This window comes from Loxodonta africana, chromosome 2 (assembly GCF_030014295.1).
Source record: "Loxodonta africana isolate mLoxAfr1 chromosome 2, mLoxAfr1.hap2, whole genome shotgun sequence".
Taxonomy (NCBI): Eukaryota; Metazoa; Chordata; class Mammalia; order Proboscidea; family Elephantidae; genus Loxodonta; species Loxodonta africana.
In genome coordinates, this window is record NC_087343.1 from 192570450 (window position 1) to 192858807 (window position 288358).

At 41.2% G+C, this 288358-nt stretch overlaps 3 protein-coding genes and 1 non-coding gene across 8 annotated transcripts; all 4 read left to right on the plus strand.

Moving 5' to 3' along the window:
• Positions 1 to 2584: 2584 nt before the first annotated feature.
• CPEB4 (cytoplasmic polyadenylation element binding protein 4) lies at positions 2585 to 137230 on the plus strand. Of its 4 annotated transcripts, XR_010320859.1 has the most exons (13): positions 2585 to 5058; positions 27690 to 27771; positions 49734 to 49784; positions 63267 to 63440; positions 69320 to 69409; positions 69789 to 69907; positions 71354 to 71468; positions 72649 to 72830; positions 79218 to 87280; positions 115975 to 116063; positions 117559 to 117658; positions 119138 to 119173; positions 128695 to 137230. XR_010320859.1 is itself a non-coding variant. In XM_023551502.2 (9 exons), exons 1-9 carry the CDS (start codon positions 3934 to 3936, stop codon positions 79413 to 79415), a joined length of 2136 nt encoding a protein of 711 aa, XP_023407270.2. In that variant the 5' UTR covers positions 2585 to 3933; the 3' UTR covers positions 79416 to 88560. The 4 variants fall into 4 exon arrangements, 3 of the variants coding, with proteins under 3 accessions (XP_023407270.2, XP_010590937.1, XP_010590942.1); XM_023551502.2 differs by lacking the exons at positions 115975 to 116063; positions 117559 to 117658; positions 119138 to 119173; positions 128695 to 137230 and having other exon boundaries at positions 79218 to 88560; XM_010592635.3 differs by lacking the exons at positions 115975 to 116063; positions 117559 to 117658; positions 119138 to 119173; positions 128695 to 137230 and having other exon boundaries at positions 75762 to 79333.
• On the plus strand, positions 59717 to 59789 carry TRNAQ-UUG (transfer RNA glutamine (anticodon UUG)). Its single transcript has one exon. It is a non-coding gene; the product is annotated as a tRNA-Gln (tRNA).
• Positions 102898 to 128688, plus strand: C2H5orf47 (chromosome 2 C5orf47 homolog). Its single transcript, XM_064279719.1, has 6 exons — positions 102898 to 103411; positions 115975 to 116067; positions 117566 to 117658; positions 118985 to 119021; positions 119138 to 119173; positions 121981 to 128688. Coding segments are annotated over exons 1-5 (738 nt in total). The 3' UTR covers positions 119139 to 119173; positions 121981 to 128688.
• Positions 117582 to 236483, plus strand: NSG2 (neuronal vesicle trafficking associated 2). 2 transcript variants are annotated; one of them, XM_064279152.1, is made up of 8 exons: positions 117582 to 117658; positions 119138 to 119173; positions 150342 to 150468; positions 150664 to 167612; positions 168483 to 168633; positions 187645 to 187728; positions 234806 to 234916; positions 236273 to 236483. In XM_064279152.1, exons 5-8 carry the CDS (start codon positions 168505 to 168507, stop codon positions 236462 to 236464), a joined length of 516 nt encoding a protein of 171 aa, XP_064135222.1. In that variant the 5' UTR covers positions 117582 to 117658; positions 119138 to 119173; positions 150342 to 150468; positions 150664 to 167612; positions 168483 to 168504; the 3' UTR covers positions 236465 to 236483. The 2 variants fall into 2 exon arrangements, with proteins under 2 accessions (XP_064135222.1, XP_023407277.1); XM_023551509.2 differs by having other exon boundaries at positions 150664 to 168633.
• Positions 236484 to 288358: the final 51875 nt, after the last annotated feature.

Below are 288358 nucleotides of genomic sequence, written 5' to 3' on the forward strand. Positions count from 1 at the left end.
GATCCAAGTAAAATCAAATCCTTGACAATGTCAATCTTTTCCCCGTTTATCATGATGTTGCTTATTGGTCTAGCTGTGAAGACTTTTGTTTTCTTTATGTTGAGGTGTAATCCATACTGAAGGCTGTGGTCTTTGATCATCATCAGAAAGTGCTTCAGGCCCTCCTCATTTTCAGCAAGCAGGGTTGTGTCATCTGCATAATGCACATTGTTAATGAGTCTTCCTCCAATTCTGATGCCCCATTCTTCTTCATAAAGTCCAGTTTCTCAGATTATTTGCTCAGCATACAGATTGAATAGGTATGGTGAAAGGATACAAACCTGATGTACACGTTTCCTGACTTCAGATCAGGCAGTATCCCCTTGTTCTGTTTGAACGACTGCCTCTTGATCTATGTCAAGGTTCCTCAGGAGCACAATTAAGTGTTCTGGAATTCCCATTCTTTGCAAATGTTATCCATAATTTGTTACAATCCACACAGTTGAATGCCTTTGGATAGTCAATAAAACACAAGTAAACACCTTTCTGGTATTCTCTGCTTTCAGCCAGGATCTGTCTGACATCAGCAATGATATCCCTGGTTGCATGTCCTCTTCTGAATTCGGCTTGTATCACTGACAACTAACAGCAGTTAAAACAGAGGGAATCTACAAGATGTTAAGGGAGCACAGAGGGGGGCTACCTAGCTCAGCCAGAAGGGAGAAGGGCAATCAAGAAAGGTATTCTCAAGAAAATGACGCTTAACTGAACCAACTTGGTCTCAAGGCATACACAGTTGTAGGGGATAAACTACAGAGTAAGATCCAGTCCCTATTGTCAAGGAACTTACAGTAGAGTTGCAGAGACAAAACTAATGTTCATGATATAACGAAAGAGAATAAAAATTACTGTCTGATTAATTGAAGCCCATAGAAGTTTTGGTGGACTGAGGCAGCAGAAATTCTCCAGGCTGGGCCAGTTGGAGGAAAGCTGTTGAAATGAAATAGAAGCCATTATTCATAAGATTCTTCTTAAAAATCTTTTATCACCTTCTCTTTTTTCCCTAGTTTTGCCATAGTCACTTCTGTTTGTACCCTGATTTCTTTTTTATACCGTTTTCCATTTTCTGCTCAAGGAAAACATTCACTTATTCAACAACTTTAGAGCTTGTGCTGATAGCAAGGCATTACCTAAGGCCATTATGGTCATCATAGTGGTGGGACTATAAAAGATGAATAAAGACATGGAGCCCCTAGGTAGCAAATAATCCATATGATGAAAGTTTGAGAGATGTGAGCTCCAAACCAAATATTATGAATGTGCAAAGAACGATATTAATTCAGACCGTTATCAATCAGAGAAAACATTGTCGCAAATTTGTTCGTTCATTTCTTACGTATTTATTCACTGAGGCCTTCTATTTACAGTGTCTCCTCAGAGTCCCCAGCACAAGTCTGAGAGATATAACCAACATTACAATTACAGCTCAAATGTACATGTATGGCAAGATGTGGAAGCCCCTGAAAAAATTCAGGAGACAGAGTTGGTGGCTTTTGGATGGATTCCCGAAACTAAACAGTTTACCAAGTATAGAACAGAGGAAAGGGCACGTAGAAAGGCAGAGAGTATGCATGGAGACGCTTGGTGCTGGACACTTGGAAGAAGATGAGGTGTTAAGATACACACACCAGAGTAGAAAGACTTTGAATACAAGACTAAGGAGTCTGGCCTTTTTCCTCAAGGTAATTGGCAGTCATATAAGAGATACGAGTAGGAGAGGGCCATGATACAATTCTTGTCTCGGAAATGTCCCTCTGGTAACGCGCGTTGGGCGGACTAGAACAGGGTGGACATGGCTCGGCCACAGACAGCTACAGCAGATGTAACGAGAAATTGCACAAGGCTCGGGGAGTGGGTGTTGAGGGGCAGGTGGAAGGTGAAGGAGGAGTACTACGTAAACTCCACTTTCAGGTCCAGCGCATACGCAGTTACAGGGAAAAGACAGCTACTGAGAAGACCCGCCTCCCTTTCCAGATCCCTCCGGGGCGGAGCTCGGGCTAGAGCACGTGAGGCCTGGGGAACCACTTTTAATGTGGGCAGCCCTCCCGTTCACCCAGGGTTTCGCGGGTCGCCACTTCGATCTCCAACCCTTGATTCTTTTCCGCCATGCGCAAGGATTCCATTCTTTTCCATGCGTCTCCAGACGCTCCTCCTGCAAAGCCCGATTAGGGAAGATAAACATCGAAGGAGTCCCTTGCCCATACCAAAGATGGCAACCTACTGCGTTCACTTGAGGTGGGGGGTGGGGGGCGGGTTCCAGGTGCCGGGCCTCACTAGGCGAGGCGTAGACGGAAGGGGCGTCTCTGGAGATAACTTTTCGACCTTCCTGGGAGGCAACCTGAGCCTGGGGGGCGTGGCCTAACCAAAATTCTAACAGTTTATTGGTCTTCCGGCCGGTAGGTGGGGCGTCCCCGGTACCTCATCCCTCCCTCCTTTAACCGGAAGTGTCTCTTGGTCTTTCCAGCTGGTTGTCATTTCACTCGGCTCGGTCCTGAGGAGAAGGACTCAGCCGCGGCTGCAGGACCCGGTCACCGGGAGGCGGTGGCGGCGGCGGCGGCGGCGGCGGCAGCGGCAGCGGCAGCGGCGACAGTAGGGGAAGAAGAGGAGGAAGAAGGAAATAAAAAGAAGTGCAAGGCGGAGTCCGCAGCAACGACAGCGGGGACTGCGGCGCCGGGGTAAAGCGACGGCGGCGACGACGACGACGGCCCAACAACCGTGAGGAGAAACAAAAGCGTTCTAAATTATAGTTTTTTTAAAAATCTGGGGGAAAAGAGAGAGAGCAAAGAGGGGAGGCCCTTCTCCTTTAGAGTACCGCAGCAGTGGGTTTTTTTTCTTTCTTTCCTCTTCTCCTCCCCCCCCCCCCCCACTGCGGAGAATCGAACTGAGAGAACTGAACAAACCGCCCCTGGGTCCCATGAGGGAAAAAAACCCCGGAGCCGCAGAGAGGGGAAGAGGCAGAGACCGCAGGACCTTCCAGGTCGCCCCTTTGATCCCCGCACCCCCGGGCCACCAGCGCGTCCTCGTCGAGTCTCGCTAATCCTTCCTGATCGCGACCCCCCTCAAGAGGGAGAAACGGGTGTTTCCAACTCATTTCATGGGGGAGAGGAGATCAGGGGGAGCCCAGGAACAGCGACCGCAGCAGGATCTGCACCCGGAGCCTCAGGAACAGCCCCAGAGGCCCAAACTGCACCCTGAGAAAGAGGAGAAACAGGACCAGGAACAGCAGAAGCCTCCCTGCAATCATCCCTCCATTAGTCAATGCTGATTTCCTCTCCCACAACCAGAAATTCAACTCCCACCCCAGATCACCTAATATAATCTATATATATAATATATAATATATAATGTTCTTAAATTATTCCTGATTTTTTTAAACCAAGCTGCCAAGAAAAAAACGTATTCTCCCCTTAGCCCTGTTCTAATTTTTATGTGAGTGAATCTAAACTGCTGAGGAAGACCATATGTGATTGTTAAATTATATATATAAATATATTTTTACTTCGAGCAATGCTTATTCTTCTACATCCATAGATGATTGAGAAGCTGTGTTTTTGTCATTCATGTATATTTTCCTTTGGAAAAAGAAAGCGCCTATTTTACTAACCAAAGACTTGATTTTTACCCTCTTCATTTTTATTCCCTCCTAGAAATAAGCCCGATTGGATTCATGTCAATGTTTTAAGAGATTTTTTTAGGTTTTTTTTGTTGTTATTGTTTTTCAGAGACCAGAATTCCAAATCAGCTATTTAGGGTGGGGATAAGCTTTGATCTTTGAGCTAGCTATAAATAAGACATTTCAAACAAACAAACAACTTAAAATTTCCATTGAGGAAAAAAGTGTGAGACATCAGGTTGTTATTTTTTATTGTAAGATTCTGATTTTAAAAATAATAAATGGGGGATTACGGGTTTGGAGTGCTAGTGCAAAGCAATACTGGGAATAAATCTGCTTTTCCAGTCAGATTCCATCCACATCTGCAGCCTCCACACCATCACCAAAATGCCACCCCCAGCCCTGCTGCTTTTATAAATAATAACACAGCTGCCAATGGCAGCAGTGCTGGGTCAGCTTGGCTCTTTCCTGCCCCAGCCACCCATAACATTCAGGATGAGATCTTGGGGTCAGAAAAAGCCAAAAGTCAGCAACAGGAACAGCAGGACCCTCTGGAAAAGCAGCAGCTCTCCCCCAGTCCAGGTCAGGAAGCTGGAATACTGCCTGAAACGGAGAAGGCAAAATCTGAAGAAAATCAAGGGGACAATTCTTCAGAAAATGGCAGTGGAAAGGAGAAAATAAGAATCGAATCGCCAGTGTTGACAGGGTTCGATTATCAAGAAGCCACGGGGCTAGGGACTTCGACCCAACCCTTGACATCTAGTGCATCGTCTCTTACTGGGTTCAGTAACTGGTCAGCAGCGATAGCGCCTTCATCGTCTACAATAATCAATGAAGATGCAAGTTTCTTTCACCAGGGAGGGGTCCCTGCTGCCTCAGCGAATAACGGTGCTCTGTTGTTTCAAAATTTTCCCCATCATGTCAGCCCTGGTTTCGGAGGCAGCTTCTCCCCTCAGATCGGGCCCCTGTCGCAGCACCACCCACATCACCCTCATTTCCAGCATCATCACAGCCAGCATCAGCAGCAAAGGAGGTCGCCTGCCAGTCCCCATCCCCCGCCTTTCACACACAGAAATGCTGCTTTTAACCAGCTGCCTCATTTGGCGAATAATCTTAACAAACCCCCCTCTCCATGGAGCAGCTACCAGAGCCCCTCTCCGACACCGTCTTCTTCCTGGAGCCCAGGGGGTGGTGGATATGGAGGCTGGGGAGGCTCCCAAGGCCGAGATCACCGCAGAGGGCTGAATGGAGGAATAACGCCCCTGAACTCCATCTCACCTTTGAAGAAAAATTTTGCAAGCAATCATATTCAGCTCCAGAAGTATGCTCGGCCCAGCTCTGCCTTTGCTCCCAAATCCTGGATGGAAGATAGCTTGAACAGAGCTGACAACATTTTTCCTTTTCCGGTAAGATTGTGTTCCATTAATAGATTTAGATGAATTAGGAAATAGTCATGGTGTAAAATCTATTTACTTAAGAGATTTTGAATTGTCCTTGTTCACATCTGAGCTCTCTTAGATAGAAAATAAATTAATTTTCAGACATTATTTTAGCAGCAGAGGAGTATAATTCGGAACAAAATATTTAGTAAGTACTATGATTTCTTTGATAATTTTCTAATTGTAGCCACAGACAGTCTTATGACTTGGCATAATTATGAATGCCAGGTAGCTAGTGATTTCGTAACTATTAACTGTAATATCTTTCTTGCCTGACTAGAGAATCAGGGTTGGTTTTTTCCTGCTTACCTAAGTGAGAATGAATAATATGTAGGTATAGATTTATTTCATTGAGGAAACTCATGACCATTTTCTGCCTATATACAGTAACCGCATACAATGCAGTTCTTTCTCCCCTGTAAGGTAGGGAGTCACTGAAAACCAGCTGTTCAATTAGTTTTCTCATTGGTTGCGTTTTAAACCTGGAGCCCCCTAGAATCTTGCAGTCTGAACAGTCTGAATCGGTCAGTCCGGCAATATCTGTTAAACCGCTTTACCAATTCAGGGCTGCCTTGTGTTAGTAAGGACTAGTAGTGAGAAAAATGATCTAAATGTTTTCTTCATGCACATTTATTTTGAAATACTATGAAACTGTTGATCTTAGGATGACTCTCTTATGATGCCTTTCACCCATTTATTTAATTTTCAGTGTTAACACTAAACACTAAGGGTGCAGAAGATTAAACCATTGCTAAAAATAGATCCAGACAAAGGTTCAGGCAAAAATAGATCCAGGCCCCCCCCAAAAAAGTGATATTTTGCTACCAGAATACCCTTATTCTCACCAGAGTCACGCACCAGAGTCACGTTGTTGGATGTTTTTGAATTAATGAGCAGCCAGCTTAGTTGACAGGAACAAGATAATTTCAAAGTTAATTGGACATCAGATGCTCCACTAAATTTGTGTACTTCGGGAGTGTAATGATTTATGTGTGTTTAGTATATGTGTATAGAGTAATAATAGCTAACATTGAATCAGTCCACACGACAACCCTACAAGGTAAGTACTATTGTTATTCCCGTTTTACAGATGAGGAAATTGAGTATCAGAAAGATGGGATAACTTGCCCAAGAGCACATAGCTCGTAAGAGTACACATTCTTGGTTAAAAGCAAACAAACAAGAAAAACCAAGAATTAAAAATATATATCTATATACAATCCCTGGGTGGGGCAGATGGTTAAGTGTTTGACTACTAGCCAGAAGGTTGGTGGTTTGAACCCACCCAGAGACACCTGGAAAGACAGGCCCAGTGATTTGCTTCTGAAAGTTCACAGCCTTGAAAACCCTGTGGAGCAGTTCTATTCTGTCACACATGGGGTCTCCATGAGTTGGAATCAGCTAGACAGCAACTAACAACAAGGATGTATATACATGTATACGTACATATGCACATATACATGTGTTACAGCTGGAGGGTTATTTTAGAAATTTTTTTGCAAGGCCTAAAACAAAACAGTTGCAGTGTTCTCAAATACAGTAGCACAAGCAGAATTATCCGTTTTAATTAGTAATTTGCGTAGAGGAAGGAGAAGTTTGCTAAGAAAACCCTTTGTCATTCCAAGGAGTTAAATATCTATTTCTTCTTTAAGGATTCAGGTGTAATGGTTAGGACATACTTTAAAATATTTGGTTAAATTCAGTTATAGATATTTCCTTTTCTAATAGTAAACCTGAAAGAGTCCTAAGCAAAAAGCTGTTGACATTTGCTTTTAGAATGAGTTTTTACTGAAACTCGAGCAATTATTGTTCTTTGATGGTCCGGTGAAAGGTTAAGACATTGGCAATCCCTTGAAATCTATTTTTTAGAAGTTGCTTTTGATATTCCTTTGAACATAAATTTAAAGGAAATTTAGTGCAAAGGTAACTTTTATGGATATTTATAGATTGCTAATTTTAACAATTTAAGATGGCACTCTGTACGTTTTAACTCGATTAAATTTGGCTCAGAATTGAAAACATTTTTCTTACTTTGCTGCTCTACTCTGACAGAATGAACTTATGTGAACTTGTGATCTGTTTTGCATTCTCAGATTGCTGACTTTTAATAAAGGTTTGCATTGGAAAAAATGAACGTTTCAGAAAATGAATGAGCTATGCTTATATGCATGTCATTAATAGTTTTTTTTTTTCCCTGTTGGGGCTAATAGAATGTGTTTAACATCTTCTTGATCAGATAGTTTCTTTAGAGCATAAACTGGTTTAGGAAATAATAAGACTAAGATTGATATTGAAAGATGCTGTTAGACACTAACTCTTCCCTTAGAATTGTTCTGTGTTATGCAGAGGATGGAAAAAGGATGGGTCAATATACCTGGCTCAGATATGGTCGGATTAGAAAGAAAGTTTCTGATTTCTGCTCCCTGCCCTCACCATTTTTATGAGTGTGTGTGCGTGTGTGTGTGTGTTAGGGTGGGATGGAGAGTCCTGGGGTGGTTTGAAGGTCACAAGAAAAATAAGTGATTTGAAAAAAATCTTTTGTGGCAACAAACTCCTAATAATCTTGAAAAAAAATCCTAAGAAGTAAGTAAACTGGCTACTGTGATGCTTACTTACATGAATGCAGTTCTTCTGGTGTGTGTTTAAACAATAATTCTTTTGAATTAGTTTTTTGGCAAAGATATATCCTTTCGAGTTGATATCAATGACTTGGTTAAATTCGATATGAAAAAATGGAAAGGAACATTTATTTGACTAAGAGCCTGGAGGCCTAGGTTGTAGTCTTGGCTCTATCAGTATTATTATAGTATTGGCGGGGGGCGGGGGGGGGGGCTCAGTTTCTTCATAAAATGTGGGAGGGAAATGACCTAGGCAATCTCTAAAATTCCTAACGATCCTTAAGCAATTTACTGTGAAATTTAAATTGTTGCAACTGCAAGCCACACTCATCTTTCTAAACAGCCCTGTCTTATTTCAAAATATTATCTTAAGCACTATCAGTTTTAGGAAAGAAGTTTTATAGATATTAGCAATGTAATTGCTGCTAGAAAATATTTCTTAGGCGTTATAGAGAGGTCTTAAAATACAGAAATACCGGATAGAGTTTACATGGCTACGTGATAATATTGGTATGCAAGCAAAGGCTAGCAAGGTATTGCTGTATTAAAAGGAAATAATTGACATGAAACATAACTAATATTGGGCAATGTTTATTTTAATTTGATTTGAATCAGAATGATTTTTACATTTGTTTACTGCAGACTTGGGTATATATGGTGAATTAAAATTAATGGTAAAAGTTTCAATTTAGTCTGACCAATCTCACCATTCCCTTTTATCCAGGTTTATGGAGCAGGAACAGAGATTTCAAATATGTGCATAATCCTCAAATAACTGATATGGGAAGGCATTATATTTTGGGAATTTTTTAATTACATTTTGTTTCTTAATCATGTTTGCTTAGTTTAAAGCTTTCATTATATGAATTCAGATGGCATGCTGCAAATCATGTTTTCAAATATAAGTAAAGCCATATGCGTTTAATAATAATAATAGCTAACATGCCACTATGTTCTAAGTGTTTTGCATGTGTTAGTTCATTTAATTCACTCAACAACTCTCCGAGGTTAGAAACTATTATTATTGTTCTCATCATTCACACATAAGATGTGGCTTTTAACTGATATACTACAGTGCCTCTCACAGACATAATATGGCTGAGAGGGAAGCTGGGGGGAGGATGCCACCCAGAAACGTACGAAGTGAGGAAAATTTTATGGTGAATAAAATGATCAAAAGCTAGTTGTAGATATAATTTTGAAAGTGGAAAATAATGGAATATATTTGTTTATCAAGTTTAAAAGACTAAACTTGATCATATTCAAGTCAAAACTTTTTTCTTTTCTTTTTTTTTTTTTTGAATTTTCAGTATATACTATATACCAGGCACTGAACTAGATGCTTTCAAATATGTTATTACACTTCATATGTAGATTTTTCCCTACTTTGTGAAGTTGGCATTATTTTCCCAATTTCAGCATGAAGAAACAGGTCCATTATTCATGTTAGTACAGGCATGATTTCACCCTTACATTAAGGAAAAAAAAAAATCTCTCAGATCCCTGCGAAACACATCCTGGAATTCTTATGTCCACACCAAATAATATACTGTGGCACCTACCGGTAATTACATATGACCATAGCACTTCTTTGGAGGGGTGCCTCGATTTTCTTCTGTCCGTAGAGACAGGAGAATTGCCTGGTATATATGCTAATACCATCTTACCTACAGCTTAATTATGCTGCCACCTCCATTAGCTAAAACCAGGAAAAAAACAAAACAAAAGGCAAATTCTGTAAGTCATATAGACTGTCCTAAAATTTGATTGAAAGAGAAACACTTCAGGACTTCACTTAGAGCCCATTTGCTCTTACTTTAAATATAGTCACCGCAGATTTGTTACGTTGTCTTAACCAGGTAAATAATGCCTGTCACTATAATAACTCTCCTTTTGCTGTCAGTCTCTTGATCCTTAAAATTATATGTGGCATCTTATATTTGTGCACAGACAGTAACTGCATTGCTTCAGTTCTGAAAGTCATGGTGAATTATTAAAATTGTCAAAAATGTCACCTTATTGCATTTTTTGTTTCTTAATGTAGTCCCAAGAGGAATCTGTGAATAGGAAACATCTTCTTTGACTTTGCATTTGTTTATATTAGAAGGGGGGAAACAAATTTTTAACTGTTAAGCATAGGTTGGAGGGCTGTAACAGAATTGAGATATTGAAAAAACTTTGGGTGAAGCCTACCAGATGCCGTTTCACCTCTCTTTGTAGAAGGCCTTTTAACTAGGTTTAATTGCTAGAATAGAAACGTGGGTGGAGTAGAGTTTTTTTTTTTTATTATTTTTTGTTGTCTTGAGAGAAGCCACAGAATATGATCAACACATTGCTCCAACATCTTTCAGGAAAAACCTGTTTATTGCAAGCCTAATGAATGTGGTTGTTGCTACTCACAACTGGAAGGTGCTACTTACGCTTAGTTAATGAGTTTAAGCTTTTGAAAGTAATCCTTGTTGGTGTTCATGAGAAAGAAATAGAAAAAGTAGTCTTAAAATTAATAAATGCCTGGTTGGAGTTTTACAGTCTAAATACATTTTTTGTAAGAGTTTTCTTTAACTCACTATAAGGAAAATAAGCTTGAAGACCTACTATGACATATTTTTCAGCACCATAGTGGATCTGGGTTTGGGTCTCATCACGGATAAGATAGTATGTACAATATGTTTTCTTTAAGCAGAAGCCTATAACATGACCATTCCTTTTAATTTTTCCTACAAAATCATTTTATTTTATATTTAATTGTTCAAAGGTGACTTGCAGGGATTGAAGTAAAATTTTTACCATGGTAAATTTAGACCAATGTATAATTTTTAATTTCAAATTTAGTGTAGATTGTCTTCATATTTTATATTATTGAAATGGAACGGGTTCTACTTTCTAGTTTTCAGAAAATACTCAGTGGATAGAAAGATAAAGGTGTAGGTCTTATTTTTAATCAGTTTCTGAAGGTAAAATACAAAGTTACTGAAAAAAGCTATTTGTGAGGCCAAAGATGTAATAGAATGAAGCACAGGCCCTGGGTCCCGGCAGACTTAGGTTTGATTCTGAACTCTATTTAGCAGTGTGACCTTGAACAAAGGAAGACAGCACCTCATCAAGTTAATAATATAGCCACCCGCCACATAACGTCCATTCAGGTAACATCCAACAGTATATAGGTTCGTGGTACCGTAAGGTTATAATAGAGTTCAAGAAGTCCCGATTAGAGAACAGAACATATCAGACGTAACCAGAACAGCCTCCTGCGTGCAACACGTGTATCTCGTCTCTCGTACACACAGCAGTAGCACTGCCAGTACATATATAGCCTGTAATACGTATGTCTTGATAGTCATAATGAACACCTATCTTACTGGCTTGTGTATGTACTGTATTGGACTTTCTATTGTTATTTTAAGGTGAACAACTTCTACTTACAGAGAAAAAGTTTACTGTATAACAGTGTATGCTTCGACTGGTAGACAACAACATCCAAGCTTGTGTATCACACATCTCTTGAGTGTTGTAGTATTATCTCCTGTTTAATTTTCTTTAAAAAATAGTACCCCGTGAAGTGCATCATGTCTCCTAAACGAAGCAAAATCAGTGCTAGTGATAGCAGCAGCAAGAGGTGAAGGAGAAACACTGCTTTGGAAGTGCAGCAGAAAGCTATTAGACAACACGAAGGTGGAAAACCAGTGGATGCTATTGTTCACGATTTAGGCATGTTTGCACAACGCCCAAATTACGTGACATTCTGTTTTGCAGAATGTATCCTGGATGGTAAGCAACGCACGACTGTACAGAACTTGAAGGGTTTTTGTAAGGTATCTTGAGTATATGGCCATATGAGGTAGCATAATTTTTTTTTTTAATGTAAAATATGGATCTTTTATATTGAGTAAAATCATGAACTTAAATTAATTACAAATATAGCTTGGGCTCTTATGAAAGATTTTAACCAGTCCTTAGCATTGTCTTATTATTTATGCTTTATTTCTGAGAATAACTCCCTTTGATAAGCTAGAGGCAGCCAAGATACGTAAAATATTTACCAGAAGAATTATCAATTTTTTTGAAGAGAGGTTTTATATATATATATATATATATATTCTTAAATTTTCGTTAGCATTGGCAGCCTGTATCTTTCAGTATTTTTAAAGACTTTGCCTGCAGTTATTTTAAGAAATTTAGAACATGCAATGTGGTTGCTTTTGCATACATTAAAGAAGACTATATTTTAATGAAGAATTTGAGATTTTTTTTGGAAAGAGATAGGAAAAGATACCGTAAAAATTTGAATTGGGTATAATTTGGCGTTTATGCTGGAGTTCAGTTTTTTTTTTAGATTTTAATTCATTTATTTGGCACACATTTTTTACACACCTGCTATGTAATGGGCAACGTACAGAACTAGATATCTCATAAAAATTGTTCTGATTTGATTATGTATCTCTAACCAATGCTAATCTTTGAATGATGCTGACCATACATTTCCCCTCTTAAATGTTAAAAACAATCAGCTAGCACATTAGTTTGATTACATTTTAATTCATGAGCTAGTTAAACGTTAAGACAAACTAACAGATTCAACTTTAGGTATCACAAAAACAATGCATAAATGGTATTTCCAGATATTTTATTGATAATCACATCTATAAATATACACCTTTACAAGGTGCCTTATACATGTGTACCCAACATGCGTTTATTTAAGTTCTGTGACAAAATGCTATCAGAAAAGGCAAACTTGAACATATGGGTGGCAGAATTCAGATCCCAGTACCTGTCAAAGAAAAGCTCCAGCGGTGACCCACAGTTCTTTTCTTGTTTACAGTGTAAATTATTAAAGTTTAAGGCCTTAAGCTGTGCAAGTACTTTCCATATTATAAGATAGTTATTTTGGGCAATTTCTGTTGGCTGAATATCAGATATAGCCCAATTATTATTTTTTGTAGATCTAAATTTAGTTATAGTCACCCTCAGTAATGTACATTTTAAAGCCACATTTATATTTAAAATACTACGTAATATACTTTTAATAGTAGTTCTTTGAGGTATTCTTGAGGAATGTATCAAGTCAGTAGGATTATTGTGCAAGTCAGTAAAACAGCTGCTATCATTTCAATGTTCATATGAATACCTTTAAGAAAGACAAATATATGTATATGTAAAACACTGCTACTTAGAAAAATATTCCAATTGTGGTAATGGAAGTCAGGTCTGGGTTCCAGTATGGCTCTGCCACTTATTAGCTGCGTGGCCAAGGGCAAGCTACTAAACCTTCCTGATCCTTTAGTTTCTCATCTCTTTTGCCTGGTCTTTTTGAGGATAAAATGAGATACAGGTAGTCCCTGACTTATAATGTATTCAAGTTATGACTAACTGCACTTATGACTGAAAAAAAAAAAAATGAGGTTTTTGGCTTACGTCAGAAACAACCTACAATGAAGTTGTCAGAACAGAACCCCGTCGTAAATCGGGGACTACCTGAATATACAGTATTTGGCTTCCACAAGATTCTGTTGTTGTAAGAAAACAAGTCATCAAATAGAAATTTTAATTCAAAATCTCACAAATAGCACAGTCTCTTAGAAAGTGAAAACCAGTGTATAACTTATGTATGGTAATTTAAGCTTAATTTTAAAGTAGAATTTTATAAACTGAACTATCCTTTTAGAAATAAGGTCCCTGTGCATAAGTAATCGTGGGAATCAGGCTAGGTAATGTTCCCATTTTCTCGAACATTGCTGAAAATTCAATGACCAACTGAATTTTTTTTTTCTCTTTTGGCTAAATTTTTTTCTCTACTTCTTTTTAATTTTTTATTATGAAGAATTTAAACATACTCAGTAGTAGATAAAATAGTATGGTGGACTCTCATGTACATGTCACCTACTTTCAACAATTATCAGCTCATGGATAACCCTGTTTCATCTCTACTCCTGTCTGCTTTCTCCTCTTTCATATTATTTTGAAACGATTCCCAGATACTCTTTTATCAGTAAATGGTTCTGTATGTGTCTATAAAAGATGGTCTTTTTAAAAAAAATTTTATTGTGCTTTAAGTAAAGTTTACAAATCAAGTCAGTCTCTCACACAAAAACTTATATACACCTTGCTGTATACTCCTAATTGCTCTCCCCCTAATGAGACAGCATACTTCTTCCCTCCACTCTCTCTTTTCATGTCCATTTGGCCAGCTTCTGATCCCCTCTGCCCTCTCATCTCCCCCCCAGATAGGAGATGCCAACATAGTCTCAAGTGTCTACCTGATCCAAGAAGCTCATTCTTCACCGGTATCATTTTCTATCCCATTGTCCAGTCCAATCCCTGCCTAAGAGTTGGCTTTGGGAATGGTTCCTATCTTGGGCTAACAGAAGGTCTGGGGACCATGACCACTGGTATCCTTCTAGTCTCAGTCAGACCATTAAGTCTGGTCTTTTTATGTGAATTTGGGATCTGCATCCCACTGCTCTCCTGCTCCCTCAGAGGTTCTCTGATGTGTTCCCTGTCAGGGCAGTCATCGGTTGTAGCCGGGCACCATGTAGTTCTTCTGGTCTCAGGATGATGTAGTCTCTGGTTTCTGTGGCACTTTTTGTCTCTTGGGCTCATAATTGCCTTGTGTCTTTGATGTTCTTCATTCTCCTTTGCTCCAGGTGGGTTGAGACCAATTGATGCATCTTACGTGGCCGCTTGCTAGCATTTAAGACCCCAGACACTGCTCTCCAAAGTGGGATGCAGAATGTTTTCTTAATAGATTTTATTATGTCAGTTGACTTAGTTGTCCCCTGAAACCATGGTCCCCAAACCCCCGCCCCTGCTATGTTGGCATTTGAAGCATTCAGTTTATTCAGGAAACTTCTTTGCTTTTGCTTTAGTCCAGTTGTGCTGACCCCTCCTGTACTGTGTATTGTCTTTCCCTTCACCTAAAGTAGTTCTTACCTACTACGTAATTAGTAAATACCCCTCTCCCACCCCCCCCTTCCCCACCTCTCGTAACCATCAAAGAATATTTTCTTCTGTGTTTAAACTATTTCTCGAGTTCTTATAATAGGGGTCTTATACAATATTTGTCCTTTTGCAACTGACTAATTTCACTCAGCATAGTGCCTTCCAGGTTCCTCCATGTTATGAAATGTTTCACAGATTCCTCACTGTTGTTTATCGATGCGTAGTATTCCACTGTGTGAATATACCATAATTTATTTATCCATTCATCCGTTGATGGGCACCTTGGTTGTATCCATCTTTTTGCTATTGTAAACAGTGCTGCAGTGAACATGGGTGTGCTTGTGTAAAGGCTCTTATTTCTCTAGAATATTTTCCAAGGAGTGGGATTGCTGGATGGTATGGTAGTTCTATTTAGTATTTTTTTCTTAAAAAAGTAAGAAACTATTTTTCTGGTTGTTTTTTAAAGAATGATAGTGAGAAACTGAAGCAAGGCCCCCATTTTTATTGCACCTACTCAGCGTGTTCTACCACTCCACAGGGTGCTAATCTCTAAGAAAACCACTGTTGACCTCACCTCCTCCCCTCTAGGCATGGCAAGATGCTGGTGGTCACCAAGGCCATCAAAAAACAAAAAGAGAGAGATCCAGCTGAATCACCAAAACATCAACTGGTGGCCAAAAATTTGGGAGGAGATTATACTGTTTTCCTCCTTTCATTTCAGCCTTGCTTTGAGTATAGGTCTTCTGAAAGGAGGAATGAAAGAACAGGACAGGGCCGAGAGCTTTTTGGTTGTATTTTTGTTGTTACTGTTGATTTGTTTCTGTTTTTAGAGGGGTTTAGAGGGTTTTGGTCTTTGCGGGCCTTTAGACTGCATCACACTTTTTCATCTCTTGCCCTCATTCAACCGCAGATATTTAATGCCGTTTGTGGATCATGTGCTGGGCCTGGTGGTGAAGTAGTTACGAGTTCAGGCTGCTAAGCAAGAGGTTGGCAGTTTGAATCCACCAGCTTCTCCGTGGAAACCCTATAGTGCAGTTCTACTTTGTCCTGTAGGTCACTATGAGTCAGAATCGACTTGACGGCACACAGCAACAACAATGGAACGTGTGCTGGGAGTGCTTATGAAGTGTACAGCCTGGTGACATTTTGTGTTGTGCTGGAGTGTTGAGAAGTACCTTCTGTTCAGGAGACTTCAGAGAGCTACCGAGTGGGGGTGTGGGAAGCTGTGAGGGCCCAGAGGAGCTGAAGCCAAGGACACGCTGCTTTTTGAGATTGCTGACAAGGCTCACAAAAAAGAAGAGATGTCAAGGGTTACAGGACACAAACCTCAGTTTTGGAATAAAGATTGTACATTTGGGGGACCAACATTCCCTGTGGACTCTGCACCCTAATTGGGCCTAACAGACATGAAGAGGAGGAACCCTGACAGCCAGCAAGCTCCCAAAGATAGAGGAGTGCCGGAAGGGTCTTCATGGCTGTATTCCTCAGAGCTGAGATTTAGTACTATCTACCTGCTTTCCATAAACTAATGACGTCTTGTCTTGAATAGTTTATTAGACAGGAAAAATCTTGCCTGGCTTTACAGAAAAACTCATTTTATTTCAATGATACTTTTGGGTTCAGAGGTTTTGGCTTATTTTGATTATCTCTGAAAATTGGCTATAGGAAGTAGTACAGAACAGCTGGATTATTCAGATGTACTAATACCTAATTTGAAATGTTAGTTTTGGACTCTTTTTGCCATTGCTCCAGAAAGAGAAGGGGCAGAGGGAATGCTTATTGAATGGGTCTGTTAACTTCTGGTTTTACATACTTACCTCATGTAATCCTCACCACAGCCTTATAAGGGAATTGTTGTTATCCCCATTTTGCTGATGAAACCAATATTCCAAGATGTTGCAGTGTCAAGTGGTGATTTGAACTCAGGTCTTGTAATAGATTTTAATTATTTCTCTGTGCCCTGCAAAGTTAGAAGAAGAAAGGGGTCTGTTGATCTAGGAACTAGCTAATCAGTATAGAATGCCAGTGTGTTTGTTTTTTACTACAGCTAAGTGGTGACAAGAAATGTTTATCACCTTAAGGATTTCTGATGTCCCAGGTAAAAAACCTGTGGTTTATTTAGGAAAGGTGGAATGAAATAAATTTTTCTCTTCTCAGAGACTCTCTGGGGAGTTCTTTTGATTTGTCAGTTTACACAGGAACCAAATGGAGCTTTTGACCTAATCAGGGTAAAACACTGAAGACGTTCATCCATTAAGTTATAGTTTATAATTGTATTCAGGAACATTTGGTAGCCTAACATCTTAACCTTCATTGAGAGTTTATAATGAAAAAATACTGACTGAAGAGGGAACCTAATGAGAAATATGAGATGGTTTCAGTGAGATGCCTCCTACTACAGATAATTTCCTCTGCTTTTAACCTGTACCACTTCTTCTGTATAGTCAAGCCAAGTCAAACATACATACAGTGAAAGATTTCATACCTTGCAGGTATCAGTAGAATGAAAATTCTAGGTCATAACAAGGCTCATTTAAACTGACCACTTTCCTGAACTTCTTCTCTGATGTCAGACTCCCAAGTTCGAATCTCAGCTCTACCACTTTGTGACTTTGAGGTCATTTGACTTCTCACAGCTTCATTTGCCTAACATGGAGATAATAATAATACCTACTTCACATGATGGTTGTGAGGAATTAATGTGTGTAAATGGTAGTGTTATGGATTGAATCATGTCCCCCCAAACTATGTGTCAGCTTGGTTAGGCCTTGATTCCCAGTTGTGTGGTCGTCCTCCATTTTGTGATTGGTATAATTTTCTTATATGTTGTAAATCCTAATCTCTGCCTGTGCTTAATTAGGCAAAAATGGATTGCCTTGAAGAGAATTAATGTAGGATGTAACACTCTTGCTCAGGTCACATCCCTGATCCAATGTAAAGGGAGTTTCCCTGAGGTGTGGCCTGCACCACCTTTTATCTTACAAGAGATAAGAGTAAACGGAAGTGATCAAAGAGAGGGGGGACTTTGTATCACCAAGAAAGCATTGCTGGGAGCAAAGCGTATCTTTTGGACCTGGGGCTCCTGTGCAGAGGAGCTCCTGCTCTAGGGGAAGATTGATGACAAGGACCTTCCTCCAGAGCCAACAGAAAGGAAAAGCCTTGCCCTGGAGCTGATGCCCTGAATTCAGACTTCTAGCCCACCAGACTGTGAGAGAATAAACTTCTGTTTGTTAAAGCCATCCACTTGTGGTATTTCTGTTATAGCAGCACTGGATGACTGAGACAGTATCTAAGGCATGTGAGCTGTATACAACACAACCAGGAGGAGCATGCTCCACTTTAATAATCGTGGTGATGATGATGATGGACTTAGTGTATGCCAGACATATGCTGCGATCTGTGTTTACAGAGATGAGTGAGTGGAGCTTGCAGTTCAGTGGTAAATAATTGTAACACAGAGTGTCACTATCATGTGGGTGTCAGAGGGCCTGGGGAAAACAGAGGAAATGTGACTTGCTGCCTCCACAGGGATGTGAGTGTCACTTGGAAGTGGAACTTTGAAAATTGACTATGTAGTCAAGTCTTGATGATCTGTGGGATTAATATTATTGAATCCAAGAAGAATATTTACATTTTGGCAAATCTTGGGTTAAAACTCCCATAGTTACCTTTGGCTAATTATAGCCTCTACTGGCATCTCAGACTTCCTGTTTATTTTGGTGGCTCACACATTGGCATAAATTTTTTTTCCAACAAAAACATTTTCAGTTCCCTTCTTAACCAGGGAAGGTTTAATCCAGAAAGAGAAACTTGCACAGGGCAATACAGTTACGTAGCAGCCTGAAAAATGACAATCGTGGGATGTGTTTTTACAGAAAGAGAATGAGTAAAGGAGTCACTGAATCTTGACTTTGATTTTTAATAACATGGCTACATTCAGTCAATTACATTTTGTGTTTTAGATTCATTCTAAACCCATTGTCAAGTCGATTCCACCTCATAGCAACCCTATAGGACGGAATAGAACTGCCCCATAGGGTTTCCAAAAAGCAGTTTCTTTACAGAAGTAGGTTACTACATCTTCCTCCTGTGGAACTGATGAGTTCGAACTCCCAACCTTTTGGTTAGCAGCTGAGCGCTTAACAACTATGCCACCAGGGCTCCTTCGTAGAGTCCTTAGGAGTCGGAATTGACTTAATAGCAATGGATTTGGTTTGTGACTTGTTAAGAAGTTACAATCTTGAGGCATGGGTGGTTAGCATAGCCTTTGTTTAGACTGTTCGTCTTGGAGATGGCCTTATGAGACATTTGATGATGTTTTGAGATAGAGACACATCAGTAGTGAATACCTAAAGAGCATGTATTCTGTGTTGTTGAATGAAAGACGAGCCGTGTGTTTAAAATATCAAGTACATAGAAATCCAAGATAGTGTTTTGTTGTGAAAATGTAAGCCCTACAGCCTCATCTACCATGCAACCAGGAGAACTAGATGGTTGCTGGCTACTATTACTAATCGTTCTAACCAGGGACACAGTAGATGGGCCTGGATAGATAGGAAGAAAAAGAAGGAACAAAACTCAAATTCTTAAAAAAAAGCCTGACTTACTGGACCGGTAGAGACCAGAGGAACCCCTGAGACTGTCGCCCTGAGACACCCTTTAAACCTGGAACTGAAACCATTCCTGGAGATAACCTTTCAGCTTAACAGTGGATTCCCCATAAAATAAACAACCTGTGCTCTTTAAAAAAAAAAATAAATAAAATAAAACTATATGAGACCAAATGGTCAAGATTTACCCTAGAGCAAAGATGAGAAGATAAGGGGTGGGGAGGCAGGGAGGCTAGATTAATGGAAATGAAACAACCAGAATGGAAATAATGAGAATTCTGATACATTGTGAAAAATGTAATCACTGTCACTGAACAATATACATAGAAATTATTAAATAGAAACCTAAATAGCTGTGTAAACTTTCACCAAAAACACAATAAAATATTATTTTAAAAAAGAAAATGTAAGCACCAGATTTGTATTTTATTCTTAATAGCAAACCACTTACCTCTCAAGGCTTTTCTCAAAGAGCAAGTCCATATTATTGAAATACTCCATCTATCTTGATTGAAATTTCTTTCCAAGTTATGCATCTTAGAACTTGGAAGAGAGGAATTTGTTTCAGGTTTTGTGAGCAAAGCCCTTCTCTTCATAAGAATGTATAATACTGAATTTCAGCTGGACTGTAGTGCTGGCTAACCAAAATGGAAGCTACAGATTATACCCCCAAGTATCTAATGAAGCTCACCTCTTGAATGGAATTGCTTAACTCAGTGATTCTCAAAGTTTTCCACTTGGAAACTTGTTGTTATTAGATGCCTTTGAGTCGGTTCCAACTCATAGCAACCCTGTGCACAACAAAACAAGACACTACCTGGTCCTGTGCCATCCTCACATTCATTGTTACGCTTGAGCCCATTGTTGCAGCCACTGTGTCAATCCATGTCATTGAAAAAGAGTGCCTTCCTCTTTTTCACTGACCTTCTATTTTATCAAGCATGATGATGTTTTCCAGGGATTGATCCCTCCTGATAACATGTCCAAAGTACATGAGTTGAAGTCTTGCTGTCTTGGTTTCTGACGAGCATTCTGGCTGTGTTTCTTCCAAGACAGATTTGTTTCTTCTTCTGGCATTCCGTGGTGTATTCAGTACTCTTTGCCAACACCATAATTCAAAGGCATCAGTTCTTCTTCGGTCTTCCTTATTCATTGTGCAGCTTTCACGAGCATATGAGGCAGTTGAAACTACCATGGCTTGGGTCAAGTGCACCTTAGTCCTCAAAGTGACATCTTTGATTTTTAACAATCTAAAGAGGTCTTTTACAGCAGATTTGCCCAGTGCAGTATGTTGTTTGATTTCTTGACTGCTGATTCCATGGGCGTTAATTATGAATCCAAGTAAAATGAAATCCTTGACTTGTTAGAAATGTAAATCCTTGAGCCCTACCCAGACGTACTGAAGGAGAAACTGTAGGCGTGGGGTATAGTAATCTGTGTTTTAATAAGACTGCCAAGTGATTCTGTTGCACTCTCAAGTGGGAGAGCCATTGGCTGTAATCTAAATCCATCAATATTATTAGATGTGTATTAAAACTAGATATCATCTAATATATATCCATCTGGATATTAAAATTATTGCAAGAAATGATTTTGTTTGTGGCATAATTGCAATTTAATTGTTTTTCTTAAAAGTAATAGTCCAACAGGTTCACCTGCTTCTTACAGCTACTTCTGGAATGTTATGAAAATCAATGTCACCAACAATATGCTGTGTAGGTCTTATTTTGTCATGGCAGGCAGGATTATTCAGGTGTATAAGTAGAAGGACTGGTCTTAGCACATTGCCCTTTGCAATAGAAATTTGTTTTGTTAGAAGGTTATATTGATCAACTTTGATTTTCCTAAGTGACATTGTATGGTTTTTCCTTCAGAAATTGTCCTGTGAGTTACAGGTGACAGAAACTGAAACCAACCAGTTACTGACGTACAACTCAGTATATTAAACATAACAATCAAGATTACAAAATAAAATGAAGTCTAAGTGTTGCAGTAAAGTTTGCTTTGATGAGCCTTGGAAATAATTGGTACTTTTTTATTTTTGTTCATGCTCACATACTGTAGAGTGAGAAGGGTTAGGTTCAACTTCTGCTCTGTCCACTTTCCTGACATTGATAAAGTTATCTAATCACTCTAAGCTTCAGTTTCTTTATCTGTGAAGAAAGAGAATAACTGAACATACTTAGTTGTATAGGATTCTTGTGAGGAATAAATGAGATTATGTATGTAAAGCATAAGAGCTTGGGAAATGTTAACTACTGATTTGATTATTACTATGACTACTACTTCTAATCTGTGATGTTTCTGATATCATCCTCTGTTGCCCTTACCCATTTTGTTCATTCTTTCATTTATTATGTAATAATTGAGTGCCTACTGTTTGCCAGGCACTAGCCAACACATTCATGCCCTCATGGACCTTAGAGCAAACCAAGCCCTCATGGACCTTAGAGCTGACCATTTTACTCGTATGTATGTCTTAGTGTGGTCCTTGGACTGCTGTGACCGTTAGCTTACCCAGGGGTGCATCACCTGCTTTGGAGGCTTGAATCCTGACTATGCTGACTATGAAATAACCTGACTACATTGTAAACTGGGTATGCTTTCCTTAGCCTCAGTTTTTATTGCTAAAATAGAAATAATAAAATCTAATTTAAAGGAGACTTGAGGATTAAATAAGACAGTATTAATAATGTGCCAAGATTTCTCAATGAAGGGTAGTTCTTTTTTTACCTTTAGGCTGTGAAGAGAAGTGGGCAATGGTGGGTTAAAGCAAATATAATTGTCCATGTTTTTTGCTTTGTAAGAAATACTTTGACCTTTTGTCTAAAATCAGAACCCTCCTCCTCCCTCAAAGAATTGTTTTACGTAGTTTTTTTTTTTTCTGAAAAGCTTGTATTGTGCATTATGTATAGCTTAATGAAAATGCAGTGATTGTCCTTTTAAGATTTTAAGGTTTCATTTTCTTATTACTCTGTCAATGACTCTTGCCTTTTTATAGGCAAAGAGTGATGACTTTGATTAGACATTCTTATTCACATTTTTGGTTCCTGCCATAATCTTTATCATAATTATAACGGTAAAATTTAGGAGAGCACAGACCATTTTAGGATATTGGAAATGTGATTATAAAGCTAGAATACAAATGTATTTGGAGCTAGGAGATAGCAATTAGAGATCTAATCAAGCCTTTCATTTGACAGATCAGGAAAAGAGGTCTAGAAAATGGAAGTGTGTTAAGTTCACGTAACACATTAGTGGCAGAGTTGGGGCTTCCTAGTGCCTAATGTTCGTTCCACTCATTTTATGCTGCTGCTCGTATTTTGATGACCAGCTCAAGTTCAGTCAAGGAGAGTTGTTCTTTAACAAGGTTTCTATTTCCCAGTAAATCTACTTTCTGGAAAATGGATCCTGAAAAATAGCTCGATGGTTATGGTATTTGGTACAGTTAGCAACCAAGAAAAGGCAAGATCGAAGAATGAGGTGTGGAAATCAACCTTGGATTTGACTCTGGTTTTGGGTTGGAAAACCTGAATTGTTTTTGTTGCTTGTATACTTTGAGCTTATTTATTTGTTTATCCACTCCTCCACTTCCTGATGGCATGGACAGTTGTAGTTTAGCTTTTTTGTTTTTTTTTTTAATGTTAAAAATAGGCAGAAAAAATCAGTGAGGAAGTAAATCAAGAATGATAAACTTTGGACTGTCTCTGAGAACAGAATGTTTACTTGACAAATTTTATGACTTTTGAACTCTTTGAGTTACCAAAGCATCATAAGAAAGAAAATGTTATACAAATGTAGTTTATAACAATTATAATTGCTAATAAGGCTGGGTTGTGGTGAGAACATAGTAGACTATGTTCTGCTTGTCAAGAATGTGGTACTCTTACCTTTCTGCTTGGCAAGGATGTGGTACTCTTGCGATCGGGCCTTATACCTTGTGCTAGGTTGTTTTTAGCGTCTACTGAGGCGCAGTTTCCTCCTTAAACCGTATAGAGCCCAAGAATCCTCAACACATTGCATCTGAGAGTAAGTACCAGTTGATCAGAGTTTGTTTATTACTATTTACCTGTCACCCTTCTATTAAGTCATGACAAAATAAAAATCAGTATCAGTGTAAAAAATCTAGAGTTATTTTTTTGTTACTGCATTATTGACATGATAAAATTTCATTTAGAATTTTAGTTTTAATAAAAAAATATATATATACTCTACCAATTACAAGTCAGTGCTTATTAAATTAGCAAGAAATTTTTATGTTCCAGGCAATATGCTAAGGACTATGAGATGGCTTTACAAAATTTTAGTAACACATTTGGAAACTTATAGGTAAAAAGGAGGCTTCTTGACTTACTGGAAACACCTTTTGTAAAACAAATTAACTGAAACAAGAATATTCTTTATATCAACTATTTCTCTTCAGTGCCCTTGTCATTCAGTGATTGGCAAAAATGGAAGTTCTGGAAGTTCACAAGGTTGCTTACTTGCTACCTTAGTTATGTTTTCTTTACTTTTTCCCCCATTAGAGTTATTTTGGCAAAAGAAAACATACAACTCTGGAGTGGGAAAGAGGACATATAAAACAAAACTTAAGGAAGTAGGAGAAAAGAAAATAACTTAAACATTTATAATTGCTTGGAAGAATTTGCTAATTCATTGATTGAGCAAACATTTGTATGCTTTCTACCTACCAAGCTCTGAGTGAGGCACCGTGATACAGACATGTAAGACAGTGCTTCTCAACCCTTTTCATCTCAGGATGTACATAGAAAATGATGATATTTTAATTTAGATTAACTGTCCCTTCTGGGCAGTCCTGAGGGCTGAGGCTGAGGAGATGAGTATTTTGGCATACTGGAACCCATTTGAGGTATACACATCAGGACATTTGATATCTGTCCCAGTTCCTGCCCTTGGAAAGCTCACAGAAGACGGCCAAGTGAACAGACGGCGAGAATGATTCACTGATTCTACGACTGGTTTTGTTTGTGGGTTGGAGATAGTAGATGGTCCAGTTATGGGTGTAGTTCATAGACTGCAGAAAAGAAACAAATCTAAGTGTTATAGAATGTAATATTGTAACTTTGCATTAATTTGTAACCCTTCAAATTATGCCTTAAAGAAAAGGCGTTAAGGGTTTTGGTCTTATTTGGTCCTTGAGATAAGGAAGGATAAAAACAGAATAGCCTCTCCTCTTTTTGAACACTAATGCTTAGAAAGTCTAATTCTGGCCACATGACCTCCTGCCTCTTGATAAACCATGTTGAAGAGATGAGAGTGACAGGAAAGAAACAGGAGGAAAAGGTGGGTGGGAAAGATGTTCTGGAGTGAATCGTACCAGTTTAGAGCAGAATAGCGTGTTAAGGTATCCTCCACACCCCTATTCCCACCCCACCCCTGGAAAAAATCCTGTGATACTCTGTACTACTTCCAGTATTGGATTATATCCAATTACAACTGCCCCCTTGGACTCTTCACGTTGCAGAGGTCAAAAGTTTCAATCGTAAAACAATTCATTCAGTGAACACTACCGTGTATCTGCTGTGGTGGAGTGGGGTCATGGGGTGGTCCCTATCTTCAAAGAAGCATAATAATCATACAAGGGGCAAGTGTCATGGAAGCATGAGGAGAAATGTCAGGTTGATCAAAAAATGTTCTCAAGTGGAAGAAATGCTATATCAGCCTTAAGGTTCTCAAACCTAGCCAGGGAAGTGGAGATGTGAAATCTCAACAACTTAAAAAATGGGATGAGGAATAAAATTAGGAGGCAAAAGAAAATTTTTTAAGCCAAAGCTTTGAATTAAAGAGTAATATAAGAGAGAATAGGATTAAAGGAAAGGTTATAGAGTTCTGCTTGTCAAATTTCTTTGGAAATCTTTCTTTAATACTTGCTGTGGATTGAATTGTGGCCTTCTAAAGTATGTGTTGAAATACTAACCCCACTATGAGTTGGAATAGACTTGATGGCAATGGATTTCATTTTTTTTGGTTTTGGTACCTGTAATATGTTCCTATTTGGAAATAGGGGGTTTCTTTTCTTAATGAGATCATACCAGGGTAGGGTGGATTTTAAATCTAAAACCTCCTGACTTATAAAAAGAGCAGAATAGTCACAGACACACCCAAGGAACTCCCTGGAACTTGAGGGCTACCCACAAGGAAGGATCTCCCTCTAGAACCACACCCTGAATTCTGACTGTGAGAAAATAAATTCTGTTCTTTAAAGCAGGGCTTTGAACTGGTTCAAACTGGTCCAGTCATCGCCAATGAAACAAAACTGGAGCAGACTTGAATTTTTACAGTTTGGGTAATCCAGAACAATAATTGGAAAGGAAAAATTATGGATTGAAGCCCTGGAATGGGATACTCAGAAGAGGTGTAGTGAGCCCTATCAGGAGCCTGATTCTTGGGGTTGGATTATTGCCAGGATTGTGAAGAGCAGCACACGTTCAAAGGGGCACAGTCGGTGCCGTCCTTGAGCAGGGCACTGCTGTTTCCAACTCTGCTCAAAATCTGCCTAGCAAGAGATTTGGTTGCTCTGCAACCTGTACACTACCCTTGGTTTCTAAGAAGGAGATTAGGTTTCTTGCAGGGCTTCGACCTGTAATTCTTATCATTCTGGTTATCCTTCCAGTTCATCCAAATTTTAAAAATTCATGTTTGTTCCAGTTTCAGTTCCTCAGCTATGACTGAACCAGGAAGAACCAGTCCAAGGCCTTGCTTTAAAGCTACCCACTTGTGATATTTTGTGTTTCAGCAGCACTGAGTAACTAAGACAATACTCTTGTAGTGGTCTTTGTGTGTGTGTGTGTGTGTGTTTATTCTTAAGGTGGGTCAGACATATGTATTACTTGTTTAATTTTAATTCTAAATTAATATTTATTAATAGAAGTTTATTTTTAAATTTTAATGAAATTTAATTTATTTCAGAGTTTAATTTTAGTGTTTCCATCTCCTATTTTTAACTTATCAAGCTAAACTTTAATTTTAGTTATCTCTAGTATACTTCATTCAGAAACTCTGGTGGCATACTGACTAAGAGCTACGGCTGCTAACCAAAAGGTCGGCAGTTCAGATCTACCAGGTGCTCCTTGGAAACTCTGTGGGGAGTTCTACTCTGTCCAAGGGCAATGGGTTTTTTGGTTTTAGTACACTTCATTCAGAAGAATGCCACTACAGTTTGGGCATTGTATATTTGAAGATTCCTCACCCATTCTTGAAATGTATTTTCTTAAGCCAGAGTTTTAGCCCAGCATTATTCTCCACACCCTTTCTTCCCTTTATGCATTTATTAATTTTAATGGCAGCAAAATAAAGTCTGACTTTGCAAGTCGAGGAAGTAAATGAGAATCAAAATGTTACTTGGTTTCCTCAACCAGATTCTAACTTTGGTCAGTATCCTTTGATCCTTTATTTACCAGAAATAATAACTGGGCTGTTTGAGGACCTAATGACTTGTTGCATGCAGTGGGGAGTGGGTGCAGAACACGCTTCAGCATTCTCTGTGGTTGTTCTTTTCTTTAGAGGAGGTTTCATCATAGTAATGGGAGCAGCCCTTGTACTTCATTATACCAAATTTATTTTTATATTGGAGACGAGGATTCCACAAAAATTAGTTTTTTTTATGAGGGGGAGTCCTGTCTACTTTCCATATGGGTTATTAGTTTTATTAAAAGTAAATCTTTAGAGAAGGTGAATCATTGACATTCGAGGATAACCTTGGCACTATTTGTTGTTAGTAGATCACCAGGCCCTTCTGCATCGTTCGTCTTAGTATGGAAGCTCTGCTGAAACAAACAAAAAAGCCTATAAAAAAAAAAATAGAGATGGATAAATCAAGCAATTTTTTTTTTTTTTTTTACATAAAGGTATAATTTGTCTTGTGATTCCAGTGATATTTAATATGAAATCCTTTGCCTCTTAGTGGCCTTATAGACATTTGGTGACTATTTTCAAACCTTGGCTTATAAGAAAATACAATTATTCTGAGTAGTACATATAGGTGCCTCTTTAGTAGGTAACTTCTAGAACAAGTTTGGAAAGCTTTGCCACATTACTGCAGTCTGAAATGCTAGAGAAAGATTAAGAATGTTATTTTTACATTTGTTTAATGGCCTCCACTACTATGGGAATTAGTTTTATTTATTTCTGCTTTATGAATGAAAGTAATGGCTTTTGTTGTAATTATTAATAGACACTACTCTGTGCTAAACCCTGTGTACTTTCTTTTGTGGGTTTTGATTTTTTTAAACATTTTTATTATTAACAGTTCAGAAATATTAATAATAAAAATTTAGTAATAATGTATACTCTGTACAGAAAAAGAGTAACATTGCCTTTTTTGACCTGTGTCCCAACTAATGTAGTTTATTTCCTCTTTTATATTCTAATTCTATTTTTAAACGTGGTTTGTGACTGTTTATGTTTACAGGATCGCCCCCGGACGTTTGACATGCACTCACTGGAGAGCTCACTCATTGACATAATGAGAGCTGAAAATGATTCGATTAAAGGTAATTTTAGAAATATAACTCTCTGATTTTAGTAAATAGTTAAAAGTATATTATCTATGTAATAAATCTGATGAGCAATATGGCAAATATTATGGCTTCACACACGGTCTCTAGTAAGTTCTATCAACTTTACACATGTACCTCTTTTTTGTTAAATAATACATTTTTGCTGGCTATCTACAGCAGGCCGATCTCAGTCGAGTTAAGAGTACTACAAGAGTACTGATTGCTAAGGGTGGGCAGTTAACTGGGAAGACATGAACTGTACCCCTCTTTTTCTACATCTCAGGCAAAAACTGCTTAGTGCCCTGTGAGAGTGAGTGTACACTAGAAACAGTTAAAAATGTTGATAGATAGTTTTTGCCTGGGTTCACGGTTTTAAAAATGCCTTATAGGTTCAAAGTCAAAATGAAGCTTTGTAATTCTTGAAATGTAAGTGTTATGTGAAAAAAGTAGTGCTATTCCTACTTGGATTCTGGTCTCAATTCTGTTAGCTACTAACTAGGTGTGTTATCTTGAAGAAGACATTCAGTCTGACTAAGCCTCAATTTTCTTACCTTTGTAATAAGGGACTTGGAATCACCTTGGGAACTTTAAAAATAAAATACAGGTGCCTAGGCCCCAGTACATGTCTGGGCTTGGGCTATTTTAATGTCTCAAATGATTCTAAGGTGCAACCAGGGTTGAGAATTACTAGGCTGTTCTCAAAGGGCCCTTCCAGCTCTGTCATCCCATGATTTTGTGATAACTACCCCACAAAACAAACGTTTTTCTTCACAAAAATCTCAGTTTAATAGGAAGCGTATTTTTAGTTTTTTTTTTTTTTTTTTTTTTAAGGAATTTGGAATGTTTGGTATAGTTGGTCATCCCACCTGTTTGTTCGATCATTTGTTCATTCATTTATTCAACATTTATGAGCCTACTCTGTGCCCAACATGAGAGATTGCACTGGGGTCAAAGACGGCAAGGCAGCCTGTGCTGCAGGTTGTGGCCTCCCTCACCTAGCTTTGTGTTTGGTTTATCATATTACTGATGCAGTAAAACTAGGTGTTCTTCTGTAGACCAATAGTGGTTAAATTTTTTAATGAGAAGAGCTTTTGGGGGTCTGGAGAGATGAAAAATAATGTTTAAAAAAATGCACCCATCTGATGAGATGACTTGGAAATAATATTTTAAAGGTCTTCACCGAATTCCTTATGGAATTCTGATGGATCACTCTAACCCAGCTGCATGCTCTGTTCCTTATAAGCAGTTGTCATTGCTTAGGAAAGGTGATCTCCAATTCAGAATTGGCTTTATTTCTGCCACGTTTTAGCACACTGAACAGTCATTCAGCCTCTTTGGGCCTTTGTTTTCTCAGACGACTGAGGAGAGTCTAAAGTCCTTTCTAGCACCAGAAAAATTACCCAGTCTTAAAAAGTAGCTAAAGGAAAAATCTGAGTAATGTATGTAAATTGTTACGTAAAGTGTTATCATTGAGGGGCTCTGGGTAAAGGGTACACCTGATCTCTCTGTACTACTTTTTGCAACTTGCTGTGAATCTATAATTGTTTCAAAATAAAAAATTAAGGACAGAAAAAAAGTAGGTAAAGGACGTTTGTTTATTAATGTATTTACTCCTGCAGTTATTTTTTTAGAGCTTCCTGTGTACTAGATACTAGGAATAATAAGTAACTAGAACTCATTTTTCATAACTGCCTATGGTTTTTATCAGAGAAGGAAGTTGACGAACAGTAGCAGATACAGTTTGCTGTGTGATACTTCTAAGAAGCAAGCCTGCGGCTAGTACTTAGATATAATTGTTTGCACGCATTATTCTAACAGGAGTATCAGTAGAATTTCCTTGGTTTATCAGTTTTAGCCAGGACATTTCTCTCAGGTTTATATCAACTCAATGGTAACAGGTTTTTTTTTTGGGGGGGGGGGGGTGGTTTAGTTTGCTAAATGGCTTCTTGTATAAGGTTCTGCCTTTATGCTATATTCCCTTTTAAGTTTTTTCTTGACAAATTTTACCTAAATTTCTTTAAATTGATTCTGTAGGGATAATCAAAAGTTAAGTCTGATGACAGAAAAAATTAAATCTGGTTAACCTAGTCTGGGAATGTAAAGCTTTTATAAAATTGTGGTTAATAAAAGGCGCAGCAAGCATAGTAGAATGGAAAGACCATGGCTTTTGGAGTTATGTAGGTCTTGGTTCAGAATGCCACTCATCTGTACCAGTTGGTGGTGGTTGTGAGGGTTAAACGTGATGTATCTATAGATCCAGCACCCTGCCTAGTTCTTAGCAGGCACCCAGTAAAACAGCAGACTATGTGTTCTTACTCAGCTAGAGTTCTGCTTTCATGTTCATCTAAATGAGAAAGGCAGTTTTGATTTAACAGTTCATATTGAAATGCCAGAGTAAGTTAAGCATATTAAATGACCCTTGTGTGTTTTTTCCTTCAAAAAGCAATAAAGAATTTACAGATGAGTACATGGTTCTAAAATGCAAGATTATAGTTAAACCAAGATGATCCTCTTTATATCACTGTAGTCTGTCGCTTCCCAAAATGGAGTTTTGCTCAGGGGAATACTTCATTTCTTATTATTAACTCTCTTCTGATTTTGATAGCTGTTTTAGGAGCATTGGTTCTACTGTAAGATTTTGTCTAAAGGTGATAATAAAAGTTGAGTACCTTAAACATGTAACACATTGTCCTTATAAAGTATCTAAAATCTGCTGATTTACTTGGAAAATAAATAAGTGTCCTCTCCACATGCTCTTTTTCCCTAGAAACAGAAAATGAGCACTAATTCTATATGACTAGTAGAGAACAATATGTTGTTGTTACTAGGTGCTGTCCAATCGATATTTCAACTCAGCGACCCCACGTGACAGTAGAACTGCCACATAGGGTTTTCTAGGCTGTAACCTTGACAGGAGCAGATCACCAGGTCTTTTTCCCTCAGAGCTGCTGGGTAGGTTCAAACTACCAATCTTTTGGCTAGCTGCCAAGCACTTAACTTTTGTGCCACCAGGGCTCCTTCAGAGAACAGTATGCCTCTCAGGGGAAAAAAAAAAAAAAATATATATGTATATATATGTATATAAACTCAAAAGGATTCATTTGAGAATTTTTTAAAAGGCTCATATGAAGGCAAATTTTATATTTGACTATTTTTGTGTTAAATTTATGAATATAAATAATGAGTGACTCCATTTATGTTTATTTTTATTTGCAGTTCCTCAAAGATATGCAGTTTGTATGTGTGTACACATGTTCAAATAATTAAAGCCTAAAATTAATATAAAAACTACAAGTTGAATGAATTGTTGTTGTCGTTAGGTGAGCTCAATCACTTCAGACTCACGGCGACCCTGTGTGCAACAGAACAAAGCATTGCCTAGTCCTGTACCACCCTCACAGTCATCGTTATGCTTGAGCCCATTGTTCCGGCCACTGTTGTCAGTCCATCTTGTTGAGGGTCTTCCTCTTCTTCACTGAACGAATTGGTTTGACTGTATTAATTTTTTAAAAATTTAAGAAATCTCCCTAAACGTAGTAGGGTTTAAATTTTTATTTTCACTGTTATATTCTAATATGTTCAGGAACTTTGAAATACTTTTTTAGTTTCTTAATGAATAAGTGTGTTGTTGATTCCAACTAGCTTGTTGGAAACCTTTTTTTATTACAAAGGCTCAAAAGGAGTACCTAGCCGTCATTTCGTAATTAATATTAGTCTTTTATGGTTTATTTTTTAACTTGTTTTCTAAGATATTTTAAAGCTGCTATCATTTTCTCTATGTATAGGGGTTTAGGTCTTTGAGGCAGAAAAGGGTCCTCCCCATACCTTATCTCCGTGTCCCTTCTCTGGTCAGCTGGCATGTCTGCATGTTATTTTTATCCACAAGATTGCGTATTGCCTTCTCCATAGCCAACGCCAGTGACAGTCTCTAGGAGCTCTTCCCCAGAGACTGATTTCGTTTTCTTTACCTCACACTCAGGATCATAAGCTAAGAACCTGAGCTACAGACCAATTTTGAATTTTGATCTCCCAGGTGGTAGCTTGTACATCGCTACAGGATTATTAGGTTTATCAAGTATTTTCTTCACTTCGACAGAAAAATCTCCTTTTATTGTTGTAGATGCCTAGATGATTATTTGAGGGAATATTGTATCTTACTATTATTTGTATTTTTTCTGGCCTGTGAAATTGGTGCCTACTGTGTAGAAGTGGAGCAGCATGATATAGATGAAAACCACATGCGAGTACATCTGTTTCCAGCCTTTTGAAGCGTAGGTTGGCCACGGTCAGAGTCATGGAGCAGTGTTACATTCAGGGTATAGTAGGAGAGACCTCTAAAAATTAAGGATCTTTCCCTCCCTCCTTTTGTGTGTGTGAAGGGAATAAAGGAATTAGATATGAACCAAGAAGTAGTAGTTGATGGAATGGAAAGAGAGGGAGATAGCGCTCAAATAAAGAGACGAAAAATAGTGCTGGAAAATTATGAGATATCAGACTGAGTAGAACAATCCACAGTTTCATAATAGTGGTTGAGTATTTTGAAAACTATATATGAAAACAATTTAATCTCCAATTTGTTTCATTCTATAGAAAGCCAAAATGAGACAGTAAAATTACTGAGAGAACAAAGGCAGTCTGCAAATTGTCAAAATATTATGTTCTTCAGCTGTTAATTAACTAAATTATGAATCAGAATGTCATCATATTTTCCCCCTGAATGTTGTGAAAATGGAATCTTTTAATATTATTTTAGAATGTGTCTTGCTTTCAGTTTATGGAAGGGGGACCCAACATATCCACCACCACAGTCCCTCTGAGTTTTCAGGCATTTGGAATACTTCATTGGAATGTGAGCAATAATGATTGCATTCAGAAATGCAAGTTGCTTAATTTAAAGTGCCAATCTTTTACATATCCCATGGTGCCCAAGGAACTGATTGCATATGCGGAGTACAGAGTGGGAGCACTGCTGCCTCTCTGGCTTCATGCATTCATTTACTACAATTATTTCAAGAGCTATGGATCTACTTACAAATCCTGTATTTCAAATTTCTGACTGCTGAAGGTGTGTGACCTTGCATTTTCAAACACTTTGCACATTAAATTTGGGGACCTTTCCCCACGTACTTTTTCATTGCTGTGGATTTGTTGGAAACAAATGCTTTAACGAGTGGTCAAGTAATGATTCCATCTGTGCCTCTTTTCTTTGTTGCTAAGCAAAAAAAAATTTATAATATACCCTCTCTAGAACAAAATCGTGAAACTCAGTTGAAAGTTTAGTACACAAAGCCTGTTTCATTAATTTCCTGTGAGTTTTTTTTTTAATGTCATTTTAAGAGTGACTACTGGGATAATTATTTAAATTCTATATCTTCACAGTAGAGAAAGAATGAATTTAATGCCACACACACACAAATATATATAATAAGCAATAACTAGGAATCCTTAACTTTTTCTGTGATACAAAATTCTCCTCATATTCCTATCTTCCAAATTGTAGCCACAGGTTCTCTGCTTTAGAGAACAGATGTTATACATTGATAGAGATGTTTTAGAACAGATAGATATTACAAACTGATAACTGACATTATGTAGACTGAGAGCTCTAAAAATCAGCTATGAGCATCACAGAAAATAGGATTAAATTTTGTCATTGAATTTTAAATCTGAAATAATTCAGGAATAATTTTTTTTTTAACATGAAAGAGACTCATTCTAAAATAGGTTCTGTTGCTATAAAATTAGAATGATTTATTTTAAATAAGGTTGGAGGTAGGGTATCATTTCTTACAGTATTTAACCTTTTTCCTGTTAAATCAGTTTGCCTTTGGCAATTTGAGAAAGCACTTCTCTGCACCTTGACTATACACCCCCCCCCCCCCACACACTGCTTTTTTAAAGGGTTAGATGGACATTTTCCTTTAAGGGACATTTTAATGGGGCATGACATAAAGTACCATAAAGAAGAAGTGGATAATGCAAACCAACTAATTTTACTTAGGCTCATAACCAAATTTCTCCTTCCAAGTAAATTACTGTTACGTGGTATCAGATGTCTTCTGGCTAATTGCTGGATCTTTTAAAATTGCCAGTCTTTCTTTAGGATTCAGAGTCTGCCAGGCAGCTGCCCTGCATGCCTGGTTGAGCCTTCCTGAATCAGGCTGGTTCCTTCTTGCTGTGTTTGGATGATACCAAGTAATTGAAAGCAACACAGCAGGGGAGTAGCCGAGGTGTCTCAAAAGAGTGGAAAATTGCCTTCCTTCTAGAAGCCTCATGAGTAACGGAATAAGGTGCATAGCAAAGAATTACAGGTACTGCTCGCCTACGATGAGCTTTGTCGATGTTTAGAAACGAAGTGCGCTTCCTCCCTTCCTGTACTCCACCTTTCCTGACTGCTGAAATGGAACATCCTAAACAGTCTTTCCTTTTTGCCTGTGTTTAGCTGTGCCGAGTGGTGGGACCTGGGCTTCTGTGTTGAGGTAACTTCTTTTGTGAGGAGGAAGAAGAGAGCAAAGTAGTGTGGCATGATTTTCTTTGTATTACTGGTACAGGGTATACTCTTAATTTTGAACAACTGTCTCCATTTTGGTCAGAATTTGTTGGATTCCTCTCAGCTCCATGTAGGCAGAGCTTATAAAAATGAATTACTCAGATTAGGGGTCTCCGGTTGTTTGCTTTTTTAAGGGGGGAGAGGGAGAAGGGAAAGGAGAAATACCTGGGAGAAAAAAAACAATGTTTTTGATATAATCATAGCACTGGATTGAAGTCTTCCTGATTTTGGCCTCTGAACTGAAACCAGTTTGTGCACTGGCCAGATCCTCCTCTGCCTGTTTATTTATATAACATTCTTTAAAGTAGAAAGTAGTGATCCCTTGCCCTCCACCCTCCACGTACTTGTGATAAATTATTTGACCCTTGTTTTTATTTGTTCTGAAACTCATATAAGCAGTTGTCACAAAGGGAGAATTTGTCTAAGATTCTTTTAACTTAAAGTTTTGTTTTTCTTTTCAATTGTATTAACACTCACCTGTCTTATGACTGTTGTGACTTAATTTTGTTTGAATACATGTTCAGGGCAGGGATTGTTAAGGAATAAACTAGATGCAGCAGTTAAGCATTTAGACATAAATCAGAAAACAATCAGCAATCAGGTAACAAATTAATACGGACTTTAGTGCTTTACACTTTCACATTAAGTATTGTGCATAACTTAGTATAAATTTTACTGCGCGGACAGACAAAACTAATAATATTCTCCATTCAGAAATGAAATCTGAATGACATTTAAGTAGTAGGATTTTCTGACTTTGTCAGTGCTCTGTCAGTGATTAAATATTAGGAACCTCCCTATGATATGAAAAAAGAGAGCCAGAACATTTATAGAGATTTATTTTGTGCATGTTCCACATCCAAATTAATATTGCATACTGTGTACCTTTTGATAGTGTCAGTTATTTTTCTTTCTGTATTATTGTAAAATTCTATAGGGAGGTGACTCTTGCTATCACAGCTCCTAGGACAGCTCTCTAGATTAATATCTGCCTAATAAATGCCCTTTTGATGATGGAGTAATACAATAAGGAGTTGTCTATGAAGGTCTTAAGGTGTTCCTTGATTGGGTTATATAATCCTGGAATATATTGTTTGCTGACTTTGGGTGAGGGGAAGCAACACCACCAGGTTCATAAGCCTGTTGCCTTGAGTCGATTCTGACTTAGAGTGACCCTATATAAGACAGGGTAGAACTGCCCCATAGGGTTTCCAAGGAGCAGCTGGTGGATTTAAACTGCCAGCCTCTTGGTTAGCAACTGTGCCACCAGGGCCCCACCTGGGTCATAGGTGTCATAAAAAAAATCCAAGACCCTCTTTGCATGGAATTTAGCAAGAGGAGGAGAGAATAGTTGCACAATTAGCCACAAAATTATTACGTCCTGATAATGCATGGAATTTGTACCTGAACATTGTACAGTTGCTTGATTTATTAGCTGTATATGCCTGATTGTGCGAAGACGGAAAAGAGACAAAACTCAGTGAATTTATTGCTGGTGAGCAGTATAAATCTGTAAAAAGAATACTTTTTTACTAGTTCTAAACTAGTTACCTAACTTTTAGTCAGAAATTGACATGGCTAGGTTGTCTCCCAGCTTTGTTATTTTGTCTAACGGACTGGTTTCTCAATTCCGTTTCACATTGTGCACTCAGTTGTAAAAGCAATGGCTTTGTTTTATTCAGGGTATTACCTGGTAACCAGTCAATTAAGAACATTAGTGGAACTCTGGAGGGAAGCGGCTCCATAATCTCTTTTGAATCCAGTTGGGTCGATGCCAGTTGCTCTATATTGGGAAAGAGCAAGAGGAGTCAACCAATCAGAAGACCCTTTTTCATTCTGGAGAAGCTAGTAATAAAGGGCATATCTGTAACTCTGAAGAGCAGCCATGAGTAATCGAAATACGAAAAGCTTAAAAAACCCATCTAGCTTCTCTTGACTATGATTTTTTCTAGTACTGTAATGTTCTAAATAAGAAACGTCTGGTATGGTTGATTAAATGTTGTTGTTGCATGCCCTCAAGTCGATTTTGACTCATAGCAGCCCTGTGTGTCAGAGTAGAACTGCTTCATAGGGTTTCCTAGGCTGTAATCTTTATGGGAACAGATCACCAGGTCTTTTCTCTCACAGAGCAGCTGGTGGGTTCGAACCACCAACCTTTCTGTTAGCAGCCAAGTGCTTAACCATTGCAACACCAGAACTCCTTTAGTTGATTAAATAGAGGTATTTAAGTCAAATTACTTGATCTCTTTATTGTAAATGAGTAGAAGTTGTTAGCTTACAATACCACCACCTGTTGCAGGGGAGTCAGCTTCAACTCATGGTGACCCCGTGTGTATCAAAGTAGAACTGTACTCCATAGGTTTTCAGTGGCTGATTTTTTGGAAGTAGTTCTCCAGGCCTTTCTTTCGAAGCACCTCTCAGTAGACTCGAACCGCCAACCTTTCAGACCTTTCAGTTAGCTGTTGAGTGTGTTAACTGTTTGTACCACCTAGGAACTCCTAGCTTGCAATAGACTTTCCCAAATGTTAGGAAATAAAACAGAGAAGCATTTAGGATTGTGTTCAAACCTGACTGCTACTACCAGTTACATGGCTATAGGTTGGTTACTTCTTTCTTTACCACGGTTTCCTCACTGCAATTCTACACAGTATCTTGGGCATGCTATTCCTAAGTAACAGAACAGGAGGTTTTTATAGTTTAATGACTGAAAGTAGTACGTGAATGTCATGTGAGTCTGTGTGTGGCAGTATTCAATATTGAATAACTTGTAGAAGGGATATAACTAGACATCAGTCATATTTAGTCAGTTTAGTGAAGGCTCTGCTTCTAGACTGCATGTTTTCTTTTTGAGGTAGGCCTAGAAATATATTTAGGAAGCAATTGCTTGAACATGGCCTCGTGAAATGTTTCTATTCTCAACCCGTGGGCTGTGGGCCCCTTCAGCCTTGGGAATTATTTGAAGTAGCCTGTGAACTCATTAGTGACTAAACATTCCAGTTAGATGAGAGAGATGTCACTTATATATGCATGATTATCTTCCAAAAGCATGTGGATGCTGATGTAATGTAATTAAAATACATTTAAAGCTGTGGCTGAATTCACAGCAGCCTTTTGTAATTAAGCTTTTGTTGTTGTTTTATGTGTTTTAAAAGGGGAGGAGAATATATAGTTATTGTCATGAAGGGGAACCTCTATGCAATTTTTTGGCCAAAATAGGTTTGAATAATTATAAAACGTGTAGCACTGCTCTAGAGAATGTCTCTCAGTTATTCTGTTCAGGATCCTGTCCTTAGAATGTTCTCTATTATTATAAAGAACAATATGCCATGGAAAGTAATTTAATAGAGGAGATGAGGAGGAGGAAGACAGAGAAGAGTAGGAGGTCACTTACCAGATCCTAGATTATCATCTCTACCAAATAGCATTTTGGAACTTTGTCTCTGACATCCAAAATCATTTTTGCCCTTTGAGGCAGGGCTAGGAGTGTGTGGGCTGTTAGACTACACCCTGCACAATGCCAGGGGAAGGGGGAGCCATATGACAAAAGTGGTGTAATTTGGAGTCCTGTAACATGGCAGCCTTTGTTAGGAAGGGGAGACAGGTACTACTAAAGCCTTCTTTAAGCCACAATGGTTTGGAATTATGTTACATTTTAGGCTTCTGTTTATAGTCCATTTCCACTAACATTTGCACATAGTTCACTTACCAGGCAGCCACAGACTGAAGGACACATTTAGTGATTGTGGTGAAATGAGTCCTTTATGTAGACTTTTGCCTTGGTTCTTCGGAAGAAGAGTTGGGGAGATTTTACCCCTAAACCCTAAGGAATTGTTACATTTGCCCTAGTTCTTTGAAGAAACTACTTGGGGGACCTTCCAGGTTGCTTTCTACACCAGAGGGTTGTTACTTTTGTCCAAGGAGGAAGTGTTCTCTGCTGGCTTGTACTTCTGTATAAAACCTGAGTTGATTGACATCTCATGGGCTTGTGACTCTCCCAGAATGATTGGCTGGACCACAGTCTTGCTAGGGATTGGTTGATTTACTACTCAAATACTGGCTTTAAAAATCACCTCATAGGATTGAGCGATTTGTGGTCCACTAAGGGGATTTTGGTCATGGTCCTGCTGGGAGGGCATGCCAGAAATTGGCAAGGAGTTTACTTATATAAACGTCAAACCCCACAGAAGGTTTTAGAGAGACAAAAGATGTGAGGAGGGAACCTCAAGACCAAGAAGAGCCTGTAGTGGAGTGGTTCCTGCAAGAGGAACCCCCTAGAAGAGCTGTAAAACTGAAGATGAAGCCTACAACTAATAGGTTCTTGCCTAGCAGACTAGCAGATTGAAGTTAGCCAGACTCAGGGTTCGAAGAACAGAAAAGTTTATTCACAGTTTTCAAACTGGCAGGCAGGCAGTGTCTGGTGACCTAAGGCTGCCAGCTCCCTGAACTAAGGCAGATTTGCTCCTTATATAGGGAGTGACATACATATTCATGAACAGTGAGGGGAGGATCTTCAGTCCTGAGATGCGAGTGCTGTCTGCATTTTTGTGAGTGATTTTTTGTGTACTGCTCTAAAAATACTGCGCACAGCCCTAAAAAAATGGCTATGGCTCGCTACTGCCACCCCAGGAAGGTCGGAATAACTGGTAAATTTGGAGTTTGTGCAGCCTGCACCTCTGCCTCCTACAGGAGAAGGCAGGAAACCTGGGGAACCAACCAATCATGGTGAGGTGTTGTAAAAGTTGTAACAAAAAGGTAACAAGAGTAGACTTTTCTGAAAAACAGCTCCTATGGGATGGTTGATAACCCTCTGCCCACTTCAAAGACACTGAGAGGCCCGGAAGAGGGGCTCAGCAACAATGGTGACAGCAGAAAGCTCCTGCTACACTGGCTATGAGCTGGGCCAGTTAACAGCAGAAAGGCCAACACTGGGAGGCTGAAGGCAGAGGGACTGCTGAGAGCCTGTGCACAGCTGAGAAGGACAAATGCACAGCCAAGAAGAGGATGTATCTGGTTGAGAGGAGCTGAGAGCTGTCCTGGCTGGGAGCTGCCCTGTTTGATGAAATTGATCTTGTCCTGAGTTATATCCTGTTACTTCCAAGTTAATCTTGTCTAGAGTTGTATCCTGTTATTTCCAAGTTGCATCCTGTTCTGGGTTGTGTCTTGAACTTCACTGTAAGTACAGTTTATGAGTTCTGTGGCCATCGCGATGAATTATCAAACTCAGCAGAGAAATAATGTCATGGGGGAAGGGAGAAAGGATGGTTGGTATCAGAAATGGTGAAGAAGTTGGAGAGTGGAGGTATATCTGACCTCCACCTCATAGGAACCAGCTTTGTGTTGATTCTGACTTTTATTCCTCAGGAATTTAGGGAATTCCTTTGAAAAAACCAAAAACAAACAAATAAAAAAAAAAAAAAACCGAGTGCCGTCGAGTCGCTTCTGACTCATAGCGACCCTATAGGACAGAGTAGAACTGCCCCATAGAGTTTCCAAGGAGTGCCTGGCGGATTCAAACTGCTGACCCTTTGGTTAGCAGCCGTAGCACTTAACCACTATGCCACCAGAATTTACTCTCCATTATAATGATAGACTGTGTTTTTCCTTTTTGAGTAGACCTGGACACATTCTGTATAGAAAGCAGTGTTAACCACCCGTTCCAAGTAAAAGGGCACTTCTTCCTGAGACTGTTGCTATGACTTTTATTTTTGTCCCTTCTGAGAATTAGCTCTAACTTAAACCCTTACATGGAAACCCTGGTGGCGTAGTGGTTAAGAGCTACAACTGCTAACCCAAAGGTCGGCAGTTAGAATCCATCAGATGCTCCTTGGAAACTCTATGGGGCAGTTTTACTCTGTCCTATAGGGTCGCTATCAGTTGGAATCGACTTGATGGCAACGGATTTGGTTTGGGTTTTGGTAAATTCTTACAATAACTTTTTATGTGGGTTTTGTGATCTTCATTTTACAGTTGAAGAAATTGAGGTTCAGAAGGATACAACAGCTTTTGTAAAGTCACTCAACTAACTGGTATCTGTGAGAACAAGACAGAACTCAACCGCCTCTGGCTCCTGGTTCTATAGCTTAGGTATTTATTGTGAAGCCTTTCAAGGGGATGCAAGCATCATAAAACACTTAAGCATTTTAGCCTTACGTAGTGTGCTTTAGATAGAGGGTAGACATTAAAATTTCTGAATTTCTATTCACAAGACTAGGTGCAGAATTTGAAATCTGTATTTTATCATAATAAGCTCTGTAAAAGGTTCAGATCTTAAACCTGCTGCTTTCCTGTTTAAGAGTGTCTTGTTGAGGACAGAAGTCAAAATAGGATCACTGAGGGCACTTTGCCAAGCTGGCTTGTTCTCTCCCTGATTCTGATTTATCAGGTCTGTCATGGGACCTAAGCTGCTCTATCCCCCACGTGATTCATAGATACTGATCTGCCTCCTCACCTCCACCCTCACTCCACTTTGAGAACCACTTTAGATGTGTGTAAATTTTAAAGTTGTCTGAAGCGGTTCATACAACAAATATATATCTGGCATCTGCTACGTGACAGGCACTGTTTTAGAGTGTTGGGAAATACCAGGGAGTAAAAACCAAGATTCCTGGCCTCATGCAGCTTCTCTTCCATATTATTGGCTGATGTCTTTGAATAGTCTGCTTATTACCTAGTTTTGAAGGCCAATAAGAGGAAGACGCAGTGCCTTGAATACTGACAGGAGAAAATAGTGGCTGAGACTTCTGAGAAGTACACAAGGTGAAATATTAGATCAGGATGAAATTCAAGCACATTCTTTTTGTTTTTTGTTTTAATTTTTATTGTGCTTTCAGTGAAAGTACAAATCAAGGCAGTGTCTCATACAAAAATTTATATACACCTTGCTGTATACTCCTAGTTAGCTCTACCCCTGGGACAGCACACTCCTTTCCACTCTCTGTTTTCGTATCCATTCAGCCAGCTTCTGACCCCCTCTGCCCTCTCATCTCTCCTCCAGACAGGAGCTGCCCACATAGTCTCATGTGTCTACTTGATCCAAGAAGCTCACTCTTCACCAGTATCATTTTCTATCCCATAGTCCAGTGCAATCCCTGTCTGAAAAGTTGGCTTTGGGAATGGTTCCTGTCTTGGGCTAGCAGATGGTCTGGGGACCATGACCTCTGCGGTGTCCTTCTAGTCTGAGTCTGACCTTTATGTCTGGTCTTTTTATGAGAATTTGGGGTCTGCATCCCACTGCTGTCCTGCTCCCTCAGGGGCTCTCTGTTGTGTTATCTGTCAGGGCAGTCATCGGTTGTAGCCAGCCACCATCTAGTTCTTCTTGTCTCAGGCTGATGTAGTCTCTGATTTACGTGGCCCTTTCTGTCTCTTGGGCTCATAATTACCTTGTGTCTTTGGTGTTTTTCATTTTCCTTTGCTCCAGGTGGATTGAGACCAATTGATGCATCTTAGGTGGCCGCTTGGCAGGCACATCCTTCATTAGGTTCAATAAAGTCATAAGAACTTATATTAAGTAAGTGATTAGAGTTGATGATAGGTATGTATGCAGAAAGCCAGCTAGTGAATTTGATGATGGTTTTTGTTTTGGACTTCAGTAACCAGTTTTAAGGGAGCCCAACCCAAAACCAAACCTATTGCCATCGAGTCGATTCCGACTCATAGCGACCTTATAGGACAGAGTAGAACTGCCTGGTAGAGTTTCCAAGGAGGGCCTGGCAGATTTGAACTGCCGACCTCTTGGTTAGCAGTCATAGCACTTAACCACTATGCCACCAGGGTTTCCTAAAGGAGCCCAGTTGGTGTAAATGGTTAAGTACTAGGCTGCTAACGGAAAGGTCGGTGGTTCAAACCAGCCCATCCATGGGAAAAAGACCTGGCACCTGTGTCTAATGATTATAGCCAAGAAAATTCTATGGGGCAGTTCTGCCCTGTCACATGAAGTCACTATAGTTGACTCAACGGCACCCAACAACAACCAGTTTTAAGGGTGGTTTTTAATCACTGGAGAAGTAGTCCTGTATTTTTTAAAATATTGGCCGTAAATAAGGAAATCAGTCTTACTTCTTTTTAGTTTCTACAGTCAGTCTGAGAAAGGTCTAATTGTGTTTCTCTTAGGATATGTATAAATTTAACTCAAGTTTGTAGCCATTTACAAGTGAATTACTTCATGGTCCTAGGAATTTGATAAGTTTGTCTTGATTTTCCTTTATACTCCGGTTAGTACAGAAAGCCATTTCTCAAAATTATTTTTACACTGGGGCCAGTTCCAGAATTCTTTGTGTTTATTCACTAATTCTTAAAAAAAAAAAGTCTCTTATAAAACATGCTTCCTTTAATCAATCTTTTTTGCAAGATAGAATTTTAATTTACTGCCTTTTCTTCTTTTCCTGAATTAAAGTTTTTCTACCATCCATTGGTCTGTTTTTCCACTTTTGTTTCTATTACTCACTTTTTTTTTTTTTAAACTGACTTTGGCTGGTTTAGCTTGGACAAAAACTATGCTTAGGTTTTTAAATCTTAGGAATTGCCATTAATCACTGGTATCATAACATCCTCTTAAGGCAAGTTATCTTGTTGCTCTGACATCTAAATGTAGCATCCAGAGTGGGAAGGCTTCTGTCAGTGATAAAAATAGCCTCCCTGCTTGCTGGTTTGTCCCTAGGTTTACTGGCAGTAAAAAATCTTTTGAATTCCTTAATTGGGTCAGCTCCTCGCTAGTTTTTCTCTAGACATTCCTTCTGCCTGAAATCTTAGATGCTTTTAGATTTTGCAATTTTGCACCTGCCCTGAGTTACAGCCAAAGCAATCCTTCCTTTATAGTAGACCTTCCTGAATCTGTAGGGACATATCCTGTTGACTTACATGTTCCTTTTGCCACTGTAACAGTCTTTTTTTTCAACTACTATATCACGATTAAAACATTAAATTTTAGTTTTGGGTACAAAAGAAATATTCTCCCTGATTGCATGAAAAGGAAAAGATTTAAGTTGAATTTTTCCAAGTTTTCGTTTCCTAATATCCTTCTGTAACATGGCCGGTGTTGCTATTATAAAAGTAAGGGGCTAGGGTTTTTGTTTTGTTTTGTTTTCATTTCTCTATGAGTCAGAATTGACTCGACAGCACTGGGCTTGGTTTTCGTTTCTAGTATCAGAGAAGAATTATATTCCTATTTTTAACCAAGGACACTACTAGCAAACTCTTATTCTCTGAAACTGAAAAATCCCTCAGATGGCCACTCCCTTCTCCGGGGTTCCAGTTTGGGATTTGTTTGGCCAAAAGGAATCATCCCTGTTCCTTTCTCTCACAAGTGGAAAATCGTTGGTTCTCTCTGCTTTATAGTTAGAGGGGGCGGGGGGATGGAGAGGAAAGGAATTAAGATTAATTCCTACTGCCTGCTGGATGCTTTTCTGGGCATTCTGCAGATACTATCTCATGAATTTCTTACGACAGCCCTCCGAAGTAAATGGAAACGTTTTCTTGTTTTATTACTGTTCAGGGAAGCTAAGTAATTTGACCTGGGTCACAGGATGGGATTGGTCGGACTCCCTACCCTTTCACTGCAGCTTTCATGGCAGAGAGACTACCAGTTGCTGACTTTGTGCCATTCATTCATTCAACAGCTATTTATTGAACATTTTTCTCTGCTCCAAGCTCTGGAGTACAAAACTTGAAATTTGTCCTCAAAGTGCTCTTTGCCCTAGAAGAAGAGATAGCTTAGAAATAGGCAGTTTAAACACAGTGTAATAAGTACAATTGGTGGTCTCTGGGACATGTAGAATTTTCTGAACCAGAGACGGGGTGGCTTGGGTCAGAGAAGGCTTCCCATAAGATGTGTGATGTCTATCAGGGAATCTTCCTGGGCAGAAGGATAGAGGGTTGAGTAATAAGACATGGGGGACAAAAAGAAGTAAAAGCATTCTAGACAGAGGGAGTAACCCAGAAGTAAAAGGCAGTTATGGGCCAGGAGTTCTGAATGACTGAAGTGCCTGATGGGAGATGGGAAATGGTAGCGTGGAGAGATGAACCTGGAGAGATGGACGAGGGCGTGAATGCAAGGATTTTGTAAAGTCCAGCTTTTACATTGAAGACCATATCTGTTCCAGAGAGGGATTTTGTTTAGCCTAAACTGCATATGTGTGTGTGTGTTTAATTAATTTAAATGGCTCTTGGGGGGCAGGGCAAGACTTTCCAAATGATAACAGTTCCTGCCTGTTCCACTGTTGTGCTTTTTGCATGAAAATGTTTTTATTGGAAGTCGGTCAAGTCACAGGCCAGGCAGTAGATTTTGATTTTGGGGGGAGTTATTTTATTTATTTATTTATTTTAGGTTAATAGAATATCTATTACTTTATATAATTAGAGGATAGAACATGTTGAACAAAATTTTATTCGTTCATATTGATATGTGGTCTGCATTTGTATAATGTTGGTATTCAGAAACTGAATTTATTACACATTTCTTGAACCCAGTTATACCTCGTTCAGGTCCTCAGAGCGCCATCTTGCCGCAAGTATCAGGCATTGTTGGTAAAAACAGCAGATGGAGAGACAGGTGGAGCCGCCTTTAAAAAATTACCTATGGAAATGTAGCTTCGATTTACTTTGAAATGAGCTAAATAAAATTAGCAGGAGAAGAGGTAGGAGGGGTACCTCCAGTTAAACAACAACAAGTGTGTGCCTGTGTATAAATCTTTGATCTGTCTTAAAAATGGGCCTGAGCACATACTCATCCTTTTCCCTGTTAAAAATGTTTAACGGTGTTCACCAAGGAACCCCCCCCTTTTTTTTATGTATCTAAGTTTTTATAGTTTGAGTCAGTCAAATGAAATTTAACTGAGAATTTTATGCCACTTATCACTTTATAGGACTATATGGCTATGTTTTAGACAACCCTGCAGAGTTATCCCCTATTATTACTTGGCCTATACCATGTCATCAATGCTGGCATGACTCTGAAAAAGAGAAGGTCATGGCAGGAAATCTAATAGCACTGTAGAGCGTTTGATGCTTTTCAGTGCTCGTGTGTTTGAAATGGCAGCATTTATTATATCGTTTCCTGCTGGGTCATCAGTTGCTAACATCTAGGTTGCTTTTTAGAAAATAACTTTTTTATCTAATTATGAAAGTAATACATACATATACTACTCATATATTGGAATGTCTACTTCTAGTGTTCTCTCTTTTCATCTCTTTAACTAGGTGGCTTCAGTTAGCATCTTAAAGAATATGATAGTTCATACTGTTCTTTTGAACACCTCTCCTCCCCCTCCAATTCTAAGTCAGTACGATTAGTAAATACTGACTCTTGCCAACTCAAAAAAGCTTAGCATAGAATTGCCTAGGTGGAGTATGGATCTTTTCCAGGCTTTAGAATTTGGTAGTCTAGTTCCCCAGAGTCACACTGTATGTATCAGTTGCCTATATTTGGCTAGGTTGAGTCATGTCACCAAATATAGTCTATGCGTTCTGCATGATGCATGCCAGGCCTCTGGCTCCACATGCCACAGCTGGCCTCCAGAGACGACCACTTTTCTTGTTCTAGCGTCCCTGAGGATGAAGGCTGCTGATCATGCAGTATTTCTTTATGTTTATAACACAAATCAATACCAAGAACCTTCAGAGATTAAATTTTTCCCACAAAATAGCTTCACTTGCCTGAAATCCTGATGTTCTCCTTTTCCCTTGAGAAATTCATTCTAGATGTGTTGAAACTTAAATGAGTTATCAAAAAACTAAAAACCAAACAAACAAAAGCACAGCACTGGGCTATGACATTCAGGTATCTCAGTTGTTTTTATTTTACCACACTTGATTCATTTCTAAAATTCTATTTTAAATTCAGTGGAATGAACAGTTTGACTGCTTCCCTGGTGCCTAAACTCAGGGTGCCTAGGTAAAAAAGGTCTAGCTCTTAAAGGGGGCAGCTATGTGAAAGAGATACAAAAGTTGTTCTGTAGCTGAAATGATTACATAAGGTTAGCTGTTGCTATGTATAGCTAGAAATAAATTTGGTTAGTTAATTTAAAAAAAAAAAAAAAAAAGGTTCCCTTTTGGGGAAAGATGTCTTGGGAGCAGGTGAACCTGGAAAAAAAAAAAAAAGATTTAAAAAATACTTTTCACTGGGGACGTGGAGTGAGGCCACTGTCTCAGAAGGAAGCTAGCCATGGAATAGAAAATACAGAAATGTCGGTGTAAATTAGCTCCCATAGAGCAGAGGGAATATTAGAGGAAAAATGAGAGAAAGAGTACAAGGAGAGTGTGAAAGGTTTGTCCTATGGCACTTATAATGGAAGCTTTCAGAATATTTCCACAAAGAGAGAGAGAAGTGTTGTCCATGATGGATTCATGAATGGATTTTGCTCTTTGTAACCATAGCCACTACTGTAAGGGTCTCGAGCATGCCATGCACACTCCGAATCTGAATCTGTGAGCCTGATAAGGTGTAACCTCATTTGTTAAACTGGGCTAGCCAGTCATTTTTAATTCTCCTTCTTTGACACCATATACTGTGGGAAAAGATGCGCCAGTCTGCTCCCGTTAAGATTTACAGCCTTCAAAAACTCTATGGGGCACTTCTACTCTGTCCTGTAAGGTCACTATGAGTCTGCATTGACTCAGCAGCAGTGGGTTTGGTTTTTGGTTTTAACATCATATAAGAGACGTTATGGTTCGTATAGAACAGTGGTTTCAAGCCATTAAAACACATTTTAAAAATTAAAATATCTTTTTAGAAATGATAAAATGTCCTCCTAAAATTCTTAACTTCAGTTAATATAATTAATATTTTTGTTGCTGTATTGACTTACATCATCTTTTAAAAATGCTTTTTGATAAGTAAAGTGGTATGTGTGATGGCTCTATTAGTTCATTTACTAGAGGGTTTTACAGTTATAAAATGTGCACGTATGTACTGTTAGAGAAAATCAACTGCTACTTTGAGGCACGTGATTCAGAATCAGAACTCTCCCCTCCCAGTTTTTGACAGTTAAGGTCACGTTCTCCTACCATCTCAAGTCTATCCTTTTTTTATTTTTCAAAGTCTTATACTTGTGACTGGTCATAAGATCCAGGCTTGTAGTTAAAGCACTTCAGATGGAATTCACTGGATTTGGATGCCTGACTGCATACATTAGTGTTAAAGAATGGAAACAATTTTTAGGAAGAAATTGAAATACCAAATTAATGTTTACTTCCTTCTCCCTCATCTCCAGTCTTACCCCCAATTCTAGATAAGAACGAGCTGAAATTTTAAGCGCAACAGTGAAAAGCCTTAGAAAAACAAACAAACAACCTTTTATTTGGTTTTAAATTGTAGGAAAATTATAAGCTCAGATTTTGTTTCGTATTAGACTCCACGTTTTAGATTAATTAAAGCTGCTTCTCATAGAGAACAGTTTTGTCTTTTCATGGCATGAGTTCATTTCTGTGGGGACTCTTTCAAAGAAGCAGGATTTTGAGACATTGAAGATAGCTGAGGCCTGCCCTTCCTCTCTGGAACTGTAACATGTGATTGTTGGATTGATAGGACTGCCTATTATCTCTGGTTCCTGAAGTTTTCAGTGGAACTAGGTGGAGTCTTCCTGGCATCTTGGGAGGCTCGTTCAGCCTTGAGGCATGGGAGAGCCTCTGCTTACACACTTTTTCATGACCTTTGAGAGTCTGCTATGGTTCCGTGGGGTTGGAGTTTAGGCTGCTGTTTCCTAATGTTTGCTGTTCAAAGTCATTTTTAAATTTTCACACTGTCGTCATTGTTCTTAGAGTTGGCCCCCCACTTATGGGGGCCCATGCACAACAGGATCCAACCATTGTTCTCCATGAGGTCTTCATTGGCTGACTTTTCAGAGATAGGTCTCCAGGCTTTTCTTCCTAGTCCGTTTTAGTCTGGAAGCTCTGTTGGAACCTGTTCAGCATTAGAGCAACACTGACAGATGGGTGGTGACTGTGCTTGAGGTGCGCTGGCTGGCAATTGAACTTGAGTCGCCCCTGTGGAAGGTGAGAATTCTATGACTAAACCACCACTGCTTCCAATTCTCACACTATTTCTGGCGTAAAGAGTGCCAGACTATGGTAGATGAATAATAATCATGTTCCCCTATGCTTTTTTCTAGATGTTTAAGACTTGTTGAGGGCTTTTCACCATTGTTAGGAAGGTATCAGGTACAGAAGGACATGTAGTATACAAGGACTTAAAGATATCATCATACTGATTTTTATCAGTAAGCATTTATGGTCTGGATGCCTCAACTTACATGTAGAAATTCTTCTAAAACAAAAATTAATTGTATAATTTCTTAAAAGTGGGTAAATCCCAGTGCCATTTTCCCCATTAATTGTGGCTACCAATATGGAAGATGGCTCATCCTCCAAAAATTTGAGTACCTTTAAAATTCTTCTTCGATAAGCATCTTGGGTACCGTTAAATGTTGAACCACATCAAAATTTGAAGGAAAAAAACCCAGCACTTACTGAATGTCTGTTGTGTTCTGGGCACCATGCTAAGCGCTTTGAAATTTTCTCTTATGTATAAGTGCAATGAAATGTTTTTCTTTATCTTATGTGCTTATTCCCCAAAATGTGGATTTAAACCCACCTGTGTGTCTTACATGTAGGCACATGTTTGGATGATATAGAAAAATATTACAGCTCATATTAGTACTGTAATATTACTTTTTAAAAGTAACACCAAACTATACAGACAAGAAAAAAAAAATCAAATTTGTAAAATAAAAAAAAAGGAAAGATTGTAGATAATGAGTTGATCTTAGGACATAATGATATAAAGAAAATTACTTTGAATGGGAATTTGGAAATTAGACTCACCTAATAGTTAAATAGTTAAATGGAACCCTGGTGGCATAGTGGTTAAGAGCTTGGCTGCTAACCAAAAGATCAGCAGTTCTAATCCATCAGTTGCTCCTTGGAAACCCTATAAGGCAGTTCTGCTCTGTCCTAAAGGGACAGAATTGACTCAGTGGCAACAGGTTTTTTTTTTTTTTTTTTTTTGGTTTAATAGTTAAATGGAGCCCTGGTGGTACAGTGGTTAAGCGTTAGGCTGCTAACCAAAAGGGCAACGGTTCAAATCCACCAGCCACTCCTTAGAAACCCTCTGAAGCAATTTTTCTGTGTCTTGTAAAGTCTCTATGAGTCGGAATCGACTTGATGACAGTGGGTTTAATAGTTAAATATGAGGAATGTTTTATTTTGCTACTTTCAAGCTTTCCCTCTTTGAATAGTTGTGGACATGCTGATTGACACATCCACAGAGTCATTCCATTCATTAGCACAGCAAAGTTTTCAAATACCTTTTAAATACCTTGTCTATTAAAAATGATCAATTCAGCACTGTTAACTGAATACGTTTAAACCATCTCTGAAGAAAATAAATTTAGTAACGGCCTTCTTTTACCTTCAGGTCGTCTAAACTATTCATATCCAGGATCCGATAGCTCTCTGCTTATTAATGGTAAGTGATGACTGATTTACCCGAGTGGAGTTCACAAATCTGAAAAAAGTTAGTAGTAGGTGAGAATACAGTAGGTGTGGTTCAACAAGTTGAGAAATGACATTAGTTTGTTCGGTGATAATTGCAAGTTGCTATTATCTGTCAGCTATTTTAAGAATAATTATTTTTTCTCCAGATTGTGGCAGATACTTTTTTAAAATTTGAGAGCCAACTGATTTTCTGTCCTGAAATTGGTGACAATGAGAATTCGATAATGGTGCATCAAGAATAGCTTTATCTAACATCAGCTTCTGTGGAGTGACCTTTGAAATGTCAATAAAATAAAAGCTATGTCCACATAGTTGGAAAAGTGTTCCAGGAGAAAGGGAGGGTGATCAGAGATCTAAAACCAGAAAAAGCAGCCTAAGACCACAGTGCTTGACATTGACAAGGTCATTCACTATTCGTTTGCTGTTTAAGGTGAACAACAAAGATGAAGTTTCATTGGCCTTTACAGTGCCTTCAGTAAATTCTCCTTACCCAGTCTGTTACTAACATTCTGTTGAGTTCTCTTTGTATGTGCTTATGCTGAAGGGAGCTTAATTTCACAGGGAAGCGGGGGTATCCACTAAGAGAAGAGAAGGAACTACAGAATTAAAAAGTGTTTACTTTTTGGTAGCATAGTCTAAAATAACTGGGTGGATCACAGAGGTCTTGTTTACTTCTCTACTCATTTACTATTGAATGTATATTTCAAATTTCTGTGTGTTGATAATACCTTTTGTTTGTCAAAGCTCATTTTAAGTCATCCCACCTTTAAGACATATTCTTGACTAAAGAGATACATTCTCATCATTCCAAAAACAAAGCAAATAATAATAACCGAAAAAGCTTCTACTTCTTGTCTGTTGTATAGAGTGAATAGGGAATTAAAAATTACTTTTTTGACTGGATATCCTTTTGAGTAGTGTTTGAAATCAGCGTACTATAAACATCACGGAGCCAGGAAAAACGAGAGACAAGGAGATTGATTTATGAGGGTTGTTTGGGTGCGTCAGATCTTCTAGAGACCGTATAGTTAATAAAAAACCTCATTTGTTCGTCAGACTTTGGTCTTTTCATGCTACAGCTTCCAGAAATAAGTCACAATATAGTATTCCAGGATAAACATGTGTAGTTAAAAACCAAACCCAGTGGTGAAAATGGCATCAGGATAAGGGGCTAGAATGCAAGGGCTTGCTTTATCTCTTGCTGTGGAACAAGTTCCAAGTTAGGTCCCTGTGCTGTTTCCACACTGCTCTGAACCAAGACATAGGATACTGCTGTTGTGATTTTAGGCAAAGTGGTCAACTTTTCTTTGTCTGTATTTCTTCATGAAGTGATTAAATTAGGTCATTTGCACCTGGCACGCATATTTTTTTTGAGGTAAGAAAAGTAAACACTCTGTAGTGTTTTTCTTTTAAAGCAAAATTGACTTAACATTTAAAAAAAAAACTATCCATTATTATGAGATTGTCCCTTTTTTCCTTATGAATAGATTGTTTTTTAATGACAAATGCTAATACCCCTTCTTCTATGAATAGATTGTTTTCTGATGGCAAAAAGGCAGACTGTTCCCCAAATACTTAGGTTTTAAAATTTTACTAGCTCATAAACTCTAGGAGGGGACTAGATGTTTCTACTGTTGCATACGTCGAAATTGTGTTTATTATAAAGTGGAGTCCCTGGGTGGTGCAAATGGTTAATGTGCTCAGCTGCTAACTGAAAAATTGGAAGTTCAGGTCCACCCAGAGGCACCTTAGAAGAAAGGCCTGGTGGTCTGTTTCCAAAAAATTAGCCACTGAAAACCCTCTAGAGCACCGTTCTACTCTGACGCCCATGGGGTTGCCATGAGTCAGGGTCGACTCCATGTCAACTGGTGCTGATACACTGACTGAGTTAACGTTTTCTCAGACTGAGTAGTATGAGGATTAAGAGAACAAAAAGAGATGTCAAAGAGGATGAACCTAACTTTCCTTAAGCAGGACCCTGGATTATGGGGTTGTGACTGCTATGGTCTCAAGTCTGGTATTTCGCCTTGCAGGGGCCCCAAACTTGATTTTGTCAGAATTGTTCACGTGTTAATTCTTAATAACCAACCAGCTGGAACCAGATGCCAGTTTTATTCATTTATAATGAGAAATAAAGCTTCTAGTTAGACCAGATGCTGGATCTGACTAATAGACACAGTCTCCATAGCTAAGTCTAGATTATCACAGACGGCTGCTTAATAGTTGTGGATTAAAGCAAGGTGAGGGTAGAGGGGTATTGGGACAGTTTCTTAGCTACCTTGACTTAGATGTGAGTATTGCCCATTCTCTTCAGTCATATTTATGAAACGTTTTCTAGGGCGATTCACTTCTATAGGTAAAATAATTTCGTTCATTTGTTGATTCTTAGTAGTTTTGTCCTTATTTTAGCTCAAGTTTAGGGGATACCGATATTGAAAATCTACTATAATGAATTAATTGTGTTTAATGAAAAATAAGCTAAATTTTAAACATTCATTTATTCAGTAAGCATTTATTGAACATATATGACTATGGGTCAGGCACTCACCATATTAATGCATAAATTTGTGCATAATCTCTATTACTGTGGGAGGTTAAGGGATTGTAGAATCCCCAGAAAGAACCTAAAATGGTGAGAATTCCTAACTTAGATTTCTTTATTGTTACTTCTTGATTCAGTTATTGTCAACAGTTCTGTGTATGATTAAGGTGTGAAAAACTGTTTAGGTAAAATGTAGTAAATAATTCTTTCCCACTGAAACAGAATACCCTGGTAAAAAGAAAATCATAATTTCTTTCAGAGCGTTATTTCTGGGGTTTTATCACCGTTTTTGGTTTTCCTGGTAATATGATAAGTTCTCTAGTACCATATATTTTTCTAATAACTGACCTGTAAATGGTTTAATTGTAAGGTTATCAAAGTCGCATCATTTATTTATTCTCCTAATTGCCTTTGGGCTTTTATTTTTGGATTGTACTTCTTGACATAGATATATTGAGCAAAGAGGCAGTAGCTTTGATTCTGGATTCATGTAGAATATAGATTCAAATTTCAGTCACCCTGCATATTAGCTGGGTGACCTTGGGAGAGGATCTTCTTGACCCCTCTTGACCACAGGATCTTCATCTATGAAATAGGAAAAGAATATTACCCATCTGTCTTAGTTATCTAGTGGTACTATTATAGAAATACCACAAGTGGGTAGCTTTAACAAAGAGAAATTTATTTTCTCACAGTTTAGTAGGCTAAAAGTCCAAATTCAGGGCATCAGCACCAGGGGATGACTTTCTGTGATGGCTCTGAAGGAAGGTCCTTGTCATCAATCTTCCCAGGCTCGAGGAGCTTCTCAGGCTCAGGAACCCCAGGTCCAAAGGACATGCTCTGCTCCAAGTGCTGCCTTCTTGGTGGTATGAGGTCCCCAGCTCTCTGCTCATTTCCCTTTCCTTTTATCTCTTATAAGATAAAAGGTGGTACAGGCCACACCCCAGGGAAACTCCCTTTACATTGGATCAGGGATGTGACCATAGTAAGGGTGTTAAAATCCTACCCTAATCCTTTTTAAAGGTACTTTATTCTTGCTTCATTAGCCCCAGGCAGAGATTAGGATTTACAATACATAGGAAGATCACAATCACAAAATGGAGGAGCCACATAATACTGGGAAGCATGGCCTAACCAAGTTGACACATATTTTGGGGGGGCACAATTCAATCCATGATACCATGTCATAGTGTTGTGGTAAAGATTCAATATATATAAATCACAGCATAGCCCCTGGCACATAGTAAGCCAAGTTAAAATAATTATAGAGTAAGTCATTTTTTTTGTTAGGTATATTAGTGCTGAAGACTTGTAAGAAAAAGAAAAAACACACAAAACAAGGGATTAAGGTGAGTTTGTAGAAATTGTCTATGGTTAGACATGCTTTGTCTGTTATGAAAATAAAAACCAACCCGTTGCCGTCAAGCCGATTCTGACTCACAGGGAGTAGACTCATAGGATGGAGTAGAACTGCCCCATAAGGTTTCTGAGGAGTGGCTGGTGAATTCAAACTGCTAACCTTTTTGGTTAGCCTGATGAGCTCTTAACCACTGTACCACCAGGGCTCCATTATTAAGATAGAGAACCCAAAATTTGCTATATTCACTTTTTAATGCAGTCATTCACAGCTTATATCTGTGCAGCCTTTTCTTAAAACTGAAAATAAAAGTTAAATACATCATATGGTTTTATCCAATTTTAAGACTGAAAGGAACTATAAGGAGCTGTTCTTCCCTGTCAGGATCTTAAAAACCTTTAGAGACGTGATTACTCTACTTTTTTCCAGGTGTAACTTTCTGTATCTTCTTCCAAGTCTCTGTTAAGTTGAAAGCCATTTCTTTTGTTTGAATAAAAATATGAAAGAGCTGTGTTTACTCTGTCTCTCACATGAACATGAAGATATATACATGGAGCCCGCTAACCAAAAGGTTGGCAGTTCAAATCCACCAGCTGCTCCTTGGAAACCGTATGAGGCAGTTCTGCTCTGTCAGCTATGAGTTGGAATCAACTCTACGGCCATGGGCCTGGGCTCATGTGAACATTTGAACATGAACTGTTGAATTTTAACAATTTGACTTTTATTATATAACTTGTTTTGAAATTTTCAAGCAATCTCAAACTTTTTAGAAAGAGATGGGGTTTAAATCCTGACTAAATAAAAAGAAACAAACAAACAAGATGAAGGAGTTTATATTGGAATAACGTCTCTAAAGGTTTTTAAGATCCTGACAGGGAAGAACAGCTCCTTATAGTTCCTTTCAGTCTTAAAATTGGATAAACATAAAACCATATGATGTGTTTAACTTTTATTTTCAGTTTTAAGAAAAGGCTGCACAGATATAAGCTGTGAATGACTGCATTTAAAAGTGAATATAGCAAATTTTGGGTTCTCTATCTTAATAATGGAGCCCTGGTGGTACAGTGGTTAAAATTTACGTGTACGTGTTGGAATTTGCGTGTACGAGAATAAAACTCATCCAGTGGATCAGATGACTTTTTTTTGCTATGCTCTACACACACACACACACACACACACACACACACACTATCATAAGTTTTCATCCTGTGACGTGACCTTCATATAACGCTTGTGACTTAAAAGCATTATCAGTATAATTCAACAAATAACAATTGCTGAGAATGTTGTAGTTTACCTTCTGGGAATTACTCAATTTATTTCTGTGTTGTTACAGAGATTTTATTTTTGAGGGGGAGTATTGGGAGGAATCTTTGAATTTTAAATGTATAAAAAACCAAACTTCATAGTTACTTTTTGAGTGCCTTTTACTTGTAAATTTTGTGAAATAGGAATATAATTAGAATATCTACTTTATGATTATAAAAAGCAAGCCTGAAACTTGCTCCATTTCTCAGCAAAGTATATGAAAGTTATATGAAAGTATATGAAAGTGAGTGCTGAGCACAGGCCAGACTTATCAAGTCTCCGTGGTATGTCTTGGCGTACATCTGAGATAGACATCAAATTGAAAGATGAATTTTCTTTCTACCCAGCTTTGAAGCTTTGTTTTTGACTAAGAAAACTATAACTACCACTACCTCTGTATAAAAGTGCTGGTACCTCCCATTCCACGGCTTTAGCCATTAGCAAAAATGAACATTGTGGCAAGGAAAAGTTTTAGAAAGAAAAAATATATTAAGTTTTAACAGTCATGAATGTAGTTCCATTCCTCTGAGGATGTCTGTGCACTTAGAAGCATCAACTAAATATTCGTTGGTCCCAGAGGAGATTAGTAAGAGATCTTTTAAAGGTTAGCATAGAACATCTCCTAATTATAGTTCCTTGGAATGAAAGGAGGAAAATTGTTTATTCAAGGCAGGCAGAAATCCATCAAAAGGAAAGCATAATTTTAACTAAGAGAAATGTTATAGTCAGGTACTGAAAATGTATAAAAATATGGTTCTTGTTGCTACTGGATGGTATACTGAGCAGCATGCTGAAAGAGCCCTTCCTTAAAAAGGTAACGTGACAACATCACGCAGTCTGTGCAGATGAAAAGTCAGGAGTCTAGTTGTTGAAGTTCAACCTAAAGGAGTACACGTGTGAGTTTACTTTTGAGGAAGTGAGGAAATAATTATTTATTGAACATCTGTCTGTCTGTCACATATCTACATGGTACCTTTGTTATTCTCTCATGAGCTCCCCATTTTTACAATTAAGAAAATTGAGGATTCAGGATGTACAGTAATTAGAGTTTCAATCTCTGCCTGTCTCTAAGGTCACACCTTAGAAATAATAGTCTCACGTCTTTATCATATCTTACCAGTGCTCTTCGAATGTTGTTATACAAACAGGTTAACATAAACACAAGCCTGCTGTGACTTAGGAAATTCTAACTATTAAGCATATTTCTGAAGTAATTTCCTGACAGTGAGCCCTTTAAATTAGGTGTTGATTTATAAAGTTGTTTAAAATGATTGTTTGCATCTTTGTTGAATTTTATGTCTTGATCTTTGTAATGATTGTGTCTGCTTTTTGGTTCTAGATCTTTATTCTTCTGTTAACAGATAACTTAGCTTCCAGCCTTTGATTTGGCTAGTGTCTGTCTCTGTCTATCTTTAAGTCCTTGTCTTAGTTATCTAGTGCTGCTATAACAGAAATACCACAAGTGAATGGCTTTGATAAAGAAAAATTTATTTTCTCATAGTCTGATAGGCCAGAAGTCCAAATCAGGGTGTCAGTTCCAGGGGAAGGCTTTCTCTTTCTGTCAGCTCTGGAGGAAGGTTCTTGTCATCAGTCTTCCCTTGATCTGGGAGCATCTCAGTGCAGGAACCTCAGGCCCAAAAGATACGCCCTGTTCCCGGCATTGCTTTCTTGGTGATATGAGGTCCAATGTCTCTCTGCTCACTTCTTTCTTTTATATCTCAAAAGAGATTGGCTTAAGATACTATCTGATCTTGTAGATCTCAGCAATATAATTGCCAATCTATCTTATTACATCATAGTGATAGGATTCACAGCACCTTGGGAAATCACATCAGATGATAAAATGGTAGACAATCATACAAGGGAATCATGACCTAGCCAAGTAAATAGGTATTTTGGGGAGAGACAGTTCAATCCATGACAGTCCTACTGGAAAGGCAGTTATTTGACAACATCTTTTAGTCTGAGCTGCCACCCCCCTCAAAAAAAAAAAAAATTGCCATCTGCCTTCTCAATATGGAGGCAGTGAGAGGTACAGGTAGATAGAGAGCAAAGGCAGGCCAGAGCGCCTGAATATGATCACTTACGTCACTGCCTACTAGAACCTAGCAGTATTTTACCCCTCATGGTCTAAAGTCCTATTCTTTACAAAATGGATTAGGTGCTGTCACTGAAAAGGATACTTTAATATGTCATTTGTTTGCTTTTAATATTAGTATCAAGAAGAAGACCAAAAAGGATCCTTTAACAAAATAATGTTGTGTACACGTAGTCCCTGGGTTACAGATGAGATCCATTCCTAACTATGTCTTTAAATTGAATTTGCAGGTAAGTCGGAACAGATGATAACTGTTCTTATTTAGCCTTACTTCAGTGGACGACAGAGTCCTGGTGGCCCAGTGGTTAACCAAAGGGTCAGCTGCTGACCAAAGGGTGGACAGTTCGAATCCACCAGCCACTCCTAGGAAACCCGATGCAGCCATTCTACTCTGTCCTATAGGGTTGCTGTGAGTCACAGTCTACTTGATGGCAAGGGGTCTCAGCATAAGAAAAGGCTGGAAGGCTTTTCAGTGATTTAAAAATTGCATGTAGAGCAAGTGAAGGTGATTGTGATGAAGAATTTGTTGGGATTAGGGGTAGGGCTGGTGTCCTGGTGGTGCAGTGGTTAAGAACTCAGCAGCTAACCAAGAGGTCAGTGGCTCAAATCCACCAGCCACTCTTTGGAAACCCTCTGGAGCAGCTCTGCTCTGTCCTATAGAGTCACTGTGAGCCCCAGTGAATATGGGGTAAGGGTTGGTTCAGTGATTTCAAAGTGAGCGCACACTTACATAAAATTAAAGGGCAAGTACCACTTGATCACAACTCAGGGACTTACTGTATGTAATAATAATAAATTCAAATAGTTCAGAAAGGGATAAAACAAGAAATGAAAGCCTTCTGCCTTTCCCCATCCCAAGTCTTTTCCCCAAAAGGTTCTTGTGGTTGTTTCTAGAAAAAAAATTTATGCATACTCCCACATGTCTATTTATATATATATATTTTTTTTAATTTATATAACAGGGCTCATGCACTACACACCTAGGACCTAGGCACCTCACACAAAGTACATATTAAAGAGCTTTACATATCAGCACATGAACAGCCACATTTTTTTAATGGCTACTTATTAGGTATTTCATCATATGATTCTACCACCATTATGAAAACTTTGGTTTTTTTTGGCTATTACAAGTATTGCAACAAGTATGAAAAAGGTATTTTTAAGAGAGATGAATAATATTTTCATTTTTTATTTATAATAAAGTTCTGACAAGTTTTTTTTGTACCTTCTTTGAAATTCTGGCATCCCAGACTGAAGTATTTATCCGTAGATCTCATAACAACATGGAGCCCTGGTGGCAAAATGGTTAAGAGCTGAGGCTGCTAATCAAAAGGTCGGCAGTTGGAATCCACCAACCGCTCCTTGGAAACCCTACGTATGGGGCAGTTCTACTATGTCCTATAGGGTCTGTATGAGTAAGAATTGACTTGATGGCACACAACAACAGCAATAACATGGACCCAGAAGTTCATAGCCATAATATTTCAAGCTCATTTATAACTTTCTTGAATCATGTTTGTCCTGAATATGGAATTATTGAAGAACTTACAAATCAAAACTAAGAAATAAAGAGAAAAGTAGATAGACACTTAATAGTATTCATTTTAACTCTGTTGGGGACTGGAAGATTTTTATTCAGTGATAATAGCATGTATTTTTAAAATATTTTCACAGTCTACCTTTTCGTAATAATTAAAAAAAAAATCTGAGCAATGTTTATTTCAGCTGACTTAGCTAGAAAATTTCCAAAACAAATTTTTAAAACGCAATTTAAGCAATTTTTTTTACTTGCCACTTTCTCGTACACCTGCAGTATCCTCAAACATCAGGTAACAAGCAACACTTGATAATCGTGAGATTGTGAAAAATTCCTTCAGCTGCACACATATAGTTTGTGTGCTTTTCTGTATATGCCATATGTCAGAATTTACACTGAAGAAGCATGGTATAGACAGCGTTACTTATAATCGGTGCAAGTGGAAATAAAAAAATTTAACATTCTCATTACTCAAGAATATCATTGTTTTAATTTTCTTGGTGTTAATTTACATTAATTTTCCCATTTGACTGGGCAGCTTTTATAGTTTTAAGCATTGTACAGCTATAACCTATTTCCACTTGATACGAAAAATAACCGATGATTTTCTAAATTTAATCTCAGAGTCTAACCATGAATGTTTTTATACTAACCAGCTTAATTTTGTGGTACATAATCAAAGTTTGAAAAGTGTACATTTGAAGATTTTGAAGTTGTTTTTAGCTTTTGACCTGTAGCCCTTATTGTTTCTAAAACTTTATCTTTGGGATAATGGAAGCTATGAGTGTTTATATTTATTTTGTATCTTTAAAAAACACTGTTCTCAAATACCCGTTTTCTCAGAAATCTAAGCTGGATCAATCAACTTTTTAGATTAATGGAGCTAAAATTTTCATATCATTAATTTGTTTCCCCGAACACTCTTGTCTTTGAAGTAATTGTATGAATAAAATAAGCAAGAGCTTTTGATAATCATTTATCTTTCTAACTTCTGTCAGATAGACTAAGTCAGAAAATACCTTTCTACCCCAAATGTAAGACCTATTAAAGTGGAAGGAGCCTGGGTAGCTCAGTCAGTAGATCATCAGACTTTGAATCTGAGGGTCCAGGGTTCATGTCCCTGTTCAGGCAGTTATTCTCATTTTTGGAAACCCTGGTGGTGTAGTGGTTAAGTGCTATGGCTGCCTACCAAAAGGTCAGTAGTTCAAGTCCACCAGGCACTCCTTAGAAACTCTATGGGGCAGTTCTACTCTGTCCTATAGGGTTACTGTGAGTCGGAATCAACTCGACGGCAGTCGATTGGAATGGGATTAAAGTGAAAACCTAACCAACAAGGGAGGTTTTATGTTTTAATCCATTTGGTCAAGTACTTTGGTGAAGTCCAGTGTATCTAGTAATGGTAGAAATATATTTTGTTACGAGGTATATTTTCATTTTGGAAAATACTTACATGGTACTTCTGAGTTATACTTATTTGTCGTTTATTTAGAGAGCTAAGCATTAAAACCCTGACCAGTTCTTAAAGTTGCTACACCTTTTGACTCAAAAAACCTATCCCAGCCTTCTGTTCAGCCTCATCTCCACCCGAGTCTCCCCACCTGTTCCATAGGCTCCTGTTCTAGCCACCTTTCTCCAACGTTGCAGCACCCTGTAGGTGGCATTGCCAAGCCTTTGATGCCCTTCCTCCAGTTTTCCCCTGATATCCATCTCAAATGCCACACCCCACTCGTAAATCAGAACCAATTACTCCTTGTCTGTTTCTGTTACACCTGACGCAGTTATTTCAGCAGTAGCTCCGTCACATTATCATTGTTTGCTTATGTGGCTGTTTTGCATTTAAGGTTTTGAGTTTCTTCAGGGCCATGCCTAGTTATACATAGTGCTTAGCAAGATCAGGCATTCAGGAAGTTTTTTGATGAATAGAATTGAGATGTTTGGACAAACTTGGTTTATAAATGCCAGTTTATTTCAAGAGTGATGTTTTCTTGAATGTTTACTGATTTTAAGTTGATACTGAAAATCCCTGAGTATTCAGGTATATAGTCCTGGATTGCTAATGACCTTTTTTCTCTCCTTGGTTACAGCCTTCCTGGCCATAAAATGCCAAACATTTTATTTTTCAACATCTGGGGCATAAAGGAAGATCTGATTAGGGACAAGAAACTGTTGGCTAAAAGGAAGTTTATAAATTGCCTAAAGATTTCAAATGATTTTATGATTTTCTTTTATTAGGGATTAATCAAACACTGTAAAATTGCTGTTTATCCTGTAATGGTGAAAAGACATGAATTAAGTATTGAATATCTACTAAATTGCTAGTTAGCAGGGAAGTGTGAGAGAAAATAAGATTGATATGGTAGTAGCTGGTTTAGGTCATGTTGTATACTGCCTTAATGTCATAATGGTTTGAACCTTGCATAGAAGTTACAGCAAAAGACTTCCTTTCAAACAAATAAGATTCACTATACTGTTAAAGTGTCCATGAGGAATTAAAATGATAATAAAAAATGCATTAAATTGACATCTCACCATCCATCCATCCATCCATCCAGATTCCTTGGTTGTGAGACATTTACCAGGAAATGAGAATTGTGCCAGAATTTTTCAGTTTAAAAAGCTGATAGATGAAACTACAGTTGATTCTTTTGACAATGTTTGAAAAGTTGCTTTCTTTTTTATTTGACATGCAGCAAGGACTTATGGGCGAAGGAGAGGTAACATTACTGTTTCTAACTTTTGGATGTATCAGTTGTATTTGGAAAAGACCCAAGCTTGATCAGTTTCTAACCCTTGCCTGGGAGCAGGAGGGAGGGATAAAACACAGCTTTGATCCATACGTAGTTTATGTGTTGTAGTTAACATTTTAGACATTCTAACTTGAAGGAGCTCGAGAGAAATTATAAAAATGATAGAATTTGGAATTGAGTCAAAATAATTTCTCTATGCTGTATTATAAATGGAAACCCTGGTGACATAGTGGTTAAGTGCTAAGGCTGCTAACCAAAAAGGTCGGCAGTTCGAATCTGCCAGGCACTCCTTGGAAACTCTACGGGACAGTTCTACTCTGTCCAATAGGGTTGCTATGAGTCGGAATCGACTCGACAGCAATGGGCTTGGTTTTTGATTTTATATTATAAACAACGTATTTATGTCTGAAGATTTGATTCCCCTTTTGTGAAAGAAATGTCTTAGAAAAAAATTAAGAATCTTTAAAAAGGAAAATATAGTCAGACTAGTCTCAAAATACCTCATTATCTTGGAGGTTCAATTATGCTTGAATACTTTATTTCTCCTTTTTTTACTAAGCAAGTATAATACATTTGGTTTAAAATGAGATGAGCTAAAGAAATGACTAATCTTATAAATCTCAAACCTTGGGGGGAAAAGCCTAGACATTTTAAGAGAACTTCAAAGAGTCATTTTCTAGAGGTACCCATGTAAACCTGATTTTTGCTTCCTGTAATAATTTTGCCTTTTTAAAAGAAGGTTAGCTAAATAGCTCAGCTTTAAAATGTAAGTGATTTTTGAAGCTTATTCAGGAAATAACTTCCAATATTATAGTCATTTTATTTGTCTTCTGTAATTCTTGAGTTGTGATATAATGTCAAAGATTCTGTATTGTGTTTTGTAATGAAAGTTGAAAGGAAGACAGTGTGCCAACAAAAGAGCATTGGAATGTTTCAATAAAGGAAGAGCACTTGAGATACATTTCTAGGATAATCTATTAACAAATTGCTTACATAGTACCTAGAAGTAAAATTGGTAGCTTGAAAAGTAACAAAACAGTGCTTGAGAGATTCTGCAGTTATTTGTAGCTCTGTGTTTTGCTTATGATTTGTAAGTTCATATTTTTGCTGTCAGGTAAATACAAGATGAATATTACCCACATTGGCATATCTGGCCTTTTCTTCTTATATATTCTGGATAATATGATTTTCAAACAGCAAATTTAATGATGGCTAGAGTTTAGAATTAGATAGCATCCTTAGCAAGCTGATAATTATTCAACTAAAAGAAATATGCCTGAAAGTCTTATATTCTATAAGACTAAACAATGAAGCTGGCTAGCGGCATTAAGTAGGCTTTGATATATCCCCTTAGTTGAGGTATATTAAGATGCATGCTCACTTTAAAAGTTGACTTGTTCATTTTAAGTATGTTCTTGGAAGAAATTTTGTGGACTATATTATTTAATCTTTTAAAGAAATTGAACTGGTCTAGTGGCTTGTAGCCAAATATAATAGTGTACATATCTAGGTTGCCAATGGCCATAGGACCTGCCAAGGCAGTGCAGTCTGTTGCCAACGACTTTCAAGAGTGCTCTCTCCTCCTACTGTACTTCCATTTCACCTTGCTGAAGTTTCTGGGTTCCAGTCGGATATTTGAGCGGCCCTGTATTTAACCATGCACTTTCTCTATGACTCAGTTTGGATTTTAAGGTGATGGGAATTCAAGAGCATATCTAAGTGATCCTATTTGTTATTAAGTGAGAAAAATAAAAGCAGCCCTTTCATTGAATCTGCCCTTTCCTTGTTCCTTGTGTATGTTAATCAATATCCAGGAACATTTTCTGTGAGTTTTTTTTTTTCCCCCTGCTTTTTGTTCCAGGTCAGTCGTCACTGTTTCCAATGGAAGATGGGTTCTTGGATGATGGCCGTGGGGATCAACCTCTTCATACTGGCCTAGGTTCACCTCACTGCTTCACTCACCAGAATGGGGAAAGAGTGGAACGATATTCTCGCAAGGTGTTTGTGGGCGGATTGCCTCCTGACATTGATGAAGGTATATTTAGAAAGTGTTGCGTGTAGCATGGCGCCTACTGTGTATGGATCCCTTACTTTATCATATATGATTAGTTCACAGAAGGAAGGGGAGTAGAACCGTGGGAACCAGCTGAAGTAAAGGATTGGACTAAGTGGAAAAGAGTAAACTTTACTGGGAGAATTTCCAAGGAGTCAGTGGTTGTGGGCAGCATAGGGGGTGTGGGTGTGGGTGTGTGTTTACTACATTGGCCAAATGGAAGTTATGTATTTTTCTGTTTTTCTTTCCTACCTTTGTTGAGTGCTCCACAGATGCATAGTTAATTGTTTAAAAGTTTAAAATCCTAGATTAAACATGAACTTCTGGAAAACATAGCCTACATTTTACCATAAGAAAGGGAATCCTAAGAGTTACATCATTTTGTATTTTTTTAGTCATCAAATGTTTACATGCTTTCCAGATGCCATATACTACTATTAGGCTTGTTTATAGTGGTAAAGTAGATAAAAAATCCCTGCTTTTGAATAGTTTTCACTGTAGTGAGGGTAGGCAGATTTAAAAAAAAAAAAAAACTTGTAAACATGCAAGAAACTATCAGAGAATAAGTGTTGAAAAGAAAGCTTAGTGACATGATATAGAGACTCAGGAAATCTTCTTTAGGTGCTTGAGAAGCCTCTGAGGATGAGCTGACACCTTAATATTGAGGGGAAAAAAAAAAAAAAACAACCATTGCCACGGAGTTGATTTTGGCTCACAGTGACCTTATAGGACAGAGTAGGACTCTGCCCCATAGGGTTTTCAAGGCTTATAATCTTTACACAAACAGACGGCCACATCACTTTCTCCTGAGGAGTGGCTAGAGGGTTTGAACTGCTGACTTTTTGGCTAGCAACCAATTGCTTAACCACTGTGCCACCAAGGCTCCTAAATATTGAGAAGGAGCCAGTCACGCAAAGATTTAGACTAGTTGTCCAGGAATATTCTCTTCATTTGTGGAGCTAAGAATTTAAAAAATTCAGGTGACCCTAATAAAAATTAAAGTATCAGTATCAGACCTTGTAGCAACAGTATACCCTTGGTTGCTTTTTTTCCTAATTTCTTTTGTATTGGTTTTCACAATGGAAATGGAAACAAACCAATTCTTTAAAAATGTATAAAGGGCCACTAATGCAGGATGGTTTAATAACTTCCCATTTAGACTGAGATCAAGCGTATTGAGCCATTCCATTTTCCTCAAGATGATCAAACTTTCAATTTCAAAAAGCCACAGATTGAAGTAAATCCAGGATTTTTTGGCCACCATAAAATGTCTTAGTGGAAGCCACACCGAAATTTCAGGCTAATCTGAATCAGTCTCCATACTGCCTTAACACAGTAGAGCTTGTGTTATGGGCTGTCCATCCTGGTCACAATCTTGTCTGGCCTAGTCAGACCCTGGGTGTTGCCTTCTACTACTTTGTTTCGTTGGAATCTTCACAGTATTTACTACTGTGGAATCTAGGTTATTTGACCCTTTAAGGTCAAGTCTTAGGGATTCCTGAGTCTCTGGTGATCTTTGATGAGTAAATAGTATGTTTGCATACAAGAAGAGGGTATTTTACCTGACCTTGGCTGGAATAAACTTCTACTCTGGCCTAGGTAGTCTATCCTCTTAGAAAATTACTGAGCAATCTTAAATGGCATAAAGCACAGTTCTTAGAATTCTGAAAGGCACAGGTAATTTTGACTTATTTGGCAGAGGAGTTGATTTAAACTGAACAAAATTAATGGGTATTGGGGTAGTCACCTTGCTTTCTTCTTTAGACCAAGCGTGTTGATAGAGATGAAAAGATAGACTCATAAGTCAATAGCAATTTAGGTGTGCAGGCCTTTCTACTATAATGTGAAATATGTATTCCTGAAAAATATTGTGTGTTCTGATTATGAGCCCAAGAGACAGAAAGGGCCACATAAATCAGAGACTACATCAGCCTGAGATCAGAAGAACTAGACAGTGCCCGACTACAACCGATGACTGCCATGATAGGGAACACAACAGAGAATCCCTGAAGGAGCAGGAGAACAGTGGGACGCAGACCTCAAATTCTCGTAAAAAGACCACACTTAGCGGTCTGACTGAGACTAGGAGGACCCCAGAGGTCATGGTCCCCAGACCTTCTGTTAGCCCAAGACAGGAACCATTCCCAAAGCCAATTCTTCAGACAGGGATTGGACTGGACTAAAGATAGAAAATGATACTGGTGAGGAATTAGCCACTTGGATCAAGTAGACACATGAGACTATGTAGGCAGCTCCTGGCTGGAGGGGAGATGTGAAGGCCACGGGGAACAGAAGCTGGCTGAGTGGACCTGGAAATACAGGGTGGAGAGGAGGAGTGTGTGGTCTCCTTAGGGGGAGAGCAACTAGGAGTATATAGTAAGGTATATATATAAGTTTTTGTATGAGACTGACTTGATTTGTAAACTTTCACTTAAAGCACAATAAAAATTTTTTAAAAACTGAAAAGCCAAAAAAAAAAAAAAAATGCTAAAAACTGTGTGAACGGAGAGGCAGGGTGGTCAAGCACTTTCCCTTGGCTGTTAAAATTAGCGATCACTGGGCCCAGGGCTTGACTTAAGTTGTTCTAATAGGTGTCTGGTGGCATCTAACTGTGGTTTTAATTTACAGTTTCCTAATATCTAATGATGCTGCACAGCTTTTCATGTGCTTCTTTGCCATCAGTTTCTCTTTTTTGGTGGATGTCTGCCCATTTTTTAAATAAATTGGTTTATTGGGTTGAAATATATATATATGTGTGTGTTTATATATATATATATATGTGTGTGTTCTGTAGAATTGTGCACTAACAATTACAGGGTTTATGGAGAAAATAGAGTTAGAGGCAGATCACTAAAATCTAATAAACTTTGTACCTGAAGCACTAACAAAAAATCAGAATTAGTACCTTACAGAGAGCTTGGACAATTCTGGCAAGCAGCTCAGCAGGGTTGGAGACTATCTCCAGGCATATTGAAAATGCACAAAACCAATCGAGTAGAAAGCTGGCTTGTAAGCACAGAGATGGTGCAGGTGGAAGAGGACCTCAGTCTGCCTGGAGAATAACGTATTACCTGTCACATTGCCTTTCAGTTGATTCTAACTCATAGTGACCTTGTAGGACATAGTAGAGCTGCCCCCATAGGGTTTAATCTTCACAGAAGCAGGCTGCCACATCATTCTCCTGTGGAGAGGCTGCTGGGTTCCAACTGCCCACCTTGTGCTTAGCACCCAAGCCCTTAACTACTGTGCCACCGGGGCTCCTTTGCCTGGAGATGGAGCTGTACAAAACTGGGGAGCACCCCTTTCTGGCCAGAGATCCTTGGTTGCCGTGCTCATTTTTAATTTTCTTAAAATAGAGGTGGTAGGGCTTCTGCCTGTGTATCACACAAGCTGGAGGCTTTTTCCTTTGCTGACAAAGGTTATAATTCTAGTCCCACTAATGCTGGCACATCTTGCCTGGGAAAAATCATTTATCAACCAGTACAACTTCTGCATTATACTGCATGATTCCCTTATTTACCACTCTCACCCAAGCTAAACAGCACTATAGAAACAGTATTGTAACAGAAAACATTGCACTGATTTTGTTTCACAGTCTGAGAGAGATGAAAACAATTTTACCAGACTGGATTTGAACATTTTTTTTCCTATCTCTCTTTTCTATTCCTCTATCCTACCCTACTCCCAGTTCTTGTCTATACATGCTTACCTGCTTTTTCCCCGCAGTCTCTTAGAAATTTATTTTACTATAATCTACTCATTACTTGTCCAAATATATAATGCAGCATAGTTAGTATCATTTAAATAAAATATGATCAGACTTTCCCTTCCTATCTTTCTTTCTTTTTCCATTCCATCTTCCCTTCCTATCTCTTCCCCAGTAGGTTCAGAGATATTGGCGTCAAAGGCAGTAGGCTGGCAAAGGGGGTAGATTACCAAGTGGAGAGGTGTGTGTGTGTGTGTATATAAGTGTAGGGGTCCCTCTCAGAGGTCTCAGCAATGGTGTGCTTGGTGTTCAAGAAATTAGAGCAGCAAGGATGGGGGGGTCAAAGGTCGGGGGAAGAGGAGGCTTCAGGGTAGACGAAAGGTTGATTACATTAAGCCAAGTAAGTAAATATATTTAGCATGATGGGGGCCAGGTTTTTCACCGATGAAAAGGGAATTTATAGACTTGGAAATGGGGAAGGCTAGAAAGAGTCCTGAGATGTTGGATTGGAATTGAAAGTACCAGTGTGAACTCAGTGGTTTTTATACACACACATATATACAGAAATAGTCATAAATGTGTGTGTGTGTATGATCATATATTTCCTAGCTTTGTCTACTGAGAAGACTTAGAAATAACAAATCCCCGCTATTAATGATCATAGGAAGCACCTAAATCTTAATTTGTAAATATCTTCTGCCACTAAAAGGAACCACGTCTTCTTGGAAAAAATGGCTGATTCTAGGGCTGGAACAGGGAAAGAATAAATGGCCTAGAGTATCTTCTTGGACCAGAAAGCATGGCAGTACCTAAGGAATAATGGGGACAATTCAAAAGAACACAAGAGCCAGCTTGAAGGGGCTCCTACTGATCAAATTAGGGAAAATTTTGGCAACAATTTGAGCATCAAAATAAATAAGGGAAAATTGAACTACAACTTATTGAACAAAATAGGCCCATATAGATATAAATAAAAAAATAAACATGTGAATTAAAAGAAAAAAGATAGGGGAGAAGAAAGAGGCCTTCCTTCCCATAGAATACTAGTAGTAAATGAACAGGGAATAAAGGAAATAGATAATCACTGTTTGGCAACCATCATTGTGGTAGTTGATAAAAGCAGGAGTCTTTAATGGCTGTCAAGGCTGATGAGGCAGAATATTCCCACACAAAATACTAATGAAGTACAAAGGGGAAAATGGTTTCTTTTTCATGGAGAACCCAGGTAGATCAACTTGGACCAGGTGATCGCGGTTAACATGCCCAGTGGTAGACGTGGTGACATGACACCACGACGTGGCATTCGGGCTGGGAATGCACGGTGTGAGTCTGGTCATGACGAATAAGCACACAGAACCAGGCTGAGGGTCATCCTACAGAATGAATGGCCTGTACGCTCTAGGACTGTCAAGGTCACAAAGACAGGAAAGAGTGAGGAGCTGTTCCAAATTGAAAAAGACTGATGCCCCAGGGATGTGACAACTAAATGCAGCCTATGTTCTGGACAGGATTCTGGATCACAAAGGAAGAAAGAGCAATTGTTGGGACAGTTGGAAGTTTGACTAGAGTCTGCAAATTGAATAGTAATATTGTATCACTGAAGGAGCCGTGGTGGTACAGTGGTTAAGCACTCGGCTGCTAATTTACAGTTCAACGGTTCTAGCTCACCAGCCGCTCCATGGGAGAAAGATGTGGCAGCCTGCTTCCTGAAGATAACAGGCTTGGAAACCCTGTGGGCAGTTCTACTCTGTCCTGTAGTGTCCCTATGAGTCAGAATCCACTGGATGGCACACAGTAACATTGTATCACTATTGCCTGATTGGAAGGGTTGTAGGATGGTATATAGGAGAGTAGTCTTGCTTTAAACAGTTACAAACAATTGTGTTTTGGGGTTATGGGTATCGTGTCAGAAAAGGATGGATGGATGGACGGACGGATGGGCGGAGCAGTGCGGGGTAGGGGAGAAAAAGGAGAAGAAAGAAGGAAGAAAGTGAAGGAGCTAATGTGCAAAATGTTTAGTTGGAGAATCTAAATGAAGAGGATTCAGGAATTCTTTTACAGTTTTTGTAAATAGTAGGTTTGAAACCATTTTTTTAAAACTACGTCCATAAAATGATAATATTTAAATCTCTCTTTTTGCTTCGTTGTTCATTAGATGAGATCACAGCTAGTTTTCGTCGCTTTGGCCCTTTGATTGTGGATTGGCCTCATAAAGCAGAGAGCAAATCCTATTTTCCTCCTAAAGGTAATTTGTAAGATTCAGTGTACATGTACTTTTTGTCCTTGTAAAGGAAGTGTTTAATATTCAAGACTTTCCATAACTGTTTACCATCATAGTAAAATTTTTCATTGTTAAACTTATATTTTCTTAAATGCCTCTTTAAAATTTCTACTTTATATACTTTTAATTCAAATGAATTTTACTTTAAAAGATGTTCTAAGATACTATCAAAATGAACTATATGTTAATATTATCAGTTTTTTTTATATGAACATTAAGGGATTTTTTTGTTGTTGTTAATTTTTTTCTTCCTCAGTTTTAGTTCATGCCTCCTTTCCCCTGAAAAATTGTAACAACAACAGAAAAAGGAAAACCTATCGGCCTTTTTCCCCTTTTTTCTCAGGTTATGCATTCCTGCTATTTCAAGATGAGAGCTCTGTTCAGGCTCTTATTGATGCATGTATTGAAGAAGATGGAAAACTCTACCTGTGCGTATCAAGTCCCACTATCAAGGATAAGCCAGTAAGTGCAATCTGCCTTGTTTGAAACATCCACGGATATCTTCATGGGTCTGATATACTTAATTGACAGGTTTGTAAGTAGAATTCAAGTAAAAATGTATTAAGTTTTGTCATTGTTACTAAGCTCCCAGCATTGACATTCTGTATATTTGTGTGCATTATTTTAACATTGACTATCTGGCAAGTTAAAATATTGGTAAATTTTTACTATTAAAAGACTTCACTTGATAATGTATTTGATGATGTAGCTGAATTTCCTCTGAAAAATAGAATTCAGATCACAAACATAGGTACATGGTTCTTTTTCTGTTCTCTGTTCGTTCAAGATGTTATCCAATGCTAGCCTTAACTTTTTGCATATGGGACTATCTCAAAGTAGAATGCATTGTGTATATGCATGTATAGGTACATTACATACTGTTTTTTTTGTGTGTGTGTGGAGGGGAGTTAATCATAAAATTTAGTCTTTAGGAAGAGTAGTAGCTGGCCTGTTTTGACCAATCTGGCAAGCCAGCAACTCACTACAACTCATCCAGCACCTCGTGGTGGGATATAGCACAGAATGGAGCCATTAGTGTGCCTCACTCAAGCCATAATTCTGTGAGCTCTTCGTGTCTTGGGTTTGTCTAGGCCAGAAACAGTCTTCTGAGAGTTCCTGTGACCTGGACTCTTTCACTTCACTTGTTTCTGTTCTCTGCCAGTCCCCAGTCCCCATAGATATTTGAATTGGGGACATCTAGCCTAGGGCTTTGTTGTGTGCATACTGGGGATACCCCACTGTCAACCCATAGCCTTCGATGTGGGTATTTGTAACAATAAATGCTAACCATTTAAAATAAGGTACATGATTCTTAATTGACTGAGCTAATAGACATACTGAAATGTTTATTATAAAGTTATCAATTGAAAATATCAATATTTTTACTTGGAAATGCTTTTTAAAATGTCAGACAGCTCTGTTAGTCTCAGGAGTAGCTTGCGTTTCCTGAACATATACCGATTGGTCACACAATCTTAGTTTACCTAACACTGAATGTGGGGTTGCCTGATGGGCAGTCGGCATACTGATTAGCAGCAGTTATCATGCTTAATTTGAATTACATGGATGTTGGGGGTTTGGGTAGGGAAGAGGCACAAATAAACTGACAAACAGCTAACTAACTTATAGATAGTTAAGTACATGCTGATTTAGTGATTTGGCTTACAGTAGGCAATTCAATTGAACTTTCCACCTTGTTTCAGTTTGTACTTTAAAATGGAATAAAAGTTGAGATACATTATTTTTAAGTCTTTTCTGACTTTACAAAGCCGTATTGATTTCTAGTGACATGATTATTGCTCTTAAAAATAAAATATTTTGTAATGATGTTTAATTCCTTCTACCTCCCCCCGCCCCCATAAATTACCTGTACTGAGAATGATACATTTCGGTTTGCACCATCCTTAGGTACAGATTCGGCCTTGGAATCTCAGTGACAGTGACTTTGTGATGGATGGTTCACAGCCACTGGACCCACGAAAAACAATATTTGTTGGTGGTGTTCCTCGACCATTACGAGCTGGTATGATTAAACACATAAACAAAAACCCTCTCTATCTTTTAGCAGAAGAAAATACACAGATTTTCAAGTGAAACTCTCCATAAGCCTTTGAGTTAATGTCTAAGAGTGAGAATTCTAGAACCGAAGTGTCTGGGTTTAAATTTATGTGCTCTGCTCCCAGTTAATAGTTGAGTGGTCTTGAAATTACTTAATTTCCCTAATTTTCTATTTTCTTATCTGTCAAATAGGGTAATAAGTGTATCTACTTCACAGAGTTTTTCTGAGGATTAAATGAGATAACCAGTGCAGAGTGCTCAGTGTCTCATAGTCTTAGTGTCTTGTAATGCTAATCACCACCACTCTCATCATCGTCTGAAAAAAAAAAATCCTTCAAGAATAAAGATTGTTTATTGAGATGTGCAGCATTTGTTTGCCATGTCCTCATTTGCTCAACAGCTATTTAGTGAGCTCTGAAATATAATAGGGTTCTCTGTAGAGCATCATGTTTTTACAGTAGTACTTAAAAAAGAAATTACATCCTCAACTTCAAATAATTTGAGGTATAATAGAAAAATGAGATTAAAAAAACATTAAGCGAGCAATAATTCAGTTTCCAAATGTAAAATTTGATGGAAAAGAAGATGCATCATTATTTCAAGTTTTTATATGAAAAATTGCTGAGTAGCTAGACTGTGGGCAAGGTAACAGGGTTTTTTTGTTGGAGATAAGTTAGAAGGGCCCCCAAACAAGAGTCTATCCATCAGTTTTCTTTGGGATGATAGACCTATTTTATATAAAAGAATAATTATTCATATTAAGCAATTCATTGTTAACTGGTAAGTATACAGAGGCACCAGGGTGTAGAGCAAACCCCTGTGCCAAGCCCAGCTCTGTCACTCAACAGTCTGTGACGTTGGACAGATTGGTCATACTGTCTGTGCCTCAGTTTCCTCAGGGAATTACCTACTTTGTAGGTTTATTGTGGGCTTAAAAGAGGATACACATGTAAGACACCTAGCAGAACTCCTGCCCATAGTTAAAGGACTAGCACAATGGACAATTGGTTATAGTAAGTTTGATTTTAATAATCAATATAATGAAGTGAGCTCAGAATACAGATGAGCTGCTTTTGATGAAACCTTTAATGAACCAGGTGAATTTTCCTGTTTTCAAATACCCTCTTTGCTCCTTTCTTATTTAGTGGAGCTTGCAATGATAATGGATCGGCTGTATGGAGGTGTGTGCTATGCTGGGATTGATACTGACCCTGAGCTAAAATACCCAAAAGGAGCTGGGCGAGTTGCATTCTCTAATCAACAGAGTTACATAGCTGCTATCAGCGCCCGCTTTGTTCAGCTACAGCATGGAGAGATAGATAAACGGGTAAGTCCTAGACTACATTCTGGAAGGTTCTAGAAATGGCCCTTTAAATGAATTGTTACCAAGATTGGAATGAGGGAATCGTGTATGAAAACAAATTGACAACTGACAACTATACCTGTAGGGACAAGTGTTCGTTCTGTGATACATACATCTAAGAATTTCCTGTGAATTTATTTTGTCTCTGAGTAGCATAAGTAAAACACTATAATCAGTTTACTTAGGAGTCAATTTAATCTTTCCTAAGTTATCACCTCTATCCATTCACTTAATCACTTAGGCAGTCATTGATGAAGTATTTACGGAATCCCTTCTGTGTTACAGGGGGTATACAAACGTGCGTGCCCTTCAGATCGCCTGAACTTTTTTTTTTTTAATCCTGGGACATCACAAATACCTCAGCAAGCTCTTTTTTCCATTGCACTCTATAACATAAGATTGAATAAGTTCACTTCCAGGGCTACAGCTCTTAGAAATCTTTGATTGTCATGTATTTAGTAGAAGAAATCAAAATCTTTATTTTTAGTCAGCCCTACTACCAGAAATTAGGTGGTGATAGTTAGCATTATCTTCGGTACTTCTACATTTTTATTTGTTGAATTTAGCCTCTGAAGTACAAGGCTGGATGGATAAAGTTCAAAGATAGCTCTTTCCTCTGTTTCCCAGTGTATTGTATTTGAAACTCTATATTCCATAATGTGGAAACCCTGGTGGCATAGTGGTTAAGAGCTATGGTTGCTAACCAAAAGGCTAGCAGTTTGAATCCACCAGGTGCTCCTTGGAAACTTCTATGGGGCAGTTCTACTCTGTCCTATAGGGTCGCTATGAGTCGGAATCGACTCGACGGCAACGGGTTTTGTTTTTTTTTTTTAATTCCATAATGTGTATTTCTTTGCATTTATAGATTTACTTCTTATCTTTGGGTTTCATACATTTAACAAGTGTTTTAATGCCTAGGATGAATCAGACATTAGTAGATTTTAGGGAGTAAGAGAGTGAATAAGAAGTCCCTGTTCTCATGAGTTTATTCTCAAGTAGATAGAACTGTACCCCATACTAGTACTACCCTGAGTGTGGCCTGTGAACTGGCTCCCAGTCAGCAAACTGTTACTAGCTTATGGTGAGATAAAGAATTTATTTACATAAGAATGTGAAATCAACTAGGTTACTAAGTCCAATGTTTAGTTCAGCTGACTTTTTAATTTTTTTAATAGAAAGACCTTGATGAAGGAAGCAGTGCATTCATACTTATTCTGGTGTAAGCTCCTTATTTCGTGGCACACTGGCTCTTTCGTTAGCACTGACTTTGATATCCGACACTCTAAGGCATTGTTCTTAAATTGTTTACTGATTTATTATATTCTGGTATTCTCAATTCGAGATGTAGAAACTGTCAAGCAATAGTGTTTACACTTACCGCTTGTGTTTCATGTCACGTGTAGTCTACTTCAGAGGTAGTAAAAAAATGAAGACAATAGCGGTCGTCCTACTATACTCTGAATATATTAAAGAGAAAGGTGTATGTTGTATAATAAACATGGCACGGGGAAAGATCAGGTGCAGTATACTTTAATATGCCTGCTTATTTTTTATTTACACTGAAAAGTATCCACATTTGTGTAGGCACTTCGCCCTGCTCCACTGCATCATTCCAACGTAAGTTTCAGAGTTGTGAGGTTCCCTACCCCACATTGCCATCGAATGGATTCCAACTCACAATGCCCTATAGGGTAGAGAACAACTGCCCAATAGAGTTTCTCAGCCTGTAATCTTCACGGAAGCAGACTGCCACGTCTTTCTCCCATGGAGCAGTTGGTGGGTTCAAACCACTAACCTTTCAGTTAGCAGCTGAGCGCTTAACCACTGTGCCACCAGAGCTCCTTGTATTCATTAGAAATTCAGACTCAGTTTGTGCTCCTCTACCATTAAATCCTTTGATCAGTGTTCTTGCCACTCTGTAGGAGTGGCCTGGGGGCCAGAAGCCTAATGCTTTAGTGATGTCCTCTGTTCCTGGTCTTTCATGTCATGTCTCCTTTTGTTCCTGGCTAACCTTTGTCAGGATTCCTTGTCTGAACTGGATGGCACCAGTGGTAGCGGTAGCCTGGTGTAAGGGAGTTTCAACCACGAGCCTCTCCAAGACTAAAAATAACCAACTCTTTTCTAACTGGTGAATTAATAGCAAAGTTATTTTTAACTCTTGAGAGGCTCAAATGACAGGCTGGCCTGCTGAGGACTGGAACAGGCCTGGTTTTAAAAGTTCACCTCTGACTTTTAGACCCAAGTAAACTGTTCTTACTGACAAAGAACAAAAGCAAGGTTTTAGGTTGTGAGTACTGTGGCTGCATCTGGTTTCCCCAGAGTTCCAGGTTTGTGATGATAACCCAGGCTGTGTACACTATGATAGAAATCCTGCCCCAGGCTTTGTTAGAGCTCAGAAGCTGGGGATGCGGAAGTCAGGCATCGTCCCACAGATTTGAACGTTGAAGTGCTGTTTTGTGGAACTTGTGAGCACTTAGTTGGCTTACGATTTCACCTGTGACAAAAAATCCAGACCCACTAACCAAAATGATGGTTTATCTCTGAAAATCTCCTGTGGGCTCTCAGTATTATAACATTCTAGCCTAAACAACTGGCTTCACTTTATGGTTTCTGAGAGAATCCTTTTTTTTTCTTTGAAAATGTTTATTAAATAAAACAAATATATAAAAATGGTAGGTATAAACACTTTACCAGGTTGTCAGAAGAGGAACTCTCTTCAGTAAATGAATTATTAGCCCTTCTTCCCTTTTGGGCACCTTAGCACAGATTCACTCAGGCAGTGGGTAGAAATGTACACGTACAGGTGGAAATGTACATGGTATGGTATCTGCCACCTGGTCCAGCCACTGAGAAATGTAAACTCCCCCCCCTCTTTTTTTTTTTTTTTGATTGCAGGTGGAAGTTAAGCCATATGTCTTGGATGATCAGCTGTGTGATGAATGTCAGGGGGCCCGTTGTGGGGGAAAATTTGCTCCATTTTTCTGTGCTAATGTTACCTGTCTGCAGTATTACTGTGAATATTGCTGGGCTGCTATCCACTCCCGTGCTGGCAGGGAATTCCACAAGCCCCTGGTGAAGGAAGGCGGTGACCGCCCTCGGCATATTTCATTCCGCTGGAACTAAAGGATAACTACAGTGCTCATTTTCAGGCCTCAGAATCAGTGCACTCTTCTGTTAATTCTGACCCCTTCCTCAGCCTCTTCACGCTGGCATGTCCTTTTGTAGCAGTCTGTAACAACAATAGTATACTGAGAAGAATGACCTATAATATAGGCGTTTTGTAGATTCTTGTGTCACTGAAAACAAAATGAACTCCTTTTTTGTATTGCCATCATGTTGCATGGAAGTTTTATCCCCTTGGTTTACTGGAGACCAAGAGGATCCAAAACTTCCTGCAACATTTTCTTAGAGGAGAGAGAGAAATATTAAAAGAGAAATGAAACAATAGAGTATTTTGGGTTTTTAATTAAATTATTGTTAATAATATAACATATAAGAATACTTTTATTAAAATATCCGTGCAACAATAACACTATCAGTCTGTCCTGACACAGTTCTCCCCCGGGGAAGTGCTTTTGCCTTTTCCTTCTTTTCTTTCCTCTTTATCAGCTCTCTCTTTTTTTCCATTCCCTTTTTATTCTTTTCACAGCAGTGGAGGAAGTTAACAATTATTAACAGGAAAGAGCATGTTAAAGCAAACAAATGCATGAGCAGGATTGAAGCAGCATTATAATTAACTCTAAAGGTTTTGAGGCCAAATATAATTTCATTATGCCTCAAAGATACTACCATATTAGAAAAGAATAAATAAATAAAGTAGGCAGAGCTAGGTGTATTTTCTTTTAAACAATTAAAAAAAAACTTAGAATGTAAAAATTGGGTGACATTACTACTGAGGGGAGTGCACTTATTTATTATTCTTAAACTTACTTATCTGGTCACAGCCCCAGAAAACCTACCAAAGCTAGAATTAAGGACAACTGGTGGAAAAACTAGCATTTCCTCTCCTAAAGAACAAATATATAAATTTTATTTTTGATGTTATATATAACTCCATATCCTGATTTACTAACACTCATCAGGTGTCAGCCTTTGCTCTCCATTTTGACGTTAAAAACAGATCTAGAGATACCTCAAGGATATCATTTTTGATTTTGCGTTACAGTACACCTGTAGCCAAAACTGGAAGACAAAACCAATATACAAATTGGCTGCTGATTGGCATACTTTTTAGATTTGAAGTTACTTTGGGTATCCTGTAATTTAGTTGTAACATAGACAAAAAAAAAAGTTTAAAAAAAGTTAAGTAGTCGCAAAGTGTTTTGCACTGTTGAATTAAGTAACTGTGTAAATCTGTGCAAAGGTACGTATGTTTATCTTACTCTTATAAAATAAAATAATGTTACAGTTTCAGAACTTAGCATGGGACATAGTCAGTGTTTGAAGTGCCAACTTCATCAAGTAATGCATGCTTTATTATAAGTAAAATTCTAGCTTTGAAAGGCGTTATTATGTGCTGAACAGTATGCTTCAGGAGTAAATTTAAAATAGTCTCTTGAAGCCCTGGTCATGGAAATAAATTTTATTTTAATTGAAAGTCTCTTATGAAATGCCCTACCCATCGTTGAAAGGATTATTATCATCAGTGTGCAAAACATTAAATAAAAAACTCTAGTGGGAATCTTGCTAGTTGTGCTACCTAACAGTACCATCTTGGATCCTTCAAAACCAAAGACTTCCCCCAGCGCTGCTGTGGAACCACCTGGCTGATTCCCCCTACTGATTTCTCTTTAGGAAAAGCAGTCCTTTGTTTTTAGTACAGGCTTTAATGAACTATACCTGTTAAGTTCCAAAGGTCAAAATGGAGACATTTGCTGTCTAATAGTCAAAACACAGAAAGGGAGTTGCTTTTAAAGAATTCCCTGCAAATATTGGAAGCAGTCATGCGGATGGAGGGTGCTCTGATGTAGCTGGTCAGGGACATTTTTTTCTTTTCTCCTGAACTACATAATTCTGATTGGAATGTTTATTTGCCTCTTTTTCTTCTTTTAAACGCTTGTAGGTGGCTTGGGGTGTGCTATTGTGCTGTTCCTACTCAGTAAACAGGTGTGATGAGTTACATTACAAGAAATAACACTGTTTGAGAACTAGCTTTGAATAATAATTTTTCCCTTTGTACATGACCTGCTGAATTTCGGTACAGTGTTTTTGTAGCTAACTTATTTTGTCATGCACATAATGTATATTTGTTATGCACTACTTTTGTATATCTTGTTTTTCCAACAGTGAACATTTTTAGGCACACTTTTCACTGACGGGATATCTCTTTATGCAATACCTCAATTTTTCATATTGCAAAGAGTAGCTTTTTGTACTTTTATTACTGAGAGATCTTCATATACTTCATTTTTTAATATAAATAATTTTAATAAATTTTATTTTCTTATATTCTGCTTTTTATACATTTCAGTGCTCTGCATACATTTTAAATTATGAATGTTGTGCACTGGCAATGCTATTTTAGAGTCTGCAGAGAAGAGAAAGCATGTCGCTTAAACATCCTACCCCCAACACCAGCTGTTGGTGTACCTATAATTTAAGAAATAGATCTATGTAAAGTCACAAATCAACGGAAAAAAAATTCGCATGAAAATGACAGATAACACTGTAGTTCCTAAAAAAAAAAAAAAAAAAAAGCGTAAGCATAGGGTAGAAATTTAAAATAACAAAATTGTCTACAGCTTCTTACTAAGTTTTTTAAATTATTCATAGCGCAGACATTTTTGGTGAATGTTTAACCATTTTTAATATTAATAAATTGATGTTAAGTGTTTGATTCAGAGATGTCTGCTCTTTTAAATTATATATAAAGAAGAAAAAAAAAATAGCCTGCCATGGGACAGGTGTGTAATGTTAGTATGCATGACTAATGTAAGAAATCGTTATTCTGCTAATAGTTACTTGTGATTGTGTGACAAGCGTGTTTACAGATTATTTGGTTACACTTCAAAAGGGCATAAAACATTATTATCTACTACTCTGGACTTTATCGATTACATGTCCTTCAGATTACACGAGATCGTAGTTGGGAGTTACCATGTAACTCAAAACATAATTAACATGTAATTAGTTCCCAGATTTTAGAGTATCACTTCAATTTACCAAGCATGTAGTTCTAGCTCACTAGCATGGCACCAGCCATGTACTTACAATGTAGTTACGGAGTAATTACATGGTTATTTTTGCAATGTACAATAAAGTGTTTCTGATTATTTTCTCCGTGAAGGCACCCTCTCCTGCCCCTCCCGGCCCCTAGGCTTCGGTGTAATGTATTTACTTCTCCATACACAGACCTCCGCAGAACGCAAAATAAAACTTGCAGTGAATGAATTGAGCATTTCACGAGAGTGCTGTTGGGAAGACTTGATAATTCACCCCTTTTGTTTTGAAGAGTTGAATCTTCTGTTAAAAGGTGATTTAAAACTTGAATGTGATGAATTGTGGCAAGTTAACTTCAAGTTATGTGCAATACTTATTTCAAACTTTTGAAAGATCTTTGCAGTGTAATTCTTTGTTTTTAATTGCAGACATTTAAAAATGTCATTTTCTACTGTTAAGAGTAATCCTCTTTCTTGCTGGTGTTTCTAAAGAAAAGAATCAGAAATCAATCTTTCTACTAATGTAAATTTGAGATTATTTTTAAAAATGGAATAAAAGAGGTTTTGGTCATTTGCTTTATTTTATTATCTTATTTTAAAGCTACTGTGATTGATAGCATTGTAAGAATTGGGATGATATTGTATTCAACTGTTTTATTTTTTATATTTTTAAAATTTAAAGTATAATTAGTTTTTATAATTTTCATCAGATTTTTGTTATATTTTTTGGAAGTGAAACTTTTAGCAAGTGGGTGTCTAGTTTTTACTAATCCCTAATTTTTTTTTTTCCAGTGTATTGCTCATATTATCAGAAGGAAAAGTTATTTAAGTATGTCAGTTAATTGTACTACTTGGCTGAATTTCCATATAGTTTTTACTGTGTATGGGGAGGTTGTAGTATTTATTATAGCATTTTAAATAAGGGTAATTCATTTTTTATTAAGGTCATTTTCACCTTAAGTTCCTATTTTTGTATGTTCTACTCTTAAGTTATATAACACAGTTCCTTTTTTAAAAGAGTTCATTTGTTGAAGTGCTAGTGGAAAATTAATGTTATTAAATAGTTTGCAAATGACTATTTATACCAGTATGCATATAATTTTTAAATATTTGTAATGTGAGATGTTGAATGAATAAAACTTTTAACTCAGATTTCTTTTAATATACTTGTTTATTTTCGACACAAGTAGATTATGCTTCCACGGTCGGGAATATAACATATTTAAAGTATTAAGAGTATACTTTTAGGCCAAGGCAGAGCAAACTGATGTGACAAAATGTTCAGTCATGTAAGTACTAGTGGCAAGTGTGCATTGCTTATATAAGGCTGTAAACGTTGGCGAGTTGTTCCTTTGGCGTGAATTGTCAGTTCACATGCTGCCCTGCAGATTTCTTTTTATTTGCAGCCTTCCGTATGTGAGTGGGGCCTAATCCCAGGATCTGAGTGTTCCCTCACCTCTTAAGGCCAAATGTCCAAAAAAAGTAAGGAAACAAATGCTTAATAATAAAAGTCAGTATCTAGGAGGTTTAGCTTTCGGTCTTTTTCGGTGAAGATTCTCAGCTTCTGACCACTCTTTATGAGGATCTTGATTAACAAGTCTCTGGATTTTGAACTCCCAGATCCTCCCTAGATTCTCCCTTTTTAGGATCTTGTTCTTAGTTGCTGTCAAGTGGATTCTGGCTCATGGTGACCCTGTGTGTGTGTCAGAGTAGAACTGTACTCCACAGGGTTTTCAAGACTGTGACCTTTTGGAAGCAGGTCTCCAGGCCTGTCTTCCAAGGCACCTCTGGGTAGGTTCAAACTGCCAACCTTTTGGCTAGCACTTAAGCACTTACCTGTTTGCACCACCCAGATTCCTCCTTTATAGACTATGGCCTTTTAATATAATTTCTATAGCACACTGAGTTGAAGGTATTATATTTGATTTGGTCCATTAATTACGTGGACTACTGAGTACTGGAATTTGTTAATATTTATATTTTAAACTAAATTTTCAAACTTTGAATTTAAGGGCTTAATATAACAAAATATAGCGCTGTCTGAGAATACCCTGTTTTGTCAAATTTAAATTTGGCTCTTTCTTATCTTGATAAAGAGTATTCTCAAGACTAGAAGAAGCAGTTCTTGTCCAGAGACAAATGGAATTGTCTTTCCCAATTGCAACTCTTCCAATTCTAGGGATTTTCTGAGGGTAAGGGCTAAACTAGTGGATCTTAGGATCCCCCAGGAGTACCAGGTCACAGAAGCTTTGGCTGAACGGCTTCCACTTTCTCTGACAGTAGCCAAAACTCATGTCCAGAGGTGAAGGGAGGGCCAATCACTGAGGAAGGAGTGGCCAAGCCGCTGGAGATGGTGCCATTTGGTTGCCACCTTCTCAGTACCCCTAGGCATTCTGGGATGGCTCCAGCATTTTAAAAGGAAAAAAAAAACACAAAGATTTAGCTCCTTGGGATTTGACTGGACTGTGGGATAGAATATGATACTGGGGAGGAGTGAGCTTCTTGGATCAAGTAGACACACGAGACTATGTGGGCAGCTCCTGTCTAGAGAGGAGATGAGAAGGCCGAAGGGGACAGAAGCTGGCTGAATGGACAAGGAAATACAGGGTGGAGAGGAGGAGTGTGCTGTCACATTAGGGGGAGAGCAACTAGGAATATATAGCAAGGCATGTATAAATTTTTGTATGAGAGACTAACTGGATTTGTAAACTTCACTTAAAGCACAATAAAAATTAAAAAAAAAAAGATTTACTTCCCTTATTTCAGAATATATTTTAGGTAAGTAATTTGTCAACTATAAGTGATTGAATTTAACAACTATATTTTGAGATACTTGTGCTGGCATATAATGTGTAGGTGCAATATTTCTGTGTTTTAAATCACAGCATGATGAATCTGGAAAGGCTTGTGAGAGGCTATCTGGCATATATTTCCTTACTCACTGGCAGCTCACCTAAGCTCACCCTGCAAGGAAAGTTCTCTGTCCTATTAACAATCAGGTTATTTCGTAACCTCTTTTGGTCATGGAGCCCTGGTGGTGCAGTGGTTAAAAGCTTAGCTGCCAACCAAAAGGTCGTCAGTTCAAATCCACCAGTGCTCCTTGGAAACACTATGGAGCAGTTCTACTCTGGCCTGTAGGGTTGCTGTGAGTACAAATTGACTCAGTGGCAGTGGTTTTCTTGTTTTTGGTAATGGGTTTGTGTTCACACCCAGGTCAGAGAAAATAAGTCATCTTTTCAGGTGTTTTTTTTTAGTTTGAGAAATAGTCAAAGTATGATTTAAAAATCATTTTATTAGTAAATTCCCGATTTAAAAAATTAAGGAACATTGATGGCATCAGTGAGGTAAGTTGAAAACATTTAAGGGGTAATTTTTTTTTTTTTCCTGAAGACTGTAATGATAGAATAATAAACATGAAGAAGCCCTAATATGTATTTCCTGAATTGTGATCTTCAGAGCACTAGGATAGCTCTGTCCACAAGAAAAGGACAAAAAATAAATAAAACCAAAGTAGCTGTCACCAAATATGCTCAGGAAATGAGACATCCTCTCTTTCTTGGAAAGTCAAACTACGCATGTCAGCATGTTAAGGCTTTGACAAGTTCTAAGTGAAGAAATCTATTTACTTTGTTTAAAGTGGTTTTTCCCCCAAATTTCTTCTACTACAGACTCACTGTTTGCAGGTGACATAGGATCTGATGGAACACACTTGGAGAAACACTGCTCTAACGTTTTTGTATGTTTATCCGTGTCAGGAAGCCTTAAGCTCCCAATTTGTTATTCGCCGTCCGTAGCTATGTTCTGCAAGAGCTCCTGGTGCTGTTCCTCCTTGGTCGTACCCAGAGCAGTTTCCATCGGCCACACTTAATTTACCAGGATTCTAGCCTAGCTTGTAACCCCTGTCCCATTTCCAACTCATCCTGTCAGCAATTCTTTCCCCTCTACTCCCACCCCAGGAGAAAGAAAAAGAGAAGTTACTCTGCAGAATCAACCATCACCTTCCACAGCTATCTTGATTATGCTGCTCCCTGGCTCAGACCAGCCACAAATCTCACATTAGACAAGCAATCTGTGCTTTGAATCTACCATTCCATAATATGCTGTCTACGTTTCTGATAATTCACGTCATTTCCCTCCTTCAGGATTCTCCTTTGCAAACTTCCCTCAGTGCTCGTGCTCTGAGGATTGGGGCTCCAGGCTTTGAATAATGAGAAGAACTCAGAAAATGAAGGGGCACCCTACTGTGAACGCTTCCTCTAGCAGTACCAATTCGGCTTTCAGCTTTTCTTATTAGAGAACATTTTGTTTTGGCATGACGTGAGTCTTGTCAGGATATTTTTAGTTCTAATCTTTCTCTAGTCAAATTAAGTGTCATTGTTGGCTGTCTGGAAAAAGTGCCTTCTGTGATTCAGTGTGGTGACCAGAGTTGGAAAAGTACAGTGCGTCTTGAGGAAGTTAAAAATGAGCAACAGCGTCCAAAGCCAGTGTGTGAGCAAACCACAGTGCTTTCTATTGAGTATTATCTGATTAAGTGTCAGAGAAAAACTGCTTGTGGGTAGATGGAGGGTGGAGGGTGGCAAATCAGGGAATACAAATGGCAAACGCTAAGCTTGAGCTTTCTTTATCCCTTTCACTGGAGATCTATTTCATTAAGCAGGGCTTTGATAGCGTAAAAATGTCAGCGTGATCAAGTAAATGCCACCATTTAAAGAGATTATTTTCAATTCTTCTCCCAACACCAAAAGAAAGAAGAAGGAAAAAAACCAAACATACCCAGAAATGAGTGTCCAGAACCCACTAAAGGCAATAGTGCATTTTTAACTTGTTCTGAAATAGGTTACCCAGGAAAACAACTGGAAAGGGTGGTGGGGATAGAAATCTGTGAAGCTGCATAAAAGGTTTTAGGTGGGATTCAGTATGTGTGAGCCAATAGAGGCATAGTTCACCTCTCATATTTGAGGGAAACATGAAGTGGCCCCTTGTATGTTTAACGGATGGTTGAAAATTTGACTTTAAGGACCTGCAGTGGGGAACATGGAGAAGGCCCTGTGGGTCAGATGACTCAGCACTCCTATGGTTTGGTTCTGGAAGAGGAAACAAGTAATTGCTGATCACTTGATGTGTGTCAGTCACTTCTATACAACAGCAAGGTTAACTCCCACGACAGCAAGGTTAACTCCCGCAACACCTCGTGAGGTATTCAACAGTACAGAACTGTCTCAGGGACAGAAGAAGCTGGGTGACTTGGCCAAGGCTGCATGGCTGGTACATGTTGAAGCTTGGATTCCAGTCCTTATCTGCTACATTCCAAATCCCACCTGCTTCCCCGAAACCTCACAGCCACTAGATTAGCAATGGACAGGTTTAAAAAAAAAAAAAAAAAAGTTGCATTTTTTAAAAAGAACATAAGTTTCATTCCTAAACCTAATTTGGGTGCAAGATGTCATATTTAGAAGCATAAAAATAAGATCATAAAACAAAAGTTGTAAGAGAACAGTAAATTTTGATTGTAAGTCCTAAAACGAGGTTACTTACTCCTAAGAATTGGCTCTTGGTCAGGTGATGTGCTCAAGGTCATATGTGGTTGATTAGTGGAAGGCCAGCTAAGGAGACTGTGGCTCAGGGCTACTTCCGCCCCTCTTGTCTGCCTTATTACAACAAAACAACAAACCAACTGCTGTTGGGTCGACTGTAACTCCTGGGCACCCTATGTGTGTCAGAGTAGAATTGTGCTCCGCAGAGTTTTCAATATCTGGTTTTTCTGACAGATCACCAGGTCTTTCTTCTGAGATGCCTCTGGGTGGACTTGAACCTCCAACCTTTCGGTTAGCAGCCAAGAGTATAATTCATTTGCACCACCCAGGGACTCTGTCTGCCTTATTGGCCTTCTTTAAAGCTGTTTCTGGAGTTCAGTGGCCAGACTTGGGTACACGTCTCAAGAGTAGGGGCAAAGTAGTTGAAAGGCAATTTTGATTTCACTTTGAGGAACTACAGACTTCTGAGGGCATATCCTTCTCTTTGCCTCAATCCCCAGGTAAAGACATCAGTTTGGAACAGTTAATGAGGAAAAGGGAGGGTCCTTTTCTTTAGTACTAAAAAAAAAAAAAGTGAACCCACAAATTCCAGAAACAAACAGTTCTGAGAGTGAGAATAACAACAACTAGCATTGATGGAGTGCTAGAGGTTTCTCCTCTTTTCAGCCTCGTCACAACCCGGTGAGATAGGGACTGTTATTATGCCCATTTTAAGGTGATCATGGTTCAAGAAGGCTAACCAACCTTCAAAGTCAGGATTCAAACCCAAGTACACAGATTCCAGGTCCTGTTTCTCCTCATCCCTTGTAACTTACCAATTTTTTAATTAAAATTTCATTAAAAATTCAGTTTTTCTACTGCATTGACTAAGAAATCATCAAGAAGTCATACTTAAGGAATACATGTCATTTTACAAACCCAATTAAAAATCATTCATTTTGTTTGACAACATTTTTAACAATAATGTGATAAACACTTTTTTTGGTAGTTACATTATCCTCCCAATTGTCAGGGGATGAAAAAGTGTCTGACCAAAATCTCATGAGTGCCAAGAAACCATGGGTGGACAGGTGGGTGGGTGGCGAATGGATGGATGGATGGATAGATAGATAGCTATAAATACACATATCTTGTTATTAGGTTCTGTTGAGTCAGTTTGGACTCATAGCAACACTATGTACAACAGAATGAAACAGTGCCCAGTCCTGTGCCATCCTCACAATCGTTGCTATGTTGGAGCCCGTTGCTGCAGCCACTGTGTCAATCCATCTCATCTGTTTTGCTGACCCTCTACTTTACTAAGCATGATGTCCTTCTCCAAGGACTGATCCCTTCTGCTAACATGTCCAAAGTACGTGAGATGAAGTCTCACCATCCTTGCTTCTAAGGAGCATTCTGGCTGGCCGCCTTTCAGCCAGAATGATTGAATAATATGCTCTATATAGACATCAAGCCTCTTCTCAGGACTCTAATCCTTTGACCCTCTGCAAAATCTCTGTAACCGCACAAAAATAGTCCTGAAATTCAATGGAGGGGGAGAGGCTTTCTTACTGATGTGTCCTGGTGAATTTTAAAACAGCACTTCAACATTTTGCTTCTGGACTGGGATGTCAGAAGCATTCTGCAGAGAATTTATATTCTGATGTATATATGCATACATATTTAAAAAAAAAAGGGAACAAAGTCTGCCGTTTTTAGAGCACCAGAGCCCTGTAACACGCAGCTTTGATCACTGCCGCAGCCCTGACAGCTGGGCTTGAAAAGCTGTGGTGGTGTAGAGGCTGGATGAACCACCTTGGAATGTTTGAGCACAGCTTTGCAGCACAACGTCCTTCTGAGGGAGGCATGAAGGCCATGGCCAATTACAGTCGTCATCAGCTTCCTTCTCTGCCGTCCAAAAAATACAGATCTAACAAAGACCAAAGATGAAATTCTCAAATTGGAAGGGATGCAAATGGAACTCAGATCTAGTCTCCTAAGGTGTCCTACTTCAGTCATGACCAGCAGCCCACCCTGGCTGTCAGCAGGTGGGGGTGAGGAGGGTCAGGGAGGCGGAGGGCTGGGGAGGAGGGGAAGAGAAGGAAAGCGAAAGTCAATTATCAAATGCAATTGTGTCCACAGGCCTACAGTCCCTCTACCCACACAGACACATGGCACACACACCATAGCCAGGGCACAGTCCTTCCACCCAACCGATCACAATCTCATCTCTCCTACAGGGTGAGGCGACTTTGCAGGGACTGAGTCAGTTGCTGTGAAGGCAATTCTGACTCACGGAGACCCCACCTGTGTCCGAGTAGAACTGAGCTCCGTACAGTTTTCAGTAGCTGATTTTTCAGAAGTAGATTGCCAGGCCTTTCTTCAGAGGCACTTCTGGGTAGACTCGAACCTTGAGTCTTTTGGTTACCAATCAAACATGTTAGCTGTACTACTCAGGGCCTCTTTGCAGTGATATAGTCACCCATAAGGGGAGAAAATGGACTCTTTTTTTGGATTTCCTTATACTTAAATTTTTTCCTTTGAATTACATATGGCAAGGACTCAGATGTTTATTATTATCATTGTTAATATCAATGTTATCATATTAATTATTGTCATTGTTACTATTACTATCTACCCACTTACACAGTGCCAAGGTCCCTGGGTGACGCAAACAGTTTACACTTGGCTACTAACCTGAAGCTTGGCGATTTGAACCCACTGGAAGCACCACAGAAGAAAGGTCTGTAGATTTGCTTCTATAAAGGCTACAGCCAAGAAAACACTATGTAACAGTTCTACCCTGTAACAGATGGGGGTCACCATAAGGTGGAATGGACTCAGCGGGGTTTGGGTTTTCACAAAATGCCAGGCCCCATGCTGGGTTGGTGGCAAGAGTGGGCGGCAGCCTCTCCGTGCCAATGTTCCACAGTCACTGGGCCTTAGGTACTAACTCTCTAATGAGGCTTTCCCATGTGATTTTCCAGTATATTCTCAAACTTCCCACCCCCATCCAGCCTACAGCAGCAGTTGCTATGGTGACAGAGAAAATGCTTTGCCTTGGAGGCTAAGTGTCTACTGCAGTGCCCACTTCTTGCTATCTTTCTGTCCATCTTAGGAACTGGGGTATTCCTCCCACAGCGGGGGTCACACACTGCAGCAGAAGGTGTTGAGTCTGTGTGACCCAGCTGAACACACCCCAGAAGGGCTATGTCTGGGATTCTGGTTTTCCGGAGACTTTTAAGATTTTTTCTGTTCAGGGAAAGAAGCAGGGGACAAGGGGGAGGGGAACTGGAAATTAGTCCTGTGTCCCTCAGCTGACAGCTCAATTATACTGCCTTTGAGGAAATAGGGTTTTTAGTTCCTCAATTATTTCCCCCTTTGTTCTTAGGAATGGTGAAACATAAGTTATGACGTGGCATAGTAGAAACGACTTGGGTTTATGAGTTAGGCAAAGGGCTCAAACCCCACAGGCATCATCCTGGTTAGGGTTTCTGGGGACCTCCTGAGTTTGTGTCCCTGCACCACTTCTGACCTGCTGAGTGACCTTGATTGACCTTGGCCCCCTTAGATAATCTCTCTGAATTGGTTTTCTCATCTGTCAGAAGGGACAAACAACACCTCCATCTTCTGGTGGTGCAACAGTTAAATGCTCATCTGCTAACTGAAAGCTTGGCAGTTCGAACCCACCCAGCGGCCCTGCAGGAGAAAGACTTGATGACCTGCTGCTGTAAAGGTTACCAATTTCTGTCAGGTTGGTTCCGACTGATGGCGACCCTATAGAGCAGAGTGGAACTGCCCCATAAGGTTTCCAAGGAGTGGCTGTGGATTTGAACTGCCGACCTTCTAATTAGCGGCTGAGCTCTAAACCACTGTGCCACCAGGGCCTAGAAAATCCTATGGGGCAGTTCTACTCTGTCATATGGGGTCACTATGAGTCGAAATTGACTCAATGGCACCCAACAACAACATCTTCCAGTTGAGGTAAGGACTAAATGAAAAAAAAAAAAAAAAAAAAACCCAGCGCCATCGAATCGATTCCGACTCATAGCGACCCTATAGGACAGAGTCATTAAAAAAAAAGAAAAAGAAACACTGAAACAATAAACATCGGCTGTTGAGTTGCCCTGGAGTGAATTCCGAAGACCCCATGTGTGTCAGAGTAGAAGTGTGCTCTGAAGGGTTTTCTTCTGACTTGCCTCTGGGTGGATTTGAACCCCTAAGCTTTCAGTTAGCAGCTGTTAAGAATTGAAATATGTTCCCCGGAAATATGCATTGACCTTCTAACCCCAATACGTGTAGATGTAATCCTATTTGGAAAGAGGTGTTTCTTTGTTATGTTAATGAGGGCTTATCAGTGTGGGGGTGTGTCCTAAACCTAATCACTGCTGCCTGATATAATAGCAGTATAGACAGAGACACTTAGACAAGCAAGCAGATAGTAGGGGAAGACAGATGCTATCTGAAGATGACAGAGACAGACAAGTCTTTACAAGCCTGTCACGTCTACAAGCCTAGGAACTCCAAGGGTGGCTGGCTACTAGAAGGTGAAATAGATAAGAGAGGACCTCTCCCTACAGCCAGTGCCCTGAATTTGGACTTCTAGCCTCCTGAATTGTGGGAGAATAAACGTCCATAAACCATCCACTTGTAGTATTTCTGTCACAGCAGCACTAGGAAACTGAGACAGTCCAACACAATCACACCACCTGTGGACTCTGTTGGGAGTCATTAGCGTCAGCATTATCTTCCCAGATCTGGCAATTGCTGGCAATTCCTTTAGCCCTGTAAGACACACTACCTACATCACCCACCCTCACCCCCGCCATCTCTGTACGGAGGGGAGAAGGATGCTCTGGTATTCACCTCCCAGGACTGCTGGGAAGATCAAATTAGGTGACCCCCTACCCCACTGCTGACTGTGCCACTCACCCTGGGCTAATTCCTTTTCCCCCTTGCTGCTAGAAGGCTTTACCATTCCCTTGCTAAAACCTTCCAACAGCTTCCCATTGTCCTAGACATAACATCCAGGAGCTTCCACCACGGCCCCTAAGGCCTTGCATGATCTGGCCCCAGCCTCCACTCCAGTCTCATCTCCTTCTTGATCCTGTGCTCCAGCACCACACCCACTACCCTCTCACACTGGATCTTTCTCAGTTCCTCTAAAGCAAGCCCAGCCTCCTGTCTCGGGTTTCTTGCAGGCCATTTCCTCAGTGTGAAATTATCTGCCCACCTCGCTTCACGCCCGGCCCCATCTTTTCAATTCAACTCAGAATGGAGTTGGCTCCTCATTCATCTTAACTTAGATGTCACCTCCTCAGAGAGAACTTCCCACCCCTTGCTCTTCCCACCCCTCCATTATCACAGCTTATTATCTCAGCACTGTGCAGGTTTCCTCCTTTGTAGAACTTACTGCAACATGTAATCACCACTACATCTAATTCATTTACCTGCTTTTGGGGGGGAGGGGCAAATATTGTCTTGATCATAGTTGTATCCTCAGTGCCCACCTTGCACATGTTGTTATGTGCCTTTGAGTCAGTGCTGAGTAATAGCAACCATATAGGATAAAGTAGAACTGCCCCACAGGGTTTTCTAGGCTGTAATCTTTTTTTTTTTTTTTTAATCTTTGTGGAAGCAGACTGCCACATCTTTCTCCCAGGGCGCAGCTGGTGGGTTTGAACCGCAAGCCTCAGTTAGCAGCAGAGCACTTATCCACTGTGCCACCAGGGCTCCTTGTCTTGCACATAACCAAAACCAAACCTGTTGTTGTGGAGTCGATTCCAAGAGTCAGCAGAACTGCCCTGTGGGTTTGCCAAGGAGCAGCTGGTGGATTCGAACTGCTGACTTTTTTGGTTGGCCTTAGCTCTTAACCACTGTGCTGCCAGGGGTCATTGCACATAGTAAGTACATGAAAAATATTTGCCGAAATGAGTGACTGATAGGATTTTGAAGTTTGTTCTCTTTCCTAGACCTGCTCTTATAATTGCCACCAAGAGGGCCTGACAGCTAACAGGGCACTCCACAAGCAAAATAAAGATCAGATTGCCTGATAAAGGTAGCTTGCCGCACTCAAACACTGATGGGCAAAAAGATCACCTGGGGAGATTGTTAAAATGCAGGATCTGATCCCATAGCCCTGGGGGTCCTGAGAATCTGCGTTTCTAACAAGCTCCTTGGTGAAGCCAACGCGGGTGGTCTTGGACCACACTTTAGTAGCAAGAACTTCAGTTGTTGTGTGCCTCCCAGTTGAACAGATTCCGACTCACAGCGACCCTATAGGACAGAGTAGAACTGCCCCATAGGGTTTCTAGACTGTAATCTTTACAGGGGCAGATTGCCAAGTCTTTTCTCCGGTGGAGCCGCCTAGTGGGTTCAAACCAATTACCCTTCGGTTAGCAGCACAGCGCTTTAACCACTGCACCACCAAGGCTTCTAAATAAGAAGTTAGTCCCCCGCGAATGCTTTTGATTTTCGGATCATGGAGTAACAACGATCAGGTGAGCATAGGTGCCAGGCTCGGCCTCCCAATTGGAAGCTGCCCCAGATCTGGCCCCCGGGGGACAGGGAGGGGAGGAACGTGAAGAGCCGGCCCCTCCCAATGCCTGAGCAGACCGACAAGACTAGGCTCGAGTGAGCTTTTAGGACTTGTCTTAGTCACAAGGAGAAAATTAGGTCATGGAGTTTGCTCATTCATTCATTTATTCAGGGAATATTTGCACATTTTTAGCCCCTGGGAATACTGTAGGGACAAGATGGCAAGGCCCCTGCCCTCTCGGCATTTGTATTCGGAGACAGGCCTGAGTTTGAGCGCGTCCACATGGGCCCATCAATATGATTTGGGGGAGTTATTCCAGGTCTCTGAGCCTTACTGAAATGCGATGCCCATCCTAATGTGGCGAGTTGTTGGGGTGGTCTCAGGAGAAAATGACTTGCGATGATAAGGTATTATTATTACTATTCACAAAACTACTAATCTGAATATTGAACTTGATGTCTATTAGCCAAAGGTGGCAATGTGCAAAAGAGAATTATTGCTTATTCATTCAATCATTCATCCAAAAAGTTTCAAGGCTCTGAAGATATGTGAGGACAAGAAAAGCAGAGTGCCGGTCCTGTTAGCATTTCCATTTTGTTAGAAGAAATCAGGCAAAAGACAAGTAGACACATAAACAAGAAAGCGTTAGTGCTAAGTGTTGTGAGGAAAATAAAACAGGATCATGTTTTAAATAAAATAAAACAGGTGAAGGGTGGGAGTAGGTTTATTTTAATTGGGAGATGAGGGAAAACCTCTCTGACAGGTGGGATTTAAGTTGAAATCTGAAAAACAAAGAAAAAACCCAAACCTGTTGCAGCTGAGTTGATTCCAACTCATAGCAACCCTACAGGACAAAGTAGAACTGCCCAGGGTTTCCAAGCAGCTGGTGGATTTGAACTGCTGACCTTTGGGTAAACAGCCAAGCTCTTAACCACCGTACCACCAGGCCTCCAGAAAAAACCAAGCCATGCCAAAATCTGAGGGGAAAGTATTCTGAATTCAGAGGTAACCACACAGGCAAAAGTCCTGAGATGAGACTGAATTTGATATATTCAAGGCAGAGCAGGGTAGCTGGGATCAGCGAGCAAGAGGTCATGAGGTGAGTTTAGATAGGTTCGAGGGCCAAGCAAGGCTGGGCCTTTTCAGCCAGGGTAGAGACTTTGGATTTTATTTTAAATTAGATGGAGGCCACTGGAGAGTAGCTGTGAGGGGGGGATGTGATCTGATTTGCATGTAAGTTCACCCTGGCAATTGTGTGAATAGATCCTAAGGGGGAGAAAGAGTGAGAAAGAAAAACCAGTTAGGAGAGGATGGCAGTGGTCTCGGTGACTGTGACAGGACATGGGCCAGGATGTTGTGCAGAATGGAAAGAGGTGGCCACGTCAGGACGGCATTTTGGAAGAAACGTGGGGAGCAAGGAAGACACACGAGAATGACTTGCATTTTGGCAAAATCCCACACGCTCTACTATTTTTGGAGTAAATGCAATTTACAATGCAGTACGGATCCCTTTCCCTTGGAACACTTCAGCAAAGGCCAAACGTCTGTGAAATCCGAAGGAAACAAGGCCTGTTCTAACCCTGCCTAGACACACAGAACCTTCAAAAGGAGGGTATTGATTACAAAGGGAGATTTTTACTCCACCCCCTCCCTGTCATCTGAAGTCTCATTGAAATTCTTTGCTTGTTTGAAAGGGCATGAGATCCGGCTTTAAGGAGTAATGAGTGGTGCTTAGCTTCATTGCGTTGAACAAGGCTCTCGTTCTGATTAAGCGTTTCTTTAATTTGAGGCAGTTTATGGAAGGAAGATAAGAGTCCTGGTGCCGACAACTTAATCTTAGAGATTTGGCTTAAAAAATCGGAGCCAAGGGGTTTGTGTGTGTTGTTGCTGCTGGTAGTGGTGGTTTAGTGGTGGTGAGTTGGGGCAGGTACTACCAGGTCTAGAGAGCTGTCTCTCTCATTTCGTCATATGGGTTCAGTGTGGACTAGGTGTCCCAGAGTCCAAGGTCCCCCTATTCATACAGGGCAGCATTGAGTCAGTTGATATTCCCTTGGGATGAGGTTATCCAATAGCCCCTGAGAGCCACTGACAGGAATCAGAGCAGAATTGAACTCAGCCCCTTTATCATATCCCCTGCCTGTAACACACAAAGCATCCGATTTTAAAAAATAACTCCCGTAATTTCTTGATATTTTGGGGGCTAATAGCATTTATTTGTTTAACGTAAGCGTTTACAATACATCACAATTTATTCATTTTTAAAAACATACCCCACCCCACCCCCCCTCCCATGGAATTTAGCCTGAGACTCTTCTTGTCAGAGAAGACGCGGAGTGTGAGAATTTGGGAGGCTTAGAGCACTCCAGTTCCTGCGCCCATCCACCCACCCCCCCATTCAAATCAGTCCCCTTTCCAGTCTCAGGAGCACGGTGGAAGCTGCCAGAAGCCTGTGGCAGAACCAGTGGAGGGTGAAGGAACAACATTTCAGGCGCAGATGAGGTGGGATGGTTCTTCTCTGACAGCCGTCCGCGGATGTCTCCTCGGGGGACCATATGTCCCCGTGCCTGCTGCTGGCCAAATGGAATTCATGACTAGGAATATGTATCCTTGGGTTTTCCTCTCAGTTCCTGCAGCTGTTTGGTGAGGGTTGGGGGAGGGAGGAGGAAATCATCTCTTTTGTGGGCTGAAATTACATTTTAACCATTGATCCTGGTCTTGCGATGTGGGCACCACCCAGGCATGCCCGCATTTCTCGCACGCACGCGCGCGCACGCAGACCCTGGCAGTAGCAGCCTGGACCTCTCCACGCCCGTGATACAGACAGAAAGCGCACTTTCCTTAAGCGCCATTTTCACAGAACCTGATCAAAGAGTCGAGGTTTGAAGCCAGGCGGCTTACTCCTTGGTAATAATAAAAATTAAGGGTTTCTTTTTTTTCATTATTTTTTAAGAGAGAGAGAGAAAAAAAAAAAAGAGAACCCAACCTATTGCTGTTGAGCTGATTCATACTGATAGCGACCCTATAGGACAGAGTAGATGGCCCATAGGGTTTCCAAGGAGCGGCTGGTGGATTTGAACTGCCCACATTTTGGTTACAGCAGAGCTTTTAACCATTGCGTCACCAAAACCAAAACCATTGCCTTCCAGTCAATTCCGACTCATAGCCACCCTATAGGAAGGAAAGAACTGCCCACGTACGGCTTCCAAGGATTGGGTGGATTCGAACTGCTTTTTGGTTAGCAGCAGAATTCTTAACCACTGCGCCACGAGGGATCATTAGAAAAGGGAAGGGAGGGGAGGGGTGGGGCGGGGGGTGGGAGGAGACAATTTTATCTGGGAGCTGTGACTGCCACCTGGTGGATGACGTTGGCTGAGCAACGAAAAAGACGCCCTGCTTTAAGATCAGACATTCATCTGTTTCTTCACCCTTCTGTTCAATTGTCTGTGTCTGTGAGAGGCTCTATCTAGGCGAGGAGAGAGACGACAACAGCACAGTGTGGCAGATGTTGTGATAGGGATGATCATGAGTAGGGGTAAAGGGTGTGGATGCTGGAACCACACTGCCTGGATTTGAACCTGCTGTGACCTTGGCTGAGCCACTTGACTTCTCCTGTGCCTCCACTTTTGCATCCATAAAAAAAAAATCCATAAGACGGGGCCAATAACAGTCACTACTTCATAGGATAACAGTACCTATCTCTATGCAGAAGACCCGGGTTCGATTCCTGACCAATGCACCTTGTGTGCGTACAGCCACCACCCATCTGTCAGTGGAGGTATGCGTGTTATTACAATGCTGAACAGCCTTCAGTGGAGCTTCCAGACCAAGACAGGCCTGGTGAAAGAAAGGCCTGGTGATCTACTTCCAAAAATCAGTCAATCAAAGCTCACAATGAGACCTGCTGTGGGGAAGCTGGTGCCATTCCTTAGAAACCCAGTTAATGTCAGGTACGGTTTCTTTAGAAATGGCACCATGAGATGGGCTGGAGGATGGGAGAGGATTGTTCTTAAAGGGCAAGCCTCAACCACATAAAAACGGAAATTGCTTTTTCTCCATTAGAGCTTGGCCTCTATATTTACCATTGCTGTTCGGTGCTGTTAAGTCAGCTCCTGACTCATGTTGACCCCGTGCACAATGGGACAAAACGCTGCCCAGTCCTGCGGACCGTTGTGATCCACAGGGTTTTCACTGACTGATTTTCAAAATTAGATTGCCAGGCCTTTCTTCCTAGTCTGTCTTACTCTGGAAGCTCTACTGAAACCTGTTCAGTATCATATCAATGCAAGCCTCCACTGATAGCTGGGTGGTGGCTGTGCATGAGGGGCATTGGCCGGGAATCAAATCTGCGTCTCCTGCGAAGGCAAGAGGTCTACCACTGAACCATCACTGCCCCTACCGTATATAAAAAAAAAAAAAAAAATTAATGTTTGTCTTCACTAGGTGACAGTAAAGAGAAACAGCTGTGGTGATAGGGACACCCAGCTGGTACTAGGACACTCACATTCACTCTCAATCTTGGGACTCGATTCCAACCACCACCCTCTCCAGCAGCGAGGACAGAGCAGAGAAGGCCACTGCCTGCCTACCAAAAATACCAAACCTGTTGCCGTTGAGTCGATTCTGACTCATAGCTACCCTATAGGACAGAGTGGAACTGCCCCATAGAGTTTCCAAGGAGCAACTGGTAGATTCAAACTACCAACCTTTTGGTTAACAGCCATGGCACTTAACCACTATGGCACCAGGGTTTCCACTGCCTGCCTAGTACATGCCAAAGGCATTGCTTGGGTTTACAAGACACAAGACTAAGTGGTAAGCCCTTCCTGGGGATAGGTAACATTTTCTGGGGGAGAAAGTGGGGTCTGAGGAAGCTGCATGTGAGGAAAGGAGTGGAAGTGGGAAGAGAGGACGGGTCAGGAATGGAGGGAATATGCTCTTTAAAAAGGTCTTGTGTGGAAGAGGTAGAAGAGACAGGCCTTGCGTGGTAGAAGAAATTTTTACCTTTTATTCCTCTATACCCATTGTTGTTAGTTGCCTTCTATACCTAACCTTTTATAATTTGTCTATTTGGTTATTTGTTCATTTATTCAACAAATGAATGTGAAATGCTTGTGTGTGGCAGGCACTTTTTTAGGTGCCTGGGTATATGCTGTGAGAAACAAAAAGGTCAAGGCCCTTGCTTTCTGTAGCAACTGTAGGGGGTGGAGGGAAGAGTGACACTCAATAAACAAGCAAACCACTAAATAAGAGAGGTCCTTTCAGATCATGTTAAAGACAATGTGTGAGGGAGGGACTGGGGATAGGGCTACTTTGGACAGCGGGATGCAGGATGGCTGCTCTCAGGAGTGGCCTTTGGGCTGAGACCTGAATGATGAGAAGGTGTGGCTGTATGAACTCCTTTCACCCACGAGGCTGTCCTGTCATCTTGCTGGTCTTCCTGTCAGTAGCCATCTATGCTGACTTGTAGTGGAGCACAGGGAAAGCTCCAGGTGACAGGTACAGTGAGACTGAGCTCTGTGATTGCTCCACATGGGTATGCCAGAACAGGTGCGTGGGGCCCAGTAACTTTGATCTTGATTCCCTACATTTCCCCCACCCTCGTTCTTCTGGCAGAATAGTGGTTAAGAGCTACAGCTGCTAACCAAAAGGTCAGCAGTTCAAATCCATCAGGAGCTCCTTGGAAGCCATATGGCGCAGTTCCTCTCTGTTGGAATCGACTCAATGGCACCGGGTTTACCAGGGTTCTGCTGGATAGGGAGAATTAGTTTATAATAGACTTGTCTCTCCTGCTAAGATAAGCTAGAACACTGGATTAAGAAGAAGAAGAAAAAAAATCTGTCTAAAAGAATTAGAGAGCTACCAAGGTGCTAAGACCTTGAGAAGCCAAGATCCGAGGGAGAAGAAAAGCACTGAGGTGACTCACCCTTCAGCATAGCTTTCCCCCACTAGGCTGAGAAGTTGAGTGGAGCATTAGGCGGTGTCATGGGGCTTACGGAACAAAAACTGGAGTTCAGGGTCAGCCAAGGAAGGCCCTAGTAAACACCTAGCCTTTGAGTTGAGACATGTGAAGATCTATATGCTAAGGAGTAAGACCAAACAAGATATACGCTAGCCTTTACAAAGACCAGAAACCCTGGTGGCGTACTGGTTAAGAGCTACAGCTGCTAACCAAAAAGTCCCCAGTTCCAATCCACCAGGTGCTCCTTGAAAACCCTATGGGGCAGTTCTACTCTGTCCTATAGGGCCACTATGAGTTGGAATCAACTCAATGGCAATGGTTTTTTAAAAAAATTTTTATTTTATTTTTAGAAAGACTGAAGCTCAGCTATAAATTAGCTCAATCCAGATAGGATTAACTGCCTGCCAAAAAGAAAGTAAATTCTCTCCAGAGAAAGACATTGTCATTCAGAGTCTTAAACAAGCCCTAGGATTTTTATTACATAATATCTTAGATTCAATAGAAAATTCCCCAGCACACCAGGATTCAAAATCAAGTGATCAAAAAACAAGACAAATATAAGATTTTGCAGTTATCATAAAAGGATTTAAAATAATACTGATTAATATGTTCTAGAAAATATTCTGAAGAAGAAAATTCAGCAGAATGGAACTGGAAATTACAGAAATGAAAAACATAATAACTAAAATTAAGAACTTAATAAAAAAAACTTAACATAAGCGTTTAATAGCAGGTTAGGTAGCACTGGAGAGAGGACTAGTGAATTGGTATACAGATCAGTAGAAAATAACCAGAGAGAAGCGTCAAGAGAATTGAGGATGGGAACTACAGAAAACAGGATAAAAGATACATGGAGCAGAGTAAAACAATTTAATATGTGTGTAGTGGAATCTCAGAAAAGAAGAGAAAGAATGGAGCAGAAACAGTAGGTGAAGAAATAATGGCCGAAAATGTACCAAAACGGAAAAATGATATTGTCATACATTTAAGAAGTACTATGAAGTCCAAGGAGCCCTGGTGGTGTAGTGGTTAAGAGCCTGGCTGCTAACCAAAAAGTCGGCAATTCAAATCCATCAGCCACTCCTTGGAAACCCTATGGGGCAGTTTCTACTCTGTCCTATAGGGTTGCTATGAGTTGGAATCGACTCAACGGCAACAGGTATGAAGTCTGAGCAGAATAGAATCAAACAATATCATGCCTAGGCATATCACAAAAAGAAAATATGAAAAACAAAGGAAAAAAGATACATTGCTTTCAAAGGAGTAGTAATATGACTGACAACTGAGTTCTCAAAAATATATCAGAAACATTCAGCCAAAGATTGGACAGGCCCATAAAACAAAATGAGACTGAAGGGGCACACCACCGCTGGGGCAAGGACTAGAAGGCAGGAGGGGACAGGAAAGCTGGTAATAAGGAACTCAAGGTTGAGAAGGGAGAGTGTTGACACGTTGAGGGGTTGTTAACCAATGTTATAAAATAATATGTGTACTGTTTAATGAGAAACTACTTTGTTCTGTAAATCTTCATCTAAAGTACAATAAAAAAAGTTAGAAAAAAATATCGGAAACAAAAAGACAATAGAATATATTCAAAGGCTGGAAGAAAATAAATGGCAACCTTGAATTCTATATCTAGCAAAAAATATTCTTTAAAAATACAGTTTTTAAAAAATTAAACAAAAACTAAGAGAATTCACCAGCAGTTTAACCACACTAAAGTTGAAAGTAATGGCTGTTCTTCTGATAGAGGGAAAACGATCCCATTTAGAAGTATGAATATGCTGGAATGAATTAAAAAAAAAATGCAAAAAACAGAAAGAGTAAGTATGTCAGTAAATCTAAATGAATAATGACTGTATAAAATAATAATATTAATGTTTCATGGTGCTTAAAATACAGAATTATAAAAAAGTCTATATGCCAATATTTTATAATTCTATATTATAGACTTGAAGACTAACATGCACCTGACTCAAGCCATGGTGTTTTCAATCACCTCCAATGTATGTGAAAGCTGGACAATGAATAAAGTCTATATGCCAATTACAACACATACCACAAACACATGGGTACAGGAAAGTTGAAAGTAAAAGAATGAAAAAGATATACCATAACACACAAAAGAATATCTGACAAGAAACAACATTAAGATAAACAATTCCTAAACATAAAAGAGTAAACCTACCAGAAGATAATAACAATTCAAAGTATGTAAGCACCTAAAAACATTTAAGGACGTAAAAAGCAAGAATTGACAGGACTAAAAGAAGGAACAAACAATATCACAGCCATAGTGGGAGATTTTTAGAACAGATCAATCTCATTTAAAGTGATAGTAAACAAAAACTAAGAGAATTCATCAGCAGTTTAACCACACTAAAGTTAAAAGTAATGGCTGTTCTTCTGATAGAGGGAAAACAAAACAAAACCAATAAGGATACAGAAAACCTAGAAAAGGCATGTCACAAATTTGAGCTAATTTGCATATTAGAACACTGGACACAAGAACTACAGAATATACATACTTTTCAAATGCACAGACATTTGCCAAAATAGACCACATGTTGGGTGTTCAAGCAAATCTCAAAAAATTTCAACGAACTGAAGTTATTCAGAGTATGTTCACTGAACACTATGAAATTAAGTTAAAAATTCATAATAAAAAACTAGAAAGCTCACAAATGTTTGGAAATTAAGCAATACACTTATATGTAATCCATAGGTCTAATAAAAATTATAATTAAAATCAGAAAATATTTTGAACTGAATGATAATGAAAATATGACAAATTAAATTTGTGGGATGCAGCTAAAGCTATGCTCAGAGGAAAATGTATAGCTTTACATGCATATACTGGAAAAAAAGAAAGGTTTAAAATCAGTGATCTAAGATCCATCTCAAAACATTATAAAAAGAATTAGAAAACAATTGAGGAAATCAACAAAGCCAAAATTGAGTCTTTGAAAAGATTAATAAAATTGATAACCTCCTGCTGAAACTGAATCAGAAAAAAAGGACATGCATAAATTATTAATATCAGGAGTGAAAAAAGGAATATCACAACAGGTCTTACAGACATTAAGAAGATAATAAAAGCATATTTGAACAATTTTTGCCACTGAATTTTAAAATATAAAGGGAATGGACAGATTCCTAGAAAACACAATTTACTGAAGCTGACCCCAAAAGAAATAAAAAATCCAAATAATCCTATGACTACTAAAAATTTTCTCAAAAAGAAAACTCCATTCCTAGATGTCTTCATCAGTGAATTCTACCGAATAAACAAGGAAGAAATTGTAGGCCATTTTCTCTCATAAACATAGATGTAAAATTCCTAAATAAAACATTAACAAATCAAATCCAGAGATATATACCATATAGGTCATAAGCAAGTAGAACTTATCCAGAATGCCGGGTTGGTTTACTATTAGAAGTCAATCAATGTAATTCATTGCATTTATAGAATAAATAGATAAAATTATATAGGCATCTCAATAGATACAGTAAAAGCACTGGATAAAATTTAACACCCACTGATTATTAAAAACTCTTGGCAAAAAAGAATAGAAAGGAAATTCTTTAATCTGATGAAGGAAATGACAAAAAACAAACCTACAGCAAACATTATACTTAATTGTGATATATTGAAACTTTCGTTTGAGGTCAGAAGCAAGACAAGGATGTTCACTATCATCATTTGTATTCAACATTGTTTTGGAGGCATTAGCCAAAGAAAACTGGATATCCATATGGAAAAAAATAATCAATTTTGACACCTTACATCAAACCATTCATTAAAATCAATTCCAGGTGGACTGAAGATTTAAATAGGAAAATAAAACAATAAAAGTTTAAGAAGATAACAGAATATCTTGGAATAGGCAAAGATTTATTAAACCAACACAAAAAAAGTGTAATTCTAGAGAAAAAAGATTGATCTATTTATAAAACACTTATCTAACGAGACTTCATTGAGAGGGTAAAAGGGTGAACTACAGGTGAAAGAAATTTGTAATACATACAACTGACAAATGACTGACATACAGAATATATAAAGAACTCCTCTTAATGAATTAGAAAAAGATGAGACCCCATAATTAGATAAGAGGTTTAAACACAAAAGAGGATATTCAAATGGCCATTGAGTTCAACTTCATTAGTCATCAGGAAGATTCAAATTACAATAAAAATGCACATCCATCAGAATAGCTAAAGTGGAGACTGACAATGCTAAGTTATGGTGAACAGGTAGAGTAACTGGAATTCTCATACTTCTGTGGTGGGGGTATAAATTGGTACAACCACTTTGGATACCTGTTTGTCAGTAGCTACTAAAGCTGAAGTTGTCAAGGATTTCATTTTAACTAGGATCCACAATCAACACCCAGGGAAGCAGCAGTCACGAAATCAAACAAGCGTTATGCAGATGACACAATCTTCCTTGCTGAAAGTGAAGAAGACTTGAAGCACCTATTGATGGAGATCAAAGACCACAGCCTTCAGTAGGGATTACACCTCAACAAAGAGAACAAAATCCTCATAATGGGACCAATAAGCAACATCATGATAAACAGGGAAAAGACTGACGTTGTCAAGGATTTCATTTTACTTGGATCCACAATCAACACCCATGGAAGCAGCAGCCATGGAAGCAGCAGTCAGGAAATGAAAAGACGTGTTGCATTGGGCAAACCTGCTGCAAAAGACCTCCTTAAAATGTTGAAAAGCAAAGATGTCACCTTGAAGACTAATATGCGCCTGACCCAAGCCATGATGTTTTCAGTCACCTCCAATGCACGTGAAAGCTGGACGATGAATAAACAAGACTGAAGAATTGACACCTTTGAACGGCACTGTTGGGGAAGAATATTGAATATGGACTGCCAAGGAAACCCTGGTGAAGTAGTGGTTAAGTGCCACGGTTGCTAACCAAAGGGTCAGCAGTTTGAATCTGCCAGGTGCTCCTTGGAAACTCTATGGGGCAGTTCTACTCTATCCTATAGGGTCACTATGAGTTGGAATCGACTCGATGGCACTGGGTTTCTGGGATGGACTGCCAAAAGAATGAACAAATTTGTCTTGGAAGAAGTACAGCCAGAATGCTCCTTAGAAGCAAAGGTGGCAAGACTACATCTCATATATTTTGGACATGTTGTCAGAAGGGATCAGTCCCTGGAGAAGGACATCATGCTTGGTAGAGAGTCAGTGAAAAAGAGGAAGACCATAAACAAGATGGATTGACACAGTGGCTTCAACAGTGGGTTTAAGCATAAAAATTGTGAGGATGGCACAAGACTGGGCAGGGTTTCGTTCTGTTCCACATAGGGATCGTTATAAGTTGGAACAAACTAGATGGCACCTAACAACAACAGAACCCTCTGCAGCAATGGATTCTTTCTATCTTCTTCCAGAAGCCCCCAACTTCACCCTGCTGACACTCCAAAACCAAAATCAAACCCATTGCCTTTCAGTCGGATTTCGACTCTGACACTCCAAACCAAAACAAACAAACAAAAAACCCGTTGCCATAGTCAACTGGGACTCATAGCGACCCTCCAGGCCCGTCAGATCCACGGCTAGTGCCACACCTAACCACAGGGAGGTGCACCCCAGTGACCTGGGCCCTTTCTCCGCCCTCTCCTTCAGCTCTTTTCCTTGGAGGGGTCTGCCCCCTCAAGATCTGCTCCCCCTCAAGTGATCTGGTGCCCAAATCCTCATTCCACTTTGGTGAAGAGTGGTCCGTCACCCCCCTCAGACGAGTAACCTCCTGCTCTCCCTTTTCCTCCTAGCTCCTCCCTGCAGAGTGGTGCACTCCCGACTCCCCTCCTACCTCCCTGCCCCTCCACACAGCCCCAGGATGACCTGGCCTCCTGGACCTCCTCACTCGCCCACTTCCTCACCCCCTCCCGCACGGCAGTCCGGCCCCCACTTCGCTCCGCCCCGCCCCCCGTGGGCCTCCCGCTCGCGGCCCCTCCCCCACCCGCGTTCTCGTCGCGCCCGGCGGGGCCCTGAGGGCACGCCCGCAGCAGTTGGGGAAGAGGCTGCGATGTCGGCAGGACGAGAGCGGGAGCTGGGCCTGGCCCGCTTCGTCTATGTGACCCGCTTCGGCTCGCACCAGTGTGGCGGCGTCCTGCAGCTGGGCGGCCGCCGGGCGCGGGGCCGTGGGTGCCCCGGGCTCGGGGCCGGCTGCAGCCAGGAGGAGCCGCGGGCGGCGGAGGCGGGAGCCCCGGGCGGCGGGGAGCTGAGCTCCGTCGCGGAGCTGCCCCCTGGCGCGGGTCCCTGGGCTCCCGCGGCCGCCGCCGCGGCCTCAGCCTCTCCGCAGCAGAGGGCGTCGAGGGCGCAGAGCGGCTCCAGGCCGGCGGCGCGTGCAGGTGGTGCGGCGGGATAGGACGCTCGGGGTGGGTGGTGGAGACCGATGCCCGGAACCTCCCCCCACAGTCAGGCGGGATTCCTGTCAGCCAGACTGCCTTCGCGTCAGTCAGCCTTTCAGCCCTCCAGTCTGGCCTTCCTGTTGGCGTTCCCTGCGTCAGCCATCTTGCTTGGTGTCGTCCCGCTGGAGGCAACCTTCCTGTCAGTCAGCTACTAGGCCTTCCCGAGCCTCCCTTTCAGCCTTCCTTCCCGCCCTCACTTGGCCTCCCTGTCAGCCTCCCAGACTTCTTGCCAGTTAGCCAGTTTTTCAGCTTCAGCAGGCCTCATTTCAGCTAAAACCGTCCTGCCAGCCGTCCACCCGACCTGGCAGTGAGTGGGTCGCAAAGACCACCAGCTAGCCTTCTAGTCATCCAGTCAACCTGCCTTCCTGTTAGGCTGCCAGCCAGGCTTAGCTCTCTGTCAGTCTAAGTTCTAGACCATGTGCCAAGGGTGGAAAGATAAGCTCTTGAATTCATTTCAGGCTGTGTGCCCTGGGAAAGGATTGCTGTAGTGGAAATGAAGGTCATTTGAGATAAGGAACAGATCTGAGAGGTCAGTGGATGGAGCCATTTAAGACCCCCCTGTCCAGCATGATGGGGGCCTTAGCATGGAGAAGATTGTGAGCCAGATGCTAAAGCCTCCATGATTGTGGGCTAATGACTAGGGTTCAGGGGTTGATTATAATGAACAAGAGTAGAGAGTGGGGAAAGAGGTCCCTGGGTGGTGCAAATGATTAAGTGTTCAGCTACTAACTGAAAGGTTGGGGGTTTGAATCTACCCAGAGGTGCCTTGAAAGAAAGGCCTGGTGATCTATTTTTGAAAAATCAGCCATTGGAAAACCTGTGGAGCATAGTTCTACTCTGAAACACGTGAGGTCACCATGAGTAGGAACCCACACAACAGTGACAATGGCTTTTTAGAGAGTGGAGTGCTGGATGGCTAGTACTTTTATAGAGCAGGGATTTGTACAAAGTACAAGAGTCCTGAGAGCACTGATCAGAAGTTGAAGAGTGCAGAGGAAGCTGACACTAGCACCAGAGAGATACTGTGGGATTGAGTCAAGAACAAAAAATAGGATTTGTCAGGGGAAGGGTATTCTAAATATAGAAAATGTGTGAAAGTCTCAAACTTCAGATGGGGCCGTTGGGAAGAAGTGAGGCATTGAAGACTTTGGTGTCTTCACATTTCTTGCCAAGAAGTTTCCCTCATCCTAAGAGGATGAAGCAGCATCATTGTTATTTTTTTATTTTAAATTTTGACTTATTTTACACTTATAGAAGGAAAGTTATAAAAATAATACAGGGAGTTTCTTTATATTCCTCATCTTACTTCCTTTAATGTTAACAACTTACATAACCATCCTACAATTATTAAAAGCAGGAAATTAACATTGCTACAGTATTATTAACAAAACCATAAATCTTACTTGATTTTCACCAGTTTTTCCAGTAATGTCCTTTTTCTATTCCTGGATCCTATCCAGGATCCCACATTTTATTTTGTTGTTATTTCTCCTTAGCTTCCTCCAGTCTGTAACAGTTTCTCAGTCTTTCTTTGAAACTTTTGAAGAGTCTGATCAGTTATTTTGTAGTATGTACTTCAATTTGAGTTTGTCTGATTTCTCATAATTGGAATGAAGTTTTGCAGTTTTAGCAAGAATACCACGAAAAGGTACCTTTCTCAGTGTATCATATCAAGGGGTTTAGGATATCGATATATCTTACTGATGATGTGAACCTTATAGTTTGGTTAAGTTTGGTGTCTGCTTGGGTTCTTCACTGAAAAGTTAATACGCAAATCATTTTAGTTCCAAATTTTAGTATTTATCTGACTCCATAAAATAGCTTGTTGGTGTGTTCATTGAAATTCACTGAATTTTAAAATTAACTTAAGGGGCACTAACGTCTTTAAATTGTTGATTCACCCTATCTATGAATACCAGAAAAGCCTAAACCTGTTGCTGTTGTGTAGACTTCGACTCATGGCAACCCCAGTTCTACTCAGAACTGTGAGATACAGGGTTTTCTTGACTGTAATCTTTACGGAAGCAGATTGCCAGGCCTTTTTTTTCTGTGGCCACAAATTGTTTGTGTTACTCAGATACCTTTATCTAAGAATTGAGGATGTCTTTCCATTTGTTCAGTCTGCTTTGTGTCTTTCAGAAATGTTTTAAATTCAAAAATTTACCTCGTATAGGTTTTTCATATTCCTTTATAAATTTATTTCCAGGTATTTAATCTTCTGTGCTGTTGTAAATGGGATTTCCTCTTCCATTATGTTCTCTAAATGCTTATTGTTGGTATATATGAAGACTATTGATTTTCAAAAAGATCAACTTTATTGAGGATTAATTTGCATACATTTTGATGAGATTTGACTAATTTATATACCCTAGTAATTACCACCACATTAAAATATAGAACATTTCTATCACCCCAAAAAGTCCTGCGTCCCTTTTGAGGGTCCATCCCTCCTCCTTTGCTATTTTTTATAACTGCTTTGTTGAGATATAATTCACAATCCATACAGTTTGTTCATTTAAAGTACACAATTCAGTGGCTTTTAGTATATTCACAGAGTTGTGCAATAATCACCACAGTCAATTTAGAACATTTTCATCACCCCAAAAGGAAACCCCATATCCATTACAGCCACTCTGTTCCCCTCATTACAACTCCCATTTCAGCCTGAAGAAGCCACTTATCTACTTTTTGCCTCTATACATTTTCATATCCTGGACATTTCGTATAAATGAAACCATACAATATGTGGTATTTTTGTGACCGGGAATTTTTTTTTTGCTAGTTAATTAATTTTATTGCATTATGCTCATACAATATGCGGTCTTTTGTGACTGGCTTCTTTCACTTAGCCTATTTTGTATGTTAATTAAAAAATGTTAAAATTTTAGATCCTGTTAATTCACTGAATTCTTCTATTGTTACAGTTAGTTTTATCATTGATTCTCATGATTTTCCAGGTATCCTATTTATTACATCATTTGCAAATAATAGTTTTTATTTCATCTTTACCCATTCTTATGCCTCCAATTGATTTATTTTGGCTAATTGCATTGGCTAGTACCTTGAGTACAATGTCGACCAGTTATGGAGATATTGGGCATCCTTGCCTTGTTCCTGATCTTAGTGGAAGTGCTCCTAGTGTTACTGGCTTTTGGAGTAAGGCTTATATATATATACTTAAAATACTAAGAATGTATTTCTCAATTTTTATTTTATTCAATGTTTTTATCACAAATGGATGTTGAATTTTGTCAAAGGCTTTCTCAGCTCTCTAGAGACAATAATATTTTTCTTAGATTTATTGATACGGTGTGTGATATAAGTGGATTTCCTAATACTGAACCAACCTTGCATTTCTGGAATAAATCCCTCTTGATTATGGTGTAGGATTTTCTTAAGATAGTGTTGGATTCTGTTTGCTAATCATTTGTTTAGAATTTTTGCATCAGTATTCATAAGAGGGAAACCTTGGTGGCTTAGTGGTTAAATACTATGGCTGCTAACCAAGAGGTTGACAGTTGGAATCTGCCAGGCACTCCTTGGAAACTATGGGGCAGTTCTACTCTGTCCAATAGGGTCACTATGAGTCGGAATCAACTCGACGGCAAAGGGTTTGATATTCATAAAAGATATTGGTCTTAAATTTTTCATTGTTCTTCTTTATCTGGTTTAAGTATCAATGTTATATTTACTTCATTAAAAGGAGTTAGGAACTTTTTCTTCCTTTTCAATAATCTGGAATAATTTATAGGACATTTGGGACTATCTGCTCTTTAAAGGTTTGGTAAATTTCTTCTGTGACACCATCTGAGCCTAGTGCTTTTTGTCGGACAGTCTTTAGTAATTTTCTCTCTGTATCCTATGGAAATTGGTTTCTTTAAGTTTTCTAATTTTAGTGGGTCAGTTTTGATCATCTGTATTTCCCTAGGAAATTATACGTTTCATATGTTGTTGTTTTAGGTGCTGTTGAGTCGATTCCGACTCATCGCGATTCTGTGCACAACAGAACGAAACACTGCCCGGTCCTGTACCATCCTTACAATCGTTGTTATGCTTGATCCCATTGTTGCAGCCACTGTGTCAATCCATCTCATTGAGAGTCTTCCTCTTTTCCGCTGACCCTGTACTGTGCCAAGCATGATGTCCTTCTCCAGGGATTGATCCCACCTGACTACATGTCCAAAGTATGTAAGTTGCAGTCTCGTCATACTTGCCTCTAAGGAGCATACTGGCTGTACTTCTTCCAAGACAGATTTGTTTGTTCTTTTGGCAGTCCATGGTATATTTAATATTCTTCACCAACACCACAATTCAAAGGCATCAACTCTTCTTCGGTCTTCCGTATTCATTGTCCAGCTTTCACATGCATATGACATGATTGAAAATACCATGGCTTGGGTCAGGCACACCTTAGTCTTCAGGGTGACATCTTTGCTCTTCAACACGTCAAACAGGTCCTTTGCAGCAGATTTACCCAATGCAACGCGTCTTTTGATTTCTTGACTGCTACTTCCATGGGTGTTGATTGTGGATCCAAGTATAATGAAATCCTTGACAACTTCAATCTTTTCTCCGTTTATCATGATGTTGCTCACTGGTCCAGTTGTGGGGATTTTTGTTTTCTTTATGTTGAGGTGCAATCCATACTGAAGGGTGTGGTCTTTGATCTTCATAAGTAAGTGCCTCAGGTCCTCATCACTTTCAGCAAGCAAGGTTGTGTCATCTGCATAACCCAGGTTAATGAGTCTTCCTCCAATCCTGATGCCCCGTTCTTCTTCACATAGTCCAGCTTCTCGTATTATTTCCTCAGCATACAGATTAAATTAAAAAAAAAAAAATTATAGGTATGGTGAAAGAATACAACCCTGACGCACACCTTTCCTGACTTTAAACCAATCAGTATCCCCTTGTTCTGTCTGAACAACCGTCTCTTGATCTATGTACAGGTTCTTTATGAGCACAATTAAGTGTTCTGGAATTCCCATTCTTCGCAGTGTTATCTATAGTTTGTTATGATCCACACAGTTGAATGCCTTTGCATAGTCAATAAAAGACAGGTAAACATCCTTCTGGTACTCTCTGCTTTCAGCCAGGATCCATCTGACATCACCAGTGATATCCCTGGTTCTACATCCTCTTCTGAAACGAGCCTGAATTTCTGGCACTTGCCTGTTGATATACTGCTGCAGCCATTTTTGAATGTCCTTAAGCAAAATTTTGCTTGCGTGTGATACTAATGATATTGTTCTATAACTTCCACATTCGGTTGGATCACCTTTCTTGGGAACAGGCATAAATATGGATCTCTTCCGGTCAGTTGGACAGGAAGCTGTCTTCCATATATCTTGGCGTAGACGAGTGAGCACCTCCAGTGCTGCATCTGTTTGTTGAAACATCTCAATTGATATTTCATCAATTCCTGGAGCCTTGTTTTCTGCCAATGCCTTCAGAGCAGCTTGGACTTCTTCCTTCAGTACCATTGGTTCCTGATCATATGCCACCTCTTGAAATGGTTGAATATCGACTAATTCTTTTTGGTATAATGACTCTGTGTATTCCTTCCATCTTCTTTTGATGGTCCCTGCGTCGTTTAATATTTTCCGCATGGAAAATATAGGTTTCCAAATTTATTTGCATAGAGGTCTGCAAAGTAGTATATTATAATTAAAAAAATTTCTTATGTTTCAATGGCTGTTTTCCCCCTTTCATGTCATTTTTTGTATTTATGTGCCTTCTCCCTTTTTCTTGTTAAGTTAGCCACTGTTTTGTGGCTTTTTAATTTTTTTAATAAAACCCCAAGATTTTGATTAATTTATTAATTAGATCTATTTTCATCTCTTCCTAATTAATTTTTGCTTTTATATTTATTATTTCCTTACTCGTGCTTTCTTTTGTTTTACTTTTTATGTACTTTTCTTGAACAAGAAATCTAATTCATTAGTTTTTATTCTTTTTATTGATAAATGTGCTTAAGGCAATGAATTTTCATCTAATCACTACTTTATAGATTCTAATATGTAGTGTTTCATTGTAATTTCAGCTTGTATTACCCCTTTTACCCTGAAGTTGCTTAATAGATATTATAAATTTCCAGGGGCTTTCTGTTTTTTTTGTTTTTGCTAGTATACTCTAGTTTTATTGCATTGTGATTAGAGAGTTTTGTTTGGAATTTTCTACTTAATGGATGTTTACTGATGTTAAATTATGATCCTTGCTTTTTGTTCTCTCGCCCCCCTCCCCCGCAAACTGTGCAGTTGGTAGACTGTCCCTTTAAATCATGCTTGCCCCTTTAAACTGAGTCTGCCCCATTAAATTGGGTGTCTGGTACTTTATGTGGTGTCTGGCCCTTTAAATTGCATATTGAAATCCCTTTCCTGTAGTCTGTGCTCTCATCTGCCCAGTTAGTTTTTAGTATTTTCAGACTTAACCAAAAAGAAACCAAACCCGTTGCAATCGAGTGATTCCGACTCATATTGACCCTATAGAATAGGGTAGAGCTGCCCCATAGGGTTTTCAAGGAGCACCTGGTGGATTCAAACTGCCGACTTTTTGGTTAGCAGCCCGCCATAGCTCTTAACCACTACACTACCAGGGTTTCTATTCTCAGACTTAGGGAGATTTACTCTTTCTGTTGATAGCTCCAGCTTTCCCACAGGCACCTTTTCTAGTGGCCCTCCTTTCCTGCCCCATAGTTTTTCCTGATCTGCCTTTGAGGGCCACAAAGCCTTTGCTGGGGTAGGGCAGAAACATATGATATCACAGTTCTGCAATTTAATGATTTTTCTCATTCTACTTAGCTATTTTGTTTCAGCATTCTCTGCCTTTAAGTAATACTTAGAGTGTGGTTTGGCATAGAATTTTTGTAATTGTGAATTAGCTGGGGATGAAATTTTGGGAAGTTGCCATTGTCTTCAGCTACCCAGAAGGTCCCCCATTGAAAAGGTTGGGAAAAGAGAAGTGATAGGGTCAGATTGAGTTAGTTCATGCTATAAGGGGAGATTGGATTGGAGGCAGGAATGACTAAAGCCCAGCTTGAAAATTACAGAAATATCCTGCTTGGTATCCTTTCAGAACTGAATTTACTTTTGCCCTTTAGGATTTTTAATCTTAGAAATTTAGAAATCAGTAGAGAGATACTCAAGTTTGTCATGCAAAAACTCATTTATTGCAAGGTAGTCATGGCAAGGCATGTAAGTAAGACCTTGACACATTCGTCTTGTCAGTGGAGAATCGGAATTAACACTGACAGTGTTAGTTCAGTGGTAGTGTCCCAGTCTTTAGACTTCAGGCTTTTTAAGTTTTACAAGAGGTTCTTGGGAGGAAGGCTTGACCAAGGCTTGAACTGGGTGGTAGTCCCCCGTAGCTAGGGTTTGAGGTCAGTGGTGGATGGCTGAGTCTCTGCAAACTTTCGGTTTTTGGAGAGAGTCGGATACTAAAGATTCCTTGCCTCTGCCTTATTCTTCTCAGAGCATGAGCTGCTAGTCAGTGTAGGATGTGAATTTTCAACTTTGGCCTGGCTCAGTAAGGGCTAGGTGATGTCATATTTAACAAAGACTAGCATGTCATATTTTTTTTCTTTAAGGTCTAAGATTCAAGGGTTGTTTACGACTCACCTAGTATCTTAAGACCACCTTACAGAATATAATTTTATGTTGTAATTCCTTTATCGTATTGTGCATGTGCCAAGCCAACTTAGAGAGATTTCTGTCATATCACGTGTGTAATAAGTCAACTTGGGGAGGTTTTAATCATATCATATATGTGGCAAGCCAATTTAGGGAGGTTTACCTATATGTTACATCATTGCCACTGCTTCAAATATTTCTGTTTCTAGTTTAGAAACCCCTCATCTATTTATGAGTTACAATATCTGTATCATAGCGTGCAGGCGCAATGCCAGCGTCCAGAAGTTACTACATTCTTCTGTTTATCAATTTCTAAAATTGAAAGTGTTCTGAATAACTTTCTCATGACTTAGCATTCCTAACAGCTTGTAGGTTGCTAATTATAAGTTTTCAGGTTAGAGTGCATCACAGAAGTAGAGATTTATATTTCCATTTTAAAGTTCATGTTATGAATGAGTTGTACACATATAGTTTGACAGCACAGCAGTGTTGAAAGCATTATGAAAGCCTGTGTGATTTGAAAACATTGCATAGGCATAAATAACAAATTTGAAACTTTAGAAACATGAAACTGTATTCCATATAACTTGATTGACTCCTGAAAATGAGCCACAGTGGGAAACCCTCAGGGGTGCTTATTAAGCAGGGTCATTATTCTGGACTCTGTGCACCTCTAGGAGCTCCACTGTTAAAAGGCCCTCAAATTTTTTTTTCCTTTTTTTTTGGTCCCTGGGCTGGTGGTTGAAAAACCCAGGAGTTGTATGAGATACTTTAGCCCTGGATTTGCAGCCCATTTGAATAATAAAAACAGATAACAAAATGCATTACTAGGAATAGAAGAGAGTGGTGATGGTGGTCCTAGGGAGGACTTAGCCTTTAAGAAAGGAAGAGAACAGGAAGTGAAGAAAGAACAAAGTGGATCCTGGAAGGAGTCGTTTTTACTTTAGCACTTAAAGATCAGAGACAAATAGTAGTCCAGCACTGAGACAGTGATTGGAGGCAAAGAACAGTAAAAAATAGATAAAGAAGCACATCAGCGGGGGAAAGGAGTGCATGAATTAGTGCCAGAGATACCCACACACACTAGGAAAAAACAGTGGCAAAGAGCAGGGGTTATGAAACCAGCTTTCCGCTTTTGTAACTTTGGGCTCTGCTGACCTAGGGTGGCCTTCCTCCAGTTGGCTGCTCTGTTGGGGTGGGAGATGATGATAATGCAATTTGTTCTGTAATTTGGTTTTGAAATTTTTGAATTTTTTGCACTTCGTTTGTGGCAAGAGTGACAAGATCAGATCGAGAGGGAGGAGAACTGGGAGGGTATGGGGATGGGAGAGATTGGAGTCCACAGAGCAGTTATGAGGCAGTTGCAGTAGTTGAGTGGGGAGATGGAAGGTCTGAACTAAGGCAGTGGCAATGGAGGCAAAATGGACAGGATTGGGTGACAGACTGAAAGAGGGAGAAGGAAGAGTTGAGACCAAGCCTGAAGTTTCTATGCTCGGCAACTGGGCAGATAATGGAGCCTAAAACTTTGGTGACCCCCATTGTGCTGGCGAAACTAGGGATATAGTCAAGGAAGGGGGCTTTTGGAGTAGACTTACATTTAAGTCAAGCCAGAAAGTGCTTGAATGCTTAGGCTTTACTCAGCCTTGAATGTATTTAACATAATATTACTTTAAATAGATATTCATTAAATTCTTATGCTGGCTCTTTATGGGAACATCTACTGTGTTGTGAGCTCTAGTTAGGTGCTAGTGACACAGATGGATAAAGCAAATAGTCTACTCTCTAGGAACTTGTACACACATAATGGGAATATAAGCTAGTATATATGAGGGCTGTAAGAGAGAGATCTGAGTAGGGCCTTGATTATTCAGGGTTAAAAGAGACATAGCGGCAGAAGATCAAGGGGCATGAATGGAGAAATTGCTAGTTGTACAGTAGAGATTATTAAGAGCATTGGCCTTGAAGTCAGGAAGACATAATCCTGGCCCTTTCATTTATTAGCACTGTAATATTGGCCAAGTTAGTTAACTACTATGATTCTCAGTTTTCTTATTTGTAAAATGGGGTTAATAATTCATGCCTTAAAGGGTTGCCATGAGGATTAAATGAAGTAAAGCATGCAGAATGCCTAGCACAGTGTGGTCCAGATGAAGTGCTCAATAAATGTTGGCACGCTGATCAGAGAGTGCTTGAAGGAAGGGGGCAGTCAGCTCGTGTCTAGCACATAGTGGACATGCATCAAATACCAATGTTTATTAAATGAACAACAACAACAAAAAAGTTCCTGGCCAGATTGCAGAATACCTTGGAGACTCATTTTCTAGCCACTGAAGATTTCTGAATGGTGGAATAAAGTTACCAGAGACAGGTGCACTTCTGGAAGATAAACTTGTCAGCTGTTTGTAAAATGAGCTGGCGATCAGAGTCCAAGGGGCAGGCCAGTCAGGCAACTCTTCTAACATTTTAAACAAGACTCATCAGGCTGGCTCCCTGACTCATAGAACTCGGGAGATATATTCATAATTTTTATTAATGAAGGATGATGAGTGCTATGGTAGATGTACAAATAAATACTCGGGAAATGGTGAATAATTTGGGGATGAACACATCAGGGAAGGCTCATGGTGATGGAAGAAGCATTCATCCTTCAAAAGAATGAGATTTACACATGGAGCCTAGATAAGGGGAAGGAATTAAAAGGGGAAAAAGTGAGTAAAGCACTGAGTACGGATCAGTGATGGATGGTGGTTAAGAAAGAACTGGAAGGATAGTTTGACTGGGTCAGGGTGTGTGAGAAAGGACTAGAGAGAGTTTAAAATACAGGTTGGGATGAAATCCATTGCATACCTATGAGCTGGTCCCAGTTATGTACACAAAATAAGTGAAAGAAATAATTTTATCTTTTCCCTTTCTCTGTATTCTTGTCATAGTTCAAGTCCGCAATTACAGGTAGACTTGAATGATTCCTATCCTCAAAGAGTATATATCTAGATCAGTTAAGACTCACAAACAGGAAACATTTGGCAATGATGTAAGTATAGTATTTCAAAGGCTGTAGACATTTAGAGGGAAGGATAAATGAAGAGCAGTTTCCCAAACGAGTATGTTTTTATGTCACGTCTGCATATCCTGCCATTTACCTATTTATTAAAATAGATGCATTTTTCCTCTTAACTAAATTTCTTTTTAGAACAGTTTTTATCATTGCCTGTATGGAGAACATTTACCATTTGCCATAAATAAAACTTAATTAAAAACAAACCTAATAAAATCAAAACAGTATTATTAAATTCTAGCTAAATAGGTTGTCTGCTGAAGGTTGCTGTGGTCAAAATATCTACCAGCACTAGCACTAAACTAGGAGCCATGGTGGCGCAGTGGTTTATAGCTGCAGCTGCTAACCAAAAGTTCAGCAGTTCAGATCCACCAGCTGCTCCTTGGAAACCCTATGGGTCGATTCTACTCTGCTCTATAGGGTAGCCATGAGTTGAGGTCGACTTGATGGCACATAACAGCAACAACAACAGCACTAAACCAAGACTATCTCCTTGATGTAATCAGAAGATTGAAAGAGAATTGGAAAGGGAATGAGTTTCTCACCATGGGGCTTAATAATCTTCTTTTGTGTTATGTCCTACTCATTATCAGTGGCATGCATCTTACAAATTGGGAAATGCCATTCTAGAGCATATTCTGATTAATTCAACAAATGGAATACCTGTTACATATAATCAAGTATCTATAGTGTTAGATACTGAATCTCTAGTGAGGAATAAAACAAACTCCTCAAGTAAACTATGTGGTAAATCCTATGATAACTGTGAGCCTAGGGTGCTTTGTGAGATCAGAGAAGGCCCCCTGGAAAGTTAAATATTGAATGAATAAGACAAAGCCAGGTATAGAGTGGTGGCAGGGCAGGAATTAGGTAGAGAAGGCTTAGGGTAGGGGGAGTGGCCCAGACAAAAGGAAAACAAATATAAAGGCTTCAGGGAACACATTGTTTTATGATTTTGCCTTTGGATTACAAACCTTTAGGTTTTCTTCTGACATCTGGGAAGCCACCAGGGTTTAGTGAGTAGAGTTAGGAAACTTACTCACTTTGGCAAACCTCATTAGTACCTACTTTGTGTCTGGTGATGTGAGGATAGAGATGAATAAGAAACACTTGGCTATTGCCCTTTAAGAGGTCACAGTCTATTGAGGAAATGCATTATAAACACATGCTATAGAGTGTCCTGCCTACTGTGAACAAGGTATTGCTGGAGCCAGTGCTGTGGGCATTTTGTGTAGTTGTAAGCATATGTGTCTGGAGTTGGGGCAGCAGTGGAGACTGGAGAGAGAAGCTGGGGCAAAATGTGTTTCCTGGTGTTTGTTTAGTTACTCTGTTGCTGAGTAGCTGAACCATCATTTTGGGATTTGCTTTTCAAATCAGAAAAGGAAGGAGACTGAACTAGATAATTTCTTAGTCATTTCGAAGGTTGTTTTTAAGTGTTATTCTACTAACCAAAAGTTTGGTGGTTTGAACCCACCCAGAGACAGAGATACCTCAAAAGAAAGGGCTGGTGATCTGCTTCCGAAAGGTCACAAGCACAAAAACCCTAGAGAACAAAGTTCTACTTTGCATACATGGGGTCGCCATGAGTCAGAATTGACTTGATGGCAACAGGTTTTTCGAAGGTTGTTTAGCTTTCTTGGTTGTTTTTAGCATGTTATTAGCTAATTGGTAACCCCGTATTATCTATTGATCAGAAATATACCAACAAGTATAAAAGCCCCCAAGGAGAGCTCCAGGGACATCTCCATTCTTAGGATAGTGAGTACTTTAAAATATGTGCTGACCTTGATATTTTACCTTCTCAATCTCTTCTTAAAAATTAGATTTAACCCAGAAGAATATAGCTAAAAAATATGATTTTCCCATACCTTTGAATGAAGCTTCCAAAATAATAAAGAAGAAAAAGAAAGAGGTATGTTATGGTAAAGGGGCATGAGCAATATTTGAATTTTAGATCATCCTTTCTAAATACAAACGTGTGTAGATACCCAAGACAGTGAAAATCGTTCGATCTTTTGAATAATTTATTGAAATGAGAAAATAGAAATAATTTAGCAGAACTGGAACTAGATTTGGAAATATTGATGAACCGTAAAGAATAATTTTTCTTGTGTTTGTAGGTATAAAATACATTATAATCAAAATGTAACCCACTGGAAGATTTTTCAAAGCATAGTATATGGTACATAGACTTTAACAAACTGCGATAGGTAATGTAGTATGACAAGAAAACCATGAATTTCACAGAAAAGAATAATATATCCATATAGGTGTCATACTGTTTTTTTAAAGACAAGGGATGCGTACTAAGTTTCTATCAAGACAACCGACAAAGATGTTTACTGCTGAAGCATTTTCACTGCTGGTGGTCCAGATGTCATGGCAACTTGAGTGTTGTAAAAACATTCAGGATCAGTTGCTCTACTTATCTTTGATTGCTACTATGTATTTTTGTACTTCAGTTTAAAGAAATTGCTAAGTGATAATGACACAAAAAATTGTAATTGTAAGCTTTGAGTTTGATTTATAATCCACTTATCTATGGCATATCATCCAAAGATAGTATATATTTTACATATAGTATAAAATAACATTAGGGTGACTTACCCTTGCAGCACATGTATTTGAGTGAGCATCTAATCTTCCCACTGTGCTAAGAGATATTTCTTCCACAAACCAATTCCTCCTGAGTGAGGAAAACAGAGCAATAGCCAGTATTTACTTTAAAACTACTGTGTGCTAGACGCTGGGCTAAGTGCTTTACATGTATTTTTTAAATTAGTTCTAATAATTCACTATATTAAGTTATTCCTAGATGAGATGTGAAAACTTGCCCAATGTCAAACAACTGGTAAGTGGCAAAGCCAGAATTTGAACCGAGATCAATGTGATCCCATAGTCCTCATTCTTGTGACTCTATTATAGAGTCCTACCCAGCGACCTTGGTATATTGATGCTCTCCAGTAATTTTGCTTTAGTATGTCCTAGGAGAAATGTAATTCTTACTAAAATAAATTACATTAAAAAATCAGATCATTGCCCAGTGGTTTAGACATTGAAATAGAAATTCACTCTTTTGTTATTACTTTTCACAACAAAATTGAATGTATTGGAACTATTTAGGTAGGACTGTGTAGACACTGCTTTTGAAAGGAAACTTCCTCCAGGCCAGTTAAGTTAAATAGTACAAGGAGGAAAGGCTAGGAAACTTGGAGAAGGAGATCAAAGAATTCAATTATTGTGAGGAAACAATTCCATTTAGGTTTTAGTTTGCTGAGTACGAGTACTGCTTTATAATGATTATATCCATGGACAAGCAACACAGTTGAGTCACTCCCAGTTGCCTCCATCAAAGTGTATTCCTAGTTTTCTGTTCAGTGTTCCTTAACTGTGCTTATGTTTTTAAGGTTTCAGTATGGAATAGAGTATACAAAGTTATTTCTAGAATGCTTGAAGAAAATGAAAAATACAGACTCAGACTGAATTCTCAGCGATTATCTAGTAAAAGTAAGTTAGCATAATTTTTTATTGTATGAAAGAAGACTGGCTTCTAGAACAATTTAGTTACCCTTGTATCACATTAGACTGGTAGTTTTTGTAATTGTCACGTTTGGTGTGCAGATCTATAGAAATGAGACTACCTGGTTGTCACTGTCATTGTAATTAAAAGTACAAATCATTTTAAAGCAGTGAGTATAGAGTAGATGGCAGGTGTAGATGTGAATGGAGGGGGGCAGAAGGTGCAAGTTGCCTGGAATGGACTGGCCAAAGGGAATATACTTATCTGTTAAATGTGAATTTTAATGCCAGCTTTTAAATACAAATTATAAAACTCATCCTTATTCATGAGGAAAAATACTTTAGCTGCAATATAAAATTATAAATTTTGTGTTGGTTCAGATAGTTGCTTCCTTTCCATGCGTGCTGCAGACCAATTAATGCATTTAACACAAACTGCCCTTGAGTTATGGCCTTGATGTCATTATTTCGTTCCTGGAAGACAACTCATGAATTAAATAAACCATGTTCTAAAGCTGCATCAATATAGAGTTGATGTGGCCAGAGCAAAATTAAATGTAATCTAGTATGTTTATTAAAATAATTGGAAGTTCTGGATTCTCAGGTAATTATGTTGGATAAAACTTATGGAACTAATAATACCACATAAATAGGTAAATCAAAATAGTTACTTTCTCCGCTTCACAGGCATATCTTAATACGCATGCCACCATGATGAGCAAGTGCATCTATGGGTTCTTAGTACATTCACTTGAAAACAGCTTCTATATGGCAGTCAGTCAATCTACAGTATATTAATTTTGGGAAGAATAGTCTCATAATAATTAAAACAATGCCATTATGTAAGCAGTGTGACACTGGAAACTCATTACTGTTAGTGCAATATTACATCAGTAATAGTATTAACTTGTTTACAATAATGACATATAAATCAATGTTTAGATTAGTGATATTCGATTTCATTTTCTATCCAATTTTATATGTTAGAGGAAGTTTCATTTTTAAGAAGGCAAATGAGGCAGGAGGGGGATTAGAAGGAGGAAGAGCAGTCAGTGGTTTCTTAAATGGAAAGGGCATTTGAGAACAGGCAGAGCAATGTACAGAAAAACCTGAACATAATCCTGGGGGTAATCCAGATCACTGCATGCCCTTGAACTTGTCCAGTTCTTCTGAGCCTCAGCAAAAGACCTTCTATTAAACATAAAGTAATCTTGTAAGGATTACTTAACAACTTAAAATTAATATACTGTGTTTTCTAGAAATAACATCTTATGAACAAAAGGCATCCTTATAATTCATTGTTTTGTGTTACAGCTTTAAGCCAGATTACAAAAACTTTTTTAAAAAGCTGGTAATTATATTCTAAAAACATATTAAAACATTTATTTCTTAATATGTATTTATTAACGGGAAAAACCAGTACTAGAAGCCAACTTAAACTTTCCTTATATTTTATGTTGTTCCTAGACTCAAATTACATGAGATGAATCCCATCTTCTTCTGGTAAGAATCCGTTTTGTTAACTTTTAAAATAAAGTCTAGACTTTTTTTTTTTTTCTCTTTTCTTTTACATCCTACTTTCTACAACTCTTTAGTGGGTGTTGTTGTCAGGTGCAAGTGACCCCATGCACAACAAAGCGAAACACCTGGTCCTTTGCCATCCTCATAATCGTTGTTATGTTTGAGCCCATCGTTGCAAAAAACTGTGTCAATCCATCTCATTGAGGGCCTTTCTCTTTAATGGGTATCCATTGCTAATTTTTTGCTACAACCTGTTCCTCAAACCCAATTTTGGAAAAAAGTGGTTTGTTGCCTTCATGTCAGGTCAGACTTCTGGTGACCTTATGCATAACAGAACAAAACGTTGTCTGGTCCTGTGCCATTTTCATGATCAGCCCTTGTTGTGGCTGTTGTGTCAATCCATCTCATTGGGGGTTTCCCTTGTTTTCACTGACCCTCTACTTTACCAAACATGATGCCCTTTTCTAGAGATTGGTCATAGTGTGCGCTCAACAAATGTATTGAAATGAAAATTGTGTTTGGGCCTAGTTTTCACCATGCTATTGAAACTGCTATTTCCATGGTCCCAGTTGTTTTTTTTCTCTCCATCTCTCCACTTAGTTCCCTTTCTCTTTGAACATGCTGCCACATTTAAAATTATTTTACTACTACTCCTTCAAATATTGTTTCTCTTATAGCGTCCTACACTGTACATCATAGTTCTCTTTCTGCCTCTCTGATCATATTTTCTGTGTATTTTTTATTTGTTCTTTTTGCTTCCACCTAATAACAAATGCTTCCTTAGGAGTAATTATTGGCCCTACTCTCTCTTTACATACTGACTTTGAGATAACTCACCCATTTTTATAACATCGGTTACTCCTCCTGGGTGTATGACCCTTAAATCTTTCTTTTACCTCTGACTTCTGGTTACATACCTCTGATTTTCTTTAGATTATTCTACAGTTATCATTAAATGGCACATGTTTCAAACTGCATCGTTTTCCCCCTTTTATTTTTAATTGTCCCTCTGATTTACTAATCACCCAGAATCATTCAATTCTTAGGGAAAGATTATATCCAATTCGATGGGGTTTGGAGAGTGTAATAGAAAAAGTAAGTTAAGGTTGGGAAAACAGCAATTAGACTTAAGTGGGAGTGTGAAGAAGGGTGTATATTTTAGATATTTTTTTTTTTTACACAAATTCATGGAAATTAAGTAAAAAAATGTTTAGAGAATATGTAGTTCGATTTTCACATAAAGCTTGTGTAAGGTTGTCAGAGAGAAGAAACGTATAAAGGTCTATTGGCATTGTGTTTCAGAATCTCACTCGAATGCCGGGTCAAGGGTTTCTACTCAGTTCAGTAGGAAATGAAGAAACATGGCACATTTTGTTAATCTTTTATTTTGAAGGATTTCAAAGTTACAGAAAAGTTGCAAGAATAATACAAAGAATTCTTGTATGCTTTATACTCAGATTTACCGATTTTTAACATCTTACCACATTTATGCCTTATTGATGAGGCTAATTTTGATCTCTTAGTTAAGTTGTCCATTTCTCCACTGTATATGTCTTTTTTATATGTCTATTTATATATTATATATATATAACATATATAATACATTTACTATTTTTTCTTTAGTAACTAATAAGTATTTTACGGAAAGATAATTTGAGACTATCCAAATGTCTTGTTCCTCACCAAAGCAGTGAAACTATCATATTTGCATTTTAAAAAGGATATGAAACCATTTTGTAGAATGGTTTGGAACGGAGGCAAGACAGGAGGTGAAAAAGAAAACCTGGAGATTGTAATAGAATTCCAAGTGATAGGTGAAATGCAGTTGAACTAGGGTAGCAGACAGGATGCAGGAGGGGAAACAAACTACAGTATCTAGGGGATAATATTAGGGGATGAGAGAATATAATGTTGGGGATGGAGTTTTGAGAATGAATAAATAATAAGGAAGTTAGGAGGAAGAATTGGTTTTGTGGAGGTACTGAATTTCATTTAGGCATGTTGAATTTTAGGTGATAGTGAGGTGCCCAGGTGAAAATTCCAAGCAAGCAACTGGAAGTTTTGTATTGGAGCTAATATGATTTCTGTACTGCACAAAGGTCATATGTAGTTCAAGCAGTAGATGTGGATAAAAACCTGAAGATGGGGATGGAGATAGAGATGAGAGGAGTGAGCTGAAAACACAATGTCAGGGAATATCTATGATAAAGAGAAATTTTCAAGTTCAAAGAGTCAGGGATTCTAGGGGTTTAATCAGGAGTAATGAGAGATAGTGTGGCTTACAAGGGAGGCAAATGAAGCTTGTAGGAGATCAAGGCATTGGCAGTTCAAAGGAGGGCAAGACCTCTTGTTCAGTGAGTATGGGGGTGCAAAAAGTAGGAGTAGGGAGATATGTCAGCCAGGAACATTTCAAGTTCCAGCCCCTCCATGTAAAACAGAAGTTCCAGGTGATGACAGTGTCCAAGCAAACGGCCTTGCTTGTGAGGACTGAAGTGGCTTGGAGATGAAGGCTTGGAATAGATTGCTTCTGTGACACAGTTGCTATAAAGGGGCCGTTAAAGTAACCAAGGGTATTGGCAGGAGTTGGAGTAGAGAAGGAAAATATATGAGTTAGACTTTGAGTCCATCAGAAGCTTCTTATAGTCAACTAGAGAAAGTAAGTCGTAAGAACAGTAACCACTGGAGTGCCTAACCGCTGCTTTGAAGTCTTAGAAATGTTAAAATTTTCTAGTAATTAGGGACTCTGACATTTTATATTAACAAGATTCAATTTTGTCATCTTTATTTAGGATTAGTCTATCTTTGGATCTGTTTATCAAAGAAGATTATGAAGAATTAAAGATGGAACATTAAATTGAATCATAACTTTTTATTAACTTTGGTGTGTTTTGTTGGAATGAGGACTTTGATAGTTGGATAGAAAAACTACCTTCTTTATGTAAAATATAATAGTATTTCTCTGTAAGTTAATTAAAACTTTAGTTAAATATTGTGCTATTTTCAGAATACTTATTCCATATCTTTGAAATTAATCTTATATATATAATTTAAATTAGCATATCAGTAGAATTACATGTATCAAAATTATCAGCTTTTCCTTTTTATTAGAGCCTGCCACCATTGCTTTTTTCAGCCCTTCTTTAAGATGTAACTGTTTTAAATTAAACTTGGATTCATTTGGATTAATTTTGGTTTCCTCATTTTTTTCTAAATTTTTCAATCATTTTATGATAAAAACCTACAATTTACATAGCAACAATTATTTTGAGTGTTAAAAACTAAACTGAGAATTATTTAAACCCTCTTTTCATCCTAAAGGAAATTAGCATATTTATGTAAATTCTATATTATAATATGGAGTATATTAGGAACATTTTGGGGCAAAGATCAGAGGAGACTCCTTTCTCCTTGCCAGGCCCCTAGTAATAGATGCATTTTTTAAAGTTAGTGATGAGAGGTTTAGAACTCTGAATGTCGTTTATAAATGTTTTTCAGTGAAGTGCCTCTATTTTCTACTCATGATGATATTAAATAATGATAAATAATGATCAGTTATTACCTGTACTGGTTTTTCAGCTTTCTGCTGGTACAGTCTCTCTCCCTAAATCGAATCAAAGGCATAGGTAGAGCAGGAAACTTAGGAGGGGAAGACAAAAAGACATTTGTCCATGTCTTGAGGTGGCAGGTGGCACCTCTGAGTGGGTTTGAACTGCAAGCCTTTTGGCTAGTAGTCTAGCACTTAACTGTTCGTACCACCCAGGGACTCTCTGTTGATACCAGAAGGGGCTTTTCATTACTTCTGGGTGGTGGTGGGAGTTCCAGCTCCCCCTGTGGTCCCCACTGGTCTACCCTGTGGACTGAAACTGACCTTTGCTCTCAGCTAAGATAGTAAATCAAAATCAGTATCACATTCTTGGAGGGGTGGGAGAGGTGGAGATTAATAATGCCATTAAAAAAGATAGGTGGTGATTCCTATCATATGTACATTAAATTTACCAGCCAGGTGAACATCCTGGCTCCCTCTTGGCCTTCACTGATACCACCCCTTCATAATGAGGTAGGTGTTGGGGCGCCTTATTACAGGGTTTCAAAGGTGGAAGTCTAGGTTCCCCACTCAGCCTCTGCTCATATAGGTGGTGGTGGGGCCACAGTTTTTTCTGTTGTATTTGACTGGAGTAGACCAGATATTGTCTAAAAGTTTTCTATCTTGCTAGGCCACCCCTTTCCTGGTTATTCATCTAGAAAACAAAAACCAAACCCATTGCCATCAAGTCGATTCCGACTCATAGCGACCCTAAAGGACAGAGTAGAACTGCCCTGTAGGGTTTCCAAGGAGCGCCTAGTGGATTTGAACTGTCAGCCTTTTGGTTAGCATCTGTAGCTTTTAACTACTACGCCACCAGGGTTTCCTGTTCATCTAGAGAGAGTAGGTTTTTGTTGGAGGTTTTTTTTCCGTCGGTGCCATTAGCGTTTCCAGGATGGCAGCTTGTTCAGCTTCAAGTGTGCAATAAGTGAGGCAAAAGGAAAACCCAAGAAACTACAATTGTGCTGTTCCTAAGGTCCTGAGTTTCTTAGCCAGTCTGCCTTCTTCTTTCCACCTTTCAGAGTTGCCTTATATTTCTTTTAAGTTTGTTATCCAGGGTTTCTAGTTGTACTGAGCAGGAGGAATAGGGACAAGCCCATCTCCTTCATCTTCCAGAAGCAAAAGTATCAATTGGTATTTTACAAATAAAGGTGCAAAAGCATTTTAATTAAGAAAGGATAGTCTTTTAATAAATAGTGCTGTAATAATCGGATATCCGTATGTAAAAAAACAAAACAAAAACCTCTACCTAAACTCACACTCCCGAGGAGTGGCTGGTGGGTTCACACCACCAACCTTTTGGTTAGCAGCCAAATATCAAGATAATTGTAGATTCACATTATCTAAATGTAGATTAATCACTATGCCTAGCAGCTGGGCGCTTAACCGCTGTGCTCCTCTACATACTGACCACACCAACTGCTGGTAAGGAAGTAGAGCAACTGGAATTCTCATGTGTTGCTGGTGGGAATGTAAAATGTTACAGCCACTCTGAAAAAGTTTGGCAGTGTCTTAAAAAACTACACGTGCAGTACCATACAAGGCAGCAATTGCACTACAGTGCGTCTACCCCAGAGAACTAAAACTTATCTCTGCATAAAACCTGTACGTGAATGTTTATAGCAGCTTTATTCATAATAGCTGAAACCTGAAAATAGCCCAGATGTCCTTCCATAGGTGAATGGTTAAACCAGGTGTGATAGATCCCTACTATGGAATACTACCCATCAATAAAAATAAATTATTGATATACACATCGACCTGAATGACTATCTAGAGAATTATGCTGAATGAAAAAGTAAATCCACAAAAGTTGTATAGTGTATGATTCCATTTATATAGCATTCTTGAAATGACATAATTACAGAAATAAAAAACAGATCAGTTGTTTTCAGGAATTAAAGAGGGGGGTAGTGGCTGGAGTAAAGTACATGTGATATGAAAAGAAAACATGAGGGCTGTTCCTGATGATGATGAACTATGTATCTTGATTGTATCAATGTCAATATCCTTGTGGTTTTGTACTGTTAATTTTGCGAGATGTTACCACTGGGGGAAATTGAATAAAATGTACCCAAGATCTCTCTGTATCATTTCTTACAACTGCATGTGAATCTACAATTAACTTGAAATAAAAAGTTTAATTAAAAAAACCTGTTGCCGTCATGTCGATCCCGACTCATAGAAATGCAATACCCTATTCCTTAAGTTAAATTATTACTTATTATAATATCTGAAAAATCGACCATTGAAAATCCCACGGAGCACAGTTGTACTCTGACGCACATGGTGTCTCCATGAGTCAGAATCAGTGGCAACTGGCATGGTATGGAATAATGATATATAGTAAACAAGAGTTCCTTTAAAAATATTAATTGTCTGTATTAAAAAAAAAATTTTTTTTTGATATCTGTGGGTCTTTTTCTGGATGCTCTATTCTGTGCTAGTGACTTATATGCCTATCTTTTCTCTAATACTACTCTGTGTTGAAGCTACAGTAAGCTTTGAAATTCAGTAGCGTGTCCTATAATTTTGCTGTTAGGTGCCGTCGAGTCGGTTCTGACTCATCGTGACCCTATGTACAATAGAACGAAATACTGCCTGTCCTGTGCCGTCCTCACAATCATTGCTGTGTTTGAGCCCATTGTTGCAGCCACTGTGTCAATCCATCTTGTTGAGGTTCTTCCTCTTTTGTGCTGACCCTCTACTTTACCAAGCACAATGTCCTTCTCTAGGGACTCGTTCCTCCTGATAAGTTGTCCAAAGTACATGAGACCAAGTCTCACCATACTCGGTTCTTAGGAACATTCCGACTGTACTTCTTCCAAGACAGATTTGTTTGTTCTTCTGGCAGTCCATAGTATATTCTTCACCAACACCATAATTCAAAGGCATCAATGTTTCTTTGGTCTTCCTTATTCATCGTCTAATTTTCCCATGTATATGAAGCAGCTGAAAATACCATGCCTTTTTTTTGGGTCAAGTGCACCTTAGTTCTGAAAGTGACATCTTTGCTTTTTAACACTTCTAAGAGGTCTTTTGCAGCAGATTTGCCCTGTTCAGTACTTCATTTGATTTCTTGATTGCTGCTTCCATGGACGTTGATTGTGGATCCAAGTAAAATGAAATCCTTGACAACTTCAGTGTTTTCCCTGTTTATCATGTTGTTGCTTATTGGTCCAGTTGTGAGGATTTTTGTTTTCTTTGTGTTGAGGTGTAATCCATACTGAAGGCTGTAGTCTGTGGTCTTCATCAGTAAGTGCTTCAAGTCCTCTTCACTTTCAGCAGGCAAGGTTGTATCATCTGCATATCACAGATTGGTAACGAGCCTTCCTCCAATTCTGATTCCTTGTTTTTCTTCACATAGTCAAGCTTCTTAGATTATTTGCTCAGCATTCGGATTGAATAAGTGTGGTGAAAGGATACAGCCCTGACATACACTTTTCAGGATCTTAAACCATGCAGTGTTCCCTTGCTCTGTTCGAACTGGTCTGTGTACAGGTTCTACATGAACACAATTAAGTGTTCTAGAATTTCTTTTCTTCATAATATTATCATAATTTGTTATGATCAACATAGTCAAATACTTTTGCATAGTCGAGAAAACACAGGTAAACATCTTTTTCAAATTCTGTGCTTTCAGCCAAGATCCATCTGACATCAACAATGGTATCCCTTGTTCCATGTCCTTTTCTGAATCCGGCTTGAATTTCTGGCAGTTCCCTGTCAATGTATTGCTGCAACCATTTTTGAATTACCTTCAGCAAAATTTTACTTGTGTGTGATATTAATGATACTGTTCAGTAATTTCTGCATTCTGTTGGACCACCTTTCTTTGGAATGGGCACAAATATGGATCTCTTACAGTCAGTCGGCCAGGTAGCTGACTCCAAATTTCTTGACATAGATGAGTGAGCACTTCAAGTGTTGCGTATGTTTGTTGAAACATCTCAATTGGTATTCTGTCAATTCCTGGAGACTTGTTTATTCCCCATGCCTTCAGTGTAGCTTGGACTTCTTCCTTAGGTACCATTGGTTCTTGATCATATGCTGCCTCCTGAAGTGGTTGAACATTGACCAGTTCTTTTGGTATTGTGACTTTGTGTACTCCTTTTATTTTCTTTTGATCTTCCTGCATCGTTTCATTTTTTGCCTGTAGAATCCTTCAGTATTGCAACCCAAGGCTTGAAGTTTTTCTTCAGCTCTTTCAGCTTGAGAAATGCCAAAGTGTGTCCTTCTTTTCTGGTTTTCTAACTTCACGTCTTTGCACATTTCATTATAATACTTTGTTTTCTCGAGCTGCCTTTTGAAATCTTCTGTTCAGCTCTTTCCATTCGCTTTAGCTGCTCTAAGTTCAAGAGCAAGTTTCAGAATCTCTTCTAACATCTATTTTGGTGTTTTTCTTTCTTTCCTGTCTTTGTAATGACCTTTTGCTTTCTTCATGTATGATGTCCTTGATGTCATCCCACAACTCCCCTGGTCTTCGGTCATTAGTGTTCAGTGTGTCAAATCTATTTTTGAGATGGTCTCTAAATTCAGGTGGAATATACCCAAGGTCCCACTTTGGCTCTCGTGGACTTGTTTAATTTTCTTCAGCGTTGACTTGAACTTGCAAATGAGTAATTGATGGCCCGTTCTGCGTTTGGCCCCTGGCCTTGTTCTGACTGATGATACTGAGCTTCGCCTCATCTCTTTTCACAGATGTAGTCGATTTGTTTCTTGTGTATTCCATCCAGCCAGGTCATTGTGTATAGTCACTGTTTATGTCGTTGAAAAAAGGTATTTATAATGAATAAGTCGTTGGTCTTGCAAAATTCTATCATGCAATCTCTGGCGTTGTTTCTATCACCAAGGCGATTATTTTCCATCCTATAAATTAGGTCTTCTTTTTCAAAATTGTTTTGGCTACTCCAGTTTCTTCACCTTTCCATATAAATTTTAGAATTTTCTTATTGATTTCTCCAAAAAATAAAACATGAGATTTTGGGTGTAATTTCATTGAATTAATATATTTATGTTGCCTTCAACTCCTTGCCAGGCGGGACTCTCCAGTATGGCAGCTTGCTTTATCGTAGTACCCCTGTGAAGGCGATAGTCTGCTAGCAACATTGAAGTCACAGTCTTTTATAGCCTAATCACAGAAGTGATATTCTGTCTCCCTTACCATATTATATTAGCTAGAAGCAAGTCACTATGGTCATCCCACATTTTAGGGGAGAGGATTACACCAGGGTGTGAATAGTAGAAGGTGAGGATCACAGGAGGCCATCTTAGGAGTCTGTTTACCACAGCATAGTATTTATTATCTCTTTTAAAAAATGTGAGTGGTCCCCTTAGAGTTTCCAATATACATCCTAAATTGTTTAATATACCCACAAATAATCTTTTAGAACAATTAAAAATAATAATGAATTATATATTTACCTTCATTTAAGTCATTTTTGGTGTTCTTCGATTTTTGATATAGATTCAAGTTTCTGTTTGGTATCATCCTTCTGACTGAAGAACTTGGTTTAACATTTCTTCTAGTGCATGTTAACGCAGAAATGATTATTCTTATTTTTTGTCTTTATTTCTTTATTCATTTTTGGAGGATATTTTCGCTGTATAAAATTCTGGGTTTATCTTTTTTTTTTTTTAACTTTAAGGATCACACTCCATTGTTTTTTAGTTTGCATACTTGATAAGAAGTTTTACTGTAATTTCTCTTTTTGTTCCTTTGTAAGTAATGTATCTTTTGTCTCTGGCTGCCTGTCATGGATTAAATTATGTCCCCCCAAAAATGTGTGTATCAACTTCGTTAGGCCATGATTCCCAGTATCCTGTGGTTGTCCTCCATTTTGTGATTATAATCTTATGTTAAAAGGATTAGGGTAGAACTGTAACACCACCCTTACCCAGGTCACTGTCCTGATTCAAGGTAAAGGGAGTTTCCCTGGAGTGCGGCCTGCACCATCTTTTATTTCTCAAGAGAAGAAAGGGAAGCAAGCAGAGAGTTGGGGACCTCATACCACCAAGAAAGCAGCACTGGGAATAGAGCACATCCTTGGACCCAGGGTCCCTGTACCTAAGAAGCTTCTTGACCATGGGAAGATTGAAGACAAGGATCACCCTCCAGAGCCAACAGAGAGAGAAAGCCTTCCCCTGGAGCTGACGCCTTGAATTTGGACCTTTAGCCAACTTAGTGTGAGGAAATAAATTTCTCTTTGTTAAAGCCATCCACTTGTGGTATTTCTGTTATAGCAGCACTAGATAACTAAGACACTGCCTTTAAAATTTTCCCTCTATTTTTTGTTTTTGACAGTTTTGAATATGATATTCCTAAGTTATTTATTTTTGTATTTATCCTTCCTGGCTTTCTCTGAACTTTTTAAATCTTTGGCTTGGTGTCTTTCATTCCTTTTAGAAAATTTGACCATTATCTCTTCAAATATTATCTTCTATCCATTTTCTCTCTTCTCTTTCTGGGATTCCAATTACACATGTATTAACGCCATTAGACATTGTCTCACATTTCATGGATAATGTGTTCTATTTTTTCACTCTTGTATCTTGGTGTCTCAGTTTTGGCAGTTTATACTGATCTATCTTCAATATTTTTTATTTTTTTATCTTCAATTCATCGATCCTTTGAACCACTGTGTTAAGTCTGTTGATGAGTCTGAAGAAGTCATTCTTCACCTCGGTTACTAACATTTTTATTTTTTTTGTCTAGCATTTCCATTTGATTTGATCTTATAGTTTCTATGTCTCTTATGAAATTCCTCATCTGATCATATTGTCCACCTTTTTCTCCAGAACGTTCAATATATTAATGATAAAAAACAAAACAAAACAAACCCATTGTCAAATCACTTCTGACTCATGGCACTCTCATATGTTACAGAGTAGAACTGCTCCGTGGGGTTTTTGTGGCTGTAATGTTTACTGAAGCTGATCACCAAGTTTTTCTTCCATGGTGCCACTGGATGGGTTCGAACTGCCAACCTTTAGGATACTAGTTGAGCACGAATCAGTTGCACCACCCAGGGACCTATATTAATCATGTTGTTGTTCTTTGCCATTGAGTTGATTCTGACTCATAGCAACCCTATATGACAGAGTAGAACTACACAATAGGGTTTCCTAGGCTGCGATCTTTATGGGAGCAGATTGCCAGGTCTTTTATCTCACAGAGTTGCTTGTGGGTTTGAACCACTGACTTTTCAGTTAGTATTCCCTGTCTGGTGGTTCCAACATTAGCATCATATATGAATCTGTTTCCACTGACTGCTTTGTCTATTGACATTTTTTTTTCCTTGCTACTTTTTGCATATGTTAATTTTTGGTCTTTCAGCAGCTTAGCACTTTTGTTTTCAGGTAAGATAGGGAAAGAGGATCTGGACAGAGCTTTACATCATTCCTGCACTGTTGCTGTTTCTGTATCACAGTTTTGAACCATGAGATACACTTTCTCTGGTCTTTTGTGCAGTCCTCAATCTTTCTTGTAAGATCTGTGGTGAAGAACCTGTGAATGCATATGGATTTTTTTTATGCCTATATTTTCTGGGGATTCTATACTCTTACACAACCTTTAACAATTGATTAAAAATTTTAGCTGAATTGTTCTTGCCAGCTTGTTTGTGTATTATGAGGCATCTACTCTAAGTAAGCAAATGTTTGCATCTGCCTTTCATTGAAGGTACCTGTCTTTTCCTACTTTTTAGGTAAATAGTTTGCACTATGGCCTCAACACTCAGATGGGTTAAAGAAAAATTATGATTTTGCAGATATCTAGCCTTTTTTTTTCTGGTTAATTGTAAGGTGGGGAGTTGGAGTCCTTGGTGGTGCAAATGGCTAATGCTCTTGGCAGCTAACCAAAGGTTCAAGGTTAGAGTCCACACAGAAGAAACTTGGAAGAAAGGCCTGATGTTCTACCATATTTTTATACAAATAACGCGTGCTTTCTACATTTGTTTGCAAGCTATGCCTTCCTCCCACAAGGTATTTTTGTAAAACCACCTGTTGCCATTGAGTTGATTCAGACTCATAGTGACCCTATATGACAGAGTAAAACTGCCCTATAGGGTTTCCAAAGCTGTGATCTTCATAGAAGCAGAGTGCCACGTCTTTCTCCTGTGGAGTGGCTAGTGGGTTGAATCACCAAACTTTTGGTTAGCAGCCAGCAGCTTAATCACTGTACTACCAGGGCTCCCACTGACCTCTCTTTGACCTCAGTTAATACATTCATTGCTTCAAGGCATCGAATGTGTCCTAATTTCAATCTTACCTTTATGGAAGAATTTTGTGGGCCTGGGGAAAAGTTTTACAAATACTGGAAAAGCTCCGTTCTGACCTTAGATAAACTCATTGGTTTCTTGGCTTAGTCTGTTTAATTTTATTGATTTTTTTTTTATAATCCTAAATGAGTCCTCATCTCATCCCTATGCTTTTAGAAATATGGTCATGTGTATAGAATAATTATGTATTACTAGAAAATTTATAACTTTAAATCAAATTAATCTGTAGACTCCTAGCTGTCCTTATTGCACCTGAAGGATCTGAGTCACTGCTTCATGAAGTGTGTCCTCATTTAACCTCTGTACTCTAAGAATCTGGTGGAGTATGAGGGAGATTTTTCATATTTCTGGAAGTGTTCCAGTATGACCTCAAATGAGCCTCCTGGATTGTCAAATGTCATATTGGTCTTTCTGTGACTCCAGTGTGTCCTTATTTGTCCCCTTTATTCTAGGAATCTGGTGGTATTTAGAGAAAATTTTCAAATAACTGGAAATAGCCTAGTTTTGACTATGGCTGACTCCATCAATTCTAGTATTTTTGGATCTTTCATATTAGGAATACTGAACCAGATTAAAAAAAAAAAAATCACTGTAAAATGGAATTTCCAGGCATCAAGAGGCAGAGACCAACTGACAACTGAAATTATCCCAATGAAAGACAATGCCAGGTAGTTCCAAACACATACTACCCACTCCTGCCTGAAGGTGGGAGTCTTCAAGTATCTAATGGTCTAGGGCAGAGTCGTGGAGGAGTGGTGATGTCCAGCCACAAGTCTCCTACCTTACGCAAATCAGATTCAAGTGAGATGTTCATTTATTCACTCTTCATTTATTCTTGTGGTATTTGTCGAGTACATGCTGTGTTCCAGATTCTGTTCTAGGCACTGGGGAAACATAAGTGAACAAAACATTAAAAAAAATCCCTGGCTTTAGGGGAACAGAGACAATAAATAAATAAATAAATAAAATATGTAGTATGTTAAAGTGCTTTGAGGAGAAGTAAGGTAATAAATAAAGGAAGAAGAAGATGGTGTGTCTAGGAATACATGTTAAGTAGGGTGTCCAAGGAGATGCCTTACATAGAAGGTGATATTTAGATAAAAACCAGAAATAAGGAAGCCAGATATGCAGCTGTCTGAGAAAAGAGCATCCTAGGTAGATGCCAGGGTAAAACTGGAGAACAGAAAAACAATACAGGAAGAAAAAAAAAAAGGACCAGTGGATTCAGTAAGGTGCAGAGTAGTAGGAGGTGAGGCGAGAGGGTAACAGAGCCCAGATTTTAGGTTGTAGATGTTCCTTTTACTCAGAGTTAGTTAGGAAACTACTGGAGGAGGGTTTTGAGCAGATAATTCACTATTAACTTCTTTGGCTTCTATTTTGAGAATGCACCTAAAGGAAGCAAGGGCCTTCTTATATGAGTCAGTGAGGGAGTTTTCCCCCTATTTTTTAAATGTAAACAAAACAAACAAAAAAAATCGAGAAAATATAAAGTCTCAGAAAAGAGGGACTTTTACGGGGAATTTGCAAATACAACAAGTTCTCTTTCCTTGATGGAGATATATAATCCACCTTCTGGGAGAAACCAAAACCAAACCAGTTGCTATCAAGTCAATTCTGACTCATAGTGATCCTATAGGACAGAGTAGAACTGCCCTGTAGAGTTTCCAAGGAATGCCTGGTAAATTCGAACTGCCAACATTTTGGTTGGCAGCCATAGCACTTAACCACTACACCACCTCCTGGGAGGGGGGCACTCAAATCCTTGATTCACTTTGGGTAAGAATACCAGACAATGCTTATAGTCTGTCAATCACCTTTGGTTTCAGATAACATCTATCAGAGGGTCTGAGGCCTGTAAAAGGAATGTTATTCGAGGTCTCTTATAACATCCACTGAACCTACAGGCAACTATTTGATTCCATCATGTTAGCTTACTAAACCAAACCAAAACCAAACCTATTGCCATTGAGGTGATTCTGACCTGTGGTGACCCCATATGTTACAGAGTGGAATTGCTCCATAGGGTTTTCTTGGCTGTAATCTTTACAGAAGAAGATTGCCAGGCCTTTCTTTTTCTGTGCTGCTGGGTGGGTTTGAACTGCTGACTTTCAGGTGGTAGTCAAGCACAAACTGCTTGTACCACCCAGGGACCTTGCTGGCTTACTAATCTTTTATAAATCTACTGTTTTCTTTTTATCTTTTAAGTTTTCTAGAACTAAGTGGAAGTTTTCCTCTAGCAGAAAATTGTTCTTTTTTTTTTTTTCATTTCTTTAAAAATAAGTAACATGGGGGTGTAGAGGACGTGAAGAGCAAAAAAAGTATTAAAAATAAAAATCAACCATAAAATTAACCGGAATATATCTTTCAGTCTTTTGTGTATATTTTCACATAGTTGAGATCATAATGTCTTTAAAAAACAATACTTTATTGAGTTTTTGGTGAAAGTTTACACAGCAAGTTAGGCTCCTATTTGATGATTTCCACACAAATAGTTTGGCGATATTAGTTACATTTATCACAATATGTCAGCATTCTCCATAATTGTGTCTGTTCCCTTTCAAGTAATCTAGTTTCCCTACCCTCGTATCTTATCATCTTTCCTTTTATTCATTTTTTAAATTGTGCTTTAGGTGAAGATTTACAGAGCAAATTAGTTTCTTATTAAGCAATTAATACACATTGTTTTGTGACATTGGTTGCCAACCCCGCAACATGTCAACACTTTCCCCTTCTCGACCTTGGGTTCCCCATTTCCATTCGTCCAACTTTCCTGATCCCTCCTGCCTTCTTGTCCTTGCGCCTGTGCTGTTGTGCCCATTTAGTCTCCTATATGTGGTTGAGCTACGTGTATTATTTTTTGTTTCGTGGGCCTATCTATTCTTTGGCTGAAGGATGAACCTCAGGAGTGGGTTCACTACTGAGTTGAAAAGGTCCCCAGGGGCCATACTCTTGGGGTTTCTCCAGTCACTGTCAGACCAGTAAGTCTGGTCTTTTTTTATGAGTTTGAATTATGTTCTTCATTTTTCTCCAGCTCTGTCTGGAACCCTCTATTGTGATCCCTGTCAGAGCAGTCAGTGGTGGTAGCCAAGCACCATCTAGTTGTGCTAGACTCAGCCTGGTGGAGGCTGTGGTAGTTGTGTTCCATTAATCCTTTAGAAGAATCTTTCCCTTGTGTCTTTGGTTTTCTTTATTTGGGATGAGACCAGTAGATGTATCTTAGATGGCCACTCACAAGCTTTCAAGACCTGACTCTACTCACCAAAGTAGGATGTAGAACATTTTTTTTAAATAAACTATGTTATGCCAATTGAGCTAGATGTCCCCTGAGACCATGGTCCCCAGACCTCAGCGCTGGTAACTCAGTCCCTATGGGAGTTTGGGTGTGTCTATGAAGCTTGTATGACTTTGCCTTGGTCAAGTTGTGCTGGCTTCCCCAGTATTGTGTACTGTCTTACCCTTCACCAAAGTTACCACTTATCTATTATTCAGTGTTTTTCCCTCCTCTCCCTCCCCTCCCCCATAACAATCAAAGATTATTTCTTTCTGTGTGTAAACCTTTTCATGAGTTTTTATAATATTGGTCTCATATAGTATTTGTCCTTTTGTGAATGATTTATTTCACTCAGTGTAATGCCCTCCAGATTCATTCATGTTGTGAGATGTTTTGCAGATTCATCGTTGTTCTTTATTGTGTAGTATTCCATTGTGTGTATGTACCATAGTTTGTTTATTCATTCATCTGTTGATGGACTCTTAGGTTGTTTCCATCTTTTTGCTGTTGTGAATAATGCTGCAATGAACATGGGTGTGCATATGCCTATTCGTGTGATGGCTCTTACTTCTCTAGGATATATTCCTAGGGTGGGATGGCTGGATTGTATGGTATTTCTATTTCTAGCTTTTTAAGGAAGTGCCATATCATTTTCCAAAATAGTCATACCATTTTACATTCCTACCAGCAGTGCATTAGAGTTTCAGTCTCTCCGCAGCCTCTCCAACATTTGTCATTTTCTGGTTTTTTTTGATTCGTGCCAGTAATGTTGGGGTGAGATGGTATCTCACTGTAGTTTTCATTTGCATTTCTCTAATGGCTAGTGCCCCATTCGTCTGTTGGGGGCTTTCATGTTGCTGTGATGCTGGAACCTATGCCACCAGTATTGAAATACTGGCAGGGTCGCCAATGGTGGACAGGTTTCAGCTGAGTTTACAGACTAAGACAGACTAGGAAAAAGGATTTGGTGATCTACTTCTGAAAAAAAATAAGCCAGCGAAAACCTTATGAATAGCAGTGGGACATTGTCTGATACAGTGCCAGAAGATGAGCTGCTCAGGTTGGAAGGCACTCAAAATATGACTGAGGAAGAGCTGTCTCCTCAAAGTAGAGCTGACCTTAATGACATGGATGGAGTCAAGCTTTCAGGACCTTCATTTGCTGATGCGGCATGACTCAAAATGAGAAGAAACAGCTGCAAACATTCATTAATAGTTGGAATGTGGAATGAACGAAGTATGAATCTAGGAAAATTGGAAATTGTCAAAAATGAAATGGAACGCATAAACATTGATATTCTAGGCATTAGTGAGCTGAAACGGACTGGTATTGGCCATTTCGAATTGGACAATCATACGGTCTGCTACTCAGGGAATGACAACTTGAAGAAGAATGATGTTGCAGTCATCAACAAAAAGAGCATTTCAAGTTCTATCCTGAAGTATAATGCTGTCAGTGGTAGCATAATATCCATATACCTACAAAGAAGACCAGTTAATACAACTATTATTCAAATTCATGAACCAACCATTAAGGCCAAAGCTGAGGAAATTGACGATTTTTACCAACTTTTGCAGTCTGAAATTGATCAAACATGATAATTGGAATGTGAAAGTTGGAGACAAAGAAGAAAGATTGGTAGTTGGAAAATATGGCCTTGGTGATAGAAGCAATGTCAGAGATTCCATGATAGAATTTTGCAAGACCAAAGCCTTCTTCCTTGCAAATACCTTTTTTCACCAACATATATGGTGACTATACACATGGATCTTGCCAGATGGAATACACAGGAGTCAAAAAAGCTACATCTGTGGAAAGAGGTGGTGGAAAAGCTCAATATCATCAGTCAGAGCAAGGCCAGGGACCAACTTCAGAACAGACCATCAATTGCTCATGTGCAAGTTCAAGTTGAAACTGAAGAAAATTAGAACAAGTCCATGGGAGCCAAAGTATGACCATGAGCATATCTCACCTGAATTTAGAGAGCATCTCAAGAATAGATTTGACACACTGCATACAAATGACTGAAGACCAGATCAGTTGTGGAATGATATCAAGGACATCATGCATGAAGAAAGCAAGAGGTCATTAAAAAGACAGGTAAGAAAGAAAAAACCAAAATGGACATCAGAAGAGACTATGAAACTCGCTCCTGAATGTAGAGTAGTAAAGTGAAGGGAAGAAATGATGAAGTAAAAGAGCTGAATAGAAGATTTTAAAGGGCTGCTCGAGAAGACAAAATAAAGTATGATGATGACATGTGCAAAGACCTGGAGGTAGAAAACCAAAAGGAAAGAACATGCTCGGCAATTCTCAAGCTGAAGGAACGGAAGAAAAAATTCAAGCCTCTAGTTGCAGTGCTGAAGGATTCTATGGGGAAAATATTAAATGATGCAGGAAGCATTAAAAAAAGATGGAAGGAATAACACAGAGTCACTGCACCAAAAATAATTGGTCAGCATTCGAACATTTCGGGAGGCAGCATATGATCAGGAACCTATGATGCTGAAGAAAGAAGTCCAAGCTGCACTGATGGCGTTGGAGAAAAACAAGCCTCCAGGAACTGATGGAATACCAATTGAGATGTTTCAACAAATGGATGCAGCAGTGGAAGTGTTTGCTCATCTATGCCAAGAAATTTGGAAGACACTGGAAGAGATCCATGTTCATGGTTATTCCCAAGCAAGGTGGTCCATCTGAATGTGGAAATTACCAAACAATATGATTAATATCACATAAAAGTAAAATTTTGCTGAAGATCATTCAAAAGCGGTTGTAGCAGCATATCAACGGGGAACTGCCAGAAATTCAAGCTGGATTCAGAAGAGGGCATGAAACCAGGGTTATCATTGCTGGTGTCAGATGGATCCTGGTTGAAAGCAGAGGACACAGAAAGGTGTTTACTTGAGTTTTATTGACTATGCAAAGGCATTCAACTATGTGAATCATAACAGATTAGGGATAACATTTCAAAGAACAGGAATTCCAGAACACTTAATTGTGCTCAAGAGGAACACTGCTTATAGATCAAAAGGCAGTCCTTCAAATGGAACAAGGGGATCCTGCGTGGTTTAAAGTCAGGAAAGGTGTGCGTCAGGGTTGTATCCTTTTCACCATACTTATTCAATCTGTATGCTGAACAAATAATCCAAGAAGCTGGACTATATGAGGAATGGGGCATCAGGATTGGAGGAAGACTCGCTAATCACCTGCGATACGCAGATGACCCTACCTCAGGGAAAAAGAAGGATTGACACAGTGGCTGCAGGAATGGGCTCAAACACAGCAACGATTATGAGGATGGCACAGGACAGGCAGTATTTGTTCTATTGTACATAGGGTCACTATGAGTCAAAACCGACTCGACAGCACCTAACAACAACAACAACGGCTAGTATCTTGAACTTTTCCTCATGGGTGTGTTAGCCACCTGAATGTCTTCTTTGGTGAAGTGTCTGTTCACATCCTTTGCCCATTTTCTTTCATGTTTTAAAGCCATTATTACTGAATTTTTTTCTTTTTCTTTTTGCTTTTTAACACTTTTTTTAAAAAAAATTATCGTACTTTAGATGAAGGTTTACAGAACAAACTAGCTTCTCATCAAACAATTAATACACATATTGTTTTGTGACATTGTTTACCAACCCCACAACATGTCAACACCCTCCCCTTCTCCACCTTGGGTTCTCTATTACCAGCTTTCCTGTCCCTTCCTGCCTTCTAGTCCTTGCCCCTGGGCTGGTGTGCCCCTTTAGTCTTGTTTTGTTTCATGGGCCTGTCTAATCTTTGGCTGAAGGGTGAACCTCAGGAGCGACTTCATTACTGAGCTAAAAGGGTGTCCATGGGCCATATTCTCAGGTTTTCTCTAGTCTCTGTCAGACTAGTAAGTCTGGTCTTTTTTTTTGTGTGTGTGAGTTATAATTTTTTTCTGCATTCTTCTCCAGCTCTGTCTGGAACCCTTTATTGAGATCCCTGTCAGACCAGTCAGTGGTGGTAACCAGGCACCATCTGGTTGTGCTGGACTCAGTCTGGTGGAGGCTGTAGTATTTGTGGTCCATCAGTCATTTGGGCTAATCTTTCCCTTGTGTCTTTGGTTTTTCTTCATTCTCCCTTGCTCCAGATGGAGTGAGACCAGTGGTGTATCTTGGATGCTCACTCAGAAGCTTTTAAGACCCCAGACCTTTGCCCTTTTTTAAATTGGATTACTTGTCTTTTTGTTGTAGAGGTGTTGGATTTTCCCATAGATTTTAGAGATTAGACCTTAGTTGGATATGTCATAGCCAAAAACTTTTTTCCCAGTCTGTAGGTTCTTTTTACTCTTTTGGTGAAGTCGTTTGATGAGCATAAATGTTTAAGAATTAGAAGACCCCAGTTATCTAGCTTACTTCAGGTGTTTGTGTATTGTTAGTTATGGTTTGTATCCTGTTAATGCCATGTATTAGGGCCTCCATTGTTGAACCTATTTTTTTTCTTTGATCTTTATAGTTTTTGGTTTTATGTTTAAGTTTTTGATCCATTTAATTAGTTTCTGTGTATATTGTAAAGTATGGGTCCTGTTTCATTTTTTTGCAGATGGACACCCAGTTTCGCTAGCACCATTTGTTATAAAGACTGTCTTTTCCCCATTTAATGGACTTTGGGCCTTTGTCAAAGATGAAGTGACCGTAGGTAGATGCATTTACATCTGGGTTCTTGATTCTGTTCCATTGGTCACTGTGTTTGTTGTTGTACCAGTACCAGGCTGTTTTGACTACCGTAGCTGTATGGCAGGTTCTGAGGTCAGGTAGTGCGAGGTTGCCTACTTTGTTGTTCTTCTTCGATAATGTTTTACTTATCTGGGGCCTCTTTCCTTTCCATATAAAGTTTATGATTAGTTTTTCCATCTCATTAAAGTAGGCGGTTGGTATTTGGATTGGGATTGTGCTGTATTTGTAGATTGCTTTGTGTAGAATTGATATTTTCACAGTGTTGAATCTATCTACCCATGAACGTGGTGTGTTTTTCCTTTTACGTAATTCTCTTTTGGTTTCTTGCAATAGTGTTTTGTAGTTTTCTTTGTATAGGTCTTTTACATCCCTGGTTAGATTTATTCCTAAGTATTTAATTTTTTTAGGGGTTATTATAAATGTTGGAAATCCTGGTGGCATAGTGGTTAAGTGCTATGGCTGCTAACCAAAAGGTCAGCAGTTCGAATCCACCAGGTGCTCCTTGGAAACTCTATGGGGCAGTTCTACTCTGCCCTGTAGGGTCACTATGAGTCGGAATCGACTTGACAGCAATGGGTTTGGTTTTTTGGTATTATAAATGTTATTGGTTTCCTGATTTCCTTTCATCTTTGCTTTTGAGAAATTGTTGACATTTTGGTCTCATACTGATGGTTTTTAAGTAGGGAATGAATTGATCATATGGGCAATATCCTTTATTTTGTGTGCCACTCTGCTTGGTTCTAGGTTTAAAGAGTCGCTTACGGCGATAGTCTCAGGGGGGTCCTCTGTTCTCTACTGTTCCAGTTTGCCTGGATTTTTTAAAAACAAGAATTTGAGTTCTGCTCCATGTTTTTCTCCCATTCTTTCCAGGACCAACTATTGTGGTCTTGGTCAGAATGGTCAGTGGTGGTAGCCAGGCATCACCTAGTTCTTCTAGTCTCAGGGTAGATGATGTTGTGGCTCCTGTAAATTTGTTTCTTCCCTGAACCTTTGTTTACCTTCTTACTGTTTCGCTCCTGGTGAGTAGGGACCTGTAGTTGTATCTTAGATGGCCACTCACAGGCTTTTAAAATCTTAGCGGCTACTCACTTCACTAGGAAGCAGATCATGGTTTTTGAGAGCTATGTTATACCAATTGATTGAATTGTCCCATGAGAATATAGTTCTAAGCCTCCATCCTAGGAAATCAATCTTGCAAGATGTTTGGTTATGTTTGAGGAGCATCTGTATTTGTGTCTTCAGTGAATATATGTGCCTGCACCCACATATTTCTATTTCCACATACTGTAGATACTATAGATGTGTGCATCTGTATTACCCTGTATTCCAGTTTGCCTATACCCATCCACATGTGCTCAAATGCTCCTTATTGTTTAGTTGTGCTGTACTCACTACATCCAAAATCGGTGCCACTTTTCTCATCACCAAAAATAACTACTCTTTATTTTCCTCACCCACGCCCTCTATCCTGGTAACTACCAGTGAACATTGGTTTCTCTATATTTACCTATTCTTGTCTTCTTATAAAAGAGGGATCATACAATGCTTGACTTACTTTACTAAGCATCTATGCATTCCAGGTCCATTCATGTTATAATATGTTTCACGGAGTCATCACTGGTCTTTATGTTTGCATAGTATTCCATTGTATGTATACACCACAGTTTGCTTATCCATTCATCCTTTGATGGGCACTTCAGTTGCTTCCATTTATTTGCTATTGTGAATGAAGTAGCAGTGAACATAGATGTGCATATATCTGTTTGTGTCATTATTTTTAGGTCTCTAGAGTATATATCTAGGAGTGGGATTGCTGGGTCATAGGGTAGTTCTATTTCTAGCATTTTGAGAAAGCTCCATACTGTTTTCATAGTGGTTGTACCATTTTACAGTCCCACCAGCAGTGGATAATAGTTCCAATCTCCCCACTTCCTTGCCAACATTTGTTGTTGTCTGTTTTTTTTTTTTTTTTTTAAATCAGTGCCATGTTAGCTGGGGTAAGATGGTATCTCATTGTGGTTTTGATTTGCATCTCGCTAATGACATACAAGAGCAAGCTTCAGAGTTCTTCTGACATCCATTTTGGTCTTTTCTTTCTTTCCTGTCTTTTTAGTGTATGATGTCCTTGATGTCATTCCACAACTTGTCTTTGGTCATTTGTGTTCAATGCATCGAATCTATTCTTGAGAGAGTCTCTAAATTCAGGTGGGATATACTCAAGGTCATACTTTGGCTCTTGTGGACTTGTTCTAATTTTCTTCAGCTTCAACTTGAACTTTCATATGAACAGTTGATGGTGTGTTCTGCAGTTGGCCCCTGGCCTTGTTCTGACTGATGATATAGAGCTTTTCCACTGTCTCTTTCCACAGATGTAGTTGATTTGATCCCTGTGTATTTCATCTGGTGAGGTCCATGTGCATAGTCACCATATACGTTGGTGAAAAAAGATATTTGCAATGAAGAAGTTGTTGGCCTTGGAAAATTCTTTCAGGTGATCTTCAGCATTGTTTCTATCACCAAGACCATATTTTCCAACTACCAGTCCTTCTTCTTTGTTTCCAGCTTTCGCCTTGCAATCACCAGTAATTATCAATAATTCTTCATTGCATGTTTAATCAATTTCAGACTGCAGAAGTTGGTAAACATCTTTAATTTCTTCATCTTTGGCATTAGTGGTTGGTGTGTAAATTTGAATAATAGTCATATTAACTGGTCTTTCTTATAGGCATATGGATATTATCCTATCACTGACAGTATTCAGGATAGATCTGGCTGTGGGTGGAGTGTTCTATTTATGTCCATTAGGTCCCATTGGCTTATGGTTTTATTTAAGTTCTCAATGTCCTTAGTGATCTTCTTTTTAGATATTCTATCTATATTTGAAAGTGGTATGTTGAAATCCCTTACTATTATTGTAGAGTTTTCTGTTTCTCCTTTCACATTGGTCAGTATTTATTTCATGTATTTTGGTACATTGCTGTTAGGTACATATACGTTTGTATTGTTATGTCTTCTTGCTGGATTGACCCTTTTATTTGTTATGTAATGTCCTTCTTTATCTCTTGTAATAAATTTTGATTTAAAGTGTATTTTATCTGATATCAGTATGGCCACCCCTGTTCTTGTTCTTTTTTGTTTACTTGTTGCATGGGATATTTCTCTCCATCCTTTTATTTTCAGTCTGTTCATATCCTGTGTCTAAGTATGTTTCTTGTAAACAGCAAAAGGATGAGTCATGTTTTTTAATCTATTCTGCCACTCTCTACCCTTTGCATTGGGGTATTTACCATTTACATTTAAAGTTATTATTGAAAACCAAGTGTCTACCTCACACATTTTGCTGTCTATTTTTGGAGTGATTTGTATCTTCTTTGTTTTTTTTAATCTGATTTTTCTGTTTTTGTTTGTATTTGGGTGCTTTCTTGCGATGAGCCTTTTTGTTATCTTCCTTCTTGTCTTCTGAATGTTTCTTCTTTGTCATCTTTTAAGGTTACCACTATGTTAGATTACACAACTTACAGTTACAGCAACATTTAACATATGAACAACTGCTAACGTACAACCTTACCATAACAAATGTATTCCTAACATGCTCCTCCTCCCCTTTTTTGTTGGTGTGTCTCCATTAATATCGATATACAACCTATATTGGATAAGTTTCCTTGGTACTTATTTCTTAATGCTCTTGCCTTTCCATTTGCTTATTTTTGCCTGCCTTTTCCTTCATCTGTTGGAGAACCCTAAATATTAGCGTTCTGAATTCCCTATCAGGTAGTTTCAGTGCTTTTTCTTCTAGCAGAAGGTCATCTGGTGTTTTATTTTGGTCGCTTTCTGGAGCCATCCTCTCCTGTTTTTTTTATATGTTTTGATATTGTCTGCTGTCTCTGGGACATTCAGGAATTATTTTCACTGTTATTAATTGTAGATTTCATTCTGCTTTTTTGTTTTATTTGGTTATGCCTGGGTAGGCAGGCTAGGTGTTTTTTGTTGCTTGCTTATCTATGGGCATGATACTTCTCACCACCTTGTTCAGGGCCAGCCACTCAGCTATGGTGAAGAAGGGCGAGTCCAATGGGGGTGGGAGGGTGTGGATGGGTAGCTTGTGGCACGAACTGGGGGCGATGGCATGAGGCTGGGGGGCAGTGCAGGGCTGGGCCTGGGGGACCACGTTGGTACAGCTTAGGGTCATGGCACCTGGTGCACAGTGAAGATAGGCAAGTGGGAAAGGAGAGGATGTGATGTGAGAGCTGAGTGGGTGGATGAAAGAAGATAAAGGAGAGAAAGAAACACAGGCAAAAAATAATAATAAAAAATAGTAAATAAAATGGTGTTGCAATAGGGTTCAACGGGTTGGGGCAGTGCAGACTGGGTGAGGCTGTGTCCTGGTGGCTTTCTGGCCAAAGGGTGTGGCTTAGCCTGTTGAATAGCAGCATGGGTGGTGCATGAGGGTAGGTGAGCAGGAGAAAGGAAAGGAAAGGGGGGAAAGAGAAGAAACTAGCAATCAAACAAATAAAAACAAGAACAACAAAAAATATGGTGGTGGAGGTGCCAGCCATTGTGGTCAGGGTGGAATTGGGGTAGCAGCAAGCTGATGTCTCTCTCACTGGGTGGCATGGCACGGTCCATCAGGAAGAGACAGAGGCAGCACAGGGCCTAGGTGGGAAGGAGAAGGAAAAGGAGAAGGGGAAAGATAAAGAAAAAAAAAATATGGCATTGAGGGAGTTGGCCTGTGGGGGTGGTACAGACCCAGGAAGGCCACATGCAAGAGGCTCTCCAGCTGAGCGGTACAGCACAGCCCACCAAGAAGTTGGGGGTGGTGCAAGGGGCTGAGTGGATGGGAGAAAGGAAAGAAAGGGAGGGAGAGAAGAAATGATAACAACAAAAAAAGAAAAACAAACAAACAATGAATGAAATGGCATTGAGGGAGGTGGTTGATGGGTGACAGTGGTGAAGACCCGGGAAAGCCACACTCACAGACTCACCAACTGAGCTGTGCAGCATGGCCCCTCCATAAGGCTCATGGGTGGTGAATAGGGCTGGGTAGGCAGGAGAAAGGAAAGGAAGGATAGGAGAGAGAGAAGAAGAAATAGGAAGAAAAGAAAAAAAAAGAAAACAAAGCAAACAAACCAAGAAATCACAGCCCATCAAGAAGGGGAGGGGATGGTACACAGGGCTAGCTGGGCAGGAGAAATGAAGAAAGGAAAGGAGTGAGAGAGAAGCGACAAAAAAAGCCCCCCAAACAATATCAAAAAAACAAATAAACAACAACAATAGCAAAAAAGAACAAAGTGAACAAACCAAAAAATCACAGCCAATCAAGAAGGGGAGGGGATGGCACACGGGACTAGCTGGGAGGGAGAAAGAAAAGGAAGGAAGAGAGAGGGAGAAACAACAACAACAAAAGCCTAAAAAACAACAACAAAAAAAAAGCCAAACCCCCCCAAAAAAATCACAATCCGTCAAAAAGGGAAGGGACGGCACATGGGGCTAGCTGGGCAAAAGAAAGGAAGGGAGAGAGAAACAACAACAACAACAAAAAAGCCGAAAAAAAAGAAACAAACAAAAATACTAACCAAAACAAAGGAAAAAAAAACAATGGCACTGAAGGGGCTGGCTGGAGGGGACAGGGTGGAGCCCTGTGGCAGTGAGATGCTATCTCTCTGGCCAAGTGACCATGGCCCACTGGCAAGTGGTGCAGGCCTTGTACAGAGATGAAGGATGGGAAAGTGTGTATCCCTGGTTACCAGGTGCTCTGTCTCCTGTGGCAAGCTTCGTGAAGTTACCTTCTCTGTCTGAGTTCATTGGTGGCTGTACCCCAAGATGGCAAATCTGGTATGGGACCTCCACTCCGTAGCTCTCCTTGTTCTCTCTTCTCTATCAGTTTCTTATTCCATTAGGCACTTGATCAAGTTCTTTATCCCTTCATTTGGAACTTAGAGTTCCAGGATTGACGTTTGTATCTGTTTTACTTAGTTTTTCAGGTCTTTGCTACAGAGGGATGGCATTATGCTTCTGTCTGTAGTGCCATGTTGGCTCTGCCTCTTGCCTTTCCATTTGGAATACTCCTTTGAGTAATACTTGCAAAGCTGGTCTGGTAGAGGCAAATTCCTGGAGCTGGCTGGAAATGGCTTGATTTCCCCTTCATTTTTGAATGACAGTTTTGCTGGGTAAAGAATTCTTGGTTGGCAGTTGTTTTGGCTCAGTGTTTTATATATGTTGCTCCATTGTCTTCTGGCTTGTAGAATTTCTAGGGAGAAATCCACACTGATTCTTATAGAAGAAACTTCGTATGGTATATTGTGTTTTTCTCTTGCTGCCTTAGGAATTCTCTCATTGTCTTTAGTTTTCAAGAATTTTATTAGGATATGTCATGGAGTTGATGTTTTTGTGCCTTTTCTGGCTGGGGTTTGTGTAACTTCCTGTATCTGCAAGCTTGGTTCTCTGTTCAGGTCTGGGAAATTCTCTCTGATTATTTCTTGGAAAATGGTTTCTGTGGCTTTACTGTTGTCATGATGCCTGGGGATTCCAATAATTCTAATGTTAGATTTCTTAACTGAATCCCACATTTCCTTTTGGTTTTGTTCACTTTTTTCTTGTTTTTCTTAAGACTTGATATGTTCAGTTATTTTGTCTTCTAATTCACTTACCCTATCTTCTGTCAGTTTGGCTTTATTGTTGAGTGTTTCTCTTGCTTTTTCTAATTCAGATGTTTATTCTTCAGTTTCAGTAGTTCTCTTTTTTGAAGTTTTCAGTTTCTTTAAGTTTCTCATTTGTTTCCTGAACCCCACTAGTTTGTTTTCTGTGTGCTTTTCATTTTCTTTAAACATATTTAGCGCTATAGTCTGAAAATTATCAATTCTTTGCATTATTCTGGCTTCCATAGGACATATTTCTTCTTTGTCATGTTTTGCTTTTGATTGTTCCTTCTTCTCTTATGATTTCTTGTATTTTACTACCTTTTGTTGAACTTGGTCCATTTAGTTATCTTTCAAATTTTATTTTGCTTTAATTTTTAAATTCTATTTATTGTGGGTAAATTTTCTGATTGGATGCCCTGGTGGTGCAGCAGCCAAGCACCAGGCTGCCACCCGCATGGCTGCGGCCCACACCCACTAGCTGCTCCACAGGAGAAACATGTGACAAACTGCCTCTACAAAGACTCACAGTTCTGAGAACCTGACGGGGCAGCTTCCCTCAGCCCTGTATGTTCACTATGGGTCAAAATGACCCAGCTGCTGTGGACTTGGTATCTTCTGAGAACCACTAGATGGCACTCTTATCCTTCTCAGTGTTGGTTCAGTTCTGTATGCTTGGTCTCTGGAAATCAATACGCATGCGTGGGGATGTTGGGGTTAGTTGTTCGGAGACTCTGCAGTAAGTGGTGAGGCTCTACTTTCCTGTGGCAACAGTGTGAGACTCTCTGTCTCCCTCACAGGTGCCCTTGCGCAGACATTCCCACAGTGCCCCGCTTTGGGCCATTTCCTTTGTCCCTGTCAGTCTGAAGTATTCCCCTCACCCTGCTGCTGTTGAAGCTCCTCCCAGTCCTAGTGCCTGTCTGTCTAGGGCCTTAGTAAGATTCAACAGCACTCTCATGCAGCACCATGGTTTCCCTTTGCCCCCTCCAGTTGTGTGGCTCGTGAACTACCACAGTCAATTTGTGCAACCTTAAAAAAAAAATCAGGCTAGAGATTTTTCAGGTTAGCCCCTTTTCTGTGTTCCGTGTTTGAAGTGTTAGTCATCCCCATTCCAAAATGGCTGCAATGATCAAGTGCTTCTGATATTAGTAGGTAGGATGTCCTAGCTTCTGAGGTGACCCTGTTCCTTCTCTGTGCTGCTCCTGGACTCACCCAGACTCTCTAATACCTCGGCTGCTGTTCAGAGTTCTGAGATCTCAGTCTGAGCTTGTTTATATTTGTTCAGTGAGTTAGTTGCTGGGGGAGTAAATGGGAGCATCTACTATGTCACCATCTTGCCCCATCTCTCCTCTGTCTATATAGTTTTGATTTCTCTTTTTTAACTCAGCATTACATCATGAACAGTTCTCGTGTTATTTAGTATTCTGTAATATTATTTTTTAATGACTGCATTATATTTCGTCATATGGAATGAACCAAAATTTACCCATGCACCCTCAGTTTGTTGATATTTAGGATGCAAATAACTCAATTTCTGTACTCCTTACACCACAATTACACAAGTAATCATGCACTTTTTAAGTATGATGAGTCTCTGACATAGAACCGCTAGGTGCCACCACTTGCCATGGAGTCAGTTCTGATGCATGGCAACCCCATGTGTGTCAGAGTATAACCCGTACTCCATAGGTTTAAAAAAATTTTTTTTTAAGTAATATTTTGTTGTGTTTTTGGTGAAAGTTTACATAGCAAATTAGGTTCCTTCTTTAACAATTTCTGTAGATACTGTTCAATGACATTGGTTACATTTTTCAAAATGTGTCAGCGTTCTCATTATTTCCCTTCTGATTGTTACATTTCTATTAGTCTAGTTTACCTGTACCCCCCTTACCTTCTCATCTTTGCTTTAGGGTAAATGTTGACTGTTCAGTATTACAAAGATGATTTTTTTTAAAGGAGCATAGTACTCACCAGCGATACTGTTTATTTCATGAGCCAATCTGTTATTTAGCTAAAAGGTGACCTCCAGGAGTGGTTTCAGTTCAGTTTAAAGGATTAATCTCAGGGCAATAGTCTTGGGGGATCCACTAGTCTCAACCAGTCCAGTAAGTCTGGCCTTTTTTAAGATTTTGAGTTTTGTTCTACATTTTTCTCCCATTCTATATGGGACCATCTATTGTGTCCTTGGTCAGAACAGTCGGTAGTGGTAGCCAGGAACCATGTAGTTCTTCTGGCCTTAGGGTAGATGAGGCCATGGTTTGTGTAGACCATTAGTCCTGTAGACTAGGTTCTTCCTTGAGTCTTTGGTTTCCTTCTTTCTCTTTTGTCTTGGACAAATAGAGACAAATAGTTGTATCTGAGATGGCTGCTCACAAGCTTTTAAGACCCCAGACACTACTCTCCAAACCAGACTGTAGAACATAAATTTTATGAACTATGTTATGCCAATTGGCCAAGTTGTCCATGAAACTATGGTCCTAAGACTTCAAACCCCATAAACCAATCCCATGAGGTATCTGGTTATGTCTAGGAAGTATCTGTAACTGTGCGCCCTATTTGTTTTATTATATAATGAATATATATGCAGCACACACATGTGCACCTATACACACACACATATACTTTCCTATACACATATATGCATACATATTTATCTATGTAACCACGTGCATATTTTTGGTTGTTATTGCAAAATTCTATATGTTATAGCATTTACCAAAAGTGTTCCTTATTCTTCTGTACTTCTTAGTGTCATCATTTACCTCGATCAAGTTGTGCACACTCCACCCACATTTGGTATTGCCTTTCCTATCACCGAAAATAATATGGGTCCACTATCTATCCATCCATAGGGTTTTAATAACTGACTTTTTTTTGAAGAAGAAGATCACCAAACCTTTCTTCTGATGCACCTGTAGGTAGACTCAAACCTCCAACCTTTCGGTTAGCAGCCAAGCATTAACCATTTGCACCACCCAGGGACTCCTGAGGGCAAGGTGCTAAGGGAGAATACATCAGAGAAATCAAATGCAGTCTGAGGCCTCATGGGAGATTTCTCTGAGTAAGTAGTATTTTAAATAGCTCTGAAGGATCATAAGGAATTAAGGAAGTGGGAGAGCACTCCTTCCAGAGGGAACATCAGAGGAAACATCATATAGAAAGTCTCTGTGTTGGAAGAAGGTTGTGTTTGGGAAGTCAGGGAAGCCAGCATGCAGTGAGCAAGGGGAAAAGTGGCAGGAGCTGAAGCTTGTGGAGAAGGCAGAGTCCAAATCATAAAGGACTTATGGCCCTTTATCTAAAAAAAAAAAGCATCTGAAAAGTTCTAAGCAAGGAAGGGACATTTATCAGAATTCAATTTTACAGAAATTTCTTGGACTATAGCATAAAGTAGAGATTGGTGGGCAGGAAAACGTGGTTGTCAGGAGCCATGTTAGGTAGGAGATAGGGTGGACTAAGATAGAACTCGACATTTCTCAAGCTGAAAGAACTGAAGAAAAAATTCAAGCCTCGAGTTGCAATATTGAGGGATTCTACAGGGAAATGTTAAGCGATGCAGGAAGCATCAAAAGAAGATGGAAGGAATACACAGAGTCACTGTACCAAAAAGAATTGGTTGACGTTCAACCATTTCAGGGGGTAGCATATAATCAGGAACTGATGGTACTGAAAGAGGAAATCCAAGCTGCACTGAAGGCATTGTCAAAAAACAAAGCTCCAGGAGTTGACGAAATACTAAGTGAGATTTTTCAACAAAAGGGTGCAGCACTGAAAGTGCTCACTCGTCTATGCCAAGAAATTTGGAAGACAGCTACCTGGCCAACCAACTGGAACAGACCCATATTTATGCCTATTCCAAAGAAAGGTGATCCAACGGTATGCAGAAATTATCAAACAATATCATTAACATCACATGCAAGTAAAATTTTGCTGAAGATCCTTCAAAAGGAGCTACAGCAGTACATCGACAGGGAACTGCCAGAAATTCAAGCCGGATTCAGAAAAGGACGTGAAACCAGGAATATCATTGTGGGTGTCAGATGGATCCTGGCTGAAAGCAGAGAATACCAGAGAGATGTTTTCCTGTGTTTTATTGACTATGTAAAGGCATTCGACTGAGTGGATCATAACAAATTATGGATAATATTTGGAACAATGGGAATTCCAGAACACTTAATTGTGTTCATGAAGAACCTGTACATAGAACAAGAGGCAGTCATTCAAACAGAACAAAGATAAACTGCATGGTTTAAAGTCAGGAAAAGTGTGTTTCAGGGTTGTATCCTTTCACCATACTTATTCAATCTGTATGCTGAGCAAATAATCCGAGAAGCTGGATGTGGTAGCTAAGATTGTGTGTCAACTTGGCTGGGCCATGATTCTCAGTGTTTTGGTGGTTGTATAATGTTGTGATCACTTATCTGTTGAAATATGATATGTGATCATACCCATGATGAAATAAGCTGAGTGATACTAGCAGGAGCAGGGCCTGTGGTGGCTCACTGCCCCCTTAGCCTTCATCTCTTTACCCTCCACTGCCTTCTTTCTTCCTGCTTGCCTTGCCAAAGCTATTGGCTTGTTCTGGATCCTGCAACTGCTTCTTGTTCATCTGACCTCTGGTTCTAGGGACTTGAGCTAGCAGCTTACCTGCTGATCTTGGGATTTGTCGATCTTCACAGCCTGTGAGCAAGAGTCCTGCTCTCCGACCTGCCAATCTTGGGTTTGCCAGCCCCTGCAGCTACGTGAATCAGGAGAAGCCTTGTGGTCTTGCCTGCCGATCTTGGGATTCATCAACCTTCACAACCTGTGAGTAAGAGCCCTGCTCGCCAACTTGCCAGTCAGGGGGTTTGCCAGCCCCTGCAGCTGTGTGAATCAGAAGCCTCTATCCTAATCCATAGACGTGGGATGTTCCAGCCTCTACAATCTTATGAGCTGTTTCCTTGATATAAATCTCTCTCTATATATATATATTTATATGCTTTACTGGTTTTGCTTCTCTAGAGAACCCAGCCTAAGACATTGGACTATATGAAGAAGAATGTGGGATCAGGATTGGAGGAAGACTCATTAACAACCTGCGTTATGTAGGTGACACATCCTTGTTTTGCTGAAGTGAAGAGGACTTGAAGCACTTACTGAGATGAAGATCAAAGACTACAGCCTTCAGTATGGATTACACCTCAACATAAAGAAAACAGAAATCCTGACAAATGGACCAATAAGCAATATCATGATAAATGGGGAAATGATTGAAGTTGTCAAGGATCTCATTTTACTTAGATCCACAGTCAACCATGAAAGCGGCAGTCAAGAAATCAAATGATGTATTGTGTTGGGCAAATCTGCTGTAAAAGATTTCTTTAAAGTGTTGAAATCAAAGATGTCACCTTGAAGGCTAAGGTGCACCTGACCCAAGCCATGGTGTTTTCAAGTGCCTCATATACATGTGAAAGATGGACATTGAATAAGGAAGATGGAAGAACTGATGCCTTTAAATTATGGTGTTGGCAAAGAATATTGAATATACCATGGACTGCCAAAAGAATAAACAAATTGGTCTTGGAAGAAACACAGCCAGAATGCTTCTTAGAAGCAAGGATGATGAGACTTTGTCTCACATACTTTGGACATCTTATCGGGAGGGATCAGTTCTTGGAGAAAGGCATCATGCTTGGTAAAGTAGAGGGTCAGCGGAAAAGAGGAAGACCGTCAACAAGATGGATTGACACAGTGGCTGCAACAATAGGCTCAAGCATAACAATGATTGTGAGGATGGTGCAGGACTGGGGAGTGTTCTGTTGTACCTAGGGTCACTATGAGTCAGAACTGACTCAACAGCACCTAACAACAACAACAAGATAGAACTGTGTAGGTAGAGAGAGGTGGACTGATTTGAGAGAGATTTGGGAGGGAGAGTTATCACGACTTGATGACTAGATGTAGGAGTGAGGAGAGAGGTGATGTCAAGAATTCCTCTTGGGTTTCTGGCTAGAGCAATGGATGAAAGATGGGGTGATTCACTGAAAGAGGCAATGCAAGAGGAGAAAGAGCAGGTTTGAGGGAAGAGACCGTGAGTTCAGTTTTGGACATGTTGCGATTCAGGGGCCTGTGAATGATCTACGTGGAGATGTCAAAGAAACAATTGCATATATGGGTCTGAGTCATGATGAGGTGTTGCTGCTGGAGATGTAAATTTAGGAGTTAATGGCTGTCTTTGTTATCTAGTGCTGCTATAACAGAAATACCACAAGTGGATGGCTTGAACCAACAGAAATTTTTTCTCTCACAGTCTGGGAGGCTAAAAGTCTGGATTCAGGGCACCATCTCCTGGGGAAGGCTTTTACTCTCTGTCGGGTCTGGGGAAAAGTCCTTGTCATCAATATTCCCCTGGGTCTAGGAGTTTCTCAGCACAGGGACCCCAGGTCCAAAGGACGTGCTCCACTCCTGGCTCTTCTTTCTTGGTCGTAGGAGGTCCTTCTCTGCTCACTTTTCTCTCCTTTTATCTCTTGTAAGATAAAAGGTAATGCAGGCCACACCCCAGGAAAACTTCCCTTACATTGGATCAGGGCTGTGACCTGAGTAAGGATGTTGCATCCCATCCAAATCCTCTTTAACATAAACTAATCTTGGCTTATTAACCACAGGCAGAGATTGAGAGTTGTAACACATAAGACAATTACATCAGATCACAAAAGTGAGAACAACTATACAATACTGGGAGAATCATGGCCTAGCCAAGTCGACACATGTTTTGTGGGGACACAGTTTAGTCCATGACAATGACATATAAATGGTGTTTGAAGTCGCAGAAGGGCATGGGATTGTTGAGGGAGAGAATATGTTATGAGGACAGGCCGGGACACAGGACTCTGTGGTGGATGGTGGGTGGCACTGCCCAGATGACCCTTCAGAGCTGACAATCCTTTTCTCCCAGCTGTTGGCTGACAGCTTTAGCTACTAGCCCTCCCTGGAATTGCCTTGGCTGGAATTGCCCTTGGCTGAAGAGAGGGCCCAACTTCATCCCAAACTGGACAACTATGAAGGGCCATCTAGCTTCATAGCTCTTAGAGGGATTGGTTGGGGACTTTGTCGAGACCGTCTCACAACCCAGATCCTGCTTCCATTCCTTCACTCCTTCACCCTGAGGACACTCCCTAATGAGCTTCCTACCTGCAATGCTGTCTTAGAGTCGGCTTTTTAGGGAAGCTGCCCCACAACAGAATCTTTCCACTCAATCGTGAGTTATTTTTCAATAAACACCAGGAAATCTTTTGTTAAAAGGAACAGGCGAATGGATCATTTAACAGGAAAATACTGTCTTGGAATGCCTTTTAAACACATAAATTTCTGGGCAAAATTCAAAACTTTCTCAAAAAAAGCTTTTATTCTTATCACTGTATTTCTTCCTAAATGCATTCCCAGACCTTAACTGGAAGGGTTCTTTCTGAGGCTCACTGCCTGTGTCAAGTTGATGCCAAATTTTACCCCTAGGGCTTGCTCCTTTATTTAGAGAATCTCCTTCTTCGTCTATTTCCAGTCTCTTTCTTATCTATTTCTAGCCAATCAGAGGAGAGATTTTGACTGGCCTTTCTACCACTTGCCTTTCTGCCTCTCTATTCTCCTTTCTCTCTTTAAATCAAAAGTAGACAATGTCCCCTTACCTTTTTAAGAAGAAAGAATTCTATACTTATAGCTTTCTGACTGCTGTTACGTGAAATTTAAATACAGAGCTCCTAACATTAGTTTGAATATAACCTGCTTTTATGCTTGCCTCTGGGAGATTCTTAGAACAGACTTCTATAAAGCTTATATTCTTATCAGGCCATTAAATTTTGAATAACATTCTTAAGCCGACAGCTTAACGAGATTTCTAATGAGACGTTTGAAGTGCTTTTATCATCTCTTTCATTGGAAGTATACTTATCCAGGGAAACAAAACTGAACACTAAATGCTAAGACATAATGAAAACTGATCTCAGAAGCATCCAAGGTCCTTTGAAATTTATGGAGGTAAAAATAATTACTTTTAGGTAGAGCATCATTTGAGGCCTTCTGGGAGAAGAATCACATTGTATTCCCTTTTCTTCTGCTTCCAATTCAGATAGGAGCGTCTTAGGGAATGGAAATACAACAGGTGAAAATGTACATCCGTGAAAATAAAGACCTGAGCTTAACATCTAAGGCTATACTGATAAACGTAGGAGAAAGAAAAGGCAGAGAAAGGAAAAGGAGAGAGATATATGTGCAATTATCTCATTCTATTTGGGAGGAGATCAAAAGAATTAATTTTGTTCTTGAGACCAGGAGAGTAGTGCTGGTTCAAATACATTTTTTGACATATTAAGAAAACAAACAAAAAGAAAAAAACTGATAACCTAAATTTTAAAACATTATATGTACCTTCCAAATTACTGGTGAATAAAGTCTGAATGGAAAACAATTAAGGAAATGAGGGAAACAGCAAGGAAACGCAAAACTCGTGACAAAGAGAATACCTGTCACTGTAGCAGTTAATTTTAAGAGCTTGAATTCCCATTTAAAAAAGGTTACTAATAATGGCCTATCAAGAAACAAAGTTGAGTTATAAAAGGCTGGGAGGAGCAAATACAAACCGTAGAGTGAAGGTTTGGCAATGTGTGTTGAGATAAAGAGAAATTCAAATCACAACATTTAAATAGGACAAGTAGGTCATTTCACATCGGGAAAAGCAAAATTCACAAGAAAATATGGTGTCATAAAGATATGTGCCAAATAACACAGCTTTGAAATATACAAAGAGAAATTTGGAATGCAAGCAGAAATATCCCAAACAATCATGGAAGAGACTAACACACTTCTCTCATTTCCTGACAGATCAAGCAAGTAAAAACAAATGAGGATATAAACGATTCAAATAACATAATTAACAGACTTGATGAAATAATTTTGTATAAAAATTTGTATTTATAGAGAGAATATGGCTTTTTCCTTATGCTTAGAGGGTTTTAACAGAAATAGTTCAGATGTCAAGCCACAAAGAAAATTCTATACATTCCCCAAGGCAGAAAATATACAGATAACATTCTTGGACCCCATACAATAAAACTAGAAATTAGTCTCAAAAGGTATGCATAACAGCAACAACTAAAACCAAGCATCTTGAAACTAAAACAAAAGAAAACCATTTTACCAAACAACTGTTGAGTCAAAGAGAGAAGCAAATTTTCAGTTATAAAATACTTGAAAAATTACAATAAGAAACAAACAGTAAACAGAAGTAAATTAAAGTAATAGTATTAACTTCTTTTATTATCAAACAGAAGGAAGGCGAATAAATAAACTAGATATTTGTCTGAGGATGTTGCAAAGGGAAAAATAAGATAAACTTAAGGAAAGCAGGAAGAAGAAAATAAGTTTTAAAAAGCATAAATCAATAAAATTAGAAAACTAAAAATCAATAAAACAATTAATGATTAATATAAGAGCTAGTTCTTAAAAATGCCTATCAATAACAGAATAATAAGAGCAAATATTTGTGTAACACAGGCATTGTTCTAAGCACTTTATATGTAGTAACTCATCTAATCCTTATTGCTGTGGAAACCCTGGTGTCGTAGTGATTAAGAGGTTCAGCTGTTAACCAAATTGTTGCTATGAGACTCAACAGCAGTCGGTTTGGTTTGGCTTAATCCTTATTGCTGTAAGAATTACCATAAACCAAAAAAACTAAACCCATTGCCACTGACTTGGTTCCAACTCATAGTGACCCTATAGGACGGAGTAGAACTGCCAAGATTGTAAATCTCTATGGAAGCCGACTGCTACATCTTCCTCCAGTGGATCAACTAGCGGGTTCAAACTGCTGACCTTTTGGTTAGCAGCACATGCTTAACCACTATTAATGAGCCCTGGTGGCACAGTGGTTAAGCATGTAAGTATTAGTATTATCTCAACATCCTATGAAGAAGAAATTAAGGAACAGAGAGGTTAAGTAACTTATCTAAGATCCTAACTCTAGCAAATGGCAGAGCTGGGATTTGGCAGTTTACCTGCAGAGACTGTGTTCTTAGTTGCCACTCTATAGTCACAATTATTAAGGATAATGTTTACGAACTCCTAGAAACAATACCAATTAAAAAAATCGTAAGTAAAAACAATGCATGTAATACTATCCTAAAAACATGGATGATTTTAAAAATATTCTTTATAAGTTATTTATGATGAAAGCCACCATGTGAAATTATCTTCAAAAGAATAATTATTCCTATATTTATCCAGGCCAATGTCAATATACTGCCTTAAGGGTAAAATTGATAAAGTTTAAACTCTTCTACATGGCATTGTGGTAGATACGCATTTGTGTTTAGAGTGCTCAGTTCTCCTTCCCACTTCTTAGAAATGCCCCCTTCCTTTCATCTAATGTTTTTTCAGCCATGTGGTTTGAATGGGAGTCTTCAACTTCTTACATATCTCATTCCCCTGACCAGAAATGGGCATTGGACTTTACCTGGAGTTTTGAACTTAGGACGTGTCTTAGTTTCCTAGTGCTGCTGTAACAAAAATACCACAAACAGGTGGCTTTAAAGATATTTATTTTCTCACAATTCTGGAGGCTAAAGTCCAAATCAAATAAGGGGCTTGGCTGTGTCAATTCCTTCCTTGTTAGTAGCCCTGGGTGTTCCTTGGTTCCTTGGCTTGTAGATGACCTTCACATGGCATCTGTCTTCCCCTGTATGTCTATGCTGCTCTTTATATACCTGAGAAGTGATTAGGTTTAGGATCCACCCAACAGTGATATGACCTCAACTGATTGATTGATTGTATTAAACCAGATTGCATTATGGAAAGTGATTACATTATATTACATTAAATGTAAGGCCATTACATTCTGTCCATAGATACAGAGGCTGGAATTCCAACATAAATTTGGGGAGCACAATTCAATCCATAACACGACATGAGAGAGCAAGTCTCAACTTCCTTTTTGGGTACAATGGAGAAGCTTGTCTTAACAATACTGCTGAGAACAACTAAAATTTGGATTAAAAAAACAAAAAAACTGAAGAGCTTTTTGAAGGACAGTGACCAACAAAACAAGGACTCGAGGAGTTAAGATTCTAGAGAGAAGTTAATGTATTGGGGTAAGACCCAATTCTCCACTGCTTTCTCCCTTCACCCTTCCTTCACATTTCTTAATTTTTATTTGAGGGCTCCAAGGCACTGTTCAAACAAAAAATAGGCCAAGCCTTACAGAGACTGAAACTCTATCTCAATTCCTGATTGGATTAGGCTGAATCTGCCCCTATTTGACTGCCTTGCAGCATAAAAGTAATCATTTCTGAAGGAAAATAACAGTGTCTAGAGCCTCTTTGTTTTTCTTACACAATGTAAAACATTCAATAAAAAATTAACAGGCATTTCAGGGTCAAATTATTAAAAATTAAGAGAGAAAAGAGATAATATACACAAATCCACATGGGATCCAAGTACCAGAGTTATCCAACTTCGACCTTAAAATATCTGTGAATAATCAAGAAAATAGATGAGAAGATGCAAAATATCACTAGAGATCTGGAATCTGTATAAAATAACTATAAAGAATGTCTAGACAGACAACCCAATCACAAAATGGATAAAGAACATGAACAGAGCCTTCACCAAAGAGGACATCCAAGAAGCCACCAACATATGAAAAGATGTTCATGATCATTAGCCATTAGAGAGATGCACATAGAAACTACAATGAGATACCATCCTACCCTGGCTAAAATGGCACTGATAAAAACAAACCAACAAACAGACAGATCATGCCAAATGTTGGCGAGGATGTGGGGAGATTGGAACCCTTATCCATTGCTGATGGGACTGCAAAAATGGTGCAACCACTATAAAAATGGTACTATGGCGCTTTCTCAAAAAACTAGAAATAGAACTACCCTATGATTCAGCAATTCCACTTCTAGGTATATACCTTGGAGACCTAAAAATAAACTGTGAACAGATATATGCACACCTGTATATTTTTTCTTTTTATATTAATTGCTACTTATTTACAATAGGAAATAAATGAAAACAACCAAAGTGCCCATTAACAGATGAATGGATAAACAATTGTGGTGCATAGATACGATGGAATACTACGCAACCATGAAGAACAATGATGAGTCTGGGAAACATATAACATTGATGGACCTGGAGGGCATAGTGCTAAGTGAAATAAATCAAGAATATAAGGACAAATATTGTACAATCCCTCTTTTATATGGCAATAATAGACAAATATAGAGAGATCAATGTTCATTGATTCATTCATTGACAGTGCAAAGACATATGACTGTGTGGACCATAACAAATTATGGATAACATTTTGAAGAACGGGAACTCCAGAATACTTAATTGTGCTCATAAGAAACCTGAACATAGATCAAGAGGCAGCCGTTCAAACAGAACAAGGGGATACTGCATGGTTTAAAGTCAGGAAAGGTGTGTGTCAGGGTTGTATCCTTTTACCATACTTACTCAATCTGTATGCTGAGCAAATAATCTGAGAAGCTGGACTATATGAAGAAGAACGGGGCACAAGGATTGGAGGAAGACTCATTAACAACCTGTGTTATGCAGATGACACAACCTTGATGAAGATCAAAGACCGCAGCCTTCAGTACGGATTACATCTCAATATAAAGAAAACAAAAATCCTCACAACTGGACCAATAAGCAATGTCATGATAAATGGAGAAAATATTGAAGTTTTCAAGGATTACATTTCACTTGGATTCACAATCAATGCCTATGTAAGCAGCAGTCAAGAAATTAAACAATGTTCTGCATTGGGCGAATCTGCTGCAAAAGACCTCTTTGAAGTGTTAAAAGGAAAGATGTCACCTTGAGGACTAAGGTGCACCTGACTCAAGCCATGGTGTTTTCAGTTGTCTTGTGTGCATGCAAAAGCTGGACAATGAATAAAGTAAGACCAAAAAAGAATTGATGCCTTTGAATTATGGTGTAGGCGAAGAATATTGAATATACCATGGACTGCCAAAAGAACAAAGAAATCTGTCTTGGAAGAAGTATACCCAGGATGCTCCTTAGAAGCCTAGATGGTGAGACTGCATCTCACATAATTTGGACATGTTATCAGGAATGATCAATCCCTGGAGAAGGATATCATGCTTGGTAAAGTAGAGGGTCATTGAAAAAGAGGAAGACCCTCAACCAGATGGATTGCCACAGTGGCTGCAACAATGAGCTCAAGCAAAACAATGATTGTGAGGATGGTGCAGGGCTGGGAAGTATTTCGTTCTGTTGTACGTAGGGTTGCTATAAGTTGGAATTGACTCAACGGCAATGGGTATACATATAGTTAGCATCCCAGAAAAAAAGAGGACCTAGAAAATGGAACAAAACAAATATCTGAAGAAATAAAGTCAGAGAATTCACCGAATCTGATAAAAGACATCAAACCACAGCTTTAAGAAGTACTGTGAACCCTTATCAGGATTAATGTAAAGAAAACCACACTTAGTGTATCATAGTAAAACTGCTGAAACTAAAGAAAAGAAAAAATAATAAAAGGACCAAGAATAAAAAATAAACATTTTCTTTAATGGAGCAACAATCAGATGGATAACCAATTTTTCAAGAGAAATAAAAGCAATGGGAGGGCATCTTTAGAATGCTGAAAAATAAAATTGACTGCCAGCCTAGAATTCCATATCCAATAAAAATATTGTTTAAAACTGAAAGACATTACAAACAAAAAATGGTAGAATTTATTGCCAATAAAGCTACACTAATATAAATACAGGCAGAATGAAAGTGATCCCAGATAGAAACACAAAAGTGCAGGCAGCAATAAAAAGCAATGTAAAGAATGAATATGTGGGGAAATATAAAGGAATATTGACTTACTAAAACATTATAATAATAATGTATGGTCTAGTTTTTTTTTTTTTTTTATAAAGGAATATTGACTTACTAAAACATTATAATAATAATGTATGGTGGGTAGTAAATTGAGTTTAATTAAAATTCATGACAACAAAAGCACAAACGTAGCTAACTTGTTCTAAGGTCTTTGCGTTGTTGGAGAAGAGGTAAAAATATTAATCTATATTAAACTATAATAAATCACCAGCACCCATCTGTCAGTTTGTTGTATTGTGGTGGCTTTCATGTTGCTATGATGCTGGAAGTTAAATGCCACCAGTTATTCAAATAGCAGTAGGATCACCCTTGGTGGACAGGTTTTAGTAGAGCGTCCAGACTACAACAGACTAGGAAGAAGGCCTGATGATCTACTTCTAAAAATATGCCAATGAAAACCCCGTGGATCATAACAGAATATTGTCTGATACAGTGCTGGAAGATGAGCACCCTGGGTTGGAAGGCACTCAGACCACACAGTGGCCTAGCATAGCAATGATTGTGAAGATGGCTCAGGACTGGGCAACATTTGCTTCATGAGATCACCAAGAGTCCAGCTGACTCAATAGCACTGAACAACAACATAATAAATCAAAGATGTACATTGTATTCTCTATCAAATATAAGGGAAATTGTAAAAATACTTGAATAATCCAAAAGAAGGCAAGAAAGGAGAAAGAAAGGAATAAAGAACAGATGGGACACATAGAAAGCAAATAGTAAGGTGGTAGATTAAACCCAAATATATCAGTAATTACATTCAAATAATTCAATGAAATGATAAAAGATTTTCAGACTGGATAAAACTAAAATCCTAACTATATTCTGTTTGCAAGGTGCATACCTCAAAAATAAGGATACAGAAAATTTAAAGTATGAAAAAACACCATATGAACACTGACCAAAAGAAATCTGGTATAGCTATGCTAATACAAGAAAAAGTAGACGTTAAGACAAGAAGCATTTATAGGGAGGGATATCTCATAATGATAAAAAAAAGATTATTACATCAGAAACAATTCTAAATTTTTATCTGCCTAATAGCATAGCCTTAAAATATATAAAGAAAAAACTAACAGAAATAAAAGGAGAAATAGATAGGTCCGCAGTTTCAGTGGGAGATTTTAACACACATACTGTAGTTATTGATAGAATAAGCAGACAAAACAATCAGTAAGCATATAGAAGATTTGAATAATGTGATAAATATGGCCATACTGAACTGTATAGAACTCTGTACCCAACAATAGTAAAATGCACTCTTTTCAAGTGCACATGGAACATTTATCAAAATTAACCATATGTTGAATCAAAGAGAAAGCATCAACAAATTTTTTTAAATCAATTTTTTTAGTGCTTTAAGTAACATCAACAAATTTTGAAGGAATTAAAAAATAACAAATATGCTTTCTGACCAGAGTGCAATAAGTTATTTTTTTTTAGCATATAAAAATGTTCTTTATTTTTCAAATGGCTCCACCTGGTCATGTAACATTTAAATTCTGGTTTGTCATCATCAGGTGCCGTCCGGTCACTTCTGACTCATAGGGACCCTGTGTGCAACCAAACGAAACATATCCAGTCCTGTGCCAACCTCACAGTTGTTGCTATATTTGAGCATTGTTGCAGCCACTGAGTCAGTCCATCTTGTTGAGGGTCTTCCTCATTTTTTTTCTGCTTTACCAAGCATGATGTCCTTTTCCAGGGACTGGTCCCTCCTGATAGCTTGTCTAAAGTACATGAGATGAAGTCTCGCCGTCCTAGCTTCTAAGGAGCATTCTGGTTGTACTTCCTTCGATACAGGCTTGTTTGTTCTTTTGGCAGTCCATGGTATATTAAATATTCTTCACCAACGCCACAATTCAGAGGTGTTAATTCTTCTTGGTCTTCCTTATTCATTGCCCAGCTTTCTCATGCCAACGAGGTGATTGAAGATACCATGGCTTGAGTCAGGTGCACCTTAGTCCTCAAGGTGACATCTTTGCTTTCTAACACTTTAAAGAGGTCTTTTGCAGCAGATTTGCCCAGTAGAATATGTTGTTTGATGTCTTGATGGCTGCTTCCATGGGCGTTGATTGTAAATCCAAGTAATATGAAATCCTTGACAATGTCAATATTTTCTCCATTTTTTTATCATGATGTTGCTTTTTGGTCAGTTGTGAGAATTTTTTTCTTTATATTGAAGTGTAATCCATACTGAAGGCTGTAGTCTTTCATCTTCATCAGTAAATGCTTCAAGTCCTCTTCCCTTTCACCAAGCAAGGTCGTGTCATCTGCATGTCATAAGTTGTTAATGAGTCTTCGTCCAATCCTGATGCCCCGTTCTTCTTCGTATAGCCCAGCTTCTCAGATTATTTGCTCAGCATACAGATTAAATAGGTATGGTGAAAGAATACAACCCTGACACATACCTTTCCTGATTTTAAAACATGGAGAATCCCCATGTCCTTCTGGAACAACTGCCTCTTGATCTATGTAAAGGTTCCTCATGAGCACAATTAAGTGTTCTGGATTTCCTATTCTTCACAATATTATCCGTAATTTGTTACAATCACACAGTCGAATGTCTTTGCATAGTCAATAAAACATAGGTAAACATCTTTCTGGTATTCTCTGCTTTCAGCCAAGATCCATCTGACATCAGCAATGATATCCCTGGTTCCCTGTCCTCTTCTGAATCCCGCCTGAATTTCTGGTCCACGTCAGTTTTCTGCTGCAACCATTTTTGAATGATCTGCAGCAAAATATTACTTGCTTGTGGCATTAATGATATTGTTATGATAATTTTCGCATTTCATTGGATCATCTTTCTTTAATGAGCATGAATATGAATCTCTTCTGGTTGGTTTGCTGGAATTGTCTTCCAAATTTCTTGGCGTAGATGAGTGAGTGCTTCCAGCATTGCATCCACTTGTTGAAACACCTCAACTGGTATTCTGTCAGTTCCTGGAGCCTTGTTTTTCACCAATACCTTCAGCGCCACTTGGACTTCTTCCTCCAGTTCTTGATCATATGATATCTCTTGAAATGGCTGAACGTCGATCAATTCTTGTGTATTCCTTCCATCTTCTTTTGATGTTTTTTCGATTTTTTGTCCATAGAATCCTTCAATATTGCAACTTGAGGCTTGGAGTTTTTTCCTCAGTTTTTCGGCTTGAGAAATGCTGAGCATGTTCTTCCCTCTTGGTTTTCTAACTCCAGGTCTTTGCACATTTCATTATAATACTTTGTATTCTCCAGCTCTCCTTCGAAAACTTCTGTTCTGCTTCTATTTATGGTTTAGCAAGAAGTTATTAATTATAACAAGAGAGATATCTAGAAAATCTCCAAATATTTGGAAATCAAACAGTACATTTCAGAGAATATGAGTCTCAATGACAACTGTGAGAGGTGATCTTGAAGGCTGTTGTCGGCCTTGACTACTGTCTTTTGGAGAAAGCTGGTCTGAGGAAATAAAGACAACACAGAGAAAAATAGAGACAAGAGAAACATAGAAAGGTAGGTAGGTAGGTGGATGGCTGGCTGTCTGGCTGGATAGATGATAGGTAGATAGATAGATAGATAGACAGACAGACAGATGGATGATAGAGATATTCATCTCTGCAGTCTTGCAGTTGGGCTGCTTTAGATACTACATTTCTGATTCAGCCTAGGGTAGCTCCACAAGCTTGTTACTTGACACCATAAGAGTCCTGGTTAATACATCACACAGGAAAGTTTTTCCCGGCCTGATCCTGCTCACCTCTTCAGTCTCCTTTCTTGATCGTTCTTCCTTTGAACTCTGTGTTCCAGCCAAAACAAACTACTCACCACTCATGGGACACGTTCAGGCCTTTTAACATGCTTTTACCCTCTTTGCCTTCCTGATTTCTGTTTGCCTTCAGGTCTCAGCTAAGACTTCCTCTAGGAAATATTTTCTGTCTTCAGGTTAGGACTGGGTTATGAACTCCTCTTCTGTATTCCTGCTGCAGCCTGTGCTTCCCTTTATCACAGTGGTCATGGTACTGTCTGGAGTTAGAAAGACTTGATTTCCGATTATGTGACTTACTGTTTTATATTGAGAAACTCACTTCTCTGAGCTTTGGTTTTTTTTTTTTGCTGGCAAAATGGAAATAATAATAGTAGCCACTTCACAAGGTAATTGTGAAAAGTAAAAAAAAAAAAAAAATTTGTGAGAAGTAGATGATATTATATATGGTAAGTAGTTAAAATAGTGCTCAGTAGTACAGAGAAAGTATTCAGTAAATGTTAGCTCTCCTCATGACTTCAGAGGTTTATTGTGAAGATTAAGAGACAATGCATATAAAGCCATTATTCCCTTGCCTAGCACATAGAAAACCAGTTGTCCTCCAGTTGATTCTGACTCACTCACGGCAACCCCATTTGTGTCAGAGTAGAAATGTGCTCCACACAGTCTTCAATAGCTGATTTTTTGGAAGCAGATTGCTAGGGCCTTTTTTCTGAGGCACCCCCAATCTTTTGGTTAACAGCTGAGTGTTTCCCACCTGGCACATAGGAAGGAGTATGTAATTGTCTGTTAGCAAGTCTATCTCCTTTGGTGGACTGTGAGTTCTTCAAGTGCCAGAGTCATGTTGAAAGTGGATTCAGATCTCATGCCTGGTCCCCATCATTCATGCTTTTCCACCCCACATTATTATCTCCTATTGGAAACCCTGGTGGCATAGTGGTTAAGAGCTATGGCTGTTAACCAAAAGATCAGCAGTTTGAATCCACCAGGCGCTCCTTGGACACTCTAAGAGGCAGTTCTACTCTGTCCTCTAAGGTCGCTAAGAGTTGGAATTGACTCAACGGCAATGGGTTTTTTGTATAGGCGAAGTTTACCTTCAAAGCATTTTCTCCTTACGTTTCAAGCACCTTTCTTACATGTAATCACTCTCCATTTCTTTCCCTATAAAAACCAACTCTTGGGAAGGGATCTGATAGACTTGATTTACACAATGGCTGATGAAGTAAATATGCTCTTTCCCAGAACCTTAACAATGAGGTAACTGTTAGATATACTCCCTCATCTCACCCAGTAGAGAAAGCCTCTAGAATCACTAGTTGGGAAGCTACAGTAGCAATCTGCGTACTCTGTGAACTCTGGAACAAGCCCTCTTACTGGGCACATACTGATCCCTTTCCCACTTCTAATTGCTTGAGCTTGCTTCTTCAGAGAGAATGAGGAGAGGACTAGTATTTATTGGGCACATATTATATGCCAGCCACTGTGCTGGGCACTGTATATATATTAAAAAAAAAACCATATTATAATTATTATTATTACTTTCATGTTACAGATTAAACCAAATGATATTTAGATAGAGGAAGTCACTGGACTAAAGTCGGAAAGCTAACGATTGACAGACATTGGATTTGAACCTAGATTTGCCTGATTCCAAAGTTCTGAAGTATGCTGTTTTAGTAAGGCCTCTATTTTTTTTTTCCTATGGCAATTTATCCCATGGCAGAAGCAAACAGCTATGTGCATAAGAGATTTCCCCAGAATTATTTACAACAGCAAACATTTGGAGACTGTAGTTGAAATGATCATTAAGAAGTGAAAACATGGACAATGCTAGGTAAAACAAAGCAGAATGCAAACTAAACTGATGGTGTAGTTGCAAATATGTACAGGATATCTGCAAAAGATAAGGATCAGAAAGAAATGCAGAGAGAAAAAAAAATAAGAGAAAAACAGAACTAAAGAAAGAAAGGAGAATTAGTGTGTTTCGTGTGACTGTATATTACCTTAACCTAGAACTTGACACACAATAAGCACTCAATAAGTCTTTGCTGAGTGAATCTGTATCTGATGAATGGCATGATGTATTAGAGTGGTAGAGTTATGACGTTCACTTAAAAAATTATTTCTTAAATTAACATACAGTAAAATTCAGTTTTTTGGTGTACATTTCTATGAATTTAAACATAAGCCAAGATTTATGTGACCACAATCACAATCAGGATACAGAACAGTTCTATCCCCCCCAAAAAACTCCCTCATGCTATCCCTGTGTAGTCACACTCTCCCCTCATATTTGGCAACAGCTAACCTGTTTTCTATTGTTATATTTTTGTCTTTTCAAAATGTCATAAATAGAATTTTGTAGTACGTAACATTTTGAGATTTGCTTCTCTTACTCAGCATGATGCCCCTGAGAGCCATCCAAATTGTATGAACAGGTTTTTGTGTGAATATGTATTCATTTGTCCAGGGTACATACACGGGAGTGGACTTGCTGGGTCACATGGTAAGTGTATAACTTTATCAGAAACTGCTGAATTAGTTTCCATTTTGCATCCCCACCAGCAAAGTTCCAGAAGCTCATCATCCTTGTCAACACTTGTTATTGTCGTGTTTTTATTTTAGCCATTCTAATAACGGTGTGGTGGTTCCTCATTGTAGATTGGTTTGTACTTTTCTCATTGTAGTTTAATGCCAATGTTGACGAACATCTTTTAATGTGCTTATTTACCACCTACTCATCCTTTTTGTTCTGTTCAAGTCTTCTATCCCTCTTTTAAGTGGACTGTTTGTTTTCTTACTGTTGTCTTGAGAGTTCTTTGTATATTCTGCATACCAGTCTTTTGTCAGGTATGTGATGTGCAAATATTTTCTCCCAGTCTATAGTTTGTCTTTTCATTCTCTTAAAAGTGTCTTTGTCAGAGCAAAAGTTTTTAATTTTGCTGAAGTCGAATTTGTCAATTTTATAAAATAGAGCGCTAACTAGGGTGACCAAACAATTTATTATGCAAACCAGGATACTTTTGAAAGTAAAAGGGGACACCATTAAATATGCCAAGAGAATTGGATCTCAGTGCATCATAAACCACAGTGTAGCTGGGGAGAATGACCAGCAGTAAGTGATTTGAACCACAGATGGGAGAAACCAGTAGTGAAAGTCTTGACCTCAGAGAATTTGAAGAGAGTGTAAGAGCAATTCCCAAGGATGAAATAATTCTAGTTATTCAGAGCTTCGTCCTTGAGCTGAACAAAGTTTGCTCGAGTACAAGCTCTTTTCATAACTCATAACCACTCTGAAAGGAAGGTATTATTACTCCCATATCAGAGACAAGAAAGGGAGGCTTAGAGAATGAATGCAAAACATCCAAGCTTTACCCAGCTAGAATTTGGGAGAGCTGACACTAGGACTTCGGCCTCTCTGACTCCAGACATCACCCTGGAGGCCAGATAATTCAGAGAACTCAATACAGTCTTTAGTGGCAATGGGTCAGGGTTCATATCCCAGTCCCAGTGCTCTACCAGCTGTGCGACCTTATCCAACCTGTGTGATCACAGTGCAGGCGTGAGAATAGTAGCTTATGTTTTTGGAGCGCTTGCCATGTGTCCTGCTCTGAGCTAAACGCGCTCCTTATGTTATCTCCTTCACACTTCACAATAACCCCATTATGAGGTACTATTAGAAATCACATTTTTCAAACAAAGGAAATAATGTACGGAAAAAAACTGGAAGGTGCCCACCGCATGAGAAATACACAATAAATATTAGTTCCCCTTCTCTCCTGACCACAGGTCAGAACACAGTGTAGGTCTTGAACCAGCCTGTGTTTCCTAATACTGCTCTGGGATGTCTTAGGAGGCGGCCACTTATCCTAATGAATGTGCCACTTTTCCAGTTTTTCTAAAGGCTTGAGGATTGCTTGTTATATGGTGTATTATTATCGTTATTTTTTTGGCCAGAATCCCTCCTACCCTCTCAGTCTTTTCTCCACATTTTTGAAACCGTTTTGTCCCGTGCAGTGGTTGTGGCCATGCATGAGAAACAGCAGGTGGTGCCAGATGACAGATGGTGTGGGAGCCCGTTCCTCGGTGGGAGGGGCGCGAGCGAAAGAGCAGGCAGGCAGCTGCCAGGAGCTCTTCCCCGCTCGCGCCTCGCTCTCAGAAGCTCCCCATCCAGACACACGCAAGGCGCTGTCCTTTCAGCACCACAAGCTCGGGCTGAGGAGGGAGGACTCCAGGCCGTCCTCCTCCTCTTCAAATTGGCTTGAATCTGCTCTGACCCCCCCGAGAGTACCACACAGTAAGTAGACATTTGTTTTTGTTATTTCCATTCCACTCCCAACATCATCCAACCCCTCACCACCGCTTTCACCCCACAACAACCCTGTTTCGTCTAATAAGGTTCCGTCGGCAGGATTGACAAGAGAAATTCAGTTGTGCTGGGCTTTTGGTGGTGGGGTGGGAGCACTGTTTGACTTCCAAGGGAGCTGAAGAGGAATAAATACGATTTGTTTATTTGGTTGGCAATCTTGCAGTATGGGGGCTGCTAACTTTCTATGGAACCAGAAAAATATGGTCCTTTGCTATTGAGGAAATGGAGGCACTCCATGGCTGAATAACAAGATCAGGTTCAAGCCAGCCTTTTTTTTGTTTTAGGAAATTGCATCTCATGCACAATTTACATGTTATTCAAACGGCTACATATAGTGACATTTAATATATGTATTGTTATTTTAGGGGGATTACTGGAAAAAAATCAATATAATAATACAGCAATCAGGGTGGTGAGATGAAATTTATCATACTGCAGGGTGACCCAGAATAATAGATTTCATTTTGCACTGAGAGTAAGCTTTTCCCTGAGATTATATGAACACTTTAGTTCCAGTGCCTTGGCTATTTTTTTAAGGTCGTACTTTTGGTGTGTGTCTGGAATTTTCCTTGAGCTTCCCAAATTTGAGGTTTGTTGAATCCCAAGGGCAGGTGGCATATTTTGATGATTAAAGAAGTTTTACTGGACAATGGGAATCATGTCAGGCTATCTAGCGGAAGATCCAGATTGAAAGGCAGCTGAGCAGAGCTGTTGAGAACGCACCGTTTTCTCTGTCGTCAGCCCTCTCTTTCCTTGCCTCACCTCCCGCTATAACCAGAATCCCACTGCTCGCTTTAGGTCTAGGAAGAAAGACATAAGGATGGTGAAGCTGAACAGCAACCCGAGTGAGAAGGGAACCAAGCCGCCTTCCGTGGAGGATGGCTTCCAGACCGTCCCTCTCATCACTCCCCTGGAGGTTAACCACTTGCAGCTGCCTGCTCCAGAAAAGGTAAAGCAGGTGTTCTTCTCCTCACTCCCATACTCCCCACCCCCAGGAAAATAAAACAGTAAAACATTCTCCCCCAAACCCTTTCATTCCCTCATCAGCCAAATACATTCCCTCTCTTGTAAAATCTAGCTTTCTCTCAGAGATATGATATCTCTTGTGCTATTTCAGATTTATGGTAAGTGTTTACTCTTTTTTTTTTGTTCACCTGTACATACATGGGCAAAAAAAAAATTAATCTTTCCTTTTTAAAGTTTTATCACAGCAGATGACTACCTAATAAGCTTCTAGATGGTGACAGAGAAAATCCGTCTTGACAGTTTTGGGGAGGTGTTTCAGAAATTTACAGGTCTAGATTGAGAACAGAGTATAGAATTCAGCCCAATAGCATTTAGTTTGCACCTGCTGAGGCCCTGTCTCTATGCTAGGAGTTGGTTATTAAAAGACAGATGACAAAACCCCTAACCAGTATAACTCTTGAATTAACGTAATGTGTAAAAAAAAAAAAAAAAAAAAATTTTTTTTTTTTATCATGATAATTCTGTATCTGGGGATTACACAGACCATGAGGGCATGGGGTAGAAACAAGTCGATTCTTCCAGTGGGTGGAGGGAGTGGGAGGACAGGTTAGCTAAACTGCAGAGAAGGAATATTTGAGTTGCGCCTGTAAAGGTTAGTAGAAACCTTCCAGGTAGACCATGGGAGGAAAGGGCATTTAAGGCAAAGGGCACAAATATGCAAAGACACAAAAGTGTGGAGAGCATTTAGGGTACAGCAGGCTGGAGTAGAGTGTCTTTGGGGAAGGCGTGGCTGGAAATGAGTGACTGGCTGATGGCACATCTCCTGACATGGGAGTGGTCCATGAAGAATGGAGGTGGGCATTGTGCAAAGGCAGAGGGGAGGCTTCTCCCACGGACACAGGTGGGAGACTCATTATTGTTCAAAATCCCTCTGGGGGAATTTGGGGTTTTATGATGTGAGCTTTTGCACATTGTCAGGAATGGGCTTGGAGGCAAATGATGGAGTTCCCTGGCTAGAAAGCAAACAATGGAGCAGTCCGTCTGTTTGATCTTCTAATTGGCATCTCCAGTAGGGCATTGTGTGTCTTAACCAATTGGCTCCAGCCAATCAATAGAAGAGACGCCAAAGCTAGATAAAGGGCCTGGCTGATTGGCTGAGGGTTGAGTCATCTGTTTTGAAAGTGCAGAGGTTGTCAATAGGAGAACGTGTGGGGGTGGCAGAAATAAAGAATCCTTGAGCCATCTCGAAAATCTATAAGGCCTTCAAAAATAAATTTTGAATAAAGAATTAACAATAAGGAAATGGGAAGGGCAGGGGAAGGGACAGTATTGACTACCTGCTGTATGTCATATCAGAGGTTCTCTCTCTTTCTCTCTCATTTTGGACTGCATGTTAGAATCACCTGGGGAGCTTTTAAAAATCCTAATATCTAGGCCACACCCCAGACCAATTAAATCAGAATCCCTGGGGTGGGACCCAGACGTCAGTATTAATTAAATCTCACCGGGTGATTCCTATGTGCGCCCAAAGTTGAGAACCACTGTGCTAGACGTCCATTACCCCTGGGAGCCAGGGATTATGCTCTCAGATTTATAGATGAAAAGTTGAGGATCAGAGAAGTTTGGTGAGTTATCCAAGTTCACAGAAAGAGTGTCAATGCTGAATTTTGAACTCTGCTGTAAGTGGGGGTAGGGAGAGAGAAGGGGGGATATTTACTCCAGGTTTTGCAAGGCCCCAGAAGAAATCTTTATTCTTCAGCCTCCCAAGATCTGCATGTCCCTGAGAGGTGTGCAAGGAAAAGAGAGTGGGGTGAGGTAACCTCTCCCCTTGGCCCCCACATAACCCTGCCTGCTGTTCCAGAGATCACCATAGCCTCTGTCTTCCCTTATTCTCTTCACGCACCTCTGAGGCCTTCTTTCTTGTCCTTGGGAGAGGAGGCAGGCCTGATAACCACTGAGCATCCAGTCCAGATGTCTCAGAAAGCTATCCCAAAGCCTAGAGGATAAAAATATGGTATCTTGTGGTGGGCATGCATGCCTGGAAGGGGAAACCAATTAGTTTTAAAAGATGTAGTGGAGCCAGTTGGACTGCAAATCCACACAGGGGCCCTCCCCTTCAGAGGCCCACCCGACAGGGGCAATTCCCCATAGGGGCCCTTCCCCACAGGAACCCTTCCCCTCAGGGGCCCATCCCCACAGAGGCCCTTCCCCTCAGGGGCCCATCCCCACAGGGACCCTTCCCCTCAGGGGCACATCCCCATAGGGGCCCTTCCCTGCAGGCACTCTTCCTCACAGGAACCCTTCCACACAGGGACCCTTCCACACGGGGTCCATCCCCACAGGGACTCTTCCCCTCAGGGGCCTATCCCCCCAGGGGCCCTTCGCCTCAGGGGCACATCCCCACAGGGGTCCTTCCCAACAGGGGCCCTTCCCTTCAGGGGCACATCCCCACAGGGGTCCTTCCCCACAGGGACCCTTCACCACAGGGACCCTTCACTACAGGGGCTCTTTACCTCACAGGCAAGTCCCCACAGGGACCCTTCCTCAGAGGGACCCATTCCCACAGGGCACATGCCCACTGGGCATCCTCCGATGTTCATGACAAAGACTTTCTACCAGGTGGACCTCAGCTTCCTCTCCTGTGAAGTGGGGAGAATCACATGGGCCTCACAGTGGTGACAACTGAGTTAGATGCGGCCTCATTTGTAATGTGCCTGGTGCAAAACTAGCTATGAGAGATAATAGCTATCATTTTTGGGTGCTTCTTAAATGCTAGATGCTATTTTAAGCTTTATGGGCACACACACACACACACACACACACAATTTCGTGTCATTCTCTCAACAGTTAATAGAGCTCAATAAGGTTGCTGCTGCTTTAATCTAAAATTTAAAGATAAGGAAACTCAGGCACAGAGTGATAATGTAACTTACCTAAGGCACCTAGCTAGTAAGCATAGTAAGCAGCGGATCCAGGATGTAGAACCCAGGCAGTATAGCTCTAGAACTTTCCACCTCAGCAGGAACAAGGAGCAAGGTAGCCTGGGATTCCACAGACTTGGGCTCTGCCTCCAGCTCAGTCGATAACTCACGGTGTAACTCGAGTGAGTCACTTCTCCTCCCTTAGGCCTCTACTTTTCCTCTGTGAGTCAGTAATCATATTAGCTATTTTCTGTGCTAATGTTTAGATTTTATGATCTTTACAAGAGTAAACAAGTTTTTCCCCTGACATTAGGACAGATTTGTTAGAAGTGAGTTCCGCTCAAGAAGCCGAAACCAAACCAAACCCCTTGCGGTCAAGCCGATTCCAACTCATAGCGACACTATAGGACAGAGTAGAACGGCCCGATAGTTTTCAAGACTGTATTCTTTACGGAAGCAAATTGCCACATCTTTCTCCCACAAAGTGGCTGGTGGGTTTGAACCACAGACATTTTGGCTAGAAACCGAACATTTAACCACTGTACCACCAGGGCTTTTTCAAGAAGCCAAAGGTCCTCTTAATGTTAAGAATAGTGTTACAGTTACCAACACAGCCTCAGAGGCACCACTCTAGGTGAGTTCAAGTCCCTGCTTCACTTTATTAGCCTACCTGAAGGACTTCGGAGGATTTTCTTAAACTGCAGAGGCCTCAGCCTCCTCACGTGTAAATTGGCGATGATAATATTGGGACTGACCTTACACGTCTCTGTTGTTAGCTGCTACGGAGTCAGCGTTAACTCATGACACCTCCGTGTACAACAAAACCAAATGTCCCGTCCTGACCTATCTTCAAATACTGGCAGGGTCCGATATTCGTTGGTATTCTCAAGTCCATGGTTGCAGCTACCGTGTATATGAGAACCTCCCAACCTAGGGGCTTCATATACCAGCACTATATCGGACAATATTCTGTTGTGCTCCATAGGGGTTTTGCTGGCTGATTTTCAAAAGTAGGTCACCAGGACTTTTCTCCTAGTCTATCTTAGCCTGGAAGCTCTGCTGAAACATGTTCACCATGGATGACTCTGCTGGTATTTGAAATACCAGTGGCATAGCTTTTGGCATCACAGCAACACACAAGCCACCACAGTATGACAAACTGACGCGAGTTCCAGAAAAGGCTAAATGAACTCTGACACATAGTTGTCAGCTCTTTGATTATATTTCAGTCAGATGCTGTCTTAGTCATCTAGTGCTGCTATAACAGAAATACCACAAGTGGATGGCTTTAACAAAGGCTTGAAGTCCAAATTCAGGGTGTCAGCTCCAGGGGAAGTCTTCCTCTCTCTGCCGGCTCCGGAGGAAGGTCCTTGTCATCAATCTTTCCCAGACTGGAAGCTTCTGTATGCAGGAACCCCGGGTCCAAAGGACGCGCTTTCCTCCTGGCACCACTTTCTTGGTGGTATGAGGCCCCCCACTGTTAGCTTCCCTTTCCTTTTGTCTCTTATAAGATAAAATGCGGTGCAGGCAACACCCCAGGGAAACTCCCTTTACATTGGATCAGGGATGTGACCTAAGCAAGGGTGTTATATCCCACCCTAATCCTCTTTAACTACAGGCATATGTTATGATTTATAACACATAGGAAAATCACTAAAGGGAGGACAACCACACAATACAGGGACTCATGTCCTAACCAAGTTGACACAGGTTTTTGGGGATACAATTCAGGCCCTTTGGCCCCCCAAAATTCACATCCTTGCCACGTGTAAAACACATACACCCCATCCTATATAGCAAAAGTCTTAAATCAACTCCAAGTCCAAAATCCAAAAATTCATTTTCATCTGTGAAATCTAGAATACAAGTTGTCTGCTTCAAAAGTATAATGGTGGAACAGCCGCAAGCTAGACATTTCCATTACAAATGGGAGAAATTGCAGGGAAAGAAGGGATAACAGGCACCAAGCAAGTCAGCAGAACATGTTACATTAGCCCTCAAGGCATTGAAAATAATCCTCTGTTCTCCAAGACCATTTACACAATGGCCCTGCCCTCCAGACTCTGGGTATTGGCCACACTCTCTGGATTCTGAGTGGAGGCCCCTCAGCCCTGGACTTCAGCTCCAATTCACAGGGTTTCATTGGCTGATTTTCGGAAGTAGATCACCAGACCATTTTTCCTAGTCTACCTAAGCCTGGAAGCTCTGCTGAAACCTGTTCACCATGTATAACCTTGTTGGTATTTGAAGTAGCAGTGGCATAGCTTTTGGCATCATAGCAGCACACAAGCCACCACAGTATGGCAAACTGACACATGAGTTCTAGAGAAGGTGAAATGAGCCCGGACACATAGTTGTCCACTCTCTGATTGCATTTCAGTCATATGGTAAGTACTGGTTATCAGAACCAAGTATAATTTGATCCCAAAGTGAAGTCATGGTTCTTCTTTTTGAAAATACAAAATATAGAATGCTTTGATGTATTATGTTCACAATCATCTTTGGATTTATTTACTAAATAGTCCTTAGTATTTGAGATACGAATATGAGATACGGGACATATGATGTATGAGTATCAGGAGAAAACTTTTGGAGGAAATTGGAGGGGACAAACATGTCTCAAAGACTTGCTCTGGGCTAGGTGTAGGGCTATATAGCACTTCCTGTTATGTCAGTTATCTTCCCAACAGCCTTGTGAGGTGGCTATTAGTGTACACATTTCACTGATGGGGAGACTGAGGCTCTTAAATGGGCTGACTTGCCCAAATTTCACACACAGGGTGGAAGAGCTGGGGTTAGAACCCTAGTATATCTGACACCCTAGCTTTTTCTCTGCGTCGTGCTGCCTTCAATAATGAGAAGCCTCTGACTTGGGAGTACTTCCTCAGACTCTGCATCCCTTACCCACGGCAATGGCCAGTTTTGCTCTTCCTCGAGTTCTCCCTCAGGCAGGCTCCTGACCTGCAGGTGGGGTCCTAGGGACAGTTCCCAGAGAGGACATCACAGCCTCCAGTGCTCTCTCCTGCCCCGGGCTGGATAGGTTGGTGCCTCTCCAGGGAGAGGAGATAGGCCTGGCTTCAAGGTTGTTCTCCCTGCCTCTTCTCTCTATCACTCCAATCCATCCTCCACACTGAACTTGGGGGAGCTTCCAAGAGTCGTGACCAGGTGCTTCTCTGATGGAAACCCCTTTTCAGTCCTCCACACCCACAGGATACAATCCTCAGGTCCGTACCTTGGCATTTGGTTTTCCATTCCTGCCTCTCCCCACTTTGACTTTGTCTCTTGCACACAGACATCTCAGATTTACCTACAGCAGTGGTTCTCAGCTGGGAATTTTACCCACAGGGGACATTTGGCAATGTTTGGAGACATTTTGCTTGTCACAACTGGGGTGGGGTGCAACTAGCATCTAGTGAGTAGAGGCCAGGGATGCTGCTAAACATCCTACCATGCACAGGATAGTCCTCACAACAAAGAATGAACCCACCCAAAATTTCCAAAGTGCTGAGGGTGAGAAACCCTTCATTAGAGTGTTCCCAACCCTCAGGGTGTTTCGTGCCTTTCCATCCTTGCTTCTCCATCCTTTCTTCTCCCCGTACTGCCCTTCTTACCCCTTTACCAGACTGAAGAACCATTACTTATCTTCCTAAACCCAGTCCAGATGCAGCTGTCCCAGATACCTTCCCTGACCACCCATAAGTGTGACTGTAGTTGTACTTATCACACTGGAAAATATTCATCCATCCATCCATCCATCCGTCTGTCTGTTCGTCCATCCATCCAGCAAATCTGATACCCTGTATATGCTCACAGTACCTCTAAAGGCACTGTGAGGCTGCGGACATACAGCTGTGAAAAGACAGGCATGGTCACTGCCTTCATGGAGCTTCCAGTTCTATGGGGAAGACAGACTTAAAACCGGTCATTACACAAGTAGAAATAATTAATTGCAAATTGTGAGAAGGGCTCTTAAGGAAAAGATAAGTGCTATCATGTAAGAGAGGATAGAGCCGGGGAACCTAATTATGATGGGAATGTGGTTGGAGAGGTCTTTCTGGCGAAGTGGCCCTGGCTGAGGCCTGGAGGATGGGCTGGGGAGGGGAGTAGAGGGTAGAGGGAGCAGCATGTGGGCAGGAGCCTGTGTGCTGGAGGAGAAGTCAGAGACAATGGGAGTCGACTGGAGCATGGTGAGTAAGGGGCAGAGAGTCTTAAGAGATGAGGTTTTTAAAGCGGGTTTAAAGCAGAAGTGTAACAGGATCAGATTTCTGTTTGGGGGAGATAACCCTGGCTACTGTGAGCCTCCCTCAGGACAAGGGGAGCCAGCCTCATGCTTGGTCTCTCCTTCCAATGAGCCCTTCATGCTGCACCAAGGTAGTCCCCCCTCTCCCTTGTCTAGCTTAAGCCACTGTGCTAGGTTCAATTTTTCCACGTAACGGAAAGGGGAATAGATCTGAATCTAAGAAGCTGGGTGGTTTTCTCTGGGCCGTGGAAAAGAGCTCTTGAGAAGCTGAAACATCAAATTCTAGGACAAGCCATTGGTGCCCCGCTGCCTTTGGTTTATCTAAAATAAAAAAAAAAAAAAACAAAACAGAAAATAAGTAACCAGATAATAATCCCAATGTCTTCACAATCACTCTGTGAGGTTGCTACCATTACCCCCATTTTATAGTTGCAGAAACAGGCTCAGAGAGGTGCAATGCTTGTCCTAGGACATGCCAAAAGATATACTATTCTAGATGTAGCCAAGATCGGCACCCAGGTGTGCCTGGGAGATGGTAGCTGTCGCATGGTAGGTCCACAGGAAGCAAGCTACAGACAGGCACTGCCCACCTTGGCAGGGCCCCAGTTGAATAGTGTACTTGGCAAGGTCGCTTCCTGCTCTGGAGAAAAGCTCCTTTCTACTGATTACTAAGTCTTCACGTGGTCCTGGAGGAGGCTGGCTCACTTGCCTGTGAGAGGAGGGAGTTGCAGGGATTTAGAGACCAAATATTGATGTTAGGCATGTTTCAAATTTTGTGTGATAGACCACATGAACTTTGAAGTCTGAGGGACCCTGGTTCAAGTCTCAGCTAAGCTCTTTACTTACTGTGTGAGTTTAGGCAAATCTCTTAGCATCTCTGGGCTTCAGTTTTTCAAACTGTCAGTGAGCATAGTATCTACCTAACCGGGTGATTGTGAAGAAATCTGTGAATGCTGCCTGATGGCCTTAGTGCATGACACCCAGAGGGAGCTCACTGATACAGTTTCCTTTCTTCCACTGGACACCCGGGGTATATCACCTGAAGATGATATATTTTTGGAAGAAGACTGTAAAAGCAGAACAGGCTGAAAAGGTTGGGGTTTCAAGGGTGGAGGTGCAGATTTGTGGGGCCTGGCCCTCCATGCATTGGACCTAGTTGGGCAGCAAGAGACAGATGGATTCTGAAGACTCCACGCCTGTCCCTGAGCCCTGTGTGTCTTCGCAGCCTTTCCTGAGGGTTCATTTTTCTTCCTGAGGCCCAGGATCAGAGAATTGCCAGCCTTTCCCCAAGGAGCAGCAGAAATGCTCATCTCTGTAGGTTCCAGGTCATAGATCGCCCTCATTCTTCAGAGACTCCTGAGGGAGGGGTCATAAATCACCCCAAATTGGGGCAAAGGCTCTGGTGAGGCAATTCCAACAAATAGGTATGAAATGACCAATAAGCGTATTAACAATTCCTTATAATTTAAGGCAATATAATCTTGGACAAAATATAATTTTTTACCCATCAGAATGGCAAAAAAAAAAAAAAAAAAGTGTGAAAATACCATGTGTTGATATCATTTTGATGATTAAGGTACACTCAGCCCAAACCAAGGTCTTTTCAATCACCTCATATGTATGAGAAAGCTGGACAATGGAAAACGGAACACAGAAGAGTTGATGCATTTCAGTTGTGGTGTTGGTGAAGAATATTGACTATATTGTGGACTGCCAGAAGAACAAACAAATCAGTCTTAGAAGAAATAAAACCAGAATGCTTCTTAGAAGCAAGGATGGCAAGACTTAGGCTCGCTTACTTTAGACACATTATCAGGAAAAACAGTCACTGGAAAAGGACAGTGAAAATGAGGGAAAGCTTCAGTGAGATAGGTTGACACAATAGCTACAACAATGGGCTGAAGCATATCAAAGATTGGGAAGATGGTGCAGGACTGGGCAATATTTTGTTCTGTTGTACATCAGGTTGCTGTGAGTCGAAACCACCTGGGAGGCAACTAACATCAGCAACAACAACAGTGTTGATAATGCTGAGGGCAAAATAGGCATTCTCAAGACACTCCTGTGGGACATATAATTTGATGCTACATTTTTAGAGGATGTTGGGCAATGTTTATAAAATTTAAACTGTATATAGCATTTGACTGGTATACTTCATACCTGTAGGAAGCTATCCTATGAGTCTATTTGCTCAAGAATGCAAAGACCTATATATAAAAGACTGGGAACAGCTGGAATGTCCCATGAGAAGGGGCTGGTTAAATAAACTCTGGGGTGTTGTAGTGCAGTACTAAGGGATCCTTATGAGAAAGAGGCAACTCTGTATGTGCTAAAGTGGAAAGAAGCAACAGACACATTCCTTGGTTAACAAAACTTTAAAGAGGATGCTATGGAGTAACCCCATTTGTGGAAACGTATCCACACATATGCGTGCATGTTTTATGCCTTATAACTCATGAAACGGTTTTGAAAGGTACACAAGAAACTTAAGTATTTAGGGGGTAAGGATGGAAGTGAGTGAGGCCATTCAAAGAATTTTGTTCTATAATTTTCATTCCCTGTTGCCATGATCATGTATCGACTTTTCTATTTAAAAAAAATCACTCCAGTCTTCCCATCTGTGAATTGATGGGGTTGGATATCACTGCACTAAAGTCCCTTGAGCACTGACATTTTGCCCTGTGCTCTGTGTCCAGTACCATGTTTCATAGGACCAGGGAAACACTCAAACCCAAAGAAATGGAGTGTGGGGGAGAGCTGAGGAATGTTCCCAACTAAGGACTCAGCCCCCATCACCCTCTTTCTTTAGAGATGGGATTTATTCATTCATTTGCTCATTCAACAGTATTTATGGATCCCTTATTTCGCACCTTGAAAAAAAGGCCTGGTGATCTACTTCTGAAAAATCAGCTATTGAAAACCGTATGAAGCACAGTTCTACTCTGACACACATGGGGTCACCATGAGTTGGAGTTGACTCAATGACAACTAGTTGGTATGTATCAGATGCCATAGGCCCAAAGTTTGAGTTTTGATACTGGACAACAACCGTATTAGGGAGTGACTCTTGGACCTGAGCTAGAAGCTTAGATTCAAGTCTTGGCTCTGCCTCTTCGTCATGAGACTCAGTTTTCTCATCTGTAAAACAGAGATAATCACCCCTACCTCATAGAGTGATTGAGGAGATTTTGTGAAATACAGGATGTAAAACCTTTGGCACAGTGCTAGGCACATAGTGGGTGCTCAGTAAATGGTACTTTTTTTTTTTTTTTAACATGACAGGTAGGAAAGAACATGCTAATCTTGAGCTTGAACACTGGCTCCACAACTTACCAGTCATTTGATCACAGACAAGTGGCTGACCTCTCTGAACCTCAGTTTCCTCATCTGAAAAATGGGAATAGTGATGACTATTTTAAAGGAGAGATGTGAGGCTTGGCAAGAATGTTGTAAGGAGAATTATGAGAATTACACAAGTCCACGTAAGTAGGACTCCTCGTGCTGTGTTGGCATACAGTAGGTGCTCGGCAGAAAGCCATTCACTTTCCTGCCTCTGAACTTGTATCTTGGCTGCAGGGAGATGCTGAAGGGGAATGGCTTGGATCTATTTTTGACCTGTGTCAAGTCCAGCTCATAAAACTACAATCTTGCTCCTTGTCAGCACTTTGGTGCTTTTATTTATTATTCTTGCCAATCCCAGGGCTGCTCCATGTGGGGACCTCTTCATTATTGATAATCCTGGGAAGTAGTATTTTAAATTTTTATCATCTATACTTGGTGCCATCTGAACCACTATGTATTATCTGGCCTTGCCAGTGAAGGGGGAATTATATCCAGACATGACGTCCTTTTGGGATGAATAATTTATCCCATTTTCACAATGCCAATTATGTTAAATTATGTTCTTCATATCAGCAGCAGATGGAACAATGGTAGATTGATGTGTAAATATGAAAAGAAAACACATTTATGACTTTGCCCTAATCCACAATATTTGAAAACCTGGAATTCATTTTTCCAAATGCCTATAAAACCCCACTTTTAATAATAAAAAGAGTAGAAGCAGTTTTTCTCCCTTCTGTCCACATTCTCCACCCCCCCCCCCATTTCTGTTATTAATCAAGGCGCTCAGGGTTCTGTTTGCTCCAATTATTTATTAACTGTGGGAAAAAGAGGACTTTCCGGAATAGAGCCTTTCTTTGCAAATTTATTTTCTCTTCTCTCTCTCTGCTTATGCAAGCTGATTCCTCCCAGGTACAATTAATAATGATAGCCCAGCGTTTTTATGCTTCCTCCTTCAGAGTACTAAAAAAGAAAAGTAACTCTTACTGTAGCAGTTTTTTTTTTTTTTAAATAGATGGAAAATGTTTCTGACTCCATTCCACAGAAACAGAACACCAAGACATCATGAAACTCCTCGTAGTAGCTGGGTGATTCCAGTAACTTTGTAGGGCTATGTTTCCCTTGCTCACTGCCTCTCTCCTCCCCAGTGCATCTGCCTGTGTGCGAATCCCGGAAGCCAATCTTTTGTTGTTTATGGTCCTTCCTCAGCTCCTCACTGCTCTCAAGTTAATCTTAAAGGTGCCTAGCGTGACATTCAGAGCCTCTGCCTTTCAGCTTCATCTTGTCACCCCCTCACCCACCCTGTTTGCCCTCTGGGCACTCAAACCACATCTTTTTGTTTCCCCAAGGCACCAGCCTCCTGGGTGTCTTCAGAAGATTTGCAGATGTTTGCTGCTTCTTTGGTGTAGAAAGCTCTTCCTAGGGTGTGGGGAGGCAAGAATGGAAACAGAGGCTGGCCAGAGCAAAAACCCATGGAGAGATGACAATGCCTCAGACTAGGGTAGTGACAATGTATCTTAGTCTCCTAGTGCTGCTCTAACAGAAATACCGCATGTGGGTGGCTTTAAAGAACAGAAATTTATTATTCTTACAGTTCAGGAGGCTTGAAGTCTAAATTCAGGACGTGGCTGTAGGGGAAGGTCCATCTTTGTCTGTAGTCCCGAGGTGTTCCTTGGCCTTCCTTGGTGTTGCTTGGCATTCCATAACATTTGTCTTCCCCCAGTGTGTGCCTCTGTGTTTACTCTACTCTTTGTATAATCCAGCAGTGATTAGGTTTAGGACCTACCCTACTTCTGGTGTGACCTCATTAACATAACAAAAGAAAGCCCCTATTTCCAAACAAGGTCATATTTGCAGGTATAGGGGTTAGGATTTCAGCACATATTTTTGGGGAACACGATTCAATCCATAATACAATGTAACTGGACGAATGGGTAGATTCAAGAGAAATTTGTGAGGAAGCAGGACCTGATGCCAGAAATCGATTTGGAGAGTGAAGGAATGAGAGGGATCATAGAAGAGCCCTGTATTTGATTTGACATAAACAATGGTTTAGGTATTGCTGCTGTTTTCTGAGCTGAGGGTTACATGAGGAAAAAAATGTTGAGAGCAGGTGGTTAAGCGAGGGTCAGAGAACCTAAGTTCTTTGCTATGGACATGCTAAGACTCGGTGTGTAGATCCAAGGGAAAATGTCAAGTAGGGCAACCTAAGTATTGGGTGAGGTCTGAATTGGAGATAAAAATTTGAGAATCTTAAGAGTAGAGATGGACTTGGAAGTGATGGGAGTGAGTGAGAACACTCGAAGGGGGTTGTAGAAGCCCTGAGAAATTACAACATTGAGATGTCAGTCAGAAGAAGAGGAGCCTGAAGAGGAAACTGTGGAGGGCTGGCCAGTGGGGTAGGAAGAGAACCAGGAGAAGACTGCCATGAACCCAAGGGAGGAGAAGGCTTTAAGGAGCAGGGAAAGAGCAAGCCTGTCAAATACTTCCATGAGATCAATGAAGATGAAGACTGAGCAGTCTGTTTGTCCAGGGAAATGGACAAAGACCTTCTTTTGGAAAGGTTATGGGGTTCTAAAGTGCTACCACTTCTCTAGGGGTAAAGGTAGGATATTATGAAGAGTTGCAATGGTACAACCTGGCTTGCTTTTGGGGAAAATGTGACTTAGCTAGAGAGAAGAGAAGATGACTGAGGACTGATGTGGTATCAGGCACCACCTGTTTTTCAGCCTGTGCTTGAGCTCTGAAGCTGAAAGAACTGCTTTCATTAGAAAGTCACTCTGGACAGAAGCAGCATTTCTCAGGGGTTCAGGGCAAAGTAGGACATGGATTTGGAGAGAGAGCTATGGCCCCAACCCTGCCTAAACTCACCTCCCTGCTCTCACCTGGTTACTGCAAATATATGTACACACGCACACACATACATGCCACACGTGTATATGTAGTAAATATGTATTTAGTATACATGTATGTAGTGTATATGTATATGTGTATGGATGTATGTGTATATTATATATATAACATGTATGTATACATATATATTTTAAATCTGCTTTTATTAAAAAAAATGAGGTACATATAGGAAGTGCATAAAATGCGCTCTTATGCAACTGTCATCTAGATCAAGATACAGAATAGTTTCAACACCCAAGAAGATTCCCTTACACCTCTTCCCAGTCCCTATCACCCAATAATGACAATTTTGACCTCTGTCGTGATTGATTAGTTCTACATTTTTGAACTTGATATAACTGAAATCACATAATATATGAAAACCTTTTGGTGGTGTCTGATTTCTTTTGTTCAATGTAACATCTGTGAGATTCAATTATGTGTGTGTAGTATTCCATTTTATGAATAAACCACAGTTTATCTGTTCCCCTATATATGGACATTTGGGTTGTTCCCCATTTTAGGCTATTATGAAAAAAGCTGCTATGAACATTCTTGCATGTATCTTTCAGTAAGCTGGTTTTTGCTGACATGTAGGACATCTATTGATATTGTTATGTTTACTTAGCATTCAGTCATCTTAAAAATTCTAATAGCTTTTCAGTTAATTTGTCATGGTTTTTTTAGAACACATTTGTATCAGACAGAAAGCTTTTGATCTGAAGTTACAGAAAACCCAACCTAAATTTATTAAGACCCAAAGAGAATATATTTGCCCCCATAACTGTGGAGTCCAGGGTGGGTAGCTTCAGGCTAGGTGTGATCCAGAGGGCAGAACGTCATCAGGGCCCATGTCCATTTCTATGCATTCCTCTTGGCTCTGCACTCCTCTCTATGCTGCCTTTGTCCTCGTACTGGCCCCCCTTTGTAGTGGCAACAATTGCTACAGCAATTCCAGCGTTCAAGTCCTCATCATACCATTCAGAGGAAGAGCACATCTCTGGGGAACACCCCTGAAGAGTGAGAAAGTTTCTTTCCCCAAAGCCCTAATAAATATCACTTCATACCTCATTGGTCCAAATTGGGTGATATGACCATCTCTAAGTTAATGAAATCTGTGATCAACAGGGGTGTATGCGCTGATCGACTTAACCTGTTTAGGGACCATTCCTGCCATTCAGGAAAGGGGTCAATCCCGCCAGACCACATGGTTGCCACACAGTGGGGCAGGAGTGAGTTCCCAAAAGAAGTATCAGGGAGCTTTTGATTGAAAAAGGAAATGGATGCCAGAGAAGAAACCTCAAAGCATTTATTGTAACACTTAGAATGATATTGCCTGTAAAGAAACAATGATTATTCATTGTCTCCTTCCCACAGTTATGTTTTTTAGTTCTGTCTCCTGCTTCAACATGTTGGCTAGAATATGTAGGGTCTTCTACATTTACAAGGGATGATGAAAATGGTTTTGAGCATTTTTAGAAGCTTCGGGGAGAATCTTTATAAAAATAGGTAGAGGGAAGGACCAAGAAGCAGATGCTTATCGTTTCATGTGTGATGTGAAGATGCTCTGGACCAGTCTGATGGCTAAGGAACTAGGAGGGAAGGGATAGAATTAAGAGATGATTGAGATAGACTAGGAGATGTGGAAAGGTATATTATTTATCTACTTCCGTGTAACAAATTACTAAACACTTTGTGGCTTAAAACAGCACAAATTGATGATCTCACAGTTTTTGTAGGTCAGAAGTCTAGACATAGGTTAGCTGGGTTCTCTCCTCAGGGTCTCACGAGTGTGAAATCAAGGTATGTATTGGGCTGCATTCTCATCTGGAGCTTGAGGTCCTTTTCCAGGCTCATTCAGGTTGTTGGCCAAATTCACTTCCTTGTGGGTATAGGACCAAACCCACTGCATTCGAGTCGATTCCGACTCTTAGCGACCCTATAGTACAGAGTAGAACTGCCGCAGAGAGTTTCCAAGGAGCTCCTGGTGGATTTGAACTTCTGGCCTTTTGTTAACAGCCATAGCTCTTAACTACTGTGCCACCAGGGCTTCTGGGCAGTGGACCCCATATTCTTTTTGGCTCTCAGTTGGGGGTTGATTTGAAGTCCTAGAGGCTGCCCTCAGGTCCTAGTCACGTGGCCCTCTAACAACATGTCAGCTTACTTCTTCAAGGCCAGGAGGGTGATCTCTCCAGTCTGCTATGACAGGATTTTATGTAACAGCATAATCATGGTAGTGACTATTCACAAGTCCTGCCCACACTCTTCTTGAGGGAGGAAATTTTACGGCACATGTACACCAGGGGGTGAGAATTTGAGGCCATCTTAGAACACTGCCTACCACAAAAGGCAACATAATTCTTGCCCCAAGGCTTGTGGCCTGAGGCCTGGTGTTACAGTTCAGAATGACCAGAAAATTCACTTAAAAATAGGTACTGAGATACATTACGACGTATACATCTGAAAATGGGGATAGGAAACTATATTGTGAATAATTCTAAGAATGTGATGTGGATTCAGAGAATTGGTCAGACATTTAAATTTTCTATTACCACTTCGTAATCTGACAGTCGATCTAGTGATACCCCAAATTTGTCTAATAAAATTTGTCTAATATTTTTTAAAACTTGTAAAATACTTGCACATATATTATTTCATTTAGCCCTTTCCAGAACTTTGTAAATTGAGTAATAATAGAAACACCTAGCTTATGAGCTGTGATTTGGGATTAACAGAGTTCTTTTAGTTACATCAGCTCCTGACTCTCATATTCCCAATGCAGTTCACGTGTCAGCAAAACAGACATTTGTAGACCACATGGTATTTCACACTTCTGTTTCTTTGGCCACGTGGTTCCTTTTGCAGAAAATGTCTTCTCTTGCCTTCTACATCCAGCAAACTTCTCATCCTTCAAAACCCTTCTTTGCAGGCATGGAAGTCAGGGGAATTCTTGAACGACATTGTTCTTGAGAGTCCCCTGTTGTTCTTCATGGGTTAAATAGAGTGGATCTTCAGACTGGCAGGCACAAGCCAGGCTCAGTTCCACATCTTCCTAGGACACCTATGAAAGAAAATGCGATAGAGCCCAGACAGTTCAAATAAACACTTGTTCTTGCATGAGTGGTCTGAGTGTTTAACTTGTATTTACAACTCATTTAAATCTTACAAGGACACAATGGCATGATTATGGTTATTTTCCCATCTTATAGATAAGAAAACCAAGACACAGAGGGCTTAATGACTCACTCATGGCCACCAGCTAGTAAGAGGTAGAACCAGGAGTTGAATCCAGCCCACACTTTTATACCCCTAGTACCCCATAATATTGATGATATCTGTGCTGTCTCATAGCATAAAATTCACTGAGACAGTGCATGTAAAGTCTCAGTGCCTGCTCTACAGTAAATTCACGAAGTATGAGATATGGGCAACCAAAAAAAAAAACAAACCTGTTGCCCTTGAGTTGATTCCAACTCATACCAACCCTATAGGACAGAGTAGAATTGCACCATAGGGTTTCCAAGGAGCAGCTGGTGAATTCCAACTACCAACCTTCTGATTAGTAGCCAAGTTCTTAATTGCTGGAGTTGTTTTTATTACCTATGGCCCTGAGGCTTATGCTTTCCTAGTCTTTGGAATCAGAGGTAGAAGAACAAGATAATAAAACATGACCCTCCCAAAATAAAAACCCTCATCCTTGTTTGGCTGTACCCACTCCCCTGCTGGAAAGAGAAGCCAGGGGCTATCTTTTTGTTGTTCGGAGGAGCAGACTACAGAGGAGGGTGGGGCAAAACACCAGAATTTACATCTGGAAATAGGATCTGGATGTCCGAGAGGGAGGGATGCTCTAGGTGTGCTGGGCCCAGGGCCTCTTAACCAACATATTTAAGTACCAAATGGTAGATGTTCAAAGCTTGCTAGTTATCTTCCCATCCCTTCTTTTTTTGAGACATATTTAGTCAATGGCATGCCTCCCAGACTTTAAAGAACATTCTTCAGAGAAAAATTCCTGCTTCAGTCAATACCCTTGACCATTGTCTCCAGGTAAACTTGGTGGGAGTTTTCAGTGAAAGTTCTGCTGATTTAAGTCCTAATGGAAGCGAGCATGATCTTAGATCACTAAATTTTCTTTCTTTAGCTGCGTGACCTTGGATAAGTGACTTAGCATCTCTGAGCCCAAGTTTCCTTGTCAGAGAATGGGAATCATAGTGGTTCCTAAATAAGGCATAGGAAGTGTGTGATCTAGTTCTGGTACATAATAAATGGTTCAGAAAATATTACCTATGATTGTGCCATTTAGCCATCAAAACAACCTTGTTAGATAAGTATTATGATTATGATTACTGCCTGCATTTTACAGGCGAGGGTCCTGAGGTTCATAGAGATTCTGTTCTCCTCATGGAACTTTGGCACTTAGCAATGGTTATGGATTATCTGTCAGATTTCTTTTTCTTCCACTTTGCCTGCACAGTGGGATGGAGTTTCATAAATGTCTTGGCAGGTTGACAGCATATCTTGATAAGATATTAACTACCTCTGCAAAAGATTCATACTTCAGGAAAATAAGATGAAAGAATAGATTCAATAGACGTTTGTATTTTTCTTTGCACAAACCCCCAAATCCCACTGGAATTAAGGATATGTGCAAAGGTTTAACTACAGGATGTTCATCATGACTTGTTTATGTAACCAAAACTGTGGAAACCACCAAAAAGTCCAACAATTAAAGACAGCTTAGATTTTTTTTTTATTGTCTCACAGTTTTTTTTTTTTAATTTATTGTGCTTTAAGTGAAAGTTTACAAATCAAGTCAGTCTCTCATACAAAAAGTTATACATACCTTGGTATGTACTCCTAGCTGCTTTCCCCTTAAAGAGATAGCACATTCCTCCTCTCCACCCCGTAGTCCCCGTGTCCATTCAGCCAGCTCCTGTCCCCCTCTGCCTTCTCATCTCACCTCCAGACAGGAGCTGCCCTCATGGTCTTATGTGTCTACTTCAGCCAAGAAGCTCACTCCTCACCAGTATCATTTTCTGTCTTATAGTCCAGTCCAATCCCTGTCTGAACAGTTGGCTTTGGGAATGGTTCCAGTCTTGGGCTAACAAAGGGTCTGGGGACCATGACCTCCTGACTCCCTCTAGTCTGAGAGACTGCTTAGATTAATTGTAGCATATATATACAATGAAAAGATATGCTACATCAAAAGGCAAAGTGAAATCACATATTTGTTTACATGGGAAAACGTTACTTAGAGTTGTGTGATAAAAGCAGGTTATAAACTAGTTCATGAAGTATGAATCCATTTCATAAAATGGAAATATATGTTTGCATAAATAGCAAATACATATAATATATATGCCATATCCATGAATATAAAAACATTTTGAAAGATGCAACCAGAATTGTCACCTGTGGTTGTCTCTGTTGGAATGAAGAAGCGTTATGGGTAATTTGAATTTTCTTGTGTGTATTTGGGGAGGTTCGTAATTTTCCAATCTTTATGCAATGTTTAATAACTAATAGTAACTAAAGAAGGAAAAGGAGAAGAAAAGAGATGCTTCATATTTCCACGCATGCTAACACTGGTTGAACATTCCAGGTGATTGTGAAGACAAGGACGGAATATCAACCTGAACAGAAGAACAAAGGGAAGTTCCGGGTGCCGAAAATCGCCGAATTTACGGTCAGTTTCTTGATGGTGTAAGAGAAAGAGTAAAGGTAAGGCTGGCTTCAGCCAGCTTAGGATGCCTCATGCTAGTAGAGCAGGTGCTGCTGGGAAGTGGAAAATGGACAGAGGCTGTTTCGGGAGGAGGTCTTAAGGCCACACTGTCTGGCCACTGAGGTTAACTCTATCACAGAGCTAGGCCTCTTGAGACCTCTCACATGCGCGTCTCCTCGGGGGTGTTCTGATTATTTCATCATGGACAGATGCTTCTTTATTCCTTCTCTTTTCTCCTGCCCCTTCTCTCTGCATTTCCATCACAATCTCCAGGAAATATGATGGAAAAGTGTAAAGACACCCAAATTTTAGTCATTGGATGTGGTTGTAACAAATAAGAAAACGAAAAAGGAAAAGAAAAGCTGACTTCTCAGTGGTAAAAACCAAATGATTGACTTCCTATTTCTTGGTGGAGGAATCACTAGCTGGGAAGAGTTGCAGGAAGGAGCTGTGAAGCATGTTCTGATAGGATATAAGGAGGAACCTCAGGGAACTGAGATAGAAGAGGTGCTGGTGGCTGAGGAGAGAGCAGCTTGTGCAAAGATCCTGAGGCAGGAGGGAGGCTGGTCCAAACACTGAACAGGAGTAGGGGCGGTGAGGCTGGGCTCTGGGAGCTGGGGGTTGGGGAGTGGGTAGTGGTGGGAAAGTGGGTGGGGTGGGGTGGGGTGGGGTGGGGTGGGGAGATGAGAGTGGGGATGGAGAGGGTGGGGAATAGAAATGAGGTGGGAGAAGTTGGTAGAGAGCAGACAGCTCCTGACCTTGTAGGGTATAGGAGAATTTGGGTTATATGCTAAAAGCAACAGAAAGCCTCTGAAGGACTTCAGGAAGGAGAGGGATATGACTTAATTTGGGTTTTGAGAAAAGGACTCTGGAAGCTACATGGCGAATGAAATGTAGTAGGCGGGAGGGAGTGTGGGAGACTATCAGGCTAGAGCAACTGTCCAAGTGAAAAATGACGGTGACTGGTACAAGGCTGGTGAGTGGATGGAAAGATGTGACAGACCTAGGAGATGTTTAGGAGGCAAAATCAGCCATGAGGGCAGTAGAACAAATGGTTCTGTGTGTGTGGGTACTGGAGCACTCTGGCTGGACTTGAGCCCTGGCTCTACCTTGCACTAGCCCTGTGATCACAAGCAAGAAACTAGACCTCGTTTATTGAATAGAGGCAGTAATAACAACTGCCTCCTAGGGCTGCTGTGAGGCTAAAGTGTGGAATACATGCAAAGTACTTGGATCTGGATATGATAAGGATACAAGTAATAGTAACTATGTGTGCCAATGGTGACTGGGGGTTTTGAAAGTGAAAATCGCCCTTGGTTGGTTATCTGGGAATTGGAGTGTGTGCATGGATAAACATATTGGCCTATTTGTCCCAAATCTCATTCCTGTTGCTAAAGTTGTGCTACAGCAGCAGAGTGTATGAGCCTGAGGGGCAGGGGGCAGGGGGCAGCATCACCGTGTGCATTCTCTGGATAGTGAGACTTCTTTTTGCTGAGCCTCTCCTGGAGGGCTGGCGCAGCTTTTACTTTTCTCTGTACCTTCTGTTTCTGGCTCTCAGCGTGGGCCCACTGAACGTGGATCTGACCTGAACTGCGTGCAGGAACCTGTGGGAGGTTCGAGCTACATGCTCATGTGCACAGGTTCCTGTGGGAGAAGGTGGAGGGATGCAAAGAGTGTATCTATTCTTTGTGGACCAGGCCACAGAGTAAAGCTGACCTGTCCCACTGGCAACAGAGGCCGTCAGAAACACGCCCAGATTCATGTACAAGAATGTTCATTGCAGTGTTATTTATAAAATCAAAGTATTGAAAACAATGTAAACTTCAATAACTTTCTTATAATTCTATGAATAAGACTATATCCATAAGATGGAATATTAATAGTGTCTTAAGAAACGCCCCCCCTTTTTTTTTTGCAGTGACTATTTAGTGAATATCTCTGAATTAAGGAACTAGGAAAGATTTTCATATTCCTTTTACTTTTCTGTATTTTCCAAATTTATATGATGAGCATATATTGTTTCAGTAACTAAAAAAGAAATTAGAGTTATTTTTTAATTTACTCTTTTTACCCGATAAAGTGTTATGAGTTCTTAATGGAATCACTCCTTTTTTAGCAGTTATTTAAAATGATGGTTATGAAGACATGCAGTACTTTGGGCAAATACTTAAGATGGAATATTGAGCAAAAGGGGCAGAGATTGAAACTGTATGTTTTCTAGAATTAGAGCCATAAAAAAACACAAATATTCAGAGGAAGAATGGCATGGAAAGAATCGATCAAAATGCTGTCTGTGGCTGTGTTATCTGCGGTGGTGTTGGACAGTATTTTTTTTCTCTTCTTTGACAAGTTTTTGTGATGTGGCTGCATTATCATACTTAATTCCCATGAGCCCCCGAGAGGCTGATGTAATCCCCAATTTGTCAAAGGGGAAATAGGGCTCAGAGAGGGGAAGTGACTGGCTCACCACGGGGTCAGTGGCGGAGCCAGTGTGCAAAGCTGGAGTCTGACTGGCCCTTGTGTTGGCTATGCTGGCTTGGAGCGGGTAACTACTGCTTAGAAGACAAGTGAGTCAGCTAGGTGAAAAGGAGCAACTCCAAGGTCCAGGGCCTGTGGAAGCACCCTCCCCACCACCACCTGTGGTTTGACTCCAGTAGTCCTGGAGGGTCAGGCAGGGTGGAAGCTGTGGGGGTCCTGAGGCAGCCCTTTGTCAGCCCTGACTGTCAGGTGTGGGTGGAGGCCCTGCCATCTGGAATAAATGGGAGAAATGAAGCCAATTCCTTTGCTTCTGTAAAGCTACCAGCGTTAATTAGTCTGGCTCTTTGCTTTCTTCCAGAAAGCTCCCTCAGGGCCGTGTGTGGAGGATACAAATGCTGAGGCGAGAGTGGATGCAGGAGGACTATGAGGTGGCCGGGGTAGTAATTAAGATGAGTCTGAGGGCCTGAGCTGAGCCAGCTGCAGTGGTGCTCAAAGATACTGGCTGCGGGGTGTGCTGGAGGCCGAATTTGCAGGACTGTTTCCTGGCTGCAGAGTCCCTGGGTGGCACAAACAGTTAATACGCTTGGCTGCTATCTGAAAATATACTCAGGGGTGCTTTGGGAGAAAGGTCTAGCAGTCTACTGAAAAATCAGCTGTTGAAAACCTCATGGAGCACAGTTCTTCTCTGACACACATGGGGTCGCCGTAAGTCAGAACTGATTCCACGGCAGCTGGTTTGGTTCCTGGTTAGAGACAGGGAGAGGTAGGTGACTCCTAGGTGTTTGACTGGGCTGCTGGAACCCAGAAAGAAGCCTTCAACAGAGGTGCTTAAAAAAAGAAGGGGAACCAGGTCAGGGAAGACACACAGGTGGGCAAGGTGCCTGTGGGCTGTCCCGGGGGGGAGGAGGTTTGGTTGGGTGTAACAAGCTCAGAGCTCAGGATGGAGATTTTGGCTGGAGAACCAGGCTTGGATGGCAGAAAATTTCTACTTAATCTTAGAGAGTGTGGTGCCGGGCCACCCTTCAGGATGTTGCTCATGGCTGAGGCAACTGTAGGAACAACAAATGGGCATCTCTCCCTCTTTCCAAATTGAGAGAAAGGAATTGATAGAGATTGGCTGAAAGAATTTCCTGGAATTTTTGTCATTTTTAAAACCCAGCAGCTTCTTGGCAGTCACTGTGAAGGGCCACAGACTCCAAGATCTTTCGTCAAGCTTATGTGAAAAGAAATGAACATACAGAGAGAAGCCCTTTCTTATTTCTTTTTTAATTGAGACGAAATTCACATGACATAAAATGAACCATTTTAAAGCGTACAATTCAGTGGCATATAGTACACCTACGATGTGTGCAGCCATCATCTCTGTCTAGCTCCAGAACATTTTCATCCCCCCCAAAGAGACCCTGTACCTGTTAAGCAGTCTCTCCCCACTCCCCCCACCCCCTCCCCTCCCCAACCCTGGAAATCATTGGTTTGCTTTCTTTCTCTATGGCCTTGCCTATTCTGGATGTTTCACATAAATGGAACCATACAATATGTGACCTTGTATAGCTGGCTTCTTTTATTGAGCATAAATGTGTTCGAGGTTCATCCACATTGTGGCACGCATCAGCACTTCATTCCTTTTTAAGGCTGAATGATATTCCGTTGATGGTGTCCCTGGGTGGTGGAAACAGTTTGAGCTCGTCTGCTAACCTACAGGCTGGCAATCTGAGCCTACCCAGCTGTGCCGTGAAAGAGGGGCCTAGCAACCTGCTTCCATAGAGATTACAGCCAAGAAAACCCTATGGAGCGGTTCTATTCTGTAATGCATGGGGTCTCCGTGTGTCAGAATCGACTCAACGACAGTGGATTTTTGTAATGGATATACCATGTTTTGTTTATCATTCATCAGCTGATAGACATTTTGGGCTGATCTGGCCATTAGGAATAGTGGTGCTATGAACATTTGTGTATAGATATTTGTTTGAATGCTTGTTTTAAATTCTTTTGGGGATATACTGCCACATTGTATGGTAATTCTATGTTTAACTTTTTGAAGAGCTACCAAACTCCTTCTTATTTCTTACTCCTGAGAGCTGGGGGCATCTTTGAAAAGCCGATTTTGCAATGCAAGGTACTGGTGCAACTGGCTGTGCTGCCAGGTCTGATTATCCAGGGCTGCTCTGTGAAGAGGAACCGAAGGCTGCATTTGGAGGGTGTTGGTGCTAAGCTGCTGCGCAGCATCCTGGGGGACACCTGGGCTTTGGGGCTAGACCGCCCAGGGCCTCTCAGATCTTGGCCCTGTCACCTCTTAACTTCATGGCTTTTGGAAAGTCCCTTTATGTTCTCTGAGCTCCTGATTCCTCATCAATAAAATGTGACACAATCTTGAGATAACAAAGAGTGCAAGTGCAAGACACGCTCTAGGGGCTTAATAAATGGTCATTTTCTTTCCTTCTTATCCAGCTCCCTTTTCTTCCTCGTGGGTTCTAAGCTTCCTGCCTAATTAGCTATATTTTTTTATTCTTTTGATTGGGCTCTGGGTATCCCTTTCCTGGCCTTCTCCATGGGAATGTGATTGGGAAAACCCGGAAGAGCTATTCGATGGGTGGCTGGCTCTTGGGGCAGTCCTGGCTCTAAACAGTGACCATCTCTTGGTCTATTGGGAAGGATAAGCTATTTTTCAGCATATCAGTTATAACATGGATAATCATAACATCTGTTAAAAAGTGCTTTTATATCCACTTTTTAGCCTGATAACCTTGTGAACAAAGTACTCTTATTATCCCCGTTTTACAGATGAAGAAACTGATTGATGCCCAGAGAAGTGAAGTGACTTTCGGAGGTCACTCATGCAGAAATGTTAGAACAAAACAAGAGCCCAGCTCTGTGGCTCTATCCCAGCACACTCTGTACCATATCTGACGCCACCCTGCTGTCAGCTATCCTTGCTGGTGTGTGGCTGGCCTGCCTCCCTTCCTATCTTCCTTCCTTTCTCCTTTGTCTTTATTAATATTCACTCTGGGCTGGGATAAATGCCTGTTGCTGGGAGACATATAAGACAAAATCCCTGCTCTCAAGGAGCTTGCACATGTGTGGATTAGACAAGAAATGTTTCCATCAGCTTCTTAGCTGTACAGTCACTATAGGGTCACTTCCTCTGGGACACCTCCCCTGATCCCCTGAGCCTGGTTGGTGCCCTCCTGGGGCTCCACAGGGCCGGATGGGGGTCTCCATCACTGCTGTGCTGTAGCTGGTTTCTCCTGCATCTACAGCCCCCACCAGCCCCTGATCCCTGGAGCGCCTCTGTGTTCCCACAGGGAATAGGGCCTGGCAGAGAGTGGTGTTGGGGTGTGTTGCAGCATGGGCACCCGGTCTTTGGGGACAGTTTTCAATATTCACCCCTGACCACATGTCCTGATTCAGGGTTTGAAAAATCTGGTTCCTGTGGCTCCAGCCTGGACAAGCTCAGACTGGAAGGTATCCAGGACACATGGGGAAATATCCTGGAGACACTTACAGGCCCGACCCTGAACACAATGCTGTGGAAAGAAGCCAGAGTAGGGAGGGACATGGTAGTTAGTCCAAACGGACCAGAACTCATCATTCCTGTCAGGCAAATGGGCACATTAAAAAAAAAAATGGGGCGGGGGAGAACTAAGAGGGCTGATCCTTTTTAATAATATGGGCTATTATTAAAAACAACCACAAACAAGAAAAACAAAAACAAAACAAAACCCAGTTGTAATTTCAGGCCCAACATTATAGGGTATTACTGTTTCATCCATTCACTCATCCGTTCTGCTCTGTGTGCTCCTACTGTGCTCCTGGCCTGTGATTGGAGCTTTATATGTTATCCCGTGGAGTGATTCCAACAAACTGGGCCAGCAGGGTTATCACCACGCTTGTAGATAAAGAAAACAGACTAGAGAAGCTGGGTAATTTACCTGAGGCCCCATACCCAGGAGGCTGCAGAGCTGGAATGCACTCCCAGACTCTAAACATAGGGCCGCCTGCTTGGGGTTTGTGAAGGGGGCCCAGTAGAAACTGCTTTGGAGCAGAAGATGAGCCCCCTCTACACATAAATAGTTCCCTAGAGTATGCTGATGAGCTAATTTACCTGCCACATTGTTCTTTCCTTCCTCTGTAAGACTAAGAGGTGGGGGTCTTAGCACCAGTATATGGCACAAATCATACATTGTCAGCATAATTGATTGACTTGCTGTGTCTCCCACTGACTGTCTCATGAGCTCCTTGAGGGAAAGGATGATGTCTTCTTGTCTCAGGCTTCAGCCTTAGTCACGCTTCCTCCAACACCAACTCAGGAAGAGGAATGGTGAAATGCAACAACCAGCCTGCCAGTGTCAGTTAACGAGTCCCACAGACATTACAGCGTCCAGTCTCCTCTCCCTCCTGAAAATCTCTAGTAACTGCCTTTCTTTTCTACTCCCACTCCACCACCCTAGTTTACCCTCCTCATCTCTTGCCCCAGCCTCCTCCCTGGTCTGTCTGCCCCCTTTTTCAGCCCTCTCCATTCTTCTCACTCCCCCAGAGCATAAGCACATATCCCATAATGGTATTCCTGTGCTCAAAACTCTTCCACAGCTTCGCTTGCTTACCTTCCTCCTCCCATAGGTGCTCTGGCCTCCCCAAAGTACTGGCCCTTCCCTCATGATACCATGCATTTTTATGCCTTTATGTCTTTGTATGGGACATTGGTGATTCAGTAGTAGAATTCTTGCCTTCCATGTGGGAGACTCAGGTTCATTTCCTGGTCGACGCACCTTCTGTGCAGCCACAATCCATCTGTTGGCAGAGGCTTGCATGCTGCTGTGATGGCGCTACTATAACAAACAGATTAGGAAGAAGGACCTGGTGATCTACTTTTGAAAACCAGCCAGTGAAAACCCTATAGATCACAGAGTTCTGATCCATAATGGGTCATGGGGATGGCACAGGACTAGGCAGCATTTTGTTCCATTGTGCATGGCATTGCCATGAGTCAGGGGCTGTCTTGATGGCAGCTAACTACAACAGTGTCTTTGTACATGCCATCCGTCCCTTTGAACTGGAACACTTCACCAAGGTGCCAACTCCCTGTTCATCCGACACCCAATTCAAATGTTTCCTGGTCTATGCAGTCTTGCTTGCACTCCTGTGAAGTTGTCCTTTTTCTTTTGGATTCCTGAACCTCCTGTATGGCTCTCCATTCTAGCACCTTTTATCCTAGTGTTGGCATAATTGGTTGACCTACTGTGTCTCCCACTGATGATACCGTGAGCTCCTGATGATAGGGATGCTGTCTCCTTCATCTTTGCACCCAAGAGTCTGGCCAGGGCCTGGCCAGACTAGGCACCAAGAGATATCCTTAATAAAGGAATAAACGAATGAGCAGACAAGAAAATCCATGTTGCTGACTGAGAAACTCTGCATTGATAAAACCAGAGCTCTGGCTGCCTCATTTTCGATATCTTTATTTAAAATCAGGGCCCTATCTTTCCATCTAAGCTTCTTGGTGGTGACAAATTCTCATTATACCTTCTTCCTGATGCCACATTCTGAGGGAGGTGAGACCCCATTTACAGCCTTGCTATTTACTTCCACCAATTTTTTATCAAAACTCCAGGGACTTCCTTCCAATGGTGGCATTCTAATATTTGCTGACAAATATCTGTTGTCCTTGGTTTTTATTGCTCTCATTTTTTTTTAATTTTGAGGAACACTTCAGGCAAGTTATTCAAAGCACTGCCTGCTGGGTTAGGAGCAGAGTCATTACGTGGTGTGGAAAGAATTTGAGCAGAGGATTTGGGGGAGGAAGACTGCAATGGTGTTTAAGGTTTATCATTCCGCTGCCGACTAGGGTTTTATCAAAAATCCGAATGAAGAGGCTGGCCTATGTTTTTGGCTGGGTGCTTTCTCCTGGCCTGATAGAATTGTACTGTTAGAGTGTCCTTTAAAAAATACATTATTTGTAATTTTACAGCAACTTTCATTTTATTGAAACTTATTATGTACCAGGTACTTTGCTAGTCATTTTCCATTTTATCTTTACTGTAACTCGTGAGGTAGGCATCATTATTGAGGTAGAGATGAGAAAACTGAGGACCAGCAGGGTGAGGTAAGGTACTCAGGATCACATAGCCAACAGGGGGTAGAATTAGGCTTTTTTGACCCTGAGAGGTATGTGTGTTTACTTGTGGGTGTATGTATGTGTATATGTGTATGTGTGTGCGTGTGTGTGTATGTGTCTGCGTATGCATGTGTACCTATGTGTGCATGTGCGTGTGTATGTATATATGTGTGTGTACCTACATGTGTGTTTATGTGTATGTATGTATGTGCATATGTGTGTGTACCTATATGTGTGCACAGTGTGCATATGTGTATGTGTGCATCTATGTTTGTATGTATAGCTGTCCTTCTATGTATGTGTGTATGTGTGTGCATGTGGGCATGTATTCTCTTTTGTCTATACCATCTTCTAAATCAGGAAACCCTGTACATTTGGAGAATCAGCCAAATTAAACAGAGCTGAACAATGGTTGCTGAAATACTGAAGTTTTGCTGCATATTCCTGCCATTTGCCAAGCATTAGGTTAATTTTGCTTTGACTCTTTCCTTTGAATATACTGTTTGGCCCAATTCTGAAATGCATTGATCCAAATGAAAAAAGAGAAGCAAAGATTTCTCAAGGGAGAAATGCCATTTTCCTCAAGGCTTGTCATGTGGCCTGCCTCCCGGTCTGAGTCACACGGTGGGAGGGTTCATCTCCTCACTCTCCGGGTCTGTGCTGCCGCAATGCGTGATTATATTCAGTGCGATTGCTTTTCTTTTTTCATTTACGGTGTTTAAGTTCCTGGAGCTGTCAGAGGAAGATGGGCCGTAACAAAGTAAGTGTATGTGTAGCTTGTCATGTCACCACCGTGTTCTATAATTATAAGAAAACTAGTTGTCATAGCAACTGCCATATAGGCCCAGCTTCTCCCTGGAGATGCTGACAAGCTACTCAGCTCTGTGATCCAAGCAACTGGGAGGGAATTGGGCTCTCTAAGGGGATTCATCTCTCACTTGGGTGATCTTCATTAACTCATTCTGGTTGATCAGTGTCCTAACTGCATAACCTGAACTCAATTTCACTTTGCGATCTGACAGACCTGGGTTTGAATGCTGCTCGTTTGATAGTTCACTGGCTGTGTGAACTTGGGCAAGTCACCTCGCCTCCATGAGCTTCAGTTTCCTTTTTTGTAAAGTGAGGATACCAATGTCCACTTCTGAGTGTTGTTGTAAAGCCTGGGGCCATGTGTGTGATGTGTCTAGTATAGTGCCTGGCACACAGTGGGGCCCAGATATATATATATGAAAAATGAAAATTGGTGAAAGTAGAGAGGGTGGGTGTTTTCACAATCTTTTTAAAACATATTATAAATTTTGGTAGCATTTGTACCTAGAAGACTAGGTTCCAAAAACCACCAAACCCAGTGCCGTCAAGTCGATTCCAACTCACAGCGACCCTATAGGACAGAGTAGAACTGCCCCATAGAGTTTCCAAGGAGCACCTGGCGGATTTGAACTGCCGACCTCTTGGTTAGCAGCCGTAGCACTTAACCACTATGCCAGCAGGGTTTCCAAAAACTAGGTTACTAAACAGAAATTATAGGCTGAATCATGCATAAGATGACAGAGAGAGGAAGGAGAGATGGAGAGAAAGGAAAGAGAGAGAGAAAGGAGAGACAGAGAGAGAACAAATGAATATTTCCCTAGATGAAACTGACTTGGATCTCCCAATTTGTTTTTATTGCATTTCTCTAAGGCTAAGAAAAGAATCTCCAATCTTTAAAAATCTCAAAATACTCTATACTGAGTCAGGAACCTTGGATTCTGGTCAGTCTCTGGGCCTCAGTTTTCCCATCTGTAAAATGAGGTGAGATGGAAACGGGAGATGATTCCCAAAGGCCTTTCTGGCTGTGTTGTTCTAGGATAGTGCCTTTCAACCAGGGACGATTTTGCCCCCCGGGGGACATTTGACAATGCCTGGAGACAGTTTTGTTTGTCACAACTAGGGGGAGGGGGATTTGTGTATGTGCTGTTGGAATCTAGTGATTAGGGGCCAGGGATGCTGCTAAACATTCTACAGTGCACAGGACAGTGCTCCGCAGCAAAGAACCATCCTGCCTAAAACGTCAAGAAAAGAAGCCTTGGCCTAGGATTTACCGTTGTTTCTATTGGGTCTAAAAACAGGGTCATGCCACGGTTACTAAACCAAGAAGAGTCTGATTTGTTGGGTATTTCAGTTTCTTACCATAGCAACCTAGAGATTTGCAGTCCTAGAAAAATTAGTCAAGGCGAAGACAAAAAGATTTCTCAAGGTTGTAGGGGGCTTATTAAAAATAGGCTGGCAGCAGGAGGTTCCTTCGAATTTCATTTTCTCCTGGGACTGCATAACTCTAAGCAGACCAAATATGCTTGTTTCATGAGCAAAGCAAAATGAACAGAATGCAATTTTAGGTCCATAAACTAGCTTTATTGTATTTTTTTTCTACAGAGGAAGATAAAAATAAGTGTTGCATATATTTCTACTTCTCCCCTCATTGCCAGCTCCTGCCTTTGGTCTTGACATTGCGAGCCATAGCCAGAGTGTGTCTTCTAAAACTCATGTATGATCACTTTCTTCCCCTGCTTAAAACCATTCTGAGGCTTCAGGGTAAACTCTGAACTCTCTGCCTGTACACCTGCACCTCAGAGCTTGTCTCTTGATCATCTCTACAACCTCCTTTCCCACCAGCCTCTGTACCTCTTGCCTTAACCTATGATGTTTCCACCAATCTAAATCAAGGGTAGTAGTGGTTCAGAGGTAGAAATCTCACCTTCCATGTGGGAGACCCAGGTTCGATTCCTGACCAATGCACCTCATGCACGGCCACCACCCATCTGTCAGTGGAGGTTTGCATGTTGCTATGATGCTGGGCAGGTTTCAGCAGAGCTTCCAGACTTGGGTAGATTAGGAAAAAAGCCTGGCTATCTACTTCTGAAAATTGGCCAGTGAAAAGCCTGTGGATCATGATGGTCCGATTTGCAAATGATCATGGGGATGGTGCAGGGTGGGCAGTGTTTGTGCCATTGTGCATGGGGTTGCCATCAGTTGGGGGCCAACTCGACGGCAACTAACAACAATAGCCAAAATTACTTATGGAATCCTCAATACGCTCTGTTCTAGCTCACCTCCACTTGTATTGTTTCCACTTCTGTGTTTATGTTGCTCCCTCTCTGGAATGCCAGATCATAGGGTTGCAGGGATTGGTGAATCCAAAATCTGCAGGTCAGGCGGCAGACCAGAGACTTCTGCAGGCTATGTCCCAAGAACTGGAGGTCAGGTGAGCAGAAGAGTGCAGGATTGAGAGAGTGAGCTTTGCCAGAACATTCATTTATATACTGGAGGCAGGCCACACCCCCAAGGAAACTCCACTTTCAACTGATTGGTGCTCACTCAAATCACAAAATGGAAGGTGATTGCATAGTGTCTGCCAAACCACTGAGAAGCATAGCCTAGCCAGGTTGACACATACATTAACCTTCACACTGTCTGTCCTGGGGCCTTGTATACAGTAAGTGGTCTGTAGCTTTTCTTTTTAAATGAAAGTAATTTATAAATATGTGCAAAATTCCAACAGTACAGAAAGGCATAAAATGAAAAATAAACGTCTTTCTCTCTCATCATTAATCCTTCTCATTTGAATGTATGTTTCAGATGAGAAGTATCTAAGTGAGTGCAGTCTAAATGGTAGTCCCTAGCCACATGTGGCTATATAAATTTAAATTAATTAAAATGAAATTAAATTCAAAACTTAATTCCTCAGTTACACTAGCCACATTTCAAGTGTTCAGTAGCCACTTGTGGCTAGTGGTTGTCATATTGGACAGCTCAAATTTATAGAACATTTCTATCACCACAGAAGGTTCTATTGGACAGCCCCAGAAGAGTTTCCTATGTAACCATCTGGAGATATTTTCTATTTATCAGCATATGTGTGTATTTATGCATATATACATTTGATATCCTCTTTCATTTACTCAAATGGGACCATTTCACACACATTCTTCTGTACTTTGCTTTTTTTCTCTTAATAACATATCTCAGAGATCTTTCCATGTCAGCACATTGAAATCCCTTTGTTCTTGTTAATGACTGTAGGCTAAGGATGTTTCATCATCTTTCTCAATCAGTCCCCTATTGTTGTTCTTCTAGCTTTCAGTCTTCTGCCACTAAAAACATGCTGCAGTGAACTTCCTTGTGGGTGTGTGTTTTCACATACACATATACATACCTTTCATATATTTCACAAGTATGCTTGTACAGTATAAGAATCTTCTATTTTAGAAGCTTTCGCCAGAGGGTATACGAATCCTCAAATTTAATAGTTTTTGCCAAATTATCTTCCAAAACTTTTCCACCAGTCTACTCTCCTTCCAAGGAGGACTGGTAGAACAGCGGTTAAGCACTTGGCTGCTGGCCAAAAGGTTGGTGATTCGAACCCAGCAGCTGCTCCATGGGAGAAAGATGTGGCAGTCTGCTCTTGTAAAGATTACAGCCTTGGAAACCCTATGGGCAGCTCTACTCTGTCCTACAGGGTCTGTATGAGTCAGAATCGACTCGACAGCAGTGCGTTTTTAGGTTTTTTTACTCTCCCTCCTGGAGTCTCTGGATGGTACAAATGGTTAATGAGCTCAACTGCTAATCAAAAAGTTGGAGGTTTGAGTCCACTCAGAGGTGTCTTGGAAGGAAGGCCTGGTGATCTACTTCTGAAAACTTGGTTATTGAAAACCCTACAGAGCACAGTTCTATTCTGACACATGTGGGGTTGCCACGAATCTGTATTGACTCCACGGTAACTGGGTTTTCATACTCCTTCCACAGTGCCTAGTGCTCGGCTACTAACTGAAAAATTGGCAGTTTGAATCCATTCAGACGCACCTCAGAAGAAAGGCCTGGCAATCCACTTCCCCCAAATCACAGCCATTCCAAACCTTATGGAGTGCACTTCTTCTCTGAAGCATAGGGCCACCATGAGTTGCAATCAACTTGAGGGTAACTGGTTTCCACAGCACCTAAGAGTGTGTTCCTTTCCACATTGCCATCATCAGATTTTAACAAATGTTGAAAATTTAACCAACCTGATAGATCAAAAATGGCTCCTCATCTTTGTCTGAACTTGCATTTCTTTCACTAGGTGAGATTGGAGCCTCTTTTTGTGTATTTGTTGACTATTTGGCCTTTGGTTCCTTCCTGGCAAACTCCTTGTTTGGTGGTTCACTTGTCCTTTGTGCCTACCGATGTGCCTGGCCTCTTTACAAGGCTAGGGATTTAGTCTTTCTCACTTGTTTGGTATTTTCTTCAGTTTGTCCTTGGCCTTTTGGTTTTGTTTATGGTGTAACTTCTTTTTCAATCCTACAGAATTTCTTCCTTTTGCTTTACTCAAATTTATCACAAACTCCAGAAGGCATAAAGGAAAATATTGATTCATTTGACTACATAAAAATAAAGGCTTCTCCCACTCTAAACTCATGTTTTCTTCTGGTACTTTTATGACTTAGTTTTTTATGTTAAATTTTTGACCCATCTGGAATTTGTCTCAGTGTAAAGAATAAGGGGGAATCCAACTTCAGTTCTTTTGTAGTGGCAGTTGTTCTAACATCACTCGTTAATTCTCCCTCCTCCGGTTTAGTGGATCACCTCTTTCAGAGGCTGAGTTCGTGTCCATTGATCTGACAATTATTTTTTATACCAAATTATTTCAATTATGTGATTTTATATTCTAATACCTGTATGACCTATTCTCTCTTATTTTTAAGAAACTTCTTACCCATTTTTGCATATTTTGTGTTTGCAAATAAATATTAATATATTTTTTAGGTTCAGAATAAATCCTGTTACTTTTTTAATTTGTATTGCATGAATTTACATATTTTGAGGAGAAGCTACAAATTTAAAATATTGAGTCTTTCAATCTAAAAACAGGATTTAACTTTACATCTGTTCAAGTCTGTTTTCATACCTCTCAGATGAGCTTTAAAATTACCTTTACAGTTCTTGTTAGATATATTCCAAGATATTTTCCCTACTTTACGTTGATCTTGTAATTTTCTTCAATTGTATTTACTAACTGGTAATTATTTATATTTAATTAAAGATGCTTTTGAATGTCATAGACTTATTTGTCACTATGCATTTACTGGAAACCCTGGTGGCCTAGTGGTTAAGAGTTCGGCTGTTAACTAAAAGGTCGGCAGTTTGAATCTACCAGGCGCTCCTTGGAAACAATGTGGGGCAGTTCTACTCTGCCCTATAGGGTCGCTAGGAGTCGGAATTGACTCAAAGGTAATGTTTTTTTTTTTTTTTTTATAATGCATATACTGACTTTTCTTATTGTTTCTAATAATTTTTATTTAAATTTGATCCTTTAGATTTTCTAGTTATATAATGTACCATTTGTCAATAATGTTAATATTGCTTCCTCCTTTCTGACATTTAGTTTTTTTTTTTTTTCATTTCTGCTTTCCAATTTTTAGACTCGTTATCTTGTTTTCTTTTCTAATTACATTGGCTAATATATATATATTTTTTATCTTGTTTTCTTGTCTAAATACATTGGCTAATTTTTTTTTTATCTTGTTTTGTTGTCTAATTACATTGGCCAATACTTTCAGATGTATTATTTCTACCATTTCACATTTAAATTATCATGGATGTTTAGTTTTTTTTTTTTTTTTCCAAATGTCCTTTCTGCTTCTATGGAGACAATCACATGGTTTTTTGTCTTTGGCTTAGTAATATGGTAAATTATACTAACATATTTCTAAATATTACGCTATTCTTGCATGCCATCATTTGATCTTTCTTTTAGTATAGTGCTGAATTTTATTTACTAATATATTTACATTTTTGCTTTAATAATATTGTGGGTTTTTTTTTGTATTATCTTTGTAAGGTCTGATGTTATTATGCTGCCTTTGTAAAAAAGAAGGTGTATACCTTTTTCCTTTTCCATGCTCTAGAAAATTTGAAAGACTGGAGACATAATCTGTTCCTCAGAGTTTTTTTTTTATCCTTCTTTCTTTTTTTTTTGTTCTTTATTTTTTTTTAATAATTTTTATTGAGCTTTAAGTGAAGGTTTACAAATCAAGTCAGTCTGTCACGTATAAGCTTATATACACCTTACTCCATACTCCCACTTATTCTCCCCCTAATGAGTCAGCCCTTCCAGTCTCTCCTTTCGTGACAATTTTGCCAGCTTCTAACCCTCTCTACCCTCCCATCCCCCCTCCAGACAGGAGATGCCAACACAGTCTCAAGTGTCCACCTGATACAAATAGCTCAATCTTCATCAGCATCTCTCTCCTACCCATTGTCCAGTCCCTTCCATGTCTGAGGAGTTGTCTTCGGGAATGGTTCCTGTCCTGGGCCAACAGAAGGTTTGGGGACCATGACCGCCGGGATTCCTCTAGTCTCAGTCAGACCATTAAGTCTGGTCTTTTATGAGAATTTGGTGTCTGCATCCCACTGACCTCCTGCTCCCTCAGGGGTTCTCTGTTGTGCTCCCTGTCAGGGCAGTCATCGATTGTGGCCGGGTGGAGTTTTTTTTAAAAAACAGAATTAACCTATAAAACTACCTGGCTTAGTGTTTTGGGGAGGGTGGGGTAGTTTTCAGGAAAAATGTAAAGATCTAATAAACAAATTCCATTTGCACCCAGCTACCTCTCCATAGCTTTGAAATAGTACATTTTGAAGTGTGCTCCCTGTCATTCTCGTAATTGTTACTCCCTTCAGCAATTTCTCTCCAGTGGCCCCATTCAGTCAGTAAGCATTACAGAGTAGCCACCATTTCCCAGACTTGGGCAGGGGATGTGGGTGACTCATGGAAGTACAAGACGTGGGCCATAATCTAATGTTCCTAGGATGCTGGCACACAGCTGAAACTGCCATTTATGAGAATCTGATTTTAAAGCAGTATCATTTATCATTGAATATTAATAGAGCTCGGGGCTCTGTATTTACAGATTACCCTTTAGACATATATATTCGTCATCCTTGGATGTAAAGTATGATATCATACTCTAGACTGAACACGCTGAGGCAACAAATTGTCTTTCCTTGTTGTGGTTGAGTCAGGCCCTGGTTTCTGAGGCTGGTCTGCAGAGTAGAGCCGTGTCGGTCTGTGGAAGAGGCGGGTGGAACCCATCACACCTGCCTTACTCCCTGGCTCTGCCACTGGCTCCCTGCGTGAGTTCCTTCTCTTTACCTCACTGGGCTTTACGTTTCTTGTCTGTAAGAATGAGATGCTAATCTTGTTTTGTGGCACTTAGATGTGATGACATAAGTGAAGCATTGAAACATAGTTGGCTACTGTACATATTTCATATAAGTGGAATCATAAATATTTGTCTTTTTGTGATTGACTTATTTCACTCAGTTTAATTTTCAAGGCTCATCCACATCGTGGCACGTATCAGGACTTCATTTCTTTTTATGGCAGAATAATATTCCGTTGTCTGTATGTATAGAAACCCTGGTGGCTTAGTGGTTAAGTGCTAACAGCTGCTAACCAAAGGGTCGGCAGTTCAAATCCACCAGGTGCTCCTTGGAAACTCTATGGGGCAGTTTTACTCTGGCCTATAGGGTCGCTATGAGTCGGAATCGACTTGACGGCACTGGGTTTGGTTTTTTGGTTTGGTGTGTATGTACCACAAAAATATCTATAATAAGCAAGTGTATTTTTATTGGTTGCTGCTGAGTCAATTCCAACTCATGGGGACCGGATGTGTTACAGGGTAGAACCGCTCCATAGGATTTTCTTGGCTATAATCCAAAGAAAGCAGATCTCCAGTCTTTTCTTTCACAGTAGCACTGGGTAGATTTGAACTGTCAACCTTTAGGTTAGCAGTGGAGCACAAACCGTTTGAGTCGCCTAGGGGCCTTAGTGTGTAGAGACCGAAATTTATAAGGTGCAGGCGAGAAGGAGGTGGAAAAGGGACTCACTGCTTAGGGGACACTGAGCTTCTGTTAGGGTGATGGAAAAATTTGAAAATGGATAATGATGATGGCTGAACAACTTGATAAACATAGTTAATGCCACTCAATTGTACATGTAAAGAATGTTAAAATGTTTTGTTACATGTATATTTACCATAATAAAAACAAACAAAAATCATAGTTGACACCCAACAAACAGAACTTTATCTGCTTGTTTTTGGTATCTCACAAAATACCTGTTCAGTACTAGGCTGTGAAGTAGACACTCATGGAATACTTGTTTAGATCTTGTCACCTCTCTTCTGGATTATTTTTAGAGCCCTGGACTGATCTTCGTGCCCCCCATATTCACCCCTGCCAGTTCAGTTTCCATCCAAACTCAAGCTGAACCGTTTCAATGAACACCTGTTATTAGCTCCCTGGTACTCTCAATAAACTCTTTCTTCTGACACTCATGCTCCTTCTTGAGATTGCCTCTGTTTACCTCCCAAGCCTCATTTTTACCATCATGTACCACTCACGCTTCCTGACCTTCGCACAGTGTGATGGCTAAGATTGTGTGTTTACTTGGCTGGGCCATGATTCTCAGTGTTTATATGTGATCACCTCTATGCTAGGATAGCCAGTCAGTTGAAACCGAGTTTCCTTGGGCATGTAGCTTGCATCCAAATATAAGTGGACCTTCTGGCTTTTGCCCTCTCTGGATCCCGCAGCTGCCTCTTGTTCGTCTGACCTCTGGGTCTTGGGACTTGAGCTAGCAGCTTACCTGCCAATCTTGGGATTTGTCAATCTTCACAGCCTGTGAGCAAGAGTCCTGCTCTCCAACCTTCCGATCTTAGGTTTACCAGCCCCTACGGCTATGTCAATCAAGAGAAGCCTCTATCCTGATCCATGGACCTGGGACGTTCCAGTCTTTACAATCGCGTGAGCTGCTTCCTTGATATAAATCTCTCTCTCTGTATATATTTATATGCTTTACTGGTTTTGCTTCTCTAGAGAACCCAGCCTAAGACACACAGGCTAGCTCTCTCTGCCTGGATGGCTCTGCCTCCCTACCTGTTCTTCAAGACTTTGTTCAGACAACACCTCCTCTGTAAGGCTCTCCACCTCTCTTCTGCCCCTCCCTCCAGGCTGGCTTAGGCACATCTCCCCAGTGCTCTCCTCATCACCATGAGCCTAGCCTTGTCTTGCAACATTCTTCCCCATCTGTAGTCTCCTGAGTCTCAGGAGAGCAGGTGCCTGTCATCCCTGCGTCCCATGTGCCTGGCCCTGGGCCTCCTGGGGAGTAGGTGTTCAGCCTGTCTTTGTTGTCAGGTGGATGAGGAACCTTCAGGTTACCTGGTAAAGTATGAATGATTTTCTCCAGGAGGGGCCCTGGGGAAATAGGTCTTTAAATGTAAAAATAAGGCCAGGAAAATCAATTGAATTTCTTGGCTGCAGGAGTTGAGAGAAAGGCGTGACTTCCCTGAGCACCCTGGGCACGGCACTCTAATGGGGAGTTGGAGGCACCTTTCATTTAAATGTGTGTTTTAAGCGGTACTCACGATTGAGCTCACCAAACCATTCAGCTGCCCACTGCTCATGACATTCAGGAACCAGTGCACTTGAAAAGCCCTGGGCCTCCTTGCACAGCTCCTTTCTTCTTTTTAGGTAATAATGAGCTAGTTGGGCAGCTTTGCCAATGAATTCACAGTTAAATACCTGTGCTTCAAGATGCTTTCTTCAATAAACGGAGGGGGAAGAAGGCCAGAAATAAGACAGGGTGGTGAATATTGAAGAAGCATCTTCTGGGGCCCAGGCACTGTGCTTGCTGCACTCACTGCCCCCTTTGACCTTTATAACTGCCCATGATGGGGATTTTACTGCAATCCCTTCCTTTTTACAGAAGGAAAAACGGAGGATGTGAGAGAAATGACTTGTCCAAGGTCACACAGCTTAGACTGGAGGCATCTGTGCATCTTCTAAGAAATCAATTTGTTTTTAATCTTTTGGACTCTGTGAATCTTTAGCCATGAACTTATAGAAAGCCTTGAGCCAATTGATTGCCCATTGACTGCAAGTATATATATATAAAGAACAGTAGCCATTGAGTTGATTCCAACTCATGGCCACACTATGTGTGTCACAGGAGAAAACTGTGCTCTGCAGGGTTTTCAGTGGCTGAGTTTTTGGAAGTAGATTGCCAGGCCTTTCTGCTGAGGCATCTCTGGGTAGACTTGAACCTCCAAACTTTCAGTTAGCAGTGGAGAACATTAATTGTTTGTACCACCCAGGGATTGCAAGTATGGGGCACCATTATTGCACCTGCCTCCAATTTATGCCTACATTTGTTCCTTCCATTTATATCATTACAGTTTTTCTCATGTTGAAAATGGGTATCATGATAATAATACCTGTCACAAAGGTTTGCCAGGAAGACAAAATGGAGAAGCCACTTAAAGTGCTCGGCCCAGAGCTTGGCACATTGCAGACACTCCATGAAAGTTAGCTCTCAGTAAATCTTGCAGCTGGTAAGTTGCCTTAAATCATTTCTGGAAGAAGACGTGGGTGTCATAAAGTATAATATGAATGAAACTAGTTAGATGGCATTTATTTACTTAGCTCAGATTTATCGAGCATTATTGCAGCCAAGCCCGGCCAGATGTAGGGGCTACCGAGACGAATCCTCTAGGCCTCGGCTCTCAGGGAGCAAACAGTTCAGTCAAAACCCAGATCTGGCTCGGGAGAATTTCAAACCTGGGTTCTCAGCAGACTTGTGGTTTTCCTCCCCGGAGCCTGTGCTAAGAACGTTCCGCACTTGCTGCATTTCCTGTCCTGCTTCATTTTCCCTGTCCAGAAAGTGGCCCTGGCCTGAACCCCGTTTCCAACCCCATGGTTTGTCAGGAGCCCTGCAAAGAGGAGCATTACATACAGAAAATGACCCACTCATCCTGCTGGGGCTGCTGGGAAGAAGCGGACAGAGGTCACAGTTTAACAAACACACAGACCGGAACCTGAACTGCAAACACCGTAGGGAGCTCTGTTGTGCGAAGGTGATTTCATTAGGTTCCATGCCCTTGCTTTCATGCTTGTTGGAGGTGTCCCTTTGTGGCCCCTCACACTGGCGGTGTGTGTAGCCCTGTCTATTGGGTGGTTTCTCATTTTTGTACAATCAGATGATTTATAACAGATGTGGGCTTTCATTGTTTGGAGTCAATGAGTGGGTGAAATGCAAGGGCCTGATTTCTGCCCCAGTGAAACCATGGGCAAGTTAATTAAGGCTGTGACTCACGAGACCATCCTGATGAAATTAAGAAGCACAGCCAGGCATCTGCCTCTTTTAGTGGCAGGAAGTAAAGCTGTTGGCTCTATAAGGGACTGCGTAAGGCATGTATTTAAATAATTGTTGTTGTTTGCTGCCATCCATCGAGTTGATCCCCTGACACATCGCTACCCCATGCACAATAGAGTGAAATGCCGTCTTGTGCTGTGCCATCCCTATGACGGGTTACAGATTGGACCGTTGTGCTCCACAGGGTTTTCACTGGCTGGTTTTCAGAAGTGGATCACCAAGCCTTTCTTCCTAGCCTTAGTCTGGAAGTTCCACTGAAGCCCATTCAGCATCATAGCAACATACAAGCCTCCACTGAGAGATGGGTGATGGCTGCACATAAGGTGCATTGGCCAGGAATGGAACCCGGGTCTCCTGCATGGCAGCCAAGAATTCTACCACTGAACCACCGCTGCCCCCCATACCTTGGTAGCCTTTCATTTTCTTAATAATAAATTAAAATCATAATCACTGAAACAGTAAACAAACTGCATGACCTGTCTGCTTCAAGCCCATTTGCCTGCATGTGGGACAGATTTGAAGAAGCAATCATTACCTGTGCAAATAGCTGAGGCTTGTGTGACAGCTTATTTCACTGAGTTTCATGTGATTCAAATGGTCCCGGAATAACCCTGGTAAGATATGTGAGGGTTTTCTTGTCTGTACCAGTTTTCCAAAATGCTAGAGATTGACAAGGTTGCTGTGGAAGCTCCAGAGCTCTGCCCAACAGCTCAGGTGGGAGAAAGGCCCTGGTGTGTTCAGCAAATGTCAGAAAGAGGCTGGAGCCTGATGTGGCTCGGGGAGCCTGACCTGGCTGGGTGAGCCTGGGAAATCTCCTCGCCTCCCTGGGTCTCAGTTTTTTCAACAGTAAAATGGGAATAATAACATCTCCCTCAAACAGTTGTTGTGATGACTTAATCAAGAATGCGTGTGAAGCACAATGCCTGGCTTGTAGCATGTGTTCAATAAATGCTAAGTCCTTCTCTGCACCCTCAAATCTCTCCATTCTAGTAGAAGGCCTGTACCAATTTGGAGATTGTTATTTGTTTCCTGAGGACTTGAAGAACTTACTGGTGAAGATCAAAGACTCCAGCCTTCGGTATGGACTACACCTCAACATAAAAAAAGGAAACAAAAATCCTCACAACTGGACAAATAAGCAACATCATGATAAACCAAGAAAAGATTAAAGTTATCAAGAATTTGATTTTACTTGGATCTAAAAGCAACACCAATAGAAGCAACAGTCAAGAAGTCAAATGACACATACTGCTTTGAGCAAATCTGCTGCAAAAGACCTCTTTAAAGTGTTAAAAAGCAAAGATGTCACTCTGGGGACTAAGGTGCACCTGACCCAAGCCATGGTATTTTCGATCACCTCATATGCATGAGAAAGCTGAACAATGAATAAAGAAGAGTGAAGAATTAATGCTTTTGAATTGTGATGTTCGTGAAGAATATCGAATATACCAGGGACTGCCAGAAGAATGAACAAATCTGTTTTGGAAGAAGTACAGCCAGAGTGCTCCTTAGAGGTGAGGATGGTAAGACTTTGTCTCACATACTTTGGACAGGTTATCAGGAAGGACCAGTCCATGGAGAAGGATATCATGCTTGGTAGAGTAGAGGGTCAGTGAAAAAGAGCAAGACCTTTAATGAGATGGATTGACACAGTGGCTGCAACAATGGGCTCAAGCATAACAATGATTGTGAGGATGGCGCAGGACTGGGCAGTGTTTGGTTCTGTTGTACATAAGGTCGCTATGAGTTGGAAATGACTCTGTGGCACTTAACAACAACAACAACTATAGTTTCCCAGGGCTGCCATAACAATGGACCACAGTGGATGGCTTAAAACAACAGAAATTTATTCTCTCCCAGTTCTGGAGGCAAGAAGTTGAACTCAGCGTGTCGGCAGGGCCGTGCTCTCTTGGAGGATTCTTGGGAAAGATCCTGCTTTCCCTCTTCTAGCTTCTGGTAGCCCCAGGCACTCCTTGGTTTGTGGCAGCATCACTTCAGTCTCTGCCTCTGTCTTCACATGGCTGTCTTCCCTCTGTGTGTGTCTCTTCTCTAGTAAAAGGACACCAACCAGATTGGATTAAGGCCCACCTTACTCCAGTATGACCTCATGTTAACTCAACTAACTACATCTGCAAAGACTCTGTTTCCAAATAAGGTTATCTTCACAGTTACCAGGGGTTAGGACCCGAACATATCTTTTTGTGGGATACAGTTCAGTCCATACCAGAGCTGTTTTGTGGACACGCACTCTAGCACCTTTAATCCTCACCCTTCCCTGGACAGTAATTTGACCACAGGTGCTCTTAGTGCCACCTGTGAGTTTGCTTTCCACTCAACCCATGCTGGCCATACTTCCTGCCCCACCTCGGACCTGGTCACCTCTCTCCTAGAACAGATGGAGGTCAATCTTTGTTTCAGCCTTTGCCGGCAATCTGACCTTGGACCCATCTCCTCTTGGAACTGTATTTCCTATAAAATAATGAAAAGCCCAAGTTTACAGGGCTGTTGGTTTAAAATGAGCAATGAAAGAAGGCATAGTTTTGTATCAGCTGCTCCCAATTAAAAATTGGGAAATTTCACTTAAGGTCAGGGATGTCTGTCTTTTCTTGAAAAAGTCAGGAGATCAGGCCAAAGTAGGGCCTCCTTCTGCCCTTGACAACAATTGTTTGAAGCCGAGTAGCTGAGATGGAACACGCACCCTCCACTTCTCTACAGTCCCCAATACACATGCTGCCTTACGTCTGGCTCTTGTCCCTCATTATGTTGCTTTTTTATAGTCAGTGATCAGAAAAGACTGGCTCTAGGTGCACATGGTTGGGTCTCTATTTTGCATTTGCGTTTGCCTTGTCAGCTTATAAAGATGTCACCATTGTGAACTAGCCTCAGTGTCTCCATCCTGTAAGAGGTTCCCTGTCAAATGTCTTAATTTTCTCTAGTCCAAGTTGAATGATGACTTGAACTTTCAAAATGAAAAATACTTCAGGAGACCTGAGATTTATCTCCTGCAATAGCAGGGCCCCCAGACCCTCATTTCTTCTTTCTAATGATTATGCCAATAGCACATTAAATTGCGAAATGAGCTATTGCTTTGGAATGTTCCAATTTAAATTGTGCTTTTTCTCTTTCAAGGGCTCCACAAATATTAATGAATTCCTGGCTCCACGTCCCGTGATCACACTTCCACACCACCCCTCCTCCCCTTGGGAGCTACACTTTCTGGGTTCTGAAAGAGACTCTTGAATTATCGCTCCCATAAAGTTTGAGGCCACAGATGTTTCATTTTCCTTTGCCTTTCAAAAGGCAATTTACTTAGAGGGATTCACAGGGACCCTGGAGAATGGACTTCTTTAATGGGTTTTGGGGGCTTCCGTAGGGAGCTGACCAAACAATGTGATAATGCAATTATTTTGGTTTGGGGGTGGAAGAGAACCTTTGTATTCTCAACAGCTGTTGCAGTAACAGCTACTCTGGAGACAGTGAAGTGAGTGGAAAGCACATAGCCTTTGGTTCCACCTGAGTTGAAACCAGGGCTTTGAATCAGTTAGTTGCTGTTCAAAGTCCTGCTGAGAACTTAACAGTTCTAACAAGTTCCCAGGTGATGCTAATGCAGCTGGTTAGGGACCAATTCTGAGAACAGTTAGTAGAGCCCAACCCAAAACTCATTGTCGTTGATTCCGACTCCTAGGGTCCCTATAGGATAGAGTAGAACTGTTCCATAGGGTTTCCAAGACTAAATCTTTACGGAAGCAGGCTGCCACATCTTTCTCCTGAGGTACAGCGGATGGGTTCAAACCACTGACCTTTTGGTTGGCAGTTGGGTGCTTTAATCACTGAGGCACCAGGGCTCCTTACTATTAGAGCAGTGGTTCTCAAAATTTATTATACTTAAGAATCACCTAGAGGTCTTGTTAAACTGTAGATTCTGATTTGATATGTCTGGGGTGGAAATGAAAATTCTCAGCAGGGGTTTGAATAAGAATGAGCCCCTTCAAAGCCCTGGTTCAAACTCTAGCTACTCCGATCATTATTTGAATAGCCTTGGCCAAGTTACTTCCCTGGATCTCGTTTTCTTTACCTGTAAAACAGAAAAAATGATAGGATCTACCTTACAGTGTTAATTAAAAAAATTATATAATCACGAAATATTAAAATAACTAAACTGTGTTTGGGGACATTGGTGGGTTGGTGGTAGAATTCTTACCTTCCATGCAGGAGAACTGGGTTTGATTCCTGGCCAATGCACCTTGTGCTCAGCTACTACTTGTCTATCCGTGGAGACTTGTGTATTGCTATGATGCTGAACTGATCCCAGCAGAGCTTCCAGACTACCATGGACTAGGAAAAAGGCTTGGAGATCGACTTCCAAAATCAGCCAGTATAAACCTTCTGGATCATAACTGTCTAATCCACAACAGATCATGGGGATAGCACAGGATTGGGCAGCATTTTGTTCTGTTGTGTGTGGGGCTGCCACGAGCTGGGTCTGACTTGATGGCAGCTAACAACAACAGCAACAACAAACTGTTTAATTTTTTTTTTTAACTTTTATTGTGCTTTAAGTGAAAGTTTACAAATCAAGTCAGTCTCTCATACAAAAATTTATATACACTTTGCCATATACTCCTAGTTGCTCTCGCCCTAATGTGACAGCACATTCCTTACCTCCACTATTTTTGTGTCCGTTTGGCCAGCTTCTGATCCCCTCTGCCCTCTCATCTCCCCTCCAGACAGGAGCTGCCCACATAGTCTCATGTGTCTACTTGAGCCAAGGAGCTCACTCTTCACCAGTATCATTTTCTATCCCATTATCCTTTTTTTTTTTTATCCAGTCCAATCGCTGTCTGAAGAGTTGGCTTGGGAAATGGTTCCTGTCTTGGCCTAACAGAAGGTCTGGGGACCATGACCTCTGGGGTCCTTCTAGTCTCAGTCAGACCATTAAGTCTGGTCTTTTTATGAGGATTTGGGGTCTGCATCCCACTGCTCTCCTGCTCCCTCAGAGGTTCTTTGTTGTTTTCCCTGTCAAGGCAGTCATCAGTTGTAGCCGGGCACCATCTAGTCCTTCTGATCTCAGGCTGATGTAGTTTCTGGTTTCTGTGGCCCTTTCTGTCTCTTGGGCTCATAATTACCTTGTGTCTTTGGTGTTCTTCATTCTCCTTTGCTCCAGGTGAGTTGAGACCAATTGATGCATCTTAGATGGCCGCTTGCTAGCGTCTAAGACCCCAGATGCCACTCTCCAAAGTGGGATGCAGAATATTTCTTAATAGATTTTATTATTCTAATTGACTTAGATGTCCCCTGAAACCGTGGTCCCCAAACCCCTGCCCCTGCTAAGCTGGCCTTCGAAGCATTCAGTTTATTCAGGAAACTTCTTGGCTTTTGGTTTAGTCCAGTTGTGCTGACCTTTCCTGTATTGTGTGTTGTCTTTCCCTTCACCTAAAATAATTATTATCTACTCTCTGTCACTGTCATATTAGTGAAAACCCCTCTCCCTCTCTCTCTCCCTCACTCCCTCCCCAATCTCGTGACCATCAAAGAATATTTTCTTCTCTGTTTAAACTATTTTTCGAGTTCTTATAATAGTGGTCTCATACAATTTGTCCTTTTGCAACTGACTAATTTCACTCAGCATAATGCCTTCCAGATTCCTCCATGTTATGAAATGTTTCAGGGATTCATCGTTGTTCTTTATTGATGCATAGTATTCCATTGTATGAATATACCAAATTTATTTATCCATTCATCTGTTGATGGGCACCTTGGTTGCTTCCATCTTTTTGCTAAACAGTGCTGCAATGAACATGGGTGTGCATATATCTGTTCGTGTAAAGGCTCTTATTTCTTTAGGATATATTCCAAGGAGTGGGATTGCTGGATCCTAAGATAGTTCTATTTCTAGCTTTTTAAAGAAGCACGAAATAGATTTCCAAAGTGGTTGTACCATTTTGCATTCCCACCAGCTGTGTATAAGTGTTCCAGCCTCTCCGCAACCTCTCCAACATTTGTTATTTTGTGTTTTTTGGATTAATGCCAGCCTTGTTGGAGTGAGATGGAATCTCATTGTAGTTTTGATTTGCATTTCCCTAATGGCTAATGGGAAACCCTGGTGGCGTAGTGGTTAAGTGCTACGGCTGCTAACCAAGAGGGCAGCAGTTCGAATCTGCCAGGTACTCTTTGGAAACTCTATGGGGCAGTTCTACTCTGACCTATAGGGTCGCTATAAGTTGGAATCGACTCGATAGCAGTGGGTTTGGTTTGGTTTTTGGAATGGCTAATGATCGTGAGTATTTCCTCATGTATCTGTTACTCCCTGAATGTCTTCTTTAATGAAGTGCCTGTTCATATCTTTTGTGCATTTTTTAATTGGGTTATTTGTCTTTCTGTAGTTGAGTTTTTGCAGTATCATGTAGATTTTTGAGATCAGACGCTGATTAGAAATGTCATAGCTAAAAAGTTTTTGCCGATCTGTAGGTAATCTTTTTACTCTTTTGGTGAAGTCTTTGGACGAGCATAGATGTTTGATTTTTAGGAGCTCCCAGTTGTCTAGTTTCTCTTCTGCACTGTTAATACTGTTTTATATACTGTTTATGCCATGTATTAGGGCTCCAAGCATTGTTGCTGTGTTTAATAATTTTTTTAATGTTTATCTTAAGCCTTCCTAATGCAATCATCTTGGACTATGGGAGCATGGCCCATCAACAAAGTCAATTCCCTCTACAGTAATTGACCGCACTAACAACTGAGGAATTAAACAAAACTGTGGGTAGCCAACAAGGCCATCAACAGATGATCATTATCTGGATCTTTCCTGCCACTTAAGGGTTGACATTTCCTTCTGGGAGCTAGTGATCATTGTAACTCCCATTTTATGGATGAAGAAACAGGCTTAGAGATGTGACAGAACATGTCCAAAGTCATACAGACAGAAAAGGGTAGAGCTGCAACTAAAGAGAGTGTCTGTTCTTGTAATCTACACTGGTTCCCGACCACCTCAGGCCAGGAGTGATGACTGTCTTCAGCCTCATTCAAGTATTTCATAACCCAAAGGGAATTATGCCTTTCAAACAGACCAACCAGAGGTCTTTCTTCTGGTCACTGTGGTTATCTTCTATTCAGGTAGGCATGTGAGTCTGATGAATCCCAAACAGGAAAATTCATTCATTAATATTTAATGAATGCAGTCTGTTTGGCAGGGGAAAAAATATCAAAGCATGGGAACCATAGGGTGGGTAGACGCAGCAAGATTTGGGAACTGAAGCACATCCTTTCCTTCTAGATCCTTGGTGAGAATGAAGAATGGGATGGATCTCTTTGTGCCCCAGCTTTGGGCCAGATGCTGTGCTCAGCATTTTCACACAATGCCCTCATTTCATCCTCACATCAGTGGGTCAAGGTAGTTACTACGATCCCAATTTCCAGAAGAAAAAACTGAGGCCCCAGGAATGTACTAACAGAGCCAGGAGGTGACTGGAATCCAGTCACAGGCACTCTGACTTCAAAGCCAAGGCCCTTGTCACATCCCTGTTTTTCTGGTTTTATCAGGATAGAACAGACTGGTGGGAAGGTATTCGCTCTGAGGTCACAGTGAAGCATATATATCTGCCATGAGAATACCTGAGGGTAGATCTTATTTAAAGGTGAAATGGTGAGCACCTTGACTGGAACACTAAACTGTAAACCAAGAGGAGCAAGTGGATTGGGAGCCAGCCTTTACTCACTCACACTTGTAGTCTGATGGGGATTTGTTGTTGTTGTTAGGTGCTGTTGAGTCGATTCCGGCTCATAGCGACCTTATGTACAGCAGAACCAAACACTGTCTGGTCTTGAGCCCATTGTTGCAGCCATTGTGTCAATCCTTCTTTTTCATTGACCCTCTGCTTTACTAAGCATGATATCCTTCTCTGGGGATTGATCTCTTCTGATAACATGTCTAAAGTATGTGAGATGTAGTCTCACCATCCTTGCTTTGAAGGAGCACTCTGGCTGTACTTCTTCCAAAAGAGATTTGTTCATTCTTTTGGCAGTCCATGGTATATTCAGTATTCTTCACCATTACCACAATTCAAAGGCATCAGTTCTTCTTTGGTCTTCCTTCTTGATCGTCCAGCTTTGGCAAGCATACGAGGTGATTGAAAACACCATGGCTTGGGTCAGGCGCACCTTAGTCTTCAAGGTGACATCTTTGCCTTTTAAACATTTTAAAGAGATCTTTTGCAGTAGATTTGTCCAATGCAATGTATCCTTTGATTTCTTTTCTTTTTTTTAATTTTTATTGTGCTTTAAGTGAAAGTTTACAAATCAACTCAGTCTCTCACACAAAAACTTATATACACTTTGCTATATACTCCCAATTGCTCTCCCCCTAATGAGACAGCCCACTCCCTCCTTCCAGTCTCTCTTTTCCTGTCCATTTCACCAGCTTCTAACTCCCTGTACCCTCTCATCTCTCCTCCAGGCAAGAGATGCCAACATAGTCTCAAGTGTCCATCTGATCCAAGAAGCTCACTCACCAGCATCCCTCTCCAACCCATTGTCCAGCCCAATCCCTGTCTGAAGAGTTACCTTTGGGAATGGTTTCTGTCCTGGGTCAACAGAAGGTCTGGAGGCCATGACCACTGGGGTTCTTCTAGTCTCAGTCAGACCATTAAGTCTTGTCTTTTTATGAGAATTTGAGGTCTGTATCCCATTGCTCTCCTGCTCCTTCAGGGGTTCTCTGTCGTGTTCCCTGTCAGGGCAGTCATCGGTTGTATCTGGGCACCATCCAGTTCTTCTGGTCTCAGGCTGATGTAGTCTCTGGTTTCTGTGGCCCTTTCTGTCTCTTGGGCTTGTAATTATCTTGTGTCCTTGGTGTTCTTCATTCTCCTTTGCTCCAGGTGGATTGAGACCAATTGATGCATCTTAAATGGCCACTTACTTCCTTTAATGTCTTGACTGCTGCTTCCATGGTCGTTGATTGTGGATCCAAGTAAAATGAAATCCTTGACAACTTCAGCCTTTTCTCTGTTTATCGAGATGTTGCTTATTGATCCAGTTGTGAGGATTTTTATTTATGTTGAGTTGTAACCCGTAGTGAAGGCTGTAGTCTTTGATCTTCATCTGTAAGTGCTTCAAGTCCTCCACACCCTCAACAAGCAAGGTTATGTCATCTGCATATCACAGGTTGTTAATGAGTCTTCCTCCAATCCTGATGTCCAGTTCTTTTACATATAGTCCAGCTTCTCAGATTATTTTCTCATCATACAGTTTGAATAGGTGTGGTGAAAGGATACAACCCTGAAGCACACCTTTCCTGACTTTAAGCCATGCAGTATCCCCTTGTTCTCTTTGAACGACTGCCTCTTGATCTATGTACAGGTTTCTCATGAGCACAGTTAAGTGTCCTGGAATTCCCAGTCTTCACAATGTTAACCATAATTTGTTATGATATACGCAGTCAAATGCCTTTGCATAGTCAATAAAACACAGTTAAACATGTTTCTGGTTTTCTCTTCTTTCAGCCGGAATCTATCTGACATCAGCAATGATTTCCCTAGTACCATGCCCGCTTCTGAATCTGGCTTGAATTTCTGGCAGCTCCCTGTCGAGGTACTGCTGTAGCTGCTTTTGAATAATCTTCAGCAAAATTTTACTTGTGTGTGATATTGATGATTTTGTTCGATAATTTCCGTATACTGTTGGATCACCTTTCTTTGGAATAGGCATAAATATGGGTCTCTTCCAGTTGGCTAGCCACGTAGCTGTCTTCCAAATTTCTTGGCATAGATGAGTGAGCACTTCCAGTGTTGCGTCCATTTATTGAAACATCTCAATTGGTATCCTGTCAGTTCCTGGAGCCTTGTTTTTTGCCCTTGCCTTCAGAGAAGTTTGGACCTCTTCCTTCAGTACAATGGGTTCCTGATCATATGCTACCTCTTGAAATGGTTGAATGTTGACCAATTTTTTTTGGTATAGTGACTCTGTATATTCCTACCATCTTCTTTTGATGCTTCCTGCATCGTTTAATATTTTCCCTGTAGAATCCTTCAACATAGCAACTCAAGGCTTGAATTTTTGATTCAGTTCTTTCAGCTTGAGAAATGCGGAGCATGTTCTTCCCTTTTGATTTTCTGTCTCCAAGTCTTTGCACATGTCATTATAATATTTTACTTTGTCTTCTTGAGCCACCCTTTCAAGTCTTTCATTCCTCATTTCATTTTTTGCTTTAGCTACTTGATGGAAACCCTGGTGGTGTAGTGGTTGAGAGCTACAGCTGCTAACCAAAAGGTCAGCAGTTTGAATCCACCAGGCACTCCTTGGAAACCCTATGGAGCAGTTCTACGCTGTTCTATAGGGTCGCTGTGAGTTGGAATCAACTTGACAGCAATGGGTAATTTACTCGATGTTCAAGGGCAAGTTTCAGAGGCTGTTCTGACATCCGTCTTGGTCTTGTCAATGATCTCTTGCTTTCTTCATGTATGATGTCCTTGATGTTGTTCCACAACTTGTCTGGTCTTTGGTCATTAGTGTTCAATGTATCAAATCTATTCTTGAGATGGTCTCTAAATTCAGGTGGGATATACTCAAGGTCATGTTTTGGCTCTCGTGGACTTGTTCTAATTTTTTTCAGTTTCAACTTGAACTTGCATATGAGTAATTGATAATCTGTTTCACAATTGGCCCCGGCTTAGTTCTGACTGATAATATTGAGCTTTTCCATCATCTCTTTCCACAGATGTAGTCAATTTGATTTCTGTGTATTCTATCTGGTGAGGCCCACGTGTATAGTTGCTGTTTATGTTGTAAAAAGTATTTGCAATGAAGTCTTTGGTCTTGCAAAATTCTATCATGCGATCCCTGGCATTGCTTCTATCACCAAGGCCATATTTTGTAATTACCAATCCTTCCTCTTTGTTTCCAACTTTCGCATTCCAATCACCAGTAATTATCAGTGCATCCTGATTGCATGTTTGATCAATTTTAGATGACAGAAGTTGGTAAAAATCTTCAATTTTTTAATTTTGACCTTAGTGTTTGATGTGTAAATTTGAATAAGAGTTGAATTAACTGGTCTTCCTTGTAGGCATATGGATATTATCCTATCACTGACAGCAGTGTACTTCAGGATAGATCCTGAAATGTTCTTTTTTGACTATCAATGTGACATCATTCCTTTTCAAGTTGTCATTCCTGCCATAGCAGACCATATGATTGATTCTGAATGGCCAATACCAGTCCATTTCAGCTCACTAATGCCCAAGGTATCAATGCTTATGCATTCCATTTCATTTTTGATGATTTCCAATTTTCCTAGATTCATATTTCATACATTCCATATTCTGATTATCAATGGATATTTGCAGCTGTTTCTTCTCATTTTCAGTCAGGTCATATCAGCAAATGAAAGTTCTGAAAGCTTGACTCCATCCACTTCACTTTAAGGTCAACTCTACTCTGAGGTACTAGCTTTTCCCCAGTTGTATTTTGAGTGCCTTCCAACCTGAGTGGCTCATCCTCTGGCACTATATCTGACAATGTCCTGCTGCTATTCATTAGGTTTTCACTGGCAGGTCCTTCTTCCTAGTCTGTCTTAGTCTGGACTCTAAGCTGAAACTGTCTACCATGGGTGACCCTGCTGGTATTTGAATACCGGTGGCATAGCTTCCAGCATCACAGCAACATGCAAGCCCCCACAGTATGACAGATTGACAGACATGTGGGGGAACTTTTCTGGGTCTGTCTTTTTTTGTGTTAGGGAGAGTTTTAAGGTCTCTGGGTGACACTTATGGTTTGTGCTTGGCTATTAACTGAAAAGTTGGCAGTTCAAATCCACCCATTGGTGCCACAGAAGAAAGACCGGGTGATCTACTCCCAAAAATCAGCCTCCAAAAACTCTATGGGTTACAGCGGTCTGATCCCTAGCCAATTGTGAGAATGGTTCAGAACTGGGCGGCGTTTTCTTCCATGGCGCTTGGGATCTCCATGAGTTGGGGCCAACTTGAAGGCAGCTAATAACAACAATCCCAGAGAAGGATCCCCCCACTGCAATGCAAGGAACAGTCAGTCCAAAGTGTACTCACCACCACCAGGGGGAAAAGTGTGATGTAGATGGTAGGAGAGTGTGTTTGTTCCTAACTTCTAGTGACAGGCTCCCCAGGGATGGCTGAGGTCAGAAGGCCACAAGGGAGGAGAGGGACAGACCCAAGAAGAGATGACCCCATTCCTCCAGTGCAGAAAGAGTAAGGCCCACGCCTTCTCCCTGACACATGAGGCAAGAAGTAACAGAAGGGGAGTGGTGGGCCCTGGGTTCTGGGGAACAGGAAGGGAAAAGTTAAGGGTTAGAGCCTACAGTCTCCCTTTAAGACACAGTATTCTGAAAAATAAGACACATAATGCCTTCTTCTTTAGGGAGAACAAGGAAGGGGGACGCCCAGGGCCACCCTTAGGTTTGATGATTTGTTAGGACTCAGCAAATAGTTGTACTCACAGCTATGATTTATTACAGTGAAAAGATGCAAAGTAAAATCAGAAAAGGGAAAACGCGCATGGGACAAAGTCTGGGAAAACCAGGCACAAGCTTCTAGAGCCCTCTCCTCATGGAGTCACATGCGTGTGCTTAATTCCCCAGCAATGAATTGTGACAACGTGTGTGAAATGTTGTCTATCGTAGAAGACTCATTGCTCAGGGTTTTTACTGGGTGCTGGTCAATAGCAAATGCTGCCTGACACCCAGCGAAATTCTAGAAGGAAACCAGGTGGTCAGTATAAACCATATTGTTTATACAAATGGTTTGGGCACAGTGAGCCACTGTTACCAGTTCTGGAATTGGTGGGAACTCTTCCAATACCCAAGTTTCCAGATGCCAACTGAGGCTCAACCTTGGAAGCAGACCTGTTCAAGAATGGCAGTTAGGCCTGCTCTGTTCCCTCTTTTCTGTGGAAATGTCCTCCAAGACTCCGTTAGGTAAGAGTGTGCATATGTGTCTGTGTGTGTGTGTGTGTGTGTGCAGGGTGGGAGGGGTGAGTAGGTAGAAGATTGGGTAGAAATTCTTTCCTTCTCATGGACAAAGGGAGCAAATTGAGGAGGGGGCAGAAATGCTGTCTCGCCCAACTGTGGCTGACTCGTGTCCAGAGGCGATACATCTGTGTGTGTGAGATTGTGGTATTGGCAGGCATGCTTTCCTACCCTTGCAGGAATTATAGGAAGATGCGGAGCAGTTTATCTGGTTTGGAAACCCCTGCTGGCATGCCTAGCGGAGCCACACATTGGAACTTAGAGAAGATGATTTCTAATTTTCTAAACCAATTTTGCTGACCTGATTCTTTTTTATCAACTTTTCTGCCAGGAAAGAGGATTGAGGAATGAAACTAGCTTAATGGAATAAGCTATTTGGACTGTGGGGCTCCCATCTCCATGGAGATGCCTGTGCAGGCTGTGTTCAGACAAGCAGGTTGGCTGGGATGGTGTGAGGCCTCTGTGATCCTTGGACTGTAGCTGGTACCCATACAGATGGCCCTCTGAGTTCTGCTCTGGACGTGACTCTGGGTGTGGCGATTGTGGACTGTGAGTCCTTTGAAGTGCACCCATGTGCTCTTTGTGCCAGGTTCTGGCCATGAGCTGGGCACGGGCCGCTGAGGTACAGTGCCTTCCTGAGGTGTACATGGTCTTGGTGGGCTGGCTGACTGGTTGAGAAGCCATTAATGCAGAGCAACGTGTGACCGAGGTTAGTATCCAGAGCTGAGGGAGCTGCAGAGAAGCTTCATTTAGAGGAAAAGGTCGTGTATGGGGAACACCCTCCAAGGGAAGAGAGGGAGGCGAGGGGATCCTAGGCAGTAGAAAAGCACACCAGTAGGAAAGAGCCTAGAAGTTTCTGGAGCCAGGACTGTACTGTGTGTGAATGTGTGTGTGTGTGGAGTGTGAGTTCATGTGTGTGTACGAGTGTGTGTGTATGTGTGTGTGTGTGTGAGAGAGAGTTCTTGGGGCAGTATCGATTGGTGAGTCTTAACAGGTAGGCAGGGGCTCTCTGAAGCGCAGTGCCAGGAAAAGAAAATGTGTTTTGAATCCGGATAGACTTTGCTTCTAGGTCTTGCTCCCCTGCTGATAGGCTGGTAATCCTGGCAATGTACTCAACCTCTCCAACCCTCACTTTCACCGTCTGAAAACCAGGAATATCAACAGTACTTTATAGGCTTCTGGGTAGGACTGAGTGAGTAATACATATAGTACCAAAAGGAGTATCTGAGAGTCACAGGATGTTAGCTCCTTGCCCTCTTTTTAAAAGCCAGAAAAAGGGCTTTGGACCTTATCTTTCTCTAAGTACAGGCTCCAGGTCCCTTGCATCCAAACCTCCTGAATGTGTGTTGGAAATGCTGCTCTCTGGGTGTTGTGGCAGATCAAGAGGTTCAGAGTCTCAGGGCACAGGGCTCAGGACTCCACATTTTATCAGACTCCTTAGATGCTCATTCAACTTGTGCCAGGAGATGGGAAGTTTCAGCCCCACAATGTCATGCTGAAAGGAGTAATTAGGAAGATCCCTTTGGGGGCCAGCAGGGAGAATGGACTGGGTGGCGGGAGGCGGAAGAGGTGAGTGGAGATGGTCCATACCACAGATGCTTTCTGTCCCACTTACACTGATCACTAGAGAACTCTTTAGAGGGTAGGATGCTCAGGCCCTGGGAAAGCCCAGAGACAGAGAGTACAGCCTGCATTTGAGGGGCCGTCAGTCTGTTGGGGAGGACAGGTCACAGGTAACAGCAACACAGGGCAGCACCCAGTGGTCCTTGTGCTCAGGAAGTAATAGAACAGATTCAGTGATGCACAACTATGACAATAGCAACAAATGATGGCGACAAGAAGCCTAGTTTATCGCTTTAACATTCACATGGATGGTACTTTTGCATTATCTATCTTGTTTGTGGTTCATGACAGTTTTGTGTGGTGAGTGTAATGATTCAGAGCCATTTTACTGATGGCAAAATTGAGGCCTGTCTAAGTTCTCAGGTGGTCCAGGCTTGCTATGTTAGCATGTTCTATGTGACCATAGACAGTTGGAGTGGCAACATGTGTGGAAAAAGAGATGGAGCAGAAGGAATCAAGATTTACGCTGGGATGGGTGTGCATGGGAACAAGAAGCAAGGAGGTGGAAATGGACTTAGGATGATGGCAGGATTTTAATGGGTGTTTTTCCGCTTGGACTTCCAATATCATCCTTCTCATAATGCTGCAACACACTTTTAATAAAAAAACATGCTCTAACAGAGACAGGCAGCGTAATATATGGTTAGGCAGCTGGGCTTTTGAGTTAGATATGACAAAGTTCAAATCCTCACTCTGCCCCTCACTTATGCAAAGCTATTTCATCTGCCTCTGATACACCATCTGTAGAATGGGCACATCATTAGTACCTACCTACGTGAAATGACATAATACATGTAAGCACTCCATGTGGCTAACTAAGGTCATTAATACAAAGTGTTGAGCATCTGCCGTGGACCAGGCCTCAAACAGGTGTTTTCCATACACTTCCTCATTTACACTTACAATGGCCAGTGTGAGGTAGCTATCAGTGCCATCCCATTTTAGAGACAAGTAAGTTGAGGCTTGGAAAGGGCACAAACTTGCCCAGTGTCACACAGTGAGTAAGTGGCAGAGCTGGGCTTCCAGCCTAGATACTGTCTGCTTCATTCACTGCTTGGTGCTAGGGAAGGTCTAAGAAAATCACAGTGTTGTCTGGGTAAGACTTAAAGAAGCTGCAATCCTATCACACTTCCTGCTCAAGTCATCTCGTCAGGGTCTTTGGGGCAGAGCCAGGAACAAGGCTCCAGGTGGCCTAATTCTGTCTCTGGAGGTTCCGGCTGCCACATCCAAAAGATGAATGTCTGTTGGGCATTCTGTTTTTACCTCCCCACAAAGTTTTATTTCCCCAATGTGAGTGCTTCTATTGCTCTGAGGTTTCCGGGGTTCGCATTCTTCGTAAAAATGGGAGGTGTATAGGCATTGTGGTGCCAAGAGGCGGCAGTACATGAATGTTGATGAGGTTTGTGTTTCCTGGTACTACAAAGACCCTGGCTTGGCAGATAGTGGGAGAATCCTTGTTTCTCTCCATTTCCTTCCTTATTCCTGGGGTTTTCACATCTATGGGGACATGTTCCCCTAGACTAAGTTCACAGAACGTATTGTGCGTAACATCTTGCTTCATTGCACTATTGCAAGCAAATGGTGCTCCAGGAATGGAAACAATACTTCTTTCCTGCTATAGGAGGGATTAGGCTTGAGGGTTTTAGAATCAGATATTCCAGCATTCCAGTCAGACTCTGCTACTTAAATAACCATGTGCTACAGACAAGTTACTAAACCCCTCTGTGCATCAGTTTTCATAGCTGTAAAATGGGGGCAATAATGAAGCTTATAGGACTATCATGAGGATTAAAGCACTTGACACAATACCTTGCACGTTATTGGACAAACAGTTAAACTCTTGACTACTAGCTGAAAGTGAAGTCCCAGCATGTAGCATTATCTCTGTCACCTTGTGAGTGCTCAGTTAATATTTAGAGTATAAGTAAACTAAATTAGTAAAAGTAAACCACCACCTATCTGTCAGTTTGTCGTACTTTGGTGGCTTGTGTGTTGCCACTGGTATTTCAAATACCACCAGAGTCACCCATTGTGGGCAGGTTTCAACAAAGGTTCCAGACAAAGACAGACTGGGAAGAAAGGCCTGGTGATTTACTTCCAAAAATTAGCCAATGAAACCCTATAGGTCACACAGAATATTGTTCAATAGAATGCTGAAGAATGAGCCTGCTAGGTTGGAAGGCACTCAAAATGCACAGCGGCTGTAACAATGGACTCCAGCACACCGATGACCATGAAGATGGTACAGGTCCAGGCAACGTTTCTTTGTGTAGTACCTGGGGTTGCTATGAATTGGAGCCAACTCGATGGCAACTAACAACAACACCAAGTAAACATCTAGTCTATGATTTATGAGGAGCATAGCTTAGGCTAAGAGACCAGGTCCTACTTCGTAGAGTTGGAATCCTGACTGCATCGCTTATTAGCTGTGTGACCTTGAGAAAATTATGCGGTCTCTTTGTGCCTTAGTCTCCTCATCTAAACAATGAAGATACAATAGTACTGACCTCAGGGGGCTGTTGTAAGGCTTACATGAGTAAATAAATGAGTAACACTTAGTGCTTAGTGAATGGAAGTATAAGGCGTGATTCCACACCGCCTCTCGGGAGGGGAAGCAGATGGGTGAGGTTCAGTATCCTGCACTGAGGAGAGTGCCTTAGTGAGCAGTGAGCAGATGGGGGTGTGGTGAAATACTGCATGGAGACTTTTGAGGAAGATGTTGGGAAGAGGATATATTCTAACTGGACCCGGGATGAACAGCAGGTCCCTGGGTGGCCCAGTTTTTCACTTGGCTACTGAACCAAACGATTAGTGGTACAAACCCACCCAGCAGCGCCACAGAAGAAGGGCCTGGTGATCCCATGAAGATTATAGCTTATGGAGCAGTTCTACTTTATAACACATGGGATTGCCATGGGCCAGAATCTGCTTGATGGCAGCGGGTTTGGGTTTTTGGTTTGTGACTGACTGGGAAGTGGAAATTCAAATTCCAGGCTGAGGGACAAATACCTGCAAAAACAAAGATGGTGCCTTCCGGGAGTGCAGTGCCTAGAGTATGGAGGCAAGGAGTTAAGCTAGGAAGGGGAAGTCCAGGTTAAATTGGGAAGGGCCTTGTCTGCTCTGCTAAGGTGTTAAGTCTTGGTCCCGTAGGGTGAGGGCTCATTTGTCAGGGAAGCAGCATGATTGGTGGGTTTGTTAGAAAGTCTAGGGTGAACCAGAAGCCGAGAGACTGGAGGCCAGGAGAGCAGTGAGGAGGCTGCTGTGCCACCCAGCAGTAGGTGATGGTGGTCCTAGCCAGGGAAGTCATGTTGAAGACAATGGGGACTGATAAATTAACCACGTCAGAGGCAGAAGCTACTGGAGCTGGGGACTAGCTGGAGGCTGGCTCTGGGAGCAGAGAGGTGAGGATGGCTTCGGAAGCTCAGGCTCCAGAGATGGGCAGGCAGTGCCACCTTCCACCCAGACTGAGGGGGAAGACACCCAAGTTGGATCTGGACATGGTGAGTTCAAGGTGCCTGTGAGACACCTCGGTGCATTGTCTCTTTCTTCTTTTTACTAATTGTGGGACCTTAGGCAAGTCATTTAACATCTCAGAGCTTCAATTTCCCCACCAGCAAAATGGGGATAATAATTGCACTTGTTTCATATGGTTGTGGTGTTACCGGCACCTAGTAAGTTCCCAGTAAAGTTAGTATCCATTGTTACTGTTACCGTTATTATTATCATATGGAGTAATGAATCATGTAGGCGGGGCGTCATTATGACTCCAATGCCAACACATTTTTGCCAGAGTTGTTAACTTCATATTCTGTCTTATATTCTTCTTCTATTGTCTTCCTGATGTAGGCTCAAAAGCTTAAGGAGAACAAAAGCGTAAAGCAACACGATTAAAAAAATGGGCAAAGAATTTGAATAGACATTTCTCCAAAGAGATATAGAAACAACTGATAAGCACATAAAAAGGTGATCAATGCCATTAGTCATTAGGGAAATGCAAATCAAAGCCATAATGAGACACCTCTTCACACCTACTAGGATGGCTATTCTCAGAAAAATGGAAAATAACAAGTATCATGAATTGAATTGTGTCCCTCAAAAATGTGTGTATCAATTTGGCTAGGCCATGATTCCCAGTATCGTGTGATTGTCTACCATTTTGTCATCTGATGTGGTTGGTTTTCCTATGTGTTGTAAATTCTACCTCTATGATGTTAATGAGGTGGGATAGGTGGCAGTTATGTTAATGAGGCAAGACTCAGTCTATAAGATTGGATTGTATCTTGACCCAATCTCTTTTGAGATATATAAGAGAGAAGCAAGCAGAGAGTCAGGGGAACCTCGTACCACCAGAAAGCAGAGCTGGGAGCAGAGCATGTCTTTTGGACCTGGGGTTCCTGCACAATAAAACAAAACAAAACACAGAAACCACCTTAAGGAGCAATCTTGGGCAGGTCTTAGCTGATGCTAATCCAAACCCTGTTTCTTTTTTTTCAGGTTAAGGTCTTTTTCTTGGCACATGTGTGATGGACTGGTGGTGGGTAGAGTTGGTGGGGTTGAGAGCAACCCATTGCCACTGAGTTGATTCCAACTCATAGTGACCCTATAAAAAACCAAAAACCAAACCTGTTGCCTTCGAGTCGATTCCAACTTATAGCGACCCTATAGAACAGAGTAGGACTGCCCCATAGGGTTTCCAAGGAGCGCCTGGTGGATTCGAACTGCCAACCTTTTGGTTTGCAGCTGTAACTCTTAACCACTACAGCACCAGGGTTTCCACAGTGACCCTATAGGGGAGAGTAAAAGTGCCCCATAGGGTCTCCAAGTGTGTAATCTTTATGGAAGCAGACTGTCTCATCTTTCTCCCGTGGAGCTGCTGGTGGGTTCGAACCACTGACCCTTCAGTTAGCAGTCCAGTGCCTAATCACTGTGCCACCTAGGCTTCTTCAGGGTTGAGAGTAGAAGATGGAAAAGAACAGAGGACACAGTGCAGATATTTCAGTGCTCCATCCACACACAAACAAAATGTAGTTTCCAGCAGGTTGAATGTCTGTCCCTGTCTGGGGGAAGAATATGGGTCGGGGTGGGAGGAGGTCTCAGGCCAACATTTCAGTTCAGTGAACGTCTATTGGCGCTCGCTCCAGGTGAGTCCTGGTGGGTGCTGGGCACCGAGGGAAGGAATGAGACCTTTGCCCGAGGCACCCCCGCAGAAGGAGAGTCAGAGGTGGGAGTTGGGAAGGGCTCCGTCACAGTGTGCTTAGTTGGAGTAGATGCAGCAGGCCCTGGGGACAGAGCAGGGAGGGGCTGCCCTGGAAGCCTGAGGGGACGTTCTCCCTGAAGACGGAGGACTCACAGGAATTCTAGGTCCAGGCCAAGGCCTGGAAAAGTGAAACAGCAGGATGGCTGGAGGGCAAAGTGTGGGCCTGGGAGTGGGGAGAGGAGGATGGAGGGTGACAGAGGCCAGGATGGCCTGGGAGGTCAGGTGGAGTGTGGATTTTAACCGGAAAGCACGAGGGAGGCACCTTTTGTGGGCGGGACAAGGATGATTTTGGCCTCCTAAGCTCATCGTGGGCAGTGGTGGCTCAGTGCTGGAACTCTCACCTTCCATGCGGGAGATCCAGATTTGATTCCTGGCCAAGGCAGCTCATGTGCAGCCACCACTCGTCTGTCAGAGAAGGCTTCTGTATGGCTGTGACACTGAACAGGTTTCTAGACTAAGACGGACTAGGAAAAAGGCCTAGGGATCTACTTCCAAAAATCAACCGATGATAACCCTATGGATTACACTGGTCCAATCCACAACTGACCGTGGCGCTGGCACAGACCAGGCAGCATTTCCTTCCGTTGTACATGAGGTCAGCACGAGCTGGGGGCTGACTCTACCGTAGCTAACAACAAGGAACTCTGTGGAGCCCGGGCCCTGCTTGCCTCGCCAGCCCCTCCCCAGCGCTCTCTCCTCTTTCCCTTCTTCCTCACAACCAGAAGGCTCCTTCAGGCCCTCCTCCCATTGTAGGTTTTTGGGGAGGCTGCTGTCCACCTCTGGCCTGGGGTTTTCCAGTGCCTGGCTCCTTAGTCCCCCTGCCCCCTTCCCTGATGCCCTGTTCCAGGATCCTCTTCAGTCCTTACTTTGTAATTATTTATTTGGTTATTTGCTTGTTCAATGTCTGACTCTTTCCCTACTGGAAGCTCTCTGAAGCAATGATCGTGTCACCATGTCAGTCTCACAGAAGGCCCTTTGGTAAACATATGCTGAATGAATCGATAAGGGAATGAATGAGTGAGTGGGTGAACAGGCAGGCAGGTGGGGAACAGGGAGGGTGTTTTCATGTGGTGAGGATAAAATCGCTAATGAAACACTCAAATCCAATAACGGAGTGCCAACAAGTTGTTTATTTCTAGTCCCAAGTTGTTATATTCAAGAGGTAAAACCAAGGGCTTTAGAGCGTCTCTGAGGAGTGAGGTTATATAAAGCGAGTCGGTAAATATTGACGCGGAGGCAGGCTTTCGTGTTCACGCGCTCCCTGAGGGAGTGGGGGTTTCTCCTCCTGGAGCTCCAAGCCTCTTCTCCCTGTCAGGAGCTTTGCTGCAGGGACCCAGCCCCGTGAGAGGGGAGACGCAAGCTCTGGGTGGCCATTCTCAGGCTTTCAGGAAATTTTGGCCTGGGAACCAAGTCCGAAAGCTCCCTCTCCCCTCCCCACCCGACAACAAATGCTGACTCTGTCATCTGAATACAGAAAAGTTCAAATGTCACTGTTCCGCCCAGGACGTGACCCCTTATTCTCTTCTCCACTTCATTCTGCTAACCTAAAAAGACAAACAAACCAGGTGCTATTAAGGTGACTCCAACTCATAGCAACCCCATGAGTGTCAGAGTAGAACTGTGTTTAAGAAGGTTTTCAATAGCTGATTTTTGGGAAATAGGTAGCCAGGCCTTTCTCTCAAGGGGCTTCTGGGTGGACTGGAATCTGCATCCTGTTGGTTAGCAGCCTATTGTGTTAACCGTTTGCCCTACCCAGGGGTTCCGCTCACCTCCTAGACCTTCTCAGACCATTGGCTCCTTCCACCTACTGCCTCAGTCCACCCCAATGCATCAGCCTCCCACTGGCCTCCCTTCCTCCAGCCTTGTCCCCTATACATCTCCCTCCATGCTACCCCTAGAGACATCCCTCCGAAGTGTCATTCTGATCATGTCACTTCCCTGCTTAAAGCCTTCAGTGGTTCCCTGTCATCCTTGAGATAAAGTCCAAGTTCCTTAGCCTGCTCCTTTATTACCTGGCCTCTGCCCACCTACCCAGCTCCCCAGGCCTCTCCCTCACTTGTACCCTCCGGGCCAGCCATGCCAAACCATGTGATGTTTCTGGAATGGGCCCTGTTCTCTCCAGCTTCTGTTCCATGGCAGATGTGATTTCCTTTGCTCCTAACTTCCCCCGTCTCCTCCTCACACTTCCTATTATTCTTCCAAGGAGTCACTGCTGGTGTCAGCTCCACCTTCCCTCACCTCCCCACCCCACCTTGACAGTAGGTTCCAGCAGCCCTCTGTGCCAATGACCTTGCTTATGGTGCCACACCCTATGTTGCATGTAGAGTTGAGGACTTGAGTGGCCAGTGCCCGGTCCACCTGTGTGCTGTCTGATGCCCAAGGTGCTCTGGGAAGGACTGGCCCTGAGGTGCAGAAGTCAGCAAGGTACAGCACAGGGAAGAATACACTTTTTCAGCCTAGGTGGCCTCAGTTCATTCTACTTCTGTGTGATTGAGGATAACAGGCGTATGGCACCCTGACAGGAGTTGGCCTTGCTCAGGCAGGGTCCAAGGTGGTTGCATGTCCCGGGTCCACTCAGCATCAAACTCTTGCTCCTCAGACATAGGGCCCCTGGTCCGGTTTCTGCAGGCAGCTCTCTACCTGATGCAGGCCAGACTCTGGAGCCACCTTGGAGCTCTAAACAGTTCTGATGCCTGGATGGCTGGACCCACCCCCAGAAGCTCTAATGGAACTGGTCAGGGTGGGGTCCTGGCATCAGGGTTGTCTTAAAAGCTCCCCAGGTGATTCTAACAGCATGCAGCCAGGCTGAGAACAACTGAATCACAGTCATGCTGACATGGGTCTCCTGCCTGGTTGCATGTTGTATTCACCCGAGGAATTTCTAAAAACACCCATGTCCTGGACCCACCCACCCCAGACCAATTAAATTAGAATCCGCAGGGTTGGGGGCAACCGCTGGAGTTGAAACCACTGTAGAGAAAAGATTCCTCCCTCTTTTTCTCCCACTCCCACCCCACTTTCCAGAAACGTTTGCTGAAGTCTCACTCTGTGCTACCCCGTCAGGCTCTGGAGACCCTCCTAGGTGGGGGTTGTAAACTCAGAGCTGTTAGGTGTGGAAGTCCCCACACTGTGGGGAAACCTGTCCCACTGACAGGCACACTGGCCCTGCTCCAGCTCCCAGTGCCTCCTCCCCAACCCGCTGCTGACCAGGGCAAGTGTGCGGCCCAGTCTGGTTATGCCCGTGCTGGAGGCCTCATCTGCTTCAGAGGCTGCTAAGATGTCTGGCCTCTACTCAGTCAGGGGCTGGAATGATGCCTGGTCATTAGGACAAGAGGCTTTCTGGGGGCTCCCCCAGGCACTGCACTGGGCCGGGGCAGCTGAGTGGGCCACAGCTCCTTGGCAATCCCTGCACAAGCATGGTCTGCAGCCGCATCTTTGTCCACCACGTGCCTGTTGCCACATCTGTGTTCCCGTGTCGTAGGGGGCTCTCTTGGCCCAGGCCATGTTCTCTGCCAGGTGAGGCAATGCTAGCAGGATCATGAAGCCCCTTTTAACAGGAAGAGTCACCACTAGGGCAAAAGGCTACCTGCTGGGCAGAGCTGTGAGTGCCAGGCTGCTGGCTGGGCTCTGGGCATTTTTTTTTTTTCAATTGAGGTGAAATTCATATAACATAAAATGAACCTTTTTTAAAGTGAATAATTCAGTGGCATTGAGTACATTCACCGTGTTGTGGAACCACTGCTTCTAACTAGTTCTAAAACATATTAATCATCCTCAAAGGAAGCGATATAAAACCATTAAGCAGTCACTCCCCATTTCCTCCTCCCCCAGCCCCTGGTGGGGCCAGTCAAACCGAGAAGTGGCTCTGAAAATGAACAATTTCCTCCTTTCTGATAAATACTCATGGTGTCCGCCAGTTTGATGTTGTATTATTTTTTTTTTAAATCTTGCTTGTAGATTATTGTTGGGAGCTTGGCATTTACTCTGAGTGCATTGGAGACCATTGGATGCTTTTGAGCAGAGAAGAGATGTTACTGACTTGGGTTTTAAAAGACTTTCTCTGGCTGTTGTTGAGTGCACTGTAGGGGGCCCAGGGGTCACTAGTTAGAAGGTGGCTGCAATACCGCAGGTGAGAGCCGATGATGGCTTGGACCATGGTGCGAAGCAATGGCCAGGTTGTGTGCATATTTTGAAGGAGCAATGATAGGTTCTGCTGGTAGAGCGGATGTAGAATGGGAGAAGAAGACAGAGTCAAGGACAACTGCAAGAAGTTTGGCTGAGTGACTGCAGAGATGGAATTGACCTTTCCTGAGATGGGGAGGATACCATAGGAGGTTCTGGGTGGGAGCAAAGCAGGAGCTCAGCTTGGGAATGTTGTGTTTCAGGTGCCTATTAGATGTCAAAGTAGAGGTGAAATAAGCAGTTGGAAATAATCTGAGATTGGAATTAAGTAGTGGGGATGGGAGTGGTGGAGATGAAAGGCAGTAAACACTCTAAGTAATGGCTTAATGATCACCCCCTCCCCACCACACACACACCTCCAGTTAGCAGGAAAAATAAAATGACAGGGAAAAATCACGCGTTGGGTCACAAAGAAGCTCTAAAGAGTATCTTACAAAAGGGGTAAACTGAGGCCCAAATCTCACCCCAACAAGCCTGGCATTAATCCAAGAAACACAAAGTAATAAATGTTGGAGAGGTTGTGGGAAGAATGGAGCACTTATACACTGCTGGTAAAAAAAAATAAATTTTATTTATTTATTTATTTTTTTGCTGATAGGAATGTAAAATGGTACAACCACTTTGGAAATTGATTTGGTGCTTCCTTAAAAAGCTAGGAATAGAACTACCATACAATCCAGCAATCCCACTCCTTGTAATATATCCTAGAGAAATAAGAGCCTTCATACAAACAGATATATGCACACTCATGTTTGTTGCAGCACTCTTTACAATACCAAAAAGATGGAAGCAACCAAAATGTGCATCAATGGGTGAATAAATAAATTATGGTATATTCACATAATGGAATACTATGCTACAAGTGAGAACAATGATGAATCCGTGAAAACATCTCATAACATGGAGAAATCTGGAAGGCATTATGCTGCGTGAAATTAGTCAGTTGCAAAAGGACAAATATTGTTATGAGACCACTATTATAAGAACTCAAGAAAAAGTTTAAACGGAAGAAAGTATTCTTTGGTGGTTATGAGGATGGGGAGGAAGGGAGAGGGGTATTTACTAATTAGATAGTAGACAAGAACTATTTTAGGTGAAGGGAAAGACAGCACACAATACAGGGGAGGTCAGCACAACTGGACTAAACCAAAAGCAAAGAAGTTACCTAAATACAACCGAATGCTTCAGAGGCCAGAGTAGCAGGGACGGGGGTCTAGGGACCATGGTTTTAGGGACATCTAGGTCAATTGGCATGACAAAATGTATTAAGAAAACTTTCTGCATCCTACTTTGGCAAGTGGCATCTGGGGTCTTAAATGCTAGCAAGCAGCCATCTAAGATGCATAAATTGGTCTCAACCCACCTGGAGCAAAGGAGAATGAAGAACACCAAAGACATAAGGTAAATATGAGCCCAAGAGACAGAAAGGGCCACATAAACCAGCGACTATATCAGCCGGAGACCAGAAGAACTAGATGGTGCCTGGCTACCACTGATGACTGCCCTGACAGGGAACACAACAGAGAATCCCTGATGGAGCAGGAGAACAGTAGGATGCAGATCTCAAATTCTTATAAGAAGAACAGACCTAATGGTCTGACTGAGACTAGAGGGACCCTAGAGGTCATGGTCCCCAGACCCCCTGTTAGCCCAAGACTGGAACCATTCCCAAAGCCAACTCTTCAGACAGGGATTGGACTGGACTATAACACAAAAAATGATACTGGTGAGGGGGGAGCTTCTTGGCTTAAGTAGACACATAAGACTATGTGGGCAGCTCCTGTTTGGAGTCAAGATGAGAAGGCAGAGGGGGACAAGGACTAGTTGAATGGATATGGGAATACAGGGTGGAGAGGAGAAGTGTGCTATCTCACTAGGGGGAGAGCAGCTAGGAGTACATAGCAAGGTCTGTATAAGTTTTTCTATGAGAGATTGACTTAATTTGTAAACTTTCACTTAAAGCGCAATAAATAAATAAGAAAAAAGAATGCAGGTAACTTGCTGAAGGTCACACTGCCAAGTTAGTGACAGTCAAAACAGAGCCAGTTCTTTGGACCCCAGTCCCTTACTCTGTCTAACATATCCTCTGCCTCTGCTCTATGTCCCCAAGGCTGCACCCATGGATTAAAGGTGGGCAAGCTGTGGCTGATGACTCTCAATTCTGTTTTCCCCCAGGTCACCATCCTTGTCAGCCTGGCCCTAGCTTTCCTCGCCTGCATTGTGTTCCTGGTGGTTTACAAAGCCTTCACCTATGATCACAGCTGCCCAGAGGGATTTGTCTATAAGGTAAGGGGCTTGTGCCAGGTGAGTGGCCCAGGTCATTGTCAGCTTCAATTGGAGGGCTTGTCAATGTCTTCTCTTCACTGGCATCCATGGGTAGATCAACCTCCCTATAGACCGTTCAAACTGTAATATGTGTCTGGTAGGAGTCCCTGGATGGTGCAGATGGTTAAGCACTGGGCTACCAATCAAAGGCTGGCAATTCAAACAGACCTGGATGCACCTTGCAAGAAAGGCCTGATGATCTTCTTCTAAAAGGTCACAGTTCTACTCTGCAACACATGGGGTTGCCATGAGTTGGAATCGACTTGACATCAACTGGTTGTTTTTTTGGTTTTATGTGTCTGGTTAGGAGCTCACTTCTTAGCCCTTCAGAGCTGGGTGGAGCAGTCACTTTTATTCACATTCCATTGGCTTCGAAGAGTCTCATGGCCCCTGCCAGGACAGGATGGGAAATGTAGTCCCTGTCTGGGCAGGTGCTCCCTTGCAACCGCTCTGCACGATAGGGGGACAGCCAAAGCTCTGGTGGCCAGCTGACTGTCTACCACACCTGGTCAGCCTTCCATAAATGTCAGAAACTGCTTTACTTGCAGTAATTCATTTACTCTTCACCTCGGACGCAATCATTTTATCCATTAAACCAAAAAGGAAACAGGTTCAGAGACAGGATATGACTTGTCCAAGGTCATTGTCTTGAGTTGGGTTCCCTAGAAGCAGAGCCTGAGATGGGGATTCTCATGCAAATGATTCATTGATAGAGGACCCTCAGGAGGAACCTGGGAGAGAGGGAAGCCGGCTAGGACAGGGAAGAAGCCTCAGAGTGACATGGGCTCCTCTGAAGGCCAGCCTGAGTCTGCTCCCACGGGAAGCTCTGCAGAAGGAAGGACAGCCCAGAGTTAGCTCGCTTGAGACAAGGGGGTCTGGCTTTTATTCCTCTGTATCACTCGTCATTGGCTATTGGCTCCCCTGGGAGAGAGGGGAAGTAACCTCCAAGACGTATCTAGAGGAAGTGGCTCCCTTTAGCTGAAGGCAAGGCCCCAGAGAAGCAATTAGGGGGTGTTTGAACTAGCCTGATAAGAAGGATCTGTTTGGGGCACCCACAACATCCCCAGAGTCATATAGTCAATGAGCAGAGGAGCTTGGCTTTGTATCAGCATCAACATCAGGTTCATCTCTTCCAGCTTCAAGTAAATGGCAGGTTTGAGGATAATGATGGTGATGGTGATGATGTTGGTGAAGGCCTGCTGTGTGTCTCAGACTGAGAGCCTGACGTGGCTGTGGCTCCCAGAGGGGCTGGCTGTTTTGCACGGCGGGGTGGGTACCGTCACTGAACTACCCTGACTCTGTCTCCTTCTTCCTCAGCACAAGCGCTGTATCCCAGCCTCCCTGGATGCTTACTACTCATCCCAGGACCCCAGCTCCAGAAGCCGCTTCTACACGGTCATCAGCCACTACAGCATGGCCAAGCAGAGCACTGCCCGGGCCATCGGGCCATGGCTGTCGGCAGCCGCTGTCATTCATGAGCCCAAGCCGCCCAAGACCCAGGGCCACTAGAGGCCCACCCCAGCCAGAATGGGGGAGGGGGAGGGGCCCCGCTGGCTAAGCCAAGCTCCAGTTACAACACTGTACTCCTGGGATACGGGGGTGGGGGAGGGCAGGGTGGGGCGGGGGGGAGGAACTCACCGAAGCTATCGTGCACTGGAGTTGTCTGAATCAGTATTTTTTTTTGTCCCTTGGTATTGTTGATTTGTTCCAGAGTCAGGCTCATGTACAAAGGCATGTTTCGTGTTGATTGTTCCCACGTAAGATATTTTCAAAGCCACTGCTTATTCTTTGATAGGAAAGTTGAAACGCAGTAAAGGAAAGAAACAAAGTTAATGAACAAAGACATAACGTTAAACTGGCTAAATCTGGAGAAGTTGAAGGGAAGTAAAGAGTGCAGACTCTCTGGGTTTAGATGAGGAATTGCAGCTTCCTTGTGGGCTTTGGAGGGTCCAGAACACATGGGTGACACAGACTTGGCTCTTTGGTTCTCTGATGGTATACAGGATAGAGATATGGGAAGTTAGAAATGGTCGAGCTAGAGAGAAGGCCTGATTTGAGCACTGGTAAGCCCAGGACACACAACCCAGAGGAAATGTATAGACCTGTGGTTCGTTGTGCGAGGTTAGCGCAAATCTGCAGGGACGTCCTCACTGGGGCTGGGGCAGACTTCTGGCCTAGCAACTGAGAGTGCACGCTGGGGTGATATGCTTTGTATGAGCAAATGTTGAGAAGTGGGCAGATTTGCTTTTGTCTTTTCCTTTTTTTCTAGATCGACACCTGCATAATGCCCATGTTTATGAGCTGGCAGGGGTAGAAAGGGAGAGAAGCGGGGAGATGCCACAAGCGGAGGGAAGGCATGGAACAGGCATGCAACATGCAACCAAGCTATAAACAAGGCACCAAATTAAAAAAAAAAAATGTTTCCCAAAGTGCTAGTAACAATAGTAACCACCATCAGAGTAAGACTCATACCCAGAAACCTCAAGTGACTACCAAGAAGACTTTAAGAACTGGGCTGCAACAATGTCAGATCACTTCTAAAGGAATCTGAAAAAACGGGACTGTTTTTTGCTCACTCAGTTGTGTTGACAGGAGACATCTGTCCAAACTTCCCAACCTGGTTGTAGAAGCTTCTAGAAGCTCTGAAAAGGTGGCAGCATCCAGCACTGGCCAGGCCTCCCCGTGCCCTGGAAGCACACCAGGCACTCCCATGTTGCTCTCATACAACATTTCAGGGAGGCACATGCTGTGAGGTGTCAGCTGAGTCCCAATAGGACCAGAACTGGCTGGGACAATTGGTTATTTGAAATGAGGCACTGTTTCACCATGAGTCTCTGACAGGCCATTTAAAAGGGCATTTTTGTGGCTTGCTATGTTGCCGAAATCATACACAACAGCTGGGTAATAAGACTAGTATAGCTCAAACTATCCTGCCAAACGCTATCATCTGATTTTTCCTCACTTCTCCTCTACCGTCCCATCACCTCGAGTCACCTGTAAATTCATTTGTCATCTGAGGCGGAATAACAAATTGTCCTAGCAAAACCGCTGAGCGCTTTATAATTTTGTGGTGTATTTTTGTCAGTAGGTAGCAGAGGCTGAAGTATTTTTTGGTGTAATTCTTGAAATTTTTCTGACAGGAAACAAATAAAGATAGATGTGTCTGAGAGCCTTGATCTCCCTTCGTTATTTTCTTTATCATCTTCTCAGTGAGCCTGATGGGGAGGATGTTGGGGCGGGAGGGGAGGGACGGGTCCCCAGAGGGTAGGGCTGGGCTCAGAGGGCAGAGGACCCTGTTAGGCTGGGCCTGGGGCTGGGCTATGGGGGAGCCCCATCCTCAGGCAAATGGGGCTTGAACTGATGCTGACACCATAAGCGAGGGCCAAGGAATGCGCCTGGCTACTTTCCTGAAGCCCGGGGTCCTCCTTCCTGGGAGCACCCACTGAGGTCCTTCTAAGGGGCGGGGCCTGTGCTGGGTCAGTGATGAGTGACACATGTGCACTGCTCTGGAGTCCTGAGGGGGAGTCAGACGTGGAAACAGCATAAAAGAAGAGCCAGATGATGTCGTTGGTGTAAAGCAGCTGGTCATTGAGGATGAAGATAATGAGTGATGAGTGGGGCCGTCTTCATAATTAGCTCATATTATAACCTCGGCAGAGTCCCTGAGTGGTGCAAATGGTTAACATGCTCAGCTGCTAACCGAAAAGTTGGAGGTTTGAGTTCACCTAGAGACACCTCCGTAAAAAGACCTGGTGACTTACCTCTGAAAAATCTGACGCACAAGAGATGACTATGAGTCAGGACTGACTTGATGGCAGTTGGTTACCTGGTTATAATATTGGTGAACAAACAAAAATAATATAAACCAGTTGCTACTCATTTGATTCTGACTCATGGCAACCCCACATATATCAGAGTTGAACTATACTCCATAGAGTTTTCAGTGGCTGTGATTATTAATCCCATTTGGCAGATAAGGAGATTGAGGCTCAGAGATGCAAAGGGACTACCCTAGGGCCATTGCACAGGCACTGGGATTTGAATCCAGGTTTGTGTGACTTCTTTGCTTCCCCTGGACTGCTTCCGCTCTCTACAAGACCCCAAGAATACCACCAAGCTGAGCTCACTTCTCAGAAAGTCAAGTCACAGTTATCAGAGAAGTGAATTCACTTATTTTCAGTCAGGACTCAGTATCAATGGCTCTTGTGAACAATAGTGACTATATGACCCTTAACCCCCCCCTGCCCCACCCACCCCCAAAAAAATCCATTGCCGTCAAGTCGGTTCCAACTCACAGCAACTCTATCGGACAAAGTAGAACTGCCTCATAGGGTTTCCAAGGCTGTAATCTTTATGAAGCAGACTGCTACATCTTTCTCCCATGGAGTGACTGGTGGGTTTGAAACCACTAACCCTGTGGTTAGCAGCCAAGCACTCAACAACTGCACCACCAGGGTTCCTATATGCCCTTTGCTACGTGGCAAATGCTAAGTGCTCAGTGTGTCTTAGTTCACATACTTCTCACAACAATTCCTCGAGGTAGGTACTCTCGTCATCACCATCGCTGTCATCAGCTAAGCATCGTCACCATCATCATCCCCATTTCAAAATGTAGAAATGGAGGCAAAGAGCAGTGAAGCCGTTTGTCCAAGGCCATGTGGATGGTAAGTGGCACCAGCGCTTAAACACTGTGCCATTCAGCGGTAACCCTCATCTCTGCATTTTGCTTTGGTGTTTGTAGTTGCATTCACAAACCTAATGTAGCTGAGATGGCCAGCCATGCAAGGAAGAGTCTTGACTCTGGGCAGAGTTGAGAGCTGAGGCTCCAAGTTGAGTGTTCTACCAGGGGCTGTGACAGGATGCATGGTGGGTAGGGAAGGGAAGGGGCCGGCAGCTGGACCATGGCTCCTCCCCTTTGGGACCTCACAGGCTGCTGAAGAGACAAGGTGAGTGCTGAGCATTGGACAACCCCACCCATATCTGTCAAGCCCTGATGTTCCAACTTCTCTGTAGGGGACAGTGTGCTGGAAAGGACAGGGCAGCCATCTGGGCTAGCACCCCACTTACAGAGCCAGGCAGGTCCATATGGCCAACACATAAACACCCGATTTTTTTCAATCACACGAAGTCAACTAAAGACCTAGTGAACACATGTTCAAACATTCTGTCATAAATGGATTTGCCACTCCATTGCCTCAAAAAATAAACCAAAGCTATCTTTTCTCTGGAATGAACAGGCTATGGGTGTGCGAATGGCAATAAGGGAGAGGGGAAAGGATAGGAAATGGGTCACAGATATTTCTCTTTTTAGAAGGGACGCTGGGGCCATGTGTTATTCCCTCTGGAGTCACAATTGTAACATCTGAAAAAACAAGGAGACATAGCTCCTCCCATGAATACAGTGAGTGGGAGATCAGATAGAAGAGTTTGACCAAGGCACGACCAAGGTTGTGGGAAATCTCCAGTTTTTTGGAAGATGCATGTCTTGGTTTCTTAGGGCTGCTGTAACAAAATACCACAAACTGGTTGGTTTAAAACAAGAGGAATGTATTCTGTTATGTTCTGGAGTCTAGAAGTTCAAATTCAGGCATCGGCAGGGCTGTGCTCTCTATGAAGGCTCTAGGGAAAGACCCTCCCTTGCCTCTCCTGGCTTCTAGTGGTTCCCGGCAACCCTTGGCTTGTATAGATGTATCACTCCAATCTCTTTCTCTGTTGTCACATGGCCATGTTCTTTGTGTGTGTTGCTTTGTGTCTGTTTTTTTTTTTTTTTTTTTCCATAAGGACACCCCTTATTATTGGATTAGGATCTGCCCTACTTCAGTGTGACCCCATGTTAACTGATAACATCTTCAAAGACTCTATTTCCAAACAAGGTCACATTCACAGGTACTGGGGGTTAAGACTTCAGTATATCTTATTTGGGTACAAAATTAAACCTATAACACTGGAGTTTCACAGAGCCCTGCAGGCTGACAGAGTCAGGAGATGATTGTGAAAATAGCACACTGGTTTGCAGAACAAGCTCTGTTGTGACTTTTACATATTTTTTAATCTACTCACCAACATTGTGGTCATCTCTCTTAAGAGGCTTATAATCCATGCGGGAGATAAGACAGGACTAGAGCTGTGCAGGAGGTGTGATGGAGAGACGGCCGGTGTGTCTTAGAAATACTGAGGGGGGAGATTGCATCAGCCATGGGTTCTTGGAGGAGCTGGCTTTAGAGCTAGGCCTTGAAGGTCAGGTTGCATCTTGATGGGAAAAATTACAGAGGGTGAGGAAAAGACACCATGGAGCCGTCTTTCCAGGCAATGGGAACAGCAACATAAAGTTGCAGAGGGGAGGAAGCCCATGGCTTCTCACAAATGCTGGTGGCATGTCCCTCCATGCCAGTGCTGGACATAAAAGTCAAACAATGCACGGAAGCTGCCCCTGCTCCCCTGGCTGCAGGGGAGATGAGTGAACAGACTATTGCGTGGATTTCGGGGAGAAGCAGTGATGGAGCCCACTGTAATCCTAGCAGTCCATCAGGTCAGAAGACATTAAGGGAGCCATACATTTTTCTGGAAAATTGAAAGACTACCTGGTGGGACTGCTATTGATCAATTTATCACCCCTTTGCCTCCACAATGTACTCTAATCCCATTGGGGAGTCATGTGGAAGAAGAAGATATAAATCCCCAATAATTTTTCCCAGAAGCACATACACTGTCTGTAAAAAATCATGCTCCTAAACAACTGAGGGGGAAAAGGCTGGTCTCCATGGCAACATCAATGCTGTTTCCCATAGATCAGACTACGTCTAGCACGGCAGGACGTTTATCTGTTTTTTTTTTTTTTGGTCAGAAATGATCTGTTTCTGGGAACACAGACCCAGAGTTCAATTAGTCGAAGTTGCCCTCAAAGATGGCTGCCCACTCTCTGGACACTGTCTGCCTCTCTTCTCTGTCTGTGTCTCTCCATCTGTCTTTGTCTTTCTGTCTCTGTCTCCTTCAAAGGAGCAACATCCAGATGCTGTAGGCTGACCTGATGTGATTTGTTTTTTTCAATTTAAGGTTCCTGGTGAGCAGTGGAGGTCCCTGAGTGGTGCAAACAGTTTGTACTCAACAACTAACCTAAGGGTTGGCGGTTTGAACCCACCCATGGTGCCATGGAATATAGGTCTGGTGACCCACTTCCATAAAGATTACAATCAAGAAAACCCTATGGAGCATGGTTCTACTCTGAAATACATGGGGTACCCATGAGTTGGCATCAACTCAATGACAATGGGTTTGGTGTTTTTGGTTTGGTGAACACTGGGCCTAGGTCTGGGCTGGGTGTGGGAAGGCATACAGCAGAAATGGGAGACAGTGTCTCTGGGAGAAGATGAGGGAGCCTAAGGCTCGGCTCCTTCCTTGCTCTGTGATCTCGGTCAGCTCTCTTCCCCTCTCTAAGTATCAGCTTCCTCATCTTTAAGATGGGGACCATAATCATACCTACCTTTTTGTGAGAATTCAATGAAATAATGTGTTCAAAGTTTTATCCAGACCAGACACTCAACAAATTGTAGCAATTGTACACAGGGTAAATCTTTAATTCTGCTTCAATTTCCTCATCTGTAAATTGGAATTATTTATAGTAACCTCTCTCAGCCATGAGGTTGCTGTGTGTTAAAATAAGGTTGGTGGTTCAAACTCACCTAGAGGTACCCCAGAAGAAAGTCCTAGTGATCTGCTTCTGAAAGGTCAGTCACTGAAAACCGTATGGAGCACAGTTCTACTCTGAGACTAACGGGGTCACCATGAGTCAGAATCAAATTGGCAGGAACTGGCCACGGTGAAGGCCATGGTTGCGGAAGTCCTTTTCCTCCTGCCTACTTTTAGGAAACTTACATGAACCACCCCTTTCCTCCCAGGCCACCCTTACATCATCCTCCACCTATAACCCAAAATAAAGCCATACACCAACCCATTTTCCCCATGTCTACTGACACTTTTTTTTTTTCTACTGACAGTTTTAACTTAGACACTTAGTTGTAAAAATATATCATTTTAATGATACATCAATGTAAAATATTGCTTTGGGATCTCCCTCACATTTCCCAAAACTATTTTGATTGAACTTTTTACATGCATTAAAAAAAAAAATGTGAACTACAGATTTTATTCAAATTTTACCAGTTTTTGCACTAATGCCTTTTTTCTCTTTTAGGATCCAACCCAGAACCCCACATTGTGTTTAGTCATCTTATCCCTTTAGTCTTCTCTAATTTGTGACAGTTCCTGATTCTTACCTTGTCTTTCATGACCTTGACATTGAAGGGCACTGGTTCGGTATCTTGTAGACTGTCCCTCAGTTTGGGTCTGTCTGATGTTTCACCATGGTTAGACTGAGGACCTAGAGTTTGGGAAAGACTTCTACAAAGGTGGTGTCCCCTTCTTACCAGCATCAGGTCAGGGAGTACCTGATACTGATATGTTTTATTACTGGTGATATTAGTCTTCATTCCTTGGCTACAGTGATATCTGCAAGGTTTCCCCACAGTAATGTTAAGGTTTTTCTTTTTGTGATTCAAAGTTTGGGGGAAGGTACTTTGGAGATATGCAAACTTCCTGTTTCTCCTTAAATTTTCATACTACTTTTACCATTCACCAGTGGATCTTGGCTGCCGCAATCACTAATGTAGTGTTCTACTTGTAGGAGTCCCTGAGTGATGCAAACGGTTAACTCCCTCAATGCCAACCAAAAGGTTGGAAGTTCAAGTCCACCCAGAGGTACCTTAGAAGAAAGGTCTGGTGATCTACTTCCAAAAACTCAGCATTGAAAATCCTGTGGAGCACAGTTCTACTCGGACACACATGGTCTTAACATGAGTTGGAGATGACTTGACAGCAACTGACTTGATTCTAACAGTAATTTTCTACTTCCCCATTTCTTCTCCACTTATTCATTAGCCTTTGTAAGAAAAAGTTGTCCCTTCTCATTTATTTATTTATTCAATCATTTATTTATATCAGTATGGACTCATGGATATTTATTTTATTCTTTGGATTATAATCCAATACTAAATTTATTTTGTTGCTCAAACTCTTTCATTGTTGGTCACTTGGAGCTCTTTCAGGTTGGCAGGTGTGTCCTTTTAACATGCCCCATTTTTTTTTATTGTACTTTAGATGAAGGTTTACAGAGCAAACTAGCTTCTCATTTAGTACACATATTGTTTTATGACACTGGTTAACAACCCCATGACATGTCAACACTCTCACTTCTCAATCTTGGGTTCCCTATTACCAGCTGTCCTGTTCCCTCCTGCCTTCTAGTCCTTGCCCCTGGGCTGGTGCACCCCTTTAGTTTCATTTTGTTTTATGGGCCTGTCTAATCTTTGGCTGAAGGGTGAACCTCAGGAGTGACCTAATTACTGAGCTGAAAGGGTGTCCGAGGGCTCCGCCCCTTTTTTTTAGGCACTTTTTTATTTTCTGGTACCACAAGGAGCTCCACAATCGTCTTGTATTTTTCCTCTCCCAGTCCTGGAATCAACCACTTCTCCAAGGAGCCCTGGCTCATTTTAGTGGAGAATGGTATTTAGAAACCAAAGTTTGCACACTAGGTGTGCTTATTGCTTCTGGGGTGTCTTTGCTTCTAGTCTCTCTCGGAGGCCAGAACCAGGAAATTATGGATGTATGTGAGACCATGTGTACACACATATCTATATTTACTTTTGGACCTACCTATCTGTATATATGTTAAAATCGAGCATGCATGAGGTTTTTTCTGATACCCCTGACTCCAATCCAGAAACACAGGGCTCATTCTAGCGTTTCCTCTTTGCTCATTTGTAATTTCTTTCTCCAATAGTAAGAAGTCTGACTATGTTATCTAGAATATATTTACTTATTTATTCTACTCAAGTATACATGTAAACTCATTTCAGATATGTGCATTTTTTGACATTTAGAATTTCTGACATCACTAGAGACACTTTTTGAGTCATCTAACATTACCTTTTACAGTTTACCATCTTCGCTTCTGTTTAATTGTAAAGACTTATACGTAAGATCACTTCTCATTTTCTGGAGCATAGGGCTTTGGGGGGGAACAAAGCATTGTGTTCTATTTCAGCTGCATTTCTCAAGGTCTCACCACCCTGAGAGAAGTGACGCAGTCTCATTGACAAGAACATCTTAAATGTCATAGACCTCTACCTCATCTGCTTGTGGAGGATCCCAGCCCACTCCAAGAACAGGTGTGAGTCTTGCCAAGCTCTGCGGCTCCACTGGGCTTGGTGAATGCCCAGATGTTTTCAGACTCTGATGGGCAGTGCCACAGAGGACCTGGAGTCCTTGCAGCTGCCTCTGTCTCTGGCAGAGTCAGAAGGGAAAAGTATGGCTCTGTCCATTGAATTTCTTTCTGTTATCAGGGTCCCACTGCAGGACCTCATGCTTGGGCCTCCAAAGTCCATTCTACAGAGTTTAAACCCAAGCAGTTTTCTTTGTTCTTTTTATTGTATCCACAGCACCCCTACCTCCTCCATGCTCTACATGGGACCCAGACATGAGACAAATGAGTAATAGCCATCATGCTTGGGCTGTAAGAGAGTGGCTTACCCGCCCTCACTGCTTTTATCTGTACCCATGGCACATGCTGCTAATCAGTCACATCACTATTTCCCACAAAGACCAGTTCTGCCTTTGGGAGACCCTGGGTGGTGCAAACAGTTAAAGAGCTCGGCTACTAACTGAAAGGTTGAAGATTTCAGTCCATCAAGAGGTGCCTCAGGAGAAAGGTCTGGTGATCTATTTCTGAAACATCAGCTACTGAAAACCCTATGGTGTACAGTTTTACTCTGACACATATGGCGTCACAATGAGTGACAGTTCTTTTTTTTTTTTTTATCCTGCCATTGAGGGCCCATTACAGTCTGCACCCCAGCTGCTTCTATCCCCACACCTCTGCCATTGACCACGCTCCTCCTCACCACTCACACATCAGTTCCACTCAGCTGGGCCTTCACAGTGTCTACGACCTAGAATGCCCTTTGTGCTGAGATAATACTTTGAATACTAAGATTTCATTGTTTTCTCCTTCCATCTTCCCATCCCACCAAAATGAAATAGGTAATTGCCTCTGTGCTCATTGCCTGGGAATGGGATATGACAGGGAGGAAAGCAGATAATACCTTCCTGACTTTCTTGCTTTAGTTTCTAAAATAGACACCACAGTGGGGTAGATAATTTCTGGGTGCAGATGGAATGTCTTGAAGAAACACGAAGGGAGAAGGATTCGTTCTATTCCAAAAAATGATGCCCTGAGCTGAAGGTGGGGGCATAGAGCAGAGAGGTCTGTGGATGGTGGAGAGGAGGGGAACCCTGCCTGGTGCTCACCAGATGCCCCTGCAGGGGCATCAAGGCCTCAGAGATGGAAGGCTGCAAGTGTGTCCAGGAGGATGCATAACCTCCCAGAAGATTCCAGCAGTCCTAGGAGCAGAAGAGAGCACTTGACATAAAGGGGCAACAGAGACAGGCACATTTTCTCTCTACTAGGTGCCTTACGTTCTGGAACCAAGTCCCTTAATGGACTGAGGTTATTTCTCCTGCTGGCCCAGCAAGATGGGGGCACAAAGCAGGATTTATTTGAATTTAGGGGGAAAAAGGAGATTTTACCTACTTTTTATGCCATGTATATCTTTTTGGTTCTTCCTTCCATTTTCATCTCTTCCTTATCCCACTGTTCTCTCTACTGTCCACCCCTTGGTACAGGCATTCTCAGACTGAGTTTGCTCTTTCTCTGGGCTGCCATAGCATCTTCTATAGCTCTCTATTGTATCACCAATCTTTTTTTTTTTTTTAGCGAGTCACTGAATTTATTTCTCTTCAGAACTCTTTTTTTTTTTAATTTTATCGTTTTAGGGGGAAGTTTACAGTGCAAGTTAGTTTTTCATTCAAAAAATTTATACACAAATTGTTTGGTGACATTGGTTGTAATCCCTGCAGTGTGTTAGCACTCTCCCCCTTTCCTTTTCCAACCCAGGTTTTCCCTGTCCATTTGCCCAGTTTTTCTGTTCCTTCCAGCCTTCTCGTCTTTGCTTTTGGGCGGGTGTTGCCCACTTGGTCTCATAGACTTGATCGAATTAAGAAGTACATTCCTCACCTGTGTTATTATTTGTTTTGTAGGCCTGTCTAATCTTCGGCTGAAAGGTGGACTTCGGGAGTCGCTTCAGTTTTGAGTCATCAGGGTGTCTGGAGGCTGTAGTCTCAGGGGTTCCTCCAGTCTCTGTCAGACCAGTAAGCCTGGTCTTTTTTTATGAATTTGAATTTTGTTCTACATTTTTCTCCTGCTCTGCCCCGGACCCTCTATTGTGATTCCTATCAGAGCAGTCAGTAATGGTAGCCGGGTACCATGTAGTTCTTCTGGGCTCAGGCTGGAGGAGGCTGTGGTAGTTGCAGTCCATTAGTCCTTTGGACCAATATTTTCCTTGTGTCATTGGTTTTCTTCATTCTCCTTTGCTCTGAATGTGCTGGGACCAATAGATGTGTCTTATATGGCTACTCGTAAGCTTTTTTTCTTTTTTTTAATCGTGCTTAAGGTGCAAGTTACAGGCCAAATTAGTTCCTCATTAAATAATTAATACACAAATTGTTTTGTGACATTGGTCGCCAACCCCACGATGTGTCAATACTCTCCACTTCTCGACCTCAGGTTTCCCTTTTCCATTCATCCATTTTTCCTGTCCCTTCCTTCTCATCTTTGCTTTTGGGCTGGTGTGCCCATTTAATATCATATATGTGGTTGAACTACATGTGTTATTGTTTGTTTTATAGGCCTGTCTAATCTTTGGCTGAAGGGTGAACTTCAGGAGTGACTTCAGTACTGAGTTAAAAGATGTCTGGGGACCATACTCATGGGGTTTCTCCAGTCTCTGTCAGACCAGTAAGTCTGGTCTTTTTTCTGTAAGTTTGAATTTTCTTCTACATTTTTCTTTTCACTCTGTCTGAGATCCTCTATTGTGATCCCTGTCAGAGCAGTCAGTTGTGCTGGACTCAGCCTGGTGGAGGCTGTGTTAGCTGTGGTTCATTAGTCCTTTGGGCTAGTCTTTTCCTCATAATTTTGATTTTCTTCATTCTCTTTTGCTCCAGATGGGGTGGGACTAGTAGATGTATCTTAGGTGGCCATGCACAAGTTTTAAGACCCCAGATGCTACCTACCAAAGTAGGATGTAGAACATTTTCTTTATTAACTATGTTATGCCAGTTGACCTAGAGGTCCCCCAAGACCATGATCCCATCCCGCATCTCCAGTAACTCGGTCCCTCAGGGTGTTTGGATGTGTCTAGGAAGCTTCTGTGACTTTGCCTTGGTTAAGTTGTGCTGAATCCCCCTGTACTGTGTGTTGTCTTTACGTTGACCAAAGCTCTTATCTACTGTCTAGTTAGTGATTTTCCCTCCCCATTCTTCTCCTCCCTCATAACCATCAAAGGTTGTTTTTTCTGAGTGTAAACCTTTTCTTGGATTTTTATAATAGTGGTCTCATACAATATTTGTCCTTTTGTAATTATTTCACTCAGCATGATGCCCTCCAATTCATCCATGGTGTGATATGCTTCGTGGATTCATCATTTTTCTTCATCATCATGTAGTATTTCATTGAGTGTATGTACCACAATTTGTTTATTCATTCTTCTTTTGCTGGGCACTTATGTTGTTTCCATCTTTTTGCTATTGTGAAAAATGCTGCAATGAACATGGGTGATGGCTTATATTTCTCTAGGCTATACTGCTAGAAGTGGTATTGCTGGATCATATATTTCTATTTCAAGCATTTTAAGGAGATACCATATCGTTTTCCATAGTGGTTATATCATTTTACATTCCCACCAGCAGTGCATAAGAGTTCTAATCTCCCCGCAACCTCTCCAGCATTTGTTATTTGTGTTTTTTTTTTTTATTATTATTATTAATGCCAGTATTGTCAGGGTGAGATGGCATATCTAATCGCAGTTTTAGTTTGCCTTTATCTAACGGCTAATGATTGTGAGCATTTCCTCATGTGAATGTAAGCCATCTGAATGTCTTCTTTAGTGAAGTGGCTGTTCATATCCTTTGCCCACTTTTTAATTGGTTTATTTGTCTTTTTGTTACTGAGGTGTTGAAGTATTCTATGGATTTTAGAGATTAGACTCTTGTTGGATATGTCCTAGCCAAAAATTTTTCCCAGTCTGTAGGTTTTCTTTTTACTCTTTTGGTGAAGTCTTTTGATGAGCTAAGTGTTTAATTTTTAGGAGCTCCCGGTTATCTAGCTTATCTTCTGGCGTTTGTGCTTTCTTATGGTTTGCATTGTATTTATACCACGTATTCAGGCCCCTAGTGCTGACCATATTTTTTCTTCCATGATCATTATTATTTTAGGTTTTCTATTTAGGTCTTGATCCTTTTTGAGTTAGTTTTTGTGTATGGTGTGAGGTATGGGTCCTGTTTCATTTTTTTTACAAATGGACATCCAGTTTTTCCAGCAGCATTTGTTAAAATGACTATCTTTTCCTGTATCGCTGATCTTGTAATTGCTTATTCATTCAAAAGATTATTGTTGTTAGCTGCCGTCTGTCTCATGGCAACCCCCTGTACCATGAAACAAAACGATGCCTGATCCTGCTTCGCCTTCATTGGCTGTGGATCAGACTGTTGTGATCCATAGGGTTTTCACCGGCTGATTTTTGGAAGTACATCACCAGACCTTCCTACTAGTCCATCTTAGTCCGAAAGCTCCACCGAAGCCTGTTCAACATCATAGCAACACACAAGTCTCCAATGACAAATGGGTGGTAGCTGTGCATGCGGGGCATTGACCGGGAATTGAACCCAGGTCTCCTGCATGGAAGGTGAGAATTCTATCACTGAGCCACCAATGCCCCACATTCACTAGGATGTGTTATCTTTATTTCATTATATAGATGAAGAAATGGAGGGTCTGAGAGGCCAAGTGACTGAGATTCGAACCTGGTCTGCCAATGCAATACCTGGGCATGTTCCTCTGGCGTTTGCGTGGAGTAAGTCTATGCCTGCCTGCCTGTCCACATCATCCTCATTGTGTCCTCCTGCCGTCTGGCTTGGAGGCCCCCAGCCCTGCTCTCCTGCAGGGTGACAGCATTCCAGGAAGTCTCTGCTGTGCTGGCTTCTCCCCCTGCAGCTTTAAACAAACACATTTGATTAGGCGGATGAGCCTCTGTGTGTGGGTAATTTATTCCCTTCTATGCAAATTGTCCGACTAATTAAGAAAGAAAAAACAACACAGTTCAGATCAGCGAGCTCTTGAAAGAGAAAACGAAGACATTGTCAGCAAATTGGTAGCATCTGGAGAGTACCGGGGGTTTGGTATCCTTCACACCTGGGTCTGATTCTGCTGCTCTGTCTGTGGACCTTGGGCTCAGCACAACCCCTCCCGGAGCCCCCCTTCCTCCTCTGTGAGAGAAGACGTGAATCCCTCCGTCACAGGGTCGCTGCAAAGATTGTTTGAGAAAGTATTGGAGTGTTTTGAAAACGCCAAGATGCTCTGGAAATAGGGAAAGAGTGTTCCTTTACATTAAATTGCAGAAAAACAAGCAAGTGGCCCCTGTGTCCTCTTAAGGACTCCAGAGCAAATGGTTGTATGGCTAGAAACTTGTGGAGTCATGACTCAACTCAGGTCCCCACCTGAGTCAGTTGGACTCCGGAGGCTGCATCCTTTCTCTAAACTGCACGTAACCACTCTTCACTGTGTAGTTGTTATAACAAAGGAATACAAACCAGAGCGAATCTAATCCAGTTCGAGGTTCTCCGAGTGCCTACCAGGCACTGAGCCCCTGCTGGGACATGGGAAGCCAGTGCTCACTCAATGCAGAAGCCCTCCCTGACCTTTGAAGTGCTCCCCTTCCAGTGGTAGGGATTGATGCCAAACACAGCTCCAAAGCGGTGCCTTGTCACTCTTTAAAATGCCCCTTAGTCATTTGAGTAGTGCCCACACTGCCTGGAGCAGCTGCTGAGGCCTAACTCCACGTTGAAGGTGCTTCAGGCTCCTAAAAGACAGGACAAAACCAAAAACCAAGCCAACTGCTGCTGAGTTGACTCCGGCTCCACGCGTGTCAGAGTGGAACTGAGTTCTACTGGGTATCCATGGGGTGACCTTTTGGAATTAGATTACAGGGCTTTCTTCTGAGGTACCTTTGGGCGGTTTTGAACCAATCTTTTGGTTAGTGGTGGCGTGCTTAACTGTTTGTGCCACCCAGGAACTGTGAGAAAGGACATGAAGTTACAAACAGTTCAGAAAGGGCTGTGTGAAGGAAATGCCCATGGCCCTGGCTCAAGGAGTTTCCCAGGCTGGTGAGGGGAGAAAGTCCACAGACAATAACAGGGGCGGATCATGGCATGTGAAGGCCCTAAGCATGGCTAATCTGTGGTGCCCTTTCCTCTGCTTGCTCAGGCATTCCAAGGGGCTATGTGAGTTATATATATACATGTGTGCCGTCGAGTTGATTCCGACTCATAGCGACACTATAAGACTGTGGAATTGTCCCCTAGGGTTTCCAAGGAGTGGCTGATAGATTCAAACTGCCGACCTTTATGTTAGAAGACGAACTCTTAACCACTATGCCACCAGGGCTCCAAGTTATATATATATGCATGTATATACGTATATAGGAAACCCTGGTGGCAGAGCGGTTAAGTGCTATGGCTGCTAACCAAAGGGTTGGCAGTTCAAGTCCACCAGGTGCTCCTTGGAAACTCTGTGGGGCAGTTCTACTCTGTCCTATAGGGTCGCCATGAGTTGGAATCGACTCGATGGCTCTGGGTTTGGTTTTGGTTTATATACATAAGGGAGCCATGATGACACAGTGGTAAGTGCTCAGCTGCTAACGAAAAGGTAAGCAGTTGGAACCCACTAGCTACTCTGTGGGAGAAAGATGTGGCAGTCTACTTCCATAAAGATCACAGCCTTGGAAACCCTATGGGGGCAGTTCTGCTCCACCCTCTAGGGTCGCTATGAGTCAGAATCGATTCTATGGCAATACGTTTTTGGTTTTGTTTTTATATGTGTATATGTATATGTGTATGTGTATGTGTATGTGTATGTGTATGTGTATGTGTATGTGTATGTGTATGTGTATGTGTATGTGTATGTGTATGTGTATGTGTATGTGTATATGTATATTCATACTTACATATATATGTGTGTGTCTTAGCTATCCATGATGTGACTTCTTCTTAAAATACAACTATAAATTAGCGATTGAACACAAAATCGTTGTATGCTATTTTTAGTGGAATGAAATGAACTCGTTTATAAAATTTTTAGTGGATTTGGGGTACTAAAATTTTTACTGTATACAGCGTTTTCAACAAAAAGAGTATTTCACATATTCTACAACAAAGAAAATGAGTCAGTGAACTTAGTTGTTTCAGCAATCAAAGTAAAATTTGATCTCCCACAACAAAAAATTGACTTTCCCCAATTTTGCTTTAAATGCTCATACTTCAATTTTGATACTTGTTTCATAATAAAAGCTATAATTATAAATTAACAGATGAAAAAGATGCCATAAAGGACAACTTAGTGATCAGAAAACAAATACTGCAACACATTACTATATTTTATTTTTGGATAGATCTTTCATCTCTAACATGTTACAGTTAAAAACATTTCTTTCTATTCTTTGCTCTTACAAATTCTTCGGTGATTTCGTCACAATTAAGCTGCCAAACAATATCTACTTACATGCATAATAGGGGTAATGAATCAACTATTTCTTGAATCATTGTCATACGCTGACGGTTTTTGAATCCCTTTAGGAATGAAAATGAGCGTTACACTGCGCAGTTTGTGATCGTTAAAGTTAGTAATATGCATAAAGCAATTTCAACATTGGGGAAAACGCATTGCACTTTATCTCCTATTATGGAATCAGACATGCCTACATGAGTAAAATTTGTCTTTCCTGAATCTGAAAATTTCGGTCTCATGTAAGAATGAAATTGTTGAATTTCTTTGTAAAGGTTTGTATTCAAGTCCTTGGGATATGCCTGCACTAATTTCTTGGATGCTGTCTTAATTATTCTGCTATAACAGAAATACCTCAGGTGGATGGCTTTAACAGGTAGAAATTTATTCTCTCACAGTCTAGGAGGCTAGAAGTCTGAATTCAGGGTGCCAGCTTTCTCTTTCTCTCAGGGAAGGCCTTCTGTTTCTGTTGGTTCTGGGGAAAGGTCCTTGTCATCAATCTTTCCCTGGTCTAAGAGCTTCTCAGCACATGGACTCTGGGTCCAAAAGGCGTGCCCTACTTTCTTGGTGGTAGGAGGTCCCTCTCCTCTCTACTTTTTCTCTCTTTTGTATTTCAAAAGACATTGACTCAAGATACAACCTAATCCTGTAGATTGGGCCCTGTTTTATTAACGTAACTGCCTCTAATCCTGATAATCACATCAGATCATAAAATTGTAGACAACCACACAATACTGGGAATCATGGCCTAGCCAAGTTGATACACATTTTGGAAAGATACAATTCAATCATAACAGATGACTTCGTACATTCTTCATCAGGTACATCCACACCTTTGTTGCTTTCTTGGAAGGTGAATTTAGAAACACACTCCTTGTTGCAAAACAGAAACATTTTGCACAATAAATAAATACTGAACTTTGAGTCCTCTTAATGTGCCTAATACCTCATTATTAGCATATAGAGTAATATCAAGCACTATGTCCCAGGCAACAGACAATAAAAAGCAAAACTCACTTGATACATCAATTAAAACTTTTCATGTTAGATAAATATTTCCAGTATTTTTGGATGTTCTTTATGTTAGTGTTATACTGAATTATTACCCATATCAGTGTTAAATGTATGCTAGAATGCGTCTGCGTGTATGCCAAACATACTTTAAATTTAAAGTTATAAGTATTATTTATAAAACTTAGGACATAACTCTGTATGTAAATGCTATACAGTTAAAAAGTACCTTGAGTGAACTAATTGCAATAGTCAGTTTATTTGAGTTCCCGCACGTTTGTGTGCCATCTGGGACTGGAGTTCTCACTGATTGTTTACCAGGATGTGTGCAAGAGCATACCCTATGTTTGTATCATGGCGAAAAGCATTACTAGCGCTCATGGCTGGTGTTTCTGGATCAGCAGACGTGGATATATAAGACGGTTCTTTCAAAATGGATCAGAGACCTGTTATCTATTAATATAATCCATCCTTGTCCAGTAACTGTTCATGTTGGATCCAGTTGCAGGGTGAATGTAGCAACAGTTGGCCTCGACAGCCCACCCCCACTTCTTATTTATTAGAAAGAAATAGTGTACTCCCAAGAGTCCCACTGAGATAAGGAGTTTTAATTATATGGGAGGGGATCGTAGGAGATAGGTGCCAATGAAGGTGTTGAAGTGGTGGGGGCCTGACACCTTAAACAAACTTGCGTGTGGGTGCCCTTGTGACCCTGTGTGAACTTTATTTCTGGCCGGCACATTCTCATGCACTGGAGCTGGTATCAATTTCATTTAGTGCCTTGTTAGTTCCCTTCCAGTGTAGCGCTTGCTTTTCCTTGTGTCCTGTCTAGTTGGCAACTATGGGTCTTTGCTTTGGACAGCTGGTATCCCTGTTTTGTTGTTGTCCTAAGCATATGATTACCTTCCTTATTTGTTAATCTGTCCCTGGACAATAATCATGCTGTCACATGGGCCATCAGACCTGCTGGTGAGTGGAGTTGGGGGCCTCTAAGCCAGATGGCAGGAGGACCTTGAGGAGGGCAATGTGGGTGAGCACAGACTGACTACATGTAAGGGCCAGAGGCACATGCCTGGGCATCGGAGCAGCAGAACGAGCTCAAATCCCAGCCACTTGACTTCCCTGAGCCTCCATTTCTTTATCTATAAAAGGAAATAATAATAATACCTATGCATTCTAATGAATGGCTAAGCAATTATAATATCAGTGATACATTGGAGGGATATATCAGAGGCTTTGGAGGCCCAGAGGAGGAGCTAACTGGTCTGAGAACAGCAACCCAACCTGAGAAGGCAGGGAGAGAAAAAAAGAGAAACTTCATTTGGTCTAGATGAGCTGGAAAACAGCCATGCTCCCTCACATAGCTGCTTGAGCTCTTAAACCCCTCTTCGTAATCATGAGAGTTAGATAAAATAGCATCAGCAATTTGGGTTTGAAATCGGCAAAGGTAGTTGGTGTTTAAGTGCATTTGAAAAGAAAGCAAGGGAAATTCTTTTTTAAAGTCATTATTGTGCTTTCACCAGCGTGAGAAGTGGTGCTTTCAGTTAGTTGTTATTTGACCCTTCTCAGCCACACAGATGAAACCTGGTTGCTTGGGGCCAAAGCCAACCCTGTTCTCTGGGCCCCGTTCACTGAGAAAGGGAGGGAACCGGCTACTGGTAGAGACGCCTCCTTCTAGGGGAGCGCTGCCTTCCAGGTGAAGATGGCCGGGGAAGGAGACTTACAGTCAGCGTTGTTGGAAAGCAACGAGCCCTTCTTGTAGCTTGGGCTTTGGCTGGTAGCACTTTCCTACAGTTCTGGGAGGAAGGCCCCTTCTACAGAGACCTGGAGAGTGTGTATCACCCGAAAGCATACCATGTGATTCCATTTCTCTCTGACATGTCTGCCTTTCACCTAGGCCCACCAGGCTGTTTTCTTGTGGCTGGTTGAATCTCTTGTAAATGAATTTTGCAAAGGAACAAACAGCTTTACTATTATTTTCTCATCCTAACGCGATGAGAGGCGGAGAACTCAGTTCACCATCTCTCCTCCTGAGGAAAGAACACCATATTAGTTTGGAAGAACTATGTTACGAAGCCAGTGTGGATGAGGGCTAGTTTCCCAAGGCAGTGGACTTCAAAAGTTTTTACTCAAATTCCCCCTAAAACAACAATATTTTTAAAAAAAACTATTTTTGATACTTTTCCTTACGCATTGGTAGGTTGAATATTATAACAACCTTAGAAATTCTTTTAAACTGTACATTTAAACAGTCATAAAAGATGTAACATACTATTTATTGTATGTTAAATATATGCTTTAAATATATTTTCTTTGAAATCTTAAAAATTCACAAACAGCTCTTTTGATTACGACAAATGTCTGCCACATAGCCTCAATGGCAGAACCATTTATTTAACCCATCAGCCAAAGCAAACTGTTGGAAAATGTTTGACTTTATCACTTAGTTAAAATAAATGTCCCACTTTGGAATTCTAAGTTAGAGAGATGGATGATGGATAGAGAGATGATTGATGTTGTTGTTGTATGCCATCAACTTGATTCCTGCTCATAGCAACCCTAAAGGACAGAGTAGAACTGCCCCATAGGGTTCCCAAAGCTGTAATCTTTCTGGAAGCAGACTGCCACATCTTTCTCCTGTGGAGCAGCTGGTAGGTTCAAACTGCTTACATTTCGGTTAGCAGCTGAGCATTTAACCACTGCGCCACCAGGGCTCCTAGATGATTGATAGGAAGCATATGTATATATAGACAGATGATACATAAATAGATGATTGATACATGATAGATAATACATTGTTAGATGAATAGTTGAATGGATGAGTTAGGCAGGGAGCCCTGCAAGTTTGCCATCAGGAGAAGTAAGGTGCTGCCCCTTCAGTATTTCTTATCGAAGGTCTTTGCTTTGCTTTGTTCTGGTGACTCTGCCTCTGGACCTGTCTATTCTCAGCCTTCAGGTCTTTGGGCCTGCAGGTCTTTGCTTCTGTGTTAGCTTCCTGTTGTTCTTAGGTGCCATTGAGTTGGCTCCCACTCATAACGACCTTATGTGTAACAGAACAAAATGTTATCCTCGTGACAGTAGGTATGTTTGAGCCCATTGTTGCAGCCACTGAGTCAATCCATCTTGTTAGCTTCCTAGGGCTGCCATAACAAAGTTTGTAACTGGGTGGTTTAAAACAACAAGAATGCATTCTCTCACAGTTCTGGAGGCTGGGATTCTAAGATGAGGGTGTCAGCCATGTGGATCCTTCTGAGGGTTCTGAGAGAGAATCTGTTCTGTTTCTCTTCCTAGCTTCTGGTGACGTCCATCAATCCTTGACATTTCTTGACTTGAAGATGTATCACTCCAACCTCTGCCTCCATCTTCACATGGCCGTCTTCCCTCTGTGTCTCTCGGTGTCTGTTCTTATAAGAACACCAGTTATATTGGATTAGGGTCCACCCTAATGAGCTCATTTTAACTTGATTACAACTGTGAAGACCCTATTTCCAAATAAGATCATGTTCACAGATACTGAGAGTTAGGACACATTTTTCTGAGACAAAATTTAACCCATAGCACCCCCTATGGCACAGCACTATGGTAATTATTAGAATGTGTGAGAAGCAAGCTTTTTCTTTTGCACAGTAGGAGAAGAGTGATTGTGAGGGGAGCTAGGAAGGAGGCCAGGCAGACCCAGCAAGTTACCAGAGGGCCCATTATAGGAGCTAGAGTCACTGAAGGTCGGGAAATTGATTCCCTAAAACATACCCAAGTCTTCATGTACCTGTAAGGGCCTGCTCCCCAGTTTTAAGAATCTGGCTAGTATAAGCAGAAAAGGGGATTGATTAAAGTTTATTAAGTGGTTCACAGGTTCACTGAGGGGGCTTAGGACACCAACCCCAGGCTTAACTTTCTGGGACAGCACCCAAAACCACAGTTGTAGAGGGGCTTCAGGAGGAGGCTAATTGCCAGGGCCGCGATTCACTCCACAGGTGCAGAGTATGAAGAATGGAGAAACAGGCTCCTCTACCTGAGGACAAACCTTCTTAAAGTTAATTTAAAAAATCCATTAGTAATTGGTATGGTGTTAAAATATTCCATATTTGTAAGTTTTCTTTCCCCCAAGAACTTACTATCTAAATTAAGAAAGAAGTCTTCTCTCGATAAGCCCCATCTGGTAGCCTGGTAGTAGTTTGGGATTATTCTGAGCACACACAGCTGATCAGGATCATGTTTATAACCTTTTTAAAAGAAGATAGAGGCATTGGTGATTTGGGAGGTGCTTGCCAAGGCTCCTGTCGTCCTTCTCTGAAGGTTGCAAAAACCTCCCGGCCAGTCACCTGGCCTGGTCTGGGCCCATTTGTCTCCAGGCCATCTTCTTCTCTTTCCATAGGCCACAGGGTTGATTTTTTTCCTTTTTTTTAAAATAAAATCTTAGGAAATTATTGATGGGAGTGTAGAATGATACAACTCTCTTAGAAAATTGTCTGGAAGTTTCTTATAAAACTAAACATGTACCTCCCTGTTGTTAGCTGCTGTTGACTTGGCACCCCACCCCCAAATTCATGGTGACCCCATATATACCAAAATGAAACACTGGTCCGGTGCCATTGTCATGATAAGTTGCGGATTGGATAGTAGAGTTTTCACTGGATGATTTTTAAAAATAGATCTCTGGGTCTTTCTTCCTAGTCTGCCTTGGTCTGGAAGCTCCACCAAAGCCTGTTCAGCAACAAAGCAACATGCAAGTCTCCACTGACAGACGGGTGGTAGGTGTGCATGAGGTGCGCTGGCAAGATTCAGACATGGGTCTCCTGCCTGGAAAGTGAAAATTCTACCACCGAACCACCGATGTCTGTACCGATTATACCTATACCTATTATAACCCAGCGATTGTGCTCCCGAGAAATACAAAAGCATATGCCTGCACCAAGACAGGTAAGAACATTCATAGCAGCATTTCTTACAATAGCCAAACCATTGGAAACAGCCCAGGTACCCATCAGTAGGAGGACGGGTAAACAAATGAGGTAAGTCCACGTGATGGAAGCTACTCAGCAACACAAGCAATAAGCCACTGATATATGTCATAACATGGATGAATATCAAAAACATTATGTCGAGTGAAAGAAACCTTTCCCCCAACGAGTGCTACTCTATGGTTCCATATACATAAGCTTTTGCAACAGGTAAGTCTCTAATGATAGAAATCAGAGCAATGGTTACTTCTGGGGGTTGGTGGGTGTGGGGATTGACTGGGAAGGAGCATGAGGGCAGGCTTTAGGTGATGGAAATATTCTACATCATGGTAGGGGTTTGCGTTTCACAGGGGTATATTTTCATTAAAACTCATAACAGCTACTTTTAAGACTTGTGCATTTTACTAAAAGGAACTATAAACAAATATTCAACACTGTTTAATGATATGCATGCTGAGATGTTTAGGAGGAAATAAACCGATGTTTGCAACTTACTCTGAAGTGCAAAAAGAAAAAAAAATGCATTAGTGGATGGATAGAAGGATGGATAGATGAAGACACGTGATAAAGGAGTAAAGGGCTCACTACATCTAGGTGCTGGGTGAATGGCTGTTCACTGTAGAGTTCTTTTAAGGTAGGCCTGTCTTAAATGCCACTCTACCCAGGGCTTTGCACTATGTCTAGTATGAGCTGCTTCTCGGGCATTTTTTCCTTAAATTTTCATAATATTTTATGACGTGTGCAACACCCTAGGTTCCAGATGAGAAAACAGAGGTTTGGAGAGGTTAAAATCACGTGCACAAATTCAGAGTTGTTTAGACGTAGCCCAAATTTGAGCCCAGGAAGTCTGCCCCTAGCATCCATACTTTGTATCACTGAGCTTTAAGCTTGGCTCACAGCCTACCTTTTTAGAAGTCAGTAGCTATTTTAAGCCCTAGGAAATCAGGCTGGAGAAATAAGATAGCACTGCTGGAGGACGTGGAGAAATTAGAGCCTTGTAAGTTGCTGGTGGAATGTAAAATGGTACAGCTGTTATGGAAAACAGTTTGGCTTTTCCTCAAAAAGTTAAACAGAGAACTACCATATGACCCAATAATTCCGCTCCTGGGTTATACCCAGAGACTTAAAAGCAGGAACTCAAACAGATACTTAGACACCCAGGTTCACTGCAGTGTTATTCACAACAACCAAAAGGTAGAAGTAGCTCAATTGTCCATCAACAGATGAACGGGTAAACAAAATGTAGTATATCCGTACAGTGGTATATTACACAGCCATAAAGAGATATAAGGTTTTGATACATGCCACAACTTGGATGAATCTTCAAGACCTTATGCTGTGTGTTATAAGTCAGACACAGAAGGACAAATACTGTATGATTACCACTTAAAGGAAAAGAATACGGTATCTCCTTTTTCCCTTTCCTTCTTCCTTCCTCTAGTCCCTTCCGCCCCTCAACGTGCACAACCCTGCTGCAGGTAACAGTATGTGGCAGACACAGTACACAAAATATTCATGCATCCCTTCCATGGTGTAGAGTTGTTACAGGAAAGCAGCTGTTGATCCTTGGACTATGTTTCCCAGATTCCCTTGCAGCTAGGTGGGGTTCATGTGGCTGAGTTCTGTGGCCAGTGGAACATGGGAGGAGGTGACGAAAGCCAATTCCCATTGGCCTGGTTCTTAAATGATAAATTCGAAAGACTGGCTCCCTTAACTCTGCAGGTACCTCACTGTTACAATTTTTTTTTTTTTTTTTAGAACAGATTTTGGGTTAAAGAGAACCAAAAAAAAACCAAGCCAAATCTGTTGTCTGTCATCGAGTCAATTCCAACTCGTAGTGGCCCTATGGGGCAGAGTAGACCTGCTCTACAGGGTTTCCAAGGAGTGCCTGGTGAATTCAAACTGCTGACCTTTTGGTTAGCAGCTGAACTGTTAAATACTATGTCACCAGGGCTTCCAGGTTAAAGAAAAGGTGGCGGGAGGGGAGGAAGGAAGTACTGTCAGTAGGGGAGAGGAGGAATTCATTAGAACACTAGCGTTTAAAAGTACCTCTGAGACAGGGAAGTGCTTTGAGGAGATTGGGGACAAGGCATTAAATAACATTGAATAATGCCATGAAAAGGTTATTTCTTTTCTAAATCTCTGTAAATCCTGATTACATTAAGGGGAAAGTTTCGGTTTAGGTCTACTTTATCTTAATACCTTTCTACGTGTTTCCACTTACAGCATGTGATGGTGCCTAGCTAGCAGTTACATTGTTTCAATTCTATTTATTTTTATCATTACTGCTAGGTGTAGCAACATGTTTAGTGGAGCTTCCAGACTAAGACTAGGAAGAAAGGCTTGGCAAAAATCAGCCAAAGAAAAACCTATGGCTCACAATGGTCTAATCTCATTGTGCATGAGGTAGCCATGAGTTGGGGGGAGGTAGCCATGAGTTGGGGGAAGCTAACGACGAGTACGGCAAATGGTACTAATTTCCTATTATAGTCTTGAGATGAAGTTTCCTTTAAAAAAAAAAAAGTTTTAAGCACAAACGTCTGGTCCATTTAAAGATAAGAGTAAAGTAAATGGTAGTAGACATGGTACAAGGAAATAGCCAAAATAAAGGAAGTATTTGAGTGCCCAGAAGTTGGGAAGCATGGGTCAGGAAGATGCTAGGTTATCCCATGGAGTTGGCTCTCAGGAACCAGAGACTGGAAAGGGAATTCACAAAGCCTTCCAAGTTTCGGCTCTGCTTCAGTCCACAAATCTGTGCAATTTGGTCTTTCTCTGAGGGCCAGCTTCATCACAGTAGAAAATGGTCTACAACAGCCCCCAAATTTACAGCCACTAGGGAAGAGGTTGAGTGACTTGCTCTCTGTCTCCATTTCACATTCCTTAGGGTTGGAACTGTTGGCCCAGCAGGGTGAGGTCTTCATCTGTTCACTGATCACTTGTGTCTGGAGAGGCAAGATGACATTGGAGCCCCATGGGTGCCTCTGTTGCAGTCATGTGGCTGGGATCAGAGTAGTTGGGGGCAAGAAAGGGGTCCTGACAAGCCACAGAGCAAAGAATGGATGGATCTGACACAAAAATGGAGGATTCTCTCAGTGAAGAATTCCACCAGAAAAGTCAATAAATGACAGGCTGAGAGAAGAGTAATAGCTCACATTTATGAATTATTGATACAAAGTACTACAGATTGGGTGGTTTATAAGAACAGAAGTTTATTGTCTCACAGTCCTGGAGGCTGGATGTCTGAATTCAGAGTGTCAGCAAGGCCAGGTCTTCTCCAAAGGCTCTAGGGGAAGACCCTCTTTTGCTCTCCCTGCTTCTTGAAGCCCCAGGCCTTTCTTGGTGTTCCTTGGTCTGTGGATGGATCTTCGCGGCTATCCTTCCCTGTATGCCTCTTGGTGTCTCTCCTCCTCCTTTGTAAGAATACCACTCAAATGGGAGTAGGAACTACCCTACTCTGGTATGACCTCATGTTAAAGACATCTGCAAAAACCCTATTTCCAGACAAGGTCACATTCACAGGTATTGGGGTTAAGACTTGAACAAGTCTTTTTTGGGAACACAATTCAACCCATAATACCTGTGATATATAAAGAACTTCTACAAATCAATTAAAGAAGAGAAGACAGATCTCAGTAAGACATGAAATAAGTTCCCTTTTGGTCATCAGTGCAGAAGGTGAAATCCAAATGACTAAGCGAAGCATGAAGACAGGCTCAAACTCACAGTAATGAGAGAAACGGAAATGAGAACAACCGCATGATAACTGATTTACGCCCATTCACCAGGCAAACATGGATAAGCGGATAATTCCAAGCGCTTGCAACGATGTGGGGAGACCCTACTCTCCTTTCTCTGAAACTGGAACAGAAGTCGGCAGAGTCCTTCTGAAAAGTGATCGGCAGCACTTAGCAAAATGAAGCATGCATGTGTCATATGTCTCAGCACATTCCAAGTGTACAGCCCAGATCAGTTCTTACCAAGGTCTGAAAACGAATGTGTACTAGGATGGCTCTTGCCAGGCTCTATGTAGAAGCAGGGAAAGGACTGGAGGCCGTCTGGATGCTCATCACTGAGGCAAGAACAAGTGAAATGTGATGGGTGCCCATCACATTGCCCTAGCCAGAAACCACAAACTAGGTGTACACACAGCTGCATGGATAGGGCTCTGAGCAACAAACTCAAGGGAGAGCAATTGGACATAGAATGAAATTAACAGCATGATACTATTTATTTCAATTAAAGCACACTGCACATAAGCAACATTACTTATTTGATAAGAATCAATGCATATAAGATTGTATATGAGACATATATTTTCCAACTGCCAATCCTTCTTTGTTTCCAACTTTCGAGTTAAAATCACCAGTAATTATCAATGCATCTTGATTGCATGTTTGATCAATTTCAGACTGCAGCAGGTGATAAAAATCTTCTATTTCTTCATCTTTGGCCCTACTGGTTAGTAAGTATACTTGAATAATAGTTGTATTAACCGGTCTTCCTTGTAGGTGTATGGTTATTATCCTATCACTGACAGCATTGTACTTCAGGATAGATCTTGAAATGCTCTTTTTGTCGATGAATGGAACACCATTCCTCTTCACGTTGTCATTCCCAGCATAGTAGACTATATGATTGTCCAATTCAAAATAGCCAATACCAGTCCATTTCAGTTCACTAATGCCTAGGATATCGATGTTTATGCATTTCATTTCATTTTTGATGATTTCTAATTTTCCTAGATTCATACTTCGTACGTTCCAGGTTCCAATTATTAATGTATGTTTGCAGCTGTTTCTTCTTATTTTGAATTTTGCCACAGCAGCAAATGAAGGTCCCGAAAGCTTTACTCCATCCACGTCATTAAGGTCGACTCTACTTTGAGGAGGCAGCTCTTCCCCAGTCATCTTTTGAGTGCCTTCCAACCTGGGGGGCTCATCTTCCAGCACTATATCAGACAATGTTCTGCTGCTATTCATAAGGTTTTCACTGGCTAATACTTTTCAGAAGTAGACTGCCAGGTCCTTCTTCCTAGCCTGTCTTAGTCTGGAAGCTCAGCTGAAACCTGTCCTCCATGGGTGACCCTGCTGGTATCTGAATACTGGTGGCATAGCTTCCAGCATCCCAGTAACATGAAAGCCCCCACAGTACGGCAAACTGACAGACAATGCTGGAGATCGAATGATAGAATTTTGCAAGACCAACGACTTCTTCATTGCAAATACCTTCTTTCACCAACATAAACGGCGACTACACACATGGACCTCGCCAGATGGAGCACACAGAAATCAAATAGACTACATCTGTGGAAAGAGACGATGGAAAAGCTCAATATCATCAGTCAGAGCAAGGCCAGGGGCCAACTGTGGAACAGGCCATCAATTGCTCATATGCAAGTTCAAGCTGAAACTGAAGAAAATCAGAGCAAGTCCACGAGAGCCAAAATATGACCTTGAGTGTATTCCACCTGAATTTAGAGACCATCCGAAGAATAGATTTGATGCATTGAATACTGGTGATCAAAGACTGGACAAGTTGTAGAATGACATGAAGGACATCATACATGAAGAAAGCAAGAGGTCATTGAAAAGACAGGAAAGAAAGAAACGACCAAGATGGATGTCGGAGGAGGCTCTGACACTTGCTCTCAAATGTCGAGCAACTAAAGCAAAAGGGAGAATTGATGAAGTGAAAGAACTGAACAGAAGATTTCAAAGGGCAGCTCGAGAAGACAAAGCAAAGTATTATAATGACGTGTGCAAAGAGCTGGAAATGCAAAACCAAAAGGGAAGAACATGCTTGGCGTTTCTCAAGCTGAAAGAACTGAAGAAAAAATTCAAGCCTTGAGTTGCAATAGTGAAGGATTCCATGGGGAAAATATTAAATGACGCAGGAAGCCTCAAAAGAAGATGGAAGGAATACACAGAGTCATTATATCAAAAAGAATTAGTCGATGATCAGCCATTTCAAGAGGTAGCATATGACCAGGAACCGATGGTGCTGAAGGAAGAAGTCCAAGCTGCTCTGAAGGCATTGGTGAAAAACAAGGCTCCAGGAATTGATGGAATATCAGTTGAGACGTTTCAACAAACAGATGCAGCGCTGGAGGTGCTCACCCGTCCATGCCAAGAAATATGGAAGACAGCTTCCTGGCCAACTGACTGGAAAAGATCTATATTTATGCCTATTCTCAAGAAAGGTGATCCCACTGAATGTAGAAATTATAGAATAATATCATTAATATCACATGCAAGCCATATTTTGCTGAAGATCATTCAAAAATGGCTGCAGCAGTATATCAACAGGGAACTGCCAGAAATTCAGGCCAGTTTCAGAAGAGGATGTGGAACCAGGGATGTCATTGCTGATGTCAAATGGATCCTGGCTGAAAGCAGAGAATACCAGAAGGATGTTTACCTGGGCTTTATTGACTATGCAAAGGCATTTGACTGTGGATCCTAACAAATTATGGATAGTGTTGTGAAGAATGGGAATTCCAGAACATTTAATTGTGCTCATGAGGAACCTTTACATTGATCAAGAGGCAGTTGTTCAGACAGAACAAGGGGATACTGATTGGTTTAAAGTCAGGAAAGGTGTGCATCAGGGTTGTATCCTTTCACCATACCTATTCAATCTGTATGCTGAGCAAATAATCAAAGAAGCTGGACTATATGAAGAAGAACAGGGCATCAGGATCGGAGGAAGACTCATTAACAACCTGCATTATACAGATAACACAACCTTGCTTGCTGAAAGTGAAGAGGACTTGAAGCACTTACTAATGAAGATCAAAGACCACAGCTGTCAGTAAGGATTGCACCTCAACATAAAGAAAACAAAAATCCTCACAACTGGACCAATGAGCAACATCATGATTAACGGAGAAATGACTGAAGTTGTCAAGGATTTCATTTTACTTGGATTCACAATCAACAGCCACGGAAGCAGCAGTCAAGAAATCAACAGACGCATAGCATTGAGTAAATCTGCCCCAAAGGACTTCTTTAAAGTGTGGAAGAGCAAAGATGTCACCTTGAAGACTAAGGTGCGCCTGACCCAAGCCATGGCATTTTCAGTTGCATCGTATGCATGTGAAAGCTGGACAATGAATAAGGAACACTGAAGAAGAGTTGACGCCTTTGAATTGTGGTGTTGGCAAAGAATATTGAATACACCATGGACTGCCAGAAGAATGAATAAATCTGTCTTGGAAGAAGTACAACCAGAATGCTCCTTAGGAGCAAGGATGGTGAGACTGTCTTACATACTTTGGACATGTTGTCAGGAAGGATCAGTCTCTGAGAAGGACATCATGCTTGGCAGAGTACAGGGTCAGCGGAAAAGAGGAAGACCCTCAACGAGGTGGATTGACACAGTGGCTGCAACAATGGGCTCAAGCATAACAACGATTGTGAGGATAGCGCAGGACCGGGCAGTGTTTCGTTCTGTTGTGCATAGTGTCACTATGAGTCGGAACCAACTTGACTGCACCTAACAACAACAACAATATGAGACACATTAGAGTGTGTGCCAAGGGGTAGGCTGGGGGACAGTGTTAACAAAGAATAAGGGAGGAAGGAGAATATTTTTTTAAAGAGTAAAAAAGTCTGCTAGGCAATCAAAAGGATGTCTGACCACTGGGTTCACCAATAGAACATGACTCTATGCACATATGTATCAGACATGGGAGAGGGCAGAAATGGAGAAACCAGTTAGAGGGCAATTTTAGTCTGGGTGGAAGAAGATGAGACTTGAACTAAGCCAGTAGCTGTGGAGATAGAGAAGTGCTGACTGATTTAAGAGATATGTAGCAGGGGTAGAAATGATGGGACATGCAGACAGGTGAGGCGAGGGACACAGAAAAGTCTAGAATAGTTCTCGTGTTTCAGGACCCCTAGGTGGACTGTGCTTACATATAGGAAACCCAGGAGGAGAAGATTTGGTGAAAATAACAAGTTCCCTTTTGGTTGTCAATACATGAAGAAATGTGCGTCCGTGATGGAAATCTGTGAATGTTTTATGGCAGACAAGCATTGGGCAACATGTCTGAGCAGATTCCTGCCTACTATTAGGTTTATTGCCATGTTAAATTAGCCATTTTTTTAAATGGTAAGGATGACTTATAAAATGAATTCCTGAACTCAAGAAGAAAGCAAATAATATTCATAGCTCACTGAAGGTGGTATTTTGGGCAGATCAAACGGTCGTACCAAGGTTCAAGGTTGCCATCAAAAGACACACTCACACTCTGTTTGTGGATGGGCTAACGCTTTACTCACACACAGAAGAGACAGTGACAACAGCTTCCACTGTGGGCACTGGTCTCCCGTGGTCAGTGAGTTGCCCCTTGTGGCTGGTGCAAGACAGATATTCCATGTGCCCCCCTCTGGTGCCGCAGTCAAGGGAGACCTTGTTCCCTCCCTGCTGGGAACAGATGTAGAAGTGGATTTGGCCAGGTACATTATGCTGCTGGCACATGAACAAGATAGGGAAAGTTACTGTATGCCCAGGACATAAGAAGTCTTCTCCAGTAAGAAGGGACTGTTAAAGAGAAACACTCAACTCCCTGCCTCCTTATCAGAGAAGGTTCTGGGCCTAATACTTCAGGTTACATGGTTACATGGCCTGAATGGGAAACACAGAGGCAGGCCATCCTCCCATCACAAATTGAATAGGAGGTTCTCATAACACAACACCAGATTTTATTTAAAGAAATAAATACTCATGACAGTGACGAAGATTTTATTTCCCAAACTCTTCATTCAAGTATCAGTTGACAGTTGCAAGGACTGAGAGGTGGAGGCATATCAATTTGACCACAAAGAAGGAATCTCCCCGCCAACAAGAATGGCTTTGAGTAAGATTGAACTCCACAGGGTCTCACTAGATGATGAAGGAAAATTAAGTGAGAGGCAGAAAGGGCACTGACCTCACTGCTGTGAAGCCTGGGCTCCAGTTCTGCCATGAACTCACTGGGGGGCCTTGGGCAGCTCATCTGTCTATATCTCTGAGCGTCATCCATTTCTCCATTTGTAAGTTCAGTCGGTACAATGATAGGGCCTCTGAGCTCTTCCCCTACTTGATCCCAGTATTTTCTGTTCCACTCTAAAATTCTGTGTTCTAAAACTGTGTTCCAGAACAGACACACTCACATTTGTGCCATCCTTTACAAAAGATTTTCCCACTCGTGATTTCCCTAGATCCTTCATCATTCGCCTATAATGTAGGGAGCACAGGGGAGGCCTCCCTTTCTAAGTGGAGAAAGTGAGGTTAGAAAAGTGAAATAATTTACCAAGGCTACCCACTAAGAAGTAGGATGACCAGCTGTCTCAGTTTTCCCAGGACTTTCTCAGTTTTAGCCCTGAAAGTCCCACATCCTGGGAAACCCCTCAGTCTGGGACTGTTGTCCATCCTAGGGAAGAATCAGGAATTTAGAATCATGTCTGACATTTTTCAAATCTTGTGCTCTTGTTAAATATTTAAGCATCTATACACTCTCTTGTCCTCTCTTTCTCAATCTTCCCCCTCTCCTCATCCTACCCATAAGATTCCCAGAAATTCTTGCAGAATCTTTATGAAATCTATCTTAGACTTAAAATAGAATGAAAAAGAATCTGGCTAGTGGTTCACCAAAACTTTAATTTCCCGCTTCCTTCTGGGACCATAGCCCATGACTTTTACATACCTGTCTGGTATGATTCAGTGACTGAGTTCTGACTGATGGAATATGGGCACACCTCTATCCTCTTTTCCCATCCTCCAACTGTAGAGAGAAGGCTCAAAGGACCTGGAGGAAGATATTGATACAAAATGGAAGGAGTCTGGGTCCTTGAGTAGGTCCAGGGAGCTAATGTTGAGGAAGGATCCTGAAACCTCATGCTTCTGTATGTCTTGTGAGCAAAGGCACTGATGGCTTTCTTTTTCAAGGATGCCAGGCTATATTTTCAAGGATGTTTGCATACCAAACAGTCTTGGAAAATAAAGATAGTATCTACTCTGGAGCAGAGGGCAGATTTGCTTACTGCCCCATATAATAATGTCTCCCTCTGAGTAAAATTCAAACGGACTTACCTCCTGTTATAAAAGATTCAGGTTTCTGAAGCTTGGGGGTCCTCATTTGTGATGCAAACCCACTATGTAGCATCTACCTTGGTCACCCTGCATTGCCACCTGGGACTTGGAGGCAGAGAAACCAATCTGAATATGAAGCTCATGCTGCTTGATCTTCCATGAGTGCCAAAGTCCTTTGTCTCTGATCCAGGAGTCTTGTGTCCTCTTCCAGCATCCATAAAATGGTGGCAGGCCAAATTGTTAGCTTACAGGTAAGGTACCATGTTAAACCTTTCACAGTTCTTGGCAACTACACCAGAAATCTGCCTGCCCAAGAATACCCACTTTGAACTGCTACATGAATGAGCAATAGACCTTTATTATGATGATCCACTGAAATGTAGGGGCTGCTTGTTACAGCAGTTGGTCTATCCTGACATAACAAAAATGATCCAGAAGAATTTGCAAACTTGCTCAGCTCTGCCCCAGGTGGGAGGGAATACTCCGTCTAAGGCGGAGACATTTAGTGCCTTTGGACTCAGACCTACCTGAATTCAAGCTCTGGTCCCTCCACCCTGTATCATGCTACCTCTAGCTTCGTCACCACCTTGTTGACAGTGAAGCCCTTGGTCTGCAGGCACTGCTGTGTAAGATTACATCAGGCCAGCAGTGCAGGTAGCACAGAGAGTGAAATCACAGACAGCAGGCAGAAGATCTCGCGCTGCTCCTCTCGTGTCCAAATGTTCATGTAGATCACAAAAAGCTTCAACTGCTGCCACAAACTTACCAAACGTTTTCTTACTTGGCTTTACTGCAGCATGATGAGCACTCCAGTGTGGTGTTGACAGACTTTTCACTGACACTCCAGTATGGCCAATCAGCATATCCTGTCAATGTGTGGAAGCAGCAAAGATAGAAAACATTGCCTCAAGAGTTCCAAAAAATGTCACATAAGATGCCTTCTCAGCAAAAGCGTGCTGACCGCACAGGTTAAGCGAATGGTCCATGTGTCCGTTACAAATACCTTTCTTTTTTCCCTTAAGAAAGGCTTGTATACCTCCACGGATTCCAGCCATACTGGCAGCATTATGGTGACTTTGAGCATGGCACATCATTATGTCCAGTCCCCCACTTTCCAGTTTTTTAAGATTGTCAGAACGGAAATCAGCAGCTGTCTTAGGTTGGGTTCTCTATGGGAGCAAAACAGAGAGAGTGAGATTTATTTCAAGGAAATGGCCCATTGGCTCATGCAGTAGTAGAACCTGGAGGCTTCTCCTGACTCACATGGTTGCAGGGGTTGATGAACCAAAATCGGTGGATCAGATGAAAGACTATGGGAGCAAGTGAATCCCCAAATCTGCAGGTTAGATGGGAGGCTCCTGGCTCACACTCCAGGAACCGGAAATCAGAGGATGATGAGTTGGTTGCAGAATCCAGACAGGGTGAGCTTTGTCAGAACATCTATATGTATTGGGTGCAGGCCACACCTCCAAGGAAACTTCCCTTTCTACTGATTGGCTGCTCACATAAGACCACAAAAAGGATGATGATTACATAATATCTGCCAAACCACTGAGAATCACAGCCTAGACAAGATGACACATAACCTTAACAGTCACAGCTGCTTCTTTCCCCTTTAAAGGGAAAAATTCTATAAAGACTTCTTTCCGTTCAAATTTCTTATTGTTGATTTTTACGTATCTGATCACTTTGGACATCTAGTCAGTATGTGAAATGCCAGGTGTGCTGTAGAACATGATCTCAAAGTACTTCTCAGACTTTCTGTCCATGACAAGCTTCTCGTTCATATGATTTGTCAGGGCACTTCTACACTCATTCAGAGTTTTTGGTGCAAAAGGCTGGTACTTTAAGAATACAGGTGCTCATTTTTTATTTCATCAGGTGCTCTTTCGGCACTTGCTCATATTTGGAAAGCATCTCAACCATCTCAAGAAAGTTCCCTTTATTCAGGGAAGGTTCATCTTCCTGTGGCACAGAATGCCAGATTCTGCTTGACAAGAAAGTGTGATAGCAAGCAAGCTGTGCAAGATGTCCCTCCACCTTTTCTTCTCTGTTCCCATCAGAGCAACAGTTTCACCATCGATGGTGCTGTGCAGCCTCGGTCCTGCTGCCAATGTTTTCCACTTTTCAAGGCAACATAGGTGCTCTTCACCTATCTCGTGGTTATGTACTTTCTGGCACAGTTTCCACCACTTCTGAAACCTGGTCGCCAGTGTGGATGTGGTATTTATAGCACTAACGGCAAACAGTTGGCAGCAAAAGCAGAATAAATTCTTGCTGATGAGTGAGTAAACCATAAGGACTGCAGGCTTTTCTCACCATTTGGCATCACCTTGTAAACAACACCTCCTTTTGCTTTTGCATCTTGCCTTGTTGCAACAAGGGAAGGCCCATCCTTTTTCCGGAAGAATCACTTCCCCTTTTGATGATTTCAATCTGAAAATGATCTGGGACTGGTAACTCCCAGAAAGAAAAGGCCCATAAAATTTGCAAAACTTTCTCCTTAATGTCACCCATCTCATTTGCAGAATCATGGCTAGTCCCTTTCAGCACTCTCTTCTGCTTCACGTCCTACCATTTCTGTTTTTTACTCTTCTACGGAATGCACGCTAGCGTAATAAGTCAGTTTTATCAGTTGGAGACTGATAGGCAATGTCATCTGATGAATACTGACCATCATCTGGTCTTTTGCATATTGAAGCATGGATCCAGCAAGTGTTTTGAGCAATAAAAGCCTTGCCTCTTTTGCTTTCCTCTGCTAGCATTCACTTGGCTTCTTTTTGGCATGATACAATATCACTGCACAATATAAACTAGCAATATATGGGGCAAAAAAAAACCAGTAAGAGAAAGATTGAATATGCTAATTCTATCAAATGTAACTTTCAATGTGTCACTATTTTTTTAATTTTTATTGTGCTATGAGTGGAAGTTTACAAATCGTCAGTCCCTCATACAAAAATTTATATACACCTTGCTATATACTCCTAATTGCTCTCCTCGTAAAGAGACAGCCCACGTCTTCCCTCCACTCTCTCTTTTCATGTTCATTCCACCAGCTTCTAAACCCCTCCGCCCTCTCATCTCCCCTCCAGATAGGAGATGCTAACAAAGTCTCAAGTGTCTACTTGATCCAGGAAGCTCATTCTTCACCAGCATCCTTTTCTATCCCACTGTCCAGTCCAATCCCTGTCTGAAGAGTTGGCTTTGGGAATGGTTCCTATCTTGGCCTAACAGAAGGTCTGGGAGCCATGACCATCGGTGTCCTTCTAGTCTCAGTCAGACCATTAATTCTGGTCTTTTTATGAGGATTTGGGGTCTGCATCCCACTGTTCTCTTGCTCCCTCAGGGGTTCTCTGTTGTGTTCCCTGTCAGGGCAGTCATCAGTTGTAGCTGGGCACCATCTAGCTCTTCTGGTCTCAGGCTGATGTACTGTCTGGTTTCTGTGGTCCTTCCTGTCTCTTGGGCTCATAATTACCTTGTGTCCTTGGTGTTCTTCATTCTCGTTTGATCCAGGTGGGCTGAGACCAAATGATGCATCTTAGATGGCCGCTTGCTAGTGTTTAAGACCCCAGATGCCACTCTTTGAAGTGGGATGCAGAATGTTTTCTTAATAGATTTTATTATTCCAATTGACTTAGATGTCCCCTGAAACCATGGTCCCCAAAACTCCACACCTGCTACGCTGGCCTTTGAAGCATTCAGTTTATTCAGGAAACTTCTTTGCTTTTGGTTTAGTCCAATTGTGCTGACCTCCCCTGTATTGTGTGTTGTCTTTCCCTTCACCTAAAGTAGTTCTTATCTACTATCTAATGAGTACCCTTCTCCCTCTTGTAACCATCAAAGAATATTTTCTTCTCTGTTTAAACTATTTCTTGAGTTTTTGTAATAGTGGCCTTATACAATATTTGTCCTTTTGCAACTGACTAATGTCACTCAGCATAATGCCTTCCTGATTCCTCCATGTTATGAAATGTTTCACAGATTCATCACTGTTCCTTATCAGTGTGTAGTATTCCATTGTGTGAATATACCATAATTTATTTATCCATTCATCCATTGATGGGCACCTTAGTTGCTTCCATCTTTTTGCTATTGTAAACAGTGCTACAGTGAACATGGGTGTGTATATATCTGTTCACGTTAAAGCCTCTTATTTCCCTAGGATATATTCCAAGGAGTGGAATTGCTGGATCGTATGGTAGTTCTATTTCTAACTTTTTAAGGAAGCACAAATGATTTCCAAAGTGGTTGTACCATTTTACATTCCCACCAGCAGTGTATAAGTGTTCCAGTCTCTCCACAAACTCTCCAACATTTATTATTTTGTGTGTTTTTGGATTAATGCCAGCCTTATTGGAGTGAGATGAAATCTCATTGTAGTTCTGACTTGCATTTCTCTAATGGCTAATGATCGTGAGCATTTCCTCATGCATCTGTTAGCTGCCTGAATGTCTTCTTTAGTGATGTTTCTGTTCATATCTTTTGCCCATTTTTTAATTGGGTTATTTGTCTTTTTGTAGTTGAGTTTTTGCAGTATCATGTAGATTTTAGAGATCAGGTCCTGATCAGAAATGTCATAGCTAAAAACTTTTTCCCAGTCTGTGGGTAATCTTTTTACTCTTTTGGTGAAGTCTTTGGATGAGCATAGGTGTTTGATTTTGAGGAGCTCCCAGTTATCTAGTTTTTCTTCTGCATTGTTAGTAATGTTTTGTATACTTGCATGGATATTTTTATAAAAAAATAATCAATTTCTGCTGAAATACTGTACAAAAATTTTATAGACAGTCATTTTGGTGTCACCCCTGACAGTGTTACTTTGTGCAGTCTACAGCCCCCCATATCCTCCTAGTGACACCACTACCAGTAGTCCAAATTCCACATGTCCTCAGGGCCATGTTCTCTCTGAAGGCTTTAGGGTAAGAAAGCCTCTCCCAACTTCTGAAAGCCCCACATATTCCTTGCTTTGTAACTGCAGCATGACTCCATTTGTCCCATGGCCCTTCTTCCTCTGTCTGCCTCTGTGTCTCTTCTATTTTATATATACCACTCATATTGGATTAGAACTCACCTTTCTTCAGTATGATTTCCTGCTAACTGATAGCATCTTCAAATACCCTATTTCCAAACAAGGTCATGTTCACAGGTACCTAGGATTAGGACTTCATCATAGATTTTCAGAGGACACAATTCAGTCCATAAGAGGGATATATTCATAAACAAGACAGACAGAGTGTCTGCACTCTGGGAGCTTACATTTGAGAGGAGATGGGAAACAATCAAAATAAGGAAATAAACCAAACACTATGATAGGAAACAATTAAATGGGCAGGAGGGGACCTACTTTTGGTGGAGGTATTGGAGGGTTATTTAAGTTGAACAAGGAGGAGGTAGTCAGGTGAAGAGCTGAGGGAAGGGTGTCTTAGTGAAAGGGAACAGCAGGAAAGAACTGGAAGGCTTCTGGTAGCTGCAGAAGGTGGAAATCACTGACCCCCACCCTAAAGAGAAGTAATCAGCTTCCCATCTGTGTGCCTGCAGCGTTGTGCTTCCTTCTGTGTGAGCTTGTGACATATGGCAATTATTGATTCATGTCTATGTCTTTCCCATGGAACTCGGAGTGCTTCTGGGTCAGGGACCATCTGTAATATGTGGTTAATAATACCACAAACCTTACAGGGTAGTTGTAGTTGGGAAGATTAAAAGAGATGGGCTAAGTAAAGCATTTAACGGTTTCTGGAACTGTAAATGTTCCATACATGCTAACCATTCTTATTGACAGTAGCCCAGTTTCCACCCAGACAAGTGCTGATACAGAGAAAAGGACTTGGTGGGGTTTATGAGTGCACAGAAATGGGGGAAGCAGGGGAGTGGGTGCAACAGCAAAGCTATCAAAAATGCCCATGGGTTGCCACCAACTAGCTGGGGGTTCCTGCTTCAAGGAAAGTGTGGTTACTCTGCATTCCAGTCCACAAACTCGGGGCGAGAAACATAACTTTATTTTATATAGTTTAAATTGATTTTATGTTTTTAGCCCCCTTCTAGAGTGGTGGACACTTAGTCAAGTGTTTCCCCACTTTTTTTTTTTATTGTCTAATTTCTGAAGGACTCAAATACTCTAAAGGCATCAAGGAGCTGGGTTCTTTGGTCTTTGAGACACTGAATTCCATTTGATGGCTCTTGGTTATCTATCAGGAGCCCTGGTGGTGCAGTGGTTAAGTGCTCAGCTGCTAACCAAAAGGTCAGTGACTCAAACCCACTAGCTGCTCCGAGGGAGAAAGATGTGGCAGTCTGCTTCCATAAAGATCATGGCCTTGGAAACCCTATAAGGCAGTTCTACTCAGTGGGAATGGGTTTGGGTTATTTCTTTTTATGGTTTTCTGTCAACACAGGTCATTTGTTCATTCAATAAATCATTGTTAATCATAACTAGGAGACTTGGGTAGTGCAGGTGGTTAAACTGCTTGGCTGCTAAGTGAAAGGTCAGGGGATCAAGTCCACACAGAGACATCTTGGAACAAAGACTTGGCTATCTAGTTCTGAAAAGTCAGCCATTGAATACTGTATGGGGCACAATTCTACTCTGACCCACATGGGGTCACTATCAGGAGGAACCTACTCACAAAAAAAAAAAAATTTTTTTTTTACTGATAAATCTTAACTGTCAGGCTCTGTCCTAGGTGCTGGCAATACAGACATGAAAGAAGCAAAGTCATTGCTCTGAGAGCTTATACACTAATGGGAGCTGGGAGGGGTTGTGAAGAAGACAGAAAATAGGTATGTGGGGTGATGATAAAGGCTATGGAGAGAAATAAAGCAGGGAAGAGAAAGAAGAGTGACTGGGTGGGGACTATTTTAGACAGAGTGCCCAGGTAGTGTTTGAGCCAAGATCTGAATGAATTAAAGCAGTAAACTCCATGTTCGCCGGGAAGCATTCCAGATCACATATAAAGGCCTGAGGTGGAGTGTGATCTTGACCGTAGGAGGAACAGCCAGGGGTCCAGGTGGCCGGTCCAGAGTGGGTCAGAGGAGAGAGCTGGAGACGAGGTCTGAAGGGTGGGTAGACCATGGAGGGAATTCGCATTGTAGGTTGAGATGAGGAGTTACTGGAGGATTCCGAGCGGGGGAAGAGAGATGCGGTTTAACCTGTGGTTTCAAAGGACCACTCTGACTGCTGTGCAGCAGGGGAAGGGTGGAGGTAAATGAGGAGGTGCTGCAGCAACCTAGGAGAGAGACAGCGTGCCTGGTCCAGGGTATGAGGAGAGTGAGAAGGTAAAAGCAGAAGGAATCAGACGAGTGGGACAACCCCCATGTAGGACAAGCTCAGGCTTCGCTGGGTTGGATGGGGTGTGTGAGAAAGATGGAGAAAGAAGGAGAGAGGGAGGGAGGGAAGAAGGAGGGGGAGGAGGAAGAGAAGGGAGAGGGGGAGAAAGAGGGAGAGGAAACCAAGGCTTCTTCTCCACTTCCCAGGGTGGCCTTGGCGGGAGGAGCCAGAGGCAATGCTGGTGCAGGTGGTGGTGAACCTAGTTCCCTCTAGGCATGCTGTCTCTGTGGGCTCTTTGGCTCTGTGGGTCCGCAGAAGTCCTGTGTTGCTCCTGCAGCCCTTGTCATGGGCACACCTGTGTGAGGCTGTCCAAGGCTTGTTACCAAGACACATGAGATATCAGTTTCTTTACTTCCCTTGGGCTCCTTGGGCAGCGAGGGGCAGATCTTCTCTGCTCTGGGACCCCACAAATGTATCTGGGATGTTGCTACTGTCCTGGGGCCTAGCCTGGAGCCGAGATCACGGCTCTTTCTTTGGGATCCACCAACGACTTCTCGCTTCTCCTCCAATATCCTTTCTCCCTCCAGTCTGGAGAAATCCATTCTGATTTGAGGGGTGACAAGCTACAAAGGAAGAGAAGGTCATATTCATATAAAACCAGTTGCCATTGAGTTGATTCCAATTCATAGCTACCCCCTGGTGTCAGAGTAGAACTGTGCTCCATAGGGTTTACAAGGGCTGATTTTTCTGAAGTAGATTTCCAGGCCTTTCTTCTGAGGTGCTTCTGGGTGGACTCAAACCTCGAACCTTTCAGTTAGCAGCAAAGCATGTTAGCCATTTGTACCACCCAGGGATGTGTAGCCTCATGGTTTCTCCTCAATATTTTGTCTGTGCAATCAGGAGATTTTCTTCCCTTAAGGGTTGAGGTTTTTGAAAGTTGGATGCTAAAGCCAGGGAAAAGCCTCCCTTTTCTCTGCTTTAGGCTTCCATGTACAGCCCCGGGGCAGCCAGCAGAGCAGGGCCTGGCGGCTTGACCTGGACTGGGCTGGGGAGGTGAGGAGGAGGCGAGGATTGGAAAAGTAATATGGGAATTGGGAGGATGGGGATTGGGCATCAATTACTATTTCCAAAAGAGATCCCACTCCAAAAGCACAAGAAGGAATTTGTTTGGACCTGAGACTACATTGTAGAATGACGCTCCTTTTGCCCAGTTGGTTATTAGATGAATACAATTCACTGTTTTGCAATGAGGCTGCTTTGACTTTCCCTTTCAAAAGAAAGTAGACAGCTAACCATCTCCCGGGGGAGGAGCCTACAAAGGTCCGGAAGCTGAACAACATTGTGCTGTAGCTGTTGGTGGAGGTGGTCACCCAGTTGCCAGGTCCCAGTCTGTCCCTGGAAGTGACCCTGAGGCTGCACTTCAGGCCTGGGCTGCCTTTCTGTGCATGCTTGGGGACTGAGGACCTCTTTAGGATAAGGTGCAACTGGTTTACTTCCCTTGGATATCTTTGCTTTTTGGAGTTTCCTAACAGCCCTTCCTGAAGGAGCAATGATACTTTATACTGTGAAAAAGGAAAATACATATATATATAGCAGTGGTAATATATACCAGTGGGCATTGAGTCAACTGACTCATGACGACTCCATAAGTGTCAGAATAGAACTGTGCTCTAGAGGGTTTTTAATGCCTGAGTTCTTGGAAGAAGATCGCCAAGTCTTTCTTCTAAGGAGCTTCTGGGTGGACTTCAACTTCCAACCTTTTGGTTACACCTGAGTGTATTAAGGGTTTGCTCCACCCAGAGATATGTCAGAAGAAAAGTCTGGTGATCTACTTCCAAAAAATCAACCAAACTTGGGGTCACCATGACTCAGAGTTAATTCAAAAGCAAATGGTTGTGGCGGCGATGATGAGGTGCATATGTAAGTAGGGTGGGGGCATTTTCCCTCCTGACCTGCCCACCCAAATCCTAGGCACTGGGGCTTTCTCTTCAACCCAGCACTACATGTCAAGGGCTCACCCTTTGGTTTAGGAATATGGCGGGACGTGGGGAACTTATACATGTCCTTGGTTATTGAAGGAGTCCCTGGCTGGTGCAAATGGTTAATGTGCTTGGTCGCTAAGTGAAAGTTCGAGGTTAGAATTCACCCAGAGGTGCCTTAAAAGAAAGGCCTGACAATATACTTCCAAAAGATCAGCCATTGAAAACCATATGCAGCACAATTCAACTCTGACACACATGGGGTTGCCATGAGTTGAAATCAACTTAACAGCAACAGGTCTGATTTGGGCTTTGGAAAGGGGTTTTCCAGCTGGGGCGGTTTGGATGTGTCTTAGCAAGCCTTAAGGCCTGTGTCTGACCATGATTCAGTCTGTTCAGTGAGTTGTAAGGGTATTCTGCTGGAAGGATTCTGGGAAATATTTTTTCGCTAGTAAGAAGGAGGCACATGAGGATAAATTCATTTGCACGCTATTTATTCTCCTTTCTTTCTGTCTTTGAGCACAGTCAAGTGAGGCTGTGATGCCTGGAGCTACTGCAGTCATCTTGCAATCATGAGGAGAAGGATAAGAGAGTCAAAGAGATATTGATCCAGCTCACTAGCATTGTTGAACTGATACACTAGTCCTTGGCTGCCTACTGCCTGACTTCTGATGAGAGAAAAATACTTGTCCTTAGGACAAGAGCCGGTGGAATTTTCTGTTATTTTTAGCTAAATGTTTCCTAAGTGTCATACTTCTTGGCAGTCAGCTTCACCCCTTCACCCTCATTGTCCCATTAACTTCAACTTCTTGTTCATCCTCTTAGCATTGCATCTCTGTGGTAGGTTGAAGAGTCAGCAAAGGGAAACCTGTTGCCTGAGATATTTTCACTTACCTAACCTTGCATGGAAATCCTGGTGGCATAGTGGTTAAGAGCTATGGTTGCTAACTAAAACGTCGGCAGCTGGAATCCACTAGGTGCTCCTTGGAAACTGTATGGTACAGTTCTATTCTGTCCTATTCGGTCACTATTGAGTTGGAATTGACCCAACAGCAATGGGTTTTTCTTTTTTGGGGGGGTTTAACTTTGTATGGAAGAGGTCCTGGTGGTGCAGAGGTTAAGTGCTCAGCTGCTAACCAAAAAGTCGACAGGTCAAACCCACCAGAAAGATGTGGCGGTCTGCTTCTGTAAAGATTACAGCCTTGGAAACCGTATGATGCAGCTCTATTCTGTCCTATAGGGTCACTATGAGTTGGAGTCAACTTGATGGCCGTGAGTTTGATTGGCTTTTAACCCTATATGGAGAAGCCCAGATAGTGCAATGGTTAAGCACTCGGCTGCTAACTGAAAGGTTGGAGGTTCAAACCCACACAAAGTCTCCACAGAAGAAAGACCTGGTGATCTGCTTCCATAAAGATTACAGCCTAGAAAACCCTATGGGGCAGTTCTACTCTAGCACATGGGATTAATATGAGTTGAAAATCAACTCAACGGCACCTATCATCAACAACAACAACCCTGGATGACCCTCATAAAAGTCTTTTCAGGTTAAAATTATTTCCAAATTGTGGACTCCAGCTATGTGTTCCTTTTTTTAGTTCTTCAAACATGCATCATGCTTATTTCTGCCTCACAGCCTTTGTCCTTATCATTTCCTTTTCCAGTCACATGGCTCCACCTGCATGGAAATAGAGTTCCTCTCTGCCCCCAGGGAACAAGAGGAATGGTTTGGAGAATGATCACTTGTCTTCTCCCAGTGGCTCTGTGCCAGCCCACCTTCGTGGCATTGATCCCAGGTCAACCTAGGTCTGCTGGGTGGAGCAGGTCTGTTTTATGGTTGTATTGTTGGCATGCAAACATGAGACTGTTGTATTTACTCTGCACTGATCAGCACATGATTTGTCAGACATCTCAACAAACTCTGATGGAGTAAACATTAATTATCAGGCGCTATACTGTTGTCACTAGCTGCCGTCGATTCAACCCTTGACTCATGGAGACCTCATACACAACAAAACAAAATGGTGCCTGGTCTTGCTCCACCTGTACTAGGGAATGATACAGGTGCAGAAGTTAAGTGTCAGAGTGACCAAGATCATACTCATCCGTCTGCCAAGACATTCATTTTGCAAACGTTTATTAAGTACCACGCTGGGCCCATTGATGAACAGTTATTGCACCTGCCACATGTAGCCCATAGTCTAGCTATATTTCATGATGGATCTGATATGGTTAGTCTTCACTTATTAATGTGACCCTGTGTGAAAAATTCCACCTCTGACTTTCAGTTTTCTCATCTGTAAAATGGGGATGATGATATGGGATGATTCAACAACCTTACACAGAAGGTACCTAGGGCAATAGGTTTCTCTTGGGTGTTCAGTGACTGGGCTTTTCTTTTGAAGATCAGACTCTTGTAAGAGTTCAGACTGTCTGCTCTGAAATTCTCATCTTAAATCCTAATCGTCGCTGGGGAGAAGAAGAGAAATGGTCAGAGTTCAGACTTCCGCAGTGTCACTTTACACGCACAAAAAGAAAAATAATGCCTCAATCCAGGAATGGGGGAGGATTTAAAAAAAAATCTTTGTGTTCATATAATTAGCATGGAAGAAAAAGGATGACCTGTTCTCTCTGCTATCGACATTTAGACAGGACTGATTTTGGCAATGAGAATGAAAAAAATTCACAAAGATTGAGCTCCAAGGAAGGAGTGGTTTTGTCCCTGACACTTTTTTCTCTTTCTTTCCTCCTTTGTCTCCCTTGGGTCTTCTGGGAGGCAGGTGGTATCATGGAAGGGACTTGGGTTTGAACGTTAGGAGCAACTGGATGCGATTTCTGGTTCTACTGTTCCCTCCATGTGAGAACTTAAGCAGATTTTTTACCTTGTCTGAGCCTCAGTTTCTTCATCTACAAAATGGGGACAATAATGCCCACTTCATGGGCTGAGACATGGAATGAATGTAAAACATCTGACACATAGTAGGTGTCAATATGTGGTAGTTCCACCTCTTCCTTTTCTTCCTTGGGAATCCAGCCTCATGTTAACATGGTAAAAGTGGTCAATTTTTTTTTATTTAAAAATTTTTCGGGCCCTCTTTGTTCCTAATATAATTCTCATCTTGACTCCACAAATTCTCATTCCTGCCTCCTCATTTTTCCTGACTTCTTAGCTGCCTGCCTCTCCCCCGGTTTGGGAGGCCCCATCCCTCTCTGCTGCCACCCATCTGTCAGGTTGTCATATTGTGGTGGCTTGTGTGTTGCTGCGATGTTAGAAGCTATGCCGCTGGTATTTCAAATACCAGTAGGGTCACCCGTGGTGGATGGGTTTTAGTGAATCTTTCAGACTAAGACAGAATAGGAAGAAAGGCCTGGCAATCTACTTCTGAAAATCAGCCAATGAAAATCCTATGGATCAGAACAGAATATTATCCAATATAATGATGAAAGATGAGCACCCTAGGTTGTAAGGCACTCAAAATATGCAGTGGCCACCATGGCCAGATTGAGGCACGTGAGGGCTCTAAACACTGATAACCTGTGGTTCCCCGTCCTCTGCTTACTCACACACTCTAACAACAACAACAAAAAAAAAACCCTGCAGTATGCAGATGACACAACCTTGCTTCCTGAAAGTGAAGAGGACTTGAAGCACTTACTGAGGAAGATCAAAGACCACAACTCTCAGTATGGATTACACCTCAATGTAAAGAAACAAAAATCTTCGCAACTGGACCGATAAACAACATCATGATAAACAGAGAAAAGATTGAAGTTGTCAAGGATTTCATTTTACTTGAATTCGCAATCAACACCTATGGAAGCAACAGTCAAGAAATCAAAAGACACACTGCTCCTTAGAAGCAAGGATGATGAGACTACGTCTCACATACTTTGGACGTGTTATCACGAGGGACAAGTCCCTGGAGAAGGACATCATGCTTGGTAAAGTAGAGGGTCAGTGAAAAAAGTGAGATCCTCAAGGAGATGAATTGTCGCAATGCAACAATGGTCTCAAGCGTAACAACAACAACATGGCAGTGATTCGTTCTATTGTATATAGGGCTGCTATGAGTCAGAACTGACTTGATGGCACCTAACAACAACAACATGTGTACGTGTGTGTGCGTTAGCTATCCATGATGTAACTTCTTTTTAAATGCAACTATAATATTAGTGATTGAACTCAAAAGTGGCATATACCATTTTAGTGGAATGAGATGAACTAGATTATATAATTTTTAGTGGGTGAATGTGGCGAGCATCAGACTCGACAACTCACCCCCACCTCTTGTTTATTAGAAAGAAATAGTATACCACCAAGAGACCTGCCAAGATAAGGAGTTTCAATTACTTGAGAGGGAACTGAGGAGATGGATGTCAAAAAAGGTGTTGAAGTCTAGGGGCCTTATAACTTAAACAATCTTGGGTGTGGGTGCCCTCGTGACCCTGCATGAACTTAATTTCTGACTGGCATGTTCTTATGCACTGGAGCTGGTATCAATTTCATTTAGTGCCCTGCCAGTTCCCTTCCACTCTGGTGCTCGCTTTTCCTTGTGTCCTGTCTGGTTGGAATCTGAGTCTTTGCTTTGGAAAACCGTGCCCCTCTTTTGTTGATGCCCTGAGCACATTCTTACTTTGCTTATTGGGTAATCCATCCCTGGTGGCCACAACAAAAGACTCAAGCATACCAACGATTGTGAGAATGCAAAGGACTAGACAATGTTTCATTCTGTTGTACATGGGGTCACCGTGAGTCAGATCTGACTTCATGGCAATTAACAACAACAATAACAACATCCCTCTCTGGGCCCTGTCTACGTGTTGCCTCTAGTCTCTCCTCTTCACTGCACCAAAGTGATCTTTCCCAACTGTAAATCTGACCCCACGGCACTCCTGCCCAGATGTTCTCAGAGTCCCAGTTTCTCATAAAATGAAGTCCACATATCCTAATCTTGTGTTTCAGGACTGGTCCTTCAGCCTTTCCTCTCTCACTAGAACCATGTGAACCCTGTGCTCCAGCCAAAATGAACAGTACTGCAAGCACACCCCGTTGTTTAACATCCTGGTTCTTTGCACACATTGCTTCTTTATCAGCCGGGTGAACTCCTACTTATTCCTCAAAGCCCAACTTAAGTCTCTCCCCAGGGAAGCTGAGGCAGAATTCCCCCTTTTCTCGTTTTGTCCCTATTATTCGTGTTCAACATCTATCATGACATTTATCTCACTGATTTGATATCATTTGTGTTTTCTATCTGCCCCACCATATAGAAGTTCTTTGGGCACAGAACCTCACTTTGTTCATCATCTATTTGTAAATACATTTGTCATGGATTGAATTGTGTCTCCCCAAAACATCTGTCAACTTGGCTAGGCCATGATTCCCAGTATTGTGTGATTGTCCACAGTTTTGTCATCTGGTGTGATTATCCTATGTGTTGTAAATCCTACCTCTATGAAGTTAATGAGGCAGGATTAGAGGAAGTTATGGTAATGAGGCAGGGCTCAATCTATAAAATTAAAACCAACCAATTAGGTTGTGTCTTAAGCCAATCTTTTGAGATATAAAAGAGAGAAGCAAGCAGAGAGACAGGGGGACCTCATACCACCAAGAAAGTAGTGCCAGGAGAAGAGTCCCTGTGCTGAGAAGCTCCTAGTCCAGGGAAAGATTGATAACAAGGAGCTTCCTCTAGAGCTGACAGAGAGAGAAAGCCTTCCCCTGGAGCTGACTCCCTGAATTTGGACTTCTAGATTACTAGACTGTGAGAGGATAAATTTCTCTTTGTTAAAGCCATCCCCTTGTGGTGTTTCTGTTATTTTCTTTAGCACTAGATAATTAAGACAACATTCAACAGACATTTATTCAGTTTCTCATATACCTGGCCCTAAACTGGGCATGGGGGAGTCAGTGAACCAAGACAGATAAGATTCCTGCTTGAAAGGTGCTTATGTTCCAGCAGCAGAGTTCAGGTAAGTGAACAGTAAATGAGTAAGAAAACGTCTGGTGGTATAAGCACTATGGGAGGTGTCATAGCTTAGTGCTGCCGTAACACACATACCACAAGTGCGTGGCTTTCAAGAATGAGCATTTATATTCTCACAATTCTGGAGGCTAAAAGTCCAAATCAGGGTCTTGGCCGTGCTGATTCTCTCCTTGTTGGCAGCCCTGGGCATTCCTCGGTTCTTTGGCTGTCCTCACATGGTATCTGTCTTCCCCTGCGTGTGTGTGTGTCTGTGTCTAATCTGCTAATTGTATAGCTCAGAAGTGATTAGGTTTAGAACCCACCCTACTTAGGTGTGATCTAATTAAAAGAACAAAGAAAGCTGGATTTCCAGACAGGATCACATCAATAGGTACAGAGGTTAAGATTCTAACACATGTTTTTGGGGAACATAATTCAATTCATAACAGAAGGAAATTAATTAGCAGGAGACAGCAGTGGGGTGGGATGTGCTGGGTATGTATCAGGTGGCCTGGAAAGGTCTCTTGGTATCCACCCTAGACAGAAGGCAGTAGAGTGTTTGCTGAAAGAAAGGAGGAAGGGAGGGAGGATGGGTGCACTTCTCTCTCTTTGAAGCACTTAGCCCTGTGACTAGTAGCAAATTCATTAATGAGGAGTCCATGGGTGCTGCTGTTCCAGGTGAGCACCCTCTTAGTCAATATTTTTCCAGAAAGACATTTCTCAGATTGGATTCAAGTCTGAATAAAGTTGATAAATGCTTATCTTTCTCACCACAACCAGCGTGATTACCCTGTGGCTGGAAAGTCCTGGTGCGTGGGAGCTAGAGGGGAGCCAGTGTGGGCTCAATATCAGGGAAAGCTCCGGAACAATGAGTGCTGTGTAACAGCCTTTTTATAACAGTAATTATCACAAAAATAACCCTCACCATTTGTGTGTGGCTTGCCATTTAAAAAATGCATCTACAGCCAATAACATATTTGAATCTCCCTGCACTCCTGTGAGATTATGGGCCCTTTGTATGGAAAGGAGTCCTTGAGTGGTGCAAACAATTAACACACTTGGCTGTTAATGAACAGCTTAGAGGTGTGAATCCACCCAGAGGCACATCAGAAGAAAGGCCTGATGATCTACTTCCAAAAAATCAGCCATCGAGCCTGTATGGAAGTTGACTTGGCGAATGTTACGTGATAGATGTATTTACAACCACAAGAAAAAGAGCAGCTGCTGAGGCTGCTTATGTCCAACCAAATAATTCATGGGATTTGGTTTCTTGGTTTTGAGGTTTAGGGTCATGGTTTCAGGGGACACACCAGTTAATAGCCTAATATCATGTTCAGTGCTTCTGTTCTACCTTCTAGTTTGTTGCATAATGTCTGGTGTCTTAAAAGCTTGCAAGTAGCCATTCAAGGTACAAAACTGGTCTCTATTTACCTGGAGCAACAAAGGAAAAAGGAGAGTCAGGAACAGAAAGAGGATATGGAATCCTTGGCTAATTGTCTCCGTAAACAACTGCCCCCTTTGTCACAAGACCAGAAGAACTGGATGGTGCTCAGCTACCATGAAACCAAAAAAAAAAAAAAAAAAACAAACCCACTGCCATCAGGTCAATTCCGACTCATAGCAACCCTATAGGACAGAGTAGAACTGCCCCGTAGAGTTTCCAAGGAGCACCTGGCGGATTCGAACTGCCGATCTTTTGGTTAGCAGCCGTAGCACTTAACCACTGCTCCACCAGGGTTTCCCAGCTACCATTACCGAACATTTTAATCAAAGATTCTATAGATGAGTCTTGATCAAGAGGGGGAAAGTGCGGACAGAATTTTGAATTCTCGTAGACTCTAGACTTTCTGGAGTCATGGAGACTGGATGAACCCCTGAAACTATTGCCCTGAGTTAATATTTAAACCTTCAACTAAAAATATCCCCTGAAGTCTTCTTAAAACCAAGCATCAGTTTAGTTTAACTAGTAAAGAATGTCTGCCTAGAGCATTGTGCTGTTTTAAGAGCTGTCTATAAAGGATAAGATTGACAATAGCAATTAGAAAGATTAGAAAGGAACATTAGGGGGCAGTGAATTTATGTTAATGGGGGAGGAACAATTTGGAAAAGGAGGATGAGAATGGTTGCAGAACTCAAAGAATGTAACCAATAAACTAAACTAAAAAAAAAGAAAAGAAAATAAAAGAAAGGAAACCCTATGGAGCACAGTTCTGCTTTGACACATGGGATCACCATGAGTCCGGATCAACTCAATAGAAACTGTTTGTGTGTGTGTGTGTTGGTTTTACATATGAGAAGGGAAACTGAAGCTCACAGGAGTGAAGTGGCTTATCCAAGTTTACACATGTGAATGAAATATTCAACCCAGAGTTCTAATTCCAAAATCTAGATTCCAGAACGAGCTGTCTTGGGAGATGGTAAGCTCTCTATAGGTAGACGTATACAAGGACAGGCTGCGCAACCCCTCAGCAAAGATACAGAGGGAATGCTGGGTGAGAAGTAGGATGTGTGGCCTCTGCCACCCCTTCCTAAGTTCTGGGTTCCTGCTTGTAAGACATTGAACAACACTGCTGGGTGTATAGGAGGTCCTCACCAATGTCAGTTCCCTGGCTTCTTAGAGAAGCAAGCCTACCTCTGGCCATACCATAATTAAGTAACTTATCAAGCCTTTTTGTTGGGTTAGAAAGTTTGTAAAAGCTGGTCCACCCTTGGCCATATGATCCTTGTCTTAGTTATCTAGTGCTGCCATAACAGAAATACCACAAGAGGATGGCTTTAACAAAGAGAAATTTATTTTCTCACAGTCTAGTGGGTTACAAGTCCAAATTCAGGGCATCAGCTCCAGGGGCTCTGGAGGAAGGTCCTTGTTCTCAATCTTACCCTGGTCAAGGAGCTTCTCAGGCACAGGGACCTCGTGTCCAAAGGACACGCTGTGCTCCTGTTGCTGCTTTCTTGGTGGTATGAGGTCTCCAACTCTCTGCTTCCTTCCCTTTCCTTTTACCTCTTGACAGATAAAAGGTGGTGCAGGCCACACCCCAGGGAAACTCCCTTTACCTTGGATCAGGGAGGTGATCTGAGTAAGGGTGGTGTTCTAATCCCACCCTAATCCTCTCAACATAAAATTACAATCACAAAATGCAGGACAACCACACAGTACTGGGAATCATGGCCTAACCAAGTTGATACACACATTTCTGGGGGGACATAATTCAATCCATGACAATCCTGTATTAGCTTCCTAACTAGTAAAGCCAGTTGCCATCAAGCTGACTCTGACTCATGGCGATCCTGTGTATGTCAGAGTAGAGCTGTGCTTCATAGGGTTTTCAACGAGTGACTTTTCAAAAGCAGATCACCAGGTCATTCTTCTGAAGTGCCTCTGAGTATATTCAAACCTTCAACCTTTCAGTTAGCAGCAGAGAGCACTAATCATTTGCACCACCCAGGGACTCCATTAGTTTCCTGTGGCTGCTATAACAAAGTACCATTAAGTGGGTGACTTATAAGAATGGAAGTTTATTGTTTCCTAGTTCTGGAGGCCAGGATTCCCAATGCAGGGAATCGGCAGGGCTTGCTCTCTCCAAGCCTCTAAGGGAAGTTCCTTCCTTGTCTCTCCCAGCTTCTGGTAGCCCCAGACATCCGTGACTTATAGATGCATCATCACATAGCCAGCTGTTATGGGTTGAATTGTGTCCCCAAAATATGTGTTGTCAATCCTAATCCCTATACCTGTGGTTTGGAAACCTTGGTGGCGTGCTTGTTGAGAGTTAGGCTGCTAAACAAAATGTGGGCAGTTCAAATCCACCAGGCGCTACTTGGAAACCTATGGGGCAGTTCTACTCTGTCCTATAGGGTCACTATGAGTCAGACTAGGCTCAACAGCAATGGGTTTTTATACCTGTGGTTATAATCCCATTTGGGAATGGTTTTTCTTTGTTATGTTAATGAGGTAGTATTAGTATAGGGTGTGTCTTAAATCAACCTCTTTTGAGATATAAAAAATAAGCAACAAGCAAGCAGAGATGAGGGAAGACAGATGCCATGCTGCATGAGATCCCCAAGGAACCAAGAAACAGAAGCTAAAAAGAGACAAGGACTTTCCCCGGAGCCAACAGACAGAGAAAGCCTTCCCTGAGAGGAGGTGTCTAGAATTTGGACTTCTAGCCTCCTAAACAATGAGAAAATAAATTCCTGTTTGTTAAAGCCACCCACTTGTGGTATTTCTGCAATAGCAGCACTAGATGACTAAGACAATGTCCTACCTCTGTCTCTCTCTGCCTCTTCTCTTTTATAGGGACACCACTCAGATGGGATCAGGACCCACTCTGCTTCAGTATGACCTCATGTTAATTTAACAACATCTTTAAAGACCCTATTTCCAAACGAGGTCAGGTTCACAAGTACTGGTGGTTAGGACTTGAACATATCTTTA

What these genes read in the sequence shown, in the direction of transcription:
- C2H5orf47 (XM_064279719.1), top strand. Translation starts at nt 102,898, where the DNA reads ATGACCTGGCCTCCTGGACCTCCTCACTCGCCCACTTCCTCACCCCCT. An exon ending in CAGGCCGGCGGCGCGTGCAG is followed by an intron (nt 103,412 to 115,974) that starts GTGGTGCGGCGG and finishes CTTAAAAATTAG; the next exon opens with ATTTAACCCAGAAGAATATA. An exon ending in TCAGCGATTATCTAGTAAAA is followed by an intron (nt 117,659 to 118,984) that starts GTAAGTTAGCAT and finishes TTTGTGTTACAG; the next exon opens with CTTTAAGCCAGATTACAAAA.
- NSG2 (XM_023551509.2), top strand. Translation starts at nt 168,505, where the DNA reads ATGGTGAAGCTGAACAGCAACCCGAGTGAGAAGGGAACCAAGCCGCCT. An exon ending in AGCTGCCTGCTCCAGAAAAG is followed by an intron (nt 168,634 to 187,644) that starts GTAAAGCAGGTG and finishes TGAACATTCCAG; the next exon opens with GTGATTGTGAAGACAAGGAC. An exon ending in CAGAGGGATTTGTCTATAAG is followed by an intron (nt 234,917 to 236,272) that starts GTAAGGGGCTTG and finishes CTTCTTCCTCAG; the next exon opens with CACAAGCGCTGTATCCCAGC.
- CPEB4 (XM_010592635.3), top strand. Translation starts at nt 3,934, where the DNA reads ATGGGGGATTACGGGTTTGGAGTGCTAGTGCAAAGCAATACTGGGAAT. An exon ending in CCACTATCAAGGATAAGCCA is followed by an intron (nt 69,908 to 71,353) that starts GTAAGTGCAATC and finishes CACCATCCTTAG; the next exon opens with GTACAGATTCGGCCTTGGAA. An exon ending in ATGGAGAGATAGATAAACGG is followed by an intron (nt 72,831 to 75,761) that starts GTAAGTCCTAGA and finishes TTTTGATTGCAG; the next exon opens with GTGGAAGTTAAGCCATATGT.